Raw genomic sequence first — 271910 nt, 5'->3', positions numbered from 1 at the left:
TATGTTAAATCATAATTTTTCTTTAGATTGACTATAATTCACATGAAAATACTTTATAATTTGCATAAATAATGTTATACTAATATCTATGCAATTTTAATTAAATTAATTTACGCAATAGAAATTGTTTTGACAATATATTGTTTCAATCAACTCAATCAAAATTACCAGACATAAAAAAAATGAATAATTTTGAGGGTGTGTAATTTTTGGATTTACACCAAAACATAATGGGAATCACCAATTAATACACATATTTCACAAATAAAAACAAGGAAAACAAAAATAAAATGCAAAAGCCAAATTGCATTTAACGATACACAAGAAGGGTTTTCTTATGATAATATAATAAAATCAAAGATTATGTATCACTTGCATGTCATGTCATGGCATGGATTCATGATGTGCATAAGGAAACAAAACCAACAAGAAAACAAACACGTGAACAATAAACAAAAATGGATGACTATTATGAAGCGAGAAAAAAACTTTTTCAAGGAATCCAAACGTAAAACATGAAAGCGCATACGATGATTATTATATTGTAATCAAAAAGAAAAAAAAATTCCAAACTTACAATCATAATTATAATTGCAAAGATAAAATCCCAAAATAAAATTAGGATTCATGTAACAAAATAATACAAATATAACACAAGGCAAATAACTTTAATTCACAATAATTTAACAATAATGGTGGCTCTGATACCACTTGTTTGACATTTTAGGGATCTTAATAAAAAATCAATAATCAACTGAAACACATTAGGTTAGATTATCAAGAGGGGTTGTGAAAAATACCTGAATCTATAATAAGCAGCAGAATTGATAAGTTTGAGGAACTGTTAATTTTGTGTTCTTCCTCAACCAAATTACTATTTTTCTTTTGAGACCTTAGATTATATGATCTGATTTGGTGTATTGGGAATCATAACTTTGCTTTAGGTTTTAACCTATTAGATTTCATATTATTCTCTAATGGGTCAAATTGATTTTTGCTTATCAAGTCCATATTAATTTTTTATAATAGTCCAATAGACTTACCAAATTAGATCATTTTTATTGAACCCATAAATATAAATAATTAATATAAATGATAAATATAATAAGTAACTCACAGTAATTAATTAATTAAAAATTATAAAATTCTTAAAAGACATCTAACATTATGCATTATCCAATTTTGAGTCGTCATTTTATTTATTTGTATGATAAAAATAGACAATGTAAAGTAAAATGAATAAATTACGCAAGTAAAACAAGAAGCAAACAAACAAAAACAGGACAATGGTTTTGTGGCTTTGGGGGACAAGTATCACATCGTTATAATCATGCCTGTGCCAAACTCCTTCACGCAGAACCCGGGTCGGGTCTTCACACCATAATGGCCATGTAGCCTGAAATTAATAGAATGTGAGACCTGTTTACCATTATTTATGTGTATGTTTGTATTCATTTTGGAGCTTCCAGTGTTAAATGTTTGACCCGTTAAACAGAAACTGGAAAAAGAAAAAAGGCCCAAACAAACAAAAGGCAAAGGCAAAAAAGCGTTTTGGCATATTCCCCCATCGAATTTCGAAGCTGCATGCATCATGCCATCATCCCACTTTGCAAGACGCCTCAAATCAGTTTTTAGCCGAGCCGAGCTGAGCCGGTAAGTGGGTCCCACCCCCACTAATAATTAGGTGATCAGAAGGCAGTGCACATGTTATGCAAGGCCTCCAATCACGCCCGTTCATCCTTTAACGGTGCTGATCACGCATCACCCTCAGGAGATTGCGTGAGGGTTCGCGCACGCTATAATAACCCTCAAACTAGCTTGATCTGTTGTTAAACATAAACAGGAAGAGAAGACAAGGAGAAGAAAAAGAAAGAAGTAGAAGTAGGAGCAGCAGCACATTCCTCGTGACTCGTGAGGTTCGTTACTAGCGTGTGTGGATTTTAAATCAGGTGCGACGCGGTGTAGAGAGTGGCGGTGGTGTCGCCGTGGCGGAAGTGAGAATGACTTCGGACGGAGCAACGTCGGCGGCGACTAACCGGAGGAAGCCGTCTTGGAGGGAGAGGGAGAACAACCGGAGGAGAGAGAGAAGAAGGAGAGCCATTTCGGCGAAGATATACTCCGGTCTTAGGGCGCAAGGGAACTACAATTTGCCCAAACACTGCGACAACAACGAAGTCTTGAAGGCTCTCTGCGCTGAAGCTGGTTGGGCCGTCGAAGAAGACGGCACCACCTATCGCAAGGTACTCTTCTTCTTCCTTCGTCAATGCTCATGGAGATCTCGTTTTCCCGATTTGCATCTATTATCCACTGTTCGATTCAAATCTTGCTATAATTGCCTAATGCCTCATTAATTACTTCGTTTCTTATTTATTCGCCGTCTCGTGTCTGTGAAAGAGGGAGAAGAAGAACGTGTTGTTCTTTAGCCCAATTAGGTAACACCTGTGTGTGTTTGGATTCACACTTAAATTATTCAGGATCACGTTGATATATGAATTAACTTGATTTTAAGTTAATTTTTAGGTGTTCAGTGTTGTGTTTCACATACTGAAGAATTGATTCTGACTTCAAGCAATATTTGACAGTTGTTTTTCATTGCATAAAAAATTATATACCAAACTTTACTATTTTTAGAATAAAAAAGTCCAAACATAAAACTACATTAATCCAAAATCGATTATAACTAAAATTAATTTCATCCGTACTCAATTTTGCAAAACTTAGTGTAATTGAGCAAAATTGGCATGTCTAGACTCTAGAGTATGATATACTTTATGTATCTACTGATTTGGTTTTGTAACCAAGAAATGTGCTGATGATTTGGTTTGGGGTATGATGATTGTTTGTGGAATATATATATATATAGGGATGCAGGGCACCATATCCAGGTGATGGTGTAGGCACCTCCACCAGAAACACTCCTTTCTCATCACAAAATCCAAGTCCTCTTTCGTCGTCATTTCCGAGTCCAATTCCTTCATATCAAGTGAGCCCTTCCTCCTCCTCTTTCCCGAGCCCTTCTCGTTTGGATGCAAACAACCCTTCAAACCTGATTCCATATATTCGGCATGCGTTTCCTGCGTCTGTCCCTCCTTTAAGGATATCAAACAGCGCCCCTGTGACCCCACCCCTGTCCTCGCCAACTTCCAGAAACCCCAAACCAATTCCCACATGGGATTCCATTGCCAAAGCCTCCATGGCATCATCCTTCAACCACAGCCACCATCCTTTCTTTGCGGCTTCAGCACCGGCTAGCCCCACACACCGCCACCTTTATGCCCCACCCACTATTCCGGAGTGTGATGAGTCTGATACCTCCACTGTTGAGTCTGGTCAGTGGCTGAACTTCCAAGCATTTGCCCCTTCTGTTTCTCCTGTGCCTATCTCTCCCACCATGAATTTTATCAAACCTGTTGTGAGTCAGCAGCACAAGCACAACCTCAATCTCCCTGGTAATGGAATCCAAGAGATGAGAATTTCGGAGCCCGAATTTGCGATGCAGGTGAAGCCTTGGGTTGGGGAGAGGATTCATGAAGTGGGATTGGATGATTTGGAACTCACACTTGGAAGTGGGAAGACGCCTGCTTAGGCTTATGTCTGAGACCCCACAAAACACAATTGTTGACTCGATTTGGGATGTCGAAATTCAAGTAACTGTTATAGTAAATGGTCCAGCTCTCTTGCCGCAAGTAGCAGCTCGTATGTAACCACCTCAAACTTGTTATTGGAATCGGGAAGTATCAGATGTCATGGGCATTTTATGTTTACAGTTATGTCCAAAACCAAAACTCTTCTTTTATTCACTCTTTTTAACATATTATTTTAAAGGATTTTAAACATATAAACAAATAGAATAAGAATTGTTATTTTTTGTTTTTACTTCCTTTCATCAACTGTGTTTTTTTAGATAAATAATAACTCTGTTTTCTTCGATGTTTTTCTTCTCCCACTTTCCTTTCTATCCAAAAGCGGGGAAGAGAACCTGGTGTATATAAATGGCCAACAGAGATACAGTTACGCGTGTACCATTTCTTACTAGTTACTAGACCAATTAAATGTTCAGAAATCTATGTTTAGCAAAATAATGCAAACGGATCCTGTCTTGTTTGATGGATTGGATTCTAACATGATTTTAGTCTATCAGAAAGCCCATCTTCTAAATAAAATTTTAAATAGAACTGAGACAGGTAACCATTAACCACCTCCTGGATTTCGTACTTACTAGTATTTCGGAGATTAAAAAATTCTCAATTAAAAGTTTTTTGTGAATTTTTTTGAAAAAAAAGATATATTTTCTCAAAATAATTTATTTCCAATCATGATATCGGTCTGTGAAGTGAGTGCAGAGAAGCTAGAAAATTGCCGGAGGAAAGCCATGATGAGCAACGCAAGGACGGGGGCACCAATGCAAAAAGACCCCTTCAGGATGGTGCTTTTAACAAATAGATTATGAGCTTACGATAACAGTCTTCCAAAAATCTTGAAGAACATGATATACCGTGGGGCATAGAAGCAATGCATCATCAATTGTACAGGGTGGCAAGACTACGTTGGAAATTTATTACAGAACACCGAAACAGATTAGAACATGCAACTTATTAGCTAAGGGTATTAAAAGAAACATGCACCTTCACGTGGAAACACCAATAACAAGATGAAGCCTATCATTTTCCGGTTAGGTTAGGTGGCATACAAACAGATTAAGAAAGAATAAAATTATAGCATAACAATACAATAATAAGAAAAAGATGACAATCGACCCTGCGTCGTGGAACATCTTCAATTAAACGACCTTCGGTCATTGTTTATTGTCATCTCCGAAGTTTCATTGTTCTCCTTAACCTCAGTTTTAAATTCGTTTTTGGTTGTCACTTTGCATTTGTGGTGCTTGAAGCATGTTAATAGGTGGTCATTAACGAGGCCTGCTACTTGCATGAACGAATAAACTACTGTTGGTCCCACACATTGGAAACCTCTACGCATCATGTCCTTGCTAATCACTTCAGCTTTCGGAGTCTTCACGGGTACTTGACGTCCATATCTGAATTCATTTCTTATCGGTTTGTGGTTAACAAATCTCCAGCAGTAATTGCTGAATGAACTAAACTCCTGCTGAACCTGTAAAGGGATAAATATTTTAGGACGCAATACGAATTCTAATATATTTGGTTAAAAAGCAGCATTGATTTTGGAGTTACCTTAAGTAATTGTTTAGCATTTTCCACAATGGCACGGAGCTTTGGTTCTGATAACAATGAGTTGCCGTTTATTTTCAGTGTTAGCAATTTCTTCTCAGTAAACTGTGCAACTGATGATGGTTCAAAATTTTCAAAAAGCTTCCTGTGACAGATGCCAAATAAAAAGAGTCAGATAATACGTATTCACGTAAAGTCTCATGGTTTAAAAAATTGGTTTATTTAGAGATAGACATGCCTGAATATGTCTCTCTGGTTAAGGATTGCTGGCCAACGGTGTTCTGCCAATGCTTGTGAAAAGACTAGAAGCTCAAATAGCTTCCTATCATCATCAACTGGAACACCCCATTCTTCATCGTGGAAAGCAGTGTAAAGGGGGTCTGTAAGAATGAAATAACATTTCTTGATAAGGTAATCTTATCAGTGGGGTAGAGTAATAATATGCACACTCTAGTTAAATCTACAAGCTAAAGAAGCATCCTTTGCCAAAAATGAAGTTCCCAACCCCATATTAAGTTCCCAAAAGTAAAGTTCCCCATCCCCTACTACAACATTAGAACTTTAGAACTATCACAAATCACAAAAGTATAAAAACACTAAATCCAAAGCTTAAAGTGGACTTTTATATTAAAGAAGTAAAGAGGATAGCCCACTAGAAAGCAAAACCAAATTATATGCTGTCGGAGGTCTTTCTACGTAATTCCGTGGGCGGAATCTGACTTTGATTTTTTAGCTATTGAAGCACATGCATGGAGAGTTAGTGCAGCAAAAGAATGTGACCAATTTTCCACCGCCTTCATTAACTAGATTCATAAAGGTGTGGTAAGAGCTATAAAGCTGCAGACGACACTTTAAGAAACAACACCATAATGTAACTTAATGTCCATACTTAAACCGATAGTTGTCATAGCAGGCCTTGCTCTATTGATTATTATGGCTCAAGACATAATTTATGATGATGCTACGTGCAGACGATGAAGCACTATGATTATTATCGTTCATAATTTCAAATCTTGGCAATTAGTTTAATCCAGTTCATCACTGTCCAGGCACAGAAGAAGAAATAAAAGTTGTTTGAACTTTAAAATATTTTTTTGGCACATCGTAAATAAATGACCTATAATAACTACAAAACAAAACCCATTTTCGACCATAAATACCACGAGAAGCGAAGAAAACCGGTTTCTTCATGACTATGGCATCACTTGTCAAACATTTACAATCACAATAAATACATATAGAGATCCATTAAATATCGATAATAGATGGTAAATATTTGTTTTGTTTTAGAAATAATTGCCATATAAACTTTTGCATAAAAAATTAAGTTATTAGATAACTTTAATTTAAAAAATACAATACTTTTACTTTAAACTAAACTAAAGACAAATACAAAGTCAAAAAAGAAAAAGTAATATCTTTTTATTTTATGTAATAAATGTTTTTTTTTAATTTTAATTACTTATTAATTCTAAAGACCGATACTAACAAAAATATTTTATTTTTAAAATGACAAGTAGTAATTAAAACAATGTATCTTCTAAATTAATTATTAGAGTTAACCCTCAATTTCATCATCATTTTAGTCTTTAATAAATATCACTAAATTGATTCTTCGAAAATTCTTTTCTATTGTAATTTTAGTTATCAAAGGATTTTGGAACTAATTAAGTTCCTACAAAATTCAATCTATTACATAATAATTGACTTTGTCTCCAAAATGTTTCCAACAATTCCTTTAATCACCCCTCTAACTTTTCATAAGAAGGATATTTTAGAACATGGAAAGACAAATTTGACAATAAATTAACTACTTAAAATACTACGTTGTCGGCAAAGTTTTAGAAAACTTACATCATGGCAGATTAAATATTTCAGCAAAATCAGTGACGCAAACACTAATATATTCAACTCATTGTATTACAAAATCAAACAAAAAGAGTACGCTACTATAATTTAAAATCAGCTACGGATTGTTATTTATATATAAAAAAATTGTAGTTGGTTATAGTTAACACTTTACATACGAAAAAAAAAATGAAGGTTCTCTGAGTCTGAGGCACGCTTACCAGAATTTGGAGTGATCCATTCACATCTCTTAAGAGGCGGCAACACTGTTGCTACATCGACGGCGTCTGGCACAACCCTTACCGGCTTAAACCCGTTACGCTTCACGTTTCTCCTACTCGCCACAGTTGCGGTTGCGGGCTTCACCTTTTTGGTTGATGAATTGCTATCTGAGGAACACGTGCTGTCCAAAGACACGTTGCTTTGCACAACGGTGTTCAGAATTTGCGGGGGACGCTGTGGACTGGTCTTCACGCTGTTCTCCTTCTTCTTCTGTTTCGGCTCTTGGGAAACGGTTACTCTGTTTCCGGCAGGTTTCAAGATAGCTGGCGGTTCCGGAGCCGGTGGAAGCTTGGTGGCAAAGGGCATTGTTGGTATTTATTTGATTTGAAATTCTGAGTTTTGGAGAGATGAATAAATCCTGAAATAAGGGAAGAGAAGTTTAGTTTAGGCGAAGGGTCACACTCACTCTTGTTGGGTAACGTTGTGCGTTTGTTGTGGGAATTGGCCTTTGGCTGTGTTTGTTGTATGAATGCTTACCGTTAAGAAAAAGAATCCAAAGCCACTCTCACCAAAAGGCCACGTAATGGCGTTCGGTACTCTTTATCCAACGGTTATGTCACCACTCACCACCATTGACCTGCCCACATTTATCTAGAACTTCTCTTTGCATGGCCTGGGCTGGGCTGGCCCGCCATTTGAGGTCTAGAAGGGGTACTAGTATAATTTTACAAAGCAAAAATTACGTTTTAACCTCAAATATACTTTCAACTAAGTAAAAATGGTCATTTTGAAGTAATAATCATTTTTATTTTATTTTTGAACATGATTTTTTACTTTTTTTTTTTAACTTGAAACCTGAAAGTTATCTCATTAGATTCACGTACATGAAAATTATAAAATTTCACTAATGTTCAGATATTAAAATACTATCATAACCATGATTAAAAATCATGTGAAAAAAATTAATTGTAGAATTGAATTAGTAAAAAAAATCAAAATTTTGTCTCAAATTGAAATGAACATTATCTTGAAAGAATCATTTTAACTCACTTTAAAAATCACAAAAAGATTAAAAATATATTTCAGTTCTACTATGCCTACTCTCCATCACATTCACTTTTGTGTTAATACTATTTTCTCATGAAAAATGGACTTCACTTTCCTAGCATGCATCTTGTGTATTTTCTTAAGCTTTTAAATTTTATTACCAATTGAATGGTTTACCAATTTGTAATAGAATATGTAAATCAATTTTAAATAATATTTATCTTAAAAATTAAAATATACTCCTAACATGCATATGTTGTATTATCTTAAACTTTTAACACTAATTAACGGTTTAACTTAATTTTATTTATTTATTTCAATTTATCATTTTATCATTTTCAACATCTTTAGTTCTAACTTGCATTTGAATATTATTTTTAAAAATATTATCAATAAATAAAAAATATTTTTTTTTCTAAATGATTAAAAGTAACAATATATCACAACATAAATTATTTGTCATAAATTTGAACATATTTTATATGTTAATCTTTTTACTTAATATAAATTTTTATTAAAACATATTTTATATATTTAAAAATAATTATTTATTATAAATTATAAATTTTAATTGCATGAAAGAAATGTTTATTTTCTACAATAAGTTAAAATAGTAGTTTTACAATATCTACTTACATTTTATAATGTTGAAATAATTAATATATACATAATAGATTTTTCAACTGTCATTATACTAAAATTAAGGGTAAATATATGTTTAGTGTCCTATAAAATTTAAAAAGTATTAATTCAATTTTCATACAAAAATTGTATTAATTTGATGCCTGTAAAAATAAAATATATTTTGTATGATTCTCAATAATAATTTCGTTAAATGGTTTTTATGTAATTAAAATATTAAATTACTTTATTTTTCTACCTTTTCAAGCATATTCATAAGAGATCTTAACCTATTGTTGTTTCATATATTCCCTAATTTCATAAAAAAAATGCAAGAAAATTGCTCAAGAAATAACAAAAACTTTGGGGGATGGAGAGTTTAACCAAAAAAAAATGTTTAAACTCTTTTTAGTGTATTTTAATCATCATAAATTATTTAATTCATTCATAATCAAATTACAAAATTATCATTGAGAATCATAAATGTTTTATTTTATACCGAGACTAAATTAATGCAAAAAATTTTAAGGAGCAAATGAAAACTTTTAAAAATTTTATAAGGACTCCAAATATATTTTATCCTAATATAAATTATTGTAAATTTTAAACACTAACCATTTTATTGTTAAGTAAACGGACAGAAAAGATTATCTTGAATAACATTACAAACTTAAAGGGTGAAAACAAAGTTCCGAAAAAATAAAGTACGAATATAAGTTTTACTAAAAAAATGAAGAACGAAAATATAAATACGGATTTTAACTTTTATGATCTAATATTGCAATTAATTATTCATTTAATTACAGCACGTCGTTATGATATGTATGGCTTCTTGTAAGCTTACTTAGACACGTGTAAGGTAATTTTTTTGTTTGATTCATTGTGCGTATCCGACTGGGAGTCCACTTCAAATAAAATTTCCAAGCTATTTACAATAAATTCCCAATTTAACAACCCAACTTTCCACAACCAGTATTTTAAATAAAAAACATGTATATATATTCTTTTAAACCATAAAATCACGTCTGAAATTTTCTAAATAAAAAATGAAGCATATTATTTATTATAATTAAATTCATAATAAATAAATATAACCGAGTATATAATTTAAGTTTAAAATTTGTAATAAATAGTTTAATGGTTATTTTTAATGATTAATATTCTTTATAAAAATTATTTGAAATTCAATTTAGGAATAGAAATAGATCAAAAGATATAAGCAGTTAAGAATATTTTTTTAAAAAAAGAATATCAAGCATTTAAATAAAGAAAAACAATGATAATATGAACACAAATGTTATAAATTTTATAAATTAAATGCACACTTAACAAAAGAAAAGGAGACGATATTAAAAATACCGAAGTGAGAGAGTGGGATTTGAGAAGAACAATCTCTAAGTTGTATTCTAATCACTACTTAATAGATACTGTAAATAAATTAATTTTAATTTAAGTCCTTTTTTTAGGAGTTCTTAATTCAATTTTTTGAAAGTTGTAATTTGAGTCTTAGTTAAAGATATCTTTTAATCTTTTATTTATTTATTTTGTTGAAAAAAAGATTATAATAAATAAAAAATCCATCATACTATTTTGTCTGAAAAAAGAAAAAGCAGGCTCGTGCATTTCATGAAAAACAAAACAAAAAAAAGAAAGAACCTGACCCAGGATGAGGATCGCGTGAGCACTCCTCTTCAGATCCGCACAAGCATTGCATATCAAATCAAGCATCCTGTTCCTTATCTCTGTCTCTGCATTTCCCTTCCTTCTTCTTCTCTCTCTCTCTAAAACCCTAATTCTATACATGGAAGGGAAATCTCAAATCTAATGACTAATTAATTAATCCATCGATCAAGCATGGAGTCCGAACTCAAAGACCTCAATTCGAAGCCGCCGAACGGCAACGGCAACAGCGTTCGCGATGACCGTCCTCTGCTGAAGCCGGAGCCTCCGGTCTCCGCCGACAGCATCGCCGATATGGAGAAGAAGTTCGCCGCTTACGTCCGCCGCGACGTGTACGGCACCATGGGACGCGGCGAGTTGCCGACCAAGGAGAAGCTCTTGCTCGGTTTCGCGTTGGTCACTCTTCTCCCCATTCGAGTCGTTCTCGCCGTCACCATATTGCTCTTTTATTACTTAATTTGTAGGGTTTGCACTCTCTTCTCTGCGCCCACTGGCGAAGAGGAACAGGAAGATTACGCTCACATGAGTGGGTGGAGGAGAACCATTATTGTTTCGTGTGGACGCGCCCTCTCCAGACTCATGCTTTTCATTTTCGGCTTTTATTGGATCCCCGAATCGAACTCTGCCTCTCAGGTCTCACTTAAATTGCTTTGTCTTTTTCACTTTCTCACTTTCCTGTTATTCACTTTGTTTTGGGATTCAATGTGCATCCATAAACTGAAGTTTTGCTTACCATTATATCTATATGTGTCAACTAAAAAAAGTAAAAGTGAAGGTGTTATTTCTACTTTGATTGTTTCCGGAGAGATATTGCCTGATATTTTCTTCCTTTTTGTTTTTCGAACTAAAAGTTACTGCATGTCGTTCAGTTTAGGATAGCAGCTGTTGTAACTAGAATTTACTCATGAATTGTATTTCAAATTTCAGTTAAAAGTTATCTTAATTCTGTCCCATTGGAACTGAAAAAATGACTTTTTTTTCTTCCTTCATTCCTGTTTTTTAATGCTTTTTGTACATGGTTAGCTAGTATATTTATCATTTAGTGTGGAGCAGTGCCTCTCTTTTCCTTTTCATTTTTGAAAGTACCGTTGAGATGTATTTTGCAATAAAAATGTTATGTATTGGCATTTGATTTTAGTTCTTTCTCTTTTTATTTTGTCTACCTCAATTCGTGAAGGAAGACAAGAGTCGGCAGCCCGAAGAGTTGAGGAGACCTGGCGTAATAATTTCTAATCATGTGTCGTACTTGGATATTTTGTATCACATGTCTTCCTCATTCCCTAGTTTTGTTGCTAAGGTTTGTGACATGACAAAATTTTGCTTTATGACTATGAATGTATCTTGTACATATGTTTGTTACTGACATTTGTGTTTCAAATCTTGGATTTCATCGATGAAGAGATCAGTGGCTAAACTTCCGCTAGTCGGTCTCATCAGGTCTGTTGGCTTAAATTGGATCTTTATGGATTTTTGCAAACTTAGCTCTTGTTGCTTAATTTGAGCTCTTTAGATCACAAGATGTTATGCTCTTTATTCTTTTCTCAAATCTTCATTTAAAATTGATCTTGCATATATGATTAGTGATCAAAATATAGTTCAGAAAATGAGAATGCTACATTTCATACAATTCAATATGCCTTATCTTTTCAATATAAGGGATTATTCAGAATCAAGTGCTTATATATTTTTGTGTTTGTTGTGACAGCAAGTGCCTTGGTTGTGTCTATGTTCAGCGGGAATCAAGGTCATCAGACTTCAAGGGTGTTTCAGGTGCATATATATTGGTGTATGAGCACTTCAAAATAATTATGAAATGTTTGCAATTCAAATAAAGTAAAAGAATGTAGAATCCCTTGTTTCATTCCTCGTCCTGTGCGTTGCGTTTCTTCTCTTCATATTTTTAACACCATTGCATTAAGTCTTTTGCATCTTGAATTTTTAGATTTTCTATGCAATAGTTGTACCTCTTGCTCGTTTAGTTGTAAGGCATAAATTAGATGATCTGATCTAAAACCATTGTTGTCAAAAGGTGGCACCATGGTGGAATGGTGTGGCCAATTTTTTTGCCAACCGCCATTGGCAAATTTTGAAGGGAGTCCTCCTATGGCGGCGCCATAGGCTGCAATGACATGTTTGTATGGCAGAATTTTGGCCTTCCGCGATATTCCGCCATCTGCCATTGGTGATAACATTGTCTAAAACTCTATATACCATTTGTAAAAAGAGAGTGCCCAATCATTGTTGGTAGTTTAGGAAGTTGACTTACCATAGGAGTTTTTATACAGTCTTTTTGGTGGCATCACATGTTTGATTAACATTCCAAATTCTTTGCATTCACCATGAACCAACAGTAAGTAATCTTCATTTTTCTTAATCTGAGTTAATTTCATTCGTAGTGTTTGAATTTCCCTTTTGGCTTTTAAATATACTTGTGCTTCTTGTCATTTTGTATAGAGGTGCCCCAGCAGTCATCCGGTTATGCATATTTGTGCATATTAGTTAGTCAAACTAGGATTTTAATGCTCTGTTTAACATTAAATTATATTTTGAACTGGTGACTAGATTTAATCTTATCCAATCTTTTCTCTGGGACATAATCATTGATAAAATCTCTAGTGAAGCTGACATGTGAACTTTCTTCCCGCAGCTGTTGTCACTGACAGAATTCGAGAAGCTCATCAGAATGAGTCTGCTCCATTAATGATGTTATTTCCAGGTTATTATCCTCTCTCTCTCTCTCTCTCTCTCTCTCTCTCTCTTTTCCTTTAACAAAAATTGGGGTTGTGCTCTCTCAAATTGGATCTACAATAATATATATCATATATGCCTTAAGTAGGGTTTGGTATCCTGTAGTCTCTCCAATATATAACACCTTTAATTTAATCTTAATAAGATGAAATTATAGTTAGTTGGCAGTTTTTTGAATTTTCAAACAAAAATTACCTGTCCACACCTCTCTGTTCTCTATTATGTTAAGAGAAAGGTATTGATTTTTTATATACTAGCAGCATAGAAAATGACCGACGTAGAATTTTCTACTTTTATTTGCAACTGGTAAAATTAATTTGATGATTAAAGTTGCTGCATTTCTTTACATTTATCCTATTTTATTAAATGAATACTGCATCCATGTCCTCATCCACAGGCAGAAGTTTATGTTTTTGATTCACTTTCTTCTTTTTAAAATCCCTTTTCAACCTAAATATTCATTAGTTATGTTCATTCCTTAGTGGTCTCACCTCTCATATTTCTTTATCTTCAAATATGACTCATAGCTTTAAGTTCTTCATGTTTATTAATTTATTCTGCTGCTAGCATGTTAATTAATTGTTGCACATGGTGGCACTAACATTGGTCATATTATAGTCAATAAAGTTTCATGGTTTTCAGTTTTCTCTTATTGTATCTATCATTTAGTTATCACGTGATTTGGAGTATTCAAGTTGTTCATGCATATCAATGTTCTGATAATCACTCAATTTAATGATATTGGGTATTCTACAGAAGGTACAACCACAAATGGAGAGTTCCTCCTTCCATTCAAGACTGGTGGTTTTTTGGCAAAGGCACCGGTACTTCCTGTGATATTACAATATCATTACCAGAGATTTAGCCCTGCCTGGGATTCCATATCTGGAGTGAGTACTTTAATAGTGATGAAGTTTCATGTTTTTTGCTGAATTCTGATCATAAAAGTCAATCTTATACTCTATTCTGGTAACTGTTATATTTTGAGAGTTGTACCTTAGGTGTGAATAGTTACTAGTTTCTTAAATGTTGTTCTGAATTGAAATTTGGTGTCATGTCTGAAATTGTAAGCTAGTGGAACTCTTTGTACTCACTTGCTTCATACTTGTCAGTTGGTAGTGCAGTTTTTTTTAGGGGTGAGTAGCTCAAAAACATTTGCTTTCCACCTGTGTAAAGTGTAAAAAGTTGTAGTTCATTTTAGAATGAAGGCCATCTTTTGTGCTTCAAAGGATGCTGTGCAGACCATCAGGAGAAACAATTTGTTTCTGCTATTAATCAATTTTTTTTTTTTAATGTTATCTGCAAATTTTCAGTAATGAGCTAATAAAATTTATTTCCTTGAACTTTTTTGGTAATTTAAATTGTAGAAATTGTCATCTTTCTTAGCAACATTTGTTTTTATTCTTTATTTAAGTTTTCATTTATGTTGGCAGGTGCGCCATGTGATATTTCTCCTGTGTCAGTTTGTGAATTATATGGAGGTGATCCGATTACCTGTTTACCATCCTTCACAGCAGGAGATGGATGATCCCAAACTATACGCTAATAATGTTAGAAGGTTGATGGCTACTGAGGTATTTATATGGTTTACTCAGTGAGAAAAAAAATTCAATTTTCTCCACTGTAGGGCTAATCAAATAGTTAAGAAGGATATAGATGTTCACTTATTCTATAGCTGGAGTCAGTCTTTACTCACTCAATAACTCTTTAAAGAACTTGTTTTTTGTGGTAACCCCCATTTGTTGAAAATTTGTTGCTTCTTTTTGCATTCAAATTTTTTGAGAAAAAGATACTACACGATTTAATTGTTGGTATTTTCTTTTATTTGAAAAGTATATTGTAAATTAATTTTGTAATGTTTTATTGGAGTAAAAAAGTATATTGTATTAAATTTTTTTAGCATGATATAAAACGTGGTAAACTATCAATTCAACTATGGGTTTTAAATATTTTTTGGAGGAAATTTTAGAATATTAGGACTTGGTGTTTTAGGAGTCTTGTGATGTTAATTTAGTCGTGTTTTTAGTGGGCTTGTACTAAGTTGTCCCATACACTATTGCTTGGATTGGTAGTATAAATAAGGTGTTAGTGACACACTACACATTTTCTCTCAAACACTTTCTTTAACCGTAAAGTGATTCAGCAGAGTAGACACAAGTGTGAATCAAAACTGTCTTGCACCATTATTTCTGTAGGATGACTTTCTCACAAAGTCTATCATTAGATTGGAAGTTTATCATATTGATCGTTCTATAAAGTCTTGTATTTAGTTGAAACTGTTTTTTGGTGTGCCTTGGATGACTCTGAACTTCTACTTTTCAAATATAGAAAAATATTAACTTTTCTGTGTATGCGCTCATACACATACATGTGCTGCTGTTTTGCTCAACAAATTTATACAAATGATTAAATGCTAATTAAGTATAATTTTTATTTTTTTTCCCTTTAATTTTCATTTTCATCTAGCAAGGAAAAATGGGATACACTATTAAATCTTACACTCCTTTTCACTTTGAAGTGTGGTTTGGTGATTGTCATAAGCTTCACTTCCTAATTTGTATTCTTTATTTTGATTTCATACCTCTATAGCCTAAGGTATTTGCCTCCATGTTATACCATTTGTAGCAAAGGGCATTGACATTTATCTTATTGTGTAACTGCTGTTGATGCTGGCTTATTTTGTCTATTCTGTGTTCTGCTTGCAGGGTAATTTGATACTTTCTGATATTGGGCTAGCTGAAAAACGAATATATCACGCTGCTCTTAATGGTAATAATAGCCTGCCTAGTGTTTTGCATCAGAAAGACGAATGATAATTTCATGGCCCCCCGTCTCAAATGAAATGTAGTTCCCGTCGAGTTTTAGTTTCAAACTTAGTATCTGCTTATGAATGGACAGCTTGTGTGTGAGGGGTATTTATAGCTAAATAGTACACATTCACCTAAACATCTGAATGGTACTTGTGTAATTTTCTTGTAAATAATGTGACCAATAATGTTTTAATTGCTGGTGAACTCAATTGAGCCACACAATTCAAGATCTATAAGTTTTACTGTTCTTCGTTCTCGTTTTGATTGTGATAAATGACCCGACTCATTTGAGAGAGGCCATGTTACCTTAGATCTGAACCTTCTCTTTCGTTTTCCTGCAGGTTTGTTTTCCCAATGCTAATTCATCGGATTCGTGGTCTGTATATTCATTGTATGGTTCCATTATTTATCAGGAAAGAAAAAGTAAATTAATATAGAAAATTCTGTGCAGAACAAGTATTCATACTTGAAAATGTATTTATCTGATAATTGTCTCTAGAGCATTAACGGATTTCTGAGCAGGGTTCAATGTATCTATATTTTTGGTCATCTTGTAGGGTCAATAGGATCCACTTCAATATAGGGTGTTACAAAATATGATTTCCGATTCTTGTTATTATTCAATGTTTGTTGCATTGGGTAGAACCAGTCAGGCGGCATTTTGTTGTGGGTTCTGACTTCTGATGAGATGAGGAACAAAGCCACTAACGAACAGTAAGACTCCTTAAAAGGAGAATATCAACACCGACATCCAGAGTGCAATTTTGTAACAGCTATGAATTTAATCTGGACAAAGCTGCAATTTCGTACTAGAGCAATTTTAATGCAGTCAATGTTGATTCTTAAAAGTGAACTTGAAAATGTTATTGGAGCAAATAAAAATGGTATTTTGAAAATAAAGTGAATGGAAGACACAAGTAAGAAATTTCTTATTAATTGTTTTTATAATTATAAGATGATTGATAATAGAACTTTCATGAAATAAATATGTGAAATTGAATATATTGTTTATATCTGCAAATAAACACAATATGCATGTATCTTTAATTATTAACAAAGTTTCTCGCTCATGGAAAGGAGTATAAAACATTATGGTGAAGATAATATATCTCTTGAATAATTGGGGCAATCGCCAAGAAGACTATTGTAAATAAGACTATATCAAAGATCTATACGTTCAACAAAAGGTGCATTTAATGGAGGAAGGTAAATTGGGTTTGGATCGTTGTTGATTTGTTGCCTTTGGTGAGAGATGTTCAATTTGTATTGGAGTGTTGCTAGGTGCACCCAGTAAAGTTTATAAATGGCAAAAATGCCCCTAGCTTCTTTCTTCCTTAAAAATGATTTTTTCTTAGAAACGCAACAAACCTTCATTTTTGTTGGCTGTGCTTTTCTTGTTTTCTCTTTTTTGTGCGGCATTGCCTCTTGTTTGTGGGTTCGTTGGGAACGGTTAGGTGCGGTGAAAAAGAAGGTACCGGCATTGAGTGTTGCGGTGGTCGGCGGCGGCAAACGAGGTACGTAGATGGTGGTGTGACTGTCGCGGACGTACGGATCACTTCCGGATCAAGTTGATCCGTAAGTCTCTTACGGATCAACTTGATCTGGTATTTGCTGCTTTTTGTGGACGGTGACAAAGCTCCCTCGATGGTGGACGGCGGCGTTGCTCTTCGCAGAAGCCTCCAAAAATGCACCACAACACCTTCCTCCTAATCACGACAACAATGGCGGCAATCTCCTCAACCAAGAAAAAGAAGAAATCCTCTGAGGTTGACTTGGGCTTTTAACTGCTGCTGATTGAAGAAGAAGAAGAAGAAGAAGAAAAGAATGAAGAACAAGCAGAAAGGTCCGAGGAAGAAGACGTAGAATCGCGGGGCGGGAGAGAGAGAGGCGAGGGTTAAAAAATTACTGAGGGGCATTATGGTCTTTTCACTACAAGTGCTGGGTGCACCAGCAAAACTGGTGGGTGCACCTAGCAGCATTCTTTGTATTGTGTGTGAAGGTTTTGATACTTTTATTTTCTTGATTATTTATTTATTTGCTATTTTAGTTGTTTGGCTAACTAATCAACATGCTTTAAGCACTTGCTTTGTGCACCTGAGATTCCTTCATACTCCTATTTCAATCTTGATGCTAATTCCAAGTACATTTGACTTAGAGATGGCCAATGATCTAATTATAAATTGAGTAATATTCATAATTTTCATAAAATATAAAGAAATCTTGTAAATTCTCTAACAAAATGATTAACAAATGTGTTAAACATCATTAGGGAATGAGACTCAAGTCTATGTTTAATTGATCTGAATGATGAAAACTTGACTCAACTTGAGTAATATCAAGTCTTGAGTTCAATGACAAAACTTGAAAGAATATTATTAGAGTGAATGTAATTACTTAATAATAGATAAATTTCAGACGTTTAAAAGTAATTAGACCAAAAGTAAATAAAATGAGAAGATTGAAAATCTACTTTCAATTTTTAATGGACATTATCATATGTATGTGTTAAAGTGTTTATTACGGAAAAATTCTTATAAAGCCTACTTGTATAAGAGTAAAGTCTGACTACTACTTGTAGTTGAGGACTTGATTCTTAGAGCTCACGTGAAAAGATACTTGATACAAGATCTTATCAAATATATCACTATAGCAATTCGTTTAATGATACCAAAATTATATATGTAAATTAAGCACACATTTCTAATAATTATTTGTTTCAACATTTGTTTACCAAGATAGAAAAAGCCACGCCTAAGGCTCATCCTCATAAACAATATTTCTAATGCGCACAATCAAGGTTATTAAACTCGAGAATTTATGTAAGAGTTTACTTCATATAAAAATAATAACAAAATATCTATAATTAACATACTAATTAAACATTTTAACAATATAATAAAACAAAATAGTAAATCATAATGTTCAGAATATTTAAATAACTAAGTCTAGTAATAATGCGTCACTATTAGATAATAACTTATAGAGGTTATAGTAGTGGTAGATCATTCTCATCGAGAGTTTGATGTTAATAGAGAACAAGGGTTTGATATTATTAAAGATGAGAATTTTGTATTTGAGAATAATACGCTAAATGAAGGTACAATGAATGCTATAAAGACAAAAACCTAAAATAATGACTTATATTTTGGTCTAATTTTTTTAACTTGCCAACTCGTTGACTAGGTAGTAAACTCGAAGGTCTACCGAGTTTACTTAGAGTTTATACCAGAGTCTACTAAAAAAGAGTTTACTCAAGAGTGAACTCATAGAGAACAAGTAAACTTGTAGACTCATAAAAGTTAACGAATTAACTCGAGAATTTGATAATCATGCACACAATAAAGATTTATCTGAAATAATAAATCGCCTATTCCTATTGATTAAATAATGACATGTTTCATCGTCATAAACAATCCTTCTAACAAAATAATGCATATTCTTAACCATGGACTGAGGATACAACACAGGAAATGCCCATCACATAATAGACGTGTCCATTTAAGACTGGCTAAATTTGAAGAGAAGCCAAAAAGTATCAAAGCAGGCAGAAGCTACTTGCAGCAGAATTAGAGAAATTAATGTTTAATTTTTTTCTCTATGAAACATAAAAGTGAAATTTTTTATAAATGTTCTGTAGTTATAAACTTTCATAAGAGGGGACAGAGAAAGCTGATATACACACAGACGGTAGGCTGTATATATATATATATAAACAAAAGTAACACTTGCACAAAATACTGGTGTATACCAGACAAGAAAATTACATAGTTGCGGACCCAACCACTTATATTACATCACAATTACAATGAAATTAGCTACAACTATATGAAGTAACACTTGCACTTCTGATAAGAACAAGATCTATCCCCTTATTGAAAGTCTATGGAGGGCAGCTTCCCACAAGGTTTTTATGTTTTTAATTTTTTAATATCAGCCAGCTTCCAACAAGGAATCAATAGGAGCTTTTACTCAATAATGGTATTATTGGCAAAATTAGAGTGCACCGAGCATATTGAATTGAGTCCATGCCTCCTGCATTGTAAAACATGGACATAGTAATTCGATTTTTGTAAAACAAATGATGATAAGGCATGTTAATAATTTCCTATGTTTAAATAGCTTCCTAAGAATTGACTGCAGTGTGCATACGATCAGTTAAATAATCATTAGCATGAATAAGCCTTCCGCATAACCATCACTAATAATTCAGTATATTTTTGTGTTTTGTAAAAGTGTGCTTGCCTCTTGAATATGGTTAGTTAGTATTTGACGTTAGTGACTTGTTTCCACTAGTTTTGAGCACATATGAAGATATGAAATAAAATCATACTGGGTGAGGACAACATGAACATGATTAACTTTGGAGTTATGTGTATGTGTGCGTCTCATTTTGAGGACATAATACAATTTGATCGTTAGAAATGGAACAAAAAGCATCTTAGTAAGTAGCTGGGAAATTATCATGAGTTGCTTTTATCTCTGCACTGCAAAATAAGCTCATTAACTCGGGTTGCAGGCTAAGGAAGAAGAAGGCTGAAAATAGAACATAAATCTAGATTGTCAGTAGCTAAGCTGGTTTCTTCTGCTTGACTTTAGAAATGAATGCAATAGCGGCAATTTGGTACAAAATAACTTAGAATGATCCAAATCAATTGCATCCAAAATTTGTTAGAACAATTGGTGGGTTTGTTAGTTATAATCTTAGAGAGGAATAAGAGGATGGGAGGACAGGTGTTTAGCTTAAATAGGAGTAGATGGGAGTGGCTATGAGATTTGTTAGCATAGGGTAAAGCAATGGCTTAGTTATAAAATTCTCAGAAGCAATAAAATCAAAATTCAAATACAAAAGCATTGTTTATTGATTATTTTATGGCCTTTGTCAAGGATTTTAAAATCGGAGCAAAAACTAGTAAGAAAACTGGCTAAATCAGTAAAAAAACTGGTAAAATTGGTTCGACCAGTCACCAGTTAGAATGGCTTCACAAAATTCACCACAAATGTCATTGTTCCTGCTTCCAAAAATTCCAAAAACGTCTGCCTGTCTCAAGCTCAAAATTGAAGAACATGATGCAATGGAATGCGTGTGACCAATTTTATGGAATCTAGACATAGATCCTGGAAAGATAAAGAATGTTTGTAATGATAATCAATTACCACAAATATGTTACCTGTAAAATATCAAAAACTTTTTCTGCAATATATTTTTGGTCTGAAGAAGCACCCTTTTGTTGCAACTTGTCTGGATGCAGACAGAGTAAAGCTCTTTGATAAGATCTTTTAACTGCGTTCCCTTCAATTATATCAACAAGAGGCACAGGCTTCCATCCGCACTCCGGCCAAAGTACCTTTATGCATGATGAATGTCATTTTAGTAAGAGCTAGTCATTAGCATGGAACCATGGATGATCAAATACCAATTAAAATTGATGTTTAATATGATTAAACACAGTTTACGGAAACTACAGCAGGAATGTTATCCTAGAGTTGAGAAACTCTCAGAAAATGAACTTTGTCCAAACTGCCTAATGCACACATAATCCCTACTTCGATCATATACTATGAATACATAACTGCTACAGAACTATCCTGCATGTTTAGACTAATTAAGTGCTAAATAAGTAAATAACTATCCTACAAAATTAAATACATAACAATTACCTAACCATTCTTCACAATTAAATATATAGGCATCCTAAATAATTGTCACATGATCAGATTTTGACATCCTACGTCCCCTCTTAGAGTATACCATCCAAATAGGGGGATTATTAGACTTTCTAGTCCCATTAATGGACTTTAAAAGCACTAACCTCTAGTTATGATTTCAAGTCAAAATTAAATGCTTACTCTTATTTCACAAACAAGAAGAAATCAAATTTTCAATCATGTGGGATAAGAATAGCAAGGAGTAAAGGACAAATTTATTTTTTCTTACATATTGTAATGTCGATAGCAGGGAGCGTATGTTTCCTTCCTTCCCTTTAGACCATTGTTTTATCTTGTTGTCAATTGTCTACATTGTACACAGAGATATATACTCAATATCGTTGTTCTTCTATAACCTTGAAACAAACAAATCTAGGTAAGTAACAAATTACTTGGATTTCTTGATTTTTTTGGGTTTGTAAGACCTCACCCTCATCTTGGGCTAATACTTGTATCTGCAAAACCCAATATAGGAGCTTATCAACATAAGGCACAAAAAGGCAAAAAATTAATACTTACGAAAGGAACTTATTTAACTTAGTAATGGAATACCATGAAACTCCCAGGGAAGGACTCGTCTTTATCTCCAATAACGGTAAATGATATATCAGGAATTTCTGCCAACAAAATCAAGTAGTTCCATCACATAATTTAAACATCAATGTTCAGCCAAATCATATCTACAGAGTTTAAAAGTTGATTAAAGATTGGTAACTGTAAATTTTTTTAACGCTGTCAATAAATAAGCAAGTGCCACATTTGTATAATAACTAAGTTTTTTCACTTGCATCGAAAAGATTCTAATAGCTTTTTTAAATAATTGGTACCATAATTATTCATTGATTGTATAAATAGTTTCCCTTGCAGTGTATCCAAATGAAATCCATCCACATCTTGGATGTAGACCATACAGTAAAGAAAACTTTCTCGAGGACCGATTTAACAGATAATTAAGAGAAAAAGAATTAAGGAAATAATAAATGACCACATAAGAATTTTAAATAAAATCTGCTGCATACTGCTTGCCATGTAATTATATTTTCCTATTGTAAGATGTAGGCCACATACATAATCACGGTAAGTGTGCCATATTCTTGTCACCATGCTATGAATAAAGAATAGCATATTCATAATTCGACCACTTCCCTAGTCAATTCTCAACTGAAGGAATATTGGAATATGGATAACTAAGAGGTACCTGGTTCTGATATATCATCTTGATGAAACAAATTATTAGCAGAGATGTTGGTGGTCTCTGTGACGGAGTTATCCTTCTTGGGTTGTTCTGGACCAGCTTCCACCTAGGAGAATTGAAAGAAATCTTAAACACCTTACTGTTGTGAAACTACAATTGTACATGAGATTTATCACTAAAGCACATTCAAACTATGCATGTCCTTTTAACAAAGTGAATTTTCTCTTGTAGTCATCTTCTTAAGCTGTGACAATACTTACTTCATTCTTTGTCCTTAAAGCATCTCTCTTCTTGTATGTAGAACCCTGAGGTTGAGATTTGGAGTCAACTTTGGGTTTATTTACAGCTTCTTGGTTGAAAATTCGAGCAAATTCTTTGACCTTTCCTTTCACTAGGCCTTTCCCCAAATTTTCGCCTAAGCTTACCGAACCCTGGGAAGTGGCTTTGCTACGTCCTACATCTCTCAAGGGAACTGCCTTTTCTTCTTGTTTCATTGGATTCACGGTAACATCAAAAACAGCAGACGACTTTTTTGTGCTTTTCATCATCCTGTTTTCTTCTCTCTCCCTTGTAATCATCTCATCATTATCTGACATATGAAATGAAGGACAGTATCACAGGCTGGTAAGGTAGTAATGTGTGTGTAAACATACATATATATAATGTAGAGAGAGGGAAGGAGAGAGAATGAAATGCTAAAGAGTGAAGATGGCTTCACCTTGTTTCTTATCACTTTCTTTGAACAGAAACTGTAATGGTTTGGGCTCAAGCTTCTTATCACTTGTAGAACGAATACTTGATTCTACTTCTCTAGTGTCACGTGAGATAGAACTAGCAGGAACATCTTTACTAACAGTTTGAGGGCTGGTTGATGTATCTAATTGAGTTTTGGCAGAAACTATTTGTTCTACAATCTGATTGGAATCTTGTTTTCTATTGTATTCTATAGGATTCTGTGTGGTAATTTCACTGACTATCCATTCCTTAGCACCTGAGCATCTCTCAAGTTTAGCCTTATCTTTATTCCTTGAGTTTCTCTCTGTCCTAAGAGGCATCACCATTGGCACCCCTTTACTTGCCCATTTGTATATTGAGAAATGGAACTGGCCATTACTAGCACTAGGCAAAACTTCACTAATAGATATGTCTTGTTTCATAATGCTTCCTTTGTCTGTTTTATCAAATGTGCTCGAGTTTGAAAACTCCTGTGATAAAAGACTTTGTCGGTAAGGTTTTAATCCATTTGAAGCAACAATGCCATCGTTGATGTTGTTGAGGAGGTTCCTACTCCTAGTGGGGGAACCAAATGTTGGAAGGTCCGCTCCATTTGTCAATTTGGCAGGAAGGCTGGTCAGTTGAAAGTGGTAGGAGTAAGCATCAGCGGCAAATTGAAGATGAACAAGAACAAATCATTAATGAATTGCTTGGACATTCGGAGCAACTAAACCATGAATTTCCCACCTTAATATGTCATGTGTAACTAAAAAGTCAATCATAGAGTAAATAATTTAATGTTCCAATCATGTTTGGGTTTGAAATAATCCGATTAGTTCATCAAACAAGTAACATATCAACTTTACCATTGGTGTTAATGTTTATATTTAAACTTTTCAATTGTAATAATATGATTAGTTCATCACACAAGTAACATATTTATCAACTTTCTCATTGGTGTCAATGTTTGTATTTAAACTTTTAATTGTGAGCATTTTATTTCTGACGTGGGTTCTTACTTCCTATGATGTTTCTATCAGACCTAACTCGTGGATGTCCATATATAAATATAAATGCGTATATAAAGTGTCTAGATCAATCTTTATTGATATGATGTTATGTAACATAATATATCTACACACGTGTGTGAGTTAATTTATAGAAAGTTCGGTGGGGTGTAAATTTCTCGTGAAAAGCCTCTCTTACTCTCTTTTTTCCCAGAATGTCTCTTGCTCACTTCTTTCTCATTTCAATTTATAGTATTTTATCTAACTCAGTTTTTTAATTTTATTGATTCGAATAATTCTTTTGAATTTTAATTTTAAATCCCTTCACATTCCCATGAGACTATTGCTTACTTTTGATAAATTTCAATGCTTTTTGTTTTAGAGTTAATTTTCAATGCTAATCTGTTCATCTCTTCTATCATTAAAGAGACTTACGGGTAAACACAAATTTTGTGGGTTATAATAACTGAAATGCCCTGTTTTATTTTATTTTTGAAGCAGTTGAAATGTCCTATTATGCAGTATAGGCGTGAATCAGAACTTGTTATATCTAGATTGATGGAATGAAATGAGAGAAAATAAAATGAAATAGAATATTATGAAATAAAAATTTATTACATTATTTAAATTGTGAAATGTGAATGGCACTGTGGATATTATATTTTTAAAATTAATCAAGTAAAATTACTATAAAAAACTAATTTTGGCTACAAAAAAAATACGATTTTAAATATCACCAATAGTTAAATATGCAAAAGGATAAAAATATTTCTTAGATATTTAGATAAAGATAATTAATCTGATTTAAAATGTACTTTTTTTTTGTATTTGGTACATAACAACATTGAAGATGTACTCTTAAATGATTTTAATCACTAAAATAGTATCATTTTTTGAAAAATATATGAGATATTTTATTGTTCAGCAAAAAATTGGAGTTTCATTACCTTAATCTATATACTTGAAGTAAAGGATTGAAAAAAAGTATTTTGTTAATGTTTTTTATTCATGAGAGAAGTAAAATTTACTTAAATTTTATTTATTACAGAAGTTTAAAGATCATGTTAAAATATTTTATGCTAACGTATGATGTAAAATATGTATTTTAAAATAATCCATAATTATAAATATTTTATTAATTATGATATAATTATTAATACTCTTAAACTTTGCATTAGCATTTTACATCTATTTATAGATAAATTATTTTCTTATTATTATTATTATTATTATTATTATGTTTTTATCTTATATTTATTATATTTTTATAATAATATTTTGTTTATTAAATTTACAAAAAAATAAAAATAAAAATAGTTTTATTAATTTAATTTAATTTAACTTTACAATAATGCATAGACAATACAAACTAAGATTCTAACTTATTAATACAAATTCGGTTAACAAATTTTTATTAAAAAATAAATGATCATACAATACAAAAATAGTTATAACTTATAAATACATTTATGATATGAACAGACAATTCTAAAAAAGCTTTTCACACAATTGGCTCAATTTATTAATAAAAACTTATTTGATAGTATAATAATGAATTAGTCCATTTAATGTTTAAAAGTTAAATTTTTAATTAACAATCTCAAGAAAGTGATAAAGAGGAAGTATTTAATATTTTCAATAGAACAAAAACTTGATAGGTAAAACCAATATAACTTTTCTTCAGATCCATGATTGATTTAAAATCATGATAAAATATCAGTTAACTTAATTCTATATAAATATTTACATATTTAATTTTCTGTTGAGTATTTAATTTGATATTAAAACAACGTTAAATAGTTTTTACTTTTTAGATCAAATCAACTTATTAGTCTTATGGTATATTTAATATAGAAAATGAGAACGTCGTTGGTTGACAATGAAATATCGAATCAATTTACTAATCCATGCTTTCGTGAAAGTCTCACTTATCAAGAAAGTTTAACTAAGAAAGTTTATCCCTAAGGAAATCATTAGCATCTCAGTTTATTTTATTTAGTTCGTAAGAATCAAATATAAATATTAAAAGATTTATAATTAATTGAGTTAAACATCTTGCTCATCTAAGCTCAGTAAGCATAGAAATAAAGTCAGTTTAGCTCAATTGGCTTTCTTATAGCTATACTAGGAACCCAAGCCTACCTCTTTTGGTTGAAGTTCTTAGCAAAGATTATAAAAATAATATACTAAAGTTTATTATTAACTTTCTTTTAAAATAAAAGATGTAAGCATAAATCAAACCAATTTTATAAAATTAATTTTGTATGCACTCGATTAAACACACACGTGTATATATATATATATATATATATATATATATATATATATATATATATATATATATATATATATATATATATATATTTTTTTTTTTTTTTCTATTTTCTTTTGCTTTCTGTTTAAACACATATAGCATTACATACGTGTTCGGCTAAATACTAATTTTAGAAAATTAATAATAAGTTATAGAATTGGCGGAACAGATACTAATTTTGATAAAATAGTAAAAAGTATTTTGATATCTGAAAAAGTAGAGTAATTACTATTTAATATATTAAAAGTAAAAAATGAAAGGAGTTTCATGTTTTATTTTACGTTTGTTTTTAAAAATTGAAGCAAAGTGAACCTAATGCTAAGTAGTTAGGTGGGAAAGAAGAAAACCTGAAGGTTGCAGGGAGAGAGCCAAAAACGGGATCAGCCGCAGGAGGCAGAGGGCTGGATACTCGGGACAACGCGAAAGCGTCCCCAACGCGCTTCTTTGGCGTGGAACACACGCTCGCTGATTCCTCCCCTCCGAATATGTCATCGAAGAAGTCGCTGTGATTACGTCTCCGGTTTCCACTATCCTCCCCAAACACCGGTTTCTCACGCTCCGGCGGCCACCTACACCAACCTCTTTCCTCTTCACTAAACTCACCCACACTCTGCCGCACTTCATTCACCGACGACCGCCGCGGCGGCCCCCCAAACACGTCGGTGAAATCAACCTCCAAGTTCGACCCTTGAATTAGAGAATTATTATTGTCATTACTATACCCTAAAAGAATGCTCTCTCGTTGAGAAGAATAAAACCGCTCCATTGAAGAACGATTCACACTTGAAAGCTGGCGGGAAAGGCAACTAACTATATATTGAAGTGGAGTGCAGAGTTATGCGTTTGTGAGATGGAAGGGGAATTTTTTAGAGGAAGTTGGACTTGTAGGGTGGAGGAGGGAAATCTAATAGCAATTCTGAAGCCACAAATTATGAGTGAATGTGGATTGGCTGCGAGAATTTCAAACGAACAAATCAAAAGTGGTGATGGCGATAACCCACGCGCTCCACTCCATGTTTTGGATTGGCCATAATTTTATGTGGTACTAATTAAATACCATGTCTAAACTATGATGACATGTCCCAAGACATTTCTACTTTTGTCTTTTTCTTTGACATTTGCATTTATCAACCCAAACTAAAACATTACAACTAAAAAGTATTCATTCTGACCCCTTTTATTATAAGATTAAATTAGAAGCTTGATTTGATGTTTCTTTTATGAGAACCAATTTATAATATTTATAACAAAAACATTACAACTAAAAATTCTCATTAATTTAAGAATTACTTATGAAAATTAATCAACAATATAAAAATCTCTATGTGAAAATTAAACTCATACTGTGATATTACTTGCCAAATACTACAGGAAGATGCTGACACGTTGTAAATGGTCCACTGCACTGGTCCCCTTCGTATTTGGATAATTGTTCGGTTGCTTCTGGGTTCGTCGTTGAGCAGGAAAATGGGACAATAAGGCATAAGCAATCAAAAAAAGGAAATGGCATCACAATTAACGTTGCAGTTGCAGTTGCAGAGCAGAGGGTTGGTGCCTGATCTGGTACGATTTGGCGCTTTTCTAAAACATGTTTTCGCATTGCCTAGTCTCGCCTTTAAGAAACAAATTTCATGTATAAGAAAAAAGAAAAAAAGAAACAAATTTCAAAACACGGGAAATTTTAAGAATTCGGAACAGCTATCTGAAGTTCTGAACAGAAGGTAACTATTTTTTTTTTCTTTGTTAACAGTATCACATTTTTTTTATTCATAATCACCATACGCTGCAGGAGGACAAAAGGGTACATAGAGAGAGACACGGAAGACATGTTAGGCATCCTCAGACCTGGGTATCAAACTACAATCGAAGTATCATCAAGCTTGTCCCGCTTCATGAATCATGAGCAGCAGTGGAAAGGTGCTTGTTTGATGGTCTTTATGCGCCTAATTGCATGTTACGTCCGTTTAGTTTAGACAGTGTGTAAACACATTAGTGTGGCTATTGTTTGAGGTTGCTCTGGACCGGACCTGATTAAGCAAGCATGGGTTGAACCAAATCCGGAACATATCGTTATTATACAGGTTGTCAAACAATGCATCAATCCGTCCCAATTTTAACATTGGAAGGCAATTTGAACCCTGCACCTCCCCTTTTGAATCTTTCACCTCCTGATTTTTTAATATCCCCAAATTACACTTTTCATATTATACCTTTTCTGATTTTTGTGTTGACTCCCCCATTGATTTCTTTCAACTTCACAACTCCAGAGAGGTTGGCTCGACATGCAGGTGTGTTTTCTCTCATGTTTTTTTTTATTAAACTTTTGTTTCATGGACAATCCTTTCTGTAAGGGGAACAATGACAATCATATTCGAAACAGTTATTCTAAAAGCTTTTATTTTGATTATGGAATGATTGTTATGAAACACAATTTTCGGTTTGGAATAGGGGTGTTTCATAATAGTAAAACAAAGCTTCTGAAATACTTATTCTGAAAATATGTATATTTGTTTCGAAACATGCAATCTAGAATGTTGATAGCATTTTTTGGAACACTCATTTCAGAAACATATTTTATATTATTAGAAAGGCGAATCTGAAACTCAATCTGTTTTCTAAAATGTTCATTCCATAAGCTGGAATAGGAATAAGTGTTCCAAAAATCTATTGAATAGCTCTTCTAGGAAGTAAAAATTACCTTCTATAATGATCACTCCAGAATGAGAGTTCCTAGTAAGAAAACTATTTTTGTCCCCACAATAAAATAAGAAGTATATGATACAAGTTAAGAGGAGCAAGATTTAAATGCTGATAGCAAGATGGAGCAACCGGTGTTATAAAAAGTAAAAACCTGTCATGAACAAGGCAACCCATCTAAACATTTAGCAAAAAGCAAAGGACCACATGCATAGCCCAACCAAATACTCAACAAGTTATTTTCCAATCTTATTACCAAAAATAATTATTAATCTTTAAATGACCGATAACAACAGTCAATGTGTAATTCTCCAGGGAAATAAAACAAGATGCATATTAGGCAGAATGTAATAATAATCATCTAAATTTGGACATCTTAATTAAGGGTATTTTGGGTTCAATAACATTAAATATTGTTTAATTAGTTTAAATTTGATTATATTTTAGTTAATTAGGATGTTTTTTTTCCTTCTTTTTATATTTGAATCTAGAGGAGTATTTTAGATAAACATGTTTGAAAAACTAAAAATCATATTGAAAGTAATCTAAATGAAAATATATTGAAAGATAAAACCAAAGATTGAACAAAAGTTAATTAAAACACGATTAATTCAATCACATAATATACCATTTATTTATTTAAAATTAAAAGTAATATATGTTATTCAACAATATTTCTACAAAAAATCAAATGATTGGTGCTATCATCAATTTAAAAGAATATTAAGTATGATTAATTATGATAGTTGGATAAAGTAATCTTATATTTAAAAACTTCAAATAAAATTATAATAATTTTAATATTTTTATGAATTTAAAAGACTTTAAGTTACCCTCTAAATTTAGATAAACATTAGTTCTTGTCATTTTTTTGTGTACAATAATGGTACTAAAAGTTAAAATCTACTACCTCACTTGGATGCAGGGCGGTTTTGATGTACTGTTTGTGCAACATTTTGATATGCAATGCTTGATCATGTAGGTTTATGTATTAAATTTCAAATGCAAGTGGTCTCGTCCCATTTAGAGTTTTCTATAATTTCTCTAGGGTGTAGGAAAGTTTTGATACCACTAGATCGACCCTGGGTTATTAGTTTTTGTCCTTTGGTATTCAAGTTGAATTTTTTTCCTTTTAATTATTTTTTCTTATTTTTTTATGTTTATTGAATCTGAGAGTAATCATTTAAACAAGAATGATATGGTCGAAATATGATAGTTAACGTTATTAACTGATTAAACGGTTGGATTGTGTGAATTATATTAACGTCGTACACCAATATTAAGTTTATTTGGGTAAAGGTGAACTCTAATTTCTTGAATAAAATTTTGTGTTTGAACTTTGGATGAACAAAAACTTCTCAATACATATAATTCAGAAACAAACCCTCAAATTCTGAAAACATGTATGTTTAAGAAATTTAATTATCTATCCATTGTGTTAAATATTGTTGGTAATAGGTATGATTTATAGATGAATTTTAATTTTTTAGACATGATAATTCTTTTAAAAAAAACATGATAATAATATTTTTTCCTTTTTTATTATTTTAACAATAAACCCAATAATCCAACCTCAATTGATCTGGTTGTGTCAGGTAAAATTGATACCTAAAATTAGAATATCTCGAATGAGCCTAAAACCAATTTTTTATGGGCTTTGTTTCATAGTTTTTTCAAACCCGATCTGATATAATCCAATCCATGGTTTTTTAGTTTTTTGTTTTTCCCATGTTGGTCTAGTATCTTTTTATCTGTTTGGATATAAGCTTCTCTAGAAGCACTTCTAAAAGAAGAAAATAAAAAGAAAAAAATGAAATAAGATTCTCAATTAGTTAAAATGAGTTTTCCATTAATTAATTTGTAGATGTCATTTCATCTTTTAGAGAAGTTATATTGGTAAACTTCTAAAAATTAACTCATGAAGAGCTTATTTTTCTTATGAAAAAGTTCATCTCATTTTTTTTCTTTTTATTTTTTTCTTTTAGAAGTGTTTCTAAAGAAGCTTACCCAAACAGACCTCATATGCATTGCAGCTAGTTGCATATATTAGGATGCTGGAATCCTTGTTGGCTAGCTTTTAGTTCATATGATGTGTTTCGGGCATCATGTAATCCAACAGGGGATGTTTTGTAGGTGGGAAAGGTACTAAGATCTTGTATATGTTTTGCTGAGCACTTCTCGTGCTGTTAATAGTGATCTTTTCTTTGCCGATAAAAAAAAACCCTACTAAGTTAACTCATCTTGCTACCGACACAACATAATGTGGTTCATTTCATATATGACAGCCACAGGTTGATTTAATTGCTTTTGAAAACGGGTTGAAAAAAATTCAACTTATCATAAAATATCAGTACTCTAACAAGTTAACTAATCTTTGGTACCGACCCAGCATAATGTGGTTCATGACATGTTGATTGGATTTTGAAAATGGGTCGAAAAATTTAGCTCATCATATATTTATGACAAATTGGTAAACCAACTTTCTTAAACGATAAAATGAAGAGGAATTAGAAAATATAAAATATGTATTTTTTTTAAGTGAATAAAACGAAAGATGGGAGTATAAATGTGAGTAGAGATTAAAAAAAGGTTACAAATTAATTTTCATACTTAGAATTTTATAATATAAGAATTAGGGGTGGACCTTTAATCGATCAACATAGTGCATGTTTGATTTTATATCCATTATCTATGTTCTTATTTGATTTTCATTTATTTTTACGAAAAAGAATGGGTTACACACGTTATATATATATATATATATATATATATATATATATATATATATATATATATATATATATATATATATATATATATACACACGATTATTTATTTTACTAGAATTCTCCAATTAAGTGGGACAAGTGAGTTGACATATGCTGCTCAACTTGTTAAAAATTCAAATAAATTGACTTGGATAATTAAACTCATACACTTTTAAGAAAGAGATGAGCTAAACTTAACTTTGTTAGTGAGTAAATTTGATTTAAAACCTTTTACATTCATAAACAAAGGACCTCACTAACTATTTATAGTTTAATAGTCTTACATAATGAAGTTTTTTTGTGACTCTTATCAAAATAAGTGTCATAAAAAGTAAATAAAAAAATTAAGGTTATGTTTGTAAAAGTAGAAAAATTAACTGAAAGTAAAATATTTAACTGGTAGTTAAAAGTTGTTACTTGAAAATTGGAAATCATTGAACTATTTTATTGACTTATATATAAGAATTTGCTAAAATAAAATGATCTTACATTTGATGATAAATATATGAACATATTTATATAAATTTTAATTTATAGATGAAAATATATTTATTGGAAATTATAATATTAGTTCTTTTAATTACTTTTTAACTAATATTTTAATTTAAAGTTCAATTATAATTTTTAATTCGATTATTTTTTATTTTTGTGCATTATACTATTAAATTAACCTCATATTATATTAAAATATTCTCAACTAAGTTTAAAATGAAATAAAAATAATATTCACTCAAAACAATCACTAACAAGACCCTTAAAATAAAAAATTTGCATTGTTCATTCGTTTCGAACTTGTCTCATCTTCAAAATTGTCGGAGACAAGTTTGAAAGTTGCATTGCATTATTTAGGTTCGTACAAATGCAGAAGCCGGACCCGCTGCAGAATTGACTACCGCCACCGCCACCCTATCCATTTCCAAGCATTTAATGATGCCAACCATACAAATGCAAATTTGAAAAAGAAATTAAACCTAGCTATTATTCGGTTCAGACTTGTCTTCAAGGTTTTTTTTTCAATATTAATTAAAATATTATAATTTTATTTTTTTAAAACAAATTATTGTGAAATTATATTAAAAGCAACGATGAAGTGTGTTAATAACGATTTTTCATAAAAACGTTATTTTCAATATTTAACCAGTGTATTATTTCTATACTTTTCTTCTAAGCCATGTTTCGATTAAGTAAAAATTAAGCAAGGGAGAATGAAATAATTAATATAATTAGTTTATATTGTTTGAAATTAAAAATATAAAACGTAAATTTATTTATTATGGATTTAAATTCCCTTTATTCTTTTAATTTGTTATGTTGATCACACTTTCGATTATAATATATATAACTAAATATATTTATATTAAATTATTGTTCTTTGAAATGTTAAATTTTTATTATAATTTAATTTAATAATATTTAACATTAAAATACCATCCCATATTTTCTTTCACCAGTTATACACTATTTCATCTAAAGACAACCCAAACACGAACTCTGTCCCGACCCGTAATATTTTTACATTGTCTTTTGATAAAATTCAGGTAAGAACTTGAGCAACCGGGATGCAAAACAATATGTTATTCCTAGTTTGGTGAGCACCAACACTACAACATTTTTGCAGAACAATATGTTATTTTACAATGTCGTTTGAATTTATTTCAAAGGAAATGAGTGTAATTTTTTGTTGTTGTTTAATTTCAATTCATAATCTCTTGCAATTCCCTTTTTTGTTTATTTCATTTTATTTATCAATTGACTTGTTACCTTTTATTTGTGACTTTAGTTATATAAATATCAAAGACAGGTAATTTAGGTTAAGTATCATTCTTCAACTAAACTCGTTAGATTATCGATCACCACTCGATAGATGTTTGTGGGATGGAAATATTTTTGCTTAATAAGATCGATTATATAAATTTAATAAGATCGTTTATTTTGGATTTGTATCTAACTTTATAATTAGAGTAGAGTATTAACCTTTTTTAAATAATTAGAGCAGAGCAGAGTATTAATTACCTAGTTTGCGTAGATTCGATTTGCGTTGGTACTGTATAAGTTTTAGTTGGAATAAATTCATACTAAATAACAAAACACATGGACTCTTATTAAAACAGCAAAGCTTACCAAAATCATTTGAGCAAATTACATATGCATCTTATGAGATTAATGCTTATTATACTTAATTTTATGGATCATTTTTTTATCATATACAAGATTTTCTTGCATTTTTATCATCCATTACATTTTGATTCTCAAACCCATTAACACGATCAAAGATAGCAAGAAAAAAGAAAAAAAAGTGAGGATCTAGCGACATTACCATCACATCCTCAACCCCAATGAAGGTGTCATTGTCGTACTCGACGAAACAATTGTGATTTGTGAAGTTGCAACACGTCGTCGCAAGAGGTGAAGCAGAGGTTGTTGAGCTGGTGATCGCATGTGATACGCAATGAGAGCACTAGTCGTTGGCAAGGTCATCATGACACTAAAAGAGGCCGCAGACAACGTCGAAAGAGGCGGGGACGGTGAAGTTATTGTGATTGGTAAAGGTGACAGAGATGACGAGAGAGGTGAGGAGTGAGTTTACAATGATTTCATAGGGGAAATCATACGTGAAGTTGGGTTGGAAGTAGACTTGCATGAAAGTAATAGGAGTTCTTAGAATATTTCACAAAAAATTAACACAGTTAGTAATGATAATTGTTCAAGGGAAACAAAATAAAGATAATTTTAGAAACAGGATGTAAGTGTAATAAGTGTTAACATTAGAGAGTGCAAGTGTAATTTGCTCAAAACATTTAATTCTTGGTTCGAGGAATTGTTAATATTTTCTGAAAAAAAAAGTAATTATCAATATTTTATTGAGTTTTGTCAACGTGATTATTAACTATATATGTTAAGAAATTAAAAAAAAAGTTAATGTAATTATACATATATGTGATATTTAAAAATTAAAAAAATATTATTTAAATAATTAAAATAATAATATATGTTATTTCTACTTCTTAACATATGATTCAAAACATATTATAAAAATGTTTTTATTTGTTTATAAGAAAATGATAGTAAATAAGAATATTATAATAAATATTATGGATACCTTAAAAAAAATATTATGGATGAAACCGTGACACACACGAAGTGACATAAGCTTTTTGGTAATGTAATGGAACTATAAAATCCGAAAAATAATCTAATAAGTATTTAAATAAAAATATCTAAATATCTTTTTTTAAGTAAAAAAGAGATTAAATTATTTTAATATATTAGATTTTTATTTTTATTTTAAAAAATATTAATATAATAATATATTAGATCAGTTAAAGATAATTATAATTAAAGATAATAAAAATAGTAAATAAATAAAGTTTGATTAAATAAATTTCAAATTACATACAATTTTTATATAAGAGTAGACAATTATTTCTCTTAGAGTTATACACATAAACGGTCTCTCTTAGTATTAGTTGGTTGTTAAAAAACCGAGAAAAAATAAAGTTGAAAAATTCTTTTGACGCGATTAGTAGAAGAAAAGAAAAATAACGAAGAACATGAATTTTTTACTTAAAGAGGTGAAAAAAATACTCATCTTTTAAAACTTTGATGGTATGATTGTTAGAGAATGAATTTCGTATTCTGATATAAAATTCGAGATCAATAAAATTCTAGCTATTAGAGATTTCGAATATTTCCTATTACGACTAAGTTACCTTTTTAGCAGAGTTTGGTTATCATGATAATTATTGTTTGCTACTCTTTCTTGTACATGAATTGTTAGCAAAAGAATTATGAGTTTTTCTTGTTATAAATACAAAGATTTTGATGAAAGGGAAATGGTATTTGAGTGAATTATTATATCTATTCTTTTTTTATATCTTTATATAATCATAGATAGGTAGAATGCATTGTTCACACAATAAACTGCTTATGAGGATCCTGTACGATATTGATATATATGACAAGAATTCAATAACTTTGATACATGCAAAGTTTTTAAAAATTTATTTGATAATTATCTAGAATGATAGTTGATAGTTATACGTGCCTTAGACATTATTTTTTGGGAAGTGGTGACTATATATTATATTATAAGAATTGATCATGAGATACCTCTATATGGGATAAGGATGTGATTTGTTATAGATACCTCAATCTAAGATGAAAAAGAGATTTTGAATACCTCCATTTATGACAGGAAAGACAGTAAAATTTCATTGCATGAAATATAAGCTCATAGACCCTTAGAAAAATCTAAGATCTAGACTGATTCTAGGAAATAAAGAATTGAGTCTTGTGATTCTTGGAATCACTAAGTTTTGTCTATTATATTTATTTGAATGCATTGAGGTGTTGTTATTTATTTAAATATTTTATTTACTCAAAATTTCATGAATTTTGGTTGTTTTAATATGATTTTTATTGGTGTGTAAATATATACATATATGATCTTATTTTAAATTCATTACAGATAACATGATTGGTCTTTTGGATTAACGCGCCTCAGAATAATAATATTTACGAACTTCTATTAGTTGTTTTATTCGTTGGGACTATCATTTCATTATAAGTGTTGTTTGTAGAGCACATATATAAAGTTATCGAGTTTGAGGAGACTTCAAAACACAATTTTCTTAATTATATTTATTTTTGTTCGATTAATACTTCAGGATATGATGCCAGATATAACCACTTTTAGTATATTTTTTATATTCATTTAGTTTAGATATCCATACTTTAAGAATAATATTTTTACTTCTGTAAAAAAATTATTTATTTGACTTTACTTATTATACATGATATATTTTTAGATTATTATAATTTTGAGATTTTATTTTTTTTTCAGTGATGGTAAATGGTAAACAACCTTACACATACTAACAACCAATTAAATTAAGAAAGTGATATTGTTTGAATTTTGAAATTTGTTTGCTTCCACTAAACGAGTGAACTACAATTAAAATCCTCTCCAAGCATGATATGTAAAGATCTAAGGGTAGTTATACGCTGATTGTCAACCGTTGGAAATTTATATTTTCTAATTTAATGTGGGTTGATATTTTAATTACAATTATACTTGTTATCTACATTTAGTCGGTTACATTTTAAGTGAACTAGTTAGACTACAAAACATCAAACATGTGATATGAGAATGGTTGAGAAAAAATTATGAAATCATCGGCTCTCTCATTCGTGACCTTGGTTCAAGTTTTTCACACTAGTAAGGTGATCAATAGTTATGGATCTAATTATATGTTTTAATTCTTAATAATTTAACATGTAGTAGATGCTAATTAGAAAAATCCTGAATTGTTTTAAGATGTAAAAATATAAATTTCTGATTTCTGCATATAAAAAAAAGAATTACAAATAAAGATTAAAAAAATTCCAACAACCACAACAGTTATGCTGATCAGACATAGTTGAGAGGGGTGTGTTGCTAAAGTTTCAAGAGACACGATTCCATGGCACGTGTGGACTTTACAGATCGTGACTTTTAGCAATGATGAAATATGGGTTAGATATTTGTTTGAGCATGGAGGTTGATTTGAAAAACAAGAAGATCATCATGGTGGTTAATGGTTCAACAAATTCGTTATTATAAAATGTTTTATAAGATTATTGGAGTAAAAGCAAATGATCAAATTAATGATATTCGACCAAGAGAACGTTCAAATGAAAAATTCAACCAAAATAGAGAAAAAATAATGATGCACAAGGTTGTACAAAGATGCAACAAGAATAAAAAATAGTAAAGAAAATAAAAATAACTAATTAGAATAAGCTTTAAATTCAATAAACGTCATATAAAACACCTGGTAAGTTGAATGCAGAAGTGATAACGAAAATTCGGAGAAAAAACTTAGATTAACGTAAATAAAAATATATAAATTAAACTTAAGAGATGAAAACAGTCTTTTTTTTACGTTTTAATTAATTTTTGGCAAAAATACTTTTTATTTTTTTATTTTATTTTAAAAACAAACTAAATATAAAATAGGACAATACTTTATTTCCGATTCCAATTTTTTTTTATAAAGATTTCCGATTCCAATTTAATTAAACGCTCCCCAAATAAAAGATATGTTCTAGCTCTAGTCGCGGTAAAATTCAACATGGGATAATAAATAAAGTAAGATAAAAAATAAAAAACGGCAGTGGCCAACTGGCCATATCTACATTTTGATAACAGCATGAGCACACTTATTACAGAAAAAAGAAAAAGTAAAAAGACATTCTAATTTTATACATATAAATATTCAAAAGGTAGATTCTAACACATTATACATGTAACTTTATCCTATCATTTTCTGCATAGCGATAATTTTAGAGTTGGCTGATTTACCCGTCACAAAAATTCCGGGAGTGGCCAAAATTAAAGACTGAAACTGAACCGCTTTGTTGCGCAGATGCAACTAATTAAGGGCGCGTTTGTTTATCCGTTTGAGCAGAGCATTGGAAGCAACTGAAAAACAAACACACATTAAGCATTACCCAGTTTTCTACCGGTGAACTCCTCCTTCACCGGGTGAATCAAAGTTTCCTCCAAAAGAAGTGAGTAAAGCAGAGAGACCACCCCTGCTTCCTCCGCCACCGATGCTCAGACCAAGAAGATCACGGGTCATGGGCTGGCCCACAAATGGGGTAGAAGGGGCCATCATCACATCTGGCACACTTCCACTCCCACAGAGAAGCCCAAGCCCAAGGTTATCCACCACTGGATGATTCTCTTGCTTCACTTGTCCGTTCCATTGTAGTGTTGTGGTTGCATTAATGTTAAAACCCTCGTCTTTACCGAAGGATGATGATGATGATGTTGTTGTTGCTAAGCCTAGGCCACGAAGAAGGGATGCATTTGAAGCACCCATTTGCGCTGCCTTCTGGAGTAGTGCAGTGGCAGATAGTGCAGGTTGGGGTGATGCAGTGTAATGAAGAGGGTCATTGTTGGAGAGATAGAGTGGTGTGGAGAGGGAGAGGGACGTGGATTCTCTCATAATGGTATTGGGGTTCTGCGAGCGAGCCAAGTTTGAGATGAGGTTGGTGAAAGAGGAAGTTGAATTTGATGGTGATTGTGGAGTTGATGGTGTTGTTGGGGACGGTGCCAACACACTAGCAAAAACAGTGGTGCAAGTAGTCGAATTGGAAGGGGTGCTGCTGCTGCTTGTCACGAAACACGCTGTTGCGTTTGGAGACGTCGGTGACAGCTTCGTTGATGGGTTTTCCGGAATTTCTAGTGCCAATGTCGAAAAAGGTAAACAAAGGTGAAAAAAAAAAAGAAGAAAAAGTTCGAGAGCATAAAACAAGGAAAAAGACATTGTCAGACATATAATGCACCAATCAAAAACAGAGTTACAAAAAAAAAAAGTAGGAAGCTGTTCATATGATTATATAATACTAGTAATTAAATATAACCTGAAACAGAGTTAAAAAGCTTGAAATTTAATATGTATGGAGCAAAAAGGAATGCAATAATAGAGGTCTTTCTTGTTATTCGCATCTTCAACTTCAAAGCTAGTTTTCTCCGCCCTAACGAACAAAAAGCTATACCCCTTATACATATAAATATACACGAATAAATACAGCTTTAGTGCCTGGTTACTAAGAATTTGAACGTTGAACAGTGATTTAACCTTGGCATATTGTGTATCAACAACGTGAGTAGCATTAATTTTTGCAAATGAAATTAAAGTTAATAATATTAACTTTCAAAGAAATCATGTTTTAACGAACATATTTGTATTTTATTATACTACAAAAGTAATTTTCTTTTGTTGTCCAAATAAAATTCATTTTTGTAGAGAAAATTTCAGATATAATTAATGTTTAAATCTAATTTCTCTTAAAAAATTAATTATTAATCTCAGTAGATAGATCTCTTCCCTATCTCTTCTGAAGAGTGCAGGCCACAGCGAATCGACCCTTTAATGGTATTGGAACTACCAACTACGACTTGTCGAGTTTTCGGACAAGCAGAAGAAAACCAAAAAAACTAAGCTGCATCGGAACGAGACAAAAAACACATCCTCCAAATTCAAATCATGCCTACGTCATGAGTATAACTTATAACCTCCATTTTATTTATATAATTAAAAAGTTGACGAAAGTCGAAAACGTATCTGAGAAATTCACGCAGCTTGAACCTATGAAAAATACGAAACGAAATAATTAATAGTAATACCTGAGCTCTGAATGGACAAAGTTGGAGGCACCACAGACGCGGAGGGAGTAAGTGGAGGCGTAGGCGGCGAAGAAGCCTCAACCACTTTGCTATTGCTACCACCTTGGCCTTGGGCCTGGGCCTGGGCCCTCGCGCTCTCTTGCGCTAAGACATCGCAAAATGCTCTGTGCGTGATGAAACTATCCCTCCTTTAAGAAAGATACACGTATGTATTACTATTAGCTACATCACATTATACATTGAAGAGAAAATAAATAAAAGAGAAGCAATGAAGTATTTTCATTATTATTTTGATTTTGATTTCGATACCTAGAGAACAAGGTTCCGCAGTCGCATCGGTATTCTCTGCTGCCGCAAGTTTTCATATGAGCCTTCCAATCGGAGTGTACGGCGTATTTCTTAGAACAGCGTTCGCATTGCCACTTTTTCTCACCGTGTTTTCTGCAGAAGTGCTTCTTGATGCCGGTGAGGTCGCCGAGCGCCCTTGCGGGGTTGTGGTGGACGCAGGAAGGTTCGGGACACACGTAAGCTTTCTTCCGCGGCTCTGTGCTCCCTCGCTGCCGCAGCTTCCACGGCAAGTTGTGGCCACGCCGGTGAAGCTGTAGGTTCTGGTCGCGCTGGAAGCCTTTGTTGCAGATCTCGCACACGAAACGGTTCGTCGCCAACAGCGTCTTCGGTGACAAAGCAATCACTTCAGCATCTGGATCTGAAAAAAAACAAACGCAAAGTCCAAAATAATTAAGTACTAACATTCATTCAATAATAAAGAATATTCATAAAGTCACACAAACTTAAAAGAAACCGGGATATATTAATTATGGACAATAAATAAAATGGAAGTGTGTTTAAATGCAAAAAAAAATAAAATATACCTGGCATTCCAGGGAGGCTTCGTTTCCTTTTGGGAGGTAGCAGTGGTTGAGGTGTGATTTCTAACGCTGGAGAATGTGTCAATGGTGAAGGATTCTGAGGTTCCGTCATGGTTTATTCAATGAAACTTGCTATCGTGAACTGAACTCCTCTATGTGATTGTTTTTAATTATTTGCTCCCTTTAGTGGGAGTAGGGATTTGGATTTTGGGGAAAATGGATTGGTTTGTAGTTTGTAGAGTGAAAGATGAAAGATGCTCCTCTTTCCAATAAAACGGCGATTCAACGTTCTCGGCCGGTGTGTGTACGACGGTCCTATTAGGCGGCGCGGTGGAGCAAGTTAGAGTGCAGAGAGAGAGAAATTATTTCAAACGAGGATGATATATGTCATATGTAGTATTGGAAAATATACTAACCAGGCTAAAGCGGCACAAGCTAACCATGGTTAAGTTACGAAGGAGACAGAACTGCTCAGAAGGTTTATATATATAAACTTTAACCAATGTCCTTACTTCATTAGTTAAAGGAATTAATAATATTTTTATCATTAAAAATATATAAAAGAATTACGATTTAACGTATTAGTGATTTTTTTTAATAAAGATGTTTTACTGTTATTAATATTTATCTTAAAAAAATAGAGTGAGGATATAACGTAGGCGCCAAGTTTTCCGTTGCAAATAAATAATGCGAATCTCACCGTCCACGTGTTAGAAGAACCGGGTTCATGGCCTTTGTCGGGAGCAAAACCATCGGGCGGTGCTTGTCGTGTAGTCCAGTTAGTAACCTTATTTATTTATTTTATTTATTAGTATTTATTTTATTATCTCAAATTAAATACACGCACAGTTAGGAATAAAAATCAACATCATCGAATATTTGCCAATAAATTTTCTACAAATTGAATTTGGAGAACTCAAAAAATATTTGAAATTAAAGAAAAAATATTTTTTTTTCTCTATCTCCCTATTAATAATAATGCAGGAGCATGTAATAAGAGACTCGTGTTTATGTTTGAGTATCCACATTTTAAATTATTTAAATGCCTCAAATTATACGTAAAGTAATTTGTCATAAAAATATATGCCAATTTTTTTCTTTTTTTACTTTTTAAAAATATATTTTAATAAATATTTATAAATGTCACGAATATTAAAAAAATTTATAATACTCGTTTAATGAGCATTATGTCAATGTAAGATGAATTTTCATCCAACAGAACAGATGACGAAGGAACTATTTGTGTCTGACTCATGCCATTATCATTCCTATGCATAGTAATCAATTTAATATATCGAATCATTGGAGATAATTCAATTAAAAACTTTTTTAAAGTGCTGTTAATTTTAAGCTTTTAATTTACAAATAAAATTTATTTAAAATATATTATGTGAGCATTCAATATATTAATGTATGTTTGGATTGACGATAACAAAATTAATTTTAAATAAAATTGATTTTAATAGAGGTAGAAGTTACTTGTATTTGTTTCACCTCCATCATAATTTTTTTCATCATAATTAATTCTATCATAATTTTAAAAATAATTCAAAAACATCTAACATTTGATCAAAATCAAAGTTAATTTACTTTACCATAATCTATCATAATTTTAGAGACAGCACACTTATTGTAATAAGAAAATCGACTATGGCATCAGACTCTATGTAGTATTAAAATTCACCGAGTAAAGACGACAATGGTAGTCACGTGCAAAAATTCTTAAACAATTTATGGTACGTGGAGGAAAACATTTACAAAGAAAACTATATAAATTGTTGAGTGTTTACAGGTGTAAATAGAAGTGAGTTAGGTATAACTATTTTGAATAATTCACGCGTTTATCATAGGTAAAGTTTTATGTCACTCATTAGTGATAGGTAATTATTTTCATTCCGTGGGTAAGTGGTCAAAGAGCACAACTGATCGTATTAGTGTCAAAATCCGCTCAACTGTAATTGGTGCTTTTATAACGAAATAGACTTCAACCAAAATTAATGTGTCATGATCCATAATGTCAAGATAAAGCATTATGTTATATTGCATTTTTTTTAATCCAAAATGCCCGATAAATGAGGTGACATTGGGAGAGTTTCATGTTTCTCATGAGTGACTTTGTGAGGATTCCCATGTTTGGATAAGTGATCGTAGAGCACAAGTGATCGTGTTGGTATCAAAATTCACTCAAGTCGGATTAGCATTCTTGAAAGATAGTAGACTTTGACAAAATTAATGTCATGATAAATAATGCCAAGATAAAAGCATTACGTGAGATTGTGTTGTTTTTTTTATCCAAAGAGTGGTAGATAAGGTGACATTGGGATAGTTTCATGTTTCCCGTGAGGATTCTCGTGTCGTGGGAATGTTGGTGTCAAAATATGCTCGACTGTGATTAATGTTTTTGTAAGATAATAGACTTCTATAAAATTAATGTCATGATCCATAATGTCAAGATAAAGCATTTCGCAAGATTGAGCTCTTTTTTAAATCCAAAAAGGTGGTAGATTAGGTGACGCAGGGAGAGTTTCATCATGTTCCTCTTGAGTTCTGATCAATAATGTCAAGATAAAACATTACGCAAGATTGTGCTATTTTTTAAATCCAAAAAGGTGGTAGATAAGGTGACGTTGGGAGAGTTTCATGTTCCTCATGAGGATTCCCATGTTGTGGGTAAGTGGTCATAAAGCACAAGTGATTGTGTTGGTGTCAAAATTTGCTCAATTGTGATTAGCTTTCTCGTGAGATAGTAGACTTCAACAAAATTAATATGTCATGTTCAATAATACCAAGATAAAGCTCAAATGTGAGATTGCGTTATTTTTTTTTATCCAAAAAGGTGGTAGATAAGGTTACAATGGGGGAGTTTCATGTTTCTCGTTACTAATATGTGAGGATTCCCACATTGTGAATAAATGGTTATAAAACACAAGTAATTGTATTTGTGTTAAGATTCATTCAATTGTGATCAACGTTCTTGTAAGATGCCACAATAGAGCATTATGTTGGATTTTTTTTAATCCAAAAAAGTGATTAATCATGAGACATTGGAAAAGTTTAATGTCCCTTGTCAGTGATACACCAGGATTCTCATATATTGCAATTATATAGTCATAAAGTACAAGTGGTCATGTGGGTGTCAAGATTCACTCATTTGTTATTATTGTTTTTGTAAAAAGTAGACTTTAACAAAATTAATGTGTCATGATCAATACATGTCAAGATTGAGCATTATTTTGACTTGTATTTTTTATTGAAAAAAGTGATAGATGAAAAGATACTTCCAATATTATCATATAGGCATAAATAATATGTTGGGATGGTCAATATTAACTCATTAAAAAAATTATCATACAAATCTAAATCACAAGTAATTTTATCTAATTGTAACTACTAAACTAATTTTAGTAGATTTCTTTAAGGAGAATTGTCTACTAATTTTTTTTTCAATGGCTTTAAAAAATCAAATTCGCATCCATAAAAAAAAAGTAAACTTTGAATACTTGACTAATTGTATCAAGCCAAATTTACATCCAATTGTATATGCATTTATACCAAATTGTAATTGAGCCTCAACCAATAGGAGGATCATGTTAAGTTGGGAATAAATCCAAAGTCGATTCAGAACATTATAATGTTTTATCATGATTAAAATAAAAGGGAATTAAAATATATTATTGTCATGATAATAAGAATGATATGATAAAAAAAAATGAGTATAAATAAAATTATGGGATACGTAAAACGTAAATTGCCAAGGTGAAGGGCGTTTTGGTCTTCTTGCATGCATACGTACAATTAAGCTTCACTGGCCTGCACTGCACCACACTCCAGATTTCAGAGTTAAATATTGTCACTGGGACCCGCCAACTGGAAAGTCCAGCCTCAGACGTGGAATTAGGCATACAATTGCAAAGCATATCCAACACGCTTCAAATGGATTTCTAGCTCTACCGCGTCAGCATTTCAACATTATTTTATTTTTTAAAAATAATTACTTTTATTTTTAAATATGTAATTAATTGACAAATGTGAAAGATAAAAATACAAAATTTAATCCTTAAAAGTGTAAAAAATACGACAGATATATTTGACCGTTAACTTTCATCTATCACTATTAATAAAATAGTCTATGTAACATAAAAGGATAAATTTATAATTAAAATGATTGTTGATGTGATCATCTCTAATTGCTAGTATAAGAACATATTTATTATATAATATTTTTTTTATTTTTTGTCTTCTCGCTCCGCTGAAAAATATATCCTTAAAAGATAAAATGTAAAATTTATTTTTCAAAAGCGTAAAAAGAACAATAAATATATGATTGGATTTTTTTTTTGTTAGCCTTGTTGGATCATATGTATGGGAATTTTTTAGGTGGTTAATAGGCTTAGATTCCGTCTTGATTCTAGATAAATGGGACTAAAAACCAAGTCTAGTGCATTATAAGTTCATAACTTGAAGGCACGGTTATGCCAAAAAAAATCTAAATACATAAAAGCAATCCATTTAAATGGTTTGATTTTATATTTAAATTTAATTTTTTAGATTTTAAATTTGATCCAATTAATTGGATATTTGTTTAGATTTTAAAATTCAATCCAATTTTTTAGACTATGATAATTAGGATTTTTTGATCAACTTTGATAGGAGTTATTTTTTGTCATGTTGTCTGGAGTTTTTTTAGCCGACATCAACCGATGATGTTTTTAAGTCGTCATAGCTGATGTCAGTCAAAATATTTCTCAATTGACGTTGACTCAAAAAATCCTGATTGACAATAGCAAAAAAACTAGCTGACATTAAACAAAATAAATAGGCATGATCGATGTCTACCAACAAACTCTAGCCAACGTTAACAAAAATATTCTTAATTGACATCGATCAAAAAAACCTAGTCGATACTAACAAAAAAATAGTTTCAACCAGTATTTGTAAAAAAATCTTAACTGACGTTGACCAAAAAATAATCCTGACTAATGTTGGCCAAAAAAATCACCGACCAATGTCACAAAAAAAAATTTAGCCGATATCGATAAAAAAAACCCTAACCGACATTGACAAAAATAGTCATAGTCGACGTTGACTAAAAAACTCCTAATTGGTGTTGGCAAAAAAATATCACCAATTGGCATTGATAAAAAAAAATCCTAACCGACCTTGACAAAAAAAAATAATCCTACTTGAGATCGGCAAAAAATTTTTTGACTAATGTCGACCGAAAAATACATTAGCAAAAAAATATTCTTGGTTGTCATCGATCTAAAGATGATTGGGCCAATGCCAATTAAAAATTGACTCAATTGAGGTAGACCAAAAATACCTTAATCAAGATCCATAGAAAATAATTATGTTTAGATTGGTTGAAAATAGCTTTAATTGAAATCGATCAAAAACTACATTAATCAATATCAATCAAAAATTATCTCAATTAAGTTTGGACAAAAATAATTTTTTATTTGAAAAAGTGGATTTAAAATGTATCCAAAAATCCAAATTATTTTTTTCACAAAATATGGATCTCAATTTAAAATGCAATCCATTTAATCGAACCCGGATTGGATTTTCCATGTCCACCCCTACTTGAAGAGGTTGATTAAGTAGAGCAACTTAGCAAGACATACTATCATACGTGAAATAAGTTGTAGGTTTGAGTGTTGCAAATATAGCAATTAAGATTCATCTTTTAAGAGATTTGGCTTCAGTGAACGTAAGCATAAAAGAACAGATATTTTAAAATCCTGAACAAGTTCATAAAAAAAATCATAAATAACGAAAAAATAAACGATTAAAATTATGATTAAAAATGTTCATATAAAAAAATGTCTACAAAATTCAATATCCTGAAATGATCTTCAACTCCAAGCTTAGCCCCAAAGTCAGCACAGGAATTCCTTTGACAAAGGGTATGCTCATTGCTGACTTGAATGTTATGATTCATGAATATTCGTAAAGATGAAGTTCGTTCACAACAAAACAGTCTTCTTACAATCACATTAAATCCAAGCTCCCAAACAAAATTTATAACCGTAAATTAATTTTATTCATATGATAGATAACATCTTTAAATCAAACAATTAAATGTCGGGAAATCTTGATTAAAGATGGTTGGAGTATGTACTGTAATTGATATACATACTTAATGAACTATATTAGTTTATAAATCCAAAATCGTATCAGCTAAATTTAGTAGCCATCATGAGGAGAGTGGGCCTTGGCACTTGGCATTTGGCATCAATGAGAAAAGGGTTGAAGAGCATTACCAAAAAGATAATCAAAATTGAAATGATTTGTCACGGCCATTTTTTCTTTTTTCTTTTTGACATTATGCAATCTGCAAGCAAGCGTAGGGTCCCAAAAACCCACCACACCTTACAGCTGGTCTCATCGTCCCATCACCTCTCTCTCCCTCCCTCTCGATCTCTAAATATATATAGATGAAAAAAAATTAAATTATATAAATATGATTCATATTTATTATTATATTTTTTAATATTATTTTTTAATTTATTAGCAGATAATAAAAAAAAAATTATGCATAGAATTAAGCCATTCATCCACAACTATAAAAGAAAATAGCAATCATTTAAACAACCAAAATTTAAAAGATATCTACAAATTTAGTAAACTATTTATCATGTTGAATTTAGACGTAATGTAAATATGATTATTTTCTTATTGTATATTTATATATATTTAAATAGATTATTATTTTAAGTTTTTTTAAATGACTTAAAATTAATCTTTCAATTAATTATGATTTTGAATTATGTTAACTCAAGTTATTTAACAAATAGACAAAATGTTAAGTTAAACAGAACTAGATTCCGTTTGCTTAAGCAAGAAACACTTCTTGTTTAAGTCTCCTGGATGAAAAAGAAACATAAATAAGAGAAGAAAGATCACTACATATATTTAATTAAATTTTTTGATAAAAATTAATCATCAACAAAATTAATAAATATTTTAATGAATATCATGGTGATAAAAAAATGTAGTAAAGTCATACATGTTTTCATTTCTAATCATATATTAGAGATAAAGATAATGTTTGACTTTAGATTAATGCTAGAATTTAAGATGGCTATAAATGATTAAAAATTAAGATATTAAATTAAATATTTATTTTGTAATATTTTTACTTTTTATTTTGTAATATTTAAAAACTTCTTAAATAAAATTCATTTACAGAATTTTATAAATGTGGGCTAAATTTTGTTATGCTTCATGAATATGCATTTTTTATTTGTTTAATTTAAAAAAAATACAGTGTACACTATATAAGTATTCATGTCAAATTATTTTATTTATTTTTGTAAAAGAAAATGATTTTTTATTTATTATTGAATGACTTCAATAGTTAATGGGCTTATAATAATGGGTGGACTAATTTTTACAAAAATAAGTAAAAAATGAAATTTAAATTTTAAAAACTATAATAAATGCATATACGTAACACAAACGTTATCTGAACCGTAATGTTTTTCATATTATTGCCGTATTTATCTTTAATTTTAATTAATTGTACTTGACAGACAGTTGTAGCCTGTAGGTATGTAAGAAGCGAAAAAATAGCTTTCCAAGTGGAAAACAATTGGAGTTCTGAAATTATAGTATGGTATACTGTAGATGTCTTTCTTTGGACTTTTGGTTCCTCTGTTTCACACACCAAAAAATAATTCATAAATGCAAATAATAATTAACACGGTTAAAGTTTAAAACTGTAATAAATTTATTGAAAATTAGAAAATTTTGAGTAAATCTTATTAATTAAGGGTTAAACCCACATAATTTTATATATTTTTTTTACAAATTTTAATAAATAGGAAAATATGTTAAAAAGAATGTAGTAATGTTAGGTTTGCTAACATTTCTCTATCTTCGTATACAACCCCCACCCCCTCATATTCTTATCCATTTCATCACAAACAAAATCACATTCTTATCCATTCATAACATGTTACATGGCTCGATGTCATGTTCTCACCTTTACCGAGACAGGAGCAAGCGCAAAATTCCTTCAGTCTTGTTCTTCACCAATATTCTGATAAACCTTTGAAAGACCCGTTTAAAATTAATCCACAGGATTTCCTTACTCTAATCGCTGAAAAGACTTGTAATGTTTTCCATCAAAATTTTCAATAAAATGGTATGTGAAATTATTTTTTTGAAATTTTACGATAGATATTCAATCATTTATTATTAAAAGAAAATGCCTACTTACAATCATTTAAATAAAATGAAAACTGATAATAAGAATATAAAAATAAAAGAATCGATCTAATTTTATTCTAATCTTTAACCCAATTGTCACCCTCCATTAAATATCTAGCTCGAAGGCAATCAATTTATACCGTTCTTATTAAGGATAAGACTTTTAAGAACAACTTTGTTACATTTTTGCCATCAATTTTTTCAATAAAATGATGTATTTTTTTTAAAAAAATTTGCAATGCACATTTAATAAGTTATTTACTATTAAAAGAATTCCTACATATCATTTAATTAAAATGAAAATTTTAATAGTAAAAATATGAAACTTTTTATCCAAATTTATCCTAGTTTAACCTTATTAAGGCCCCTGCATAAAAGATCTAGCTCGAAGGCAATCAATTTATACCGTCTTCCGCCCCAAATTTAAAAGAAATCAACATCCGATGTACCAAGTATAGACGAACTATATCTAGGTAAAGATTGCTAACATGGTCTTCAACATTCTCTTCAATATTACTACTACTCTAGTTCAACTAGTTTACAGTATTACTCCTCTCGCGCATCAACCATGTTAAAGTAGTAAGTCTCCGAAATAAACGATCCTCACACTGCAACATTAACTCTAATTGATTATGATCCTATGTACGGTTGAAGGGCACATTTCAGCATGAACAACAGATTTCTCATCTAACTACGTTTCAGATACTATATATATATATATCACTGTCACATTCCATATCTACACAGTTCAAATTGTGCAGCATTTGGGTGATATTCCACGGATCTCACTCGATTACTGTCAATTGTCGCATCTTTGAAAGTTAGATGCTGAAGCCTGAATTTTTTAGCTGTCAACAAATGAACCACTCGACCAAAATGCACAGCATCTATAACATATCAATTCATGAACGGCAGGCATTAAATATTTGTCCTCTCATTGCATCAATTGGCATGTGCTCAAATGTGTAACGCTCAGGACCAAAGTACACTCCCATTCTTTCTAAAAGTGCAATACTCTCGTCCCTACCGTATCTTGAAGCATATAGTCTCAGGTACTCAGTGTCCTAAATAGAGGCACGGAAAACAGAATCTACGATCAGAATGCAAAGGAGAACCACTTGCAACTTATGCCAGCACATGACATGAATATAAATCTTCAGGAAAGAAACAGAGATGGGAAAACCATGTAAATAAGACTACTATTCTTCAAAATACAAATATGTTGAGAATAACTTGCAAAATTAAGAAGAAAAGATAAATGTTCTACCTGCAAGCCATTAAGTATGCGCTCTAGTCTAAGAGAAGCCACTGGCTGATGAGAAGTTGAGAACACCTCACCAGGATAGTATAGAACTCCATCTCCAGGGGGAAGACCATGCCTGAATTTTATCTGTGTCCACAAAATTATTTTGATTGTCAGAAAATAATCAAAATATCAATGCAGTATAACAAGTTCTACCAGCCCCATTCTTTTTAGAAGATAGCATAAACAAGCTATACAATCACCTCTGCACTGGCTACAGTTGCCTTCTCATAGCAGTTGGCTCCCCAGTACAAAAATCCTGTGCCACCCTCTTTCCACACACGCCACATGACGGCACGGTGTTGGGTACCTCGCATTCCAAGATGCCAATTTGGATGAGGATCTGATGGTCCCATACAGACATATGTCCACCACTCCTGTAAAAAATACCACCTGCCCCTAATGAGCAAATAAGAGTATATGCACCAGCACAACATTACTATGCATATTATAATGCATAGCTTGCTATTCTTCGGGTCTAGGATATTCCATTACACACACAAACATCAAACATTTCTTCTATTCAGCTCTCAGAATCTTTTTTAAAGAGAAATACTGAATAAATATTCGGTGTAACAGATTGACTATTTCAGCAATAAGTACACCCATTTATAATGATTTACAATTTTAATCCATTGCTGATGAATATCACCCTCTTTAGCAAAAAAATGTCTAAGAGGAAAAATGTTGAAATTGCATCAACGTAATCATATTGACTATTGAGAATCAAAGAAAATGGGAGCTCATGCTCAACTAAATAACTCAAATCCTCCAAGGCTTTGCTAGGCAGTGTGAATGCCTAATTTGTCTGAGCTACTTAGTAAATAAAAACACGTTCAAATATTTAATAAATCAATATTTATCTTAGAGTATTGTAGAAATTATCTCTTAGGATTATTTTTTATTTTTTTAGTTAATATTTCGTGATTTGTTTACTTTTTTACTTAGAATTATTTCTTAGTTTCCATGTTTTATAATGCCTTGTGATTTGTTTACTTGCTTGCTTAGGACATTTTTTTATAGCAAAAAGAGGATCAAGAGAGAAAGGAAGGGAACAATAGAAAAAACACAAATTGAAGTTGAATAAAAAGGAGATAGTTCAGAATAAGAAGATAGGAAGTTCAACAGTGATCAAGGATCAAGTCAGAAGAGGACAAAAAGAATTACCCAGAGCTCACAACAAATAAGACACGTTCATAACTTAACACAATCAAATAGAATATATTACATTGTCAAATTTTCTTCTTTTTTTTTACCTCATTTTTTCTTCTCCCGGTCAACTCTCCTCTCTGCCACATCATCACCTAGCCTGTTATTCTAATGCTTTCTTTCTCTATGTGATTAGATTTAAGTCCATGTTATTGGTTTATTTTAATCAATTGTTAAAATTAGCTCACTTTATTTGTTTCTAAATATGATTGAAGACACAAAAGACTAATTTAAAATTTATATAATTTTGAAACTAATTAAAATAAAATATTTTAAAATAGAAATAGAAAAAAAAGTCAAAATTAAGTATACCAAAATTCATTGATTCCATATACATAATAAATACAAAAACTAAATTGTTTTTAAATAAAAATGGATTATCAGGAGCAACTTTCAAAATTACAAATTAGGTTGTCAGATCTACTTTTAGTTTGATTATCATAAGCAACTTTTAAAGTTAAAAGTAGATTGTTAGAATGTTAGTAATATAACTGTTTTGGATCTATTAGTACTTTTTGTCTTTAGTTAATGCGAGTAACTTACAATTTTGGATCAGGTCAAGGTCATAATAATAAGTATAAGAATCTATCCAAAAACGTTGATGCCTAGTGCTGTTTCCAAAATCCAGAGCATGACAGACACAACAGGGAAAAACAACCATGAAAGAAACATAGAGCTGAGCCTCATGTAAACAGGTAGACTTAGGTCATTATTATGAAAGATCATATACCCAATAAAAATGCATACTTGTGTTTATGAGATTTGTTCAACCAACATTGATGAGGAACAATAAATATCAACAGCTTCAGCAGAAATTTAATGCACAAACCAAATAACAAATACAGAAAAACAATAAAATTATAATATTACCTCGCCATTCTCTGGTTGTAATTCAGCAATAATATCCTTAACCAGGTCCTCTTGATTGCCCAGAACCCACTCACTGCAAAGGCACATTCAATTTCTTAGCATGCTTAATGATAGAAGACTTCTGTTTTTCTTCCTTCCCTATTTTATTTTCACCATTGTAAAAATGATTTTTTCCAGGGCACATAAAATGAGACTTGAGAAATAAGCCCCATCAAGGTGTCCAAAAAATAACACACTAATTCGGTAACCTAACTGAAATTCAACTCACTTTTAAGTAATGCAAATGGATATGAAGGGATCCACATAACAAAAGCTTCAAAATACAAATGTGGTCAATGAAAATGGAGAAGGGTTGTCTCTGGTCCTCTAGAAGGCACAAAACCTCTCACCCAAACAACAAAACACAACCAATTTACACAACAAAGTCCTTCAACAAAAAATAGTAATCTGTTTTTAATGAAAGAACATCTTAGTGTCATTGACTATAAATAGAGATCCTGAAAATTGATTCACCAAGTAATCCCATAAATTGAGATTCCGAATATTGCTTCACCATAAATTGAGTAATCCCATGAGACCTCAAAATGACAGTCCTTATGTCCTAAAGTAGGTCAAAAACCAAATAATAAAATCGACACAGAAAATCCTAAAAAAATCATAATGAAACACGATAAAAATTATGGTCTTCTAAGTGATGACATGGTCATTAAAAATTTATGTCAATAACATGAAATAACTTGAAGAAATGGAAAGAAAAAAAGAAAACTTTCAGTATTTCTTTTTCCATACCCTTGGTCAAAAATAGGCAAAGCCAAGCAAAAAGTAAATCGCTCAAAGTTACATGATAAATAAAGTGTACTAAACTTAGGTATACAGTTAATGTAGAGAATAATACCTAGTACAATAAATTTGATTATGAGGACGCAGAAAACTTGGAACTTTTACAAAAGCGTCAAATGGAGTAGGTGCGAGAGGTGCATCATTTGGTCCTACATAAAACAAGAATCATACAATAAGATAATTACATTAGGACAAAAGAATAATCAACTACAGAAGTTAAACTGAATGGACTAGGTGGAGAAAGCTGAGTAGTTTGAATTAATGGAGTCATCAAATATTATATGAATTAATTGTGGAAGCATGTCCTACAAATACAATCATTGGAAACATACAGCAAAAGCAATAATGAACAAAGCAAATTTGTGATTGGTATCATATAAACAGAGTCACAGATATAGATTGAGTTATTTATTTTCCATGCTCACAGTCACACAACACTGGGTGTAATACTGGTAAGTTCAATCTGACTGATGTCAGAATTTGCCAACTGAGAAGATTTAGCGACAGCTAAAATACCCCAAGGCCGTGCCAGCAAAAAATTATACCATATTACCTAAAATCTTATTATAAGGTTAAATTTGCCAAAAGTGAGAAAATATGTTTTTTCATATAGTAAATTAGTAATATATAGGAACAAAGATGGGAAATGTTTAGCAAAAAGAAACCGAAGTCATGGCCCCGGCAAAACTATTCTTAGATCAAATAACTATAAAGAGCACCTGGATGAAACCAGTTCCAACTATCCAATTAACTAATTTAGGATATGATTACAGTCAGCAAATACAACCATGTGAAAAACTTGAAGTCATTCTGAACAGTGCATTTGCTAAATAAACCATAGCCATTGCCAAGATGAGAAACAACCAAAAGACATCATAAGGGAGAGATTATCATGTAGTCTACACAGAGATTAGGTTAGGGTAATTTAAGGTAGCTAACACATACCACAATAGTAAGTAGTTAAAATACGAGCATCTGGAGCATAAGCATGAATCTCACTGGCCATATTTCGAACAGAATCATATTGTTCCAAATTCAGTGGCTGGAAAAAATATGAAAGTAAATCAGCTTATCAGGGTCATAACAAACTGGATCTGGTTCATGGTTATACTAACCACACATGACAGTAAAATATAATGAAGCTATTAAAAAAATTATTTACCAGGAAAGCATGAAAACAATTAACCAATGACTACTGCAAGAGTCACTTGACTGATTTTTTTTTTTTTAAAGTAGCACTATCCAATCCAGAGATAGAATAAAGGTAGAACTAAACTAAGATGTCATCCTAGGGAAGAATTTTCATATTATTGCAAATGATAGCACACATGTTTATACCTCATCCCACAAGTAAAAGTAAGCTTTCCTCCAGTGATTCTTGGTCCTCAATATCTCAACTTGTTTCTGCAAGTAATCCTCCGCCGAATTGTTACTGTGGCACATCAACAGGTGGGTTGAATTTCATCAGTTTTCATCGCAAATATACCTGATAGAAGCGAACGGGGACAACTGACTGTATACCCGGAGACTACTTGTTTATATGGTACAGCATATGCTGCCAACCGTGGATCTGAAAAATATTCATCCGACTTTGGATGATCCGCTACAATGTCAAGAAGAGGAGAATTTTCAGCAATGCTATTAATTCTTCTTTTGGAGTTGATTTTGTCAAACTTATTGCCTCAAAAAAATACCTGGCCATGGAGATGTGTACGTCAAAACACGCATACCATCAGCCCATTTACAAAAATAAGGGCTGATTCTATACTGAAGAAGCCATTTGAAATGCTGATCCAATGCTTCATACCACTCAGCTGTCCCTTGTTGAACACCAAAGCGATCCTCAATTACAGTATCAGATATCTAGTGTATAGTAAAGGAAACAAAATAGTGTGCAACAAATAAACTTTCCTAATTTCACAAAGATATAGATCCAAAGTGCATCAGTGAATGGAAAATGTGAAATATGCAGAGCACTAATCGAACAAAAAGCAGCAATATCATGATTCAGTCAGAGTTTGTTTGAAGTAACTAAGTTGGCGCTTGGTTTAAGTGCTTATTTTCTGTTTTCATTTTCAAATTTTAAAGATTTAGAAAACATGTATAGAGAAAAAAGTACTCTAAGGTGTCACTGCGTTTTCACTTCTTCAAAAAAACTAAAAATGATGATTTGTTGTTTTCAGCTTTGGATCTGTTTTTGAAAATATTTTCAGAGAAAATGTTTTCTAAATTTAAAAAAAAAATGTATTTTCACTCTAATTTTCTATTTTCTTTGAAAATGAAAACAGAAAACACTCAAATCAACCGTCACCTAAGTAAGCCATAAATTATTTAGCATTTTAATGACCCAACTGAGACAATATAAATACCAGTTACATTTTCTACAACTACAAGCATTAAAAAAAAAATCAAATCAAATGGATTTACTTGTTTGACATTTAATGTATGGGAAGAGGATACACCAAATACAGCAGGGAGCGAAGGAGTTTCAGGAAGTACAAATTCCCAAACAGTCAGATTTAACTTCATCCGTAAAGAGAGACTTGAAATGGCATCCTCATCCATTACGTCTACTGGTCCATTATCTGAAAAGAATTCAGAAAATGATGGAGACAGAAGAATCCTTCTCAAAGATGTAGTTGTAGATTTCACCCTTTCAACCTAAAAAAGAGATGCTTAAATAAAAAAACCCATAATAATATCAAGGTCAGTGAGAGTATCAAAATGAGGAACACTGATTGAGAAAACAAAACCCACCACTTCATCTAATGGTTTTCCATCAATGGGCTCAACAATGTCAAGACATCCCTTTAGGTCCCTATACAGCTGATGTTTCTCAACCTTGCTTATACTTTGAACAGGAGATCTGTGCAGTGGTTAAAATTGACAAAGTCAATAAACAGAAGTTGTAAATTATGTCTTACACAAAATAGGAAATAACAGAATCATTAACAGAAAAAGGCTCACTCTGCATCTGATTTTATAGCAGTAATGACAATCTCTCCTTCATATTGTCCTGGAGGTTGAGAACTTGGAACGTCAATGGATATCCAAAGAGCGGTAGTCTCCCTGAAGAAGCAAATGAATGCCAAAAACAGAGTGAAAACTGAAAAGTAGTCAACCGTCCAGCAACATGCAGACACAGCACTAGAACTCAAGAAGAAAACATTAAGAAAGTTAATCAGACAAGTACCCAGGAAATAGGTTTATTTGACTGACTGGAAGATCAACGGGAACAAGAGCATCAGGTACACCTAAAATGGGCACCACCCGCCGCAACAGCAGTGATTGCCCAACAATCAGTCTGCCAAAATTGATGTCAGCATAAAATGGAAGTAAATCACGTATTTGTTCCATACAATATGACAAACTCCAACCTGTCTCCAGATGTGGAACATAGGTCACTACACTGAATCTGCACAGTCCCTGCAACACTAGAACCACCCCATGAAACCTTTGGTCGGATAGCTATTTGCACACTCTCCCTCTCATTTCTAGCAGCCAGCAGGTTTATCTACAAGATAAAGCAAAAACTTTAATGTCAGAAGCCAAATAGCAAATGTTTCAGGATTCATAATTTCTTCAGTCCAATATGATTCTACAACTTTTTTATACATAAACTCCACCCACAAATCTAAGATGGTTCCAAAAGTGAAAGTCGTAAGTGCATCAAACTCGTGAAATATTCCATCCATATCCCCAACTCATTAGAATTAAAAATTGGCATGCCAAACTCTTGCATCAATTAACCATATAATAGCAAACCATTTTGAGGCATGCATCAAGTGCGGTTAAGCATGTAATTGTGCAACTATGAAGGCAAAAGTCAATTTACAAGTAGATATCACACGTAACAAATTGTGAGATAAAAAAAATTTCAATTATTACTTGTGCAGTTACTATTCATAAACAACAAACACTAGCAAGGTCATGCTGACAGAAAACATGTAATTATGTACATTATAGCATGTTACAAATTATAGAAATAAAACACAATAAGATTACTAGAAGATGAATAGGAATATAGACCACCAAAATGAGATACGACAAAAATACTAACAGGCTCCAAATGTCTGGGCATATCTTGAGGTCCAACATTTGCTGTGTTTGGCATGCACCATACATGCACTAAATCCTTAGTTGGAATTTCTGTGGGGTCAATTGGTCCCTTGACATTCAAGCCATGTGTGCCACCATCATTCCACCCATAAGCCGTACCACCTCCTGCAACACCTTCAACAGGTGGCACAACCACATCTTGAGGATTTCCTGCCAATTGCATCGACCAGTTAAATTGTAACACCCCAGAAGTCATTTAAAGATCAATGTACACTCCACAATTTTTTGTTTAAAACAGAACAGCCCCTAAAAGTCCACTGGATCCATTCCTCAAACAGGTCAAAATAATACAATTTTTCAACTACCACTGAACCAGGTGAAAGACAGCAGCTAGCCAATTGACACAAGATACACTATGTGAAACTCATTAAATGCATGTTTGGAAAAACGTCCAAAGGGCATAGACATACGTCAATTGCAGCCTTTGATTCAAAAGCTAAAATGACTAGCATTAACAGGGACGCGCATTTAGGACATGGCGGTCGCAGTTCCAAACAGGATATAAGATTTGTACAGTTCTACTCACACGTGATCCATATCAAAATAAAAAGAAAAGTAATCGAAAGGGGCGGGGGAGCAAGGTTGCACATAAACAAAACTTTCAAGCCTCTCACAGAAGTCATACACACAACTCCTAACTCACATCACACAAATTCAGTTCAAGTTACTTTCAGAACAAAGCAATTTCTTCGCACAAATTGAAGCGTAGGGAACGAGAACTCACAACAGGCGAAACCAGCAAGGTTTTGTGGTTAGATTCGAGTTGTAAACATTAAAAGATTTGCGAAACGGAGTAACTGTGAATTGCGAGAGTGAAAGAGAAGAAAAGGAGTGTGAGGACAAACCGGAGTTGTCCATAACGGAGTCGGTGGAGTTTGTTCCACTGCTACGGCGGAGAAATGATCGCGTTTTGTTTTGTTTTGTTTGAGAGTAAGGAAGATTTTTCTTTGTTTTGTTGGCAATTCAGATATTAGAAGGAAGGAAGGCAGAGGAAGGGAAACAATGTTAATAGTGTGACTAGTAACTACTTCAGGTTAATGCTTTACGCACTCTTTCGCTTTTCTTACTTTAACATTTTATCAGTGAAATTCATTCGTCTTATTCTCACCTGATTGTCTTTCTATTTTTATTTTTTTATCTCTCTTCTTTTCACTCAATTCGTCCCAAAATAACTACGTACTCTTTATCAATACCACTACTACATTACGATATCACTTTGGTTAAGGTTTTTTTTGGACAAAATTTGCAATAAGTTAGTTATCTTTTAGTTGTTTTTCATTAATTGAAAATTTACTGTGTAATAAAAAACGATAATATCATTACTAAAATTCAGAAATTAATTATTATACCTTTTATTTTTTAAAAAAAGTGGAGCCAAGTATTAGTTAAATAATATTTAAGGAAAGTAATGGACAACGTTTGATTTTAATAATATTTATTGAAAGTAATTACTAATTAGTTCCTTAAATAAAGTCCGTACTTTAAAAAGTGATAATTTTTTTTGGAAAAAAAACAAATAAAAATTACTTAAATATTTTATCCACAATTAAAAAATATTGAAGTATATTCTTTCATGTTATTGACTTCTTTGATTGTAAAATTATAATTAATCCGCAACTGTGCACCTATATTCGCATAAGGCAGTTGCTGCAACTTTTTTTTACCTTCCGGATTAACCAATCCATTTACATTCTGGATTAGTGACTTCTATATAAATGGAAAATAAAATATTCTTTCAAGAGTAGACAAAAAAACAATGTTACTTGACTCTTCACATACACATACGCCACCAAAGATATATATTTTTTTCGATTATTTCAAGGATCGAAATAAATTAGATAATAATTGATGAAGGTTTAAGGTTTAACCATACAAATATGGCCAAAACTTATCAAACTCTTGCCTCCGCCTTGGTTGGCTTCTTCATTAACTTGAATGCATCAAATATTGATGTCTTTGGTTGAACGTTGGCATTCTGGAAACTGTGATCTGCATGATGTGAAGACTTCCTTAATATATCCAAAAGCGACACATTTGACTCCTTAGATGCAGAATTCATGGTGGTGTTTTTGTTCTGCGTATTTCTTTGAAACTTGGCAGAAGCCGCTTTTGGTGGTTGACTCTCCGTTTGAATCTGTTAAGTTCATCAGGAAAGGAACACATTACCCACATTGCCAAATTGACAAAGAAGCAAATACGGCAATGTCAAGTGTCAACCATCAAGCACATAATGTCTCTTCTAAATCAACGAAGTGAGGACGATTAAAACGTGCACGCTTATTATCATCACTATTATCAAGTCCACTCAACATTACTAATGTTCTGCTAATTGCTAAATATAGATGCAAAACAAAGGTATTGTAAAATATTCTTCTTTTCATATGATGAGTCATTGGTGGAATGTTGAGCCTCATAGTAAAAATATTTGGAAGAGTAGTTGATATGCATCATTGAAAAAAACCATCCTATAATCCAATCATGCATGGTTATATTATTAAAAAAAATAGCTTAAATATAATTATTATTATTATTACTATAGTCAAACTTTTAATTATATATGTCAAATGATTTTACACTCATTAGTTTCAAATCATCTCTCTGAAGTCCAAAATGGCAACGATTTTTCAAAGAGCACAAAAAGATTTATGGTGTACTGCGCTAGCTTTATGATTTCAGATAGTTGTTACCGTATCTAAAGAATCCTCTGAGATCAATATTGAACTCCTGCTGTTGCTGTCATCTCGCCCAAATATATATGATCGGACCTTGCATGATCCCTGCTTTTGAGAAGTAGGCATAAAACGATCTGAAGCCCTTCCAACAAAAGATGACTGCAACATTTACAATACAATAAAAGAACTAAGCAATGACACCTTATATATAGCTGAAGATATTGACGAAAACACATTCCTGCGATTCAAGTATATCGTTGAAAATGCTCAGATAAGTATCTAAACAGAGTATGACTCACAGCAAATGTTTTTTATAGTTTTGCTGGGTAAAGGGGTGTTTAATAAGTAAAATAGCTTTCTCTCCAAAAAAAAAAAAAGTAAAATAGCTTCATTTGTTCCACATCTAGCAGTTTAAGCTAACCAACCTTTGATGATATATTTATGTTCTGTCCAATGCTTGGCATAGCAAAGATGGCTGCAGCATAAATTAATGACAAACCGTTAGTATTCTCACAACCTAGAAGCATGATTAGCACAGATTTTGCTCACTGCAATGAGGTGTAAGTGAAATTAATAGATCTTACAAGTAGTTTTTCCTTTTCTCTTGGTATCAGGCACGTTTAATTTCTTTATGAGACTGAAAACTTCCCTGCTATTTTCGTCCTCAGCTGGTGAAAAGAATTTAGCTTTCTCTTCCTGTTGTACATTACAATATTTAGATCAGTTCCTATTTGATCACATGAGCATCTCAGTACACACAGATGGAAATGCAACGAACTTCAGTAAATAAGCAATAGTAAGCTTCAGCAGACATTTTATAGAAGAGATAATACACTTCAGTATACATTTATTAAGGTTGCTTAGAAGTGAGAACTCACAGTTTTATAATAGAGGGATTGTCTAGCTAGCTTGTCCTCAGTTTCTTCATCATCAGATGATACATATTTATCATCTTTATCTGAAAACATCTGTGGGATCATCTGCTTCACCTTTTTCAGAGTGGTCTTCAGACTTTCTGATGGTGCTGCGTATTCTTCAACTTCATCATCATTTTCAGTTTCTCTGCTTTCCTCATCTTCCTCTTCAGTTGATGGTGTTTCATTCAATTTTGAACCACCATAGAATTTCTGACGTAGATTATCCACTCCAGCTGCATCCCGTTGCTCATGCCACTGCTGGTGGAGTTGCTCACGCTTTTCTCTATCATCTGGCTTTTCTTCATATTGAGTTGCAATCATGTCATCTTCCTCAATATCATCATCATCTTCACCTTCATCATCTTGGAAACGCTGTAGGTCATTATCACTGTCATCTTCCTCTTCAGCTTCTTCATCAACAAAAGCCCTAACAGGGTCACCATCTGGTGATAAAGTCAAGTCAACTGATACATGTACGTGTGGCTCTATGTTCTCCTTGTCATTGTCCTCCTCCTCCTCATTGGAAGAGCTGGAAAAAAGCAGTTGTCATTTTATTTTGTTTTTTTATTTTTAGAACAAGGAGAAGCAGAAGTGACCACTAATCGGTCCTTTGCCATAACAAAATTAAAAAGTCATGATTTGTCGAAGAAAAGGATCCACAGGTCATCATTACATATCAATTAGAAGCTTTCACGTCTTAACAAGAGTTTGCAAACATAAGAACACCACATTGTTATTTGAATTATTCCTATGTACTTGTTTTGAACACAAAACAACTAGATAGTTAAGATAAGCTCAGCGTAGAATGCTAGTTTCATAGTAGTATTAGAAACACTCACAGGTGGTTATAATGCACAATTGAATATTGAAATTGAACACGATGAATTGTCAGCAGAAGCAAATATATAAAAAAAACAAAAAGAAAATATTAAACACTTACACGTCATCATCAGGAGGAGCAGAATCAAGTTTCAAGTTCATTGCAAGCATTGACGGGGCAAACACTTCTTCTGAAGGGTTGTTAGACTTGTCATTTACAGCCTCATCTTTAGTATCGCTTCTTTCAGAATCAGTGTAGAGTTCCTAGAAAGTACAGCCAGACAAGCAATAAATATAGAATATCTACGGTTAAGGCAAGCATCTTGGTAAATGGCTGGCGGAAAACCTGAGTATCACCAATAGGAGCTCGAAATGCATGCTCAGATTCTGAATCCTTGGCCTGAAAACTCAACAGATACAGTGAATTAGATGGCAATGGTATCTCAACATGAGGGAAACACATATAAGATAAACTAACTAAATATTAGAACAGTTTAGAATTTCAAATGTTCCAATTTACACAATTTTATTGAATTTATTTAATCAATGATAAAAAAAATAGTTACAGCAGATACAAATACCACCCTCAAAGCACATCACCAATACTTTTTTGGTGTACAATGGCAACAAAGTTTGAATCTACAACTTTGTGCAAACTAACCAAACCCCACTACTAGACTAATTCTAGTGGGTTACTAGACCAAAACTAATGCATTACATTTTCTGCTGTTTTTGAACTGAAGAAAATACCTAATGGCATTGTAAAATCAAAATGGAATATTACCTCCCAATAAAATACACAATTTGACTTACCATGGGAGAAGGAATGCTCTCAGAGTTAGAATTAGCTGCAGCATCATTAGATTCTTCACCAATATGTGACGTGCCCAAATTACATTTAGTGGCTGCATGGCAAGAAGCTGGTGTTTCTTCCGGTTCAGCCTTTTCTACATTATCAGCAGATCTGCAAACCAAGTACACATGAGTATGTTTTCTAAGGTTTTTTTTTTGAAAAAAAATAAAGCCTGCTAAGCAAAATCTTAACGCAAATCAACCCACTTCTTTAAAATCTCCAATTTCCGCTGCCGAATTTTCTCCAATATCGAAGAAATTGGCTTCTGAACCAGAGGAGCAGGTTTAAAAGCCGCATCTCTAGTTTCTATTCAAACCACGGTGAACTATTAGGGTTAGAAAAAACTCGAGAAAAAAAAAAAAAAACTAGATCGACCATCGAATAGAGCTTAAAAAAATATTCATACCTCGAAGAAGTCTCTGAGACTCCGCTTGAAGCTGTTTCAGAGTATCTCGTCGTTCCTGTTAGATCACAGAATCCACAAATTGGTAAATCCAAATCCAGATACATCAAAATTCAGAACAATTTAACAGAATGTACATATGCAGTTATGCACCTTCTCGGCCTTTCTCTTATTGGTGGCAGATACTTTAGGCTTCTTCTCGCTGCTGTCACCGTCGTCATTGATTCTCTTCTTCTTCTCGTTCTTCTCTGGCAAGTCATCTAAACCTCGTCGTTTCCTCTCTACTTCATCAGTATTCAAATCCCTGATTTCTTCGTAGGTCTTCAGATCTCTAACTTCTTCAGTCTCCTCTACAACCTTCCCTAGTTCCTCACCGAAGGAATCAAAATCCAGAACCCTCTTCGCGCCCAAACCATCGTCGTCGACGGTTACACCTTTCGGAGTGTCAGATTGAGGGTTCGGGTTCGGGCTCGGGCTCGGGCTTGGGCTTGGGCTTGGGGTCAAAGTTTCAAATTCGGGCCCAGATTCGCCGTTTGGCTCCGTCAAGTGTTCTTCGCCGTTTCCCGATACGGAAAAATTGGGAGGAGAGATAGGAGGGTGAGAAGGTTCGGGAACCCTAGCTGCTTTCTTCAAACGCTTGAGCTTTCGTTCTTGGACGGGAGAAGGAGGCAAAAGCTCGAAGTCGTCGTCGCTCTCCATGGCTGATTCTGAATTGAATTTGGGTTTGATTTTCGCTTTGGAAACCAACGCCGCTAGCCTCGGGCTATTAAGAACGGATCGTTACATCAGTGTAACCTAGAGAAATGGCGGCAAATGCTTTCGAAATTTTGGGGTAAACGCGCCAAGGGGCATCGCTTTTGTAACTCTTTTTTTTATTATTATTTAGTAGTTACTTAAATTAAATTATTAAGTACGGCCTGAACTATTTAGAAATATTTATGATGGAATGAAATTGTTAAAAAAACATATTGTGATTTTCAAAATTCTAAAGACTTTGTTAAAGAAAATTTACATGATCAATAATTCAATTACAAAAAAAATTAAAAATCTATTTGGAATTTCTTAAATAGTTTATGGACAAACTTAATAATTTACTTATTTTTCCTTTTCTTTTACTGAGTTTGATTTTCGATTTTCATGTGTTTACATTTTTGCCTCTAAAATTATTGAAATTTGACTCAACTTTACAATTTTTCTTAATAATTAGGATCCAATTATACAATTTTGAGAGAAAAAAAGAAAGCAGATAATCCAATTATTTTATATGTCTTGATTATGCTTAAATGTTTAAAATCTAGATAAATACTAATTTAGTCCTTTTATTTATTTATTTTATTCAATTTGGTCTCTCTTATAAAGATATAATTCAATTCCTTATTTTTCAAAATTTGGTCTCTCCTATAATAAATATATAATTCAATTCCTTATTTTTCAAAATGCTTCAATGTAATCTTTTTTTACTCATTTTAGTCTCATATTTTTAAAAATACTTCAATTTAGTTTCTTATATTTTAAAAAATACTTTAATGCATTGGTCTCAGTTGGAAAAAAAGTTATACGTTGAATTATTTTTTAAATACAGAAGGTACTAAATTAAAACTTTCATAAAAAGAGAAACCAAATTAGATAAATAAGTAAAGAGATTAAATTAATAATTTAACCTTAAAAATAATATTACCAAGTTTGAAAACACGCACAAAGAGCTAAGTAATCAAATCTAAAAATCAAATTCAACCATTACGGTTCATAATGAATGACTCTTGCAAAAATTTTACTTTCTAAGCTCCTAATTATTCGATATAGTCAACAAATTTTATTGTTACTTATTATTAATTAATTTTTTATTAAAATATTTTTATTTATTTTAATTTATAATTAAATATTACTTTAAATTATTACTTTCTTTTTCCTGTAAAGATCAGAGAAAATGAATAGACTTTCATTAATGTTAATAACAAATTTTAAAAAATATTACGATAAAGACAAATTTAATCCTAATACCTAAATTGATTAATTTTTCTAATAAACATAATTTAATCAGTTATATCTGAAATAGGAAGGAAGAAAGTATATCATATTATCCAATGACTTAGAAGAACATTGTTATTTAGACATCTCATAATTTTAAATATTTCATATATCATTCATTAACATTTCTATTTACATCATATCAACTATTATATTTATATTTTTCTATTTTTTCTCTCTTCTTCACGGGCTGTTGAATAACATTTCAAATGTTATTAATATGTATTTTTCCTTTTAAAGAATTAAAGAGAACGTCATCACTACTACATCATAATATTTTTTTTCCCAAGAAAAATCCAAATTATACATGATGCACTAACAAGCTCCCTTTGTCAGTTCTCACATAGGACAATACACATCAAAAGCAAAGAATAATTATGTATACATAATTATTTTCTCCAACAAATATGTTATTAACATTGATACTTTCTCACAATAATCTTTCTTTCTATCCTATCATATCATAATCTGAAATAAACTAGAGGTGTAACAAATAATTTTTTGAAATGAAATCAAAATTAAATGAAACCAAACTATCCCAAGATTCGCACATTCACATAAAAAGCACCCAAAAAAAAACACGATTTACTTTTCCAGATCTGTTTGGAGATTTTTCATTGACGTAGGGTTCCAAAAGAACATTTGTTGCCAAATCTCCATGAAAGCCCGCACAATAACTGCATGATGACTCCGAGAGTTCAAAGCCAAGAAACACTGCAAAAGCTGCTCCAAATCTTCGGCCTCAGACATCTCCATCTCCGTTATCATCTCCATCATCGATTTCTTGAAGTCTTCATAAGGATCCTTTGACTTCTTCACTACCGCAAAACTCTCCCTCACCTTCCCCTCCACACTTTTCCGTGTCACCGTCGTCTTCTTCACCTCCGCTCCTCTCCGTTTCTCCGAACTCTGAAACCTCACACTCCGAACCTTCTTTACGCTGCTCATCTTCCTTCTCTGGCTGCTACTACCAGTACTTAGCTCCTTCTCCTCGCCGAGACAAAACTCGTCGGAGAAACTTGTCATGCAAGAAATCAGAGTCTCGCTCTCCTCTTCCTCGATGTTGTCGATTCGAAAATCGCTTCGCCTCGACGGAACGCTGGACGTGCTTTTCCGGCCTCTGATGGATTTCAGTTTCTTCAAACTCTGCTTGTCATGGCACATTTTGCATCCCTGCGCGATGGACGTTATCTTTGACGGTGACGGAGAAGGAATGCTTGGATGTCTCGTGTGACGCGCGTTGTGGTTAACGGGAGAAAGACGGTATATGGCAGGAACGGGATTTCCAGGGAAAGAGGAAGGGTCTTTTGAGCGACACATTTGAAATGAAGGGATATTGAACTTCAATTTGAAGCGTTTGGCCATGATGTGGTAATTAAGCTAATTAAGAAGATGGCACAAATTAAACACTTTAGGGTCAAGAATATATTTATAGGGAGAAATAAAATACAAGAATGGCCGGCATGTATGGAGTATGATTAACTATTAATTAAAGTGGGACCCAAATTCTATTCGTGAGAATATGATGATGGTCTCTGACTGAATCCAAGTAATTAACCTAACCTTAGAATTCCATCGCAATGTGCTGTGAAGTAGGGGTCCAGTTACACAATGAAGACACACACATAATTGCCATAATATTACGTTCGCAGAAACAAAGGGATTAGCATCATTACTATATATTATACACTTATTGTCGACAATTGAAAACTTAGTATGCAAAATGTTATGCGAAAGGTGTTGGTACGTGGTGTAATCAACGCCGAATGAATTTAACATTTTTAAATGGATTAAGGTTTATAATCACTCCCTAGCTTTTGTTATATTCTAATGTCAAACTTCTTTGTAAATATTTATAGAAAAAAAAATATAAAATGAATTAATCTTTTTTATAATTAGATAAAATTAATTTATGTATGTTAGTTTCTTGGAAAAGTTAGGTGAAAATACATTTATAAAAGTTGAAGTACATCACTTAATTATAATTCATAGAAAAAAATATAAGAAAAATAATTATATCCTCACTGTGTAAAAAGTTTTACTTTTATTTATAAGTTTGTCGACTTCTAAAATTATTCAAATAATATTTTGTTATTGAATGACAATTTAAAATTATTTTACATTCTCAATATATAAAGGGATAAGTAATATTTTATTCTATTGAAAAAAATTATTTAATACTTTTATTGTTTTCTCTGGGATAAGTAATAAGATACGTAAGACTTTTGAGTTTAAATCATAAATTATTTTATGATTTTATTTTCACCAAAGTTGTAAATTTTTTTATAAATTTTTAATTTTTTTAAATACAACTTCAAAATCATATTTTTGATAGAATTTATGATTTAGAAGTTATATATATTTTTTATCTAAATTAATATTTTTATATATTTTTTATATTGTTTTATTTAAATCAAGCACTAATAAAATAAAACTAAGGCTGTTGTTATATATACGACTTTAAAGTTGAACTCGTGGGAATATATTATAATTAGGAAAAAATATAGAAAATTAATAAAATAATATAAAAAGCAAAAAAAAATATTAAATAAAAATAATATAAAAAATATTAAATAAAAATAAAACTGAAAAAAATGTAAAATGATTTAAAAAAATCATGAAATATTCCATTACTTATCACTTTTTAAATATTTATTTAAAATTTATCTCTATTAATAGTTTAAAAAAATTACTCCTCAACGATCATGTCACGTCACGTGATGTCTCCAATATTATATGAAAGGCTCAATCTTGATGGAAAGCAAAACAAGGCGGGTCCAGCAATACATTGACCAGTTCAACACAGCATATCCCCAACCGCAAAAGAATGAATCCATCCAATGTCCCCTTATCATCACTCTTCAACCTCTCTCTATATATTTTTATGAATAAAGCACTTACATTTCGACGTACTGGGATGGCATTATATTTTGGCACCATAGCTCCCACCAGGTGCACAATGGGACAAAAATTCGCAGACTTAGTAACCAAATGGGGTCCGACGTATCATACTTCATACCTGGACAAATGGACAAGGATTTCCAAACAACACTGAAATTTTATGCCTTGCCACACTCTTGGGGTAATTTTGTTGACTCAGTCCACACCTGTTTGCCTCATGGAAAGAAATTATATTATTTTAGAGATAATTAATTAAAACACGTCTTCAGTAGTGTGTATTTATATTAGTTTATTTTACATTTTCAGAAACATTTTGATAGAAATATCTAATAAATTATTCATTTACGTTAACCAATTTTTTAAACAATCATTTGAAAAAGAAAACACAATTATTTCTCATAATTTTTTCTCACATACAACTGCTACTCACTTCCAAACAAGTGAAAAATCCACCTGACTTAGGAAGCTTTCGGCCTTTGCACTGCATGCATGTGGTCTTATCCACATTCGGTATTTAAATATTTCTTATACTTTCTCTTTTATTATTTTATACAAATCAACAATATATGTTATACCTTTGGTACATTTATGTTAATTATTGAACGGATTTTTGAGGTGACGAACAATGGATCACTACGTGGAATTTTTTTATTTGTCAAAATCCAACTCATGCACGATTTTTAACCATTTGAGTCAAATCTTTGATAACTATGGATACTAATGAGAGTAATATTAGGAAAAAAAGTTACATATCTAATAATTTAGGTTCTATTTTTGGTGATTTTTACTTTTAAGATTTAAAATTTTAAAAGCCAAAACTTCAGTTTTTAATTTTTAGTTTCGAAGACTATAAGTATATCCAAATTTGCTAGGCAGAGATTAATTTTACTCACGGCGCATAACAATTGTTCATTCAATAAAATTTTGAACACAAAAAAAATCAAATACAAGTTCTCTTGCTAAATAAATTATTCTCTTATATGTAAATGTAATAGATCTTACATCATTGTATGATTGCATCAAAAGGAGTTTTTGATTTTCAATAGGGGTGACAAGTAGACAAATCTATCCTATCCTACCATTAACCCACTAGAAATAAGTTGGCCTACCCCGCCTCACATAAAGAAAAATGGGTTAAGAATTGAAGTTCACTCCATTTACACTTAGATTTGCGGATTAGCCCGTCAAAAACAAAAGAAAAAGAACAAATAAATAATAAATATATTTTAATTATTTTTATCTTTTATGAATATTAACAATAAATATTTACTAAAAATTAAATGTATTATCTTAAATTTTAAATAATAATAATAATTTATTTAGACAAAACATTAAATTAAATATATTTTTTAGGAAAAAAACAAGTTGATAATTCATCCCTTCCCACTTTTTCCTCAACCTCTTTTTTTAGGGTCAAAATGGAATGGTTTAAGTGGGTTGTAGCATGAAAACCTCAACCCAACTCGTTAGAAAAGCAATTCAAAAAAGGTTGATTTGACATGTCCAATCTATTTTGTCATTCCTAATTTTTTCCAATCTAATATATATAATAAAAATTATATTTAATTATTTTGCAGGTCCCATACTTTTACAAAAAATCCAATTAGGTCTTGAACTTTTTTCTTTTAATCGTGTTCTAGTACTTTTTTTTTAATTGAGTCCTCTATCTAATTGTCATTATGGAAAAATAATAACAAACACCTCATTAGAGGTGTAATTGATAGACCGGTGCTTTTAGAGTGTGTTATGATTATGGCTAAGTAAATGATGATAAATTTCTATCTCTGCATATCTATTCAACACAAATATTCCTTCACAAGTCCCTCATGCATTGTCACTTTCTCCATTTTAACCAACAATGTATACTTAGAATGAAAAACATGGAGAGTGATGTGTAGTTAAATTTGAAATGTAACCGTCATAAGAAACTTAAACTGAAGTTATAAAATTAAAAATTAATTATAACTTTAAAAAGTTACCAAAATATTCCCTTAAGCTTTGATATTACTCATTGAAGCATGATCATATTTTTCTCTTGAAATACATAAAGAATTGGGACACAATCTATATTATTTTTAAATATATAATCATGTAAATGGTGTAAAAGTAAAATTTCATTATATTCACACGTAAGGAAACAATTTATTTAAGATAAGAATTTATGTTTGATTTTCATCATAAATAAATTTATTTGGACCTACAATAATTATATATTATGAGTGAGATTAATCTTTGATACAGTGGATTGAAAGACATTCATAATTCTTCATCCAAAACTAAAAAATATATAATCAGGCATGTGCAAAAATAATTAAAAAATATATAAAGAAAGAAGACACTATCATCCTTTTTGTGCATGCTAAATTTACTTAGAAAAGAGAAAAGTAGAAAACTATATATATATATATATATATATATATGTTGCCAAAGGCACCTAGCACGTACCTAGGCCCCACGGGCAAGGAACGGCTAGGAAAGAAAACGCAAGACCTCGCTGTGTGTTTTGCTTCCCCTTTCGCTAGGAACACAATTCCATAGACACAAAATCATTTGGTCTTAGCAAATTAACCCTAAGCCTTTCCAGGCACAGGGGGTGCCCACTGCCCAGAAAGAGGAAGGGTTCCGTTTTTCTCAAAAGGATTCCTTTCCTTCTTTCTTCGTCATTTATTTATATATATTATTCATTTAACTGGGCCAAATTAATATTAGTATTCCTTCCAAATTAACCACGAGGAAGTTGTGTCCTAATTTTGACAAGGAAGATGGGTTGGATACGGTCCTTGAGGTGCCAATTCCTGAGGAAATGCTGATCAGCATGGGCACCAATGGGTTCAATAGTTGGCAGAACCTGCGAACTCTCATGAATGCTCAATTTGTTGATAAGTCTTCCGGTCTCTCAACACCATCAAACAATGAATTCATGGTGTTGCTTAAGCTTGTGGGTGCTCCCCTTATTCCTCTTCAGGTTCCATCAGACCATACTTTGACTCGCCCCCTCAAAGATTGTTCCATTGTAAGCCTTACCAATCATCTATATATTAATTTCTCTTTGAATTTAAGTTGAATAATTCTTCTTTGAATTAAACAAGAATATAAGAGGGGCGAGTCTCATAAAAAATTACAAAAATCCTCTTCTATATTATTTCCATCCTTCATAACAAACACAACCTTATAACATATAAATCTATAACGGTGATGAATAACTCATATAAACTACATCACGCAATTATAGTTTGTGTCTTGGTTAATTCTCTATACATATGAACCTTGAGTATGTAAGTATGTTTTTAATGTAAAAACATTTAGGTAATTTTTATAAGAGTGATGTTACATTGTGTTATGAGAAATGTATCACGAAGTTCTGTACCGAACATATTACTTTTTTTATTAGTTAAAAGTTAAATAAATAAATAAAATTAGAAAGAGAGTTTTTAACATAAATTATGGGTTACCGTTCATTTACCGTTTGATAAATTTCCTCAAGTGAAAACTAACAATATAGAGAGGGTGTTAGAATTGTGAATTACCTGCTTTGTTGTTGTTCTTTCCTGAATTAGTTAACAATAGTTTCATTAATTAAATAAAATGGGGAGGCATGCCGAGAGATTCTACTGCAAAGTACATAGTTCAGCAGTACGTGGCGGCGACGGGAGGAGTAGCTGCATTGAATTCACTGGAAAGCATGTATGCAATGGGATGAGAATATACTTCAAGGTGATGAATACGATGATAGCGTTCAATCAAGAGGCAAAACTGAAGTTGGAGGCTTTGTGTTATGGCAGAAGAACCCTGATCTATGGTGCTTGGAATTGGTTGTTTCCGGTTTCAAGGTCGGTGCTGGCATTAACGGTAAGCTAGCTTGGAACCACTCTTCTTCTCAACCTTTTCATGCTAACAAAGGCCCTTCTAGACCCCTTCGCCGCTTCTTTCAGGTAAATAATAATATGCATATATATACTTAAAATTTAATTCTTCCACTTTCATATAAGATATCTTCTTCTTACATGATATGTCCTGGTTCACTCATAACATAACTATTAAAATGAAATATTCACTTGATCAAAAAATTATAATTATTAACAAAATTAATCATGTGTGTGCCTTTTATTATGATCAGGGACTGGACTCAAGTTACAAACGTCTTCAAGCACAGAGCACGTCTAATACAGAAATTGTAATGCACACAATATTGGGCTACTTCGGCCAACGCACGGGCTACTAGTCAAATTTGAGGACACCAAGTTGGTGAAAATGAAGGCCTTTAAAGGAAAAGGGTCAGTGTTTTGGGAAACAAGCATCGAGTCCATGATTGATGATTATAGATACATAGACGGCATTAACATAGCGCACGGTGGGAGGACAATTGCCACGCTTTATAGGTACGGTGTGGCGCATAATCACAAACATATGATTGAGGAAACATGGACGATTGAAGAGGTTGATTTTAACATTGTTGGGTTATCTATGGATTGCTTTCTGCCTCCCTCCGGTGGAGAGCGAGAGCACGAAGGTGCAGAGCAAGCATGGGATAGGATTTTGCTTCGGTTTTCCTTGTTTTGCTCCCCTCAGCCATAGGAAGTGTGAATACAGCATAGACATGAATGGTTTAGCATCCGTGATGCGCAAACACTCCAATGCTTAAGTCAGTATGCAATATGCATAAGAGGAGAATGAACAAGAATGAGAGTAGAAAAATAGGATTCATACAGGAGGTGCCTATTTATATACTTGAGTTTGGGCGGAAAAATTAATTAGGCAACTAAGGTGACCCATGTCGCACATCATGTCAGTGCACCATAGTTTTCGATTTACCAGTCTAGCTGAAATAGATAATATGGGAGATCCCGTTCTAGATTTAACCAAGATACTATTCCAAAACAGGTTGATTCAAAATTTTTGTTTTGAAATAACTAAATAACCTGTCAATTGGAATTTAGAAATTGTAATTTGATTACTGAGTTGAGGATTTCAATTGAATCGAAGAACGAACGCGTAAAATTTATAAATACTAACTCTTTAAAAATATTAACTCAATTGCTCATCCTATGTTTCACTTATAAATGGGATTGGAGGTAGTATTTTTTATGTTAAGAAAATAATAAAAATAATAGCCTTGAATTCGTTAAATCAAATTTATAATAATAATGATGTGACACAACATATGCTTTTTCTTTGAAAGTGACACAACATAAGCTGTATGTGGTAACAAGCAGGAAAAACTAAAGCATAAAAAAATATCGAGCATTAAACTAGTGGTATGAAATCTCAAAAACTGTATATAATATGTGGAATACCAGCTTTGGAAATCAAGCTATATGTGGTGTTCTAAGTTTACCCCTCTCATCTTCATTCATCCATCTCATATTTACCATAGCCAGTTGCTGTATCGGACTCAAACAATTATGAAGAAATAAATCTAACTTCTAATTACAGTATTAAACGCAGCAAAAATCAACAAGAAAAATATAGCACCATGATTGAACTGAGTCCAAACCTGACACTTTCTCGATGCTGCCAAATGTTCAGGTTTTATAAGCAATGGAATTGTAAGGAAGCAGTGTATACAAAGTAAAAATCAAGCAACCAGATATTCACATATATTAAGAAGTCTAGAAAAAAGGGTTTCGTGCACTTTGACACTCATATACAGCTAGTCATTTCAAGTAACTCTATTATCACTTTGCCATCATTGATTTCTTGAGTAATCCCGCAAAATAACTTTAATAATTAATGACACCACACAATCCCACAAAAGAAGAACCTAGTGATCAAAGAAAGATCCATATTTATCTGTTTGATTCATAACGAGTTGTCCCACAAATTAAAAAATTATATATCAGAAAAAAGAAGAAGGAAAAAGCAACAAATTGTCGTGAAAAAGAGGCATAAGGTGCCACAAAGGAGTTGCCAAGTGAAAGTTGACTTACCAGATAACTTAATGGTAAATGTTTTGTTCTTAAAAGTAATTAAAGGGCTCAAGATAATGAATCTAAAAGCAGAATCTGCATATCGGTAATTGAATTCCAACAGCTTCTAGAGCCAAGTCTTATATATAAATATTTTCTTTTGCTATTTTGTTTCTATATTTTAACAAAAATTGTCCATGCATGGATGGCTGCAAAAACAGCCAAGTCTTAAAGTGTGAAGGCATTTAGACTTTCATATAGTAGTTACAATAACATGATATGTGAATAAGCTAGGTACAAAATTTATCTTCAATTTGACATCAAGACATAAAAGCCAAGATGTAATCCTCCTTCTCCTTCAATGGAAGAGCTTTTAGAATCACTAATTTATCGGGATTTTCTGTCAACCAATCAATTACTTTATATCGATTAGCACTATGAAGATTGAGTATATTCTTCAACTCATTCAGCACTTCATGTACAACTTCTTGAGCATCTTCTATCTCCATCTCCTCTTTAGTTACATGTAGTTATACTAATTTTTTCAATGACTCGGCCACTACTTTCATTAACAACAATACTAACAACAATAAATATTGTTTGCTCATCAAGTTCTTCCTCCTCTTCTTTTACCTCTTGTACGAATTCTTTCAATGACTTAGTCACTTCTTTCATTAAGAAAATTATCCTCTTTTTATCTCTATTCTTGCACCCAAAAGTCATTACACCAAAAAGTATATCAACAGCACAAGCAACAACGGATATTGCTTGCTCCTCTAGTTCTTCCATCTCTTCTTTGTTTCTTTTATGTTTTCTTGAAGTAATTAAAGCATTACTAGTGACCATTTCTTGACTATTCATAACATACAGCACAATATTAATAGCCATTAACAATTCATAGCATATTCAAAAGAATAGATAGACGAGACCACACTTGCAGTTGTTATTATAAATTGACACATAGCAACACACAAAAATTATCAATATAAAAGAGTCTCAATTGTTGCTGGCTGCTCACAATATATTTGTAAGAATACAATTCAACAATTATGGCTATTAAAGGAGGGAGTAGTTGTTTAAATTGAGACTTAACTCTTGGTTAGTGGAGTTATAATTTAATCGGAAAATTATGGTATGTAGTTTATGAGAAGAGAGATGGAAATGCGGCTAGGAGCAAAGAGGAAACAATGGTTAGGAAGTATAACAAAATGTACATGTGAAAGTGATAGTCAAGAATTAGAGAAGACATGTGCAATGATGGAAGAGTGATCAGGTCGCTTAAGCCTAGGCACAATGGCAAGTCAGGTGTTCAAATTAAACAATTTCCAATAAAATAATTTCAACTTTTCGTAAGACCTAAAAGAGTCACGGACTTTTATATTCTTGAAAGAAACTGGCATAGACACTCCCCACTGGGTACATTGACCGTGTCATTTTTTTCCTGCGCAAATCTTACAATAATGCTCTCACAATCACAATGTGAAGAGGGGATAGTTGCAGATACAGTTCTTCAAATTCATTTCCAGTTCCTCTTATGTTACTAGAACATATACATGTTAGAGGTATTTTGATGAGAATCCCAAAGCTGTCCAAATACAGGAACCTAAAACAGTCAGAAAATACCTTCCAATAAATGATATCAGTCATATTTGACAAGACTCAAGTGAAGATGAATGAAAGCCTACAATTACTCCTAAGAATCTTGATTGTTGAAGACCCAACTTAATTTGAAGGTTCATGTCAAATATTTTTCTATTTTTTTGTCATTTTAATTAAATAAAATTGATGTTTTTTCAGCTGCACCTCAACTACACTATATGTATTCAACTCATTTTCAAGAAAAGAGACTTTTGACATTTTTGAGAAAATACGTGTGTATTTTACTTTGTGAGATTTTTTTTTTTTTGGATTTCTTGTTGAACCAATATCAGATTTATCAAAGTTAGAATTCTTGTGGTTCCATATGAAGTTGCATCATTTGATTCCTTGACTTGTACCAAACGACGATCTCCTTCTAATAAGAATCACATCATATTTGAAAGTGGAAAAAGAATTTATCAAATGTGCGAGTCCAAAGATAAAAATATAAATATGATGGCAAAAAGGATGAGAAAAATATATGATAAGTACTTGGAAAATCTCAGTGGTCTAAACATGTTATTGTTAATTGCTGTTGTGTTTGATCCACGATACAAAATGGAATATGCAAATTGGTCGATCAATCAGAGTTTTTAACCTGACAAGGCAACTAATTTGAAAGAGAAGCTTGGATCTTGTTTGAAGTCACTTTTTGAAGAATATAATGGTCCAAATGGAGGGTCTCCGAGTGGTTCACAAAAAACATAATTTAATGAAGAAGGCAATGATGATCCATATAATTGGAATAAATTTTTACAATCAACTGGGTGCAAATCAAATGCCAAATCTGAGCTAGATAAGTATTTGGAGAAATCCATAGAGACCTCTTCAGATTTGGATGTCTTAAATTGGTGGAAGTTCAATTCAAACCGATTTCCGATCCTTGCAAACATTGCTAGAGAGGTGTTGGCCATACTAGTCTCCGCAGTAGCCACAGAACATGTAATTAATATCGGACGAAGGGTGCTTCATTCTTATCATAGTTCCTTGACACCTAAAATGTTGGAAGCACATGTCTGCTTACAAAATTGGCTAAAAGGAGCACCTTCCTCATTATTTTCAAATGAAGATTTTGAGGTTTTAAAAATTGAGCAAGGTAAGATAACATGATGTTTATTTTTGGATGTTATCACTTTTAATCTTATGATTTGATGGGAAATCAGATGTTCTTCTTTTTTGTAGACATGGTTTCCCAACAAGATGTTGCTGGTTCAGCCTCTTAGTCTTGATGATTGATTGAAGGGGAACTTGTTAAGTGGTTTTAGGATCGCCTTGTTTTGGCTATGCAAGGCTCATTGCTTTTCTAGTTATAAATTTCATAGATTGATGTCAATTTGCTAACTTTGTAACTGTTATACTGGGAAGCACGCTTTGTCTTTTCATGACTCAAGCTGTGATAAGTTTTAATCTAACCCCAAATTCTTTGTTCAAGACTATGATAAAAGTGACAAGAGATGGCAAATGATGTTAAAAACTTAAATTTTTTAATCCTTACGCTGAGTTCTGTGAAGACTAAAAACTTCACTTATTGTCTGATGCCTTCCCTGCCAACTGTATCAATTTTCAAATTTAGCATAACAATTGTGTTGATTGTCTGCAAGTATCTATTTGTGAGATGCAACAATAGAGTATAAGGCTTTCTTTTTGATGGGGGTGGGTGGGGCCGTGGGGGAATGTGTGATGTCTTACACTTTGTCTATGTATGCCTTTGAGTTTTACCTGATAGTTATGATTGTGGTTCTGCCTTCTCGTATACGAAACTACAGTGCCCTTTAAACTCCAATTCATAATTATAACCAGTTAATTCTTATGAATTTATTTACTTCTATTAGTTAATTTGTAAGTAAATTCTTTTTTTATACTGACTTTATAAAATTTAAGTAAACTCGTTAGATTATCGAATTTATCACCGAATTAGCAAATTAAAAAAAAATAGACAAAAATATAAATAATGTTGGGTTATTTATTATCTGGTTAGTATTCAGCATACTTCAGTGTATTATTTTCAAATAAATTTTTTTTATCTTTAATAATATCAAATCTTTTTTCTCTAATAACATTAAGTTCTCGGTTATAAAGATTTATTATTATTATAAAATCCGTAAATTATTATCAATTGACTTATTTATTTAAATATTATGAAATTTATAATTTATTGTTTTATTTTATTATATTATTAAAATATTTAATTAATATGTTATTTATAAATAATTTATTATTATTTTTATATGAATTAGACTCTTACTCTATGAGTCTGAGTTCACAAGTCGGAGTCCACCATCCTTCACTAACACCATCGTCAGTGCAATCCAGCGTTCTTGCAGGCAGATCATAACTCAGCGTCCTAGTTGCAGTCTCGGAGACCTCGCACCAAACCACGCCGTCGCAACTCGCACATACGCACCAGGTTTTTTTTTTCTTTTTCCTTTTGTTTCTATGTGCGTTGGGTTCGAAGTTCGAACCCCTGTTTCCATGTGCGTTGGGTAGTGGGGGGTAACTTAGGTTTGTTACCCTAAATGAATATGATAATTTTTCTTTATAGTATAGTCAGTTTTCAATTGATTATTTTCTTAGCATATTATTCAATCTCTATTAATTAATTAAGAAGTGTGATTGGATGATTATGTGTGGTGGTTATTGCAAAAATTTCTTTCGTGTAGGGCTCTAGCCTTTGTTATCCATATCAAAGGTAACAAGTTACAAAATAATGTAGCACTTGATATTTAATTGTTTATCAAGTTTTTGAGGTCGTTTCTCTATTAATGTGCAAGATTCTTAGTGCATGTTGAGGATTCATTGTTTATCTCTAATGGTTTTTTTTTTTGTTGAGGTTTTGTTTGTTTTTCTATTTTTTCTAATGCACCACCAGTCTACCATTTTCTGGAACCAAACCTTGGTGCAGAAAATCTGGCAAATAGGACAATTAAAAAGTATGCACTTCCTCGCTCGTTTTGTTATATTAGGCAACTTTGCTTTATTTAATCACACGAATCTTGTCTTTATGTTACTCCAAAAATGTATTAGCCCAATTTATCAGTTTGTCCCCCCTTAATAGTTAATTGTCAACTTCTACAAGGTGTTTGATTTCAACTGCTCACAAAATCGTTGACATTTGACATATGACGAGTACAACTGCAGGTCTACATTATACTGCAATGTTTATGGTTTAATTTATATTTCCAGGGAAGAGCATGTCTGTTCTTATTCTGCTTGTTCTATTGCTACTTCCTGTCAATGGAATGGCTTTGCAGTGATTTTGAATGTTGAGGGGAAAATATACATGAGATGCTAAGGTTTTCATGTTTGTTTAGATGAAGTGGAGCGCAATCCTGAGGAATGATATCTGCATTGTAATTTCGAGGTACGGATTGCAATGTGCTGATTTAATGGAAGTCATAGGGGAGGGATCTAGAGTGAGTTTTGTATACATATTTAAATCTTTTTATGTAAAATATGAAACTTGCAAGTTGCAAGTTGCAAATTCAATTTATGATTATCTTAATGATTCCAATTGTACGTTAACATATATTGGATAAATTCAATTTAACATAAAATATATTTTTTAAAAATATTAAGTATATTTTGTTATAAATATCTGATTTATCTAAAATTTAGTATCTAAAATGACTGAGTTAATATCAAAATATGCAGCAGTTGGATTAAATCATGCTTAGTTCTTAAAAAAAAAATTCCTCTAATGTGTAGCATTTTTTAAGGTTATATTATATGTTCGTATATTTTAATTTTACAACTGGAATGTCAAATCTGAATAATAAAGTAAATAATCAATGACACGGTGGTTGGCGAGTGTGAACATAACGAGTTATTCCTTGAATTTGGGTTTCGTTTTCCAGCGTGGGTCGTCAAATGGAGAAGAGCAGATGAAAAATATCCATGTCTGACTTGCGACTTTTCATCAGATTATTCCAAGTGCCAAACCCACTAACCTCTTCCCACTACGACTTTGCTACTAAAACATGTTGCAATTATTATTAGAAGAAAAATGCTAACCACTGCTCTAGCCCTAATTCTAAGTGCATTAGTTAAAGAAATTAAAATAAAATATTTTTATTCAGAGAAAAAATTGTCAAGAATTTTTTTTATGCTCCTATAATTTACTCATTAAATATTTTTTAATTCCTTAATTAATGTTTTAAGGATATTGATTATTAAAACTATTATTATTATTATTATTATTATTATTATTACTTCACCACCGTCCTGCCTATAATCCACACCTTAGTTACCAACCAATACCCACTTTGTTTTCGTGGCTTCGTTCTATACCAAAACCACTTTCCAAAGAAATATAAAACAAAGTAGAAGTAGTAGTAGTAAGTACTATCCATCACACCTCAGGTTTAACCAAAAGCATGAGAAAGAGAGGGAGCCATGAATATGATGGTGATTCTGGAAACACCAACAGCAAGAGGCACTTGTTGTTATGGATCTTAGCTGCGGTTATCCTCATTGCTCTTTGGTCCATGTTTGCTGGCTCCGTCACCCTCAAATGGTCCTTGAGCAACAACGATGACTTGGATTCTACCATTCTTGAAGACCTCGATGTGCTGGTACGTATGAATATTACAATCAAGAGATGTAATAAATGATATTGTATGAATGAATAACACACACACACATATATATATGTTGGAAAATAGGAAGTGGAAGAGAGAGAGAAGGTGGTGAGGCACATGTGGGATTTGTACAGTCACACGAACACGAAGTCCGTTGGATTACCCAAGTTTTGGTGGGAAGCTTTTGAAGCTGCTTACCAGCAATTGGTGAGTGATGTCCCTGCCGTCCGAGACGCCGCCGTTTCAGAAATTGCCAAGATGTCTCTGCGATCTCTTCCTATTCAAATTCAATCACACTCGGTATAACCAATATACTCCTTTACTATGTATAATAATATCTATGCCTCTCACTTAAATCAGGTTTTCTCTTTTCATGATGAGCATGTGCAGAGCATCACGGCTTCAAGAAAAATAAAGCAAGCAAAGAGTAGGACAGGACAGTGACCAATAACTAGAATCTTTCGTTTTGCTTGTATACTGTTGGGCTAGCTGCTTTCACAGTGAAGCAAGCATTCCAAATAGTAATTGCCTTATAATCTTACCTCCCAAATGAATAATAAATATCTTCATAGGTTTCAGGATTGAAAGCAAAGTACTTGCGTAATTCTTTACCAGTGCTTTAAGGGGCAGCTATTGATCATATTTTTGTGTATATCGCATTAGTGTTGTCATGCATTTACCAAACATCTAAAATTTCTTATGCTTAATCGTCACAAGCGAACATTCTATATCCATCTCTCAAACCCGAGAGGAGAAGCATATGAGAAAAATTCTGCATTAAGAATAATGGGAAAATGACCTGAAGATACTGTTTGAAAAATATTCATTTTCTAGTTTTTATTATTTTCAATCATACAAGAAAAAAAAATTTCATTTTAATAAGAAAATAACAAATGAACATGCTATAAAGTTGCCCATTCTAATATCAACTATCAAGTACTTAATGGACGAGAAAAGGGATTCTCACGACATTAATCAGTTTACATGCTGATCTGTTTACATGAATTAAGATAAATTATACTGATCTGTTTACATGCTTCCACAAATTTCATCAGCCTGCCTATCTGTCATTTTAGGGTGTAACCAAGAAAACACCCGAAGACCAATTTAGCAATCACAAATAAAACATCTCAATGAAACATTTTCTATACGTGCTATTAGAGATTAAACTTTGTCGATATCAACTATGTTTTGCATTTTTGCAAGCAATTGTAACTCCAACCATTACTACAAAAATATTATAAAAAAAAGTTAATATAAAAATAGAAACATAACAGTTTTCCAGTAAGGCCTTTACATGCAACAGACTCTGCCTACGAATCAATTAGCTTGCTTACAAAAGATAAACAGCAAATTAATTGAATCAAGTTAAGGCTGACAGAAGATTATGTTTGTCAGCGTCATCAAACGTCAAAATTTTCAACATTTAAGACAACAAAACTGATTGAGCAGATACAACTGATGCTGCTACTGTTAGTGTTAAAAAGTTAAATAAATAAATAACAGAAAATACATTTACAAAATACAAAGTATGGCCAAAAAATATTTACACATTCGGCAATAAACTGTGTTAATATTAGTCTTCTACCGTCTGGATCTCACCCATCATGATCCTGTTACTCACGACATTGAATCCCAAAACTGAAGAGCTGACCTTTTTTCCTTTCTTGCCGCCTTTCTTCTTTCCAACTTTTGAGAAGGATCCATCAGTGTAACCTAGCTCCTGTACATCCGTATTTGCAGATATCATGCCTCCAGCAGCTTTCTGATCATTCCCAGTTTGAAAAGCTATTTCCAAAACATCTGATGGTAGCAAGTCCATGTAATTGAGGAATTTATCAATGAATTCACGATCAGGGTCATATGATCCCAGGTTTTCTGTGAGAAACATCTCTGCTTCAGATCTTGTCTGCTTCAAGCAAAACTCAAGGAAACTTGTATCTGCCACCCCAAAAATAGTCAAAATGACATTAAATACAAAGTTCAAGATAATGTGACCAGTAAATTCAGACGAGTATTGAATTGTTCTTTAGGGGACAATAACATTGGTGAAATATAGCATGAATAGCAAATCTGAAATCATAAATACCTTTTGTCCCAACAAGCCTCACACATTCATTCTCACACCAGACTCTGAAGTCCATGGCTTCTGAAATTTATAGAAGGAAGAAAGTCACTATTTAAACTATCATCAATGACCCAATCAAAAGGATGAGCAAAATATCTTTACCAGAATTCTTGGTCATGGCATTTTTTTTCAGTTTTAGCAGCTTTTGAGAAGAGGCAGGTGATGATGATAGAGATTGCTCAGTTGGTTTGCCACTCCCAGATTTTTGTTGACTCAATGATCCAGGTGAATTACCATTCATGGGAACACTTTTAGAACCCCAGCTCCCCAGGCTAGCAAGCTGAGGGAAACCTGACCTGCTTACAAAGAACATAATAAAACATCGAATCAACTTTATCATCAAAACAGGATTATTAAGGAAACAATAAGTCAGCCACCTACTGTTTCGTAGTTACTTTTAAATGCTACAACTGCTCTAATATAGGACTATCAAGTATTCCAAGTTGGTTGTCCCAGATCTTAAAAGAATCAATCAACACTTAGTTTTTCAGAACTTTTTGTGATGTCCTAGTACTATTTAATGCTCTGAGGCCACTATACAAGGAATGGTGTTAATTTGATGTTATAAAGACTGAAATTTTGTTGTCCAGTCACAAAAGCATGTCCTTTCTTACATCCATTGTTATGAACTTGGCCAGATAGTTGCAATGTAGAACAAAGTCTGGTAGCTTACACACAAAACATGTAAAATTAACAGATGCCAAAACTAACAATTTCAGTTTAGGAAGTAAGATAAGTCGAGCCAATATATAAAGCAGAATCATAGGCACAATGAAGAGACAGAATTCATACTGCTTATTTTCTTGCTTAGATTGCTCGACTGGACCCCAAAACAAATCATCATCCCCTCTGTATTTTGACAGAGAAGCTTGGGAGTTTATCTGGCTAGAAGGTGCAGTTTTTGATGGAGATGAAGCTGAAATTGGGCGTGAAGAACCACTATTCCGTGCAGCTTGGGCAGGCTGTGATTTTTGAGGGGTAGGCAGTTGGTTTGGTAGTACTGCATAGGACTTCTTCTCCTGCTCCTTTAAAATGTCCCTTAATGATGTTGGTTTAGGAATCCTAGCAGAATCGGTAGTCCATGCTGGAGGAGGAGATGGGCTTGTTGTCTCTCCTTTCCAAAGAACAAAATCTCCCAAAGAGGGTCCTGAAGGAACGGAAGGCAGTAGTTCTTTCTCCTGCTGAACAGAACGGGAGCTTTTTACCTTTTCAATGTGGCTTGAACTTATGGGCACTTCATTAGAAGCAACTGGCATTGAAACCTTAGCTCCCGAACTCTTCAACTTCGCAGATTTTTTCCGGCTTCTTTTAGTGTCTTTAGCTTCAATAAAGTCTCCATCATCTACTGGTTCTGAGTGAACAGCTATATTTTGTGGGGGGAGCATACTGTCTGGAACCTTGTCATCTCTTTCACTAGATTTGGGTACAAGATCTTCTGCCAATAGATCATGTAATGGGCTTTTCTTGCTTTTACTATTTTGAGATTTTTCAGCTTTAGCCAGATATTCAGTATTTTCTGCTTCTCTGTTACTATCACTAGACACCTTCATAGAGTCTGGATTGGCCACAACTCCAACCCAGGGAGTTGAGCTCATGGAATTGACAGGAGTAGCAACCTCAGATACAAGCTTTTCTGTCTGTACCTTTTTTTGTTCTTCCAATTGAATTTCTAAGAGAGATTTTGCCTTGAAACCAGGAGCAGGTTTCCAAGCTCTCACTGAAGGTAATTCAGTATTCTGTGTGGCAACAGAACTGACTGCCTTCAACTCATTCTCAATAACTGTTTCAGTGTTGCTTCCTTGAATGTTAGTAGGGAGACCACTACCTTCTTGATGATCATCTGTTTCTGCAGTAGCAGTTGCAGATTGTTTACCCTTATCCATTGTTTGTTGCAGACATGTTTCATGAGCTGGTTCACCCTTGTTGGCTTCACTATAATTTGACTCCCAAGATTCTGACTTCTTTGACTGCTGCAAAATCACATTTTTTAGCAATCCCTTAACCTTATCAGAAGACTGAGATTTAGAAGATTTTTGCTTCTTAGATTTCTTCTCAGTAGTCTTTTTGGGTTCATGTACTTCAACACTTCTTACATCCACCACAGAGGGCCTTCCACCCTGCTGCTCTTCAAGACTATCTGAGTTAATCTCTAAATCTTCACTCAGTTGACTAACTAGTGGTAACTCGGTACCACAAGATCCAGCTGAAGACATAGCAACAACAGGTGCAACACACTGTATCGGCTGAGAATTCTCACCAGACTCAGAAGTTGCACTTACAAGAGTATCATCATCCCTACAAGTATTGTCTGGCATCTGCTCCAAGGTTTTGGCAGTATAGTTAGAAAAAGGAAGAAGTTTCTGGGCAATGGCAGGTTCCTCTTTAGCTCTGTTCTGCTCAAGCAATAGTGAGCCTTCAACAGAAGCTGATACAGGCAATGCTTCCTTCTGGTAATTGTCATTAATTTGCTCAGGAAGTGTAGCACTCCAGCTTTTCTGATGACTAATATTCTCAAATAATTGGTCAGACATCTGGGCAGAAGATTCACTGCTTATATTATAGCTAGTGTCCTGGCTTACTTGCAGAGGCAAATCCAAAGAATTAGTAGTAAGCTCACCCTGAACAGTGGGAATTGGTGTCTGAGAGCTCATGGGAAAAATCTCTTTCGGTTGTTGAATTTGAGAAAGATTCACATGCAAATTCCCAAGGGGTATTCCACCTCCCTGCAGCTGTTGATGAGATAAATTGCCAAAGCGCTGGTGAGACTGATGCTCCTGAAGCACTTGAGAAAGCAGCTGCTGTTGTTGGCGCAATAACAGCTGTTGCTCCTCCTGCTGTTGTTGTTGGCGTAATAACAGCTGTTGCTCCTCCTGCTGCTGTTGCTGCTTCAGCAATAGAAGTTTATCTATCAAAGGCATTGGTTGTGAAGGAGCCGCTGCTGCCTGAGAATGCAACTGCAGCAAGTGTTGCTGCTGCAACATATTCAACATTTGGGGATCTTGGGATAATCCAGAAGAAAGCAACTTCTCTGCAGTCAAAATACTAGACGGAATATCTGAAGTTTGAGCAATTAAGTTATTTAAGGGCAATTGGTTCGGTGTTTGGAATCTTTGTTGTTGAATTCCAAATGGCATTTGAACATAATTTTGATCATGATGCAAGTCAGTCTTATTCTGAAGGGGATCCAATCCACCTTGCAAAGGAAAATTTAGCCATCCAGCAATGCCACTATTTAAGCCTGTGGACGACCTATCAGATAATCCTTGGATTATTGACATCAATTCGGAATTTTGGGACTGAAGCTGACGAGAATTGTCACTCAAAGAAGACAAGATATTTGAATGTGGTGATGCATCTGGAAAAATATCTGATTTTGGTGGAAGGGATCCTGCATCCCTTCCTGGCCAGTATGGATAAGCATTGGGCAAGGATCTTTGACGTTCAAGTGCCATTCTCTTGGCCAGCAAGTGAAGGTTGTTTCCGCTATCTACTCCTGATGGGCCCAAATTACCATAATTATTACCAAGAAACCCTTGTAAACCTAAAAATACATATCATGGATAGAGTAAAATCAGACCATCTCAAAACATAATCTACACCGTATATATAAAAGATATCATGAAGAGGAATGATAATGCATGGCAGTACATTTATGTTTATAAAATAGAAAACAAAAAAATAACATCATTAACCTTCTGATAATGTGAGACTATCAAGTGGGGAACTGCTCTTGGTACCAGACATGAGTGACTCCAAAAACCTATTTTCAGCTTCTGTACTAGAACTCCTATGCATAGAATCATTTCTCATCATCTCAATCTCACTTAAACCAGAATGCATATTCCCAAAGGTACTGGAATATTGCCGACCAGGTGTCTCTGTAGAGTCAAGTTTTGCTGCAGAAAATCCAGGTGGTGGTCGAGCCTTAGCTCGTAAATGGGGCATGGCATCACCAAGTTGTAACCATGGTGAGTCAAATGCTGCATTTTCCAGACGAACAGGTAAATCTATACCAAAGTATCCAGCCTCAAACCAACTAATAATATCAATTCCTTTAAATGGGCCCTGAATGCGACCCTGAGGATCTTTATAGAGGAGCGATAACTCCTCTGGACAAATCTGTTGAACTTTCCTAGATTCAAATTCACTGTCCAAAGTGCCAGATAGCTGCCTCTTAATGGGATCTCCACCATCGTGCCACTTAGCCACATCTCTGGTTTCAGATAAATAATCCAAATTACGCTCCCACTGAGCATGAGTATCTTTTGGCTGGTGTGACCAGCTCATATCAGAGTTTCTTGATTTGATATCACTGGACACATCTCTGCTATCATGCATGAGTGTGCCCGCATGTTCACCCAGTGGCGTGCCAAGCCATGTAGCACCATGATGAACAGAATGACTTTCTTCAAAGGTTGATTCCCTATTACTAGGCACCTCATCAGCCATTCTGTAAGAATCATTATCTTCAACTCTATCTGAAAAGATACAGTATTAGAAAAACTCCTAGAGACAGAAAAATTAATCTTCCTAGCTGTTAAATGTAGCAAAGTATAGTGCATTTAGGTACCGAGAAAATTAGTCTGGTTACACATGAAAATTGAAACAAAATAAGGGATGTAGACAATGTGTAAAATTTGGAGAGGGGGCAAGCAAGAACCACTAATAAAGATATAGTACAACCATGCAAATAATTATACTCATTACTTAATATTGATATTAAAAACAAAACATTCTAGGCTCCAAACAATTTACACTACAACTAAAAAGCAATATAAAAGATCACCTACAAAATCCAGATGGAAACAAAACTTACATCATGGTCGTGTAAGTTGGTAATAAAAATACGAAATTCTGAAGGTTTCATTCATTTAGTTTTCCATTAGCAACATGTTCATTTCTCAACCACTTAGAGGATGTCTTAGGATCCTTATTGTTTTCAATTTTTTAGATAGCTAAAAATGTGTTATTGCTTTTAATTAGAAAAGCCTTTTGAGAAATTCATGAGACCACTTTCAAATGATCAGAAACTCCCTGCCAAAGCAATCAGATTATAAAAGAAACTAATGCACTACCACACTATCTGTAAACTTCTATTCTTAATGTACCTTGGAAAGATGCTTTTACAAGCTTCATTTGTCTTGAATGCGTAAATTCTGTCGAGTTCAGTCCATCTTTTGGCACCTGAGGTGCACTGCTACTAATTATTTCCCCTTTGTCAATATCCTTTAATACAGACTGTTCAAACGGAAAAACAATGTAATAAACCACTAGAGATGACAGTGGCATCTAGAACAAAATATACAGTAACATCAATTACCAGTTCCTCCGAATTTGGTGCGCCAAGAGCTAGAGGCTCCAATGGTTCATCCTGAGTAACAGAAGGTACCTGCACAAATTCCACTAGTTTTCTACTTGTATGCATATCAGCAACTCTGTACACATCAAGCAAATTTGCCCTACTATATCTAAAGGGATGAGCTTCTCCCTGTTCACTTTCAACTTTATCCAATAAAGTTCCAGGGTATTGAGAATGCATATATGTGCTATTAATGGAGCTACCACCAGAGCTAAGCCGAGCACGCCCGAAAGCAATGCCTGGAGTTGTATCTTCCCCACGGCCCCGCCGATATGACAATGCAGACACTTGTTTGTTTGGCATCACATTCTGGTGGTGGGTAGGCTCTACCCTTCCACGGCTTTGTGAGGAGTTGGGCCTCCATGGCCGATAATGATCCCCTTCCTTTTCATCCTTAACAAGATTGGAAATGTTAGACAAACCTTTGTCTACATGCAGATCACTATCTTTACCAGGGTCGTTCCATTTTTCACAAAGACCTTCTGGCGCCTTATCATCAGGACCCCAGCGTGTGTTCCACTTACTCTCACGCCGCTGTTCAAAGTTTGTATCTCTATTGCTTGAACCATTCCATCTATCAGATGTGGCACGACGTGCTTCTCCAAAGTGCCTCATGGATACATTTTCAGTCCACCGATCCATTCTCTGAGTGTCACTTAGGTTTTTATCTCCATTCCTCCAACGATCCTTGTGTATGGAAGACTTAGTATCTCTCTCTTCATCGCGCCAACGATCACGGCGTCCACTTTCGGAGTCAAGCATGGATGGCCGAAAGACATCCTTTCGCTTATGGCCATCATTCGCATCCTCTCCATCTCCAGATGTCTTAACAGTCTCTGAGCGATTGCCATTTGGTGGAGTTGAGATTACATGGTTTTCCTGAGTAATGAGAAATAGAGAAAAGAAGTGGGTTTTGAAACAATTATAAATTATTTATAGATTGATAGGTGCCAAAAATCTGATTACAACATATACATTTTACAGGAGTGCAAACAGACAAAAATAAAAAACCAGTAGTAAGTAATCATTACACACCACAGTTCCTATTGCAGGTTTACTCTCCCCTGGCTTTGGCAGAAGCCACTGTGGTGAGAGTGGAATTGGATTGTCAGGGCCATGAAAATCTGCAAAAAAATGAGGATATGCTTACTAAAAAAGAATTGAAAAATGTTAACCAATCTCAAAATTTTCCCAAAGCAGAACCTAGGAACAGTGAATTATTGATGTAAGTTTAACAACAGACATGAAGAGCACATAAGATAGAAGCAAAACTTAATATGCTTTTGACCAGTTAAAAAATAGAACACTATTTGTAAAACTCCTTTGTTCTAAAAAGTAAAAAAAAATCAGCAATTGGCATAAGCAATTAAATATTTTTTTTATCATCCGCTGTTCTTTGAAGTTGAACATTTAGTAGATAGAAAGCACACGCAGACCAAGAAAAGTAAAGATGCGCAGACCATCATTATGTATGTATGTTTGTATGTATTGATGGTCTCTCACAATAAGAAGCTACAATAAATGTTATATTAAAAAATGAATACATGAAAAGAAATCAACCCTTTCTAAGAGTTTTTTGTGTGCACTTCTAACTGAAAGGACAAATCCATCACACGTCTGATTATGTTGACTGCATTAAGAGTTATTGCTAGTAGAAAATGCCAGTGTAAAAAATACAAGGGGCAGCAGAGATAAAGATACACAAATTTGCAAATAAGCAACCAGACGAATCTAAAATCAGTGTCAGAAATTATGCATATCTAGTCTGTAACCTCAAAGTTGGAGAGAAAGCTAACACATGTGCAAATGTCTGACGACCTCTAATTCATATTGTATTGTGATATTATACAAGTGTAGACAGAATTTCAATTAGTTAAAAAGCCAGTACTCCATCATCACCTCCCGTGGAGTGGGGCAGCTCTATACCTCAGTATATCAAACCAAATCTGACAAAATCCAAAGGCAACACCATAATATGCATCAGGGAAGACTTGATCCACATTCAAGAAGAAGCTACAAATAGTGGCTTCTGTGATTTTCTTCACGATTGACGCAAAAATATGGGGAGACTTGCATTTCCAATGTATCACCAAACACACATAATAGTGTTGCCTATTTAGGTAAAAATTACTTAACAGTTACAGTAAACGAAGATCTAACACTTTCAAATTTCAAACATCATGAAACCAAAGTTTCCCAGGATAAAAGACACATTTTTATTTCAAAAGGCAATAACGTTTAGTGCAGTACGAAGATCTAAACTTCTATTTCTCAAGTTCACAAAGAAATCCAAACAACTGAACAATAAAAACCACTAGCACAGACAAATAATTAAGCCTTGTCTGTTCACTGTTTTCAAACTTCAAAGAGCAAGAAATAAGCGGAATGCAGAGCAATTCATCAATGCCACCTCCGAACTCAAAATCGAGACCTAAAATTAATCAAACGGACTTCGAAATGAGTTAACCACTCGGAGACGAAGCAAAACCTTAAGCTCAAACAGAGAAATGAAGTGGCTGGCGTAACCTAATAAGAATAGCGAAAGTGGCGGAACGACGCTAGGGTTTAGGAGAATCGAAAAATAGAGGCAAGAGAAGGGACCTTTGGAGATCGGAAAGGGAGGTGCGGCGGAGATGTGGAGGCGAGTGGTGGCGGAGGCACGGTCAGCCATGGTTGATCGGCGAGTCTCTCTGATGATTGCGATTGAACCAACAACGGTGTGAGGTGAGTGAGGGGAACCGAAACGAGGGGCGAGAGGGGTGAATATAGGTTAAGCCTCAAATGGAAGATAAATGTTGGGTGCACGTTAGCATGCTGCGACCCACAGGCTCACGTTAGCGGGCGAACCCCCTTGTGGGGTTTAGTTCCCTCACTTGTGATGCTGGGAAATAAATATTTACGCGCTGTTAGCGGTGCGTGCATGCCACGCTGATGATCCTTGCTGGAGGTGTTGTTCACGCTGACTGATGAGCCCGAAGGATTTTGTGCTTACCTCGTAGTATCTTTTTTCGTTTACGTGTCGCGTCATGACCGAAACGTCCCTCGCTGAAGTCGTTTCGTTGATATGTTAAAAGTTGGCCTAAAATACAACTTTGATGTTTTTTCTTTTTTCTTTTTTGGAATCCTGTTAAGAAGTTCTTTTCGTCCAAATCAATAATAATTTTTTGTTAAAGACTGGAAATGCATATAACATGAGTATTTTTTTCTTCCAACACTATTTGTTACACATATAAGGGTCAGTCTAGTATTTGAGCTCTTCTCAGAGGGACAAAAATCGTGCCAAAAGTTATTGGTTCTACTATCATATTTTTATAATTTAATTTTATCTTATCCGCAAATTTGATCATCTCATTTTAAAATAAATATATTTAATCTTTTAATTTTCAAAAATATGTAATTTTGATTTCATTTTTAATTTTCCTTATACTTTATAAAATTGATTTGTGTAATTGTGTGTGTTAATATGACACACTTGTTCTTTTTTTTTTTTATAGTGCATAAATAGAATTAATATTGATTACAATAATCAATCAATTACTGATTTATAGAAAATAAAATATATGACTATTGTCTAATAATAAATATAAGATAATAATATATCTCACATTTTCCAAACTTGTTATAAATATGGTCTACACAACAAGCTTTGAGGGGTTTAATGAACATGTCTACAAATTGGTCTTTAAAATTGACAAAATCAGTAGTAATTTTTCCTAGCAGTATCTTCTCTCTCACAAAGTGACAATCGATCTCTGTATATTTGGTTTGCTCATAGAAAATTGGATTTAATGCTATGAAGAGAGTAGTGGCTTGAGTGTCTCCAAATTTGAGTTGTTGGAGAAGTTGTTTAAGTCATGTGATCTCGCAATAGGCCACAACCATCGCACAGTGTTCAACTTCAACACTAGATTTGGTAACTGTGTTTTACTTCTCCATGAGATCATATTCCCTCTAATAAGAACACAATAACTAGTAATGGATCTTTTATCTAATAGTGACCCTGCCCAATCAACGTTAGAATAGGAAATGATCTTGATATTGCCTTTGTTTTCATACAACATTCAATGACCAGGTGCATTCTTGATGTATCGGAAGATCCTTGTGACAACATTCCAATAGCTATCACAGGAAGCATTCAAGAATTGTGTGTAAATCAAGACAGAGAAAGTAATCACTCTGTATTTTTTTCATATACTTTAATTAATTAAAGTATTTTTTTAATGGTTCTTTAAATAAATATGTTAGAACTAGGTTCAATTACATCAAAATTAAAAACAAAGCACATGCAAAATTGAATATTTGATCAAAATTACTATTTTCTTTATTCTTATTTGTAAGATTTAGTTACCTTTTAGGATTAAGAAAAATGATTAATTTAATTGATAATAATAAATTTATCTTAAAATTATATCTTTTTCCAAAACTACACATGTGGTTAATACTTTTCTTTCTTTTTTTATGAACTTTTCTCACTCTTTTAATTAATTGTTTCCAGTACAATTAATTTAAAATATTTTAATTCAAAAATAATTAATTCAAGAAATTATATGAATTGTATTTTATGAAAGGAAACAAGTAACATTTTTAATTGGGATCTTACAGATAGAAACAAAGGAAGTAATTTTTAATAATTTGGAGACTAAAATTAATTGCAGATTAGACAAAATTGGGGTCCAAAGTTATATTTTAATGTTTTAAGTACATACGAAAAATACAAATGAATCTAATTGCACATTTTTACCAAAGTTACATTTTAATGTTTTAAGTACATACGAAAGAATCTTACATAGTGAAAAGTAAATGAAGACTTTCAATTTAAAAAATAGACATGAAAATAAACAACATAATTTTTCATAGGTGGTAAGAATATTTTGACTATTTTTAAATTAAGGATTGAATATTAGATGTACTATTCACTCCATGTATTCATCCTCAAGGATTGATTTTTTTTTTCTATTAATCGTTATGGAAAAACTTATCCAAATACATCAGAAAGAATGAACACAATGCCCAGGTTTTAGAATTCTAGCATTTTAGAAGTTAAAAGGGTTAAAAAAAAAAAATCAAAATGTAGGCCTAACAGCATAATGTTAAGACACCCCCTTGTGCTTATAGTATTAGAATGATATTAAAAACATGTTCATCTTGAGCTCAAAATGACTGAATATCTACCAAACCAAGATGTGTCTACAAGTCAACAGCACAGTACATAAGCTCCACACACACACACACACACAAAAAAAAACTAGATTCCAAAACGTTTTTTACTTTCCAGCAGGACAACACAACGCCGATAGAAAAGGATGATCAAGACATCAAGTATCCTGCTAAACCAGTTTTTTTTAAAAAAACAATGAGGATATCGAAACATGTCAGAGGACAAGCTCCAAACAAAATTTAGAATCCAAAATGCTTTCCACTTTTCAGCAGAACATAACTCAACGGCAAGAGAAAAGGATAACCAAGTATCGTGCTAAACCAGTTAATAAACATGTCCGTGGTCATGCTATACAAGACCAGATTATTTTCTTCTTAATCATCAAAATAACAATCTGCAAAAAGGTGCTTAGATCTTCGGTAAAACAGTTGGCAGATCCGCTGGGACATCTGAACTTGCCTGCCACGAGAATAAAAAGTTTTGCCATTAATTATACTGGCAATCTATATAGATTAGATCAGTAACAAGTGAATTCAGTAATCTACTACCATTAAGCATAAAGATGGTGATACCATTCTCTATCGGTTTGTATTATTTACCAGCCAAAAAATTCCATATAACAGACACTTTAAATGTAGTGGCAGTGGGTTTAGTTTGTCAGTCAGTAATAAGACTAAGATACCAAGTAGATAGCATTAACCTTTTTCAGGAATAATATTTTTAATATGGGTTTTCTACTGCATGCCTTATGTGTTTTCAGCACATGACAAGAAAACATTAAATACATTCTATTAAATTATTTTAAGTATATATTAAATGACCTTATGTATTTTCAATAATACTTTATTTTCCAAAAGAAAGAACTTTCTTTGTGACTTCTTATCCAGATGTGGCTAGATAAGAAATCAAATAACAAGGCTTTTATTCAGGCCATAAAATAGAACTCCAAGCCTGGCCCTAACCTATTTTATATTTAAATAAGCCAGACTAGCCTGAACAAAGAGAAGCCCAGATGGGTTGGACAAAAATAGTTGGAATTAATTCAGGCCTATAATTAGAGCCCAAACCCAATGTTTTAGCAAGCCTAATTGGGCCAGCTCATTTTACCACCTCTTATCATGTGTTCATAAGCACACAATAGAAAAACAATTAAAATATTTCATTACAAAAAATATAAAGTTCTCTTTTTCCTTCCTTTTTAAGCAGGATACCTGAAGATATCTTGTCAACATTGTTGTAGTACTGAAATTAAAGCCCTGAACTGGTTCTCCTTTAGTACGAGATGCATTAAGTTGCTTTCTGACTTGAGTAGCCAGTGACTGCAATATCATTAAATATGATGAGAATGAACCAAGAAAAAGAAGAAAAAAGAAAACTAAGACTGAAATTGCACACATATTTCTCAGACAAGAGTTGGAAGTCTGTTAGAAATTTCTTAGATAGCAACAAAATAACACCACTTCTCTAAAACATACCTTCCCCAGCTCTACTCCCCACTGATCAAAAGAATTGATTCCCCAAATGAAACCCTCTACAGCAATTCTGTGTTCATAGATTGCCAACAACTGAAGAACATAGAGCAACAAGAAATTAGGACGAGTAAAGTAATTTTCATAGACCCTCATGCAAGAAAGCATACACCAACTTTGACGAGTGATCAGATCATGAAAAACAAAAACTGACAAATCAGTCTTCATCATGAGAAAGGTAAGTGACTTGTGTAGAATATACAACTTGATCATGGAAGACCCACATATGGAACCTTTATATTCTATCAATAACTGCATACAAAAACTGAAGCAATGGAGAAAGCAATAGGAACACAAGGAAAAGTTAATGAAGACTATTTGCCAGACAGATATATTTTGCTGCAGTTATTCTGATACTGGGCTAAACTGTCAAAATATTATGAACAATGAAGGAATAATAGACAATAAAGAACAAAACTAAAACACTCCCTACAATCTTTCCAAAGTAAATGCTTCTTTCTCATATTAAATCTCCAGTGTGAATATGACAAATAGTTTTTCAAGAGAGCAAAAATAAACTAAATGCCCAAGAGGAAAATATTATTGGCCACTGAACTCAAGGTTACAGTTTGGTATTTATAGACTAGACTGTTAGTTATGACAGCTGTCAACAACTGTCATTAACTAACACACTAGTATTAACTAGAGTAAGCTACCCGAGAGTGCAGTTGAATAACTGCTACTCTCTTACAATACTCTAATACCCATCCATATTTCAACAATTTGAATATAAAATATATTATTGTGCATAACTCTCATATGCCATAACTCATAACTACCTAATTTTCCAGCCAAACATGCTGAAGAAAACAAGTAACTGACACAATTAAAACTTCCGCAAACAGGAATTAACCATTTCCCTCTAATTACTAATTACAACCTTGTGAACTTCATACCTGCCCAATATTATAAGCATTCAATGATGGAAGCAGTAGGCTGAGAGAAGGTCGATTGCCGCTGAATGTCTGTAGATTTTGTTATAAAAAAATAAAAATTGAGCTAAGGACTAAGGATTCAACTATTAAATCTGTAAGTTGCAGGGAAGAAGAATGAATATCACCTTGTGAGGAATAAGGTGTGGGGAAACATTCTCCTTTTGTAGCTGCTCAGCTGTCTACAAGATTTTGATAGATGGTCATATTCCTTATGATAAATCAAGAGAAGACTACCATAAAATCTAGTTTACAAGATGAGAAAAATAGCTTTTTCTATAAGTTTGGTGCTGTCCTAACCTGCATCTCAGTTACCGCAAGTCGGTAACATTGACAGATTTTATTACTGAGTTATAGTCTTAATTCACTTTTATCTGAAATATAATTTAGAAGAATAGTGCAAAGACAAATGTACCTTCCCATATGCAAGGGCATCAGACTGTGCAAAATAGTTGGACATTAGCTCATCATGGTTACTCACCACTTCACCTGGTTATAAATTGTATTGCTCAAATATTATCAGAGAACTGACTTCAAACAAGAAAACTACCATGATGAAACTTGATATTGTTAATTTGTACTCCTTACCTTTTAGAAAGACAGGTTGCTGACTTTTCACAACTCCAATAAAATCACAAGGAATTACACGCCCCTAAAAGTAAGAAGATACAAATTTCTCAACAAAAGCATAGTTCGTAAATATTTATATTTTTCATACCTTCAAAATATTAAATCAAAGAAAGCAAAGCTAGCTACTTAAAATTCCAATAGAGGCAGCAAGAAGAAAATCAGATTTTAAACTGCTAAAATCTAAATACCTACTGTTGGTCGTACTATGTTAATTAATAGGCCAATAACACAGCAGAAAATTCAGGTCATCAGCTATGAAAAAAATTGATCTAGAAGAAATGTGCTCTTGGACTTTAAATATCCTAGAGAAAAACTCTAATTAGAGATAACCATAAACCATTATATCATAGCATAGTTGTGCTGATATTGATTTGAAGGACAAAGGAAGGGTAAAATTACACATGCAGTTTCTTCCAAATTTATGCTGATATCAAACTCTCTAATTTATCTCAAGGATTAGAATCCAAAACCAGTAAAAATTGGGATTGAAATATCAACCACAACATGCAATTGTAGACATTATTTCATTAAAATGATTTTTAAAACCAAAAACTTTCAGTACAGTAGTAGCGTAGGATTTTGACATTATCAATTTTAACATTGTAAACCCTTTAGACAAGTAGCATTTTCAAGTAAATTTTTTCACAAAAGTTCATTAAATATTCTAAAAGTTCAAACACCCTATTATAGTCCAAGTACATCACCTGATGTATGAGCTGATAAAAGCTATGCTGCCCATTAGTTCCAGGTTCACCAAAATCAATTTCACCAGCCTCAAATGGTAGAGGGACGCCATCAATCGAGACACCCTTTCCATTACTCTCCATGCTAACCTAATGCAAAAAATTTTAAAAAAATATATATTATAAGAACAAAAAGAAAATAATATTCAAGCACAATGCTGCAACAAGCTTGCCTGTTGAATGTGTGGGGCAAACTTCTCCAGAGCTTGACTATAAGGTAAGATGGCCTGTAAGAGTGTACCAAACATTTCATTTTTTGAACAAGGCCAGTTTAGATCAAAGAAACCTATTAAATATTTCTGAAGAGAACAGGCCAAATAAGTACTCACTCTGGCAGGATATCCAAGAAATGTAACATTCCATATGCTCAACAAACCCAGAAGCACCTGGAGTACTCATAAAATGTAATTGAGAATCTCATCATGTATTTGACAAAAGTACAAAACATCTTAAATACAAGAGAACCTAAGGTCCCTGAACCAAGGGGTCTGAAAAATTGCAACGAACCAAATTCCTACCCATCCCCACAATTTCATCTATTTTTTCCAAAAAAAAGGAATATATTAAGGAATATATTAAGAGAGAAAAGGTCCAGAGCTAGGGAATTGGTAATGCTCCAAAGAGTGAAAGAAACAAGGGAGGAAAAGAGAGGAAATAACAGCTAGAAGGAGCTTCCCATTTCCTCATTAAATCTGTCAGAAATCAACATTTCTTTTGATTTAAAATCTGCCAAATTCCTATACATACTCAGATACTTTTTTTCCATTCCTAAAAAGGAATATGTTGAGAGAAGAATAGTCCAAAGGTAAGGGATCGGTTGTTCTCCTAACAGCAAAAGAACCATGGGGGAAAAAACAGAATAAAGCTGAAAGAAGCTCCCATATCCTATTTATAACTGTAAAAAATTAATATTAGTTTTGATTAATAATTGAAGACATATCAATAAAAAAATATTTGAAGCATTTAATTTACAAAAATAATAGATCCATATGAAACTTTCAAACTCAAAATTAATACTGTTATAGAATATAAAACTATCTGTTCTGAGATTCCTTCACAATATTGGAAGGATAACCAGTATGCAGTATGACAAACTAAAAAAAATGCTTCAACATGAAGAGATCCGCATGTACAATCATACTCAAAAGCATATAAGGTTAGCAAAGGGCACTTACAGGTATATTGCTTTCAAATGGCTGCGAATAGAAATGTTGATCAATGCTTGAAGCCCCCCTTAAGAACCTTTGAGGAAAAAGACACCATAAAAAAGAAAACATAGAAGTATGTGTCTCAATTTGTTACCTAAGGGATATTTAAAACTAAGTTGTATTTTATAACCAGTGTCAATATTATGCAGAAAATATCTCATTCAGGAAAGGTCACGAAATAGCATATATATCAAAAGAATTCTTATCTACATCCTTCATGTAATCTATGAAGTTAATTATTTCCTTAAAGGAAGAAGGTGAAGCATAATAAAGCCAGTCCAACCTATTCTAGGGTGCAATAGACAAGAAGCACCTAAAGTTGAGTCAAACCACAACAAATTAAACTATTTCTAGGAACATTCTCCTCTAGAAGAGGTGCCTAAAGATTAGAATTATACTAATAATAAAGGACTTACTTCTCTATCACAGAGAAACCGTATTGTAGAGATAATGGCAAAATTCCAACAGCACTGCAAACTGCAAGCCGCATTTCAAGTCATCATAATCAAATCTGTTGAAAACTTCAAATGTTCTTTAACAGTAGCAAGAGGGGGAAATAGAAGAAACATTACTCACCACTATACCGACCACCGACCCAATCCCAAAATGCAAAAGCATTTTTAGGATCAATACCAAACTTTTCCACAAGCTGCATCATGAATGAAAGAAAAAAGAAAAAACGTTAGAGATACAGCCATATTTATAAAAAGAAAATGCATGTTTTAAGATTTTTTTTTTCTTATTAAAGAAAAAACAAAAATGTAAAAATAATACCAAAGAAATTTGAACTTAAAGAACTTCACCATTCTGTAATCTGTCCTTGTTACAGTTATATTATTCAATTATTATCTGTTATTGCGCAACTCTTTGGTAGAGATAAATCCACCAATCATACACAATTGAGCAAAACGTTTTAATAGCACAAGTGATGGCAAACAATGCAGAGTTAAGGATTTAACAAAGCAAGTTAGCTACATGTATCAGGACAAACAGTTGTGATCAATCATAAACCGTCATGATTCATTAATGAACAAAGAGTTAGACATTGAAGAAAGCTCAATCAAATGATGCCAGAAAAAGGAAAATATGGTATACCGTGAGATTTGTGCTAACAGCCACCATATGCTTTGCAACTGCAGAGGGCCTGTAAGTAATGATATCATGAGACAGTCTTCAATTCATCATCAAAGTCCATTTTGAATATTGTCCATTCTCTATCCTTTGAAAAATCGCCGAATATATTTAGAAGGTGGGGGCCAGGGGTTGGGGAGTATATTACAACAATTCAGGAAGTATAAGTTTCAAATCCAGTTCTTCAAGTTTCCACATAAAAAGAAAGAAAACTACAGAACCCCCAACCAATGCCTACACTACTATCCTTGAAGAACTACTCTTAATATTGTACTTACCCAAGTGCTGATGAAATCCATTCTCTAAGAGTTCGAGCATTCAGCATAGTCTCAGCAGTTGTAAAAGTCTTTGAAACAACCACAACTGCAATTATTACAAACAACAATTAGACATACAAGATAAGCCTCCACATCTATATATTCATCTGTTATATATGATGATTTACCAAGTGTTGTTTCAGGATTTAATCCTGTGATATTTCTAGCCACGTCAATAGGATCAACATTTGCAAGACTGCAGATAGAATCAAATACAAGATGAGATTGATTTTATGGAAATGGTACAGCCAGCTTCTAGACATGTAGCTATAGTAAGCTAGATTCAGAAAAACAAATATCATACAGTTGCTGTCAACTAATCCTTACAATCACATTTGCAGACTTCACTAACATTAGATACTTACAAGCGCAGCTGACGACCCCTTGCAGATTCAACAGCTTCGGGGTCTGCAAGATGATTATATAAATATATATTCAGCAATTTTACTCGCTGTCAACTAAGGACAGTGGTTCTGCAAATTACTACGTGTGTGTGCACACACATGTATTATGTATCGACACAAATAAAAGGCCAATTCTGGTGGAATTGCTACTAAAGAGACTAGCAATAATCATCCAACCTGTTTGAAGTGCAGTGTGTACAAACAGTGGACCTAAGAAGCTTCCCCCAATACCAATTGCAACAACGTCCTTCAAAGCCTTTCCTGTAGCACCAACCTTTTAAAAAAAGGCTTAGTAATTAATAACCTCTAGTTCAAATGGTCAAAAAAATCCACACAGAATATTGGAGTAGCACATTACCCAAGAACCATTGCGAATCTGCTCAGAGAACTCCTGGATCTTGTCAAGAACTTTCCAAACTTCAGGGACAACATTCTGCCCATCACTCTGTATGACAGCATCCCTTGAAGCTCGAAGAGCGACATGAAGCACTGATCTATTTTCTGTGCTATTTATCTGATAGTGAATCCAACATTACCCAAAGATGATAAACATCAACATCATAAAAAAAATTGCAGTAAATATTGTATGCATTGACAAAGTAAAGAGTTTGGGGAGTGCTAGCAACACATTCTATTATTAGTTAAAGTTTATTAAAAATTACAAAAAACAGGAGGCAGAATCATTAATTAAGACATGGGACCCACAAAAAATTGTAATTGCCAATAAATTTCGGTCAACAATTGAGGGTGTGTGTTCAAAATAGTGTGTTGCTAGCATTTCTCAAAGAGTTTTTGTATTGTCATCTAATCACAAACTGTCAGGTAAGATGAGTACTAAGTTGGTTGACTTTTACAATAACCATACATTAATAATCATGTCAACTATGATTTCTGATTGGATGACTTGAGAGTGTAAAACACTGACATGCATAAAAATTAAACTCAAAAAATTAACACAAGGTAATAATGGCATCGGGAGTGTGTTCATGTGAGTGCAGTAATGAACTGTTAGTTTGTAAACAATGGCTTACATGTTCCCCACTGTACATGCGGATAATCTTTTCTTTGAGCGATGCAGCCTACAAAACATTAACACCAGAAACAATAATCGGAATTATAAAAGTCCTTTTCGTGTTTTACCGATTGATAAAAAAAAAAGGGAAAAAATCAGGCACGAATGAGAAACTAGCAACCTCCGCTAATTCAAATAGCTTCTGGATAGTTTCAGGAGTGGCTTGTTGCCTTGAATAGTCCAACAGAATGTCATCGAATTCACTAAATAGCATACAAAATCATAAACTTCAATTTCCATCGCATTGCAAATAAGAATTGAAATTTAGGAATCGAGCATGAATAATATAATGATAATATTGCTTACACGAGCATGGACTGGCACCGCTTATCATCGCTCAATAGATCGCGAAGATGTGTTTTATTGATGTCCTCCACATGTGCCTGCTCAAAGTCGAAACGCGTCGCGTTTAATAGAAAATTCGGATTCACGGTAAGAAATACTAACAATAACGTGGATCCGATTCCGTTGCGTTACCTTGAGGTCCTTCCATTGCTGGGTGTCGGAGATGAGAGCGGAGGATGCCATGAGTGAGTGACTCGCTTTGTGCGTTGGATGTAAGTCGGAGCCCAGTGGCAAAGGTTACAACTTACACCTTGACGGAATAAAAGTACAAAATATTTGTTAAAAATATAAAAATTATTTCACATTTATTTTTAAAATATTCTAGTACTTTTTTCAAAACAAAAAGAAGGGAAACACTGGGATAAGCGGGAGAGAACATCCTAAATAGGTTGTGAAACCCTCACTCCCAACAAACCAAACAGCACCCCCTAAAATATTCTAGTACTTGTTGTAAGCAACTGTGGGGAAAGAAAAACACTTGTCTAGTTGTCTACATTTTTTATTTATTTTTTAGAATTAGACTTTAAATGCAGTTAGTTTGTTTTTTTTTTTTTTTTGTATACACTTATGCATGACAACGAGTCTCGCACAGGTGACACATGTCTAAATCTATCTTGATTTTGACTGAAAAAAATTGAGATGTTTGGGTTCAGGTATCCCGTTTGAATTATTCCTAAATATACTTCTTCTTTATATTTTAAGAAATCAATAAATTTTAACTTTCACGTAATGTGACTTTAAAGGGAGACGTGCATAGACGCGCCCCTAACAAATGCTAAGAAACAACTCAATCTTTGAAAGTATGTGATAAGTTCCTGGTTACATATTAAACAAGGATAAATGAATTTTAAGTGGGTGAGAAAAAGCACAATGCTCCTTTCTAAATAACTGTTTATACATGAGTCTGTTATTCTTTTCTTTCTAAGGCAAATAGCTAAATTTATTTTTGGAAGGATGAGATAATAATAAATTATTTAATGAAAAATTTAAATTTAGTTATAAAAAATGTAAAAATTATAACAAATTAATTTTTGAGGCAATTTAATGTTAAATTCATCCTAAAAAATATAACTTATTGTCAAATTGATCTTTAAACATTACAATAAAAATGATCTCACAAATTTAACGACAATATTAATTTGTCATTTTTATAGAGATTTAATTTGTATTTCTCATCTCATAAACTAAATTTATTATCATTTTACACTATTGGAGATAAAATTTAACTACTTATCGTTTTTTTTATTGAAGATGCTCTTTTGCATTTAATAAAGACAAACAGGAAGACGTTTTAGTCTCAACAAAAATATTTTCTCCTCAGCTATATATTTTTTTATTGAAGATCAAAGAACTGAGTAAAAGATGCATATGAATTGCATTCTTTCGTGAACTATTGGACAATACTGAATTGTAATTTTAACTTTCATATTTCTTGTATTTGAAGTTTTGAAATTTTGTGCTAAAGTTTTATACTCTTATGAATTGAATTCTTTTTGTAGAAATGTGTTTGTTTTTTGCGGAAGTTCGATGGGACTTAATAACAAAAAATATGTGTGTTTTTAACCTTGTGTGAAGACTATGTTGGTGTAAGCATAGAGAGACACTTCAGAATACTTGTTGAGGTATTAGTGGAAATCCTTCGGGTAAAAAGGGAAACTCTTAGTATCCGTGAGCTAGGAAGCTAAGATGGATACTTATTCAGTTCAGATGATTACCAACTGATAGTTAGGTTCCAACATGAAAATCATGAAGTCATTAGGATTTTATTGTGTTCAATGATTAAGAAGGAACTTGGAGTCTTTTCAAGGTACTTATAGAGTATTAGCAAGAGGATGTATTATGTAATGAGTGTGAACATCTAAAAAATTTGTGAAAGAATTGTATCACAATTAATACTTTGTAGGATAAATTATGTTTTTCAATTTATGATTTTTAGGTAATACTTAATTTTTACGAATTAATTTTGATCAATTTAATTCTTAAATCTTATAAAAGTGATAATTTTTGTCTCTCTTCATAATGAAAGCATTGTCTACAATGAGAAACAAAAATCATTATTTTTATAAAATTCAGAGACTAAATTTATCAAAATTACTAATACTAATATTCAGGAAAAATCACATATTTTTGTTCTTGTGAACCCATCCCGAAATAGATACATAACTTAATTAAAATAAAAGTGACTTTCACATGATATCCCCATGCTTTGGTAAATAAAAGAGATTCAGAATTGTAAACTTGTAATTAAGTTACGAGTATGCTTACACATGATATCCACAGGCGTCGCTAAGTACAACCTTTAATTTCAAGTACATTTTTATGTAAATAATTGCCATGAACCGATTTGGTAGCTGGAACCATTTTTTTTTTCCTTTTTCTCTCCCTTCCCTATTCAAAGAGTAATTGTTTTGTGTGACGTGTTTTTTGTTCAATCGCTTATAATTATGTTGCTTCTCTCTTCAGTCTTCGTAGTTTGATGGCTTCCACACACAAACACACTATTGGATGAGACCCCTATCCTGTTTCTGCGTTTCAACTTCTTCCTTTGCAGGTTAATTTACGTTCAATTTCCAATGTCGTTTGTTTTTCCCTGATCTTTGATAATGCGAAATTGATATTTTTTGTTCCCTTTTCTTCACCTCTTATGAGAATCTGTTGTAACTTGTAACGCAGAGAAAATGTTCCTACTCCTTAATTATTATCTCCGTGTCTCTGTATTTGTTTATTTTTTTATGTCACTTTCAGAATCGGTTGTGTCAAATCATTAAGCGTTTCCGAGTAGCGGGAATTTTCGGTCGCAATGTTTCAGCGCAGGAGCAATTCGCAGCCTGGACAGGGAAGAGAGGAGCATTATAACGAATCGAAGGTAACGATTTTTTTTTTTTTTTGCTAAGCATTTTGTTTGGTTTAATAGGGTGGTTGAGTTGTTGTATATATTCTGAATATTATTATTGGCAGATTAAAGAGGTGAAGGATGCAACTGGGCCCTCAGCTGGACGAAGCTAGAAGTACTGAAGTGATAATTGTTTGAGGAGATATCTGGAAGCTCGTAATTGGAATGCGGACAAGTCGAAGAAGATGTTGGAGGACACACTCAAGTGGAGATCAACGTATAAGCCTGAGGATATTCGCTGGGTAAGTTTTGCTTTGTTATCATTTGGTGTGAGATGCTGTGATTATTAAGGTAATGAAAGAAAAAGTTTCAGGATGAGATTGTGGTGGAAGGGGAGACAGGGAAGTTGTACAGAGCTAGTGTTCATGACCGTGAAGGAAGGATAGTCCTTGTATTGAGGCCTGGAATGCAGGTACCATGGGTTGGTTTGGACGTTTTATGTTTAACTTTATTTCGTGAAAAATATTTACTGTGGACTAAGGTGTAAGTGCTTTTTGCTTTCCAAATCAATCAAATCATTGGGGAAATTCTTATATTTTACTAGGAGTAAGAGATTTTTCTTACTCCTTACCGCTAGATATGTGCTTACATGCCCACATCTGCGATATTGATGGCTCACATGGCTAGGATGTAAATGGTTTTGGTATACTTAAATTCAACAAAATAAAAAACAGTAAAATAAGGGAAATTAGTACAATAAAATATCTTCCAAATATATTTTTCTGCCTTTTTAAACTTTTCTAATTGAACTTTTTAAACTTTTAGTGTCCGCGTGATTGTTTTCCTGTAGAGTGAAATTGAATGAAAGTTTTTAAAATTGTGTCTCATATTTTCATACACTACTTTAATATAGATATTTTTTTCTTAATTCCATTCTCTTTCACTCAATCTATCCACCTTTAGTATCATCTAAAACTATAGTTTAAAAATTGAGTAAATAGTGTATAGGTTAGAGTTTTTATATGTATATTCAATGGTATATATAACAATGTTAATTTTTACAATAAGTATTTTAAATTATACTAATAATAATTTTTATTTGTTGACCGTGTAAACTTTTTTTTATCTAAACTCTTTAAAAGTTCACACAAAATTGTTTTCATTTCATTTTGTTTTCAAAGTCAATATTAAGAGTTCAAAAATAGTTGTTGTTGTTGAGAGTAAAGAAAGAAAATTATACGCAAAATTCATTTATATTAAAATGGATTAAAATATAGTCCATGTTAAGGACTAAAGTATTTTTTAGAAATAGAAGAAATGGCTAGGTTACTTTTTGTTTTTTCTTGGGTATTGAAATTGAAAACTAATGTGTTAGTGGTTGTTGCTGAACACATCTTCAAAAGAGAATCAGATGCGACATCTGGTGTATATGCTGGAAAATGCTATGCTTAACCTTCCACATGGTCAAGAACAAATGTCATGGTTGATAGACTTCACTGAGTGGTCGTTTAGAAATAGTGTGCCCATTAAATCAGCCAAAGAGACCATTAACACCTACAGAATCACTACCCTGAGAGACTTGCCATAGCTTTTCTTTACAACCCCCCTCGGGTTTTTGAAGCATTTTGGAAGGTTTGCTTTCTTTGTGCTAGCATTTCAAAAACCATTCTTGTCTCATGGGCCACGAAAATCAACATCATGAATAAATTACAAGCATAATTTGAAAAAATAAAGAGGCATGTCTTGTACACCACTATACTAATCCCATTTAAGTACTATGATGTTACCTGTTTTATTATTATTATTATGCAGATAGTCTCAAGTTCATGTTGGATAAGAAGACAATTCAGAAGGTGAAGTTCGTCTACCCCAACAACAAAGATAGCGTGGAGCTGATGAAATGTTATTAAGATGAGGAAAATCTTCCCATAAAATTTGGAGGAAAAGGGATACTGAACTATAACCATGAGGAGTTCTCCATATTAATGGCTCAAGCTACGTTGGTAAGGGTCTTTCTGGAGCAGAGTTAGCCCCAGAGTCAGCTTCCTTTGAACCTGGGGAGATATGATTGTAATTGTATGAGCTATGAACATCAACAATAGTCAAATTTGTTAACTTTGATTCTCTGTAAGGATTTACTTCGTTCCTTATATTGAGAGAGTAAACTTGTTCCTGAGCTATGCTGATTTTTTTAAAACATGGCAATGTAGTGGTAGAGTAGTAGTTCATTACAATAATACTTACTGAGGTATGAAACAAACCATTTCGTCATTTTCCAAATACTTGTCTTTGCTTCACAGAAAAGCATTCATCTACATGAAAATACATGTCTTACAAATGTGTTCTGTGCAATCCACAGAATCATACGATTACATCAATGTCGTTCTATCCTATTGGCAAAAACAAAACATCTATGACGGCAAAAACAGATAAAGGGGAGAGAAGTTAGGGCGTTTTAGAGTTAGCAAAAGCCGGTAGCTGAACAAAGATAACTACCAAGGTACAACAAACAGTTGTTTTCCAAATATAGGGGTAGAGATTCCAAAGGGAATTATAATTTTTAGGATTATTTTTAGTCCTCGTCCGTTCGATAAAAATTAATAAATAATAGGTTTCGTTCTCTATTATAGGCAATTTTAACATTGAGGAGGGTCAATGTCACTGCTTTTTATTTTTAAAATTTAGAGACCTTTGATAATTAATTAAAGTTGAAATTTGATAATTACAACCAAATTTTACCAAAAGTTAAAAAATATCTTACTCTAATTTTTATGAGCTATTGTTTGGCATGAGTGTAATAACAAACACAATCAAGTCAACTCCTATACTTAGGCTAGTCATGACATCTTAGGGACTCAGGGTAGAATACTAATTAGGGACCTTATATATAAATATTAAAAAATATAAGTATATATTGCATAAAAATAAATACACAATTTCATTAAAACAATGTGTTTTCTTACATTAAATAAATAATAATTTTAATAAATCTAAAGGAAAATATCATATTTTTATTTAATTTACTTACATTACATCTTATCATCTATCAATCATTTAGCTTATATCTTTAAAATAAGTATTCATACACAAATATTTATCATTTAGTTTTTATCTCTAAAATAATTATTCATACACAAATATTTATATATAAGTGTAACTCTATAAAAAAATATACAATATTATATATATTTTGAATAATTTTTCTATAATAATTTTATACAGCTAATAAGTTGGTTCAAGTGATATTAAATTCGATCTTCTTAAGTAAGGTTTAAAATTTGAGTATTTGTGAATGAAAAAAAAATTAATTAAAAAAAATAATTTCATTAAAAATGATGAGTCAAATTTTTCAATAAATGTTAATCATCGATAAAATCAATGGATAATTTATATATAACATGATTAAAAAAATAATAAGTTTATACAATTATTCATTTTAAATGTTTAAATGGTTAAAAAAATTAGTCATTAAATAGGACGGGGTCAGGAATGTTGACCCTGTACTTGTACTGTAGCTGGCTTTTACCCGAGGCAACAAGTCCATAACTCCATATTCAGTGTAACAGTGTTACCAAGAGCTTAAACTTACACAGACACAAATTGATCAACGGTAACTGATTGATGCTTTGCTTAGGATGTAACGAAGGGTAAAAAATGATAATGGAAAAACAGAAGAAACAGCAACAAGTAAAAAAGCCCGATGAGTGAGGACGCGAAACCCGGGAAGCGACACAAGTGGTCAGACTGCACTGCAACACTCGGTCTGAGACTAACCAACCCTTACCCCACTCCCACTTTGCTTTGGTCCACGCCCCCAACTAACCATGGTTAGTTTATCCAGTCAGTCAGTCAAACTCAAACACCCAACACCTCCCTTTTTAAACCCTCCTCTTGCACCACATCCCATTCTTTATTATTACAGAACACAGAAGAATTTTAGTTCGAGTGAGTGATGATACGTTAATATCTATATTTTTTTGAATATTTAACAAATACCTGTTTTTTCTTTTTATCTCTCTTTATATCATGTTTATAATACTTGTATTTTTTTTTTAATCTTATTTGTGTTTTTTTCATCAAGTGTCCATTCACATATTGAGTGTTGATGTATAATTTTTCTACTAGTATATTTATCTATATGTATGTGTGTACATGGGAACGGCAAAGATTGGACTGAATGAACAAACAGAGAGGGAGAAGATCATAGATTATTTAAACGGCTCTTGAGTTTTTCTGAATTGTTTATTCCATTGAATGAAGGACCCTAGTTATTAATTTTATATTCCACTATATAGTTCAGAAGAGAAGGGTGCTTGTTTATTTTCATAATAATAATGTTTCCAGAATCTGGATTCTGGTCAAAGATATATCACAGACCACTACTTGCTCTTCACATATTCAGATAGAGAGAGAGAGAGAGAGAGAGGAAGGTTTTGCTTCTTAGTACTAGTACTTTTTAGTATTTTTTATGTTGTCTTCCCCTAGGTTTAATGATGTATGAAAATTTGATGATTTAGAGATATTATCGGTGACAGAGTGGTTGGAAGTGGTTGCTATTATTATTGTTTGATAGAGAAGTATTTATGGGGAAAAAGAAGCGCCAAAAAACGAAGGAACTTTCGGTAGCGATAGCTGAGGCTTCATCCAAAGGAGGTGACACCCAACAACAACAACAACAGCAACCACAACCTCAGCCTCCTCGAAAAAGAGGAAGACCTCGTAAGGTTGTTGTTGTAGAAACGGAAAGCGAACTGAAAAAAGTGGAACCAAAAGAGGAACCAGAAGCTTTTACTTGTTCAGCAACGAAGAAAGAACAACAACATGGGAAGCAACAAGAGGAGTTAACATCAGAATCGGTGGCATGCAAAAGAATCACAAAGGAAGAGATTCAAATCCCAAAAGGGGAACCGTCGAGAAGCAGGGCGAGGAGGAAAAGCAAACCCAGAAAAAGCACTTAAGAATCATTGATTGCTTTTTTTAATCTTCCTTTTTTTTTATCTTTTTATGATTAATTCCTTTCCCTTTCCAGAACAAAGTAATAGAAAGAAACCATTGGGCAATCAGAATGAATATTCTTGGGTTAGGTTCTTCGGCTTGTCATCTTTTATAAGGATTGATGACATCGAAAACGCAAGCATCCAAAGAACTTTTTCTTCAGGTTCTCTCAGCTTGTCTACTCCCTGTTTTAATAGGGTTATATATATATGGTCCACGAGAGAACTTGAATACATCAATGTTTCATTCACATGCAGGAAAAAAAAAAAGTTTGGGTAAAGCTTAATTAATTAATTATAAAGCTAAGGCTTTGCTGTATGTATTGCTTTAACTATATGTGTGTTGTGATTTTGTGAATTAATATGATAATGATTACTATTATTGGGTGTTTTTCTTGATCTCCCAGTGCTCGCCTTTTACCCTCTCTTGATCTTTAATCGCTGTACTATTAGTCTATTACAATATAATTCTTGGATGTACTTTGATTGTTACTAAATATCGTTGTCTCTTAATAGTGAAAATATTGCTTCATTGTTTCTTTTTCCCTTTCTCTCAATTCTTAGCTGTAGCTAGCTTGTTTTCTCATAGGTTTCGATACACATAACGTTTCTTGCTTATTTTATGCGGGGATCATTCGTTTCAAACAACGAGATAGAGAAATATAAAAAATTAGTAATATTAATCATCATTATTATACACTACTTTCTTTTTTCTTCATCTCACTTTTTATTATGTATTTTGTTGTACATATATGGAAAACATATCGTGAATCCATGATCATGAAGCTAAAGAGTGTGTACTGTGAATGATGCGGGGGAAAGGAAGATACAGCGACAAGCAGGAAAATTGGGGGCAAACGGGGATGATACTTGATTAGGGAACAGGGAAATGCAGATTCTCCTATTGAGAAAATTATATATATATATATATATATATATATATATATATATATATATATATATATATATATATATGTATATGTGTGTGTGTGTGTGTGTGTGTGTGTGTGAAGGAATTAAACTAAATAAGTTACACCTTTAAAGTTATTTTTTATTATCGTTATTTATTTCTTTAAAATCTAATATGAATAATTAATCTTAATTATTATATTTTAAGAAAACAAATATTGAGTTTCTCTTTAAAAAAATTAAATATCAAATTATAGAAAGTTTGTTTCTTTAGTTAATTTCAGGGTCCAACAGTCACTAACTCAGGGTCTAAATATTTTTTAGTTATATATTTTATTATTTAATGTGTATAATTATTTTTAGGGTTAAGATTTTATATCACTTGTAAAGAATCTATATGCAGAAGGGTAATGCTACATGAAGAAGTTCACTGTCTATTCTACTCAAGATTAAGATAAAATAAACGACTAAGAAAAATACTAACAAAACACTCAAATATACTTTTTTTAATACTACATACAGAAGGGTAATGCACATTTATCTGTCATAGTTGCTTTGTAGTATTTTGAGAAAGTTGTCCCATCTTGTAGTTGCAGGGGTCATTGAGAAGATGCAAGTCATTATAGAGTTGTGTATTAAAATAACTGTAATTAAGCTATTCTTTACATAAGATGTAGATAGATGTATTCAAGCCTGAGCAAGGTGATTAAAAGGAATGCAAGAAATTTCTTAAGGATGGCAAGAGCACATTTGACAGCATGTCAAATATGATCCTTCTGCAGTGTATGCTAGCTATTACTTGGTATCTGTATAATGAATAGCTTTAGATAATGAGTGATCTTTTGAGATGAAATTCAACCTTCCCAAGCTTGCACATTTATCTTGACGGTATAGTACATTCTCAATATATAATTTGGATGCTGGGAATAAAAAAATATTTTAAAGTATTCTTCTATTAATTAATATTTTCTTTTAAAAGGAAATGGTGGAGGGAAAGGCAAAGCAGAGCAATTATATACCAAAATTTCACTAGCTGTTTATAGCTGTATCCAATCTTCACATTGTGTGCCTCATACAGAGCAACCTACACATTTAATTTGCTATGCTAAGAATTTGCCATCCTTTTTACTGATAATTTCTAATCTTTTTAGCAAATTCTGTTGTACATTGAACCTTCTGCTGCTAATGCATTCCACATTTCCACTTACCTATAAAGAGGGCGAGTGTTGATTCTCTGTTGGCACATGTACTTCGGTATAATTAGGGATATAGATGACAATGTATGACTTTTGTTTTTTGGAATATATTTTGGTTGAATAAACTACCTAATTGCATCCCACAAGCCAGCACCATTGATATCAAGTAACTGAGTACATTTGCTTATTTTGACATGCTTTGATATCTGCCACCAAGTTAGGATACATTTTTATTATAGAAAATGTTGGATATTTTCTGCTTTCAATAATGATTTTGCATGCTTCTAAATGTATCCTAACTTACCCCATTTGTGCAATTCATATGCATATTCAAGTCCCAGGCTGCTTAAAATAATCAGCAAAATGCCAAAATGGATTTCAAATATTGTAATTACAATGAGATTGTTTCATCAAATGTCATCTATTACTTATTTCTACTTATACTGTTATAAAGCAATCTTATAATGCAGCAGAAGAATTTTAAGCCACATGATTCAACTCTAGGAATACTTTCAATCACTTGCAACAAATCTTAATTTTCCATTTTCCTTTTGATTTCCTAATCTTTCTAATTTTGTTAGGCACGGTTCTATGCATTTAATGTTGTTTGCTAACACAATATTTATATATTTGGCAGGTGAACTATGATTACCATTATAAGGAAAGCACATGTTGCTATTTCCTTCATAGACTCAACTACTGTGTAAATTTGTTCTATTGTTCTCAATCTCTACTAAGCAATAATAAACTTTTTAACATGAAAACATCCTATTTAATGAAAAGAGCGTATTGATGTTACATGTTGGATCCTCCTCACCTAATAAGGTGTTTCAGGATGGTTGGAGCTGGAGAGGATTAACAAATGAAGGATATACTGTGTGTAATACATATGCACTTCTGCATAATAATCTCTTATCACTGAATTCTGATTTGCTGAAAATTTTGTGGAGTGTAGAGGCTCCGTCTAAGGTGTGCTCTTTTGGATGGAGGGTTGTTTTGGATAAGATTTAGACACAAGATGGGTTGTTAAAGAGGAATGTTATACATGGAGCAGATGCTTCAATCTGCTGCTTCTATCATCAGCATCTTGAGACATTTGTGCTCCTTTTTTTGGGTGTAGTTTCTCATACAATGTATGGCAACTGTGTTATGAATGGATTGACACACAACAACCTTTGCATATGGACTGTAAGTAACATTATATATATATTGCAAAGTAGCATTGGACATTTGCTTAGGCAACACTACAATTCATCTTATAACACAAGTGCCAATATTATGTTTAATCCACGCCAACTTATTGCATTATGAAATAGGTATACACTTTAAAATAATTATAATTCAATATTGTCAATTCTTAATATATTCTAAATTCATATTTATAGTATTTTAATATTTTAATTTCTATTTTATCATTGACTAAATGTACTCCTATCAATTAGGGGGACAAGTTTGATATGTTCCACAAAATCAAACTGAATCTTCATTATATGCTATTAATTATCTTCTATTTAGGATTTTTAAATAATAGTTTGTAATATAGTAAATTTGAATTCCATTTATGACTAATGTGCTTTCGTATGATATCCTGTTTTCTAATGCTAAAATTTGTATCATATTTACTCATTCAAAACTTATTTGTTTACTGCTATACTCTCAATTTACAAAACGTTTTTTCAATCAAATCTTATACTATTTACACATTAACAAATGCGTGCAACCAGTCAAGTGATCCGTGCGAAGGCATAAGTATTGTACTGCTATACTCTCAATTTACAAAACATTTTTTAATCAAATCTTATACCATTTACACATTAACAAATGCGCGCAACCAGTTAAGTTAAGTGACTCATGCGAAGGCATAGGTATTGTACTAGTTTTTTTAAAAAAAGAAAAAAGAAAAGAAAAGAAGTGGATGTGATATTAAAAAGTGAAAAATTTTGATTACACTTTCATTAAAAGTGAAACCAAAATGAATCATTCTGTTTTGTCTGGCAAGCCACACGCTACCGCAGTGTTCCTCTATATTAATTTATTAACATAATATCATACAGGGAATTTTTTACAAGAAGCTATATACTGCTCTGCCTTTTCAACAGAAACACAAACCTATGTCTTTCTCTTATTCCTTATGAATTATCGATTCCTTAGTGACTCACTTTCTGAGATTAGATCAATTGTGGTAGGTGAGCCCGTTGCAGAAGTAGCTGTAGAAATTGAATTAGTTGGTGTGTGTCCTTGAACTGCTTGTGAAGGCAGCAACATATTTGCATCAGGAGCCTTCTCCTTAGAAGCATTCATGTTAACTTTTATCCTGCATTTGCAATAACTCAATTTAGCATTATTCTTCATACAATAAGCAAACAATGTTCTATTGCTGTGCACTAAACCAAATACCAAGGAGACATTTAGTCAGCTTGCAACAAAATGATCTAACAAAACTGTTGGGCTTCAGATGGCAATTAAGAGGAAACAGTTGAAAACTTACTTGTTATGGATATTGACATATTCATCAGTTTCATCTAGTATCTCCTCCTGAAATACACAGATTTAATGAAGATAGATCAACATATGCAACTAAATTAAAAGGCAATAGAAGCATAAGTGCAACCTGTAGTTGCATTCATAACAATAATAATATATGAAGCTAAAAGCCCTAGCAACAAAACAACCAATTCTAGCAATTTGAAACATCTACACGTAACAGAGAAGTACTTCTGCAGAAGTCAAATCAAGCACTTCTTTCTTCAACGACTATAACTATAAAAATAACACTTAATCATCCATACTGAGTGCAAATATGGAAGAAACATTGGATGGGGAATTATGCAATGGGCAAAAATTAACATATGGAAAATATAGAATGAATAAGCGAAAGACGGAGTTCATCGTGTCAGAGACAGCTAGAGTTGCACCATCAGTACTAAGAAGAAGAGTATCAAAACAAACATACAGGACTAAATAATTTGAGCCCATACTACTAATTCTAAGTATAATGCATTAAATCTTCTAACCTGAAGAAGCTCTTCAATGACATCCTCCATTGTAATAACACCAACAACCACTTCATTGGGAGGAAACACTGGCAGGGGAGAATTATCAAGGTCCAGGATGCAATATGAACAACCTCTATGTCGCTTTTTAAAAGCAGGAGTTGCTGGTGGACTTTTCTTTGCTTGCTGAGCACCATCTGTAGTCAAAGAATAATGCGACTCCAATTTCTCACCTATATATGTGGCAACAGTGAGCATATGTCTAAATATACAGATAGAAAACCACAAACGTGTGAAGTAAAGCCACATGGTGCTGAAAATGACCTTCACAAAAGGAAACACAAATGACAATTGCTGGGTACCAAAGCTTCATAAAATAATCAGTAAGGTCAGCAAACAGGAGGAATGATGACACTTTCAAGGGAACTAAAGAACAATTTAGCATATACTGCTTTATGAGTTTGATAAATTGCTAACCATACATAATACTTCGATAGCATGCACTCTACAAAATGAAACTTATTCTAGTTTTATTTAAATAAATCACTACCTTTATCCAAGGATGTCTTCTCTCCTTTATTCTTACGCTTGTCCTTAAGATCAAGTAGTTCCCCATCTTTAACTTTTTTTGGGGCTTCATTTTTATCATTTAGGTCCCTATACACAACTGCAATATGACTGTGACCCTTCTGAAATTCGTTCAGTATATCGTACAGAGGCATGTTCTCTGAAACACTGCAGATGAAGAGGAAAAAGCGATTACCTTGTAATACCAGCATATCAACAACATACAAACAGAAAAAAAAATGTTGATACATATACGATCAAGTTCACAGGTAAGGATAATGTATCTCAACTCATGTATGAAAAAGAATTACCGAGGAATTTTTCTGATGAGCATTTTTCTTAGGGGAACTGCAGCCTTTGAATCAACCATAAAGAGATTTTTAACCTGCACATATAAGTGAACAAAACATTAACTAACAATGAATGAGTGACATAAAAGTGGATACCTGGTGGGATAAGGCTATTGTTTGTTATAATTGAGTGACATAATAGCGGATAGAAAGTGATGGAGTTCCTTTTTTTACTATTTATCATGCAACAAATCTATTTTATTTCAAAGTGACTTGAAAGTAACCCTCTGCTACAGTTCGGGTATACCCTTCTCACAATATCAGATCCACAATCTATTACTTGGTATATCATAAACAATAACCTTAATCAGGATATGATAGAAGGTTTCAAGCTTGACATCAATCTTTGTAAACTTTTTCCTTCAGGATCAAATTTATATTTTTTTTTATGCATTTCATTCAAACAATTTTAAATTTATAACAGTGGGCAGAAAAAAAATCAATCCATAGCATTATTAATCCCCACAAACATTATTCATTACATATTATAGCAACATACAAACAATTCAAAGTATTAGTCTTTAGAGTAAATTGATGTTGAGAATAAATGAGATATTCTCCAACTTAAAAAAGAAGATAAATAACTATGATAATAGACATTATCATTGAGATAAGAATTCTACAATCCTGTGTATCTATTTACAAAATCTGAAACGGAAGAAAAATTACCAGAACAAGTCCAATAATATTGGTTTTTTCTCCTGCATAAACTGGAACTCTACTATGACCAATTGTCATTATTGAATTCAGTGTCTCCCTTCAGCGCAGACACAGAGGGCAGGGTTAGTACAAAAGAAGCGATAAGATTAGTGGAGAGAACAATAAAGAATTCACAAACCCACAAATTTAGAGTTGCATCCAGATCAAGGGAAAATGCCTTTGATATGGGAGTCATGGCATCTTTTGCAGTCTTTTCTGTCAAGTCAAGTGCACCAGTTATGATGGTTGTCTCGTCATGAGTTAAATCTCCTCCTTTACCAGCCTAGAAAAGAAAACAACCGTATAGCCATGTTACATCAAAGCACAAACCAGAGCCATATTGAAAGAACTGAAACACAAGTACTAGAAGCACATCTTAAAGCATTCAAATGAATATAAAGAAAATAGTTTTCTTAATCCTCAAAAACATGTGTATATATATATATATATATATATATATATATATATATATATATATATATATATATATATATATATATATATATATATCTACCACAATACCTCATTTCCATGAAAATTCACAAAAGTCTTGAGCTCTGCCCTCTTTAAAAGGGCAGCATGTCCTTTACCCAACATCCAATCAAGAACCTGAAAATATTACAATCTCCATCAGTTTTTTTACATTTACTAATCTTACTTTTTTTTTTGTTTGTTCCCACAGGTATTCTTTTTTGGAGACAATCTTGTCTGAGACACTACTGTCAAACACTAAATATGAACACCTCTCCGACAATTATTCAAACCTTGATTTGTTACGTTTAGGAAGACTAATAACCACTCTCACTAAACTTACCCTGTGTTGATAGTAATCATACATATATATTGACATTATAAGCATACCTTGCTGATAGGATAAGAAAGCGGGAAGAAAACTATAAGAAGAACCCGAACAAGTGGAGCCAGCGTGGCTCCAACCGTCAATCCATATCTTGTACAAATTGCTTGGGGCAATATCTGCACCAACCATGGAACGAAGAACCTCATAAAACATTATTATTCATGTTGTTTCGCTGATAACACGAAAATCAATAAATAAATTACCTCTCCAAACATGAGGATGAGCGTGACCGAAATCAAGATTGCCGCAGCGGGATGCACCAGTGAATCAAGAAAAATGGGAAGAGCCTAAAACAGAAACATGCCAAAACAAAATAAAATAAAATGATTAATTAATTAAACCAAGAAGGGTTGAGAAAATAACAAGACCTCCATGGCTAAGGAGTTTCCAATTAAAAGCGTGCAAAGCAGAAGATGCTGGTTCTTAACAACCGGATAAATTTTCGCTGCAAAAAGAAAAGAAAAGAAAAGAAAAGAAAAACAAAGAGTAAGAAGCAGAGAATTTAAATAATTGGAAGGAAAAAAAAGGGGGATGATACTATGATAGTATTACTAACAAGCGTGGATGCGATCCTGAGGACGACCAGATTTGATGAGAACTTCGAGGTCGACGAGTCCCAAAGACATGAGTCCGAGAGTGAGACCAGCCATTAGTCCCGCGAAGCAGACCAAACCTATGATCACCAAAACGTACAGTGAAAACTTTGTTCCACAGCACGGTATCTCCGCCGCCATCTCTCTCTTTCTTAAGACACAACAACTTCTTCGTTGTTCTCTTTCTCTTATTTTAAGGTCCGATGTTAGGTGATTCTCATGCGATCACGCTTTTGGATTCCTTCCGCTTCTTAATTCTTATTCTTATTCTTACTACTACGATATTAAAATTTATATAAATAATAAATAGTAATAATGATGAAAATACCTAATTCTCTCTCTCTCTCTCTCTATAATTGTGGGGCTCACTCCTGTCACTTTTCTCCTGCTTTTACCTCCTCTTCTGCCGCCAAGCTTCTGTCATAATTTTAAATAAATAAAAGTTTAGGGACTGTTGAGTCTCAAAAATTCATCAGCTTCACGATAAACCTCATGTTCCATGAATGCTTATAAACATGCTTACTAATTACCTATTAATAGGATGCTTACATTTTATAATGAGACTTAAACTCACGTTGACATATTTATAAAATATAAGTCCGTTTCTTATTAATTGGATTAATGTTATTTGACAAATTTTATTCTTAATTCGAGTGTTGTAATATAAGATAATATGTTGAGAATCTGTCATTCCCACTAAAAATTAATTTCATAACTAATTTAATTTCTAAAATATATATTGGGTGTCATTAGAGAGTGTAAAATTCTGACTACGCTGATATATAGAAACAGAGAAGATAAATATGTGAAAAAAACTGTTCAATCCCTATAATTAAGTTAATTACTACAAATATTCCAAAATATAAGTTAATGAGTTTATATGCTTTTTTTTAACATAATGAGTTTATACGTGGTAAGTTTGCATTAAGAAAGGAAAGAAATCTCAACATTATTGTTGCGCGCTTGTCAGAGTTGTAAGCATCAATTATCTCATTACTAATTAATGGCTAATGCTCTTCCAACGCATAAAGCACTTGACTAATCTGCTTTTTTTTTTTTTTAATGAAACCAGTAAGAATATTAAATTCATATTTTATAATTTATTAAAATATTTTTTTATATTGTTTAAATTTTTAATATATTATTAATTATTTAGTTTAAATTTTAATAAATGAAAATTAGTATATATGTCAATAAATAATTTATATCGTTCTTAAGTATTATAATTAATTTAATTCATTTAAGATTCTATTTGAAATAAATAAATAAATATAAATTTTGTATTAATTGAATTGTATAAAATTTATATTAATTAAATTATTTGAAAAGAATGAAAATGAAGATGTCCCTTCACATCATCTCATAAAATAAAATTTTCTTATATATGCATATAAGAGTAGGTAGATAGTAAAATATAGAAGATTAAACTATTTATTTTACAAAAATGTTATTTGGTGCGAACCTTGTTTTTCAGTTAAAATGTATTTTATGTTTTTTCTTAATGTTTTTAATTGTATTTATTTTTAAAAAATTATATTAAAGCACAATAAGTCAATAATCGTTCGTGCGCTTTCGTGTTTACGCTTTACGCTGTTCGTACTGAATAACGGTGCTCTTTATTTTATGTTTAAAATTTTACTTTAAGTTTTAGTTCACATATATAAAAAATGAGAAAAAAAATATTATGTATTGAGATTTTAAAACAATTTTATATTATTATTTAACCATGATATACTATATAATGTAAATATGTTAATTTTTATAATTATAATCAAATGATAATATAAAATTATTTTATATATATATCATTAAACTCTAAAAATTGTAAGCTTTATCTTCTATACTTTAATACTTGTATAAAAGTTAAATTTTGATAATGTTTTTTGGTAGTATAAATTTTGATGCTTAGCATTTTTTTTCCTGAATTGCTTAGCATTAACATCAGAGAAGAATGTTTAACATTGTAAGATTACTGTAAATTTTCTTACGGGATTAATCATTATAAGAAAGTGAGATTAAGACTTACAATTTTTTTATTACAAGACTAAAATTTTAAATAAAAACTAAGTAAATAGTTTGACTTTTATGAATTAACTCGTAGATATGTAATTAAGTGAGGAAGAAAATTACAAAAGAATAAAATAGAAAGAACATGATCAAATTATATTATTTTATAAATGCAATTTTTATCGATTTAATCAATCAAGATCATTTCTATCAATTTTTATTAAAATTGAACAACAACAATAAAATAATTAAATAATTTATATTTTAATATATTTAAAATATTTATATTATGTTGATTTTAATTTATATAAATAAGATAATAAATGTAATATGAAATTTTGTATATATAATTTATGTAAAATAAAATTTTAACACAACAGTAAATTTTAAAAAACATTATTTAATTAAAAATAATAAAATAATATGATAATTATTAAAATTATATCAATATATTTTATTCTCCTTATATATTAATATTATAATTTTTTTAATCCATAAAAATCAAAGAAAATTATCAAAATATTTATAACACTTACTCATCATTTTTAATCAATCAAATTATATCATTTGATATTAATATAAATATTATACTGAGTAAAGTTACATTTTAGAGGTATAGTTAATTTTTTTATACTAACCTTGGGATAATATTTCTGCAAAGTGGATCCGGTGGATAAGTATTTCTTGGCTTCTGCGTCATCTTTTCTTTTTTTTACATTAAATATTTGGATGAGATGGAAGGACGGTTTTGCGTATCTGTTTGTCCATTTGTCTTTCTTTAACGAAATTAAAATTCCCCGCTGGTTGGTTTTGGTATAGATGGATCGTGGAATGGAATCCAATTGATTTGTGCGTCATGATTCACCAAAAAAGTTATGTGTATATAATTAGTTACTAGCACTACATTCGTGCATTATACAGCATATCAATTAATGTTTTTATATATTATTTATTAAATTGCATTATCAATCAATTTAAAACACTTATATAAAATGGTATAACTCACATATAACTAATAACCTTATCTATTAAATAATATATAATTAAAGAGTTTGATCTTCAAGGCCATATATAAGAAAAAACTTTTATTATAAGAGATTAATCTTTTAAATAAATAACAATGGATTTGTTTAAACTCATTTGTTAAAAAAATTATTTAATAAAATAAGTAATTTTTTAAATTTTTTATGTGTTTATTTAAATTAATTTTTTATTATAATTAAATCATATTTATTTCTTAAAAAATTACTTTTCAAAATTATTTTTTAGAAACATTTTTTTTAAACAAATTAACCCAATATCTTTATATATTATATATTAGTCCTTGACTTCCAATTTGAGATACCATATGTAAACAAATTATTAGAAATTAATTTAAATATAACTTTAAAATATTTATCAATAAGAGTCAACTATCTTAACACACTTGTTAACATATTGGACGATAGTTTAAAAAACATTATATTGTAAATGCATTCTAACTAAATTTTACTAATCATATAAAGAAAATTAGAAAAAATGAAAAAATATTATTAAGACTATAAAAAAATTAGTGTCTTCAATGAGATTGAAAAAAATAAAATTCCTACCAAATGTTGGGCTTGATGAAAAGCAGTATCTATAACGTTAATAATCTATAATCTATAACTATTAATAATGATAATTACACATATTTTTTAGACAATTTTATCCTCTATCAATTTTTTTAACAACTGCCCCACTACTTTTTAGTTAATTAGTTTCTTTTCTTACTTTTTTTAAACTTCTAAACCTTTCTTTATTTTATTTTTATTTAAAATATATAGAGAGGCAGTCTTCCTCTAGAATAAAATAAAATGAATATTGGTTATTGTTGTTTGAAATGTTTAAAATAACAAAATAAAAATATATTTTATTCTTTTTCATTTAATACTTTTTTTACTCAATTTGAGACAATAGTTTAGAAATAAAAATGTCATTTTTTTTATCACAAAATGTCTTTTTTTGATGTATTTATCATAAAAATATCTAAATAATGGCAAAAAAAATATTTCATAATACAATTTATAATGTTTTGTTAGTTAGTTTGGTTTATGAAGGAAAGGTAAAAGAAAAAAAAAAGAAAAAAAAGAAAATAGGAAGTGAGATGATTTTTTAAGTTGTTTGGTTATTATATAAAAATTACACAAATATTGTAACTAAAAGCTAAGATGTATAATAAATAAGAATATTTATGTCTTTAGATACATTCAAGTTTTGTCTTGTTATCTTTCCCTCCAAATTGGGAGAAAGAAATATTTGATTGGATTGTATGAATTCTTTTCTCTTTCTCTCTTATTTTTTTTATACCAAATAAGGGAAAATTTCTTGATAAATATATATTTTTTTCCTTCCCTAATTTCATACATAGGCTTAGTCATCACTTGATTGGCATGTTGAAGATTCGTTTTAATTCCGGTGAGTCGACACCAGTGGATACAAAACAACTTGCCTACACTCACAGTGAGTGAATATATTCTATAGCTTACGGGTATTTATCAAAGTGAATAGACGCAACAATGTAAGTGACACTTAACAGTTAACAAGCAACTGTCAAGAACTTGACGGTGATCGATTAGAAATTTTGAAAGAGCTTCACGGAGGACACCATCATTCCCTCTTTAAGGAAGCTCTGCATGCATAACATTACGCATTTAACTTACCAAACACTTTCATAACCCGGTACAAAGAAATCGGTAATTACATTTTTTCGACGTCTTAGGATTGCATGATGTAGTAGTAAATACTTTAAATTGGTTCTTAAAAGAACACGTGGGTCAGTTTGATACTTCAAAAAATAGTTTTTAGTATGTTGAAATTATAATATGAAATGTTTTAATCTTATCATTTAATATTTTACATTATTTTCTAATTATAAATTATCATTACTATGAATTTTAAAATAATTTAATAATTTTTAATTGAATAAAAATATAAAACTAATCTCACAGGCAAGCGAGATAAGGGTAAATGCCGTGCCGACTACCGCCCTACAACGCATGAAGACGTGGCCTCCTCCTAGTTCAACAAATAGTACTTGTAACTTGCAAGTTCCATGGTCCCACGTAGTAGGTATTTTAGGAACGAAAAAGAAGAAAAAAAATGGTGCCACAATTACTACATATAGTACATCGACAATTAATGTGCAGGATTTTGTAATTAATATATACAGTGTAAACATAATAATACAAATAACTCTAAGAAAATACCTTTAAACATATATCAATTATTGTTTTTTTTATTAATTTATGGTTTTTATTTTTAAAAAATAACGAAAAATCAAACCGGTGATAAATAAATCATTAATCAATAAGTTCGAACAAGCAAATTGATGTTTCAATTGGATTGATAATAATAATAATTCACAGTTTAATAGTTTATCTTTGGTTACAAAGCAAAGCCAAGGAGCTGCATGGTATTTTATAATTATGTACTGAAGAACTCAGTCCATTGTTGTTGTTGTTATCCAAGTTGAGGCAGCCACATCTACAGCATTAGTAATTTTTTAGTGGGAACCACGGAATGTGACTTTTGTACTTGAAAAATGACAGGGAAATTAAGAAAGGGTCGGGTGGGTTATGTAATTGTGGTAGTCGTGGACTGCATTGTTGCCTTGCCTTTCATTAACGCTAGAAGCTAGGCGTGTGGTTCTCTTTTCCTTATCCCTACCCGAAACCTCTCTATATATAAAACAACAATGTATTATCCTCTTCACAAACTCTTATTAATCCCTTAATTTTGTGTAACACACAATCATGTCAGATAAAGAAGTAGTAGTAAATGGGTTATCTGAGGACCAAGCATGGCAAGAGCTCAAGTTTCCAGAGTTGTTGAACAGTGATGCTGTTAGAGAAATCCATGCAACTATTGAAAAAGAATGGGATTTTCTTCAAAGGTCAGCTTGCCAAACCGCTGCGGGAAGGGCTCTGTGGAAGCATGCCATCCATGATCCACTGGCTGACGTGCTGGCAGGAGAGACTTACTTGAGAAACCTCCATGAAAAGATCAAGAAAGACATTCTCAACAATGCTCGCGAAACTTCCGGAGTCATTCTCGCGGTTCGAACCCTTTGGTTTGATTCTAGACTAGAAGATGCCCTTAATTCCATTGATGGCAGACAAGCACAGGTTGTTCTCCTTGGTGCAGGTTTGTCAACAACACTCGGCTACACATTGATTTAATTTAATTTTTCCTAAACAACTTTCATCTTTTTATTTTTTTTCTTTTTTCTTTCATTGAGATGTGAATCTGCTAAGTTACTCAGAATAAGTGATTCTGTTGCCTAAGACAATAACAGCATTGTGCTGCCTAAAAAATTAGGACGTTTGAGTGAATTACGCCTTCAGGATCACGTTACAAGATATTTAAATGCCAACTTCTTGATTTTGACGAACTATATTTCTTATATCATCACTAGCCATTTTTGGACCACTATCTATCTATCTATCTAACCAGTAGCTAAACATAATCAATGACATGACAACATAGTGCATCTGCCCATATTTTTATTCTTTGTTAACACGCCTTTTCCCAGATAATTACTTCGCAATGCAAATTCCTAAGGACCCATATAAAGAGAAAAGGAAGGAGGGGCGGGAGAGCCGAAAGAGGGTAAAAAATGAACTATCCATGCCAAAAAGAATTATATTGAGTCGAGTTAATTCTATATATTCGTAATTTTCTCGCACAAAAATTATATATTGACAGGCTTGCAACTTCTAATGTAGGAATGGACACGAGAGCATATCGTTTGAGTTGCTTGAAGGACAGCGATGTCTTTGAGGTTGACTTTCCACAAGTATTGGATGTAAAAACCACTATTTTACAAGCGGCTAAGGACTCCTCAAACGACTGCCAGCATATAATGTCCAAAGCCAAATCCTTAACCAGAGTAGCAGCTGACATAAGAGAAAGTGACTGGTTGGAAAAGCTTGAGATTGCAGGGTACTTGCCTCAGAAGAACACTGTTTGGATTCTAGAAGGCATCCTTTATTACCTCACCCAATCCCACGCCATGCAAGTGCTGAGGATTTTGGCTAACAAATGCGCCCTAACCCACACAGTCCTCTTAGCAGACTTCATGAATAAGCCATCTACCACTCTATCCAATTCAGCTTTCCAATTTTATAGCGATTGGCCAGACCAACTCTTGCCATCCATTGGCTTCAATCATGTAAAACTTTCGCAAATTGGAGACCCAGATGCTCATTTTGGCCTCTTGAATGATCCCTTAAATCTCTTCAACAAGCTCCGCAGCTTGCCAAGATCGTTACAAACCAATCCAGACGATGGAACGCCATGCTGTCGATTGTACTTGGTGGAAGCTTCTGGTTCACCTGACCAAAATGCTTCAAATAATGGACCAATCACTCAGACCTGATTCGTATAATCTGGTCTCCAATTCACGTCTACTCATAGTCTTGTCTAGATGCGTCCACATTAATTGTATTGTACAATAGCACATGGAAAGTAGGTATCTAATTTTAATTTGCAAATTCGTCCAACAATTGTTGGCCCATATGATGTCGCTCGTATAATTTCTACAAAGTCAGCAAAGTGCAAATAGCTATAAATAACCTCAAGACCAAAAGTAATTATTTCAGCCTTTTTCTCTTTCCAGTTCTTGATGGAAGAATTCTACTTAATGATGAAAATAATGCAGGTAAATATATAATGCATTTATTAATATCCTTAATTTAGTGTTACTATTTAACCCGTAAACCTTGGGCCAACCATTACTCCAGCCCCGAACTCTTCAAACTTCCGTTTTTTTTGTTGTTTTTTTGTACAAAGGAATTAAAGACAAATACTAAAAGATTTACAATAAATCTTAGCTTAACTAACAGTTGGATTCCCTCACTTCTTAAACCTTCCCGTTTGACAAAGCCCATTTTGGTTTCTTCCAAAGATTAAATCAAAATCCGTTTAAACAACAAAACCCCATAAACCAGACTAATGTCCAATTTAAAAGAAAAAACAAATAAAATAATGTTCAGAGCATTTTTTAAAAGAAAAAACTGCAAAATCATTTAAATTTTAAGATTCAATTGTTATATTATATTTCCAGTTTCAACTCATTTCTAAGTGTGGTTTTTATAAACTTAGAATTTAATGCCTACTATCAAACTTAATGTGTTGTGGTATTACTTGATCAGAAATGTGTTGTGTGTGTGAGGTTTGGGAAGTAGATGTGGTGTGGGTGGCATTTAAAAAAAAGCATTTATTACTTCTCTCCCATTCACAGTCTGAAAGTACAAGAAGATCTTAAGCAACCAAAACCTCCTCCCTCATTGAAAGAGAAGTCTCTTTCAACAATGCAGACACATATTTTGAGACTTGCAGGAGGAGTATCTATAATCTAAAGATAAGAAAAACATCAAAAGAAAAAGAAATAACTTAACAGGGTGAAGATAGCATCAACAAAAATGTACCATCTAAATTATGTACAAATACAAAATATAGCATCAATCAACAAATATTATTTCCGCTTAAAATCACAACATACCATAAAAAAAGTGACAAATTCAGAATCCAAATTAGAACAGTAATAATCGTATAGTATGCATTTGTTTGATCCCTTTTGTTGACAACAGGAAATTCCTCATACATTTCCAAACAAATAGGGAAACAGTCATAATTTAAGGAGAATGTAAAAATACATATATTTTTTGGCTGATTTTAAGAAATCATTCCAGAACATCCTAGCATTTACCTTTGTTTAAGAAATTACCAAAGTTTATTAGTTATTACATATTCAGTATGTGCAAATTATGAACACACCCTGTAATATCAAAAGGATACAGCTATCAAGAGCCTGTTCAATTCCTCTGTGAAATGATTCAGAGGATTGAATGCATTGAAAAAGAATATCAGATACATATTGACAGAGTACTTACAGATTTTAGATTGAGATAACTAATAAGAAGTAATTTAAGTAAGGCAAAAGCATAGTTTGATATTCCCGGCAGACAGCACACTGGTGATAACAGAAAATTTGTGATTACACCAATAGATTCCCTGAGAAACATGTGAAAGTATTAGCAAAGGAATAACACCCAAAACCTGATTCAGACAGTAAGTAAGGAAGCCAACAGTTTAAAGTCAAAACTGGATTCAGGTCTATTAGTTAGTGAAATTAAACACTAAAATTGTTAGATTTTAGAAAGTGCGATCTGTTATTGAAGTTTAATTCTATAGACACTGTCAACCTTTCACGTTATGGTAATGTTGACAGTAACTAAAAGTTTAAAAAATCAAAGGAAAGTAGGCAATAGGCAGGCAAAATGGAATGCTCAAAGGATATAGACAGGAGCACATACTTGCATGATTTTTAATGATCAACTTTCCACATCAAAAAGTAAGCTAGGTTATCCTTTACAGTTAGGTTTCAAGGCAATCCCTGATTCCCAGCTCAAATTTGTCAAGATCAGATATGGTATCTGATACAGCATCAGCTATCTTTTTCCTGGGGAAAAAGAATGATTTTAGCGGCAAGCCATTGATATGATAATTTAGGTAACAAACACCAGAATAATAAATATGAGCATCACAAATTAAAGCAAGCAACAATAACTTACAAAGCTAAAACTTGAGTCGTTATTACTTTAAAAAGTAGAAACAAAATCGAAACCAAGACAGGCAACTAAATCAAGAGGAAAAACACATATATAAATCCATGTGTCAGGACATAAAAGTGTTCTCTATAATTAAAGGGTAGCGAAACGACACTTTTATAATTGAATCCATATCATCGAAACCAAGACAGGCAACTAAATCAAGAGGAAAAACACATATATAAATCCATGTGCCAGGACATAAAAGTGTTCTCTATAATTAAAGGGTAGCGAAAGGACACTTTTATAATTGAATCCATATCAAGCCACTAAAAAGAATTATAAGTTCACTACACGTCACAGAACTTCAGGTACCTCTCATTCATAGAGAAATTGATCTTTAGTTAGGCATAACATGAAATATAATTGTAACAAAGCAATATGAAGATTGTCCATTGGTAGTCAACACTACTATTTTGGGGGTGGGGGTGCAATGAACTAGGTTCAATTCTTTCACAAATAATACCATAAAGAATTTTCTTCAAAAGATGTCTTCCTAGATATTCCTGTAAGCAACTACCTATCTGATGCAAGTTGAATGTTGGTTTTACTTGCCATCCCACTGACAGAGGTGAAAGATCTGCATGATAAGAAGCAATGTAGTAAACAATCATTCACCATTAGATGTAATCAAATTAGGTAAACTGCATGGATTTTGATTTCAAAGGAGTATTAAAAGGGAGGAAAAAAGGAGCGTGGATAACGATGCTTTAGGTGAAAGACAGAATGGAAACTTTGGAATTTACTATCAAGTATCAACTGTCAAGGACTAGCTCTCCTGAAAACTCATGAATAATTTCATTACATTTTTATCATACCCCATCACAGAATACTCACTTTGGCTCCAAGCGCAGATGCAAATGTAAAGGCCCGCACTTTTACCAAGTGGTACATTTCAACTGTATTAAAATGAATGGTAGAGGCAAGAATCAAACTATTGAACACTTGGTCTTAAATGCTCTGATATCATATCATATGAAAGACTAATTCTCCTAAAAGCTTGAGCTAATAGGCGAAGGCTCGTGAATGTCTTTATTAAATTTCTCAGTTATCAAGACACAAGAAAACCCCTTGGATAATATTCAAAACTGAAAATAGGAATCTCATTTCTATTTACACACAGCAGGCCCTTTTATAGGCATGATAAAACTAGATTGACCAGAAAATAATCCCTAGAAATTTTGTACCAAATAATATCCTTATAGGAACATAATAGTACCAGAATTGCAGTAAAATTATCGAAAATAACTAAATAGATGTTCTGAAACTAATTACTGCCAAAACTTCAACACAATAGTCAAATCCAAAAATATAATTATACTGGACATGCCTTTGTCCTGCATCATATTTGGTAAAAAAAAGAAAAAAGGTCAAAAGAATAAGTAGTCATTAACAATTTCTGACATGATACAAAATCTAAAATGTTGGGTATAAGATTCGTTCACATAAAGAATTAGATGCTGGAAACAAAATCTTCTAGATAATCGTGCATGGGAAAGAAATCATTTTGCCACTACATTGCACTTCAAAGTTCAAACTGCTCACTTCATTACAAACTATGAAGTGATATAATTAGAGCAGTCTGGACACCTAGACTTAACAAGAAATACAAAAATAATATTGTAAAATGGAACCCAAAATAATTCTGTTTGGGATCAGCCAGTTTCTTTAAAATTAAATAGAAAATTAAACTATTCATGTTCAAATACACCTTGTATATGTGCAGTAGGCATACATTATTCTCAAGTATAGAGGAGGCTTCCTACAATTTTTTGCCACTTGGAACCAATAGGACTCAACAAAATTAAATAATAATGATTAATGAATATAAAGAGAGAATTTGAGAGTCACAAGTTGGTGCAGTAGGATACAGCACAGTGTGCACACCAATGCTGGAAATTGGATACCTTATAAGATTATCTAGCAAAGCTTCAGCTTTCAACTTTACAGGATCCTTATTTCCAAGCAACGAAGCTGCATTCTTCACAATCAACCGAAACGTGCACACCTGTGCATAAAAAAGACAGTGGAGGTGAATTATGTCTCTATCAGAATGATTCTTGCACTTGAGCTAGCATGCTTTTTTGGGGGAAGGGACATGAAAAAGAAGAAAGCATCCGCCCATTTAACAGCCTATACAATATGCTAAAAGAAATGTCCCGTGTTGCACACGGAATCTATTATCACTAATCATTTGGTTTTGACAATATAAAGATATTTACAAGGTCAATCAATAAACACTGATAGAGAAAATAATATATGAACTAACAGTGTAAAAGTTTTTTATACTACCATGGTGATTTGTGGTTGAATGACTAAAACTGATTTATACTGTCAGGTTTGAACCTAAGATTATATAAAATATATTATTTATTTTTAAGAAAAGTGAGTCATCGATAGTATTTTGAACTTGTAAAAATGTGACAATTGACGCTCAATAACCGTCGTCGTTTTCCATTTTCCTATCCAAACCCTAATCAATGAAACAAGCGAGACATTCAAATTATGTAGGGCATTAGAGGGCGAACACAAACCTCTACTCCGGTGTTGGCTTGGAAAGTGACGAATGAGTTCCGGTCCTGTGGGACGCAATCCCTGGCAGCAGATATAAAGAGCTGCTGAATCTTCTCCAAATCCTCATCCGTATAAGCAGCGTCAGTTTCCGCTGCAAATGAAACCTAATTAAGATAAGAATCCATGAGCGCGAGAACTAGCGAGAAAAAAGAGAAAAAGACGTACTGAGCGTGAGATAGGCAGAGCGAAGGATTTGACGGGAGGCATCGATAGGGGCCAATAGGTACTTGGAGGCCTTCTTTTTTTGGTCTTTAAGCCAATTCTTCGGTCCTGCTGCGCAACAATATAAGGAATTAGGGTTTTCGCAAATACAGCAATGATAACACAGAGAATAATGTAAGAGTAGCGCGTACACATGCCAATTTCAATGGCGGAGGCTGGTGCTGAGAGGGAGAGGGAGAGGAAGGAAAGCAGAGCGATGCCTCTGCGAGAGAGAGTGGAAAATGGGGAAGGGGAGACGTTGCGTTTTGGAGGGAGTGAAGAGCGCGCGATAACTGTGGATAGGAAGGTGGCTGAGGAAGAACAAAAGGGGGAAACGACCGTTGACAATGGCATTGTTACTGCTTGCTTTTGCTCAGCTACGTTCGTTACCTTGCGCGGTTCGTTCGGGTGTTGCTTTGTTTCCTCTTCCGTTCTCTCTTACAATTTTCACACCGGAGAAATTAAGTCTAAATATTCATTTTATCCTTCAAGGTGTCTTGGAAAGATAAATTTGTCTTTTTCTTATAGATTATAAATTTAAATTTAGTCCCGGTCGTGTATAAAAATGCAAATGGATTCATTTTCTTATTAAATTTATGAAATTATTTTTTCGTCAAATTTAATATTTAATAAATAAATTGATAATAAATTATATTAAATTATAAAATTTATAGACTAATTTATTATTAAATTATTCACAATTCTAATTTGTAACACTTTTACATAATTAGTAATTAAATTTAAATTTTTATTTTTCAAGAATCAACTTATCCGCTTATCATTTTTACACTTTCTTTTTGGTATTCAAATAAATATTTACTAGGAAATTAATATTTTTTTTTCAGAGAGAGAAATAACATAAGTACTGTATTACTATAGGAGATGTAATTTTCTAACCCGTATTTTAAAGAAATGGGTTTTTATTACAAGAAGAAAGTTGATTTAAGTACACTAAATATTGTTATCTAATTGTAAAATATTGTGTATTCTTATTTAAGGCAGTTGATTTAAGTTACTTTAAAATGAATTAAGTCGGTTGACAATATACGATAGTTTGTCAAAAATAATTTTTTTAATATATTTTCTTATTATTTGTTAAAAAATATACAAAATTATAAACTATAAATAAAATATTTTTAAATAAAGAAAAATATTTTTACAATTTTATGATGTATAATAATTTTTTTAAAAAATATATCTTGATGCCTTACATTTCTTATTTGATAACTAACATATTCTTACATGCCTTATGCAATAAAATTAAAGTTGAAAAATGTATATTATGTAAAAAAAAAAAATGTATCGCCTCTGATCTTTCCTAAGGAGACCTTTGGTAATAAATAAGTTTTTTCATGCCGAAAATCATATTTTCTGAAAATGAATAAAAAAAATTTGGTTTATCATTAAAAAATTTTAAATAAATTTCTTAAGAATCAAAGAGTTACATATTTTTTAATGATTATTTTAATTATTTATCATATTATAAATTTAATCAAAAATAATATAACTTTTTACTATAATAAAAGAAAAATTAAACTATAAAAAAAAATTCACCTCATGAAAAAGTTTTCGTGGAAAACTAATTAAAAAATATTATTAGGAAAATCCTTTCAAAGGAATGTTATTTTTTTAAAGACATACCAAACACGAGAAATCAAGTTTTCTAGCTTATGATTCCCGGAAAATAAAAAATTTCTCTCCCACTAAACACCCCTAAGTGTATGATTTTGTGAGAAATTCACTTGACCAATCAAATAAGTCACCCTCCCTTGCCAATTTGATTGCCCATATCAACATTATATATGCTCAATCAAATTACCTCCAATGTTTATGAAACAATCATGACACAAATCTCACATCACATATCACACTCATAATCTTGCTATGAAATAAATGTTACGAAATAAGATTTCAACAAATAAATTGTGTAATGATTATCATATTGATCATTTTCAACGATTCATCAACTTCAATTTTTAAATTTTGAATTAAAGCGTGAAGTTAAATTTACTTATATGATTTATTTATGATCATTTTGGATTTTTCTAGTGTTTATCTCAATGCATTTTTTTAAGGGTTTGTAAGAACAACTAGCATCAATTGTGGGGACATAGGGCACCACATCCTTCGTCACTCACCCACACTCCATGGTGCAACCCCACAATGGTAGAGGTAGCAGGGATCTAAAGAAAATTCGACCTTTCTATTCACACACACCACCAGAAGTCAACTGCATATTATTAACCGTATTGTGCGTGGATAACAATACCCTTGCCGCATTAATTAGCAACCGTCCCTTATATTACAATCAGCAAGAGTAAAAGGAAAAAGAAAAGGAAAAGAAAAATTTACAGAACTAACTACGTGGAATTTCATCCTATTCTGACTAAAGAAACGTCAATATTTTGTATAAAATTTCATGCTTCTTTTGCGTTGAACATGATTGGCTAGCAAGATTGGTATTTACAGTATATGCATACGAAAATAATTTATAAAAGGAATCTATATACGTGATATTTCTTAGGAGTTTTAAGCAAAAAAATTTAATTACAATTTTTTTAAAAAAATATCAGAATTTATAATATACACATACAAAAATAATTTATAAAAGGAATCTATGCCCGTGATATCTTAAATAGTAGTTAGGTAAAAAGTTGTTGAACTATTAAGATATGATGAAACTATTTGTTTATTTACATCAAAATCCGATAATCTTGTATGGTTAGCTATTGGTGAGTTTGTTTAAATTTTAAAAAAATCAAATTTAAAATAAGCATTTTTAAAAAAAAATAAATATGATTTACTTCTTAAAATAAATAAAAATATTTTTTTAGGAAAAACAATTTACACAAACTCACTTAAAAAAATTATTTATTTTAATAAAATAATCACTTATTTCAACAAATAAATTTAAATAAACTTACCTATCGTCTAAAGTGACCTGCCATTGTGAATTTGCAGATTCAAATGTACTCCGAATTAAGTGGTCGTATTTTCACTTTTCTGGATCGTGACTAGGCAAATAAGACACCTAAGGCTGTTGCGAATTTTCAAATTCATTTTCCTACAATGTACTCTAAAAGTATCTAATTCCGTTGAATTTATTTTATAATTCTCTTTAAGCCTGAACGACAGATGTTGATCCTCTAAGGTTATGAGGAGAACTGTAAAAATCCCATCCATTGAATTTATTTTATAACATAATACGTTATTTTTAAAAATTAACTTTAACGGTCGGATTGATAACTGCACCCTGCAGTTTTTTTTTATTTTTAAATGTAAACTGTAGATTTATACGAATATTTGGACAACAATATTTCTTTATAAATTTATGCATGTGACGTATAGGATAGAAAATTGATGTTAAATATTTATTTTGATTAAACAAAAATGAAATTGATAGATTCCGTCACATTCACGTGGATAAAGCTAGTGGTGGTAATGAAAGGAAGAGGGAAATGAAAGAAAAGAAAGGTTGAGAAAATAAAGGATGGCATCATCTAATGATTCCGATCCTGTTCTGAGTATTGACAGAAACATCAAAAAGTGAGTTTTTTTTTTGTCTTTCAAATTTATCAGATAAGATTAAAATTTAAATTAATATCATAAAAAAGAGTAAGAAGTAGGATAATACATAACTTCTGAACGAACAAGTAGTAAATTGTTTTATGATTTGTTTTTTTTTCTTGGTTGAAATCATAAATTTTCTATTTTTTATTTTTTTAATACGACTTTAAAGTTATAAGATTTTTTTAAATTTTTTTTTACATGACTTTAATGTTATAACCGTTTTTTTATTGAAGTCCTAAATTATTTTAGTACTTTAATATTTTTTTTCATATTTTTTAAATCATAAATATTATAAGTTAATATCAACTAAAAAAATTAATATTATTTGATAAATTATAAGTTAATAATATTTATTAATATTGACAACAAAATATTTTAATATTTTTGTTAAATATGTAATATATTTTAATTTTTTTATTTGATTTTAAGTCTTTTGTATTATTTTTTAATTTATAAAACAAATAATAATATTTAACATTAATAAAAATATAAAAACATTAAATATGGAGAATATTAAATAAAACAATATAAAAAAATGTAAAAGTATTAAATAAAACAAAAAAGAAAACATACATTAATTCATTAAATAATTAAAATAAAAAATATTTATGATTTTTTAAAAAAAATTGAAGTTATAAAAAAAACCATTATTACTTTAAGTTGTGTGAAAAAATACTTTTAAGTCATATAAGAAAAACTCTTACAACTTTAAAATTATATTAAAAAATAAGAATTTTTTTACAACAATTTATGAATTTTAAATAAAAAGTGATAGATTACTTACGACTGGCCTTTTTCGAATATTAATTTGAATTTTACCCGATTTGGTAAATTTATTTTTTGAAAAAAAGACCCCTTTTTGGTTTGCTGGAGTATTGACTAACTATGGGAAATTGGGAACCAACCCAGAAAATTGTGGCCGGGCACTACTTATCCACGCCAGAAGCAGAAATGAGCAGAAGAGAATAATGCATAAACAAGCCTTGATACGTTCCCTCCATCATCTCAATTCTCAATTCACGAACCCTCGCATTTCTGGTGTTGCTATTATCGTGAAAAGAAAAAGGAACGGTAGGTGGCATTAGTAGCACTATGCTATTGAAATTTGAAAGGGGAACTAATTCCTTCCCCAATACGAATTGATCTAATCCAAATTCCGGGATAGGAATAATCCGTTTCCGAGAAATGCTAATTTGGCAAAGCTGCATTTTCGTTTGCGCCTCTGCAATTCCCGCAGCATCTGATTCCCTCACAATGTCCACCACGCCTATTTAATCGGCTCACGATGCGATTTCCCAAGAGGCACTTCTCCTTTTCTCTCTCCAACTTCTCTCCTCCTCTCCCACCTCTTTTCTCTCCTCGCCTTCTTTTTGTCTCTGGAATCGGCGCCAAACCTCCTCGCTCACTCGCCAACGCCACGTCACCAGGTTCGTTCCTTTTTCTTTCTCTCCCCAATCCGATTTCTTGTGCCCTAAGCCTTTCTCATTTCTCCTTTGTTTAGCCATTCGTTTTGCCAAGGTAGATGTAGCGAAAGCACGAGATACGGAGGGAAATAGAATATCATTAGATACTACTAGGAACTTAGAGGATTACTCTTCTTGATTCCGAAGTTAAATTTATAGGTGTTTCTTCAAGCCTAGAGTCGGAACATAGCCTCGTGCATTGCATGCTATATTTCTTTCACAAGGTAAGATGTCATAATTATTTTTCAGGGAAGGGCTTTTAGTTCTTTTGCATGTTTGTTTCAAATACTTGTGTTTAGAAAGTTATGGAACTCATTCAGTCAATCTATTTTTTTCCCCTGAAGATAGGTAACGTAATAGTTTCATTATTACTAAATTGCATTTGGATTAAATCTATCAGGAGTTAATCCGTTGTTGCATGCTCAATATTCAATGGATGGGAACCATGAAATTGATGTACATGATTCAAGATTGAGGGATTTGCCTGGCCGTGATGGCAGCAAACAGCCACGTGTATGGTCATCTCCTGAAAATGGAGTTAAAACTGAAATAGGCAAGCAGATATTTTGTAACCGGTCACTGAATATGAAGAACATTATTGCTGTGGGATTTGACATGGATTATACTCTGGCACAGTACAAGCCTGAAACCTTCGAATCTCTTGCTTATCAAGGCACAATCAAAAAGCTGGTTTATGATTTGGGATACCCTCGCGAGGTTTGTCCAATCAGTCTTATAGGATCTTCTACCATGTTTGGTTATTTTGTCTTCTTTTTAATGCATTAATAATAATGTAAGTGCTGGTGTAATAGGTGTGTTTGTGTAGATTTACTAACTTCCTCCTGGTTCATTTTGTTAAAGGATTTTGTTTGTTTGCATATTCTTTTCAGGTATAATTCTGTTGTATTTGGCTAAAACCTTTTTTCTATTCTGCAGTTACTAAATTGGTCTTTTAACTGGAAGTACATGGTCAGGGGCTTGGTTCTTGACAAAAAAAGAGGCAACATATTGAAGGTGTAGACTACATAAATGTTTTCTCGTCACCATTTTAACCATTGAAATAATCCATCAGCAGGTTGCATGTATTTTTTTTTCTTTTCATTTTCTCTGTTTGATTGTTGGCTGAATATATTTAGATGGATCGCCACAAGTATGTGAAAGTAGCCTATCATGGATTTAGAGAGTTATCAAAAGAAGATAAAGTTGGGACCTATGGAAATACTTTAGTACGTGATTCTTTTGATGAGCCAGACTATGCTCTAATTGATACACTCTTTTCACTTGCGGAAGCCTACTTGTTTGCTCAACTGGTTGATTTTAAGGATTGCAATCCTGACAAGATTCAGGAGGGTGTTGAGTGAGTCTTAATCTGGATTGCATAATTTTTCCTTTTGATAATTTTAAATGCCTTTTATTTTTATAACAATTAAATACTAGGACAAAGCAATTTTTGTTCATTCAAACACAAGGCAATCTTCGATAGTTTTTTGAAAGAATCTTTGTATGTTATCATTTTACCTCCCGGACAGATTTGGCCTCTTTATGTGTATGAACATACTTACCTACATGTGAGCTGTTTAGAAACCATCCAGCAGCCAGTAAAATGGCTAAAGCCTACATGTGAGCACACCATGATACATATATGATATATCCTTTAAATATTGTCCTTCCAGTTATGCTCGCATGTACAAAGATGTTCGAGCTGCAGTTGACTTGTGCCACCGTGATGGAACATTGAAGCAAATGGTTGCTATAGAACCAAAGCGGTATGGATATAAAATCACTAGCCTATCAAAGTTAGAAATGGACAAACACTTATTATGTTTGCAATGAGATATTAGACTTTTGATGTGCTAACTGTTTCTTTTAGAAGTTGCACTCTTAAATTCATATGTTGTCTATGAATTGTTAATGAACTTTCTCTGATTGTCATTTTTTCATTGAATTTTATCTCAGGTATATTAATGAAGACTCCTCAATAGTGCCCATGCTTGAAATGCTCAGAGACTCTGGACAAGCAACGTTTTTAGTGACAAATAGGTAGTTATGATTTTACCTAAACAGAGGGAAAACAGTTATGAGTAAATAATCAAACTATCCTGTGCTTTTTAATGATTGATGGAACAATCACTGTATGTTTGAAATACATTTTAGCACCTTTTTTTTAAACTAACATATAGTGCCAAGTGGGAAAGGCATGTTCTAAGATATCAAATGTACAAGAAAAGTAAAATAACGTGAGTTGAAAGATTATTAGATAAGGATTGAAAAATATTTTAAAAATTATAGTGAATTGATTTGACAGAAAATGTTGAAAAATGTTTTCTCATAGAATGCTAGTTGGTTTCATTCTCTATGGACATTTTAACTTGGATTTTTCACACTTTCGCATGTGATTTGCAGTTTATGGGACTATACAAACATTGTCATGAATTTCCTCTGTGGATCCAGTATGGCAGATGTCAGTAACAATTTCGGCTGGCTTCAATACTTTGATGTTGTTATCACTGGCAGGTCATGTTCTTCTTTTAGCATGTGTACCTAGTTATATATATTTGGCTTTATTGTTCTGCCTTGTAGTGAATTTTCCTCATACTATAATTCTTGGATTTGCATACTGCAAATCTTTCACAATAATGTTACATGCTGATTTACTTCGGTCCTTGTGCTGTGCATTGAATAGCATTTGCAATTTGTTTTTACCAGACTATAATACATGCCTTCCTCCCTTTTGTAGACACATCATGTATCACTCAGTATATGAACTCAACAATTTATTAGAAACATCCAACTTTAAACATATTTGTGATTCACTCTTGCAGTGTGTTTTCAATAGGAAAAGTTAGCTTTTGAGTTTCTTACAGCATTCAATTATATTGAAATTTATAGATTGCCATGCTAACCTGTTCAAGTCCACTATCCTACAGTGCAAAGCCAGGATTTTTTCATGAGGAAAATCGTGCCACCCTATTTGAGGTTGTGCCTGAGACTGGAATGCTACTCAATACAGATAATGGCTCTCCTATACCCCAGGTTAGCGCAATTGCACATCATTTTATTCATTTGTTTATATCTTGTATAAACATTTTATTTTTATTGTAAGGTGGGTAATACCTCAGCAAGGCTATTCACAGAAGCAAAGAATCATGCTTGTCCAGTTTTCCAGGTATAATCATTTTCAAAAATAAAATAAAAATAATTTTCTTTAGTTTTATTCAAAACAAGTTTAAGTGAATGTTTTGACAATCATCATTTTTTGTTGTAGGGAGGCAATGTTTCTCATCTGCATAAACTGCTTTCCATTGAATCAAGTTCACAGGTAATATTGTTTTTTGTTATGACTACACATATTTGTAACATGAACAAATGGTGGTTAGTCGTGTCATGGGGTTTCTATTTTAAATGGCTGATTATGTTTAAGTAGTTGTTGATTTAGGATTCAAGTACACTTGAGGATTGTCACTAAATTGAAGATTCATGTAAAAAATTGAATGATTTATATGCAGGTTCTCTATGTTGGGGATCACATTTATGGAGATATACTACGCAGCAAAAAGGTTCTTGGTATATCATTAATCCTTTTGACTATTCTGATAAATGGATTTTGCATTTGTATTGAATCTACCTGTAAATTTTGGTGATAAATGTGGTTATGATTGTAGGAGGGAAATAATAACTGGAAATGTAACTGAGAAAATAGACATTGATGGAATCTTTAATGAGTTGATAGAATAATTGTGTATGTGTAGAAACCAATCATGAACTACTCCTTTTGAAATTCATTTGTATGTCTGGATCTTGCTTTAAGAAACTTTAATTTGATTTTGATACGATGTGCTCAATGTGCAGGATGGAGAACAATGCTTGTAATCCCAGAGCTGGAGAAGGAGGTTAAACTACTCTGGGAATCTAGGGATTCCCGCAAGGTGCTTATTATTATTATTCATTAAAAATAAAAATTGAGAAAATTACTGGTTTAAGTCTCGTATCAAAGATTTTTCTGTGGACTTCTGGCATTTTAAATGAGATTGCTTCTGTGTACTTCTGACATTATAATTTGCATCTAGGGAGATTTTTACATGAATAGTCTTGTGCAGGAACTTCAATTCTTGAGGAGTGAGCGTGACTGCATTGAGGATGAAATACATCATTTGAAATGGTCTCTCAAGTTAGTATAACTCTAGACCTCCCTTACTAGTCCTGCTTTTTTGTCGGTTTAATTTCTTATAGACTAGTGCACTTTTTTTCAGATTCAAGAATCCAGATGCTGATTCCAAGCAGAAGTTATCTTCTGAACTTGATAAATTAAAGGTTTGACCCTAACGACTATTCTCATTCCATGAATGGAAGTCCAATTTTTTAGATATTTGATAACCGGCTTTTTGTGGCAGCTTGAAAGAGAGAGAGTGCGATTAAGTCATCAAGAAGCTCAGAAAAAATTACATCAAAGGGTAGAAAGTTCACCTGTAGATTATCTCCAGTTTCCTTTCTTCCTATTAGCACGGTACAATTACAATATATCTAATTTATGCTGTATACACAATGTTGATGTTTGCCATAAATCATTGTAGTTTCACGAGCCATGGGGACAGCTTATGAAAACTGGTTATCAGAATTCTCGCTTTGCTCATCAGGTAAAATGTGACTTTAATTATTTAGGTTCATGCCCCACTACCAGGCAAACGACCAAAAGGGTTTTTTTTTTTTTTCTTTTTCTTTCTCAATCTATTAAATGAGGATAAAATTTAAATTAATACCGGGAAAGTAGTAAGTAGTAAGGTAACCAATCTCTCTTGAATTTAAAGTCGTAAACTGTTTTATGATTTTTTTTTTCTTCCATTGAAATTGTAAAAAATTTTATGACTATAATTCTCAAGAGTTCTTTTTTCTTTTTGTATTTTTTTCATACGACTTTAAAGTTGTAATGGTTTTTTTTTATTTTACTGAAGTAGTAAATTATTTGAAGACTTCATTTTTTTTTTGCATATATTTTTTTTTTAAATCGTAAATAGTTTTTTATTTTAGTTATTTAATGAATTAAGGTATGCTTTTTTGTTTTATTTAATATTTTTTGTATATTATTTTATTTAATATATTTTATATATTTAATATTTTTTATTAATGTTAAAAATTATTATTTATTTTGTAAATTAAAAAATAATACAAAATACTTAAATTTAAGTAAAAATATTAAAATGTACTACATATTTGTTTATCAAATAATATTATTTTTTAATTTTTTTTTCTATTATTAAGTAAATTAGTAATTTTGTACACGAATATTAATTAATATTATTTGATAAATTATAAGTTAATATTATTTGTTAATATTGGTAATAAAACATTTTAATATTTTTGTTAAATAAATATGTAGTACAATTTAATATTTTTATTTAAATTTAAGTCTTTTTTCATTATTTTTTAATACACAAAACAAATAATAATCCTTGTGGTAAAAAAATATAGAAAATATTAAATAAAGTGCATATGTTTTTTCTTCTGATATCAAAATGATATTCTTCTGATGAGCTTGCGTTATATACATGATGCAGGTTGAGAGATTTGCTTGCCTTTATACTAGTCAAGTATCTAACCTGGGCTTATACTCTCCAGACAAGTATTACAGACCTAGTGAAGATTTCATGCAACATGAATTTGGCATTATGGCTTGTGAGACGCCAGACATTTAAGTTGAGGAATTTGGGGTAGTTTGGATTTGGAAACCGAATTGCCGAATTCTGCTCTGCCCAGTGTTCCTGGTTCTCATCTCCCTTCTCTGTTTTGTTGGCTTTGGACAGAGCTCCGTTTAGTAATTGATCTCTCCCCCTCCCCCCCAAAGAAAAGAAAAAGAAAAAATTGCTATATAGTATTATTTTTAACGTTTGCTACAGTGGGTAAAAAATACTAGATTTTAGCGTTGTATAGTTTCGTCGGGCACTTAACAAAAGTAATTCGTGCCACTAAGCAGCAGGAATTACACTAATTGAGTTTCATCCTTTAATGTTCGATTAGTATTCGGTTGCGCTTAATTCACTAATATTTTGACATTTTTAATTTATTTTCCCATAATTCTTTCAGGAATTAAAATCATATTAGATTGAAATATTAACATTAGTACGCCTTTTAAAAAAAACAAACATTACATTCGTACAAATGGAATTGGTTTAGAATTTTTCAAACAAGATCTTGATCGTAGATCTTTTGAATAATAAAAAATGGTTGAGAAAGAATATTTCTCTGAAGGTGATTTTCAATAGAGATTAGTTATTGATAAGTTGATAAGTAATATGGTGATAAAAAAAAGTGACAGTGAATAATGAGCTTTAATATAAAATTTTGTGAACACTAGATTTTTAATGTCATTGAAACAATGATTCGTGTAAAAAAATTTATGTGATCAACATCCTCCTTTTTGTGCGTGTTTTTTTTTTTTTTCCTTTCCATCATTTGATAGTTGCTTGAACTCCATTACATTACCACTAGCAACTTTTCCAATTCCTTTTGAAACAGATATCCCTTCGAGAAATATTTGTATCTGTCCCCTGATTTAGTTCATAATTTTAATTAATGCTATATAATATTTTCTTCAACGATGCATGCTTATTTAATCTTTAGCCTTAACATCAATTTTCATCATTAGAATTTGATTAAAAAAATTACTGTAGCACAAGGCTGAGAATCTTCTCTAGTTCCAACAAGTTCAGGACGTGTATAGAATTTTATAGGCCTTAGGCAAATTTTGTATTTGAAAAATTGTTAATTAAAATTTAATAATTAAACAATTTAGACATCTCATTCAATAAGAATTCATTTAACCAATATTTTTGTAATATAATTTATCTCAAGTTAATTTAAAAAAAAAATATTTTCTTTTGAAAATGAAAACAATTACTATTATAATTACTAATATTATTAACAATATTATGTAAACATTGCATGCATGTAAAATGAATTAATCTTTTAAAATATAATTTAATATTTCTAATAAAACATTAATTTTTTTTTGTTAGTACTTTTTTTATTATATTTGTTTCACGAAACAATTTAAGACCACTAATATCATTAATGTTTACAAAAACTTTCAAGATTGATATAATATTTCTTTTAATTCATTTTCTTTTAAAATGCTCAATCAATTATTATAAACTAACAGTTTGGAGGAGGCCTAAGACAATGAATGGCCTTTGTTGGCCCTGCCATAGCCATGACCCTGAACAAGATCATACTTGAATCTAAAACCAAAATTATGGTTTTGTATTGATATCAAACACAACAAAATTATCATTATGAATATTCAATACACAAATAGCATTACACTAATGTTAGTATTTAGTCAATCCCAATTCACCTAGACATAACAAAACTTATACTGTAAGATACTTAAAAGTTCCAATATAGTCCTAATATTTTAGCCCTTCTTGGAATATACCTCAAGTAAAGTGAATACAAATAATGGTAGTACCTTGAATTTTATACGGAAGAAATGATATTAAGGAGTAACATCGGTTATTAACCTCCTTGTTTCTCTATTGTTAGGCATTTGGAAAAAGGCTTAGCAAAACAGTGAGATTGGAAGAGACAGAAAATAAAGTTGAAAGATAAAGAGAACTACATATAGACCTTTAACAGTCCTACATCGGAAAAGAATAAAGCTTTCACTTAAACAAAGTTTGAATCAGTTGGAAGATTAAACCATATTGAAGTCCTGGGAGATAAGAGAACAAGACAGAAATCGCAAGAGATAAAATAAAGAATGAAAGGGGAAATCATTAATGAGAACCAACCCAGAAGTTCTGGCTAAACACGCCTCAGTACCCCCAAAATGACGCTCGTTCTTGCTTAATTTTTCTGCCTTAGTGAACTCTCCCACTCACTCATAAGTTTAAGCTAATCAACTCTAGTTTACTAGAGCTTGCCAAGAAACAATTCTGCTAACATGTTAAATGATCAGTGGCTGCACATTCATAAACTTGTTCAATTCTATGAGTAAACTCATATGTTGCTTCAAAATCCTTGTTCAATTTGCATCTTATGACATAACTTATGATCTTATGTAGTTTCTGATATGGCTACCATTTGATCATGTTCTACTCAGGTTCCATCTTCTGATTATGTTTCTGATCTTATTACACTTTGATCAGTTGAATATGCTTCTGGTAATTTGTCCTTCTGATAATGTTACTTCTGATGTGCAAACTTTGTCATTTTTAAGCTTTTAAATAGTTGCATACTCTAAAATAGTGATTCTCAAGATTGGTTCATGTTCTTTATAATGTGTTCCATTGTATGATTGCAAGCTCTGTACTTTTAGTTACATGGACAAAGGTAGAAAAAAGGTACTAGACATATATATATAAGCTAGCATTGTAGAGTCAAAGAAAATAAGGCAAGCAAGAGAGAGGTAGAAATGTGGAATTACAGTAATGAAAAAAAATGGCTCTGAAGCCTTTCAATTCACCAATTTCAAAAACTTGACCTTGGGGCATGACATGAAATGGCTCTGAAGCCTCACCTCAAGGCAAGCCTCTAATTTGTGGTACAATTGTTCTGGTAAGGTCTACCCCAAGGAAAGGAAATCAAACCACCATAAAACTACATGAAGCCTATTCAATGAAGAACCCATTAGTTCTCAGGGAATCTAACTCATATCTATCAGCATAAGGCCATGTAAGCCCTAATGACTAAAGCATACCCTACACCCGCAACAAACAATAACAAATGCCTAAAAATATGCAATCAACAATGGGAATTGTAGGATCAAAATGATCAAGTATCAATTTGTTATCACAAATATATCACCTCCATGTAGGAATGAAACGCATTACCTATACATAAACTTCACTTTAACTTTTTCTAACATCTAACAGTTAGATCGATCATTCAACTTTTCAATAATTGTCAGATTTAATTGAATTTAATGTTTCTAATTGTATTTAATGAAGAATTAAGTTATTATATAATTTTGATAATTAAATATTAATTTTATTTATGATATAACTTTATTTTAAATTAATAATTAAGAATAAAATTAAACAATAAGTTATTATGTAAATATATATATATATATATATATATATATATATATATATTAGTATTCTTAATTTTTTAATTTAATTATATTCAAATTATTGTTATAGATTTTATAATATTAATTATTATTATTATTTTCAAAATGATTAAAAATATGATTTAAAAATAAAATTTTATCTTTTGCATTAAAAATAGTTAAAAATTATTAATTATAAACACAAAAAATGAAAGTACATATAAACATAGTATTCATAATAACAGAGATGAGTGCTTACATTTAAATAGTGATAAATTTAGATTTATTAATTTTTTTAATTTATACATTATTACATCACTATTATTAATTAGAAAAAGAAAAAAATAAAAATGAATTTTATTAGACTTAATTTTTAAGACAATAATTCCTCAATAAAAAATATAATTAAATATATTTCTCAATTTTAATATAATTATATTTAATATGCTACTAAATATTTAAATTTTTTTTATTAATGTATAGATATAGTTTTTATATAAATATTAAATAAAAATATATAATTTAAGATACACGGATCTAAAATCTAGTATAACAGAAAAATATGCACGAAAAAGGTATAGACTTTTCTCTAATTTTTGTCATCTTAAAACTCTTAACCGACTTTTAATTTCATTAACTCTAGTGTCAAAGTTCTTGCAGGTGATCCACCACCAATCACCATCATTATTTGTCTGTGATAAAAAGAATTAATTCATAACTCTGTAAACATGCCACATGTCAAAGTATCATTATTTTAGAATATTTTAAAAAAATGATGTGAACCTTCTTATCGGTCTCATTTCCTTAATTATTGGGCAAATTCATACACACTAGCTAGTCACATATTACAACACAAGTTAATAAATAATATGTTTCTGGGGTTGTTTATACGGTTTAAATTGTACATATACCTGATTCCCCCTTGGGGTTGGATTGGATAATCAGATGAAAAGAAAACAAAGTATTAATTGCCTTCATGTCATTTGACGGGAATATATAACAAAAAGGGACATCCAATAAAATAGAATTTAACTCATCTCATATAACTGAATCTTTTATCGGGAAATCTCTGATGTCAAACTGACCAGATAGAAAACAACAGCCATATGTTATGTGATTTTCAAGTTATAATACCCGAATGAAGGAAAAAACTGACTAATGAAATTTACTAAGTTGATCAATAGCCCCATGGCATATTCTATTATCGCAATTACTCAATAACATCCCCACTACCATGACATTTATCTCAAAGGAACATTTATACGCTTTTCTGCTTATTTTCTTTTTGTCGGAGATTATTAAATTTGGTTCCTGACGTTTTCACTTTTCTTCTGGAATTAAATGATTTGATTTATAAACAAATTATTTTATGCAACAAAATTATAAAATTGGAATTTATTTTATTTAATCGTGTATAATTTGTTTAGGTTTTAATAATTTTTTATTTAATTTACGTACGTTTCAAAAGTTCAAATTTTCTCATTGTTATCTTTATTATTTAGTCATTTAAATTATTCTAGTAGCAATATATAATAATTATTTATTTATATAAAATAAATTCAATTATATAATCTTCAATGTATTCCATGAGTAAAATTTGATTTGTAATTCAACTTAAATATATTGTTTAAAGAACTTGTTAAAGCAATGCTATAAGAACATGTTCGACAACGCTTCGAAAAAAAAGAGAACATGTTTAACAAACATTAAGTACGTTTTATTAAACAGTTTTAATTATTGCTAAACGTAAATGTTAAATAATTATTATACTTGTAATATATAAACATTTTTTTTACTTTTATTTCTTTAATTTGCCTATGGTTGATATTTGTCTTTTATATCAAGGTTATGTATGACAAAATAACCAAAAAGTTAATTAAAAGCTGAGAAAATAATTGACAACTGAAAGTTGGTGGCTAATATAGTTAAAAATTGTGAAGTTAACTTATTAAATTATAATTATTTAATAAAATTATTTGTTAAAGTAATTAATAAATATAAAATGAGTGAAAAAGAAATGCTTATATAGTATTTTTATTTTATTGATAAAAGCATATTTTGGGTGTTTATGATTTTAGTTTTCAAATTCTTGTAATTTTTTGTTTGTAGATCAATTATGTTATTTTCTTTTCTTTTTACTTTCAAATAATACATTTTAAAGTATTTCTAATCAAATTTAATGGTATATATAATGGTATAATGTTAAATTATCTTGAAGTATAATGTTAAAAATAATAGAAATAGAGGAATGGTTAAAATAAACAATGTATAAATATCTTGAAGTTTAATGCCTGAATAATAAAATAAATATTATAAATAATATAATAATTAAAATAAATAGTGTAATATAAAAATATTCAAATAATAATAGAAAATAAAATAAATTATTATCTATCATTATCAACATTTTATATAATAAAAGGGTAGCATCTTATGTAAAATAGTAAAAATAATAAAACCCTACTTATGACTTATTATGAGTGAAAGAAGAGAACAAAAAATATAATAAAATTTAACCTATAAAATCCAGCGTTACATAAAAAGAAATAAAAGAGAATCTTATAAATATTTTAAGGACAATTTTTTTTTAAAAAAAATCAATAGCTAATTAAAAATTAGCATTTTTAAAAAATGTTACATAACTATTAAAAAAACTTGTTTTTGCCAAATATTACTAAAAATAATTTTTAATTAAGTTAGTAAAAAAATTTAGAAGTGACTGGAAAGATGTGCCAAACACGGCCTAAATTTTTAAATAGTATATTCTTACTGATCCAAGCTCATTGGTATAAAATCTTATCCATTATCTTAGTTCTTAATTCTGTAAATATAAACATAAGGTTTTACGACAGGTATATATACTTATTTTTGTACTCTTAGTTGTATTTTCCTTTTCGCTCCAAGAGTCGAAGACACTATATATCACTCTCACTTTGTATCAAGTCATTTTTATAACAGGATATATACTTATTTACGTACACTAAGTCATATACTTATTTACGTACACTAAGTCATATACTTATTTACGTACACTAGCTGACTTAGTGAAGTTCCAAACATAAAAAATGATATTTGCATAATATATAATGTGAAGTTAAATCATATCAAATTAAATCCAGCTTGGTGCTAACGTTAACGTTATATATGTCAAACACAGCATCAGAGAGTTAATGGGTCAGTATGGAATTTTTCTTTAGAGTTTTTCACTTTATGGCTTCTCTTTGTCGATCAATAATATTCCTCCAATTCTAAATACTTTGTGACTGCGCAAAGACTTGATTGAAACTTGTTTGGAGTAGCAATACGGGCGTAACATCTATAATAAGATCAAGGGTATATATCCTTCAACTTGTGAAGAAGGGACCTCACGAAGAAAATAGAGCACTACTAGTTGTAAAGAAAGAACAATTGTTCATGCCCTGGTGATTGGTTTATAGTGGAAAATAAACATGGATGATAAGGATTCCAAGTTTATTCAACTGATGATAGATATCTCTTAGGATATATCCTCCTCCTCATCCTCTTCTTCCTATATGTCCAAGTTGAACAGCCTGTTTCAACAAATTATCGGTGCTGCAAAAGGCATATTGAAATGTGAAGTATGAATTCAAGATAGCAGACAACAATCTCTTCCATGCATGGTTACATTATTATTTTCTCAATAACCCTCTGTATCCAATCGCCATACCCCCGTATCACTATAATTGTATAAACATTTCATAAGTGCTCCTAGGAGCAGAGAATAAGATTGTAAAATAAATTGAATTTCTCACACAAGTTAAAATCAATTTGTGTATTTAACTTTTATAATTCTGTTATTTAACTTTTCCAAAAGTTATAAGTTGATTTTAAGTTATTAGAAAAATTATATTCATTCTACCTTCTTATTTATTTATTTTTTCTTTCTTTCTCTCGATTCTATTAGAGTTATTATGAGTGATAAATTTCTCTCATCAATCATTTAATACGGTTCGGAATACCTCTAGTTTAGTATTTTCCTTTTCTTTAAATATTTAAGGAGAAATTTATATAAACAGGAAATAATGTAAACAGTGATTATGGTCTCTTCTTGTCTCTGCTTACATGAGTTGAAATCTCACTATATTCTTAGTTGTCATGGATTCATGGCGAAGATGGGATAATGCACTGTGTTTTAGCATAAATGATAGGAGGTTTGCACTGGAAACTTTTAGTTTCTAGTTAATTATTTTCTTGGTGCAAATTATGTCTTCGTAGCATACTAGCATCAGATAATATATAGGTGAAAGGAATGTAATTAAATTAGTCTAGTCTGACTAAACATATTTTTTGTTTTTTGCTGTCTCCGAATTAGATCCATTGGCTATTATGCGGTACTATGCTAGCTGAGCAAATTTAGACGGTGAGTCCCTTTGACTACAGCTTTCAAAGCATCTAGGTTTTGGAATCTAAGCATGGATACTAACCCATGGTTGGTTAGAAATCAATGCAGTGGCCCCCAATGCCAACTTGAATCGGTAGTGGAGTTCTCATAAAGCTTCTGAAACAGAAAGGGAAGCTCAATTCAGAGATAAATTCTGCTAAGGGATATGCGTGGATGATAAGGATTCTGATTGTATCAGCATCACCTCACCTCCTGCTACGGATCAAATAAAGTAGAAATGTTTCTTGGTGGAGCTCTTTTCTGTTTTGTTATTTTGAACAAGGTCAATCATCATATAATATACCATATACCCATTACAATAAATTACTAATACTAGTCATCTTTAAATTAATCTTCAATGAACATTGTTGGTGGCAGCTCCAAGGATGAAATTCAGCCACCAATTTAAGTTATATGTGTGGTTCTGTATTTTGTTCGAGCATGCATATCCATCCTTGTGAAGAGAAGTGAGAAAGTAGATACAAAAATTCTATTCCGGGCCACATAATTTTTCCCTTTTTTTTGTTCTGTCGCTTTCATTCAATGTAAAATAAACCATTTATTACGGAAGCACTTTCGGTTGCTCATCTTGTAAGATACTAGATTTGAGATTACATTATATATGTTAATGTAAAACAGATGGAAAGTGTCCTATGTCGTCTAATCTCTGAGGTTCACTTTCCTAGCCTTCTAAGTTCTAACCTTTATTTAATTATTTTCTCCGGCCGGGACAAGATTAACTTTAAGATAACGCTAACATACAGCTAGCTTTTTTTTTTTTTTTTTCTTTGCTTCATTTGATAAACCAAAATATAGCCACGCTGCATACATGTCTCTCCCATTGTGGCTCCGCAATATTTCTCTAGGTGCACTATATATGCTTAATATAGTTGGAATCGTATATATGTACATAAACCATAATGCAATAAATATATGTAGTGTGACATTATGAATTTGTCATAATAGATTAAAGTTTGATAGGGATTTCAACGAGTGTTAATTAGGAGGGAGTAAGAAGTAAGAAGTGGCAAAGTAATTAAGTTAGGCACTTTGGGTGCTTTGAACACTAGCTAGGAAGAGTAGGAGCGTTTTATAGAAGCTGAAGTCTCTAGCAACGCGACTTCACTGTTAAGTTTGTTTTATGTTGCTATCGTTAGCTCGACTCACTTGAAACAAAATTGAGTGATGTATAAGATGAAAATGTGGTACTGTTTTGCAAAGGACAGAAATTACAGAGAGGAAACAGCTGAAAAGATAAAAAGCACTTTTGTTGGTTTTGTGTCTGATGATCCATACACAGCTATAGTCCAAGGTGGTACTCTTGGCGTGAAATTTTCTACATAGACGCAAGGCACCTACCTACGCCCGTGAACCCTGCTGCTGGTTATGGACTAAGCTGCTGGACCCACCTGTCCTCTCTACCGTGCAAGTTAAGATCTTCACAGCCCTACGTGTCACCACAAATCAAAATGCAAGCTCGCACGATTTTCATTTGCTTCAATATCTAAACCTTTTTCAAAGTTATCAATACCCAACATCACTGCACATGATACACGAGACATAGAAGTATGTGGGTGTAATATTAAAATATAGAAGCAGCCCCTTTATGAATTAAACAATGCAAATTGTCCTTTTTAATTTGAATGATCAAATGAGTTGATGCTATTTTATTTGTTGACAATAATTCATTTAAAATGAAAATGATTTATAATTTTTATTTTGTTTATAATAATTTTCTAAAAAAAATGTTCTAAATTGAATTTGCAGAATTACAATTATGCATTTTGTATATGATGCACGTATCATATCCACGCAAACATAAACATAAAAATTGGATGTCCTAGAGCCTTGATAAAATTCAACTTTGAATGCCAATAACTCTAGTCAAGTAGGTGCTAATTAATATGCTGCCTAGCTAAGTTTACTACTTAGCGTTCAAATTTGGAAATTTGAGTAATATATTTATCAATTACAAAAATATATTCCTTTAAATACTTTTGGTATTGATCTTTGATTAAAATCACTTGGATAATTCACGTTTTGAAAATTTCCATTGAATATCAGCATGAGTTACTTAACTGATTAAAGCTCGTTCTAATTAGAGAAATAGTTCACGAAGAACTGCATCTAGCTAACTTGTATCCAAACGGCAGGATCGAGTAAAGACTGTAAATTCCCAGGTTTTTCGGTTGAAGAAACTGTTTAATCATATACAGACATTTCTTTGGTGGAGCGAGAAGCTCACACCTTCTAAAACCAACAAATGATGTCCCTAATGTGAGAAAAGAAAAACGTTAAAAGTAAGAAATAGTAACGTTTATTTAGATGTGAAAAATCGTGTCTCTAGCTGGTCCGTTTCGGAACATACTAGAGATCATTTTCTTTTGCATATATAGTTAGTTTAGATCCGTAGTTTAAGGGCATATATATCCATGCCAGGACAGGGAACTGACAGCATGAACATGAAATTCCATGAGGATCAAAATCAAATCTTGCCTTGGACAGAAATTAAAACGGTGTCTTAATTATGTTAAATTCTGTACGGAAGGCATGCATGTGATGTGACAAGGAATTCACAAGAATGAATGAGTGAAATTCACAGGAGGCAACACACCTTTCTCGATTAAGGCAATTTTTGGTTACATTTCTTAGAGGTTAATTAAGCCTTAAGGTAATTATATTAAAAAAAAAACATGCAATTAAAATTAGGAGAAAGTTAAAGAAAACCACGTCGGTATCTAGGAATTTCAGAATCTGTCCCGCAGTTTTGTTCGGAAAGCAACGGCTAGCATGAGCATCAAGTACACAACACAACCTCCAACTCAAACACTTTATACCCCAACTACTATATAAAGGGTACCAATGTTAGTCCCCTCAAAATCACAGCTCTTTAATTTGTAACACTTAATTTTCATTGATTGAGTGTGTGTTGCTACAACAATGGCCTCAAGCCAGGGTTGGACTCCGAAGCAGAACAAGAGATTTGAGAATGCCCTTGCCATCTTCGACAAGGACACCCCAGATAGGTGGCACACGGTGGCCAGGGCCGTCGGAGGAAAAACGGTGGAGGAAGTGAAAAGGCATTATGAGAAGCTCGTGGAAGATGTGAAGAAGATAGAGGAAGGTCACGTGCCCCTCCCCAATTACCGAAGTGCTGCAAGAGGCTACGGTTACATGGATGAAGAAACCAGGTAATTTAAACAACCATTGTTTACTTTATATTTAATCATTACCATAATATTTGCCCAATGCAGTATTGTGTCAAAGCTAGTTTATTGTTATGAAGATTATTGTCATATTTGATTGTTGTTATTGTTGTTTCTTGCTTGAGTCTGATTGTATTTTTATCATAATGCAGGATGAAGGCTCTGAGTCTGCAGTGAAGTGTGATTTACCAATAAATAATATATGTTGGATGCTTGGCTTCGTACCATAAGATATTTTATTCACTTTTTTGTTTTTTCTTTCCATATAATATATAGGCAAAGCATCGTTGCCTTGTGTTTCTGTTTCTATAAATGTAAAGATGAAATTGTCCCAAAGACGGGCCCACTAGTTAATAGTAAAAACAGCCATTGAATATCATATTTTCTCAAGTTATTCATTTTTTATCTCTCTCAATCGGAAAGATATAAATTTGTTGAAGATTAGATAAAAAGATAAAAGAAGAATAGATATATTTTCGAACGATACATAGTTGTTATTCATTTACTCTTTAAATAGAGATAAAATTAAATATACAAAATAGAAAATCTTTTATTTTTAGACATGAATAAAACAGTTTTTAATATGATAAAAATAGAATCATAACTCCTAAAATATATCCTAAGTAATAAACAATTTTGAAATTTAAAAAATTAGTTAAAACATTCACGTATGTAACTATTGTAGACACAGTTTCAACAAATCTCATTCTTACCTCAATGGTTGCATACATCTAGTTTATTTCTTAAAACTTCAAATCTAGCCTTTGGAAGAGCTTTTGTTAAGATATTTGCACTTTGATCTTCAGTTCTGCAGTAAATTAGTTTGACTTCACCTTCTCTCTATGCTTCCCTTAAAAAAAACAACTTGATCTTGAAATGCTTGGTCCGGCCATGAAAAATAGGATTATTTGAAATGGAAATAGCTGCTTGATTATCAACAAGAATCTGTGTAGGTTACTTTTGTTCCATATGTAAATAAGCAAGTATACCCCTTAGCCAAATAGCTTGATTCATAGCTACAATGGCTGCCACATATTCTGCCTCAACTGTGCTTTGAGCCAATATGTATTGCTTTTTTGAACTCTAAGAAAACATACTCGAACCAAAGCTGAAACAATAACCTGTTGTACTTTTCATATCATCAATTGAACCACCAAAATCACTGTCAGAATAACCATGAAACTGAAAATTCTGAGAGTGAGTGTACTTGACACCATATTCCACAGTCCCTTTGACATATCTTACAATCCGTTTGATAGCTTGAAGGTGCACTTCACTAGCACAATGCATAAATCTTGAGAGCATACTTACTGCAAATATGATGTCGAGTCTGGTTGTAGTAAGATACATTAAACAACAAAAAAATTTCAGATTCTGCAAATCTAGTTTGTAACCAAACCAGCCTTCAAATGGGGTTTTTTTATTCAGCATTCTGGATGGTAACCTATTAAGCAAAAATACCGCAATACTTGTAGCCTCTGCCCACAGCTTCTTTAGCAACTCCTTTTCATACAACATACACCTTGTCATCTTCGTGATACTTCTATTTTTTCTCTCACTTACACCATTCTGTTGTGGGGTGTACAGTACAATGAGTTGGTGCTCTATGCCAGCTTCTTCACAAAATTTGTGAAAGGTGTCATTTGCATATTCCTTTCCATTATCTGATCTTATTGTGCATAACCTGCAACCACTTTGATTCTCCATCAATGCTTTATATTTTCAGAATATGTTAGCTACCTCAGTCTTGGATTTAAAGAAATAAATCTATCTGGAATAATAATCAATAAATGTAATATAATATCTGCTACCATTTAAAAATGTTGTTCTCTGAGGTCCTCCGACATATGTATGTACTAACTGCAATTTTTGTGTTGCTCTCCACGTTGTTTGGGAAAATGGTAATCTAATTTGCTTGCCATATTGACAAGCTACACAATCAGACAGTTTGTCTTCAAGCAATGACGCATCTTTCACCAAGGCATGTTTCTGCATGTATGGAAGTCCTGCAAGGTGGAAATATTCGAGCCTTTTGTGCTATAATTCAATGTTGTTGCTGGTGCTTGAAAAAGTTATTTGCTCCTCCTCCATTATATTTAGAGCATAGCTTTTGGCCCTCATTTTCACCTTAAACACATTTCTGCCTTCTACATCCTTAATCAAGCACCATTTGCCTTCAAATATAACTTTGAAGCCCTTTTCAACTAGTCACGCCACACTAAGCAAATTCTAGTCAATGTCAGGCACATATAAGACATCAGAGATATGTTTCAAACCTGTTAAACTTTCTATAGTAACAGTTTCTTTTCCTTTGACTGAGATGGAATCACCATTTCCAATTTTTACTTTGGAAACAATAGTTTTGTCAAGCTCTTTAAAAAGCGTTTGGTCGTTCGTCATATGATTTGTACAGCTGCTGTCTATTAACCATGAATCATTGGAACTATTGCTTGTAGCAAAACATGTTGCAACAAAGAGTTGCTCTTCTTCTTGTTGCTCCATGGACACCCTTGCCTCCTCCAGTGACTTGCAAATCTGCTTTACATGCCCCAGCTTACCACATTTTCTGCACTTGATGTAAGGCCTCCACCAACATTTTTTTTTATAGTGGTTTGTTTTTTTGCAGTGTGGACAAGGAAGAAAAGTATCATTTTGTTGCTTGTTGGAGCTTTCAGCTGGTTTCTTGTTATTCCATTTGTTGTTCTTCTTATCTTTGTCTCCTCTTGAGTTTTGTGCTTTTATATGAAAAGCACCTTGTACTGCCTCCTCATGTCTCATCATTCTCCTCTGTTCCTGTGCCTGTAAAGCATTTACTAATTGTCCAAGGGTGATATTTGACAAGTCTTTTGACTCCTTTAATGCTAATATTTTAGATTCATATTTTTCAGGTACGGTAACAAGTATTTTTTGCACTGTCCTTTCGTTAGGAAAATCCTTACCGAGGAGACGTACCTTGTTTGCAATGCTCAACAGTTTGTCAACATAACTTTTGATAGTTTTTGTCTCTTTCATGCTCTGCATCTCAAATTCTCAAGCCAAGTTAAGTGCCTTCATACCTTTGGTTTGCTCACTACCCTGATACTCTAATTTGAGGTAGTCCCAAATGTCCTTCGCAGAATTCAAATTCATTATTCTCGTAAATATGATTTTTGAAACTAAAGAGAAAAGACAAACTTTGGCCTTGACCATTCTTATCTTCCTCTCTTTGTGATTCTTCAGCTGAGCCACTATAGGATTTTGAGGCAGTGGCCAAACTGTATAATCTTCTTCTATCGGTTCCCAAAGATCTAGTGCTTCAAGATGAGTAATCATCCTTGCAATCCATAGGTCGTACTCGTCACCATCAAAAACTGGTGGTGGTATTATGTGTGTTGTGTTTGCTTTCATTATTGTTTCTCTCAACTCATAGATCCCTCCCTCAAGATAATGACTCTTGATATCAATCTGTTGAAGATTAGATAAAAAGATAGAGAAGAGCATATATATTTTCGAAGGATACATAATTGTTATTCATTTTTTCTTTAAATAGAGATAGTCAAATATATAAAATAAAAAATCTTTTATTTATAAACATGACTAAAACAGTTTTTAATATGATAAAAACATATGAATATATCCTAAACAACAAATTATTTTAAAATTTAAAAAATTAGCTAAAACATTCACGCAACTAGTAGACACAATTTCAACAAAATTAAATGATGAGTTTGGTGTCTCAAAAGAGATGGTGGGAAAACTGGCTAACAAAATTAAAGTGATGATTGACGGAAAAATAAAAATGAAAGAATCAATTTAAACATAAAAGCGAGAAGTGAGAACGCTATTTTACACAAAATTGGAACTCCATGTTCGAAAATCGAAACCAGCAGATTCTTATAAAAGGCTAACGAAATCAACCAGACCACTTTTGGAATGCTGAAGCTTCGAATGGAGTGGTGATACACCTATCTTTATTTCATAAACTCTTTCATTTTTTTAAGGTGTAAATATAATTTTGGTTCCTGAAAAATTATTATTATTTTTAAATTTTTTTATCAAAACTGTATCTCTTTTTAATCTATATACTACAAAAGTATATATTTTTTAAGTCGCTGTATAAAGGGGGCTTTTGAGGGATTGTAATCACATTTTTTTTAACATTTAAGAACTGGAAATGAATAAAATGTTGATAAAGACTAAAATCAAGAATGATGATATTTGTGGGGGCCTAAAAATAAGTTTAATTTTTTTAATTATAAATGGATTTGTTAAAATATTAAGAGTTTAATTTTTGTTCATCTCCACTGCTATAGGATGCTTTATAAGTTAAATCCATAAACCTAGTCATGATGAGGTTGTCACTAGCGTTGGGGTGTGTACCTGCATAGATTTTGACATTCAAGTTAATATTCAGTAGAAGTGAAGTGAACAGAACATACTCAGTGTAACTAGTACAAAATGATTTTTTGTAAGAGAGAATAAGTGGCATGATTGGCGGTTTAACATCCTTGTATCATTGTGTTTAGTCATGAGATTAGTTGAAATGATATATTTTTTTAAAGAATATATATCTAACCGATCAAGTACGATTTTACAACAACTCACGTTATGCTTAACACACATGCATATAAATGTGTCGGTGACAATTGCATTAATTCAAGAATCAATGTTAGGATATAATTATCTAATTGGTGTTTAATTGGTAGAAACTTATGATATATTATTAAAAAAATTAATGTTATCTTAAAATTTGAAAATAATAGATAAGTAGAAATAATTTTTTTCAAAGAATCGTCACTTAAGAAAATGGAGGAAGGGTTGTGTAGTATTTAGTGCGTAATATATTATATAAAATATTTAGTGTGTTTATAATACGATTTCATATTTAGAGATATACTGTAAAAAATAAAAAATATTACCTCTATTTTTTAATATCATTTAGTTTAAAAATTAAAATTTAAAAGAGCACGGACTTCAGTTTTTCGATTCGTTGTTAAAATTCATGAGTTGAATTATCATTGCCCAAGGTTGATGGCTCAACCGAAAAAAAAATCTCAACTCCAAAAATATCCCCTAAAAGCAGCAAAACAGTATATATACCTTTAAAAGGGGACATGTTTTTCATGTATTCCTTTACAGAAAATGACTTGGCTAATGGCAATACAACTACTTGTTTCATTTCCAGGGAGCTGTTATTTTGATGCTTGAAATCGCTTTCATAACATGGTCATGCCTTGCTTGTGTTTGCTACTAGCTAGCAGTGTTTCGTCATTAACAAAAGGGGTACAATTAACAAGCGGCATATATATATATATAATGTGCAGTGCATTCCTTTCAAATGCTTGGAATAGAACTACCTAGGAAAGCTTTGGGCTTGTTGGAATTCATTGGGTTTTATCATCATTTGAAGCCGGGAATTGTTATTCTTAATTCTCTTTTGTTATTAAGTTATCCCCTAATCTTTATATATATATATATATATATATATATATATATATATATATATATATATTTGTAATGAAATTACTCTTAAGTCAAACATATTTTCATTGTATAAAGGGTGTGAATTCACCATAAACAACAAAAACAGGTGTCCATTTCCATCGTGTGTTGTAAAATTATTTACAACAAAAAATTGTTTTCGTCGTAGTGTTATATTTTTGTGAAAAAATAACATAATATAGAAACATATAAGAGTTGGGTTGTATTTACTCAGCAACTCATGCATATGTCTATGATTTAGCTTATTAGCAAAGCCCTTGGCATATAAGATAATTAAAAGAAAAATATTTGAAAACTATGTTATTGAAGTGTCTGTTGGAAATTTTATAATTTTTAATTAATTAATTAATGTGAGTTACATATTATATTATAACATTTATATTAGTTATTTATATTTTTTTATGCACTTAATATAAGTGATCTAATTTGGTAAGTTTATTAGACTATCATTGAAAAATTAATATTACTTAATAAGCGAAAATCAATCTTATCCGTTAAGAAATAATGAGAACTCGAATATGTTAACAATTTAAAACATGGATGTGATCCCCTCCAATACACCAAATCATAAATCGTATTTTATTTTTTGCATTTGACGAGAAAATAAAAGTTTTAACAAAGAAAAATGATAATTTGATTGAGAAAGATCATCAAATCAATTATTTGTTATAGTTGTTAATTTTGCTGTTGGCTATTATGAATTTAGGTATGTTTATAATTTCTCTCGATGATTTAGTATGATATATTTTTAATAATTATTAGTATTTTATAAGAATTTATTAGAGTAGTGTCCATAATCATCTTATCTTCAGTTGTCCACATCATTAGATTCGCATTTTGCGCGACTGTACCATCTACCCTTACTAAATCAGGAGGAGGTTCGGGATCACCAAGAAGTAATAGTCTATTTGGGGCCATGACCTGTACATTGAATTGCCATTTGAATGCCAATAGGGTGCGTAATGCTTAAAATATTAATTGGTTTCGGGAGTTCAAAGACAACTATTTTTTCTTTACCCTTACTCCTTCCATCCTTACGAGAATCACCAATGGGGCCTATCGAAGATTGTGCAATCAAACTAAGAGTTTAATTAGGATTAGAATGATGTTCCCAGTTCTTTCCTATTTTTGGATCATTTCTTGTTTTTATCCTATTAGCAACCTTTCCGTTATTGGTGGAGTCCACAACCTTAACCTTTACTGCATGTTAGTAGTGTCTACAAGGCCATAATTAATTCCTTCCATCATTATCATTTAAGGTATTAAATATTTTAACTCCTTTATCAATCTTCCTTAATTGTTACTTCATTACATATTTACCCTTAATTATTTCCTTTATTATCTTTTTAACCCGTGACTTAGATTATTTTTTTTCTTTCCTGCGCATCACAATTAACAACCCTCATTTGTTTTGAACTAGGGTTTCATGTTGGTACTTCACGTGCAATTTTCCAATCCCATCTACTCCATGAGTGATCGCTTCTATCATCTACCCTTACTAAATCAAGAGGTTACCAAGAAGTAATAGTCTATTTGGGGTCAAGACTTGTACATATATAACCATTTGAATGCCAGTAGGATGCATAATAATGCTTTTCGTGTTATTTGGTTTCGGGAGTTCAGAGGCAACTATTTTTTCTTCGTCTTTACTCCCTCCATCCGTATGAGAATCATCGGTGGGGTCTATTGAAGATAATGCAATTAAAATAAGAGTTGAATTAGGCACCAAATTATTTCCTATTTTTGTTTAATTTTATCATTTCTTGAACTTTTTGTTTCCCTATTTGCAGCCTTCTCATTATCATTTTATCACATGTTAGAAGTGTTTGCTTCGTTAGAATTAATGTCCTACATCATTATCATTTTATTACATGTTAGAAGTGTTTGCTTCGTTAGAATTAATGTCCTACATCATTATCATTTAAGGGATTAGATATATTAATTCCCTTGTTTACCTTCCTTGATTGTTGCTTCGTTACATTTTTACCTTTGTTTCATCTATTATCTTTTTGACACGACTTGGATTGTTTTTCCCGCACATCACAACTAACAAGTCACCTTTGTTTTGGAATAGGGTTTCTTGTTGATAATGCACGTGCATTTTTCCAAGCCCATCTACTATATGTGTGATCACTTCTATTGTCAGTGTTGTGTTACAACTTTTGGTAATGTGACCACAAAACCTATTTTCTTATAAAAGAGATGTAAACCTTCATATTCTACATAAAATCAATGATTTTTGAATCATATATATTTTTCTAATATAACCTCAATCAAGATTAATCTCATCATATACTCTAACAAATTTTCCTTTTGATGCATTTGCAATTCTAACATTCACTCTAACTGGGCGTCTCATCATCGGCGGCTAAAATCAAGAAAATACTTTCATCATAATATTGTTGTTGTTGAAATTGAAAATCATGAATGCGATTAAACTTTCTGAGACCTGACAATTATGACCTAAAAGGTTTTCATGATGTTCCACGCAAACATCCTAGGATACAACAAAAATGTCTTAACAGAGCTAACAGAATTCACAACGAAAAAAATATTTGATGCAGGAGTAAAAAGGGAGAAGGCTTAATAGAAGCAAAGAGAAAACAAAGAAGTCAATTACCTCATTTCCTTTTAAAATCATTTTTCAAAAAAAATAAAATAAAATTCAGCCCACTTTTTTTTTTCTTTTATCATCAATAATAAGCCTACAATTGTCATTGTCCTCCTCTTAATTTCCACTTTTATTGCATTAATAAAAAATTTGAATTTAAATGTCATAACTTATCCATTTAATTAAATATTTTTTAAGAAAAATCTTTTGAAATAATTATTAAAATTACAACAAATACTTCATAGAAAGACTTAGAAAATGAATCCAAATCAATGTTCTACCTATCTTAACACAAGAAGAAGTAAAATCCATCACCATGGTCTAACTATTAGATAATGATAAAAGATCATCCATGGACTCGCATGAAAACCTTTTTTTTATATATATTTTGATGATTCAAACTTTACCCAAAAAAAAAATTACCCACGCTCACAGCATCAATACCTCAAACAATTCATTAGATAATCTTTGGTTAGTCTCACATAATCAGGCATCCAATCAGTTTCTTAAGAAGCTTCACGCTAACAACATCTTTCCAAGGAAGCCATAACTCTTGCAAAATATATATTCTCATCGATATAGCAACACGGCTTTCTCCTATCTCCATCTTCAAATTAAATTTTGAAAAGATTGTTCTTAAGATCAATGCGATCTCTCCGTGGCAAAGGCTGTTGCGAAGCTATTAACTTATCACGAAATGATACTTTTGTAAGATTAAATCCTTCTTATCCATCATCTAGTAGTTTTGTTGGCGGAGTATGTTGCAAGGTTGCACCATTCTCTCCCTTACAGCATAATATTCGCTTCGAAAAACCTTTTTTTAAATAAAAGAGATTAAAAAATGTGCTGTTAGTACTCCTCAGACATTATATACCATTTAATATTCAATATTTCTCAAGAGAGTCTAACTTGATTGAGTTAGTGAGTTGTATACCTTCCCTTACACTGTTATAAATTCAAATGGATAAAAAAAAATATTTGATATTAGTTTTCTTTGAAGGATCGGGCTAGTCTGAAATAAGCATGCAGAGGCCTTGTACAGAAAATTCACAAAAAAACGAACCCAACTAGCGCGGACGCATTTCATAACATTGGGCTTCTCAATGCCGGATGCGGATTAGTTTGGGCCAACAGGAATGTAGAAGTTTACGTGCAGCACGCATTGCGAGGTGGCGTGTGACAAAGAAAAGAGAAAAAACCACACCAAGGCAAGATCGAACGACGAAGACCAAGACGAAGAAGAAGAAACAAGAGCAGCGAGAAACTGAGTGAGGAAAGGATGAAGAAAGCAGAGTGAGTCCCGTTCCATTCCGTATCGTTCATCACATTATATTGATTCCTCTCCAAAAAACCCTCTCAATTGCACGTTCCTCAATCTCACTTATGGGCGAACAGACGCTAGGTCAAGCACAATCCCTAATCGAACCTCAACCTCTCCCCGCCCCCTCCTCAACTGCCGTCCCCGACGGTGCCACGGTGGACTCCGAACTAAACAATGTCCCTCGGCCGACAACATCCCCAGCCACGAAAATCCCCCTCCGTCCCCGCAAGATCCGGAAGGTCTCTCCGGACCCCTCCACCTCCGAATCCCAAACCGAAACCCCCAAACCCGCCAAAACCGGGGGCCGCAACACCACCAAGGCTGCTCCGCCGCGAGCCCTTACGGTGGTCCCTCGTATAGTGGCGCGCTCACTCTCCTGCGACGGTGAAGTCGAGATCGCGCTCCGGTACCTCCGCAACGCGGACCCAGTCCTCTCCCCTCTCATCGACATTCACCAACCCCCAACCTTCGACAATTTCCACACTCCCTTCCTCGCCCTAACCCGCAGCATCTTGTACCAGCAACTCGCGTACAAAGCCGGCACCTCCATCTACACGCGCTTCATCGCGCTCTGCGGGGGCGAAAACGGTGTCGTTCCCGAAACCGTTCTCGCCCTAACACCCCAACAGCTTCGCCAGATTGGGGTTTCTGGGCGGAAGGCGAGTTACCTTCATGATTTGGCGAGGAAGTATCAGAACGGGATACTCTCCGATTCCGCCATTGTGAACATGGATGATAAGTCGCTCTTTACCATGCTCACCATGGTCAATGGCATTGGCTCTTGGTCTGTTCACATGTTCATGATTTTCTCACTCCACAGACCCGATGTTCTCCCCATCAATGACCTTGGCGTCAGGAAAGGAGTTCAGCTTCTCTACAACCTCGAGGACTTACCCCGGCCCTCGCAGATGGACCAGTTGTGTGACAAGTGGAGGCCTTACCGGTCCGTTGCTTCGTGGTACATGTGGAGATTTGTTGAAGCCAAGGGAACTCCTTCGAGTGCGGTGGCGGTAGCGACCGGTGCTGGCTTGCAGCAGCAGCAGCACCACCAGCACCATCACCAGCACCAACAACAGGAACAACAACAGCAGCAGCAGCAGCAACAGCAGCATCCTCCACAGCCACAGCTTCTGGATCCCATCAATAGCATGTTTAATCTCGGGTAACGCATTACTGGTTTCTCTACAGTTCATATATGCTTGATTTTAGGGTTTATGAATTGATTTGATGCCCTGGTAGATATCTGTGCTTAGAATTTAGATTAAATGCAAGTGTTCATATAACATTTAACTTGTGGTTCTTTAATTCCTTCTTTACTTTGATTCATAATGAAGTGAATTGTTTATGAAAGTTATCATAAGCTGATTTCCTAAGGGGTAGTGGCTATCTGATATCAAATGTTTCACAATTGCATGAGAGTTGTCAGGTGTTTGTATTCTGTTTAGAAAATGGGAACATGACTTGATAAAATGACCTGTTCCTGGAACTAGCTATTTTTCTCTATACGTGTTTCTTTGAAAATATTCAGGAATTCACTTTATTAATTTTCTCTGGATGTGTTTCTTTGAATTTATTGGGGCGGGTGTCCTTTGTGTTATCTTAATTACACTTGTTGAGTAGTTACTCTCGTAAAGATAGATATTCATTTTCATCCTGTGAAAGCATGCTGTATTATTTTTTTTCTTAAATTAGGTAAGGTCTTCACTCTTCATAACTCATGGTTACATATCACGATTTCTGTGTTTTTTCTTTGTTCAATACTTCAATTTCTGTTGAGTTGACAGGTTGCTAAACAGTATAACCCCTTGAGGCATTTTTTGGTGCTCCTTTTCTCTTTCTCCAAGTGAATTGGAAAACAAAAATAGCTTAAGCTTTTCCATCTGTCATTTGGCAAAAACAACCGTGATAGCCTATAACTGGCTCTTAAGGGATGATTACTTTTTATGCTCTGTTTGGTATGATAAAATGGTAGGGAAATAAGGAAGAGGGAGAAGAAATAGGCCAGAAATAGAAAAGGAGGTGTGTTTGTAGAGGGGAGTTGGTGGGGGAACCCACTTATCTCTGACAATAATTGATTATGTTGTGGCAGTTTTTACGTGTTTTCTGGTGATTTTAAACCTCTGAAAACACATAATTGATTATCAAAACATTATAATCGGTTATCATAAAACAAAAATTGATTTTGATCGTGTGTTATCAAACTTTGATAATTGATTCATTTTGAAAATTGATTAAATAATTATTTTTATTCTTTTTTTTATTTCTCTCTTTCCTATTCTCTTAAATCAAATATCCCTATTTCCAGTCTATTTTTCTCACCTATTTCCATTTATTTTATTTCTCTCTTCTTGATTTCCATCCACCGATTTTCTCACCTATTTTTTCCCTTCCTACCAAGCACACCGTTTATGAATGAGTTCCTTTGGCTGATGACACTTTAAAGGAAAAGTGACGTGGAATACATGATAGCAGATATCTCATATGTATGAATAATGGCACATAGCTATCTCTGTCTAATAAGGAACAAAATTGTTCCTTTGATGCCTTGGTGATGTACGATAACAAGATACATTACATGTGATTAATATGCATCCACTTTGTTGCTTCTCATGTTAGCTAGTTTTGTATGCATAGTTTTATATATCTTTTAATGTGATGATTAAATAACAATGACGGAGTTAGAATAGTTTTTCATGCCTTTTGAATTGAGGGAAGAAATCTTGGACATATCTCACAAACTGTATAGAGTGACTGTATTATATGAGGAAGGAAACACTTGCTGACACTCTCTTGCATTATCATATATGGATTTAAGAAGTGATGAAAACAAGAATCTTATAGAAAAGCATGCTATAACATTTAAGACAGGGAAGGAGGAAGCAAAATCATAAAGAAAGGCATACTGTAACATTTAAAAATAGAACTAGTACCACCATGACTTTAGGTGGTGATAGAAACTACAAGTGAGATTTGATTATGTAAATATGGAATAGTCATTATATGACTTTATTGATTTATGGTTTTGGGATTGAAAGAAGTGCTGTGGGAATCAGGCTATCTTCCCATGGAAGAAAATTAATTAAGAGTAGTTCATTGTTGCTGTGTTCTTCTTGAAGGGGATGAGTCAACACTCTCCATTACACACAATAGAAGATGGCATCTTGATTTATCAATGAACTTGAATTTAAGGCAATACTGATTCCTATGTGTGTGTAAATCATTTTATTTTTAATAGATAAGGCAGTGAAAATAATGTGATTGCAACTTGAAAGGAATTGGTGCATAATAGATGCCTGAGCCCTCTTGTTCAATTGTTTTTCCGTTGCAAGTGTAGTGGTTTCAATTGGAAACTATTGTTAATTTATCCAAATTATAATGTAGAATACTATAATGTTTTTTTTTTTTCTCAAGACACCTTGGCTGATTAGTAAGCGTCAAGAGGAACTCTGCTTTGTTAGGTCGGTGTGCTCTTTTTGGTGGTTGTTGCAATGTGTGGGCCACTATTTTCATTTATTAATCTGATGTGATCATTGGACCTTTATGGTGGGTATATTTTTGGACTTTTCATCGGTTCTTCTCACCATATTTTGGAAATTTTCTTTTTTGCCTTTAGTATTTAGTTTGGTAGTATTGGATCACTCTTGTATCTGTTTAGTAGCTAGAAACGTTACCTCAAACCTATACTAGATTATTTTGTTTGTAAAAGTTGACTTTTGGAATCCTTGCCATAATAACATTATGAAGACAAAAAAAATGACATGAAGTTATTTCTTCCATTGGTTGTTTGATATATCTCCTACGTTGGCGTGTATTTTTTTAAAAATAATTTTTGGATTAAACTTATCCATACTATGTTTTGTCCGTTTGTTTAGGATTATGTTTTATGGTTATGGTGTGATCGTTTTGTACTTGGTTGTGCTTCATTGGTGCCAACTGTCAAATATTTCCTTAAATTTTATTGATGTTAACTATATGCAAAATTCAGTTACTGTGAAGAAGAGGTATGTAAATTTCCAAGGTATAATACGTGTTTCACTTAGCTTTCTTGTTTCTGTCATACTCTATAGGGCCGCCTGTGCTTGGGGACAATGATCGCTGTCAAAATTTGTATCAGACTTGGTTAGCGGTCGCTCACGCGTGAAGCTGCAAAACCACGCTGTGAAGTGTAATGATAGATCGTAGTACTGAAACTTGGACATTGGGGAGTTGAGGAACTAGTGTATTATGACTGCCTTGTGTTCAATAAAACCAGTGCAAGATTAATAAAGGCCACTCCTTAATTTTGTTTTATTTATCAGTTATTGTAGCTGTTGGAGGCCTATTATGTCAAGTTGTCAAGTCGTCATTTAGTAGGACAAGACTTATTATAGGAGGGCAGTGTCACTGCCTTTGCTGCATCATAATGGTTTGGACTTTTGGACAATGTAATTAATGTATGGAGTCCTTGTCTTGCGTCCTGCTAGTGGACTGGCCTTTGAGTTAAGATTCGTCTAGTGTAAAAACGTAAAAGATGTGTAATTCCTATCCGTAATAGAATTGTCGTCTACTATATTTGAGCAATGCAATGCAGTTTGCATCCTATGTTTTTCTTACTATATGGTAATTAGAAACACATTAAAAAAAAGGAAAAAAATGTGTTTTATGTGCCTAAACTTTTGGTTAAACTTGATTTTGATCCTTATATATTTTTAAATTGGATGAATTTAGCCTTTTAGCTTTTGAAAGTATGTGAACTTAGTTTTTTCTCACGATTAAACTTAACATTTAGTAAAGTTTTTTTAACTAAATATAAGCCTTTTACTAAATTTGATTGTCAAAAGGTTGAAAGATGGACTAAATTACGTATTTTTAAAAGTTTGTGGATTAAAAATCAAGTTTGGTCTGAAGAGTTCAAAGATTAAAACACAGTTTTCCCTTAAAAGTAATATTAAGCATTATGTTTTCATCATCTCATAATTTTTTTTTATAATAACTAACTAATATTATTATTAATAGTGATCTTGATTTGAAATATATTGATATATTAGTAGAAGGTAAATTCCAGTATACTGAACCTTTGTAACCCAGAAGTGGAGGAAGTTCTCGTGGTAAGACGACTAATAATTGAGTTATATTGATACATAAAACTTTTTTTGTAATTAATTTTCATTTCTTATTACATAATTTGTTATATTGATCAGCTTCGCTTCCTTCTTTTATTTATTCATACATTTCAAAAAAGCAGTCCACGTTTTGTTAATAATTTATCAAGAAAGCAGTCTGGACACGTAGGCAACAAGGAGCCGAATAGGGAGACAATCCACCTAAAATATAGAAACATTCTTGAGGGGACGGCTATGTAATCCGCAAGTGCATAGCGACGATGTATGTTATAAATGGTGAGGGACACACTGGGATATTCTGTTCGGATATCCCTTTATTCCTTCTTCTAGTTTTCGTAATCATCACATCAGGAAACGGACCACTGCTGGATCATGAAGTTGAAGAAGTTGCACGCTCAATCTACAATCTAGTACTAGTATTATAAATATGCAAGTGATCATTTTACTAGTTTTTGGCAAGCAACACAAGAAACAAACTAAAAATGGCATACAAGTACGAGAATTATGACCCCTCCTTCCCCGACCAACCCGTGGTTGACTTATACCTCCCAGTTTGGGCCAGGTTAGCAGCCTTGAAGTCCAAGCCAGCCTTCATTTGGGCTCAAGACTTGTCCACCTCCACTCTTCTCACCTACCAACAACTTAATTCCACCGTTGATGTCATCTCCTCTCGGCTACTCTCTCCTCCATTACAAAAAAGAGGTGACACTGTCCTTCTTCTCTGCTCTCCAGGACTTGACCTAGTTGAGCTCATCTTCGCGTGCCAAAGAGCTGGTCTTTTGAGCGTCCCCATCATCCCTCCTCACCCTGCCTTCGCTAAAGAAAACTATCACCATCTCATACGAGCCATTTCACAGACCAAGCCCAAAGCCGCCATCGCTCACCCTCACTACATATCAAGCATTCGACACTACGTGTCTTCTCCACATAACAACAACAAACTTACTCACATGTTGCAAAGCATCCACTGGATCTCCATTGACGAACTCAAACATGGACGTCAAGGTAATAATAACATGGTTACTTTAAATAATCTTGATTACCGTGGTTGCAAAGCAGATGAGGTTTACTTGGTTCAGTACACGTCTGGTGCCACTGGGGTTCCAAAACCCGTGCTTGTCACAGCGGGTTCAGCCGCTCACAACGTTAGAACAGCGAGAAGAGCTTACGATCTTCATCCCAACAGCACAATCGTTTCGTGGCTTCCACAGTACCATGACTGTGGTCTCATGTTTCTGTTGCTCACCGTTGTATCTGGCGCTACTTGTGTTCTCACTTCCCCAACCGCGTTCATCAAGCGCCCCAGACTCTGGCTTGAACTCTTGTCGGAATTCAAGGCCACGTGCACTCCCGTTCCCTCCTTCACATTGCCGCTCGTCATCAAGCGTGGAGGAGTTCACCAGGGAGCTTCACCCCTCAACCTTTCAACTCTGAAAAACCTCATAATCATCAACGAACCCATCTATAGAGACTCAGTGGAAGAATTTTTTCACACTTTTTCTCCATTTGGGTTAAGCCCTTCTTCTATTTCTCCTTCCTATGGGTTAGCAGAGAATTGCACCTTTGTGTCCACTGCGTGGAGGAGCGTTAATAGTGACAACGATGGTGTCGGTGCTGGTGCCAATTCTTCAAGCTTCCCAGATTTTCCAGCTCACAACAAACTCTTACCGGTTGCAAGGCTCGGAAACGTGGAAGAGGAAGACGTGGAAATCATGGTTGTTAAGGAAGAAACGTTGGAGCCAGCTGAAGATGGTGTTGAAGGAGAAATTTGGGTTGCTTCCCCAAGCAACGCTTCTGGGTACCTTGGCCACCCTTGTTTTACAAGAGAAGTGTTTCATGGAAGACTAAGAAACGTGGTTAGTAAGTGCTTTCTTCGAACTGGGGACAGAGGCATAGTGAAAGGAGAAAAAAGATATCTTTTTGTCACTGGTCGCTGTCAAGACGTTATGGAACTCCGAAACGGTCAAAAGGTTCATCCACATTACATAGAGACTGCGGCTTATAATAGTTGCACGAAGTTACTCAGAGGTGGTTGCCTTGCTGCGTTTAAAGTTTCATCAATGGTGGCGGTTGTGGCAGAGATGCAGAGGATCAAAAAGGGTATTGAAAAGGGTGTGTTGAAGAGAATTTGTGAGGGAATTAAGGAAGCTGTTTGGGAGAATGAGAAGGTGGAGGTTGGATGGGTGGTTTTGGTTGAGAGTGAGAGTGTTCCGAAAACCACTTCTGGGAAATTGCAAAGAGGGAAGGCTAAGGAGAAGCTTCTTGCAGGGGGAATGAAGATTCTGATGGAGATGCAGTTTGGAAAAGATGTTTCTGTTTCTAAGATAGCACAGACGAAGGTAAGACAAGTGGCTTGGGAAGAAAACGTAACTGGTTCACTTTTATGTGTAGAAGCTCATAGCACATTAATGTCACTTCTATGAGACAGGGGTGTAACACTTGAAAAGTGTTGATTCTATGTATCAGCATATTTTCACTTTTGTAAATATAAGAATAAAGATTCTTGGAAAGGTATACGGATGGAGAGAAAAAAAATATAAACATGTGATATAATATGATAATGTGAATAAATAAGAAGAGTAGATAATGTGTTTAAAGTGATGAAATATTCACGTATTATATAAACCTACACGTTTTTTCTTTCATTTCTTTTTTACCTTATATTTTTCTTATATATTTCTCTTTGTTCTTTTGATCTAAATTATCACGTGCATTTCCAACAAGATCCTCTCTAGTAAAATCTCATTGTTTAATAATATTTTTTTTTCCCGTGTTTTTAATTGCTGTTGCATTAACTAATCAACAAGGAGAACCAAGTTGAATTCTTTCTAGCAAAGTATAAATGAAACACTCGTGCCCTGTTTAATTTGATACCCGAAAAGAAAAGTGACGATAAAAAAGAAAAATATAAATATGATAAGAGATATAATGTAATAGAATAAAGAGTTAAAAGAAATTAATGTTATTGATAGAAAATATAGATCTGGGAGACAATTCTAATTGTCAATAAAAATAAATTTTAATGCTATTTTTTTATTTAGTTTTTCCTTAGCCAAATATATTATTACTTTTTGTTTTTAATCATATCACGTATAACCGATATCATTTTCTTTTAAGTAAATTATATTAACTTTTCTTGAGGTTTCTTTGAAATTGCACATCACTCTTTTTTTTTTTAATGTTTACAGAAACCTTCTTATAAGATATTTTTACAAACAATTGAGAGTTTATATAATCTATAGGAAGCGTCAATATAATATTTTTTAAACAATGAAAAAGGTTACGTGTGAAGGCAAGACTGTAATAGTGACATCGGACGGAATTTAATGAAACTTAAAGAATTTAGTGTAATTTACTCTTTTCTTTTAAAATTTTAATGACTTTCTTCCTTCCTGGTATTTATCAATATAAGTTATATACATATGTAGTGAAGAAAACTAATTACAGTGACTCTGCTTATATACTAGATTGAATCATAGTTCAATATTTGGTCCAATGAAAAATGTAGGATAATGCATGCACGTACCCTACAGTTGTGTTATAGTTTTCATCAACGTTATAAACGATACAAATCACAACACGATACTCCTACAACTTCGACACGGACAAACAGCTAAGAGACTCCTCAAAGGAAATTAAATGAATATGAAAGGATATATATGAATAGTTTCATGTTCGATAATGTTGTCTTTGTTATCTTAGCCAATATTATCATATTCGGATTGATTATCGACTTTAGCACGATCTTCAGTCATTAGGTAACATGTTAAACTAATATATATTAAAAAATTTCAAAAAAATCTTCATATGTGAATTTATAATTTTTGAAAATTTTTAAAATTTTTATAAATTATACATTAAAAAATCCTATAAAAATTATTGCTTTATCCTTTTTATATAATATAATTAAAAATAAACTATCTATTATGTCCTTTAATTTATATATATATATATATATATATATATATATATTATTTAAATTTAAAATATTTTTTTATCCTCTTGGTCTATATAATTGCAATAATTTTTTCTTTTAATCCCAATAGTTTAAAACATCACATTTTCATCCTTCATTAGTTAGCAATTTTTTTCTATTTTTTTTTGGTCTCGCCATTAAGTTTTGAGTAATTAATACTGTTTGAAGAAACATGAACGTAATTAACAAAAATGGGAATAAAAAAAGTTATTACAAGAGACCAAAAGGATGATTAAAGCTTTAAAGTATTTGTTATTAGGTTTTAATTTTAGGATGTTTTATAAATAGATATTTTATATATTTATTGTTAGTTTGAAATAATAATTGAGATTCGATATGGAGTATTAAGATTTAAAATTTAAATTTAATTCAAATTTAAAGGGGAGATAAATAAATTTAAATAATAGTATTTGAGATAAATAAAATATTAAAAAATAAAAATAATAGAGTGCTAACTAAATAACTAGTGTTCAGAAGAGACTAATTAAGGAATAAAGGTGATAGTTAATTTTCTATGGAAAAGTGTTACCAATACCTTTTAAAATCTTATTAATAAAAGTAATTCTTAAAAATATTCTCAGTTAAAATTTAATAATTAATGTATGATATAAACTTTGATTATATTAAATTCCTTTGTTTAATTTGAAAACTTTGATTCACTTCACAACGACACCAGTTCTTTTAAAAGCAGCTATTGCATTTGCTCAAAGGGTCAATTTCTTTCCACCCTACTCTTTCATTAATCAAATAACAAACATGCTCATGACAAATAATAATAATAATAATAATAATAATAATAATAAAACTTGATACAAGAAAGTATCATTTATTTCAAGTAGGCACAATAAGGTGATAGAAATTACACATATTTGTTAAACAACAAAAGTCTTATCCCGATAAAATAAAATAGGCTCATTTTTTAGCACATCTGTTAAAGGGTAACAAAATAATGATGGGTGTTGCATTATAAGTCTCAAAGTAGATATCATCACCCTCCAAATTAGTTTTCAGTGTCAACGAAATATATAAAAATGTCTGTCAATAAAAATCAATTAGTGTGACATTATTATCTTATGAATCGTCATCATTATCGTAATTTGTGAGTGCTGATGGAGAATCATCAAACTCGTCTTCATCATCTGGTTCCCCAGTAGGTGCATTTGTTGGTGCCAATTCGTCTTCGTCAGCCTCTTCAACTGTAGGTGATTGCATAGGTGCATTTGTTGTTGGTGCCAATTCAGGTGTTTTTGCTGGTGCATTTGTGGATGTTGATTCAGGTGCTTCTGTTGGTGCATCTGTAGGTGTCAATTCAGGTGCATCTGTAGGTGCCAATTCAGGTGCTTCTGTTGGTGTTTCTGTAGGTGCTAACTCAGGTGCTTCTGTTGGTGTTTCTGTAGGTGCTAACTCAGGTGCTTCTGTTGGTGTTTCTGTAGGTGCTAATTCAGGTGCTTCTAATGATGCTCCCATTGGTGCATTGCTTGGTGCTTGATTAGGTGCCTCATTGGGCCAATTTAGTGGTGCCCCTGCAGGTGAGAAAGAATCATCGGATTCATCAACGTCGTCTACAGGTGAATCTTCTGGTGCTTCTACTGTTGTTGACCCTGTGGGTGAAGCTCCTTTGTCGTTACTTGTACTACTAATTGTCACAACAATAATTAACCACCCACAGTTAGTATAAAATTAAGTCAAGTCACACACAATTTAAGACAATGTCTTTTCATTTCATAAAAAAAGTAATAAATACTATTTTTTTTACCTTTTAGAAGGGAGGACATTCAAACACTACATATCTTGGAATTACAAGTTATACTACACATTTTGGGGGGAAATATTACAAGTTGTCAAATTATTATTGCTTTGCCCAATTTTTACCAGACATGTAATCAAGTTTTAATAGTTTCTCTTATGGACTCAAAAGCTTTCATTTATTTATTTTTATGGTTACATTTATCCTCCTTTAGAAGTAATTTTATTTAAAACATTGTTAGAAATTAAATGTAAGTACGTCTTCCAATGGGATTTGAACCTTAATTTGTCATGCATGTTGTAAGAGATCAACCCATTAGGCTAAATTCATTCCCAATTGATAATTCTCCTTTATGTATTAAATGAAAATTAATGGAAAGTATACTCATGTAGTGTGATACATGATTATCTAATAATTTCTCTCATTTTAGGAATGATCAAAGATAAGTAAGGCAAAAAAAAAAAAAAGCCAAATTGTTTTACCTTTCTATTTTAATATTAAAAATTTGAAAACAAAGAGAGAGAATGGTTTTGATCTTACTTGTCGGCGTCTAAAAAGTCAGCCAAGGATGATTGTTCTCCATGCGCGGCTTCCGGAGGAGAGTCGTCAAGTCCAAAATAATCATTGACAGCTGCTTGGGCAGAAGCAGCACCTAAAGCTGCCTGGGCCTTGTTCAAAGCATCTTGAGAGAATCCTCCTTGGCCCAGAAGATCCTCCCAATCTTCTTGGCCCAAAACTAAACATAATGGCAGAGCCAACAGCATAAAAACAAATGATATCTTCGCCATTTTCCTTATTCCCTTTCCCCGGAATCAAGGATTTTGCACAAAAAGAAACACCTTGACAATTTTGTGAACCAAGGGTGGCAACAAAATGCAACTTTGTTTTATTGGAATCCGGTATTTTATATATGCAACAACCTGTTTTGGTTGCAGATAATGGGGGGTTCGTACAGGTGTTAAATACCCGACTCCCTTGCCTACTGTTTTGTTATCTTTGGAAATAAAGTTTTCCGTTTTCTTTTCTAAGGGTAGGATTTTAGTTTGTCAACAAATCAGCGCTTACGCTGCTATTGCATACCCTTCTTTTGCGGCTTAACTAGTTGTATTTAGCCATCAGTTGGTGTTGGTTACTGTTGCCTCGCCCTCAATATTATTTTTAGTAGTGCAGAGTTTAACTAAGCTACATGTGACATTAAAGTTAAATAAGAACGGTTAGTTAGTGTTTTAAGGGAAAAAAATGCTAGATTATACTTTTTTTAAAAATTATTCAAAAATATTTATGTCAAATTTTCACTAGAAGCATTGCATTTGAAAAAACAGTTATATAATCAGATAGGAGGAGATGGGTATTTATATAAATGAGGAATTGAAAATAATAATAATATAACAAAGTTAAGTGTTATGTTTACAGCTAGAAAACTTTACTTACTATAAACTCTATATTTGAAATTTGGATGAGTTCTCACATCTATAAATCTTTGTGTGTGTTTCTTTTGAAATGAATATATATATATATATATATATATATATATATATTTATATGCCAGTAGGTTTTGGTGGATCAAATCATCAATAATTTGCGAGCAGAACCAAGACACATGCATGATAGATGAACTTTACTAATAGGCAAGAAATTCATTTTTTCTCACTGGATACATATTGTAATGGAGGTGTGTTCAGTAAGTACTTTGTTTAAACTTGAGTCTTTAACTTGCAGCTAAAAACGTAAAATAAAACGACGAACAAGTGTTTAATAATTAAAATCATTAAATAAAACTTTGAGAAGTTGCATTACATTGATAATTGTCTAGGATGGTGCCAGCACAGTACTACACGCAAATTATTTTTTTTGACAAAGTTACATTACATGATATTTCTTGCAAATTACAATTGTGAATATAACAGGAAAAGAGATACACAGGGCAGCGAGCACACTAACATAATTAATTTCACATGGCTTCGTTGAAACTAGCAACTCCACAGTTCGAATAGTCTTTGCCTCACCGGAGACTTAGATTCCTCATTCGCCTGCTTAAGAAAATAGGCTTATTCAGAAATAAGAATGGGACAAATTCAGCCTTTTAACATGTGTACATATGAGAAAATTACAAGTACATACCTTTTTCCTAGATTTAAAAGAATTACAGTGTTTTTTTTTCTTTTTTGAAAAATATATATATCTCTCTCTTAAAGTTTAAGAAAATTATAAGAAGATTTTTTTTTTATTTTTAAAACTTACATAAACTTTTTAAATATTGTTTAAGCATTGTCTTGACAGTAATAAGTGTGTGTTGATAATTTTGATTAAAAAAACTAAAAAAAATTATATAAAAAATTTAAAAATCTAACATTTTTTAGAACAACATACATGTAGGTATCCTAACTTTGGACAAAAAATAACATTTAAATTTTAGAAATATAAAAAATAGATGAATTTTTTTTAGTGATGAATTTTAAACCTTTATATATTTATGATGATGAAAAATATATAGTTTTTTAATCAAGATTGTCAACCCACATAATTTATTATTGTTAAATATTTAAAAAACATTTATAGAGTTTGTATGGGTTTTAAAAATAGAAAAAAGAAACACATTTAAATTTTATAAAAGAAGAAAAAATACGTGAATGTGCCAGAAAACTACATCCAATGATTACAGGTGATTTATCCCCGAGGGAAAAAGATAATAAATTGTCGATGCATGAACCAATGATTTTATTACCAATAGCATATTGACAGGTTGATAATTGTTAATAATATAAGCACCAGGATGGACATTATCCAAACTAATAGATCTCAGGTGCATGCGATTTGAAACTTGATGGACTAAATTTCACGTGGACTCTGTTTGTAATAATAATAATAATAATGGTTTGTTGCATTGTGTTGCTATGACAATTTCTTGAACTGTTAATTACTCTGTAAGCTAACCAGAAATAGCATGTATATCCGAGGACATGACGTTGTGATCATCGTGAAAGCTATAAAACTGGAAAAGTGAGAATTATTTTAAAACGGGATGACTAATGAAATTGGCAATGCAGATGCAAAGGGTTCTCCCAAATTTAGAAGGTATATCTCTTTCAAAACACCTTTTAATGCAATAAACGTGATTTTACTGATTTCCTCCTCTAATACATGTGGGAAACAATAGAAGACAACACAAAAATCGTTGAAACTTGGAAGTATACACACATAACTTCCATGTCATATAACCGGTATATAACATAACTCACATTCTATTAAGTTGCTAGCTGGTACTTGTTTTGCTCCACTAAAACCTTGTACATGACAAGTAATGCATGTTTATATTTACAAATTAAGTTTTATGATTGTTGTCCTAGATCACAGTGGCATATATAGAAAGCATTTACCTTTGCTCATTGTCAATATTCTGTCTTGCGTTGATGTTGATAGCAGCACCTCTGTAGCTGGGAAGTGGGATTTGATCACGCTCTATTCGAATGACATCTTCCTGGAGGATCTCATAGTGCATTTTCACCTCTTGTACGGATTTTCCACCCACGGCGTTGGCTACATGTTGCCACCGATTAGGGTCATTAGGCCCATGAACCGCAAGAGCATCCTCAAAACGTCTATTCTCTTCCCGTGTCCAACCCATGCTATATAATTAGTGAACACACAAGCAAGCAAGTATCACAAGAATAGAAGAAAAAGAACCAAGATTGTGAGAGTGGTGACTTGAGCTTAAGGGCAAAGATAGTTGCTCTAGCTCCTTAAATAAGGGTCAGTAAAGTGGGGGGTTGTGCAAGTTGGCGAATACTTTTTTACGGATTCAACAAGATATGATATGATTCCCTTCCCTCACAAAACACAAAATGATTCCCAATCTCGGGGGGTTCATGTATATATGTACCCTTTCCCTAGTCCTTTCATTCGGATTTGATCCCCTCCCACTCACCTTTATAAACCTATATATGAGTCTATGCATATATGACCTTAATTTAAGTTTGATCCATTTCAATTTTATGTTGTACGTATTGTATTATCAACATTAGTAGTAGAATTTCTTCTGAATTTTTACTGCCTGATCTGGTCTGGTGGTGGCGGTGGGGATTAGATACCAATTCTCACTGCTATAGAGATATATATTCCCTAACAATATATACGGAAGATTAAAGCAAGGCTAAGATATTCTGCTTCTTTCTTTCTAGTAAGATAGATATAGAAATAATAATCGATTCTGTCACTTATTTTGCAACTTGTAACAACAAGTAATATATACTTTCTCCATCACCATTAATTAATATACTATTTTACATATGAAATCGAGAATAATGTCCAGTGCGCGTTCTGCTCGATCATGTATGAATTGCATTGCTTCATAGTGTCATAAAAGAAGTTGCAATAACTTGTATTACGAATTAACTAGTAACAGTATTTGTAGTTAAAAAAATAGTAGTACAAGAAAATAAAATAACTGGATCAGGATATACTATCAATGAAAAAACAATTTCTATATATTTTTTAACTTTACTTACTTATTTTACACTCACATATTCCTTCTTCGATTAGAATTGAAAGACATTGCGTGCCTAATAAGTGAAGCCTACTCTGGTTGAACAGAAGAGGTTTGCACTTGGCCCTGCGAACGCCATAACTCAGATTTATATACATTGTTGTTTACCAGTTACAGAGCACATGGTCCTTTCTGACAGTTAATTTCTTGCTATAGCGTTTCACCAAGGAATATGGACCCCTGCAACTTCATAATATTTGAACACCCCACATTTTTATACTCTTTTTAATATTGATATTTATATATATAAAAAAAAACTCTTCATTAACACCGGTTATTTCTTTCTTACCATCATTTTCTTATTTTCTTTTATCTCATGTATCACCTAACATTTCTATTTTTATTTCTTCTCCCTCTCTTTTTTTCATTGGTGCCAAATAGGTGTTATGCATGTCCAAAAATCATTTTTGTTGGAAGAATAGTGCCTAAGTTTCATCTTTCACCGTGTATTTTCTTATTATATTACTGGGCTTGTCTTTCTATATATACCTTTTAGAAAATAAAAACATAATAAAATAAAAAAAGAAAAGTAGATGTTAAATAGAAAATGAGATGAAATATAAAAAAGAGTCGGTAATTTTAGTAGGTGTGTTTTCTAGAATAATTGAAAGATAAAATAGTCTTGACAAAATGTGAAAACTAAATAAAGGTATTCCTTTTATTTATTGTTAAATTGTTATGGATTTTATTAATACTTTGTTAAAAAAAGCATGAATCAGTGGCTAAGATGCACGCAGTCCAAATAGGAATTGCGGGAGATCTTGGTCATTCACTTTTTATTTGAAGAAAAAAAATGATAGTAGTATACAGTAGGAGATAAAATTAAGTATAATACCGAAACTCTTATAAATAACTCTTATAGATACTCGTAAAAAAGCTCATAAAAAACATTCTAAAATTAAATTTTAAAAACACTTTCTCGTTATAAAAAAATTAAACATGAAATCATTTACAAATTCAAACTTCTTGATTACAAATGTGCTAGTATTTAATGCATTATTAATAGAAAAATGTTTCTTCATCAACCTTGAGTTGTGTACAACTTAAAAGACAAAGGATGAAATGTGAAATAAGTAATTGATTTGGCTTGATATATAGTATAATAGGAAGAGAAAGATAAAATAAAAATAAAACGGTTAATTGGATGTTTAAAATTTTAGGTTGTGAAAATAGAATCTTATTAATATGAGTCGTAACGCATAGAATCTGTTCGATGCCCATTGTCGAATGTCTCCGTGTTGGAGGTGATGAGATAGAAAAAACAACTAAACAAGCCACAGCCACTACACTATATGTATATATATATATATATATACTCCTGCAGTTTGGGGATATTGCCCCATGCTGAAAGGGATTGCTTTCTGTCACTAATGAAGCCGATGATGACATGTATTTATGCCAAAAATGTGCTTGACTTCACGGCATCACGAATCTAGATCTTTAATCTTTTAGACAATTCTAGTTAAAGAATCTTTATCGTTCAATTTCTGAAAACAGAATAGGCGAAGGAGCTTCTCCATGGAACAAGGTTCAAACATATTCGGGCAGGAGGGTGAAAGTATGTTTTGAGAATTTACATTATTTCATGGTTGTTACTTCTAATGTATGAAATAGGTAAGTTATAAAGATAAAGATTGTCAATTTTGAATTATTTAAAATATAATCAAATTGGAATAATTTTTTAATATATAAATAATAGATTTTATATATTTATTGCTATCTTTTTATTATTTTAATATATAAACAATAGATTTTCTATATTTATTGTTATCCTTTTTTCAATTTAAACCAATTCGATTACTCAATCAATCAACTATTTCTTAAACATTTTAGACTCTTGAACTTTTTTCCCTTCTACTATTATCTTTTACTTCTTTTTCATTTGTTTTGATTTTCTTATGATTTTATTTAATGTTACCTAGTAGTTTAATTTGATCATATTTGTTATGTAATTTTTATTAATGTCTCTTGGCCCTATTATAAGATCCAATTAAGTAATTCATCAAAATTAACTTAGAGCATTAAATTTATCTTAAATTATTATTTTTAAAATTAGTTCTATGAACAACTAATTAATATTAATAATTTATGTTTCTCCCACCATCACATCATTTTATAACTTACTTTAGTTAAGGATATTTTTGTAAAAAATGATTAATGCAATAAAACTTTTAGATTGATCCTATTAAGGAGAATGAAAGCACACTTTAATTTTTTTATTTTTTATTTTTTTGCTTTAGAAGGAAAGTAAAACACACTTTTAATTTTTATCATTAACATATTTTTAATTTGAATCTTATGGCAAGGACCACAAGAAATATTATATTTTGGATAAATAAATTAATGGTATATGCTGCGTGATAATTATTAAAAATTAATTAGATAGATTTGATTCATATTGGCTAAAAATATTTTAAAACCTAAATGAAATAAACCTAATTAACAATAATCAGTTAAGATTTGATTTTACCTTAAATCCGAAATCTGAAGTATTTCAACCGATGAATACCCATACGTTTTGCATGTGGGGAAAATGTTTGTGTGTGTGTTTTAATGAGAAATCCCAATGTTAATGTGGCGTGATGTTTAACAGATTCGTACTAAGGCTTGGGAGGGTGAGGGACTGAGGGAAAAGGGGAATGAGAATATTGAATATGATTTTTCTAATGAATTAGGCTCACAACTCGAATATATATGTTTTGGTGTGAATGGAGATTATCAAATTTATTATTTATTTTTTTGGAAAAAAAATTTAATAAAAAAAGATCAAGAAAACTTATTCACCAGATACTTATTAGAAAGTAGAAAGTTATAAAATAGAATCAAATTAAATTTACTATCAAATATAAAGGTGCATTCTGTTTAGGTACATGAATTTCGTGTCATCAAATCCGTATCCATGCTTGAATTCTTTAGCTAATAGTATTCTCCTCTGACGTAGTCATTGAGTCGCTTCAGTTCTCCACTCTGCTGCTCCATCACTGCTCGCACCACATCTACAATGGAAATCATGCCAACTATTTTTCCATCTATAACAGGAACATGCCGGATATGATTCTCTGCAAGAAAAGGTTGACATTTGACCCTTAAGCTTTGTGTCAAAAGATTAAAAGAAGGAAGAAGACTTGTGCCAATAGGAGAATTATCCTTACCTGTCATAATTTTCATTGCTTGAAGAATGTTGGTGTTGGAGGTCACCGTTATCAGGTTATTCTGTTCACAAGTAACCTCATTATTCTTATTGAAAACACAAGATTAGGTTGTTAAATATAATTGAAAAGAGAGAGCATAAAATAACCTCATCAGTCATTATTTGACCAACATGTGTGTGCAAGGGAGATCTTCCTTGTGCAACTATTTTTTTCAAGCAGTCTGTTGGTTCATGCATGCATCCAACAAAGTGGTTCAGTTTAGCTCAACGAGTCAAATACTGTTAAATTTTGGTTTGCAAATTGCATTGGTAATGAGTTTTCTATCTTAACTAAAGGGAATTAATTGGAAGGAACCACATCTACCTCTTTCTGTGATAATGCCTGCTATATGCTGCCCCTCTGGCTTTAGTACCACCAATGATCCAATGTTATTATCAGCCATCTGAAAATCTTATACCATGTTGATGTTAGTCAAGAAATCTTAAGAAAGTTAATTACGGTGAACTATTTTGAACAAATTGAACTATCTTACGTTCTTCATTGCGTTGATAACAGCATCATCAACTCGGCACCAGAGCCAGGAACCAACATTTGCTTCCCCTTTTGTCATTAGTACCTCTGACACTGTGACATTCTCCAATCCTTTCTGCTGCATGCGTGGAGAGGACGTGGCACATCCAAATTTTGAATATATTTTGTTTAGGTTAAGGATTCCCTTCCCTTGGAATTGTTGAAATATTGCGCCCCTTTGAGGGTTTTGGCGAAGTCGCAGTATTCTGTAGACTCCTAGCATTTGTTATTCTAGTTCTGTTCTATCGAAGTAAATATCAGTGCTTGCTAATGTATAACAACAAAGTATCATTATTCAACAACAAAAAATACAAAGTACCGTTGTTCTACTTATAGAGAACTATTGGGAGGAGTAGGACTAATGATTTAATTTTAATCTATATAAGACCTAACTCAACAGTATAACAGTATTTTCATTTCGTAAAAATGTTAGATGTTCTTCATTACTGACAAATTTAATAACAAAAATTAAGGGTTTCGTGTTTTTTCCCCTCAAGTGTAGGATTCTACGTACCCTGATGTTGCTGCTAGGAATACTTGGAATTGATTGGTAGTTGCTTCTGCTTTAGCAGCGGCCAAGGAATATGGAATTATCCCCATCTTTGGTATTTCATATAACCACAAAAGTAGCTGGGTGCCATCCTTTACTTTATGACTGCATCTTGTATTTGAATTCTTTTCTTAAAGGAGAATATGAAGAAAGGAACTTTCTAGTTGTTTAGACATGGAATTGCCGACTCATTGGATCATATGTTCTGGCATTCATTTGCCCAACATTATGGACTTACGGTTACGGATGATTATTTTAAGTTTATTGCTATATATTCCATATCAAATTCAATGAAATCAATTTAATAACACGGGGATGAATGACCAAAACCATTAGCTCAGTAAGCTTCAAAGAGGCCAAGAATATGCTGGGAATTTCTTTCGTGAGAAGTGAAAGAAATCACTTTCGTACACCACAAGATAAGAATGGTTTGCGAACGTTTGTTTGATGACAACATAAATCTCTAAGTCTAAGCAAAGCACAAATAAAGAAGTTTCCAAGGAAATCAGTGTGAAAAGCTTGGGAATAAAAACTGGTTAGTCAAACAAAATTCTAACGAAAGTACTCCAATGCATCCAAGGTATAAACTCCTAGTTCTGTATATATAGACAACCAGTGCAATCTGCGGTTTTTAAGTTCAACTAAAATAGAAAACCTTATATATCCGGTGAAAAAAAAAACTCATTCTGTAGTGATACCAGATATTAATCATATCTATTCTATCCATCATACATGCCACGGAAAAAGCAGCAATGTGGTTTTAGGATCCCTTGGATCTCAGGTCCTTCCACTGAATCTCATTCTCCTCCTCCAAAACAAAAATCAAAATCTGTTTCCACTCATCATCGACCACCATTTCGTCCTCCTGGAATAGCCTCTACCCCTCCACAACCTCCTCCGAATGGAACCCCAAAATCTAAACCTCAACAAGTGTCAAATTTTCTTCCATCACACTCACCAGCACCTTCAGTGATCATTAATTCCCCAGTGTCTTTTCAGCCAGAATCCCTTTCTACACCTTCAGAGCCAAATGTGGAGGAATTGGAGTTGGATAGTACTCCTACTCAGAATTCCAATTCCAATGCCCCTTTGGAAACACAAAGCAAACCCCACCAATCTAAATCAAATGGCAACACCATAGAGAGAAAGATGATGGTTGCCACGTCCACTCCTAGCGGGAAAGACATCCAAGTGGTGCCACCAGCTTCAACATCAGCGACCATACCATTATCCCACGAGGAAAACCCCACTATCCAAAAAGATATTAATGATATTTCAGCTCTGAATCCAACATTGAACGTGGATGACAAAACAATTAGTGTGGTAACTCTGGCTGGTGACAACAGAGGAGTGACAATGCACGTGGCGGGTTCTCACTCAACTAGGCCCAAACCTGAAGGTAAGAAGAGCGCGTCCACGGAGAAAGATGAAGCGGGGAAGACATACGTAAACAGCAACATTCAGAGCATCAACAATTCGATCATGTCGAACGGTTCCATCAATGGAAGAGACCCTGGTGTTCGTGTTATTCTCCCCCAACAGCCTCAGCCTGATGTGAAACAACCGTGTTTGGAAAAACCTAAGGCTGAAGTTAGCATTAACCGTGTGGAGAGGGTGCCTTACCGGCCCGTTGTTCGAAGACGATGCCTCAGGGGACTTTTCCATGAACCCAGTGACTCTGAACCTCATAACCCTGACAAGCCTCGTCGTCATGGTTGCAAGTTTAGATGCGGAGACATTGATATAAAGGATAAGGATGCTGCAACAAAATAATGAACAACGTGGTCTTATTTACTTGAGACATGACAGAATACCATACCAGGGCCTTTGTTTTGATGTTTCGTGTCAGTAACATCCATCGTTTGTGCTGTTCTTTTTTAATGTCAAGTTTGTTTATTGGGGAAACTTGCAACTGTCTCTAGTTTACAAGAACAATTACTGAGTGTGATGAGTGATGACCATTCAGCTTTCTTTCAGAAGCTGCTTTTTGTTAATTAATAGTCAAAGCAGTGATTCAGAGAGGGGATAAAAAAAAATTCACTAGTGAATTGAAGTGCTTTTCAATAAGAAAACACAAGGAATGTCATTATCGTTTGACTGAAAAATCTTTCAAACAAATTGCCAATAATTTATCCTGCTAAAACGCGGAAAAAGTACTACTTGATCACCAGAAATTAAAAAGGCATGACCGAAGAAATTGATAAGCAGGAAATCATACCCAAAAAACACAAGATCCTCAAAGATGGTTTTCGAACAATCAAATGGTATTTTTTTTATATAATAAGTGGTCTTTTTTAACATGAACGCTTTACATTTCATAAGAATACAAATACAATTGGTTTAAACATGCAGCGAATCTTTGATTATAAAATTTAGTTAGTTTTTTATTTAATTTCCTAACCAGTCTTTTTTTTTATGAAATTCTTAATCAGTCTTAACTCTCGTTTTTTATAATTGTGGATTGCACTCGTTAAATTAAGATTCTGAGGTTGGGATATTTTAAAGTTTAATTATGTTAAAATTTAAAAAGAAAATCTTTACAACTTATATATTGATCCTATCGATTAATCAGAAAAAAAAATTCATCTCTAGTCAATAAGAGATCCATTGAAAGAAAGATAAAGAGATGCATGTGTTTATCTCTCTCCTAATGGACCTCTCCATTAATGGAAGAGGAGTTGAACCCTTAATCAGGTTTCTAACATGATGTACATGATATTTAAATATGATAGTCTTAGGGAGAGAGGAAAAAGAATACTTTTTCATGAGAGTTACTTTTACTAAATTTAGTATGGGTTTGAATAACCTCTTAATTTTGATGAAATTTTACATATTTAAATTGTTTTTAAAATTATGATAAAATTAATTATAATACATAAAAATCATGACAGAATTAAAATAAATAGGAATAACTTTTATTTTTATCAAAATCAATTCTATAATAATCAAAATCAATTTTATTCAAGATTAATTTCAGCACCTCTAACCCAAACATACACTTACTTGTTCAACGGATAGAGGGAAAATATTGGTACATTTGAAACTAATTGCTAAAGTTCTTAAAATAAAAACTGTGGTGATGTCGCCGCCTTGTTTTCTAAAGTCTGTGTGCTGCCTGTGACTAAAGCCTTAAAATATTCAATTTTCTATTTATTTTTGCCCAAACTACAAGGGAATCTTTGCCGTTACAGTAGGATCATTATCATCATCATTATCCCTTAACATCCAAAACCTATGGATGTGACACTTTTGTTCACTCATCACAATCTAAAATCCTTGCCAAGAGATAAGAACAAAATAGAGAAACAATCCGGAGCTTCGTCACTACACTGACCAGCACTATATATATATATATCAAGAAATAGGTCATCGATTTAGAAAGGCATTGGAGGAGCTAGTGTGGCTTAGTCGCTAAATTTGTTACGATAAAGAAATTAATTCAGCAACAAATATAATGGGTTCTCTTATGGCAGGATGGGACTCTCTGATCTTGGATCCTGAATCAGGTACAGATAATTAATTAATTATTTAGTACTAGTGTTGTTTCTTTCTCGTATTATGTTATGCACTTATATATGCTTCACCTCTTGGTCGAGTCTAGATCATAAATCACTTGTGATTTCTGACGGAGGAAAAATTTGTTATTTTTGCAGCTACAATAGAGAGGAATCGATCACTCACCAAAGAAGAAATTAATGCTTACTGGAGAGTAAAGAAGGAGACAGAGTTAGAACACCTCAGAGCTATGTCCAAACTATCTGAGACTATTCAGGTTTTTTGACTTTGAAGTTAACTACATCTCTACATTTTTTCCCCTTCTATGTGTCAGAAATTCACACACACACACATATATATAAAAGCTAGTAATATATTTTGATGTTTATGATGGATACTGGACAGGCCCGAAAATTTGAGGATTCAGAGAATTCTCATAAGTCAAGTACCGTGACCTTGGCCAGCATAAAGGAGTCCTTAGGCATGGACGTTGACCAGAAAAGTTTAGAGCAACTTATCAAGAAAAATGGCTGGTAAATTAAATCACAGATAGTAATTGCACAATTTGGTGTATTATTATGAATCCCTTTAAATGATTAATATTTTAGAAAATGATTGGGGTTAATGCAGGTGGACCAAAAGCAGCTGGGCATTTCTGAATGAACCGCCAGTGATAGAAGCGGCTTCCAATAAGTATGCATCACAGTTTCACGTGGCCAACTTGGGGTCTACGAAACTTAACCCCGGAGATGGAATTAATGCTTGATATGAGTTTTTTTCACGTTATATATCATATCCACGACTATAGTTTCGTATCTATATGTGTAATGGCTTCTATTTTGTCACTTACAATTCTGCATAAGAACTCTGTATTTCTGGTTTGTTTGAAAAGGGATGCAAAAATCCCAACAGATTTTAAAGAGAGAATATTGAACTGATTTGACTTTGTGGTTAAGGAAAGCGTGCAGTACCTTTTATTTGTCAGCCTTCTAATCCTAATCAAATGGCTATTATTTAATTTGCTACGTAGCGTTGATTAACTCCTACTATTCCTGTAGATTATTTTAATACGTGAATTTTTTATTTTTTTTTTTCAAAATCGGTTAAGGGATCATAGGTAGTATAGTTGGTTAATTACATACATCATTGAAAAATAGTAAAAAAAAAAATGAATTCACCGGAAGAACACCGAGAAGAGAAATGAGAGAGGGTGCGGTGAAATTACAAGTGGGAGAGCACCATAAAACCTGAAAGGAAGGTGCGGTCAAACAGGAGGGAGGAGGAATAATGCTTGAAAAAGAGAAGAAAAAAAAACATTTAAATAGCAAAATTACACTAACATTTTTTGAGTTTTTCTCAAATTATATTCAATCTTTTTTCTTTTATTATTCCTACGCTGGCTCATCTTAATATTTGAAAATATGCACTGTGACTTTCTTATATATTACATTCACCGGCGGATTTACATGGTATTTAATAATCCCCCTCCCCCATAAAGTAAATTTTTTTTACTTAAATATATTGAATAAATATTTTTTAGCCCTATAAAAGAATAGATCTTGTCTCCATAAGATAATTTTTTTAATAAGATAAATGTAGACAGTTATAAAAGAATAATTTTACTCACTTTATCTTTTTAAATTTTTTATTATCATTTTTAATAAAAATTATATAATTTTTGTTTGAAAAAATATTATACTATTTTTTGCCGGATCCGTCACTGATTACATTAATCTTTCTTAATATTTAAAAATATTACATTAATATCACGTTATACATTACATTAACATCTTTATGAGGAAGTTGTTACCAACATTAAAAAAAGAATATTGTGTATAATTTGAGAAAATTTGAGAAGGTGTTAATGTAAATTGCTTTTATTTTAATAATTTTATATAAAAAAATTTAACTAAATCATTTGCTAGTTTGCCACTCATAATTGAGTGAAACTTCCTACACCTTCAAATTCTACTTGAAGCGCCCATTACATTACAAAATGCTCATTTCATAATGGAAAATTACATTATAGATTGAACATTTTGTAATGTAATGCAAATGGTGATAGAGAGGTGCAGAAGCAATGCTCCCCATGATTTAGCTTTGAATACTTAGCCCAAAAATAATACTAGCTTCTAAAATGGTCTTCCTTTCTATACCCCGGCCATATAACGTAATCTACACCCTTTTAAAGTTTAAGATTAAATTAATTTTGTATCCTCTAAAATGGTCTTTCTTTCTATACCCCGGACATTGAAGGTCTGTATAAATAATTAAATATCCTTAGTCTCAGTAAATGTAAATTACACTAAAGTCAGGTAGTGCACTATTTAATAATTTCTTCTGAGATTGGTCCAAACCATAATACAATTACAATACAAGGCTGAATGTCTGATATTCTCTTTTCTTGCAGAGGCAACTCTTACAATCAAAGAGGGATTAGCTATCAGCCATTCGGTGTTCGTGAAGGGTGACCACACTAACTTTGAGATTGATCCTTCTTTTGGGGTTGAGGCTTCCCAGTTGTACCCTTATGTCAACTACACCGCTGTGGAAGAATACCTTGACACGTTCGTTTGAGAATTTAAAAAGCAAGGATGCACGTCTGTGCTCTTGTTTGCTATGTAAACTAGTTAATGTTTTACCTGACTAGTTGAAAATTGAAAATGCTATGTAAACTTGTTTCTGTTATGCTTTTTCCTTCCTATGTTTTAGCTGCTTCACAACAATACCTACTAGATTGGAAGCTGAGTGAAGGAACAGTATAGGACAAGAATGAAATGAGCTTTTTCATAAACTAAAATTAACACATACATTTATTTTTTTATAAAAAAATCTTACATTTAAATTCTCTACAAGCTAAGGTGCATAATTTATGCGCATGATGTAAGAAGTTAAATTGAGTACATGAATTTACTCGGTTGTCATTTAAGGACTAGACAGGTTTTGTTCTACACCTTTTAAGGCAAACGCATGTTATGATGACTGTTGTGTTAACATGACTAACATTTGTCTCTTTCAAATTATCAAGAATCATAACATGAATGCTTAATCGGAAAGTGAAAGTGTCATCGATAGTCACACAAGCTTAAGCATGACGCTGCAATTTATCAAACTTTACTAGTTGAAAACCGTCTAATTCTTTTTTTGGCTGGGGAAGGAAGAGTCAATTCTGCAAGCAAACCGTGTCATGGTGTGCTCAATTGTGATCAAGTACAAAACATTTGAGTTAGAAGCTGGATAATCAATTTTTGTTAATGAACACACAGCATTAATCCGGGCAAGAACAAAAGTTACAGAATTTGTTAATGAGTTTCTCTGAGTCTTTGTTTTTATAAAGGAAAACAAAGACCATATGATCATCGGGACATAATACTGCTCATGATGAGAGAAACTGCATCTCGTTTCATAACTACATACAAAAAATTTCCATAACACCTATAAATTTGCAACGGGATTTGGGCTTGGGACTTGGGACCATCATTTCTCTTTTTATTAGACCTCAACAATAGAAGAAATATATTTGCTAAACAACAAACCCCAACCAATTTATATCAATTCAGAATCATGGTATATACCTATGTAGATATTTACAAAGTAATGAATTAATTCTGTTTATCACCAACTTACATTGTTCTTCCACAAAGACTACTGAGGACATATAACAGTCTGAGATCCAAATACTGTAATCATGTCTGTCACGAAGTACTTGTTTATCTGATATATGCTTGTTTGACTTGGACGTGTATCTTGGTGGGAGAGAAGAGTGTAAGCCCATCATCAGTTCTATTGCCTATAAGAGTGTGGTTATGATGTGACATTGACCCAGTTGGAGTAACTCTAGTAGTATTAGTTCCAGATGATGGGGTTGGTAATGTTTCTGGGGCTGGTGCCAAGGCCAGTTCCTCTTCAGACTTGGCTAGTGGTGATGCTGTTCTTATGCTATATTTCTGTGTGTACCCGATCATTATTCCAAGCTTCATTCCCTCAGTTATATTTCCTGTAAATTTGGATATAAACATTGAAGAGAATGAGAACAAAAAATTACAAGTGCTAAAAATAATAACTAACAAGCCGGCAAAGAAGCAAACCCAATTTACAAGCAAATGAAAATACTTAATAATTTATACTATTAGTTTTTAGGAATGAGGAGAAGTAGCAGTTACTTAAATATTGGTCTTTACCATTTGAATCGAGGTCTGCCTTTGAATTCTCTGACAAGAGAATGAGTGTAGGGGTGATTATTGTAAGGAAAGCCCAGAAGACGAATATTGGAACCAGAGTTCTTTCACTCATTTGTTTGGAAAACTAGAGCAATTTCATGCACTTCTAAGTGAGGTATACTCCACCACAGGACTTTTTTGTGTACCGAGAGAAAGAGGATAGGCGTGGTATACGATGGTTCTAGGCTTCTAGCTTCTAGCTTCATGAAATTAGCTGGCCATGTTTAAACACATTAATTGGGATCAAAATAATAATAATAGAAACTGCTACTCCATGTGATAGGAATTTTATTATTATATAAACTAGAGTCAAGTTTTAACAACTAAACTTGTGATTTGGTTTCACGGTTCTTAGGTGGTTGTTATTATTACAACCATTGGTCTGTCTGTCTCTATAATAAGTCAGAATCTGACGTGGCTTGGTACAATTGGCACTCTGATTTTAGTAATTTACATAACAAAACTTTAATCCCCCACTCCTCGTTGATGATCACTTTCCAAGTTCTAAATTATGATGCAATATTTTTATAGAAGTTATTAAGGCATACAATAAATTTTAAGAATGTTTTTATAATATATTAACTTTTCTTTTTACCTTTATTCATTACATAACTACCTTGTCTTAGACTTAACATTTTTCCTATTCTCCAAATTTTTAAATCAAATTAGATTAAAAAAAAATATAAAACAATTTCTCTCCTCTTCTCTCACTTCCTTCCAAACCAATCACATTATCACAAAACAAAACATAAAACTTAAGATATGATTAATCTTAACAGCCTCACCAGCAGCCGGAGATGTATTATATTACACCGCAAGGGTAGTGCGAGGGAAGGAATATTTTCCTTTTTTTCTACATTTTCGTTTTACTTTGTTCTCCACTTGAAAACGTATAAATGTAATCCAAAACACTTGAACTACTGAGATTTACATTGATCTGAATTTTAGAATCTTGAACGTTGGAAACCGTTAGAAGGCTCCTAGCTATTAAGTCTTTAACAAAGCAAGAAGAGACAAGGTCAACAAGGGCTAAAATTTTAAATTAATTGTTAGAATTACAAAGTCAAGAATAAATTTTCTAGAGACACACGAGCTATACTTCTATTTCTTCGTCCAAACCTGAGCGAAAAGTCACTCTACTTTCCTGTCTACTTCTATATAGTATATATCAATAAATTTTCTAGCACAAGATGAAGAATAAATAATTCCTAAAAAGAAAGTGATGAACAAATTTTAATCAAATAAATCATGGGCAAAGCTGGCGTTGGCAAGGAACTTCCAAAATCCAAATTGCATAAAGAAACACTACTTGCTGGGTAATAAATTGTCCCCGCCACCTTCCTCAATATAAATTTTGGCAGCTTTTAACACTATTCTTTATTTGAACTATTATTATGGGTGGCAAATGTGGCTTCTCTGTCCAAGAATTATTGATTCTTGTTTGCAATCATATCTAAATTGTTTTAACACTATTCTTTATTTGAACTAAATTGTTTATACGGAACAAATTACCAAAATTTTCAAACCCCACAAGCTGGTAACAGATCGGCCCAGATAATCTTGGGCCAGGCCCATTTTTGTTTTGAGCGATGGAAACCCCAAATTGCCCTCTCCACGAAACAGGGATATTCTACTCTAGCATAGTAGCATTCTGGTTGAGACTCGAAGTGTGAAGCACTGAGCAGTTGAGGAAATGGGAACCCTTGGGAGAGCGATCTACAGCGTTGGTAACTGGATTCGAGAAACTGGACAGGCCATTGATCGTCTCGGTTCCCGTCTTCAGGGCGGTTACTACTTCCAAGAGCAGCGTTTGTCTCTTTCCCCTTTCCCATTTTTTTCATTTCCATGCCCTAATTTCATGATCAATGTTTATGATCGGAGACTTATATAATGCTATGCAATATATCTAGTAATCGTCTTCCTTGTTGTGTTTAGTCTCTAGGCATCGAACTCTGATGAACATATTTGATAAGGCTCCTGTTGTTGATAAGGATGTATTTGTTGCGCCAAGCGCCTCCGTCATTGGAGACGTTCAACTTGGAAGAGGATCATCCATTTGGTATGGAGTTGTCTTGAGAGGTAACCTATCTCGCTCCTTCAATTAGGTCTCACAGATAATATTTCAATCATTCTATGCTTCTTCTGTTAATGAGATGTTTTGTGGAATAATTTGTAATGCTTTATTTCTAAACAGATTTCACGCGAACTTGCATTTCTCTTATCTTTTAATGTAGATTGAATTTCTGTGTTGTTCATTAAGATATATGTGGTGATCATGTTTGAAATTCACTTTATGAATAGGTGATGTTAACAGCATCAGAGTTGGAAATGGAACTAACATTCAGGACAACTCTCTGGTGCATGTTGCAAAGTCAAATTTAAGTGGGAAGGTGTTGCCTACAATTATTGGGGATAATGTTACTGTCGGTGAGTAACCTTTTTGTCATGATTAAGAATCGTGCTGTGTTCTACTCTTAATGGGAAATTTTGTTAAATTTTTTTTACTGAGCAGGCCACAGTGCTGTTATCCATGGTTGTACTGTTGAGGACGAGGCTTTTGTTGGTATGGGTGCAATACTACTTGACGGTGTAGTAGTTGAGAAAAATGCCATGGTTGCTGCTGGTGCCCTTGTGAGACAGAATACAAGAATTCCTTCTGGCGAGGTATGTCTGTGGGTGTTTGGCTGTTTGGCTGTTTGGCTATTCCTATTAAGTTACTGAGGATTAGGATCATGTTCGTGGTAGTGTAAACTGTTTTTGGGAATTATTCCATTTTTTAGTTAACATACTATACTGCCAATCTCTGACAGGTTGTTCAATTATTTGTTTTTTATATAATTTTTATGGAATATAGGGGGTGAGGTTAATTTCTATGCACTGTTAGTATAAAAAGATTTACATTATCAACCAATCATAAATCATAGTTGGTATGACTTTTAAAGTGATTATTCTAAGAGTAAAAAAACATATCATACATGGTTTTTACATTGTTAGTGTATACACTATTTACTCTTAAAGAAATTTTTTGGTTAGTTTTTTATTTTGCTTTTTAATTTTATTCAACAGCCTTATGATATTTAAGTATCTAAAACGTGTTTGAAACATAAAGCCCTTATTCTTTAGTTGAAGACTAGATTTTGGTAAAATGCTCGAGTGAAAAACACTCAACAACACCTATATTTAGATACATCTGCAATTCCCTAAGAGCAATGATGAGCGAAGTCTCTGTCTATTCATCTACTTTAGACATTAATTTCTAAAATAGAAACTGTTTCAAGCACTCTGCGTCAAGCTGAAGCAAACAGATTTGATGCACCAAGCATGGAACAATTTTATTGGATTTGTGATCCTCTTAGAATTTTGTCGAGATGTCTGCAAGTTGGTCATTTTAGCTGACTAACTCAGTTAAAACTTCCTTGGATAGAACCTTCTCTTGTACAAAGTGAGAGTCAATTTCTATATGTTTGGCCATCTCATGAAACATCGGTTTAGAGTCAACATGAATAGTTGCTTGATTATCACAAATTAACTTCATTTGTTGAATATCACAAAACTTCAACTCCTTAAATAGTTGTTTAATCCATACAAGTTCTCTAGTAGTTATCGCCACCGCCTTATATTTGGATTTTGCACTAGACCTAACAGCAAATCTTGCTTCTTACTTTTCCATAAGCCAATACTTGCACCAGTAGATTCATAGTACCCCATGGTAGAATGTCTATCCATTAGAGACCCTACCCCATCTCTGTAACAATGCCTAATAACTTGGGTACTCCCTTTATCTTCATATAACCATCCGTGTTCCAAAGCCTAGAATATATATAAAAAAAAAACAACAACACCACATTTGATGGCTCGGGCAGAGAGCTTATCAAATCCTGGAGAGACATTATGAACAAAATAAGTACAACCAAGTGCATTGAGAAAATTCATCAATAACAGTGACAGCATTTGAACCCTTAAAAAAAGACTTGACCTGGACCCCATATATCTGAATGAACAATAAAAATTAAAAAACATAGAATTACACATCTTTTTTCAATTTGTTTTGGAAAAGAGGAGCAAACATGTTTACCTAAATTGAAATGATTCACAATTAACTCTAGTACTTTTTCAAGACCTGGAACCATTTCCTTTAATTTTGACTAATTTGGATGACCCATGCATTTATGAAAAAGCTTTGCAGATGTAACTCTAGCAACACAAGACACAAAAGGAATTGGCTCTAGATAGTAGAGACCTCGAGATTGATCTATTATGCCAATTATTCTACTTGTACCACATTCTTGTATGACAAAAGAATTAGAATCAAATGTCACAAGACAATTTAGAGAACAAGTTGATTAACTAAGATTAAATTAAACGGACAATTAGGGATTAAAAAAAGGACATATTTCTTGTTTAATGAAGGAGAGAGGGAAACTTGATCAATTCCATTAGAAGTAACCTTAGATCCAATTGCTAAGGTAATAAATGAGGAATTTCAGGAGACATGGAGGGGATGGAAAGCACTCCTTAATTTTTATCAGTTTTTGCCTGGCCTAGATATTTTAACTTCCAATGTTGGTTAGGCTGTTTATTTCTTCAATGCATGCTATATGTGTCATTCATGATCTGTAAGCACAAACTTGCATATTTTGCAGGTATGGGCAGGCAATCCTGCAAAGTTCCTGAGAAAGCTCACTGACGAAGAGATAGCTTTCATCTCCCAGTCAGCTACCAATTATACTAACCTTGCACAGGTCCATGCGGCCGAAAATTCAAAGTCCTTTGATGAAATTGAGTTTGAGAAGGTGCTACGAAAGAAGTTTGCACGCAAAGATGAGGAGTATGACTCTATGCTGGGTGTTGTGCGTGAGATCCCACCAGAGCTTATTCTTCCTGATAATGTCTTACCTGATAAAGCAGAAAAAGCTCTTAAAAAATCTGGTATTTAAAAGCAGTGTTTTTCTATTCCAATCTTGAAATGACATCATGGGACTCTATTGTTTTTTGCAAATTCATGGAAGAGGGATTCTTTTCATTCCCAATAATACCTGACATTTTCTGCGATAGAATTGTGGCGCCTTACGGTCCAGGAAGCAATTGTTCCATAAATTCCGAACTCTGTTGTCTAATTTGGGAAAGGCAAGTGCCATGTAGGATATCGTATGCTGATCTTTAGTGTTTGATGTATCCAATGCAAGTGATTTCACATTCCCCCCCCTTACTTTTTTTATGTTCAAGTTGTTGTTCGTCAACTTGGTGCATAAGTTCTCGTTGACATCTTTATTAATGAGGACACTGACGCCTGGGTTTTTGTTTTCAGTGTGGATACATGCATCTTCCTTTTTGCATATTTTCTAGCCAATTGAAAAATTACGATTGGGATAATGATTATTTCATGGAGGGTGAAAGGCTTCAATTGTGTAGTTCACAGAAAGAATAGAAGTGGGCTATCTAAAAAGTAGTAAAAACGAACTTATGGGTCCTTTTCCATCTAGAGTTCATCTTGAAAGTACATATTGTTACTTTCTATGTAATAAAAAGGTTTTATAAAACCAATTTTCCACCATAAAAGTATGTCTTTAAAAGTTCTTGTGTCTGGTGGATTAGTGGTAGACTAACTCTCCCTATATTTCACAGCCGGTCCCAAGCTGTGTTAGATACTCGGCAACTGACGTACCACCTTTATATTAAACATGTTGTACAGTGGCGGGTTACGTTTGTAGCAATGTGGGTAAATGTACCATCCCAATTTACGAGAGAATTACAAGTAGGTATGATAAAATGTTATATTTTGCCCCCCTATTTATGATTTTGAACCCATTAAAGCTAAACTCGTCTATCTTTAAACCCACTCATGCTAGGCCATTATTTTAATAATTTCGTATCCACTAAAATTAATTTGAGGGTTAAATACATTTTAGGTAATGATTGATTTTTTATTTAGATTTCCAATAAAAAAAAAGTTGTTGCATTAAATTTCTCATATATTAAAACTTTTGTAGAGTTTCTATGTCGGTCACTTATAAACAAAAGAGACCATTACAACACCTTTTTTTTAGGGGGTGTTTGGTTTAGTTGTTTTCTGTTTTCATTTTCACTGAAAACAGAACGGTGATGAAAATATGTTTGGTTGGATTTCTGAAAACATTTTCAGTGAAAATGAAAACAGGAAACAATCAGAAAATGAAAATAATAAATTTTCGTTTTCAGTGTTTTCAGTTAATAACAGAAACCTCATTTCGGATAAAATGAAATTGTGGTGACAATGAATGTAATTTTTAGCAAATATAAAAATACAAAAAGACAAGAAGTCAATATATCAAAAATTTTCAGTATTTTTATTTCATGAAAACAAAAAACAAGAAGTCAAACCAAACATATTTTCAGAATTTTAATCTTTTGAAAATGAAAACAATTTTCAGAAAATGAAAACAGAAAATGAAAATGCAAACCAAACACACCCTTAATTTTTCATTTACTTCTCCACTTTATCCTAAGAATAAAGTACTCGTAAAAAAAAAAGAGACAACAAGAGAGACTTGTTCGAAAGAGGTTAGTGAGAAGTCGATTAGACTTCTTTTATTATTTTGTAGTTATTTTTGACAAGTTGATTAAGTTTAGAGTGAGACTTACATAGAAACTAGTTGGGTGAAGCATGTATGGTCAAGTTGGATTGGATTAATACCTTTTTTCAATTTTTTAGGGGGAGGGGGGGTAAGCATTATATCATAATAAATCAACAACACAAAAAAAGGAACTGGTCTAAAAGACATCAACCTATATTGGATGTCCTGTTTTGTCTTGTTCAAAAACGGATTGATAGCGAGGCAGGCTCGCCAGGCTTTTATAATTTTTAGTTATTGATTTATATGTTTATATAAACATTAATAAATATGACTTATTTTACAACTTAAAATCTATATAGATAAAATTTTATTTTAAATTTTGTTTGGCATATATGTAACTAAGGTAACATTTAAATGTGTATTTTATTCAAACACAAACTAATACATTCAAATATATATTAATATGAATCAATTAAGATTGTGAAAAAAATATATTACAAACTATTTTGTAAAATCTACTTGTAACCTGTTATAAAGTGAGAAACTATTTTTCATGTTATATTTTTTAATACATTATATTATTTGTAATTTCTAATATATTAGAAGAAGCATGTATGATGTATTTATTCTCTTGAGCAGGCTAGTTTGTAGGGCGGGGACCCAATTTGTTTGTGCTGGATCCAAGAAACGGAGATAACTCTACCTTGAAGTGTAAGCAAGTGAGGAAATGGGAAGCCTTGGGAGTTGGGAGAGCCATTTACAGCGTTGGTTTCTGATGTGCTATACTTTGTTCACTCTTTTGCCATTATGCTATGAAATATGTCAAGTAATCGTCTTCCTTGTTGTTTTTAGTTTCTAGGCATCTAACTTTGATGAACATATTTGATAAGGCTCCTGTCGTTGATAAGGATGCATTTGTTGCACCAAGTGCCTCCGTCGTTTGGTATGGGTGTGTCTTGAGAGGTAACCTATCTCGCTGGACCAATTAGATCTCACAGACAACAACATTTCAACCATTTTATGCTTCTGCTGCTAATGAGTTGTATTTGCTGAATAATTTGCAATGCTTTCTTTCTCAAACAGATTTCTCTGATCTTTTAATGTAAATTGAATGTGCAATGTTTGATCTATCTGTGTTGTTCGTGAAGATACATGCGGTGATCATGTCTAAACTTCACTTTATGAATAGGTGATGTTAGTAGCATCAGAATTGGAAGTGGAACTAACATACAGGACAACTCCCTGGTGCATGTTGCAAAGTCAAATTTAAGTGGGAAGGTGTTGCCTACAATGATTGGGGATATAATGTTACTGTCGGTGAGTAACATTTTTGTCATGATTAAGAATAGTGCTGTGTTCTACTTTTAATGGGAAATTTATGTTATAGTTTTCACTGAGCAGGTCATAGTGCTGTTTTACATGGTTGTACCGTTGAGGACGAGGCTTTTGTTGGTATGGGTGCAATACTACTACTTGATGGTGTAATTGTTGAGAAAAATGCCATGGTTGCTGTTGGAGCCCTTGTGAGACAGAATACAAGAATTCCTTCTGGTGAGGTATGTCTGGATGTTTGCTGTTTGGCTACACCCATTAAATTTATGAGGATTAGAATCATGTTCATGTTAGTCTTAACTGATTTTGGGAATGATTCCACTATTGACTTAACATACTGTACTGCCAGTCTAGGACAAAGAGGGTCAATTATTATTATGTGTTCATTTTATTTATCTTTATGTTAGTTTTTAATGGAAATTTTAGGGATTTTGTGTTTTTAGATAATTTTAACCTGATAATTATTGTGACCTTAAAGTTGTTTAATATTAGATTAGATGCATTAGGAATATTCTTAAAAGACTTCTTGGGATAATTTTTCATTTTGTCTTTTTAATTTTATTTAACAGCCCTTAAGATATTTACTCATTTAGGTATCTAAAAGGTTTTTGAAACATAAAGCCCTTATTTTTTTTTTTCTTCTAACTTATGATCTCACCTATTCTTCCTCAAAGCCCATGGCCACAACATAAGCCTAAATTCTTTCATGGGTTATAATTTTGGTTCTAAACTATCCCTTCTCGAGTAGACCCTAATCCAGAAGAATCCTAGATCATTTGTCTTAATTGTTACTTATTACTAATGTCATGGTTATTATTTTGCTTCTTGAACTGCATGAGCTTATATATACCCACTTCCGAGTTTTATCAAAAGGTTCAAACTATTTATATTTTTCCTTTTTGGGAGAAAAAGCAATATATAATTCTAATTTAACATCCTATAAGGTTCAAGTTTATAACTTGCACCTAAAAATTACCGTGTTATAAAGTCTTTGAATGCCCTCAGGTGTGGAATTTTGGACCGGTTGACCCAATTGCAAGACTGAAGCTATCTTAGATGGTCCTCGGCTCTTTTTTTTATTATTAATTCTTATCATGGGGATGGAAAGCACTCCTTAACTTTGATCAGTTTTTGGCTGCTCTAGATATTTTAAGTTCTAAGGTCTGTTTGGCTGCTTTTTCTTGAATGCATGCTATATGTGTCATTCGTGATCTGTAAGCACAAACTGGCAAATTTTGCAGGTATGGGCAGGCAATCCCGCAAAGTTCCTAAGAAAGCTCACTGATGAAGAGATAGCTTTCATCTCCCAGTCAGCCGCCAATTATACTAACCTTGCACAGGTCCATGCAGCCGAAAATTCAAAGTCCTTTGATGAAATTGAGTTTGAGAAGGTGCTGCTGCGAAAGAAGTTTGCACGTAAAGATGAGGAGTACGACTCTATGCTGGATGTTGTTCCTGATAATGTCTTACCTGATAAAGCAGAAAAAGCTCTTAAAAAATGAGGTATTTAAAAAAGCAATGTCTTCTATTCCAATCTTGAAATGATATCATGGGATATCCTTGTTTTTTGCATATTCATGGAAGAGGGATTCTTTTCATTCCCAATAACACCAGACAATTTCTGCGTAGAGTTGTTGTGGTCTGTGGCTCCTTACGATCCCAGGAAGCAATTGTTCCATAATATTTCGAACTCTGTTCTCTAGTTAGGGAAAGGCAAGTGTATGCCGATCTTTAGTGTTTGATGTATTTCACATTTTTTTTCCCATGATCTTTATGTTCTCTAGTTAAGTTCTCATTGACATCTTTATTAATGAGGACACCGACGCCATTGTTTTGTCATCACTGTGGATACATGCATCTTCCTTTTTAAAACCAGGATTTTTGTTCGTTTTTTACAACTTTACAATTGAAAATTGACGAGTGTGAGAATGATTTCATGGAGGGTGTAAGGTTTCAATAAAATGCAGTTCACTGAAAGAATAGAAGTGAGGCATATGAAAAGAATCTTGTTGATCCTTTTCCGTCTAGAGTTCATCTTAAAAGTACAAATTGTAACTAGATAATCCGCCGTAAGAACTAATAATCCTCCGTAAAAACATACACTTCAAGATAATTAGGTATAAAACGCATTGAGTATAACTTTGAGGATAATTATTGTTAAAGATAGTAAATTTATGTTATGTAATTCAATGATAATATAAAATCTCTTTAATATGCATTAAGTAAATTTAAATTTAATTCAAAAGCTAAATTGAAAAAACATTTAGTAATTTCAAAAAATTAAAATATCATCTTTACAGGTATTTTAGTCCGTCCAAGGTATAAAATAAATGTTTATTTTATAACACTAAAGCTAGTAATAAATAAATATTTTAAACAAATTTATATTGCCATATAAGGTATATTCAACTACTTGAAAAAATTCGGAAATTAAATTTAGAAATAAAGGTAAAAGAGTAAATTAAAAAAGAAAAAGAAATGCTTCTAAAAATAATTTTGTCAAAGAAAGTTTTCAAAGATAGTCTTTTTTTTTATTGAAAAGAAAAAAGAGAATTTATTTAATTAGACAGAAGATAGATGATTTAAAAAAGTAAGTAATATAGTTTTGACAGAGTGAAAGACTCTGGTTGGAATTGTATGGAATGGAGGGTTAGCTAAGAAGAAAATAGGAGAGGGTTAGTTTTTAGGGGCTGCGGAAAAAAGATAGTGAGTGGTGGCCAATGGGAGCGGAGAGGTTTTCCCACGACCATGCTCCCTTGATTCTGGGTCTCCAGCCATCCGCCCTGGTCGACAACGTTGCCACCGTCGATTGGTCCTTGCTCCATCGCATTCCCGGCGAGCGCGGTGGCTCCATCCCTGTCTGTTCTTTTTATAACTAACTATGTTTTTCAAACTTATTCTCTCTTCCTTCCGTTAATAACTTTGTTTATCCTACAGGTCCAAATTGAAGAACTGGAATCCATACTGAGAGAGGTTAAATCCAAATCCCACGATGACATCAAAACTCTCGCTGGTGGCAGCGTTGCCAACACAATTCGCGGTCTCAGTCGCGGTTTTGGAATTTCCACCGGAATTATTGGAGCTTATGGAGATGACCACCAAGGCCAGCTTTTTCTCACCAACATGACCTTCAACTCTGTCGACCTCTCAAGACTCCGTCAAAAGAAAGGACACACTGCACAGGTACCAGCACACAATGTATGTAATTCATTCTATCATATTATAGTATGACATAACAAGTTAATGGATTTGCTCTGTGTACTAGTGTGTTTGCTTGGTAGATGACATGGGTAACCGTACAATGCGGCCCTGTCTCTCAAATGCTGTCAAAGTTCAGGTACTTCTAATTCATATACACCCTTTCTTCATTTTTTGAGGCTAGGTTAGGAATTACGATGTCTGAATTGAAGTCATGTTTGTGCCTGATATTATGTATTCTCTCTCTTTTTTTCTTTTTTGGCAGGCACAAGAATTGGTGAAAGAGGATTTCAAGGGCTCCAAGGTTGATTGATTTCTTTCGACATTTATCATGTTCTATGTATCGTTATGCTTTTATATCCTACTAGGTCTATCACTACTAGTAATATATCACTCTGTGAACTTAGTTGCTGATATATTTACGTTTCAGTGGTTGGTATTGAGATATGCGGTACTCAACTTGGAGGTTATTCAAGCAGCAATTCATTTAGCCAAACAGGAAGGCCTTCTTGTTTCCTTGGATTTGGCCAGTTTTGAGGTATTTTAATTTATGTCGCTTCTCACAATCCCCCCTCCCCCAAAGTTCTTCATACATGCAGACAAAGGATTGTTTTGGTAAAACTGAATTCTGACGAAGGGCTGTTAATTCAATATAAAATCATTAGTCGATTAGTCCACAGTATAATTTCTGAATATGTTTAATTTCTTCTTGTCATTTGCTACATTTAAGAGATCATATTTTTTTTCTACATAATTTCAATAATGACTGTATGAAAGTGCTTAAGATGCCTACCAATATATTATATAGGATTATGGAAGTTTTATTTTTAAGAAGTCACTTGTGTAATTTATTTAGTTATTCTATTTGTATTTCTCACTCATGATCTCTTCATTTTGGCAAGATGGTGAGGAACTTTAAACTACCGCTTCTCAAGCTACTGGAATCTGGGAACATAGACCTCTGCTTTGCCAATGAGGATGAAGCAGCTGAACTTTTAAGGTGACTGTCATTTGGATCAGACCCAGCTTTATATCAAGATGCATTTGTTGAAAATACAATTTTATCTTCAGTTTCCTAGTTATTGACTATCTTATTTTCATTTAATATGTATTTTGTCTTGTAAATAAGTGATATCAATTTACTTTTCCGTGGATTTTAGGGATGAACAGAAAGATGATCCTATAGCTGCTGTAGAATTTCTTTCCAAATACTGCCAATGGGCTGTTGTAACATTGGGTGCTAATGGGTGCATTGCCAAACATGGAAAGGAGGTGTGTTAATTTATCTTTTTTCCCTGAAATTCTGTGTGATATGTTCTGCCAGGCTCCTTCCTCAATTCCCTTTGTTTTTATTTTTTTTCCTTTTTTGGGGACCTGTATAGTTGGCTCTGTTGTGAACCTTTTGTAATTGACCGCAAGACACCATAATTAGCTAGACAATGCCTAGTTATTTGACCTTGTAAGAATTTGTTGTGAAGCAGTTGCCTCCCTATACAAAAAACAACCTTTGCTGTTGGTCTTATTGTCTTGAATGGTTTTTGCCCATATTTGGTATAATGAGCTCAAAATTTGCCTTCTTCTCATCCAACCAACATGAATATATTGAACTTTTTATAAAGAAAGAGGGTAAGAACTCAGTATGCATCATCCCTATCAACAAATGTTCACAAACAGTAGGAGCATGGAACTAGATTTCTGCAGGAACTGTATGTTGTTGACATGATGAATGCTGTTTAAGCACATTGTGGTCCACAATCATTAGGGAAAAGTTGATTAGTTTTTACTTTCTTGTCGTTCGGCCCTTGTGTCAGGTAGTGTTGTAGCATAGGTGCTGAAAAATTAATTAGTTACAAATAACTACTTAAAGTAAGCTTTTTTTGCATACCAGATGATACAAGTCCCGGCCATTGGGGAAACAAAGGCAACCGATGCTACAGGAGCAGGGGACCTTTTTGCAAGTGGATTTTTGTATGGAGTGGTCAAGGGTTTGTCACTAGAAGAATGCTGCAAAGTAGGCACATGCAGTGGTGGATCTGTTATCCGGTCTCTTGGTGGTGAGGTAACGTTGGAGAATTGGCAATGGATGTACAAGCAGATGCAGATAAACGGTCTGCCCACGCCTTCCGGTTTATGCAAATGAATAGTAGCAACCGTTGCCCCCTTAATTTGTGCTGTCTTATATTTTACTGATTTTTAATGTTGTTTTTCTTATTCTATTGACTTCTATTATTCATTTCACACAATAGTATGGAAGCTAGATATTTTTCAGGGAAATTCAAGCGGGTTTGAGTCTTTAATGTACTTGTGCTTGGGATAAGTATGAACTGTCTCCTAATTTAATGTTAACACCTAAGTCATGGTTACTTAACTTTCTGAGTTCTGTATACATGTTTCACCTGTCGATTGAGCTGGTGTCCTGCGCCTTAAGTATCATAGGTGAGGTTTACATTGTGGTTTTTGTGCAAGACAAGAGCGAACTACCCTTGATGACTAGCAAAATATGTATCCAGTGCGATTTTATCTGTCTGCAATGAGGTTTAGAAGAGTTTGTGGTTTACATTGTGGCTTTTCTGCAATAACGTTTAGAAGAGTTTATCTTCTCCAGTCTCCACGACTATCATTGTCTCTCCCCGCCAATAGCTGTGCTCGGTGGTCATGGAAGTGTTGACACTTGACATGAGTTTTTCTCTGTTGGATTTAAAATTGATAGGTTATTTATTTAATTGAAACTTTATAACATATGAACTAAAATTGGTTCAATTTGATTTATTATATATTAAAGAAATATAAATTAATTGTAAGATTTTGCAATGTACATTTCAAATACAAAGATTTAATTTATAATTAAGGCTAATTATGTCTCAAATCAAATTTTGATTTAAGTATTCTAAAGTAAAAATACATACACACACATATATATATATATACATATATACATTAAATGATAAAATGAATTATGGCCGGTTAAAAAATTGTCTAAATTTTACTTTATTACAACAGTACATATTTTATTATAATTATAATTTTAACAATTATTGTACAAGTATTGTTTTTTCTAAATTTAAATTCTTAATAAATAAATAGCTTTGAATATATAAATCATATTTTAAATTTATAATAAACAATTTAAATTATGATGTATTTTTTTAATTATTGACAATCTTTCTAAAAAATTTATTAAAATTCACTTTAATGAAATAATGAGAGTAAGCAATAAAAGAGTCAAGTATACAATAGAAAAGAAAAATAATTTGAAATGATTGGAGAATTTTTTTGTGAAAATTGTGTATAAAAGGCTGGGTATAAGAATGAGAGTCTGACTCTAAATGGGTAAATTTATGATATAAGAATAAATTTTCAATGTTAACTTTTTAATCAATAATTTAATATTTCCTTTATCCTAGACCTACCTCACTTTTTACTTTAAAGGAATTAAATCTCAAATAAAAAATGAGATGTTGTAGTGAAAAAGAAAACCCAATACTAGCATCTTTATACGATTTACCTGTTTTTCAATTGCTAGTAATAATACCGAAGCAACTCAAAAATCCAACTTACTAGACCGAACATACATACAGCTGAATGCCAAAAACTAACTGTTGCAAAGTGTATTCACTAGCTGAAGGCCTAAAACCAACTATTGCGAGTGCACGCTAATATTGCTCAAAAACCTCAGATGATCATTCATTCAGCTATCTACTTGGCAAGTACATGAAGCATTACGGCATTCTGTGCATGCATTCGGTTCTCAGCTTGCGGGAAGACTATTGAATTTGGAGCTTCAATAACTTCGTCAGTCACCTCCACCCCTCTTTCCGCCGGTAAGCAATGCATGAAAAATGCCTTTGAACCAGCCAAATCCATAAGATTTTGGTTCACCTGCAAAGGGCAATTGCGATCTCACGTAAAGAAACAATTCAAGCATGTGCCAGAGCATTCACAAACCAATATATACCAAGGGTTTTTTTAAGACTGAACCAGTCATTAAATTGGGGAGGTAGTGATTCAAGATTCAATGTTTTATCTAATGATTGAACTAACAATAAATAATACTATTTCAATTTTTAATTTGATATATCAAACAACAACAACAACAACGCCTTATCCCACTAGGTGGGGTCGGCTACATGGATCAACTTCTGCCATAATGTTCTATCAAGTACCATACTTCTATCCAAATCATTAAGTGCGAGATCCTTTTTGATAACCTCTCTTATAGTCTTTTTGGGTCTTCCTCTGCCTCGAATTGTTTGTCTTCTCTCCATCTGGTCTACTCTCCTCACTACAGAGTCTACCGGTCTTCTCTCTACATGCCCAAACCACCTAAGTCTATTTTCCACCATCTTCTCTACAATAGGCGCTACTCCAACCCTCTCTCTAATAGCTTCGTTTCTAATTTTATCCTGTCGAGTCTTACCACACATCCACCGCAACATCCTCATCTCCGCTACACCTACTTTATTCTCATGTTGGCTCTTGACCGCCCAACATTCTGTTCCGTACAAAATCGCCGGTCTTACCGCAGTCCGATAAAACTTTCCCTTTAGCTTGATCGGTACCTTTGCATCACATAACACCCCCGATGCTTTTCTCCATTTCATCCATCCTGCTTGAATGCGATGATTCACATCCCCTTCAATTTCCCCATCATCCTGTATTACAGACCCAAGATATTTAAACCGTGTGACTTGAGGGATAATATGATCTCCTATTTTCACCTCTGAGTTAGAAACCCTCCTTCTTTTGTTGAACTTACATTCCATATACTCCGATTTGCTTCTGCTTAGGCGAAAGCCATGTGTTTCTAGAGCTCGTCTCCAAGTTTCCAACCTCTCATTCAACTCCTCCCTCGACTCTCCAAGGAGGACTATGTCATCTGCAAAAAGCATGCATCTCGGCGCTATCTCTTGGATTTGTTCCGTGAGAACATACAGAATTAAGGTAAAAAGGTAGGGGCTAAGGGTTGACCCTTGATGCAAACCAATTGTGATGGAAAAATCGTCTGACTCTCCACCCTGTGTCCTAACACTAGTCGATACCCTATCATACATATCTTGGATAGCTCGAATATATGCAACCCTAACCCCTTTCTTCTCTAGAGCTTTCCACAAAATCTCTCTAGGCACTCTATCATACGCTTTCTCCAAGTTAATAAAAATCAAGTGCAAGTCTTGTTGGGCCATGCGATATTGCTCTATCACCCGCCGTAATAAATAAATCGCTTCCATGGTCGACCTTCCCGGCATGAAACCAAATTGATTCTCAGTAACTTGAGTCTCCTTTCTTAATCTTCGTTCGATCACTCTTTCCCATAATTTTATGATATGACTCATGAGCTTGATTCCCCTATAATTTGCACAATTTTGTATATCCCCCTTGTTCTTATAGATTGGCACTAACGTGCTTCTCCTCCATTCCTCCGGCATGCGTTTTGACCTCATAATTTCGTTAAAGAATTCGGTGAGCCACTCAAGACCTCTATCTCCAAGAGTTTTCCACACTTCAATAGGTATGTTGTCTGGCCCCACCGCCTTACCGTTACTCATTCTTTTCAACGCTTCCTTTACTTCCTGTTTCTGAATCCGACGATAGTACTTATAGTTCCGGTCCTCTTCTCTTGTGTCTAGATTGCTAGAGTCATATCCATATCCATCATTAAATAAGTTGTGGAAATACGCCTTCCACCTTTCCTTGATATCTTTTTCATGCACTAAGACTTTGCCTTCTTCATCCTTAACACACTTTACTTGATCCAAATCTCTAGTCTTCCTCTCTCTACCCTTAGCAAGCCTATATATAGATCTTTCTCCGTCCCTAGTTCCTAGAGCTTGGTATAGTCCGTCAAAAGCTTGGGCTCTTGCCTCACTCACCGCCTTTTTGGTTTCATTTCTAGCTATCTTATACTTACCCCAAGTTTCAGAATTTCTACACCTAGATCACTCCTTGAAACACTCCTTTTTTACTCTAACTTTGCTCTGAACATTTTCATTCCACCACCACGATTCTTTACCCCTAGGTCCAAAACCTCTAGATTCACCCAACGTCTCTTTAGCCACTTTAATAATCTCTTGGGACATCTTGTTCCACATATCATTTGCACTTCCTTGTGATTGTCCACACCATCCCTCCCATATCTTTTGTTGGAAGATTCCTTGTTTCTCACCCTTCAAGTGCCACCATTTGATCCTTGGTGCTACCATAGGACTTCTTCTCTTTGCCCTATCTCTAATTCTTACATCCATAACCAAAACTCTATGTTGGGTAGTCAAGCTCTCTCCCGGGATAACTTTACAGTTCAAGCAATACTTCCTATCGGACTTCCTGATAAGGAAGAAATCTATCTGAGAACATGTCCCTCCACTTTTGTAAGTGATAAGATATTCCTCTCTTTTCTTAAACCATGTATTGGCTATAGAAAGATCCAAAGCCTCCGAAAACTCCAAGATGGATTTACCCTCCCCATTCATCTCCCCTAGGCCAAAACCCCCATGCACCCCCTCAAAACCTCTAGCCACGCTACCTACATGTCCATTGAGATCCCCTCCTAGGAAAACTTTCTCTCCTTGGGGTATATCCTGAAGTACCCCTTCTAGATCCTCCCAAAATTTTACCTTAAAGTGTTCTGCTAACCCAACCTGAGGTGCGTACCCACTAATAACATTAAAGGTGTCCTGTCCCACTACCAATTTTAAGGCTATGATACGATCTCCTACTCTTCTTACATCCACGACATCCTTCTTCCACTCCTTGTCCACAATAATCCCTACCCCATTTCTTGATCTGATTTTTCCCGTATACCACAGCTTAAATCCCGAGTTGTCTAATTCTTTCGCTTTTTCACCTGTCCACTTAGTTTCTTGTAGGCACATAAAATTGATCTTCCACCTCACCATAACATCCACTATTTTCATAGATTTTCCAGTAAGTGTGCCTATATTCCATGTACCAAAGCGAATCCTCCTGTCATGAACTAGTTTCTTTACCCACACCCGTTCACGAAAATGTGGGAACCCTTGCTTACTTTTCACTACATCCGGGCGACGATGCAGCGGCCCTTGCTCTTTTGACACTGTACTCGAGCCATACAGCGCGTTGCTTCCGGGCAACGACCTAGCATTCACATTATTACGTAATTGATCCATGTCATAGAGATTCGACAAAGTTTAACGTTGGCTGTCGAAAGCCTAACACAACCCTCTCCTTTTATCCGGGCTTGGGACCGGCTAAGAATAGCAACCCTCTCCTTTTACGTAATTGATATATCAAACAATATTCAAAAAATAAAAATATTTATAACCTTATAATATTAAAAATGAAGCTTCACTTCTTATAACTCATAATATATAATATTCAAAATTAAATATGAAATCAAATCAAATATGTCATAACATTAATGTTCAACATACAATAATATCTATCAGCAACCAAAAATAGAAACTATGTAACTGTAATTAATATAACTATCAACCATCATAATGGGCTGCATTTATATCAATCATCATGATATTAAATTTTTTATTTTAACAAATAAAAGTTTTTTTTCCAACAAACCAATTTGAAACTTATGCCCGGTTTTACCAATCATCATGATATCAACCATCGTGAACTGGTTCAACCAGTTTTACACCAGTTCTTTACAAGACCAGTTTTCAAGGCTAAAATGAACAAGTTTGGCGTCTAGTTCCCAGTTTGACCAGCTGGTCTAGTTCAATTCTGACAACATAGTTATATACTGAGTCTATCCCCATATAGTCTCCGAACTGCTGATTTAATATTTTAATTACTACTATATAATCATTATCTTGTTATTCAGCATTCAACAATTTGCAAAAAACCACCAAGTCTTTATGACTTCAGCCGGTGCCAATTGAGCTACAAGCATATTCTGCTAAGCAAGTGCATACAAAAGTCAAATCATTTCAACCACCATTCCAACATAACATAATCACTGTATCAAATAACGCAATCTTTTTTTTCGTTAAACTCAACACATGATTTCTGCACTAACCACCCCATGTGTACCATTTGATTAGGTGGCTGTAAGAAAATAATGTCAGAAATATTATGTAAAGTACCTGAAATCCTTTAAAAGCTTGGCGCCGGTATTCAGCTTCTTCCTTTTGGCCCATGCTGGCCCAGACATCTGAATACACAACATCAGCTCCTTTAACAGCCTCTTTGGGATCATTAGTTATCTCAATCTTGCTGATTCCAGCTTTCCTTGCCTTCTCAACTGTTTTTGCATCAGGTTCAAATCCTTTAGGACACGCACAGACAAAGTGAAACGGAATTACAGATGCCATCAACAACCATGAGTGAACAATATTATTTCCATCTCCAACATAGACAACCTGACATGTGTAATGCAGAATACAGTAAGACAACTATTCCCTTGAAAATGCCACCAAGAATTAGGAAGAAGCAAACTTTTCAAGACAAGCAACATAACCTGACCTTTGTACCTTCAAACCGACCAATGTGCTCAACCATGGTAAGGGCATCAGCCATTATCTGGCAGGGATGGTTGTAGTCTGTCAACCCATTGATGACTGGCACAGTTGCATATTTTGCAAGATCAAGTATGTCCTACAATTTTTTCAACACAAAAAAAAAGGTAAGCAAAAAGTGCTCATTTTTCTTTCATAATGATTGATCACATCTCTGGAGCAGATAAAAATTCCTCCCAACCCAATGAGATGACAAAGCCCACAATTGCAAAGCAGTTTCTGTCATTGTGATACTAAGCTCATTAAAATCTTAATAGATATGAAAATTAGTTCACGGCTGTGGAATGTTAATAATAAAAAATACTCCTGTTGAATACTGTTAATTCATCTCAAGGTCTCATGTTAGCATTACATGTAATCCAACATTATACATTACCAGTGGCACGTGTCACAAATATTAGATGCAGATATAATTCTTCACTGACCACAAACATGAGTAACTGCGGTACAATGGCCAAATGAAATACAAGTAACTCACATTCACTGGTCACCAGCATACCTTATGAGCAAAAACACGAGCCATAATGATGTCATTATAGCGAGACAAAACACGAGCAATGTCACGAGTCTCCTCTCGCTTGCCCATTTGGATATCATCAGGTCCTAAATAAATAGCATGGCCACCTAACAATGTAAAGCCAGTCTCGAACGAAACACGCGTTCTCATGGACGGCTTTGTAAATATCATTGCCATTGTCTTCCCCTCAAAAGGTCGAAACGACCTGTCCCCTGACTTCAGCAAGGCCTTGACCTCAAGTGCCCGGTCCAGCATCTTCAGAATAGTGTCCTTATCAAAATCATCTAAGTGAAGAAAATCTTTCAGCCCAACTTTGTCTGCAGAACAAAAGAATCGAAGTCAGAAGCCAATAACCTGTTAGTCACTTCTTCAAACCCCAACACAGTGGTTGAAAACAAATATAAATATGCATCTAGAAATTAGATCAATAATGCTTCTCAACTAGTGCATTAGTCAAATACACTCAGAGCTTAACAGAATATAAAAATCAATCATCTCACAAAAAGCACATTACATTTCTTAAACCCTAATCCGATGCAATTTACATATGAGATAAGAATTAGAAGACGTGGAAGTTGAAGTTGAAAATTGTAAAGAGAGTGAGAATGTGAAAGTGTTAAGAATCGGAAATGGAAAAGGAAGAGTAGAGTAGGCTTACGAGCGATGGCAGAAGAGGCGACGCATGATATTCGGCGTCGAAATGAAACAGAGACGGCGGGGAAAGGAGCGCGACGGCGGAGACTCTGACCGGAGAGGTAGGGTTTGTCTGATCCGACGGTACGGTAACAGTGACACGGGATCACAGCCATTTCCTGCTACTTTCTACACCCACCAATAACACCCTGCTAATTCTCTTTACTTTTCACCGTACATCCATTTCCTCGTTTATATACGGCTGACAATAAATATTTTTTCTTTTTTTTTCATTCAATTATCACATCACATATATTTGAGTTCCTCTCTCTCTCTCTCTCATTTTATCTATCTTTCTTACGTATATTAAGTTAGCCCCAATCATTGTATTATAGAAGTAAAAAGTATTACCAACACACTATTTTTAATATACTATTTTATTATGATTATGATTGGTGAGTGTTTTTAAAATATAGGTTAAAATAAAAAAAAATATTTATTATGAAAATAATAGAAGAATGTTAAAAAAAATAATTTTATACATTTTTAGTTTTTTAATCAATACTATAAGGGTGTTGTTCAACATTTTTCTTTTATTAGCCCAACTTTATTGAAAAAACAATTCAATAAATTTTACTTATAATTTATTTATTTTTTAATCAAGCACTTATGTGGGAGAGTACATTTAACATTTTCATATGTATGTATGTATGTATACAAAGGATATATCAGGTAAGAATCATTCTCACTTTGAGGATTTGATAATTTAAAATCTTGGTCATTGTTGGGACTCATTTGTGCTATAAAATATTTAATTAACATTATAACTCAGTAAGTGTGCTGATCATAAAGTAACAAATCTGACAAGTAAGACATCGTTGTTCCTAAGAATTAGTGTAAATGGCTTAAGTTCACCAGATTTGATACGAAGATAACACAAATATGATGTCATTGTCATATATGGTGAAGAAAATAAAAAAATTGCAACAAAACAAATTAGTTTATAAATTTTAAAGAGTTTTTAATTGATTGTAAAAGTAGTTAAGAATTAGAATTCCACTATGTTCGTCCTCTGCATGTCGTCGGGGTTCAACATATTTCAAACAGGTACTGGCAATTCATATTTCAATATAATAGACTCCACCCAATTCCTTAGCATATATTAAATCCCTTTAATAATATCTTCATGTGCATACTTTCCTAGTTACATAAAATTCCATCAAGCAAAAAGATTGAAATCTACGGGAACACGTGTATTTTTATCTCTCACCATGCCTTTTTATATATTACTTATGGTATCTTAAAAAGTTTCTAAAAAGCGAACAAAATTTTAAGAATACTTATGCTTAAAAAAAACTTTATTTACATCATCAAGTATATCATCAAAAGATGAAGTACATTCTTAACTAAATAGATTTACAAAAAATTGTTAAAAACACAATTCAATCATCTTTATTGTGCTTTCTCTTCTCTTATAATGATCAATTCAAGTATAAATCGAATAAAACTCATTTTTATAAATAAAGAAAAAGATTTTATCAAAATTTACTCTTTGTTTTGTTATGTAATTTTGATAATTATTATATTATTTTATAATTTTTAATTAGATAATATTTTCTTTAAACTTATCATTAGATTGAAAATTTATTTCACATGTGTAAAATTTTATATTAATCTAAAATCATTTGTTACCTTGTTTATATAAATTAAAATGAATATAATAAAAATATTTCAAAATATACTAAAAATATAGATCATTTAATTACTTTTTTGTTGTTCAATTTTAACAAAATTTGATACAAACAATTTTAATAATATGTAAATATAATTCAATGGTTAGATCAATAAAAAATATATTTTTTTATCAAATTATTAAAATAATATAATAATTTTTAAAGTTACAAAGAATATAATTTGATCCTTCCTACTTCAAAACTTGGCATTGTATTTCTTAAGCTCCAAAACTAGTTTGTTCTTTAAGTATCCTTGGCATTGTATTTCGTTAGTATCATTTTTCTGCAAAGAAAATATTTTTCCTAAATCTCTTTCCTTTCACTGTTTCCATCAGTTGGACTTTATTTATTTTTGTACGAGTTCGAACTTCGTCAAAACTTTCTTTTCCTTTCTCATTAGTAACGAGGATGTACTCCAAACCAGGGTAATTGTTAGATGGGCGATGCTTTCCTTTTAATACAGTGAACTAAGATGTAAGCTCTTCCTACTCAACACCATCTCATCAACGTTTTTTATTATTGGCTTGTCATTAATCTTAAGTTATTCATTAAGCTCTCCCTTTTTTGCAGTATTTTTTTTTTCTTTCTAGAATGAGTGATTGGTGTAAGATCAATCTTACCAATTGGTCCAATAGTTTCTAGTATAGCAGAGTTTGACATGATTTACAGCTTATGTAACACTATGCCTGTACGTTTGAGATTTCTTCTCTTTTTTGGATCCCATAACCTATAGCCAAATTTTCTCGTTTTTGTATGTATTACAGAAAATGTAGCATAGATTACCCAATTTATAATATATTGTATTAATACGGTTTTAGTAATTCGTAATGTATACAAATATAGTATGGAGCGAGTAATTCATACTATAATACATATAAATGTATTATAGATTGAGTATTCATAGTATAAGTATATTATTGATTTCTCAATCCAAAATTGTTAAATCATGACTTTGAATTCTAGATCAAAAGGTTGAGAAGGTTGTGTCAGCCATGGAGAGGTGTGAGGGGAAGGGATTAGTGAGATCGGCGAGCAATGGTTAACCCGTGACTTTTTCTTAGTGAAAACAAGAAATATCTTATAATATTTTTATACTTCAAAAATATTCTCTGATATTTTTATCGTCAATATTATAAAAAAATAAATTAGTATTAACATATTCTATTTTTTATTTCTTAATTTTTTTTACATTCATTCTAAAAAAAATTAATGTTATGAGAGAGACAATACCTATTTGTTATGACAATAATTTTTTTTATTACACTTATACAAATAAAGAAAATATTGTGGGAGCAATTGCCGCAACATCCTATAAGATGATCCGCCAGTGGCGGCAGTCAGGCGCGATATGGTCAAGAGGAAGTGGAGAGAAGAGAGGTGAGTGAGGGGAGAAGCATAAGATGGGGTTATATTAAATTTTGGGGTTGCATAAAGCAATTACCGAAATAATACTGAGAGACTGGTTGATTTTTGTTTTTGAAAGATTAATTGGGCTGTAGCTGTAGTCCCTGGACTAGTTAACCCTATTTAATCTCATAAGTTTTGAGACCCATATTAAGTCCATGCATTTGATGTGGGGAACTATGAATATTCTTGTAATCCATCATGAACCTCCTTAATAGTATTAGTCGGTGTCCCTGTTGTGGGACAGTAGATCTGTTTCTTGTTCCCTTTTGCGTATGGTTTGCTAGAGAAAATACATCTTTCCTGGTGTAAGGCACCAAATCAATAATAGTTATGATTTAATAATTTTCTGACATCTCAAATGTTAACCTATCTCTCTTTTATTAACATAAAAGAGTTTTTCATTGAACTATTTTTTTTTTCGGGGTGCTTAAATATAACCTAGCTTACTGAGTAATATTTTTCCACTGTAATTTTAAAGAGAAAATTCACAATAAAAGGGGACAGTACGCGTTTTCCGCCGAAAGCATGCCCACTTAACTGGAGACACGAGATCGAAGAAAACCTCTGTGGGGTTTTGTCCTATGTATAATCTATTTATTTATTCGTCTTATTTTTTTCTAAAACCACAATATACCATTCATTTTGTGTACACAGAAATAAAAATATAAAATATTCATTTACGATTAACAACATAAATACATCCTCGTGCTTTTAGAATTGTAGTTACAAGAAATGTGATCACATAATAGTGTAAAAAGCTTTTAAATTATTTTTTTTACAACAGCTTTTAAAATTATTATTATTTGTTTAATTAAATTCATAATATTTACTTTAATTAGTTATCAAATATTAGTAAAAATAAAATTTTCTATCTTAACCATATCTTAATTTTTATATAAATATTTAATAATTGAAAATTAAAAGGCGATATATCTATAATCATCTATAAAAAATAAAAACAAAAAACCCTAAAATGGCTTTTTTCTAAACCCTTTGACCATTGTGGAAACAAGTCCTCACTCCTCACGTCTCCAATCTCCAGTGCGCGTCGGTGCCTTGTTTTTGTTTTAAAAAACGAAATACGAACAAAGAAAGCTTCTCGACTCGATCGTCTAACGGGCCCCCCAAACGGAAACATGCCACGAGAGAGTGCATACCAGTACCAGATTCGTGGAATCAATATTTATAGCTTAGAGGAGTGTATGCAAATATATATAATTTAAAATTTAAGAATATTTTTATAATTGCAACACAATCTCTTATAATGGCACATGTCATTTTTCACAATTTTTCTAAGTTAACCATACATTTTTTTTTTAAAGGCAAACAATATATTAAATGGTACCACCAGTACCCGAGAAAATCAAGTACAAGGAAAAAACATTGGTTTTGCAATATTTTACCAACAGGCTGGCAAAATATCGAATACCCAACGTTGGTCACCTGCCATATTGCTTTCGGTGGGTGAAACTGCAACCTAGTGAGCTATGGTGGCAAGGTTTTCCGGTAGCATAGCAAGAGGTCATCGGCAATTACTTGTGAGAACTTTTACGCTCAAGTTAGTAGAAGTGAGTGAAGTGAAAAAAAGGATGGGATATCATATCTAGTTGTTGAATTTGACTTTATAAAGTGGATACTTAATGGAAAAAGCCATTAGGTGGATAGAGTTTAATTAGGCTATCTTTGGTTTGTGGGAGATTTTCAAACTCAATTTGGAGAAGAAAATAAATTTGACATTATGTTTGATTTTTTCTCATAATTAAATATGTTTGAAGTTAAAATTTATTTTGAAAACTCAATTTGAAAGAAACAATTATTGAGATATTTTTACAAACCGCATTTTAAACATGCACTTACACATTCTTGACGTGTTAAACCATTAGATTTATGTAAAATATGTGTCATGTAAATCGGGAATCAACATATGTTGGAATATATGCATGTTGATGTATTTGCTAATGTTGGGATGATACTATCTTGTAAACTAACCGCGTGTTTGATTTTATCATTTTATGTTTGTGTCATCCACGTCGCATCCAATCTAAAGCCATAAAGCATAGCTTCTATGTTTTTGACGTAAAAATTTGAGTAAACATGTGTAAAATACGCACAAGCAAAACACTATTAAGTCAGCGGAATTGTTATAAGAATTGACGTAAATACGTCGAAGGGACCAAATGCAGATTTGGCCCAAAATACATTTTTTGCAATATCAAATTTGTTCTTTTAAAATATATTTTGCAATATAGATGATTGATTATGTTTTTTTTTCTATAATTTTAACTTTTTTGTTAAGTATATTTAATTGGTATGTGATAGTTCTATTTTAATCACTAGTTTCATATTTGAATTCCAATAAAAGATACTTGCAATCTATATAAAAAATACTAATTGTTTTATAATCAACTTTAAACTTAAAATAAAAACTTCATATATAAAGGAAATTTTTTTGAGGTGCAAAAAAAAAAAGGTAAATGTGCTAATGGAACAATTTTTTTCTTGAGTCTACCACTTTATTCCTTTTTCTTTCGGTGGTATTGTGGCATTTTCATGAATTCATTTTGTATTAACTACCTATGAAATTAATCCTGTCGCCATAAGGATTTTGGGATCTCCCCACTATAATCGCTTTATTAGATACTTAGTTCCTTGCGTGTGACTTGGTCTTATTACACTGCACCTTGGAAACTTCTCTTTGTTTGCATTCCGGGTCAAATGGAGAATTAGTTTCACTGAGGAAGATATGGCCTGATATTTCGCCATTAATACTTTTGTAAGGGAACGGATATATCCTAATCAATGACTTATGAAAGCAAAGTAAGTAGATACTGAACCTTGTTTTCTTTTGTTTTTTTTTTTTTAAGATCACAACCTTGTTCTGATAATATCATAAATATTGTTTTTCAATTCCCCTTCTTTTCGGTGAGAAAATTAGTGAATCAAACCTAAAAAAATAATTGAAATCCCCTTAAATAAAACAATCTTAAGAATAAAAAATAAAAAAAATGCATATTTTTAGTGGTTTGATCTTACTATAAAAAATCCAACAAATCACATATTATATTATATTAATTTTTATTATCATAACTAATAATAAATATTAAATATCTTATTATTTTTTCTTTAATTTATAATTAAGATGTATATTTTATTTTCATATGTTAAAAAATATGTACTAATATTATTGTAAAATAGTGTTAAATATCAAGTGATATATAAATTATTATTATATTACAAAGATAGTTGATAATATCATTTTATATCAATATTAAATAAAAGTGAAAATAATAATTTTAACTAAATATGTTAAAAGCAAAATTCAATAAAAAAAATATTTTAAAAATAATATAACATAATAATAATGTAAGTTTATTTGATAGGTTTTAAATTATGATAATAAATTAAAAAATAAAAATACTTAACCAAACCGAGTGAAATTATAAAAAATTAGTTTGATTTATTTCAAATTTATTATTATATTTAAATCAAATATAATTGAACCACATTTATATTTATATTTGATTAAAATGATTTTTTATTCAAAAATTGAATTAAATCACACCACTAACACCAGCAAAAACGAAAGCAATACAAAGACTGGCACATACTAATGCCGTCCTGGTCAAAAATTAGAAAAAAAGCAACAAACTCAAATTTTCGCCGCAACTTACGCCTTTCAATTCCTCAAACGCTACTTTCTTTTCTATTTTTTTTCTTGGAAAGCCGATATCGTGAAAACTACTAATATAAATTGATTTTATAAACTTTATTGTGATTAAAAAAAATTTTGAATAAATTAATTTATGTTTGAAGATTTTTATTGTTAAAGTAAAAGTTTGATGTAAATTTCTTAACCTAATACAAAAGTTACTTTTTTTCTCACCGTAAACTCAAGCACACATTATACAGTCGAGTAAAGGTACGGTTGTTTTAGTTAGGCAATTTTAAACGAATTGATGGTAAATAAATAAATTTTGAAAGTCCTTTAAAAATAATTTTGAAAGAAATAATGGTATATATTTAAAGTATGTTTTTGAAAGTAAATTAAAAGAGATTAATTTTATTTAAATGATTAAAATTACTTTTGAAACACACGTGGATACTCTCTCTTTGTACCTCTGTGTATGTGTGTGATTTTATATTCAAAATTAATTTTTATTTATGGAAAGCAAAAAATTTACTTCTCATAAAGTTGTTGAATGTCAATGCTGTAGTCTATTTTTTTAATACATAATACATATATATTTGGGAAAACTAGCTTATAAATTAATTAAAAACTTATAAGTCATAAGTTAGCTTCTAAAAAAAGCAGGATTATGTTTGACAAATCATTTCAACTCATTTCTAGCTAAAAAGTTTGTTTGATGGTTCCGCAAATAAAATTTTTTTAAGTTATTTCTAACTTTCATTTAATAGCTTTTAGTATTTTTTGAAATATTTGTTAAAGTAATATTTTTTAAACCATTAACTTATGACTTTTATATTTTATTCCTTTTTTACTCTTATAATATTTATTCAATTTTCTTATTTCCCTTTTTAAATATGTTATTTTATATTTTTAGTTATTTCAACAACTAGTTTTAACAAACACTTATGATCTAATAAAATAGCTCAAAAGCTTTCAACCAGTAGTTTTAAGCTACCAATTAGTTTTTTCACTTAGTTTTGTCAAACATACTCATAGACTAGTTAATTTCATTGAAAGTATTTTGTAAAATAAATTAATGAGTTAACTGATAAATATTAAATAACATAAAAAAAACATATTTAATTTTGCATAAGGTTTAGTTAATAAAAAAGAAAAATTTCTACATTTACAAAATGAATTGATACAATATAAATCATGCAATGATATGAATTTGGTCATATAATTTTAGAAAAAATATGGAATAATTCAGAAAAATAATGTACATTTGATGTGATTCAAAGAACTTTTTAACATTAAAGATTAATGTAATAATGATAATTGAGAAGTTAATTGTAGAAACAGATCAAGGGGAAAAGCAAGAAGTCTTGCACAACCCTTAAGACCCATTGTCCATTGTGTAAATATGAGAAAAGAAAAGAAAAAGACAATTTTAAAAATATTAATAAAAGAGAATATATTAGAAAAATAGATCTTTAGTTGATATTTTGCTTAAATTTTTTCAGTAGTTCATATTTCTATTTTTCTCATAAAATTAATAATAAATATTTTTTAAAACTTATTATTTATTAGAAATAAAATATTTAAATAATCATGTTAAAAAAATCGACCCATCTTTAATATATTTCTAGATCCATCCAAAAAGATAAGGGAATTTTTAAATGAACAAAATGGTAAAATAGAATTTAGGATAAAATAGGGAAGAAGAAAAGTTAACAACTTATCAACTAGCTTGTTTTCCATGAATTATGAAAAAAATTAATAACTTATAAGCTAGCTTATCAAAGTAAATTGTGAAAAATAAATTACTAAAATAAGTCATATACCAAATAAGCTTATTCAAAAGAACTTGTATAACAAAAACATGTTTTTTTTATGTGAAATATATACAAGCTCTACAACTATTTAAGAAGACAAATTTTCCTTAATAGTAATTTTCTTAGGGTTAAGAATGTTTATAGTATAGTACAACAAAGTTAATTCCCTAAATTTCTATATATATATATATATATATATATATATATATATATATATAATTTAAACAAATCTTCCATTAATCAAATTTTAAAGTTTATTTAAGAGAACTGAATTTCATTCCATTTAAACCAATTATTAAGAATTTGGTTTAATACATCAATTGGTTCCAATTAAGAAATTTTTTATTTAGGTACTTATAATTGAATAATTGATCTTTTGCAATATTTATAATTAGGTATCCGGAATTAGTGAAGTTCTCACAAATTATTATTTTTCTGGTAGCTTTGAGCTTCCTTAAACTAAATAATTTACAAAAATTATTTTATTGAAAAATTCCAAAAAATTGAGGAACTTATTGATGTATTAAACCTAAAATTTTCACATTCTTTATAAGCATAAAATTAGGGTTTTGTTTCTTCACTACGTATTAGTATGGTAAAAAAAATAAAAATTTATCATATAACAACATTTTGGTCTGAGTAGAATAGATGAAAGAGAAGAAAAAAAAAAAAACCTTTTCACACGACACAGGGCAAATAATTTTCAACCACACTTTCCTTTTGTCCTTTTCAACGGTTCTGTTTATAGTTGGTCTGACCTCAATAAATTAAAGAGGCACACAAATTATGCCCCGCATGTACGTACCCCTATTGACAGTGACTCGTGAGGTCGTGGTGGTTCTATCAGACCCACACCCTCTTCAACCACCTCCTTACCACGCTCCATGTGTGCTTTTCTGGTATTTCAATCCCCCATGGAGTGGTGGAGAGTTATTATATTATATAGTTATAGTAACTGTTTATTTATTTTTTAAAGGAAAATGTTTTCTTAAACATCAAATTTGCTATTAAATACCTAAAGAAAAAAAATATACATATACATATGATAAGATTTGTATTGTGATGAGAAAAATAAAAAATATGAATGAATTGTTTAAAATGAATAGTAATCCGTGTATCATTAGTTTTTTTTTAAAATAACTTAATTTCCTACCTTACCCTACAATCAAGGACAGAATCTACGCAATTAAAAGGCAACACGTTGAGAAGGCAACAAGGCAAGGGAAAAGCGAAGTGTGAAGACAGACACAGTGAGAATGATGAAGCGTCGGTTCCTTTTGGTTCTCTTGGTTCTCTATGTCACAGTGGAGTTCTACGTAGAAGCAGATGGTAGTGGTGGGTTTGTGAGAACAAGAGGAGTGCAGCTTATGCTGAATGGGAGCCCCTACTATGCTAATGGCTTTAATGCCTATTGGCTAATGTATCTTGCCTCTGATCCTTCTCAGAGAAACAAAGTCTCATCAGTGTTTCAACAGGCTTCAAATCATGGCCTCAACATTGCCAGAACTTGGGCTTTCAGTGATGGTGGATATCAACCACTACAATACTCTCCTGGATCTTACAATTACCAAATGTTTCAGGTTACTCTCTCCCTCTTTTCAGTTTCATGTCAATAGATTAATGATCCAATTTAGTGACGTAAAATTACTTTTTTTTTCCTAGCTAATTTTGGTGTCATTTTATTTAGTGATGATTTTTTTTAAAAAATAAATAAATTGTTCCGCCAATAATTTTAATTTTTTTTTCTTATAGTTTATAGAACAAAACTTCATTTCCCATTTGTTAACTATATGTTGTTTTCTTGGATTGAAAAATAAAAGGGATTGGATTTTGCAATAGCCGAAGCAAGAAAATATGGGATCAAGATGGTGTTGAGTTTGGTGAATAACTATGAGAACATGGGTGGGAAGAAGCAATATGTGGAATGGGCAAAGAGTCAGGGGCAGTCCATAAATTCTGAGGATGACTTTTTCACAAATCCTGTTGTGAAGGGATACTACAAAAACCACATCAAGGTAAACAATCTCTTTATTTTATCTTCCCTATTTTCATTAATGTTATCCTTTTTTGAGGGAACAACCTTCAACAAGATAGGATGGGTGTTGTGTGGATCTAGATAGAAAGTTATAAATTTTGATAATAATTTGTCATCTATTGAAAAATTAAAAAGAATATTATGTTACCTTGAAAGTGTTATTAATCATGCAGAAGAGGGAATAAATCAATCAGCAAAAGAGGAAGAATAATTAGTGGACATATTCTTCTCGTTAAACGACATATTGTTGTCCCAAAGATTCTCCTTCTAATTAATCTCGCCCGCAGATTCCTGTGGTTAAACGACAATTTCAAGTTGATTGGTGGAGATGAAATACAGAATTACTCATCCAAAAAGGATTATCATACACCCATACAGTACAAAAGTAATTAGGATTAGAAAATAAAGTAAGTATCACATGTAACGTGTGACGTAACAAGAAAGGAAGAAATTTTTATAAAAAAAAATTAGGGTTGTTATTTATTTATTTTCACCCCAAAACTTGTTTTTCAGCAAATAAATAAGGAGTTCCATCTTTAATAGCAATGTATCTATCTTGTTCCGGACCTACATGTACACGGCTTTATTTATTTTTCGTTTCTTCTTTTGGTTGTACGGGTTTATTTCTTTGATGTATTAGTTAATACCTATTAAATTATTAAAAAATAAAAATTGCAAAAAACATAATTAGTCAAAAGTTAGATGGGTTAAATTTTCATTTAAACGGTTAAGAGGAGTGTTTAAGTTATTTTACATATTAGATACTCATGACTCATGAGTACAAGTATTACATATTAGACACATCTTTCTAAAAAATCTTACAAATTAAATATTTTTAAGAACAATTTCAGAAAATGACAATCGTTTTTTAATATTAATTAATTATTCCTAAACTTGCACAATGAATGAATAGTATAGAAATCGTACTGGCCAAAGAAAAAAGTATAGAGAGATTTAACATTAAGAGTTTTTTATGTGCGTTATTATAGGCTGTACTTACAAGACGTAATAGCATCACTGGAGTTGCTTACAAAGACGACCCAACTATAATGGCTTGGGAACTTATGAATGAGATTAGGTGCCCTTCTGATCAATCAGGAAGGACAGTTCAGGTAAATAATTCTTCGGCTCTTCAATTCTGTTTCTTTGCATGCAGTTTAAAGCACCATTCCGTTACATCTTAATTCTTAATCTTCAGATCGTTTTGTCTGCTGCATTTATGCTTGCTCAAGTAAAAAAAAAAAAAAAAAAAGTACTAGTATGTTTTAGGTAAAAGGATTAGAAAATAAAAAAATTTAAATGTGTCCTTTTTTTTCACTTTTGAAACATGTAAGTTCTAAGGTTTTTTTTACCAATATACACACTCTCTCCTAAATATTCCCACAATAAACCTATTCAATTTTTTTTCCCCGATCTACATTATTTTTGTCGGGCTTGATCACTCAAACTTTCTTGCTTAAATTTTTTTTTAAAATTAAATTATATTTTTTAATAATTTAAATTAAAAAAAAAAAGAAAACAAACCTCTAACTACGAAAGTTGGGGTGACCAAACCCAACAGGTAGTCAAAAGTAGTGTAAATTGAAATTTTTTTTTGAATAGGTATATTGTAAGAATATTTAGGAGAGAGTGTGATGTTGGTAAAAAAACCTACCTTCTACTGTATATAAGTTTTTCTTTTTTTCCAATTTACCCTACTTGTAATCTTGTCTGAGTTACAACTGGAAACAGATAAAATTTCTTGATTTTATCTGCATCTGCTTCATTTCAATAAACTGTTTGGGTCCAAATTTAAATATCCTTTTGTAAGTTAGGTCTACAGTTGATATATGAAATAACGGAGTAAAGAAAGCATAAATTCATAATTCCGTGTTACAGCTCCTTTAAAATGCACAATTCCGTTTGGTGCAGTTTCTGCACATTAATTGCATATAAACAGAATTAATTATAATTTTACTTTCTATTTTTCCGAGTTTGAGACTGAATCCTTTACAAATGCCCTTCTGCAACTAAAGATAACCTGTGTTTCTTACAAGCTAAATTTGAACATTTAAAGAAACATATAGTTATTTTCACTTTATACATGTGTAGTTAAAGCTAATAGGCACTAATAGCTTCCAAATTATAATTTTAAAAATTTCTTTGAAAATTCACACTCTGAGTTTTGAAGTTTGAATAACTGAATCCAACTTTGTCACTTTGTTTTGTTGAGTTTTGAAGACAGACTGGATTTTGATTATCAACAGCTCATAATTTAATTTTAAACATTGGAATAGATAAATTCAAGTTATTTTTTCCCCTGTTGACAGGCTTGGATCACTGAGATGGCATCTTACCTGAAATCCATAGATGGAAACCACTTGCTGGAAGCTGGTCTGGAGGGTTTCTACGGCCAGTCAAAGCCTCAGTCTAACCCAAACTTCAATGTAGGAACCGATTTCATTGCCAACAACCAAATCCCAGGCATTGATTTCGCAACAGTGCACTCCTACCCGGACCAATGGTTAGCTTCTTATTTCAACAACTCATTCTTCACACAATCAGGATGATGGGATTGATATTAATCTAAATGTGTGGATTTTATTTAAAAAGTAAAATATACTCCAATCAGAAATTAGACTAGTAATAACTTTTGAGGAAGATATTATAAAAGTAAAATATACAAAATTACTGAGCATGATAATTTCTGATCGATTCACCTGCTGTAAGAACCCTTCACATTGTTTAGTGTGTATTATTATTTGTGAATTGTGAGTACAAAGTTTCATTTTTATGATAAAGCTGAATTTGTTGTGTTTGCTTTGTACGAGCAGGCTATCAAGTTCTAGTTATGAGGACCAAATCTCATTTTTAGGCCGTTGGCTGGATGAGCACATCCAAGATGCACAGAACACCCTTCACAAGCCACTTCTATTTGCGGAGTTTGGTATTTCCACAAAGAGTTATGGTGGCAACTCAACACCAAGGGATCGGTTATTCAACACAGTATATTCTGCAATATACTCATCAGCAAGCAGTGGCGGGGCTGCTGTTGGTGGCTTGTTTTGGCAACTTATGGTTCAAGGAATGGATTCTTATCGAGACGGTTACGAAGTTGTCTTAGATGAGAGCCCTTCAACGGCTAATTTGATCGCTCAAGAGTCTCAAAAACTAAACCGAATTCGCAAGATGTACGCCAGACTTAGAAACATTGAGAAGTGGAATGAAGCTAAGCAAATTAGAGGTGGAAACTGAATATGATACGTCTTAACTACCATGATATATATATATAGAGAGAGAGAGAGAGAGTGAAGGGAGTTAGAAACTTTAATTGATAACTTATTTGCGTGTGGATTAATCTTCAGAATGAAGTGTCCCAATAATCTTAGTGGCAAGAATTGCCTGTTATTTTCGTCAAAGTATTCCAAGTGAAGTGTTCTACAAATGCGATAGACATAACTATTTATTATTGAGATATTTCGAGAGAAACTTTGTAATGCACGAACTAGCATTTCATCTACACTATTATGTCGGCAAGTGAATGTACTTTGTCTAAACTGTTTATAAAATGGACTGCTGACGATAATTTGAAGTGCTTCATATAACTGTTCCATCTTTAATTGTTGCATTTTTTAATGTAATTGTGATGCCCGATCTAATGTAGAATCCTTCCTTTGCCCTGTCAGCTTCTTGAACACCCTGAGAAATCAATATCTTTACATCAGTGGAGAACTCTAGATAATAAATGCTTCAGCCTTGTGCATAAGTTTCTTAACAGAATACTTTGAGACAACACTTACATCGATGTTTTCTATGACCACATTTCTTCCTATCTTGGCATTCTTGTCGATTATGCAATTCCTTCAAAAGATTTGTAGGACAAAATTAGAAGAAATCAGAAATGCAAGGTGCTATTGAATTTTGATATTATGACAACTAAATTATTAAAACATGGTTTAGATTTCTAGGATCCATATACAAGGGAATTCTTTATGAATCAAGAAAAGTTGTTTGAGACAATTAATCGCACCTAATTTTAGTATTTTCCCCAACACCAATTGGAACCTTCCCTTCTGCCAGCAGAGATGCAATTTCATACTCAGTTTGATAGTAGTCGGCACCCATCATCATCGTATCCTGGATAGCAAAGTCCATAAAGGCACAAAACATTAAAACATAAGGTGTCAACTCAAGGAAGTGAAATTATGTCAGGGAGGCAATATAGATGTAATCTTCATACAAGATGTTTCTTGAGTTAAACAAACACCCTTTCTCTTCTTTCCTCCAACGTGTTCTATTATCTTGTGAGAAGCTAAAAAATTAATTCCTACAAATTGGCAAAAGAAATAGGAAGACTGATAATAATAATAGCTGAGGTGATACGTTGATGTTCTCAACTCCTGAAAAAAAAAGAATAATTTCTCAAGTCATGGCAAAATGTGAGCAAATGCAGTTTCCCCCTTCTCTACCAATTTTGGTTGGTGGTACAATTTACTGCAGTCATGTAGAACACAAACTTTTCATGGGACATCATGCAATACCCCTCAGAAAAAAAAAACCAAAAAATGATCTCTAGAGAAAATCACAAAATGTTTTACCTGAAGCTCTACACCAGACTCCAAACGTGAGCGTACTCCTACAATGGAATGTTGAATGCTACACTCCCTCAAGAAGCAACCATGAGATATAATTGCATCCACAATCTATCAAACCAACCCATCGTGCATACAGTAATATCAACAACATAAACAAATCAACACTCATGTTCAACACAAATTCCAATTCCATAAAGCAACTTTCTAGATGCTGGCTGTCATAATGTACGCACCTTGCATTTTTCTACTTTGGTAGGTGGTAGGAATCTTGGGGAAGTGAAGAAAGGAGTCTTTGGATCATAGAATTCAAATTTAGGAGGCTGCAAGCAATACCGTATAAGATTATTGGATTACTATATTTTCCCTTATGAATGACCACTTATTCCATAGTAAAATTATTTTTTTCTCAATACTATTATCAAGTACGATGTTATCATCAACAAAAACTCTAAAGAATGAACAATTAAGGCTTCTAAGTTGTGAAAGATTCCCAAATTCTGCAGCAATATGTGAAACATTTTTTTATCAGTAAATATTTTGTTTTAAAATTAAAATGAGTACTTTCATTTCCGGAGTTTCTAATTTCTACCCACTTGCTCGCAGTGGAACTTACCATGTACATGCAAAACTATCTAAATTAAGCGAATACAAAATTAGTTACCCAGACTAACAGTTAAAAATATGACGATAGGGACTTGGGTATTATGGAGTGCCCAAGTCCCACATGAAGTAGAATGGGAGGATGCTAGGGTGAAGTACTTAAGTGACTTTGTTCTCCCCCTTAATTGCCAGTTTTTTAGAGAGGGTGGTTTTGCTAGTACTTTGATGCTCATCATATGAACCCAAATAAATTAATAAAAATTATAGGATAGTTAAACAAACTTGTTCTGTTAGGGCAAGATTTGCATCAAAGAAGGACTTTATAGTTCCAATATCTTCCCAGTAGTCATTGAATAAATATGCCTGAGAATGCAAATAAGAGGAGAAACACGGGTTAGTCACTGTTAAACAAAAACAGAGTTATTTTTATTAGCATTCAAAGATTTTAAAATAAGAACAGCAAAAAGAATATTCCCTCACACCTGGACATTGTGCTCATTCACAGCAGATGGGATAATTTCAGATCCAAAGTCATTGCATGAAGAACCATTCCATCTTAATAGTTGCAGCAGGGTTTCAGTTCTAAACACATAGACACCCATGGATGCAATATAAGGATATTTTTCTGCTTCTTGTGGCGATAACCCTAGAAGAGTGGTGTCAACACGCTGCAATGATTGACAATGCATTAGCTAGACAACAACATGATTAAACAGCCAATTATTCAGGAAAAAGAGTTGTAATTCAGACTTCAAATACAATCAATATACCATTGCCTTTAGATCTGATCCCTTAGGTTTTTCTGCAAACTGTATAATCCGTCCTGTTTTGTCAATTTTCATCAGTCCATAGTCTGATGCCCGACTACAAGACAATTGACACCGATCAACTCCAAATACAATTCAGGATAAAAAAAAAAAAAGATATCATTGTTAATGAAAGTTTTAACTCTTACAAAAGAGGTGGAGTGCTTTTATTATACAGAATCAATGAAACCAAATCATGCATATTTTTCATGTAAACATACCTGTCATCCATGGGTACACATGAAACTGTGATATCAGCATTTGTGTCAACATGTCTCTGCAATAATAGACTCCATCAAAATAAAAATTAGTTTTAGAAAACTAAAAACGTTACTAGTAGTAATGTAATGTAAAGTGAAATCATATGTACCTGTACAAAGTTCATGTAGTCCATTCGGTAAAGATGATCACCAGAAAGTATCAATATATGCTCAACATTCTTGTTCTTGGCATCCTGGAAGATGATACATGCCCACGTTCACTACTCCGTGTATCAAACTAGTATTTTCAGCAAAATACACAACATCATAAGTTTTTACCTCAAAAACCCATATAAATTGTCTTACAGCATCGGCGGTCCCTTGGAACCACTTCTTCCCGGCCTCTCCAGGTGTTTGAGTAGCTGCCAAGACCTATTCAAATATAAATTAGAATTCAATTCTTGATAAAAACTTGTTAGCATAAAACACTTTCCAAGAATATAATAATAGTATGTTTGATTCCCTTCTCACTTTTAACTTTTTGGTTTTAAAAACTGTTTTCCAACACAATTCCAAACTACTCAGCAGTCAATTTTTCATCAAAATCTACTCAGTTTCGAAAATTATTTCCAAAACAAGTACGTGTTTTAAAAACTAGAAAATAGAAACAAGTGGGGGATGTTTCCCATTTTCTTCTTGTTTAACTTTTCTCCCCCAATTTCACACTCCACTTTTTGTCTTGTACCATCCTTCACCAGCTGTTTGAACAACCATGTTTAGTTGCATTTAGAAAAATAAAAGAGTTTTTGGAAATAGAAATGATGATGCACACCCTAAATCTCTCTTCCTTTAAAACATTATAGTAACTCACCTCCACAAACCCATCTCCAAAAGTAATTCCATTTCCGAAGCTGTATGCACGGGACAGGTGGCGGTTGAGAGAGAAAGAATTGAACTGCGTCAAAATGAATATTTTTCTGATGCCACTATTGATGCAATTGCTCATGGGGATATCTATGAGTCTATAACACCCGCCAATTGGAACCTGAGAATTTCATTCAAACACAAAAAAGTTTGCATGAAGGTTTTGCAATTATAATAACCATAATCAAGAAACATTCAAACTCAAAATCACATATACCGCAGGCTTGGCTCTTCTGCCAGTAAGAGGAAAGAGTCGAGTTCCTGCACCTCCACCCAATATGATGGAAGCCACACTTTTTGGGTCCACTTCGGGTTTTTCAAAAGTGGGTACCCCTTGAAATGCCTAAAAGGAAAGCACTGCGGTTAAGCATTGAAACTGAATGCTTAAAATAATCAGACACACCAAGGCGAATTAAAATTTTCTTTCAACTTATGATGTGTTTGCATTTGGTGATTTACCATCGAATCTTCGTTAATGTCTGATGTGAGAACAGCGTGTGCAATTCCACTTCCAGGCTTGGAGTTTCTAAGATTCCTACTGGTACGTGAAGTCTTCCATGATTGAACACTCAAAAACCTTGTGTTCACACTTCGCCTCGTACTCTCACCCCAGAAGCCACTTCTTCTGTTTCTTCCAATTCCCTCACAAACTTTAGCTAGATTGCGGCCACTCAGGATTGCACAAGTTGAATCCATTGGTGAATCAACAACGGAATCAGAAACCTTTTTGGATTTGATACCTTTCTGCTCAATGGAATTGGGACTAGTGAGTATTTTGTATGCGTGAAGAAAGGAGCTAAATCACTTTCATAAAGTACCAAACTTTTCAGACAATTTGCACCATAAGTTGAGGAATCATAACTGGGGAGATTCAAGTGAAAAGGGCCCCAAAAAGACGAGATTTTTCAGAGAACCCACTTTTCAAATTGGAGAATTGGTAGAAGAAAAACGAAGGTGGGGCCTGGAAGGTAGAAACTACGTACAGAGAAATGTGGGTAATGGAGAGGGTAGAATGCGTTTAACTTGAGTGGCAAATAGCAAGGGACAAACTCTAACGTTAACAACTCACGAGAAACCTGCGAAGTCTTTCGAACTGTCACTGAGTCAGCAGTGGCTACAAGTTTCTATGACTTACTCGCTAACATTGACACTTCCTAGTTCCTAATCCTACCAATGTTATGTTTTATCTTGCTTCAAATGGAAAAAGTAAGCCTATGTTAGATTGATTTCCAATTAACTATTAAATTATTGATGTTTTTTTATAAGATGTTTTGATTCACGTATCCTTGAATTAATTAATTTTGATTCACAGATAATTGTTTGTTGATATTGAAAAAAAGGTTTAATTTGTTTCATTAATTGACAAGTCGTTGAAATATTTTATTATTATTTAAATATTAAAAAATGATAATTATACATAATATTACATATGATTATTATTGTTTTAATGTAATGTAAAACTATTTTTATTTTTAAATTTTTTGGTATGACAATATTGTATTTCCAGAATATATTTAAAATTGAAAAAAATAGTAACATTGTATTTCATGAAATATTTTTCTTATGATAAGATTGCGTTAGATTATTCCGATCATCTTATTGAAGTAAAAACAGTCTTATTTTCTTCTTCTAAAACTTATTGTTACATGCTTACTTATTGAATTTAACTTTTATATCTTCCATACTAAACTTATTTTTATTTATTTGATCGTATATATTATTGGAGAAAAAGAAATGCATAATGTGTGGCAGGAACAACGTAGGAGGCTTATTTCGTTTTTGTTGAAGCTGTAGTGTCACGTTCCGTGAGACCGTGGGATATCTTTAAGGAGGTGATGACCATATAATAAAACGAAACACTTTGTGTTCCGATTTTGATTGCGATAATGACGCACCGAGAGTATTCACTATTCAGAGAGTCTCGGGGAATAATAATAATAATAATAATAATAATAATAATAATAATAATAATAATAATAATAATAATAATAATAATATATAAATAAATAAAGTCTAATTTTTATACAATTTAATAAAATTTACATTATCAACCAAAAAAATTGACAATTTATGATTTACAATTAAATATCAGTTTAAAATCTATTTACAATCCCTATATATATACTATTTACTCAATAATAATAATGGAATAATTGCTACTTTTTAAAGGTCAAACAAAGAAATGATGTGTGCAGCTTGGGAGTCCCTGTTGCGGTTATCACAATCAGTGGTACTATCAAATGCAAATGTCTCAACTGCAAGCTAAGTTGAGTTGAGCATATCACATTTCTTCTGCATAATGTTTCCCCACTTTGGTTTTGTTTGTCTCATATTTTCATTCCTTTTCCCTTTTGTTAACGCTTTTTTTTTTTTTTTGGTGTAAACCCCTCTTTTTAAAGCGCACCATGGTTTGTGTGAAATTTAATGTCGTTCACACATACCATTCAACATTTGTCTTAAAAAAAAAAAGTTTTCTTTAATTAACTTGTACAGCGATTATTTTCAACTATCACATGTGGTTTAAATCTTAAATAGAAAAATATAATTTTACAAAAAAATTATATAGTAAAAATTACCACTTTAAAATTATATAGTAATAATCATATAATTTTTTTTAATTACAATTAAATTAATTTGTTTTTGCGTCTGGCTTCATAGCACACGAATTCGCTATAAGCCTGCAAGGTTTTTTGGAGGAATGATTTACAAAGCTTTTTTTACCTTTTTTTTTTTGGAGAGGATCCATATAGTTTAACTAGTGGACAATCTGTAAATGGACTGAATTTCTAAGCCAGGGAAACGAAGGGGACTTGAATCCTGTACCTTCCTTTTCCTTTGTGTACCTTGCACATCCCATTTACAATAATACCCCTGATGAAATTTTCGTAAGCAAAACATGCTTTCATAATGACCTTTTCATAAGCAAAAACTGTTCTTAGAATGGTCTTTTCGTAAGCAAAAATGTTTCCAAAATGACCTTTTCATAAGTAAAAGATGTTCCTGGAATGATATTTCCATAAGGAAAAAATAAGCTTAAGGAAAAGGTGTTCTAGAATAGGCTTTTTCTGGAACATTCATTTTGGAAGCAAAATGTTAGGTATGATATTTCTGGAAGGAGTGTTTCCGAAATTTTTATTGGGCTTACGAAAAGCCAACTCTAGAGAAGCACCTGCACCTGGAACAAGCTTTCCAAAACGAATTTTTGACTTCCAGAAAGGTGTTCTAGAAAGGCCTATTCGAAAGAAAAAATATTCTAGAACAGACTTTTCAAAAAGGAATTACTTCTAGAATAGGTTTTCCAGAAAACCTTTTCCAGAATAATCATTCCAAAAACAAAAAAAAAAAGGGAGGACGGGTACTAGATTTTTTTGCTAAAATGTACCTAGCATGGAGAGTTGGAGGAGGAAAAGGCCGAAACATCTAGCATAGATAGAAGAAGACTTTAGTTGGAACCTCTTGCGTTGGAAAGTCAGTGTGTTGTGGAAAGAAGAGAATAAGGAATGGAAGGGTCTAAGAGGGAAGAAGAGAAAGAAAAAGAAGAAGATAGAAGGTGTAGGGGTAGGTTGGGGTTTTTAAAAAATGGGAGATATAGGATAAGATTAAGGAGGTGTAAAATATAATTGCTGAAACAAAATGATGGTTGGCTTGAACAACTAATTCTTACATCATTTAGTAACTTTTAGCTCAATAATTTTATTTCAACACTCATCATTATATTAATGAATCCTATCTTATAGACTATACTAGTTTATTAAATTTATATTTTATAATTTATAGTAATAAATTTTTATATTATTTTGAATTTTTAATATATTATTATTATTATTTAGTTTAAATTTTAATAAATATTTAAATATATTTTTATATACACACATGCTTAAAAAATATTATTATTAAAAACATTGTCTTAGTTAGGATATTTTTTTACTTTGGTGATGTCTTGTATGTTTTTTTTTTTTGTCTTTCTTTTAATAAAAGTATATATATATTTTTTATGATTTGCACACTTGTTTTTTATATATTATCTATGTGAAACCTTAATCTGGGATAACAAAAATTGAATGAAAATTTTTAATTACAATAGAATTTCTTTTTTATTTAATTTACTTTTAAGCTTTAAACATCATATAAAAATATTTAAACCATAAAAGTTATGATTAGAAAATGTCATCTAATTTTGGTTGGGATTGATGGGAAAAATTATATTAATGTTAATTATTTGGATTGATAGTGGATAACTTGATTAATTTCATACTAAATTATTTTTAAAATTTAATTTCAAATATATTTGCATTATGATATATATCTTTCCTTTTAACTTGAATGATTTTAAATATATATATATATATATATATATATATATATATAAAGTCATTTACCTACATAAATTTAGTTTTTATTTTTGTATGGTTGATTTTATTTTAAATTTAATTAATTTAAAAAATAACTTGTTCATTAAATATTTTTGTGAATAAATGTCATAAGAAATGAAAATTTATTAAAATATAAATAAATATTTTTTGTGATTAGATTTCAATCAAATATCAATAGAGTGATATATTTCCATTAATGATAAAGTTTTGCATAATTTTTATTTTCAAGATGTAAAATTTAGTAATGTAAAAAATGTTATTAAATAATTTTTTATAATTATTTTATTATAATTCATTAAATATTTTTCATGAATAAATGTGATAAAGAAATGAAACTTTGTTAAAATAGATAAATAAATGTTTTCTATTATTAAATTTCAATCAAATATTCACAGAGGAATATATTTTTTATCAATGATAAAATCTTCTAGGAGTTTTATATGCAAGGCCTAAATTTTAATAAAGGAAAAAAAATTATTAAATGTTTTGGTATAATTATTTCATAATAATCATTATAAAGAATACAATAATGTCATATTATTGTCGAACTAAAATATGAACCAAATAAAACTTATCTAATAAAATAAAATAAAAATTAAATTCATAATTAATGTAAAAATTTATATAGAATCAATAAATATGTTGAGAATGAAAAGAAAAAGAATTGTCGGTGACAAATAATAAAATCTCCTAGCTGTTCTTGAATACTTCTTTTGTGGCAGTAATAAACAGTCCTGCTGCTTCTCTACAAATAAAAGATAAAAAACAGTCCTACTTTGTGACTCCTTTTATACCATGAGCACGCGAGAAATGAGCAAATTACCCAACTATAAATCAAGGTCTTGACAAGATAAAAACCTACCCAAAAAAGTTCTGTATGCCGCCTTTTTTTTTTTGTGAATCTGATATGTCACTTGTTTACATATAATTAGTATATGGTAGCGAGTGGTGTGTGGGAAAGTGATGCTTTTATGGTCTTGAATTAATATGATGAGTCAATTGTTCATAGGTTTCATGTAAAAATGCTTCTCCTCATTCCGTGACTGGTTAGTTATGGATTGTGAGGAACATCTGTTTGGGAAGTAAGAAGTTTTCTTGACATCTCTTCATTTGTAAAGAATTGTTGATATGAAAATACAAAGATAAAAGGTTGATCTTTGAATAGGAAATAAAGTAGATCCGTAGGATCTCAAATGAATTCACTTATTCGAAAAAAATCAATATTCTTTGAAAGATCTATCTTGTGTGTGGCTTCTGTTTTTCTTCTTTCCGACTTTTCCCTTCAGCTTCTTTCGGGAAATTCATGCAAACCCAGCACTTCAAATAGGATAATTTTACATTATATTCCTCTTACTTTTAGCCTTTTGGGTTCTCCTTTTCATGACTTCAATAATTAACTACTCTCTTACTATATATATATATATATGGTTTGAATTGGATTTGGTTGCGAGTTTCTTCCTTCTCAGTTTTTTTTTTTTTTATTTCTTGATCACTTTAATAGATGTAAATGCATTTGCTTAGCACACAAGGCAGAGGAGGGACAAATCACACTAAAGAAACATGGATAATCACGATGTAAATACATTTGCTTAGTATTGATAGCGTAAGCATTTCCCTTTTCTGTTTATTAGGTCTAAATATTCTTAGTGCATGTCTAAATTAATAAAGTTTGTAAATATAAGTTTCAATTAAAAGTATGTTGTAAATTTTAAGTTTGATAAAAATATGTTTATTATAACATGATTTATGTTTGAAAATTTTTGTTTAATCTTGTGAGTAAATACTCTATTTTATTTAGTATACTTTTAGAAAATAATTTGTAGAACTTTTTTCTTAAGATTTATTGTTCATGTAGATACCATTTATTTTTCCTCACAAGATTAACTTTTTTCTTAAAATTTATTGTTAATATAGACACCGTTTATTTTTACTCAGAAGATTAACTTTTTTCTTAAAATTTATTGTTAATGTAGACACCATATTTACTCCCAGGATGAACAATGAATTTCTCATACAAAAACTGCATACGAGCTCCTAAACCAGAAAGCTGATCAGCTACACCATTGGCACTGCGGTGAATATGATGAAATGGGATTTTCCAAATTTAAGACTTAAGACCAACTCATTCATCTAATAGACCTAACGTTTAAAAAGGCTTATCTTGAACTTCAATTTTTTTTCTATAATGATAATTCAAGCCTATAACTTCATATATGATAAAAATTAATTCACCAGAGACAAAATTAAAGATAACGAGGCTTAAATGATAACACTATAATAATAATATTATTATTTTAAAATAAGTAGGGCTTGTAACCCCATATTGCTAGAGGTATGTATTTTCTTTCCAATAATCTTGTCATTAAATAGGTAAATAGATTTAAATATTGTTATATAAACTAAAAAGTTTAAGATTTTTTAAAAATTAACAATTATGATAATATAATATCGTTAAAATAACTTATTATTATTATTGTTAAACATAAAAAAATACCCATTTTAAATAATCTAAAGTCTAACCTTTTCGATTGTTTTTTTTAACTTATTAGTAAATAGAGTTCATTTAACTTAAACCTTATATGGGTTAAGTGTGTGTTTAGAAATCTATTTGGACTATGTTAAACTGAAGTTTTTCAAATTTCAATGTTAAAGTGTGTGTTTGAAATTCCGTTTAGACTATATTAAATTGAAGTTTTTTGAATTTCAATGCACAAACATGGAAGAAATTTCAAGGATGGATTGGGTTCAGTTGAACAAAATTGGCTTTCAAACACAGTTCAAGTCATAGGCATTTGACTAAACTTGTGTATTTTTATCCTTATCTAAAATAATTTTCATGTTAAGTGTTCTTATTTTGTGTATAAGTTTCTTCAATAATTACTAATTATAATGAGATTCTTAATAAAATATTATTCAATTTAAAAATTTCTAATTAAAACTTTTAGAATACTTTATATTTTATGTTTTATTTATTTTTATAAATATTAATACGTGGTCTGAATTTCATTTTTTATACTATGTACGTTGACTTTGTTATTTTAAGACATTTTTTGCAACTTTTAATTACGGGAAAATAAAGGTGAAAAGAGTGTATTCTTGAATACGTTATTATTATTGTATCATAAAAAAAATTATGCAATAAAATAATACATAAGTGGCATTACAATATATGAAAAAAAATTAACATAAATCTTGAATATTAAAAAGTTTTCTCTATATTTTTAAAGTTTAATTAATCTTTTAGTCTCTGTATTTGCGTCAAGCTTTTGCTTTATTTCATATATCTAAAAATTGTATGATAATTCTTTTTTGGTACATTATGATAACTGCTTGTTTAGAAACTACAACCTAAAATTTTCAGATACAAAGACTAAAGCCAAAAGTTGGAGCAAGTATAAGAATCAAAAGATTAATTAAATCTTTTTTAATACTTGTATATATATAAAAACGAAAATCTGAGAAAAGATAAGTTATATACGATGTTGCATGTAATCTCAATTATTTTAAATTTAAATAATTGAATCCCAATATTTGTGTGAGAATACATCGTCGTCTTTTATTTGCTAGCATAATGTTTATGAAAATTTTCATTTTACGTTTGGTAAAATTATTAATAGGAACTGAATAAGAAAAAGAGAGAATTAAGAAGAAAAAAAAGAGATAAAAACGGAAAATATTATTAGTGATGTGAAAAAAAAAGTAAAAAGGTAAAATGAAATGTAAAGAAAATATAAAAATAGACATGAAAATGAAAATGACAATATAAAGTTCAACTCGACTATTTAATAACCATGATTTGAATAGATTTCATATGTATTTAAAATATAAATATATATAGTCAAGTGGAATTAAAAAAAAAGGTATTGCATCGGACAATTAGGTACTATCCCTTGCCCTAAACTTTTATCGACCAAAGTATATAGTATTAACCTTTTAAGTATAAAAAAAATGAGAAAATATATTATGCAATGATAGTGATTTTTTTTTATTATATTTTATTATAAATTATTATTTATGATAAATTTATTGACTTTTATTATAATTATTATCTTAAAAGCTATGTCACTTCTAATTTGTTTACTAGTCTATAGTGTAAAACTGTTTTAAGAGTGTGTGACCATTAAATGAAAAACAAAATTATTCAAAAGATTAAAACTTAAAATCTTGTTTAAAGAAAATTAGACAAGTATTATTTAGAGTGATTGGCGGTTGGTTTTATCTTTATATTTTGATTACACTAATAAGTATGTTGTACATTAATACATGATTACTTTTAAGTGCATGCTAAATATGAAATATATACGGATAAAAAGTTGAAATATTTTAATTTAAAAATATTTAGTAAAAATTTGTTATAGTATTAATAAGAAACATGAATTACAATAAAATATAGGCATTTAATTTTTTTGAATATCATAAATTGTTTTAATTCATTAAATACTTTTTATTGATAATAATGAATAAATATTTTATTATATTTTATGTGAATTAAAAATATGCATTAATTAGAAAAATTAATTAAATTCAAAATTTTATTGAATAATCAACTAAAGAGAAAAATATTAATTTAATATTCTTTTGTTACCATGATACATGTGCTAAAATATTTATTAGTTTTGTTGATAATTAATTTGGATAAGTTAAAAACAACATTAGTTCAATATAATATAATATGTTTTTGTTATAAAAAATTCAAATTCAAATGTATCATATTATAAAAATAAAGATACTCATGTTCTAAAGTGGATAACTCAGTTTAATTTAGATAATATAAGTAACATATGTCATTTAAGGATTTTTTTAACTATTTGATACTATTTTTTTAACTATGATAATTGGAATTTTTTATTTGTCGATGGGATTATGATTCATTGGTTCAGTCGAGATTAATCACATAATCCATTAGTATTATATGAGAATCAAACATATTTTTTTCCTCACAAATCCAATGTGTATTACTAATTAAGCTACATTAGTTGATATTATGTATTTTGTTATGAATGGTTGAAATTACTTATTTTATCTATATTCTTTGAAATTCGAAATGTAATTATAACAAGAAGTTAAGTAAGAAAATACTTCTCTAAAATGTCCAAAAAAGTAAAAGGACTATAGTTAGAAGGAAAAAAAACTGAGAAGTCCATTAATTCTAGATCTGTTTTCTATTTTTACATAAAGTTTCTTTCTTCTCTCTATTTCGTTTCCATTTTAGTGAGGGCATGTTCCTAATTTTTAGTTAGGAAACAAAGTAACAATCATATAGGGTGTTTGTTAGGGAAGTAGTTTTTTCATTATAAAAAAATATGATTCTTAAAAATATACTTGATTAGTTTTATTATATTTCTTAAAAATTAAAATTTATGTAAAATATGTAAGTAAAATTGTGGAAAATGATTTTTATATTAATTACATACCAGCACGAGAGTTACAAATTTTCACCTTAGGATTCATGAATTTCCTAACATTATTATATGAGCAACACCACCCTATGGCATTGTGCCTAGCTATATAAACGAGTTAGAGATGCAACCTAGAATTGCTTCAGATCCCCCTTTGAATATGGCTTTCTGGCAACTTGAAAACGACAAAGCCAATGCCATGAGAAGGTTCCAAAGAAAACGAACTCTGGAAACCATCTTCCACTTGTTCAAACTCTGTGCCGCAATCTTGCTCTTCTCCCACTGCTCCTCTTTCTTCCCCAATATCACCCTCCAAACATTCCCTTATCTCTACCATTTTTTACTACCACTTTTCCGCAACTCTTTTTACGCATTTCTTCTCCTAAACGCCATCATCCTCTTACTATTCACACTCTCCAACAACGTTGGTGCCTCCAAAGACGCCCTCAACCAGTCTCGCCTCATCGTAACCGCACCGCAGGAACAACCTCGGACCGTTGATTCTTCCCACAAAAAAATCACCACCACTATTTGTGGTTCATCGTCTCCGGTTTTCGAGGAAACTGTCAGGGCGGTTACTGAGACCACCACTACCACGACGTGTTGTTGCACGACTGTGACGACGACGGAGGGAGAGACGGTTTCGGTGTCGGAGAAGAAGTGTTACCGGAGAGTTCAGTCGGAGAGTTATGAGCGGCGGATGGCGGTGGCTCCGCCATCGTTGCAGAGGCAATTGCGGTGCGTGGAACAGTTGAGTGAAGACGAGTTCAACCGCGCGGTTGAGGAATTCATCGCTATGAATAAGAGAATGCAGAAAGAAGAGCACATAAGATCACAGAAAACTGGGTATTGGGCGTCAAATTAAAATAAAAGCAAAAAGCATAATAGAAATTATTAGGAGGATATTATTTTTCATTTTTTCCTCGACTATTGTATAGTAATTCATCCCATTTCTGAGGGATTTAATAAGTTCCCTGTTTTGAATACTACATCTTATTCGATCACTGTACTGTTCTTTTTAATTACCATGGGATTGGCGCCAAATTAAAGGAATATAATTGCTATATCATTCCCCAATCCTCACTTTCCTTATGATATATACAGAAAAATGACAAGTTATCACCACTGATTCGTAAATGAATTCATACATAGTTATTCTTAATTTAATCGGCGGTATATAGTATTGTTGCTCATAATATTCAAACAGAGAGCGAGTGACGTGTTTTGTAATTCAAAATAGTTACAGTTATATATATTCACTCGATTCAAACATGGTTATTTGTTGTAAAAAATTTATGTAATCTCAGCTAGGAAAAAAACATATAACTATAGTCCCAATAAAAAATATTCTATTTTGATACGTCCCAAAAAAAATTATTTGCTGTAACGTATGATATTAAAACTTTAATGTTCAAATATCAATAAATGCTTAATTTTTTTTTGTCACTAGAAACAAAAATGTCATGATTATGGATATCTGTGAGTAATATTTATTTTGAAATTTCCAATGATAGAAAAATGTGTTCATCTGGCGTCAAAACTAACTTCATTTTCAAGAAGATCCTTAGCCGAAATAAGGGAGATTTTTACTGATCATGTGTAACTTGATGAACAAAGTTTTTGCTGATTGGTGTGCAAGATTAATGGAATGAAACTATTTGATTTCAGACACCATCAATGAGCATGGATTATACCTTACCAACGTTTTCTTAATACAGTTTTAAAAACGTGTAGCGGTTGACATCCTAAAAAAATTCAATTCCTATAAATTTGGAAATATATTTTGTAGCGAATGACATCCGTGGAAACAAAGAAAGGTCACTGGTTTCTGTTATTGAACAATGAATTAATGTTGCTTTTTTTAAAAGGGAAGGTGGATTATTCTTCTCATCCTTCTATGATATTTACTAATTTTAATTTTATTTGATTGATGCAATTCACATTTCCTCAACGTCCGTTTCGAAATTATATTAATTTCCTACGGGGGTAATCTTCTGATTGAAAGAGTGAAAGTTTATGTTTTGCAAATATCCTTTGCTAGTCTTCGGCTTAAACATATTTTTTTAACCAATATATTTACAAGCTTCTTATTTAACACTCAATTAATTATCTTTCAACAGATTGATCTATTTTGAGATAAAATAATACCTTTAATTATAATTTCATGTTCAAACCGAGGGATTTCTAAGTATTGAATCACTTGTGTAACAAATTCTGGTTCCCTCTTTATTTATTTTCCTTTCAGCTATATATCTTACTTCTCCTTCCTTTTTTGGATAGATTCCTCCCTCTTTATTTATTTTCCTTTCAGCTATTCGGCGATCAGATAAGTGTGTTGTGCAGCTTTTGTTGGTTTACCCACAATAAATAAATTTTCTGGGTTCTTTACTTCTGTTTTATCCACTTAATTAATATAATCAGTGTTTAATAGAGAAGCAACATTTATTTAAAAGTATGCTATATAATCCACTTGATTAAATTTTAAAATTGTTTCTTCCGGTAGTTTCCAATTATTTAGATAGTTTCCTTCTACCGTTGATTTTTGGGCAGTGCTTCAAAGTTCAAGGGACCCATTTAAAGAGAAAAGAAAATGAACACGAACGCGGATTGAATATATTAAGAGATGTTTATGCGATAGTGGTTGGAGTTGGAACAACAAAATAATGCAGCGTAAGCTAATAACGAAGTAGCTCGCTATTATCCTAAAGAAGTGAAATAAAAATATATGGTCTTGTTTATTACCACGCAACATATTTCTTTGAGTTACACCCGTACCCGTACTTTCTGTGTTGTTGTTGTTTTTTTATAATTGTATCCGACCTTCTTCCTTATTTATCTCCTATATAAAATATTTTAATTATTTAATTTACATTACATTCAAATCCCCTTCTTCCTATTAATAATTTAATATAAAATAGACACATGATGTCACATAATTTTTAATGAAAAATTATGTTTAAAATACCCCCATCTTCTTACTCACATTCATATCCCTATATTTTTTTTTCAAATTATATCGGACATTCTTCATTTTTTATACTTTACAAAAAATTTCTTAATTTTTTAGTTCACATTACATTCACACTCTCTCTTCTACTAAACACCATTTAATAAGATCTGAACTCAACTTTTTCTTAAACGTGAACATGATATACAAATGTTAATACCTTTCTTTCTTTCTTCTTCTTTTTCTTTTTTTAGTTCAATTTTTTGTGTGCGTGTTGGATGATTTGGTTATTTCATTTTTATTGGATGTGTTCCCAGCAATGCCTATTGAATGAATATGATTATTTGCTTCAAATTTTTGTGTTTTGTTCCTGTATTTGTATTTTTAACTTCTTTCTTTCTAATATTTATTTTTGATGACTAGGTTTTTTATATAATATTTCAATCAAGAGTTACATCTTCTTCAAATGTTAACAACAATGAAATAAGACTCAAATATTAAAGAAAAAATTGTGATTGTTTTAAGAAATATTAATTCACAGAGTCAATTGTTAATTTGTTATTGAGTATTTAACAAAGATGTTAAAACAATTTCATCTGCTCACATATTTCAATTGATGTTAGTTAACGACGTTAATAGAAAGGGGTAGAAGTAATGTAAAAACGAAGGAATATCAAATGCAATTTGAAAAAAAATATAGAAATACAAGTGTAACAAAGATGTTAGAACAATTTCGTCTGTCCATATATTTTAATTGATTTTAGTTATCAATGTTAAAAAAAATGTAAAAATAATATATAAAAAATGGATGAGTATGGGATACAATTTGAGAAAAACAGATGATCTAAGAATATAATTTCCTCTATTTTCTTTTGTGTTGTCTGTCCGCAGGGAACAAACCTTTTATGCTTCTAAAATTGTACCATTGTGACACTCAATAGCACATAAAATAAACATTCTTTAGATCAATTACTTTGATTGGTGAGTCCCTCCGACCGTACCATACGATACTCCAATAATTGGCCACAGTCACATACACCGAAAATCAAACTCCATACATATATTAACCCTGTCTCAAACCATTAATGAGTTAATTCATTTTTCTATTTTTGATTCTCCTTTCCTAAAAAAATAAATGAGTATGATGCTGCTATGTAAAATCTGTACTGTCTTTTTTATGAATGAAAAGAAGCATAAATTTCAGCTATTTCGACCTAAATTGTCTTTTTACAAAACCAACTTTACCATCTACAGCTTTTCTAATATTCCCCGAATGAACTTGCTTAAAAGACTAGTAAACATTTAATATAATGGAATAACAGTCACGACTGAGCCTTTTGTTTTCAAAAAAGGGAGTTTCTTCACACACTACAGCTGATGCGCTTTGTTCAATTTCAAGTTCTGTTTATGATATTTTTTTCACCCAAAGTTCAGATAAAGCAATACCTTGTCACCTGACTCATCCCAATTGCTTCTTCTTATTAATCACAATTTTATATAGAAAAAAAGCAAGTTGATGAATTTTCAATTTTATACATTATGTGGGGAGGGGAAAAGTGAAATTAAACTAATGCAAGAAGGATATAAATCTAAAAGCATTTATTTTCCTTTTTTATTTATTTATAGTTACAAATCACATATATGTTATATATTCTTCTTGTCTCTGTGCTCTAGTGATAAATCATTACCCCAGTCCATTGGTTTTGTCTTGTTGTCTCCCTCTACTGCTGACTAGTTGTCATATACTCATATATCCAACTTGGGATTCATTTTCTGGCTTTGTTTTTTTTTCCAGGTGGGTCCGCAGCCCAATTTTTAGTTGGTACAAACACCATTTGAACTTTGAAGGCTTTTCTGTACCAAACCATGGCAATTGGCAACTGCTCCATCAAATTTAAGAGGGTGGTCCTGCTTCATATATACAAGGATTCTTCTACACCAACCTGCCATAATTTTCACTTTCTTATATTCTTTCTTTTCCCGCAACACATCCAACGCCATAACAAGGAATTGATTTATATTCTACGGATGTAAGAGATCTATATATATGGTCAATATCCTAACCTTTAGAATGACTACTTGAAAGAAATATATAATATCTAAATCTAAAGGCAAATTGGATAAGAATTAAAGTTTTTTCATTAAAATTTGTTATTATGTATTCTACCATAATTTTTCATTTTGCAGAGATTACAAATATTCTAGAAGCAATTCTACTTGAGTATTTGATACAATTACGCACTCATGACTTAATTTAAAATTATTAATTAAATTAAAATAATTTTATGTCAATTGAATCATATACTTGATATTATTTTACCATAAATTTTAATGCATCATTAATGTAATTTTTACTGTAACTTTTTATTATTGACTCCTTAACTAGTACTGTCTTCTGTAAAATAAAAAAAGAAACAGTAGTAGTACCTAAGATATTCAGTAGCAAAACCTATATTTAAATTGCAGGAAATTGCTCACTAAATAGACAAGATTTGTCCCCACATAATTTATTTTCCTAAAGTATAAATGACTGCCGCCTCTTGATGATTTATGTTTTTCAAGTATCCATTTGCTCATATGATTTATGTTGTCTGCTTGTAACATTGTTTTGGAATATACGTTATCTTTAGGTTTGTTTGAGAAAAAAAAATCCAGAGTCCCAACTGTTCATGACACTTAAAAAGACATTAGCACGGTGCTAGAAGTGAGTTGATCGATGGTAAATACATTGACGAGTTTCCTTGTATATCTAATGTGGTCCACGAAAGCTGTTGCTCGCTACCAAATAGTCATATATAGCACGAAACAATTCTATTTTTCTATTAGCATGGTTGTTATTTGTTAATCATTTCTGTCGTCTATTTTGGACAATCAATTATTTGTGTAGTCTTTATACCAAAGAAGCACTCAATAGTCAAATGTTTGAATTCAAGTTTGGAAAGCCTTAATAACCAATTAAATTTCTCTAAAAAAACCAATTAAATTCCTTTTATCCTTATATCGGCTGTTTAATTGGTAAGTCCTACATCAATTTTTTTGAATGAAATCACAAAGTAATATGAAGGTGAAAAAGGTAAACTACAAACCTTTCTCTTGTTGTATTTTTTTATTATATCAACTATTTAAATTTCTCTGTCATCTTTTTCTCTTCCCTTTTTCCTTCACTTTTTCCTAAGTGTTAATCTTGTATCTCCAACTATTGAAGAAAGCTCTAACTACAATATAGATAAAATGGGAACTTGGAAACTTGAGGGAAACAAGTATATATATAACAGACTACAACATTCACTTCTGATTTCCGAATAACTTAAATTCAACCATTTAAAGCATTAGGTTTTCCACTTCATGTACCTCTTCTGATTTATAATTGAAACTTTGCTTAACCTAGTTCTAATTCAAAAATTGATGGTATGAATTATGAAGTCCTCAACGCTAATATTCAATTTTTATCCGCATTAATCTCATTTTAATCATTTAGATATATATGATATTGAAATATTTGACTTGCTTCTTTTTATTTATAAAAGTTTAAAAGAAAAATCCATATCTGTTTATCTATCAATTTTAAAGTTGAAGACGAAATTAATTATTATTTAAATTATTTATTTTTTACCTAAAATTTGAATATTTAAAAAAAATCATCATGAATGGGTTAAAAATAAACCAGATTTATGTTAAAAAGTTAATTAATATAAACAAATATATTAATTATATTTCCTAACTTGTGTGCTAGCTATCTCAATTTTTGGAAGATTGGAAACAGGTTCGGAATGTTTCAAACATGGTCACCATTTCACATTGTTGCCACTTGCCATCGTGGGAAAAAGCTTCATCCGGGAAAATCAAATGCAATATTCAGTCAAGAGCACTGCTTTGGGACTGGTATTTGTCTGCGTGATGAACATAGGCGAATTAGAGCAAAAAACATCTTGGGAATTTGGCAGCCCAGATCTCTACGTGCATAAGCTTGACTGCAAAAACATGTTACTGGTAAGCCGGTCTATCTGAGTTTCATGTATTGTCAACCGTAGACAACTTTTAAATTTTAGGTTTTTTAGTTCTTGCATCAGTATTTTATTACTTTTAATTCTTACAATTTTTTTATTTTTAGTCCCGATAAATTATGTTTATTTTATTTTTAATTTTTAAAACACTTTAAGTAACATTTTGAATAGAGAAACCTTTTTATTATTTAAAGCATTATAAAAATAAAAAATAAAAAATATTATTTACAAGAACTAAAAGTAAAAAAAAATTAATTTTCGCAAGGACTAAAAATAAAAAACGTTAAATTATAAATTTAAGCATAAATTTTAACAACTCAAAAGTGAATTTTGTAAAAAAAAAAAACAAATCATATCGGTCATTTGTTATCAAGAGCGTCACGATTACATGAATATCTGCTTATATTTATTATCTTGTTATAAATAAAATGATATAAATCCTTTTCTGTAAAACAAAAAGAAACTTGTGTGTTATCTCTTGAAATAGACACCAGTATAAAAAAGAAACACATGAAATATAGAATGAAAAAGGTCCAATTGTACACAAGCAAAAGATTTCTCAAGCAAATAATACGTCTAACATCATCTGTTCCTAAATTATTGCTAAGCTCGTGGTGTTTATCTAAACGATTTTTTCACACTGTTCTAGAGGATTAGTTACAAGTCTTAATTCTTTTAACAAAAGGATATAATTTAGTTAATGGAACAATGTGTGTATTGTTGTAATTTTTTTTTTTTACCAGAATTTGACTTCTTTACTTAAATTTTCATATATGAGTTTTACACAAGTTCATTTAATTAACTTGAATATAATGTTGTTTTTTTATTTGTAAGAATTTAATATAAGTATTAAAGTATTTACAACAAATGATGTATTATGTTCAAATAATTGAACTAGAATCGGTAGATCTTTTAATATAATGTCATGCAATGTCTTTATTTTTGATAAAATAGTGAAATTTGAATGTTATTACAACTCTAACACCAACGATAAAAAGGAAAATAAATAAGAACAATGATTTAAAGTGTATTATATAATTTAATTAAAATTATTTAAAATAATTCAATTTCTAATTATAAATTAATTAAAAATTATTGGAAAATATTTCATATTTTAATTATAAAATATATAATAAACATACAAAAATTTGTAGAGATATATAATTACTTATATTTAATCTTAAACTTATTTAATTGAAAAAATTTCATCTATTGTGAATAATTTATACATATGCCGATTAAATTTGATTATGTCCTTAGTTAGGAAGGCATTGCCTACAATATTTGAAAAGGGAGAAAAAAAATAGGGGCACCATTTTATTATAAGTAAATTAAATAATTAACAACTAAAAATAGGGACAAGTTTTGCATGAGCATGATAACTATAGGCATCATATGCCTATAATAAAATAACCATTTGGCACCATATTCGTAATAGAATAGCTTTTGTTTTAATGACTACTCACATTTTATATTTGACCAAGGGAAATTGATCGAAATAGGCATCATTGTCGTTTGCTCAGTGATCATAAGTGCAGCGTCCGTCTATAAATGGTTCTACTCCTTTGGATTGCTCTGGCAACTGGCTGTCAAATTGAGGGAGACACCTTGTTTAATTTTTCCTCAGCACCTCAACTTGAAGGGAAAAGTAATAAAGAAAGGAAAATGGCCAAAACAGAAGAAGAAGAAAAAAAGTAGTCTTCAAAGCTTCGATTTTTCAACCATATTATATATTACTAAAGAGGGATTGTAATTTTTAATTTTTTAATTCAACTACACTACTTTAGGATTAGAAGAAGAAATTTAGACCCGAATCACCACTAATACCTTAACTTTTCCACTTAACGTCTTTACAATGACAGGGTAAAAATATTAATACATGCGAAATATGCTTATAATAGATAACTAGTAATTGCAATATCTTAGGACATGTGAGTTAAATACTTGCCACTCAAAACAAAAACAAAAAATAGCCAACCCTGAATCTACGGGTAAAACCTTCAAGCCCTCATTCCAATTGCTGGGAAATGTAAATCTTTATCTTGTCACATGGTTTTGTTTTTGGCATCCTTCTTAGATATCAAACGTACAGGATAACCACTCTTAAGTTTTGTAAAAAGCGCTCGTTTCTGAATACTTGAGTCAGAATCAATCACCTTCCACCTGAATATAAGCACTACAACTATTTAATTACTTTAGTTGTATGCTACAACCATACGCTTAAAATCAGCATTTTACCAAAATAAAATTAATTAATGAGTCTGATCAATGATAGAAAATAAAGTACTCACTTGTAATTGGTGATGAAGCGGTGGAGAAACACCAACATCATGGCTTTAGCCATGTTCTTCCCTAGGCACGTCCTTCCTCCCATCCCAAAAGCTAAGAAGCTGTATGGTTTTGACTCTGCCTGTAATTTTTCCAACATTTTTATCTTGTAATTTGTGAATGTTAAAGTCCCATTATAATGTTGCAAGATGTATCATTTGGGGTTAAAAGAAAGGGAAGGAAAATGAAAAAAGAGTAATTAAAGGGTCCTAAGGGTAGGCTTACTGGAAATCTTGAAGGATTGAACACATCCGGATCCTTGTGCACAGTTGGATCATGGTGTATCGATCTAGCATCGATGTTAATGTTCCACCCTTTCTTGATTTTAAATCCTATATCAGTATTATATTACGAATTATTTTTCCTTTCAATTTATACAAAGTACATAGGCATGCATAGGAAATTTATGTATATAGGAACCTTCAATCACACAGTCCTCGAGTGCTACTCTGGGCAACCACTGTACCACAGATGCCTTCCTCAACGCTTCTTTTACAACCTGTTTGTAAGTGTGAAGACCCAATTTTATTCAGACAAATAAATATAAAAGTATAAAAAACATTAAGAATTAAAAGGGAAAGAAAAGAATTTGTCATGAGCAATTAATTAATCATCAGAAACCACAATTAATTTAAGAGAAGCAACTCATGCAATGCACAATTTCATCACTAGTAAATTTAATGAAGCAGCCAACAGCACATTGCTTGAACTAATAGTGTAAAAGTGTACAACTAATAACACACACCTTAGAAGCATATGGCATCTCATTAAGGGCCTCTAGTGTAAGATACGAATTTCTTGAGCCATTCTTCTCAATCTTAAGTTGCTCCTTCTGTTTAGTTAACGAATTACAACATTTTATTAACTACCAAGGAAGAAAGTGTTGAAAGAATAATATATAATTTAAAGACAAAACCGAATTGAAAGGATTCACTGACCATAAGAGTATTAAAAACTTGTCGATTCTCATCCACAAATTTGATCATCCATGTCATTGCATTTGCAATCGTGTCCTGTCCTGCAATTTCGAACTTTATATAGCAAAATCCGGTGCACATAATATATTAGGGGGGGGGGGGGGGTGTTCAATAGTTCTAATATAAACGTTACCTGCAATTATCATAGTTAAGATATTATCTTTGATCTCTCTGTCTGTTAGGCCTGGGACTCCATCCTCGTTTAATTTATTATCTAAAAGTTGTTGAAGAAAATCTACATGGTGAGTTGCAATTCCACTTCTTCTTTCACTTATATTCTTCTCCAATATGTTCATTATTCTTTTTCGAGCCTGCATTTTTCACTTGAAAGCTTAAACTAACATTTCAAAGTTTGTTTCAGCTAACACTGAAATGATTTGTATATAATAATTACCTGAAGGCCTTTGTAGAATCTGGTCCAGGGTAACCTCACGGGTAATGCTAGCATTGCTTCACACAAACGAGCAACCTCATTATGCATCGTCACTAATTCTTGGCCACTCTCGATGCTTATTAGCATCTTGCACATCGCCTTACAGGCCAGCTGCATTACCAAAGTTATCCGTGTGTGTTAATTTGAATTAAGTTAATAGTGATTTGTTTAAAAAATTAATCAGAACTAATTATATTAGAAAACTTTTTTACCCTTGTAAAAAAATATTTTTATTCAACTAACTAGATTATAATCCTTAACTTTTTATGTAAAGATATCATTCTATCTCGTCTTTAAATATTTTTTCGTGAAAGTAGAAAATCAATTCAAAAGTTTTTCCCCATAATGGGATCACTAATACATAGGACGTCACTAATGCATAGATAGGGCATGACTCTTCTAAGGTAAATAATTCATTTAGAGAATAAGTAAGAAAGCTTAAAAAAAATTATGCATGGTTAATAATATGTGCATATACATGTATATGATAAATCATGAATATATTAAATATTAATTTTATAATAAAAAATTGAAATGCTTCATTTCTCTTCTATATAACTCTTAATATACTTAATTCATACTCAATTTTTAAGAAAAACGTATGGATCTTTTAGTTTAACCAAATGTTTTTATTTGAATCTTGAACATAACAGTTGCTTAAAATATTTAAAAATAAGTTTTGTTGTTGATAATGATGTTATCCGGGTGAAAGATACTTGTGTTTTTGAAGATAATTTTATTTTATTTTAATTAATTCATATATGTATACCTTGAGTGTTTCATCTTGTATGACGACAACAGATCCACAGGTCCAGGTACGTGTAGCTTGAAGAACGAGTGAATCAAAGAGTTGAACGAAGGAAGACAAAGAATCTGTTGAGAACAAACTGAAGAGACGGGCGCGTATGAGTTTGTGATGCTGTTGTGCTGCACAGAGCAAGCTGTCGCGCCCAAGCAGCTCTGCGATTGATTTTATGTAGCTCTTTGAGAATTTCCCTCCCTCGTTCTCCTTGTTTACAATCACTTTTGCTGACTCCCTGCTCGATATAAAAACGTGCGTCTCCCCAAACAACTTCGCCTTGAAGCATTTTCCATACCTGCGTATTGTATTAGCAACTAAATTACTGATCCATGTTAATTATTTAAACAAGACTTTAATTTTAATTAATTAGAAATTATTTTATACAATTTTTAAAATAATTATTATAAAACTAATAACATTATGATGCATATATGAGAATCTAGATAATTAATTCCTGTTAAAAATATTAGTAGATAATTGCGTAAAATTGTTTTTATTGTCAATATATTTTAATTAAACTAAATAAAAATAAATAGACAAAGAGTACATTAAAATCTTTAGAAAGCAATACATATAAAGAAAAAGTGCATGGCTGCGTGCATGATATATATATATATAGATCATCATCTAGCTAGCTAGTTCAGTAAACGGACATATTCCTTCTTCTCCACTTAATTTGAATATCAATTTTTTTTTCTTTCACTTTCAACATTACTGCAGGCCTAAGGGCACATTATGATAATCAGATTATCATTTCTAGAGTATAATACGGATGTACTCACAAATCATATGATATTATCTAGCTATATATATAACTTGTAAGTAAACTCTAGCTGGTTACAACTTCATAAAGCATAAGTGCATGCAGTAGTATAACTTTGTTTACTTTATTATGTACAATAGGCATTAGGTGCAGCCACATATGAAGGACAAAACCAAGAAGAGATCAGTGAGACAAAAAGAGAAGAGGTTTCAATATGTTTAATTAGAATATTGGGATTCATTTGTTACCGGAGGCGGCGAGCATGGACAAACTCATAGACTCCTTTGCTGCTGTTGATGGCAGCCATGAACTGAAGTGTCTCTCCTACGAAGGGCAATCCTCGATTTCCCGGAGGAATGCCGATAGAGGACTTGTTTTTGCACCAAAGTGCCCAACATACTAATAAGAACAACAACAAGAGACCAACATAGCAACAAATTATGTAATAAGGATGCTCCTTTACCAAGTGGGAAAGCATTTTGCTCTCCTTCTATATCTTGCTGAATAAATTAACAATACTGCTAGTGCTAAGATATATTGGTAATAACCTCAATAGTCACGTGTACGTACGGTTAAGAAAGTCATGATATGGCCGACATGTACTAGAGTATATTTTGAAACGTTGAGGCTTCTTCCACTTTGAAACTGAAGTGGGACAATGCGTAAGCCATTCTTCTTCTTCTTAAGATTACCGAGGATATTTCTTAACTTGTCTAATCATGCTACATTATCATATATTCCGCCGCCAATCACTAGTGCTCATATATAATGTTAACGATATACTATCAAATTAACTTGTGCTCATTAGTGATGCCATTGTTGATGGGCTTGCTAGCAACTAGTCTAGAATCATCACCAACTTTATTTTTATTCTTGGCAGACACCATCACCTTGGTCTTCTTTATAAAATTATATTTAAGTTAACGGCCGGTGTTGTTCATGCTTTTGCCAATTGCCACGATCTTTGTCCTCTGTTCTAATCAGGGCCGTGCCTATATATTAATTTTTTGGCCTTAGACATATTTTGTAGGTAAGTTTTGTCTATTTTCATTTTATTCTTTCACTTTTTTTGAAAAAATTGTTAATTAAAATTTAATATTGAAGAAATATTTTTACTAGTAATTTATTCTACTATATCTTACAATATAAATGATCTCAAATTGAATCTAGAAAAAAAATTTGATTTTGAATATTTTTTTATAATGACATCAAATTGTAATTGTAAGTACTATTACTTATATTTTATAAAAATTATATGCATATAAAAATGATTAACTTTTTAATATACTTCAATATTTTTAATAAGATATTAATTTTTATGTTAATATTTCTATTAATATCTTTAATTTAGGAAAAAAAGTTAAGACCAATAATATCAAATTAATATTCACTAAAACTTAAATTTAGTTCAAGATAAATATAATATTTTTTTCAATTCACTTTCTTTTACCATTTTCAATTATTATGACTCAAATAAAAGGTACAAAGCAATTTTATATTTTACAAGTGTAATCTCGCCACTCTCATTTTCATCAAAATATACATAATTTTTTTTATAAAATTTAATCACTATATTCATTTTAATATGATTATTTTTAATTTAAAGTAAATGGAAACTAATTTTTCTATAATTTTCAAATGAATTATAAACTTCTCAAATGATTTATAATATATCTATGTGTATACATATAATAAAATTTTATAACTTTACTAAGAAAATAATAATAAATAATAAAATAAAATATATTACCTAATAATTTAAATTTAAATTAATATTTATAAAATTAAGAGTTTGCTGGGAGGCCTAAGGCAATGACCTAATTGACCTTACGGCACTGGTTCTAATGGAAGTACTCATGGCTTTAGTTGAGATGTTGCCCCACGGTTCATTTTGGTTGTTGGTGGGCGCCATGGGAAAAACAAAAATTCAATCAACAACACTAACGAGCGACGTCCAAAGTAAATTAATTAAGAGCAAACAGAAAGCTAAGGCAGCAGGAACAATGGTGTTCTTCCGTTTCTTCACATAACAATCCTTGAATCAAACCTTAGTAGCTAGGAATTAAGATGGTGTAAGAATACTTTTGTACTGCACAAATGAGTTTCCACTTTTTAGGATAGAGTCAAGTAGTCAACCACAATCCAATGTGTTCTGAAAGTCCACTACCATAAGCTTCTTGATCATCCACCATGAATGAGCCTTCTTTTTTCCTTTCCACCTCAAATTTCAATTCCTTTTTAAACTGAGCATAGTATAGGGCGCGTGTCTAAACAGTCCAGTCCACCTTTAAGCTTTCATCAAGAATATTACTTGAGTGAATTCAAACAAATTATTAGTCATGTGCACTTCTTTAGAGACAATTATTGTTGGAGATCAACGTTGGACACTAGTTATATAACTAAAATTGTGTATAAGTAGAGACAATTCAGTGAACTAGTCTTTAAGGTTAAATTAAGCTAAAATCCAAATCTTAAGCATATCTTAGTATCTGTTCTTGAACTTAGGTCATCTATTAATTGGAGCACTTACAGATTTTTAATCGTGCAAATTTCGTTCCAGATGTCCAATCTTTGACATAAGAGGAGTGTAGAAGTTGTGTCCACTGCAAAACAAAAGTAAGCAATTGTTGGCAATTCTCGCGTCCAAAAGATAACATAACCGCGAAATAAAGAAGTGATGACCATATATAAATAAAATTATCTATATACTTAATTTTTCTAAATTAGAATAAAGATGAATGTTAAGCCAACGAGTGTGGTTCAAAATTTAACTATTTAAACAACATAAAATGATAAGCAAATGTTGCCTTTTTTTTTATTATCAAAATTAATGATTTTTATCACATAAGAATATAGGAGTTGTCACCCTGATTGACACCTTTGATTTTTTATTTATCCTATAACAGGAGACGTCACTCTAGTATGTTTCATTTTGTTAAGTATTTAGTGTCATCAAGCCAACACTAAATGTATGTTTAATGACTAGATTTTATATCACATTTTTATTCAATTTAGTATCGGTTAAACCGATACAAAATACCTATTTAATTGACTATGCTCCTCCTACAATATTTTCTTAAAAAATCTCTTGTTATTTTATAAAGAAAATACTAAATGAAAAAAATATTAATATCTTAAATATATAAAAAAATATTTTGATTAAAAGACAAAAAGATATCCTCAATGCTTTTTTTAGTGAGTAAAAAAGTTTTATAAAAATTCACAGGAGGATTTATAATTATAAAAAAAATCTTACTAATTAAGTAGTATCTCACTTACATTGGACACTAACCATCTTTATTATTCAAGAAACACATTACAATGTGTGTCTTTGTAAGAAAGTATAGGAAAGATATCATATAAATTTCATAGAAATCATAGGGTTGCCAATGTAATTGCTCAGTATTATTCTATTTTTATCTCTAAAACTTAAGGAAAGTTTCAAAACCAAAAATGTGACATAAGATTTAGCCATTAAACAAGTATTATGCTAAATTGAGTGAAAATATAACATAAAATTTAGTCATAAATAGTTATTTAGCATCGACTTGATCAACATTAGATACATAATCTCCTGTTACATGACAAATAAGAAACACAAGGTGTCACTTTAGTGACGCTTCCAATATTCTCACGTGACAAAAATGACTCTTATAATAACTCATCATCTTATTTTACCATTTCCTCATAAATTATATAGATTGTTGTTTCTTTTAATTTTGCAATTGATAAAGAATATAGAAATTTTTAGTTCAAATAATTTCAATAAATTGAAAATCCCTTAAGAAAAGAGTGTTAAAAATATACATTTCTAAAAGTTAGAGATCTGTTGCAATGCGACAAGGCCCAACATCCACCAAAAAAATACAACAAGGTCCAACAAACCCAAGCAAGCATAGAAAAAAAAATTATTAAATGAATACTAATCCTAAAAAATTTAAGCAAAACAAAAAATTTGAGTTTGAGATTCACGTCACAGCACAACAGATGAAGGATCTGAGCCACAATTACTGGAACTGAACAGAGTAGTATTTTTTCAGTGCATTCTAGTTGTTAGGTATTTGAATTTTTTCTATGATTGATTGGAGTGTCTTGTTAATGTTCGATGAAATGCTTCACCGATCACCATTTGTTTTTTCAGGCAAAAAGTTGTTGAATGGAGGTAATTTTAAGGGAGAAGGACGCAGGTGAGTGGGTTTACCGAGGCGAAGGAGCTGCCAATCTTGTTCTCGCATACACCGGATCATCTCCTACGTTTGTACGTTCCTCAATTTTATTTTACTTTTTATTTTAATTGAATTGGATTACAATAAAAGCTTGATGAATGGTAATGGTGTTGGTGTTGGTGTTGGTGTTGGTGCAGATTGGGAAAGTGATGCGCATTCGTAAGTGTCCAAGGAATGGCGCAGAGGGTATGTGTATGAGGAGCCCCTCTGCTTTGACTGCGCACGAGCGCCTCCTCTGGAAAGACGTTGATGAACTCATTTCATCTTTGGACAATGAAATTGCATGCCAACTATTTTCCCACCACGTTATGAAGCCATTGCTTGGTCCCAAATATATTGATGCTGGGGTATGTCTTGTGTTGCCCCAACTCCGTAATGGCTATCGTTAATGTCTCTATTTTAACTGATATCAATCATCATTGTTTATGTCTCTATGTTAACTGATTCTGTTATTTATAAATGTGTACCTAGTGTTTTTTATAGTTCGTGAATTAATCAATCGCCCATGCACTAACCTTTGCTTAGGATGTTATGTGAGATTGATGATTAGTGATCATGACTTGACTCTCATTTATCCTTTGATACTTTGTTTAGATGCTTGTTGGGGTGTCAAGGGAATTTCTCGAATTGGTTGAAAAGAATGTAATTCGTCAACGTCCTGCTTGGAGAGTTGATAATGCTCAGGTCGACATGCATCGTGATTCTGTGCTTCTCATGTCTGATCACTCACTCTTCACTCATGGTATTGAGATGCCTTTGAGGGCTTGCTTCTACTGATTACCCCCCTGTTTTTAGTGTTTCACATCTAAATCTAGTATCTAAGTATTAGCATTGCTGGAGCAATTGAACCCTTTTATTCCTCAGTTCAAATAATAATTGTTCTTTTACCTCTTGTGCATGTAAAGTTGTGGAATATGCGATTGCTACGGACCTTATGTTTCTTTCAGTTGACATTTTATATTACCATGCTGAGAAATCATCTATCTGTAGAAGTGGGTACAGTGGATGATTGGATTATTTTACCTCTGTTGGGTAAGAATCCAAAGACGCACCATAAGTAGTAGCAATGCAAAGTAGGAGAGAAGGTAGGGAGGCAATATTACTTTAGGGTGGGACAGGAACCTGACATGCTACTAATAATATGTTAACAGTTTGGCAAGTGCACCAAATGTCCAAGTAGTAAAACTCAGAAGTCCGAGTATCGAATTCCACAAGGATTTTGTGTTGCACTTATATTGAATACTTTTCAATTTATAAGAGAAGAAATAATTAACGAGAGGGGTAGGAGAAAGAATAAGGAACAGGAAATTATAAATAATAGAAAGCAAAGGAATTAAAAGCAAAAGAATTAAATAAGGAATTCAATGAAATGCGAATGTTAGGATCTAGCATGTCTTGTTTGCCGAGGATGTATGATTTTAGGATTTTTCTTTACCAATTCAAGTGAATTTATCCTATTCACATCTATTCATTTACTTGTCCCTGATGCCTCACGATGACAAACCTATTTTATTTATCTATCCCCCAAATACCTTTGAAAAGATTCAAAAAATAAAATGCATGAAGTTTGAATTCTAGATGTGTGCTTAAATGCATGGGTATAAAGTTATCATCCTATGTCTAGCAATGATTTCCTTATGATATCTTTTCGTTTTGTTCCATTAGCAGTTACCCTCTATCGAGCGTTTAACCCCTAAAACTAATGCATGCATACCTTCCTTATATCTTTATTAGGAGTTACCCTCTGTCGAACACCTAACCCCTAAAAGAATATAAAGATGAATAATGCATGGGAGATAAATAGAAAAGACAATAAGATAGAAAACACATGTTGCATTGATAAATAGTGAGGAGTACATCATACATCGCTTGACTTTTTAGGCCTGCCAGACCCTAACTGGGGGTTTAGCCTCTCATGGCCATTGAGGGCCTTACACTAGAATGGGGGTATAAGAACTGATGGAAGGAAAGGAATGAAAGCAAGAAAGGGGAAAAATGGTGAAAGAGAGAAGAGAATTCCCTAAGGAAGAGTTTTCAGGCTTTGGGTAGTAATGAGAATGCTCTGAGACTCGGTGTGTTGTTTCCCTTGGCCTGACTCTCTATTTATAGCTGCTGAAGTGGACTTGAACCTTCGTAAGCTCGCTTAGCGCGCGTTCCTCTCGCTTAGCGCAGGTGCTAAATCTCGCGCTTAGCGCCTGTTTCTCGCTAAGCGTGTGTGCTCTAATCTCGCACTTAGCGCGTTGTTGGGCTGGGCCTGGGTGTTGTAATCTTCATTTTTTTCGTAATTTGCTGTACTTTTTGCTCTTAGTCCCTTCAATTGTTATATCTGCAGCCAATATTTAGAAAAAATATCAATTCTTAACAATTTAGACCAAATAACTGCTAAATAATTATTTTTAAACACAATTTTACTTTATTTTTCTATTATCAACAGTACAATTATTTAGAAGTTATCATAATATTACTTACATCCAACAAGGAAACTTATTTTCTTCCCATGCTTAGTAAACACACGTTTTAAGTTTTCTAACTTCATAACACATCTGCAAAACATTTCAAAGTTCTGTTTCAAGCTCCCCTGTTTCATTTCAGGTAATCTAGTATCTATCCCCTGCATATCTGTTGAGATAAAGGTATGCTCTCCATAATGTCATACATTATTATTCTTTGGTACATGTCCTGCCCCCCTACCATTAGACAACAACTTAGTTTAAACTTTAAAATTTTAAATTAATTATCAAACTTGCTCTCCTTTACTCTCTCTTTTTCCTGTTGTTAACATTTAAAGTGTTGTTCTGAACAACTAGCCCAAATGTGGATTTATTCCTCTTTCAAGATTCATATCTGAAGGAACTGCTATCAAAAGGAGGATAACTCGCTTTCAAATGCACCAAGCTCTGAAATTGCATCAAGGAGAGGTACCCCATACACAATTTTGCCTTTAACAGTGGTTCAGCTGCTGCGTAGTGCATACATCTTCCTGTGGTCATATCATGTAGTCTCAAAGTCATAATTTAATCTGTTGTTCTGTTGATGGATGTTAATATAATATCACTTAAATATACACTATCTTTTTTAACCTTTAAATTTGAGACAGATTTATCCAACATATCTGCAGATATCACTGCTAAGTGAATACAATCCTCTTGATCTGTTCTCTGGATCAAAGGAAAGAATTTATAAAGCTATCAAGGATCTCTTCACTACACCTCAAAACAATTTTCGTGTATTTATGAATGGCTCTCTCATATTTGGTGGTCTGGGAGGTGGTGCAGAAGATACAAACTTTGGTATTGCTAAAGCATTTGAAGATGCACTTAAGTCTGTCATTCAAGCTGATAATGGTCTGTGTACAGAGAACTTGCTTACTATTGTTGCTGAGGCTGTGCAAAAATCGGGAGTCCTTGATCGACTCCTGGATGTTCAGAAGCTTGATAATGTTGACATAGAAGGAGCCATCCATGCTTATTATGACATTACTCATCAACAGTGCATGATATGTAGAGAATTGAGTGAAGAGCAACTGAAAAGATATACCTCTTTGCATTCTGCTACATTGGATGAAAGCTTGAGAATTGTAAAGGACTACTTAATAGCAGCAACTGCAAAAGACTGCAGTTTTATGATATGTTTTAGACCAAGGAAAGCGGGGGATTCTGGATCTGGATCTATATACAGTAACATATATCTTGAGTCAACTAAGCAAACCTTTGACTTCAAGGTAGGCAGCCGTTCACTTTTTTTATTTTTCTTTCTTCATTTATTTTGATAAGGTTGACTGTGCATTGCATGATTCATTTGGTTCAGCTTGTCGGTTCAGGACCTCACTTGAGAATGGTTGATTTTCAAAAGCTTCTATCCTGTAGGTGCTGTTAAAAAGCTACTGCAAAAGGTCATTCAGGAATGTTAGATAAAAGTAATATAAAATCTAAAATGAATTTCACTTCAATAAAAACAGAAGAGTTTTTTGTGCCTAAGAGAAGAAAGAATTTAAATACAGTGGAATGTTGACTTATTCTAGAATGGATCAATGGTGAATAACAAAGTGGCACACCATTAAATAAAGAAACAATACTTTAGGGACTAAACAATAACTATACTAATTTTAAAAAAATAAAAAACTAAAAAAAAGTCTGAATTTTGGGTTTCTCTCTTTTCTTACTTGGGCCTCTCACCCTTATGCCTCCCTCCTCATATTCTACCAAAGAAAGGATGCCATTGAAAGAAAAGCAACAAATTGAAAGATTTTATTTTCAATTGTTGCCAAGAGTTACTCAGTCATTATAGTGAGAAATCAAACAAAAAGAAGTAACTTGGCCTCCCTTTCCATTTTTAATGATTCTATTCTCTATCTTTATAAAACAGAATAACTATAATGCTTGTTACACTTATATCTTATTTTAACTGTAGTTTTATCTATATTAGGTGTATTTCATTGACTTGGATTTGAAGCGAATGAGTAAAATGGAAGAATATTATGAATTAGATAAGAAGATAGTGAGCTGCTACAAAGAAATGATCAAAATGGACCAGGGAAGAAACCCACAAACTTGCAATCCTCTTAAACTGCATACTGAGATTTAGCAGGCTCTTACAGATGACACTTGAGGAAGATTGCATTGGTAAGTATGAGCAATTTGATCAATATTTTTCTATCCTTCAGAAGGTTTTCTGTATGCAAATCTTAAGTTGGAAACTTATATTAATTGTGCTTCATATAACCTATTCAATGTGGTTATACTTTCATTTTCTTTATTAGTTTTTCTATGTTATTACATATGATAAACCCTCACTCCTTTATTTTCTAAAATGTCTATATGTGTGTGGCCTACTGCACACACAACACACAGGTACCAGATAATACTATTGAATTTATTAATGCATTTGGTCAATTTGGTTCATGACTGTTTTGATCTGTACGTAACAATAGGAAACATAAGGAACCCCCCACCCCCACCCCCATCCCCCCAAAAAAAAGCTATTGGTGAAAGTGATATATCAGTTGCTATAATGCTGCCCACCCCAAGCACACATTGCACATGTACTGATATAACTGAAATTTGATTTGTCTTCGCTGTTTAAATATGAGTGCACCACTAATGCCGGAATGAAACATTTGTTAGTTGTAACTGAACATGTGCTTGATTTCCACCTTCACTTGAAAGATATAGGGCTCACCAAGCTGGCCTCTGTGTTGTTAAATTTAATTGGTAAATGATTTAACCTGCTAATTATTTAAAGTAAATTATCTTACAGTAACACTCAGAATATCTGTTCTAGCTTTGCAAACTTAATGGTCATAATTATCTGCTACTTTGCAGTGTAATGCTGTAAACAGTACTCGGAATTTGGCAAAACAAAGCCTATTTAGAGACCGTGACTTCAGCTCAGATCTGGTTTTTCCTTTGGTCAGCCTAGTTTTGCCGTGGCTTGACTGATGATCTGTGTACCATACATTGAGCTCATGAGATATTTCAAGGTTTTTCCCCTCTCTCTGTCTCCAAGGCTCACACTATTTATTTGTTTATTGTCTCAAGTTCGAGTAGTAGTACAAAGGGACATGTGAAGGTTGGATTCACAGAAGTGGTCATGCTTTCACCAGTATGCTGACACATTCCAATCAAAGCTAATCTGATGATCTGACAATTTCATACCCAATTTGAACCAGGATAATTTTTTTTTTTCAAGACTTAATTTTCTTTACAAAATACAACTTTCTGGAGCACTCCTTATGAAATATTGACATAAACTATGGTTAGAACCAGTTGTTTCTTGATATTGGAAATTGATTAAGGAAAATGCTAGAGCTCATAAATAGATTTATCATACTTGCTTCCAGACTGAGCTGGCTTGCCAGCTTGCTATTGAGCACCTCACAACCTCACCCCCTCCTATAAATGTTTGCATTTTGTTTTGGGCCGAGTAAATGGTATATGTTTTGGTAAACCTTTTGTTGAATAGCATTGGGTGTATTTAGCATGGGTCTGATTATCATATGTACAGGTTGAGATTTCTTCTCTCCATTTTGTCATGTGTGAACTATTGAGAATTTGTTTACTGAACCCAAGAATCTGGGTTTAACTAAATAATTGTGTAATATTAGCCGGAGGTTGTTTTTGTGAATATTTAGTTTCTGCATTTTGTTTGCTTGGGAGGGCATGGGTGCGGACATTATCTGATTTGCATCTATTACTGGTTGTCTAGTTCCCTACTAGCATTAACAATTTAGCACTGCCACTCCATTTAGTTTTCAGCCAAATATCTACAGTGGAACATGGTGAACAAGATACCTAAACACGGATGGGGAATAGATGAGATCTTAGACAATAATTTATCGTAGCAAATGATGTCTAATGTTCTTATTATAGATATTGTAACCTACTTTCATATTATAGCACTCTTGCTATGTGATATGCTTCAGTACTATTTACGGTTTGTTCATTTTAGTTTATACTTTTTCTGCTTTTGGATGGACAGTACTAACATATCTGATGGGCATATGTATTGCAGAAGACTAGCGTCAGTAAAACTGTTCCGTTCAAGGTGCACGCAAAAGCAACTTGTAAAGGCATTAATTCCATTGTCCTCAAACGGGTTCAAGATCATGGTAACAGTGACTGGCGAAGCCAATGCAGTGAGGATCATCAAGGAAAAAGAATCAGCAGAAATTGAGTAGAGGCGCTGCCAGGGAAAAGATGATGGATGAGAGAAAAGGTGCTTTCATGTCAGAGATGTGATGTATGGTATATATGATTGCTGAAGATGGTTACAGTTACTGTTCTATTATGTAATTAACTCACTCTAATCGGCGTGCTTGTTGTACCATTATCAATCATTTTGCCAAGCAAAATAATGTCTATATTAACTGGTAGCATTTTTTTTATACTAACGTGATTTCATAAATAATTTAATTAGAATACACTAACAGTATACTGGCTTTTTCTGTTGTCTTCTAATTATAGATTGTAAAATAATTGAAAGTTATTCACTTAAGTAATGCCTTTAGAAGTTATATGTGGAGTAGTTTTTAATTTGTTGATAGTGTAATGAAAATGTATCAAAATTAAACTTTCATGAATTCATTATCGTCAATACTGTTGAGTTTTTTTAAAAGAAAATTACATTTGCTAAATAAGAGGATCTGGACAGTTGCGTGTCTAGTGATCTTTCTGATTTCTCTGTTTCATCTACTACACGAAGAGGCTCTAGTGCTGGTCGGCAGGAATTTAGAATCTAAATGTTATTATTTGGTCTAGTTAAAGAACAAGCTTAAGTAATAATTATTTATGAGAAGATCTAGATATTTTTAGCAAATAAGTTATTTATGTCTTTGCATTTCATTGAATTTAAATAGTTTATAGTTAGTTTCATTGTATTTCTTTAAGAAAAAAATGGCAATAAGGAGGTTATTCGAAATGCAAAATGTAAATGTGAAACGTCAAAGTAGAATTAATTGTAATTAGATAATGAAAATTACTAGTATATAAATATGAAATAATTTATAAGTGTTTGGGTGTAACATTATTCATTTCGAATACCCAAACAGAATAAAAACAGCGTTCAAATGAAGAAGCCCCTAGTTCACTTCTCAAGTATGTTATTGATATCACCGTGATTTTATACATTATTACACGTCAATTGGTTCTCCTCATTTTTGTATACATGTTGAAAGTGAGAGAAGTATGATACCACCGAACAAACTCGACCATGTACAGTATTCTCTTCACCAGCAACCCTTTCTCTGCTTTACAAAAACAGATTGAACAAACTCTTAAGAATTCCCATGCACCATGCACGACATTAAGGTAACTAGAACTTGACCTTTTCTTTCTCTCTTTCACATTCTGTATGTATGTGTGTGTTGGTGTGCGACGTAAACAAGATGCAAATATCATTGACTTGCCTTGAATTTGTCTCTTTCCTGACTGTCTATGTATGCCATAAGTTCTTCTTGTCTTATCAAAGATTCGTATAAAGCCTGTTAATGATGTTGAACAAACTAGTTTATAATTACACACCAAAAATTATTGAGCAATCTACCACTCACATACCTTCTTTGTAGCTATCAACTCTGCTTCCAATGCATCCACACGATAAACAGCAGCATCGAGCAGCTCCTCTTTCTCATGTGGCATCACACTAGGCTTTGATTGCAGCATGTCAACTTTCTCTTCAAGCTCACCAATGCGTTTTAAGGTAGACGAGGGAATGTTTGTCTTTGTGAATCTGCCGGGAGCACATGAATCAGGACGAGATTCCTCCATGGATATTGAATCAACAGTCATGTTAAGTATATTTCTGGCAGAATCAGAATCTGAGTACCGTATTCCCTTAGTGACACGAAATGCTATTGATCGAGCAAAAGTATAAAGGGCCAAAATGAAACCCGCTGTAACAGTCAGATTTTTCACATTTTCAGTACTCAATAGAAAAAAATTTCAGAAATCAATTCTAAGTAGCATTAATTATCTTAGTTCAATGTATACATTTATTTATCTTTGTATCATAAAGAGAATTTTATTTCACATGCAAGTGCTCAAGTAGTTTGATGTATTTTTTGGGGGGGATGGATAAGTAGTTAAGTACCGATTCAATGAACTCAAAGCCGTGAATAAAAAAAATATTAAGCACAAGGGGTAACGATTGAATTGAAATTGTAAGTTTTTCATTCCGTTAAATTTTTTTGTTATGTTAACGTAGAAATTAATTATGACAGATTTTGATAATGTCATCGTTGGTTAAGTTCACCATGTTCGAAAAAACAAAAGTGTTTATATCCACCCCTGCAGGCTTATATACAACAACAATATCTATTCTTAGCTCTAATAATTATAGCATGTCAAAACCAATAATTGTGCCCGTGCATAACCTGTTGAACAAAATAACATTCGAGGTGTTGCTTGTTTTTCCTTTGGTCCAACATCAATGGCTTTGTCAACCGTGGGAACATGCTCAACTAAATTGCCAGCATGACTAGTCTTACCAACCATTCTTGCCTGGATAAACATAAAGGCAATTACATTAAATTCATTGCAACATTTTTTCTTGCAACCTTAATATAAATATCATGGTCACTCACTTCTTCAAGGACAGGAGTTAACATAGGGCTTATACAATTCCCACATGCTTTGGGAGAAGCTATATCTTCAACTTCAGATCCTGATTCTCCTGTAGATGTATCGCTACCTCTAATCTGTTTTCTCAGAAACCCAAAATCCAAAGGAAGATAAGAATATTGTTATCATAATATCTGAAACCGAAAGTTCTCAACTTAACATTTTGCAGGGTTCAAGATGGTAATGGAAACTGTACCATTGGAAAAGATATCTTGTCACATTCAATCACCCTCCCCTCGTCGTTAGAAACTGTTACTATTTGTTTAGAACATCCCACTTCACCACTAAGAACCATCTGCATGCCCAAAATTGTTCTAGTTGAGTCACAGACACAGTAAGATGCAAAGTAGAACTGAAGACCTGAGAGAACTAATCAAAATTTACAGAATAACAGTCTGTATATAAATTACATGATAATTAGCAAACCTTTAAAATGTTTGGGTCTTGCCATGGCCCTTTATCAGACCTCATACAACCACCTTGATCTACACAAGTGCAACTGCCACCAAGAAATTCTGGCAGCTCACTGAGAACTTACAGTTAGTCAGAATTTTCAAATAACTAAACTAGTTGATTGAGAGAAAACTCCATTAACAGAATTGAATGTAGAGTTACCTCTCATCTATAATCTCAAGCAGTTTACTCTGGAACTTGTTTCCAAGAACCTAATGAAACAACATTCAAGTATCAATTAATCCTATACCTATAAATTATCTCCGAGCCAAAACTATAGAAGGTAATTACTTCAATGGAATCCTATAAAACTATAAACAATAACTCAAAAAAATTAACACATACATGAATCTTTGAAGTAGTTTTGGGATCAAGAAATGTTTTCACCGTGTTCCAGAGTATCTTAAAACCAGGACCAGCATTAATGATAAACATTTGGCAGAGTGTCTGCACGGTATCATTTAGAGATTAGAATCAAGAAGCACTACATGAACAATAAGAACATTCTGAAGTCAGAAAAAAAGTGATGATTAAAACTACATACTTGTCAAGAAATAAGTTTTTTATGAAATTAATCATCAGAACTTTATTATATTTGATTAGGCTTTGAAGGATTGGATGAAAGGAGGGAGAGGAAATTTTGAGGATAATTTAGAGGACGATAGGTGGACAAGAATTTTGGCAGTTTGAAAAAGAAAGCACTAAATGCGTCAAGCAAATTCAGACATTCTTTCAAGAACAAAATAAGCCGAAAGGGTGCTAGCCAGAGCAATTCCCTCTGCATTGAGGATGTTCGAGATTTTTTAATACCAGGAGGACCAGCATTAATGATTAACATTTTGGCAAGAGTGTCTGCACAGTATCATTTAGAGATTAGAACTTGGAAGCACTACATGAACGATAAGAAAATTCTGAAGTCATAAATAAAGTGAAGATTAAAGCTACATACTTCAGGGTAGTAATCACCATCAATCTTCTGCAGCCGGGTGATGAGTTCCCGTGCAGACTTTGTTAGGTTTTTGAAGCCCTAGAAAGCAAAAGCAGCATAGTAATATAAACTCCAGTCTTAACTTTTGATTAACTTCAAGTTAAAATGGTTTCTGGAAAACATTCATTGGCCATTTAGACATACAATACAACTTACCACACCTTGAACATCCAAAATGGTTGTACTTGAATCTATGTGTCTCTTCGCAGCTATAGAGCAAGCCGGAAACTTAACAGCAAATGTTTTCTCAAAACCCTGCACATGGTATCTCAAATACCTTTCCAAGGTAGTTACTTGCATAAGCTTGTTGGGATCAACTTTCCCTAGCCTCTCAATATAAACAGGCCTTCCTTCCCTATCTACACCATGATTACCATGCGGGTAGTACTTTAGGACTTCATTCAACTCCTTGAATTCAAAATCCTATAGAGTAGAAACCAGAGAGTAGTATACATGAAACCCAAATTCGAAAAAAATAAAATAAATCAATGTTCAGGTTATCAAATTAAATTGTATTAGATGGATCACCTCCATAATTGTATCTGTACCATATTCTTTCCTCCATTGGATCATATTGGCCCAGATGTGCTTTGCTTTCTCAATATCAAACTTCCTTGCTTTCAAGAATCTGCATGAAATATGTTGAATTCAGTTTTAAACTATACATACAATAAGGTAAATAAACCATATCCATATGTGAATGTAACTACTAATAAATAGTAAGGAGGGTTTGTAACCTCAATAGCATATGATAGTCATCATGTATTGGAGTAAGCAAGTTATCTAACACAAGTGCCTGTCGAAATGCATCCACTGCTTGAATGTCTTTAACATCCCGAACATCCTCAATGGAGAGGGAATTGCTCCTGCTATCAATTTTTCTGCTTCTTTTCTTCTTGAAAGAGTGTCTAAATTTGGCGGACGCGTATAATGCTTTCTTTTTCAGACTACCAATTTTTGCCCATCTATCATCCTCGGAATTATTCTCAAAACTCAATTTCCTCTCTCGCCTGTCATCCATTCCTTCAAAGCCTAATCAATAGTAACATAAGTTCTGAGGATTAATTTCATGAAGAACCAATTTGTTGTCAAGTATCTAAGCCATTGAAATATTGATTAATTACATTCAATCACACGATGCTCAGCTAAATTAAACCTTAATATAAAAGAAATGGAATCTGGGTGCAAAAAAGGAAGGTTACTCACAGAGATTGGTTGACATGTCAACGAAGATGGAAGTGGTAGTGAAACATAAATAAATGGCAGAGATAAATTTGAATATTTATAACGTTTTGTTTTGGGGTGAATGACACGTAGTTGGAGGGTCAGGGTCTTGGTTAATATAGCAGACACACGGAGTGGCGGGGGGAGAAAAAATTCATAATGCATTATTATTAAATTCCCAAAGACAGGAAATTTAATGAATAATAGATGCACGAATCTATATTAGATTTTTACTGGATAAGGAATAAAATCTGTTGTATTGAACAGGAAAACTATTAGATTGATTAAAATATGTTATAAATCATTAATTTTAGTAGGGTTTTTTTTCTAAGTTAATATAAATCAGAGAAAATCATTAAATAAGAATTAAAATTTATCAAAAAATAATAATTTACAATAAATTATAACCAAACTTACTTAATCATTTTTTTCATACACTCGAATTCTAAATCTTATTTAAGAAGAGTGAAGCGTATACTACCTAAATCAAACACTAATTAGTGTTAACTGTATTTTTTATGAACAAATACATTAATTCCAAAAATAATAATATTTATTTTAAAAATTATCAATCTCTTATATCTCACCCAAAAGACATCAATGTTATCATGAAAGTCTCTTTGCATAAATTATCGTAAATTTTTAATATTATTTTTTATTCTGATGCATAAAAAAAGGAGATAAGTATCGCATAATTTTATGAAGAGTAGATTTGTAGTACAAAACTTTGAAATAATTATATTGGTCATTTTTGAGGTTGTGACCGACTGCACATTTTTCATTATTATTGAAAATTTCATATATTTTTTTGGTAAATAGAGATAATGATAACCAAAAATAAAAAGGAAAACTAAACCCTAAAAAATTGCACACCCAGGGCATCAGCCAAGAGGTGTTGCTAGAGGAATCCAACTCAAGGTACGCCCACCTCCAATTCGGACCGGACACACATTGTCATATATCTATTCTCTTGTTTTATTTTTAAAATGCAACTTATTCGATCTATACATAATAGAGAATATGCACTTTTTTTTATAAAAAAAATAATGCATGTCAACATATAAAAAAATATAAAGTAAATAAACTGTAATTTTTAACAAAAAAAATTATAAATATAATTAACACTAACTTCAAAGAAAATCACAAACATGATTGCATGCTATTTAGATCATCTAGAGCCGACCCAAAAAAAAGTAAATTACGCTAATATTTCTCTTACTTTGCACTACTTACACAAAATGAAATATATTTCTTAAAACTACACAAAACCTTTCTTATTTTATGAATATGCTATATTAACCAACCCAAAACATTTTTTTTTGTGAATAACCCAAAATATTTTTTTTGCGTGAAATTGAATAAAAACACCTTTATTATATTTTTTTCATCACACATAATCATTTTATTTCTGAAACATTAGAAAAACATCCTTTTATTTAATAAATATATTCTACATAAATATTGCTACAATAATAAAAATGTCAAATTATGAAATATTATGCAAATTTATAGTTAATTTGATTATTATCCTCTTGAGTTACTGTCAATATATTTTAAGTTTTTTATCTTTTAAATATTTAAAATAGAAAATAATTTGTGGTGAAAAGGAAAAATAGAAAAAAAGGCAAGTCATGTTGTTCTAAGTTTTATGATTCACAATACAAATGAAAACATTTAATCGTTAATGGTTTGGATTACATAATTAATTAGAAATATTACTTAATCTTTTAAAAATCGCATGTGACTTTTATTTAAAAAAACGTAAAATTTATAATTAAATACACAATCAGAACCGTTAATTTTAATCTATTAATTATGACTAAATCCTCGCATTTTTATAATAATAAAGATTTTTCGCATTACATGCTTTTAAATTGGGAAGAATAAAAATTTCAAAGCTTTCCGTTAAAACTATGGAAGAATTGATTCCAAAATTTAAATACTCGGTTAAGGCTAATATTTTATTATAAAATAATAAAGCAATAAAATATTGGCCTAGACAAGTATTTTAATTTAATATGCCCCCATATGGTTTTTATTTCTACCAAAAATAAATGTTCTTTTTCTTCTATCCACTTCTTCTCAGGCCCATTAAGGAATCTCCACAAGACCTCCCCCCCCCCACTAAAAGATTCCTTCGCTAGGCCCGCTGATGCTTTAAAATTTTTGTAATATTTATACTGAATATGCTATAGTCTATGGTCAATGCTATTGTCACTCTCCTGTTTGATCTTTGTATCACTCACTTTTTTTAATTTTTTATAAAAATATTCCCAACAAAAAATCGTTTTTATTATATATGATTATGATTCTACATTGAAAACTAATTTTCGTTGTATATATGGATTAAATATATAACGGAAATTTGTTTCCTTGTGTATTGTAAGTTGACATCTCATGTGTCAATTAACAATATAACAGAAACTAGTCTGTTGTACATTTCGACATAAATTTATGCTAAACTTAATAACAATATAAATATCACTCTTTATTTAAGTCTTATTTATTTCTTTTTATTTTAACATTTTATTTAACCATCCCAAACGTGTTGTGTCACAACTCAATATAAATATTTTTTCCTAACCCTGAAACATAACCATCAGCAACGTGTTGTGTCCAATGGATGAACAATAATACATGTTAACAGCTCATGAGTGATGAGAACTTACACAAATACTGGGAAAACATAATGTATTTCTAATGAGGTATTCGTATTTTTACTAACCAGCGGGAACACTATCATGTCTGCGCGTTTACATTTCTGTTACACTATCATGTTTTATAGTACTAAAATTTATATATTAAAATAATATTTCTTATTATATATAAATTGATGTGGATATTAATTTTAGTTTAATCTATTTTGTAATATATATATATATATAATTTTACTTATGTCTATTGATTTGTTATGATATTAATATATTATGTTTGTAAATATATGTTTATCTATACAAATTGATTAAATTATTTGTGGTACACATATGAATATTATTCTATTTAATAAATGTATTTATAAAATATTAAAATGGTAACATTATTACGTCACTTTTGAATTTTTTTTTTATTTTGATTTTTAATTATTTTTGCTCTTAGGGTATATATACTTCAATTTTAAGAATTTTTTTTACATATTTTAAAGTATGATATGTGGTGGAAAAGAAAAATAAGAGAAATAGATAAATATATAAATTAAATATAAAAAAACATGTATGTAAAGTAAAGATTATCCGAACATTTTTTGTAATTGCAATTGCAAAACAAAAAATATCATTCAAGTCATGTTCTCTTAATAATGTTTTTGAGTTTGTTATATTTTTTAGACATTTATATCCAAAATTAACAAATTTTAAAAATATATAATGGTGTTTGTTTTTTTCTAGCATTTGATAAATAAGAAATTTATAGGATAATGAAAATTATTTATTTATTTATTTACCTTTTTAGAAGAAGAAAAAAATTAAAAATAATATTAGATAAAAATTACTATAGAAACACGTTAGCTTAAATATATTAAAATTTATGTTTTTTTTTAAGAAACATTAATTCATGTTTTAATAACTTACATAAATTTATTTTACAAACTCCCCTTAAAAAAAAGTCATCTTATAAAAATTTAATAAAATTATTTTTTAACATTCAATCAAATACCTAAATAAATAATATCTCAATATAAAAATTTAAGTGAGTAGCACGTGTATGTAATTGGTAAATGGTGGTCGTTTTGGAAGTTCAACACGCCTGTGGTACTTGATTAAGATATCAAGTATATGGACTTCAATAGTCTAGAATTTTTTATTTTTACTTTTGCAAAAAGAATTCTCGAGACGGCACCTTAAACATTTAAAATCATGGCATGAAATTAACACGGATGGGTATTTATGAACTTTTCTTTCTTACTAGAAAGGTCAAAGAGAGAGCAATAACTCAATTTCAATGTAAATAATAATAATAAAATTGATAGTGGAAAAAAATAAAATGAGAACAACACTTGTGTATATCTGGACAGATTTAATACTAACAATAACATTTGATATAGATAAGGTAAATTGTATTTTTTTAGTAGCTGATATTCTCTAATTATTCTTTTTTCACCGTAAGAGATCGAGATCAAATGTATAAGTGTGCACTGAGCTGAATTTAGTGGATAATTTCTCGAAACTTACAAAACTCAAAATGCCTATTATTAAATCACATGTAGATTCGGTTAAAATTAGGTCGCCCAGCCGCAAAACTAAAACATGTCACATTTTGGACAACTTGATTACTTTCTTACAGACCCTGTTATTGGTCACATATCATGATGCATCACAATTTGGGGACGGGGTAATTATTGAATAACAAGCTCTACAAAGATTAACAGTTTTTAAATTTTGTAACATACTAATCTGTTAATTTTATTATACTTTACTAAATTTCATTAATTAATGAAAATCTAATGTAAAAGATTTTAAGATCTATTTTTTTATGTTTAAAATGTTTTCTTTACAATTTTTACAAGTGAAAAACAAGCAATATTTTCATAATTTTCAAAAAGTAAATAGTTTCTCAAACTAAATATACTATTAATATTTAAAAAAAAAAACATTTCCTAATTCCTACCCTAATTGGACGGTAAATATATAAACGTATGTAATATAATTCAATATGTTACGGCTTGGTTGTTCTATTAAGGAAGTCAAATTGAGATGTAACGCACTCGTTAATGCCTTCATATATATATATATATATATATATATATATATATATATATATATATATATATATAAGTGAAAAGACAGATAATAAGATGTTTGTATGGGATCTAGTTTAATTAGTTGAACTGAGTGCGTGTGTAAATTCTTTAAAAATTATTATACTAAAAAGTTTTAACTCAATTGATTAAACAATAAATTATATTAATTACTCTTTTATCAATTATATCATTATGTTTCTCTTAATCTTTAATTAACTCACACGTATATTTATTGTGAAGTTGAAAGGAATAGAGACAATATAAAAAATCCTACAACTAGTTTATTTGAATCAAGAATCTTAATAAATTTCTTGATTTTTACATAATAACTTTAAAAGACAATAAAAAAAACTGAAGGTGGTACGTAATCTTGTAGGACCATTTGAATTGTTTTTTTATGCTCATCTTTTATTTTTATAGATAAAAAAACTAAAAAAGTCTAACACATTTTAAATCTTAATCATTTTTTTATATAATTTATATAATATAATATATTCCAATATTACTTTAAATAAACTTTATATGATAAAACTCCACCCAAAATTCATGTATATCTTAATTTATAATCAAAGTTATCAAGCCATCTTATGTTAAAGAAATTCCTAAACTATTGCATAAAAAACTATGTATTACATTTTAAAAAAAATCAGCAGTTCTGTGGCATATATGAAAAGTGCACCAAGACTAAGAACTTCTGGAAACATATCAATCACAAGATGCACCTACCCTCCCCACAGACAACAGTACCATTTCATAGTGGTCCAGAATGAATTGTTCTCACTTGCTTTATTATAGTTCCAGAGGATGCTTTTATATTCTCAGAGCAATGAATATAATCCAGATCACAGTAAGAGAGAGAAGAGAGAGGTGCATTTAGCAAATGTACTTAGGTATGGATCAGAAGTTTTCCCTCTATATAAGACTACAATAGTCTATATATCTTGTTGAGAAAATCTCATTTAAAACATAAAAACTATAATGGATAACTTCTAAAAATCACATCTGAAATACGGAACCAAACACCTATATAATCCTTTTAGTTTACGTTAAATATGATATGGTAAAAAAAATAGTGAAATTTTGTGTGGTAATGGAAACATGAGGCAGCGAGATTCTTAATGGACCTGAAGGAGAAACGCCACGCTCTGTTCTGACTTTTTTGTTTGGTAGTTTGGCCAGTGGGGACCACCAACAACTGTAGTGTCGCCGCAGTGCCATATTTTCTTTTACTCCTCGACTACGTAAGAAAAAATTTCTACAACATTTATATTAGAGCCCTTTTTGGCATCCATTCTTATTTCTTCCCTAGCTATTATTAGAAACTAGAAAGATAATATAACCCTTTGTTATTCATGTAGCGTCTATTAAGTTTGTTAGTTAACCTTTCTTTCGTCATATAAGAGGAAATGTGAGGAAGTAAAAAGAATATGGTAATATCCAATCCAAATTCAATATATAACAACAACCATTACTATTTTCTTCCCGCAAAAATAATATTATTTTTCTAGTGCAAAAAGGATTATAAATAAAAAGGATTTTGTTGACAGATTTAGTTTGGCATGAGAATCACATTCAGACCTAGGATTTCTCTTCATTTAAACTCATATCTATCATAAACCGACCAACCATCGGATGGACTAATTAATCTGAATATCATATCATATATCGTGCATCAATATGGAACATCACCTTGAAATTTTTAGTATCGATTATTAATTTCACCTGTTTGCCACGATTAGATGCGATTCTTTCTATATATTAATCCAAACAAATAGGCACGTACTATATTAACAAGATGTCCACGCGAGACATTATTGGCGACATAACAACATGGAACACCGTAGGATTCCACAATAAAACTTTCACACCTTATTTTACCTAACTTTGACGAATTAAGTTTTCAAGAACGAGATTACGACTTTGGAAGGTGCAAAATATAAAACTTGTGTATGATACACA

The 271910-nt window shown here is 32.0% G+C and overlaps 36 protein-coding genes, 2 long non-coding RNA genes, 1 other non-coding gene and 1 pseudogene across 61 annotated transcripts; 21 read left to right on the top strand and 19 right to left on the bottom strand.

Moving 5' to 3' along the window:
- Window positions 1-1835: 1835 nt before the first annotated feature.
- Window positions 1836-3876, top strand: BES1-4 (protein BRASSINAZOLE-RESISTANT 1-like). Its single transcript, NM_001317490.2, has 2 exons — window positions 1836-2240; window positions 2864-3876. The coding sequence occupies exons 1-2, from the start codon at window positions 2001-2003 to the stop codon at window positions 3584-3586; spliced, it is 963 nt and encodes a 320-aa protein (NP_001304419.2). The 5' UTR covers window positions 1836-2000; the 3' UTR covers window positions 3587-3876.
- An 821-nt stretch (window positions 3877-4697) lies between these two features.
- On the bottom strand, window positions 4698-8053 carry LOC100801163 (DNA-3-methyladenine glycosylase 1). Its single transcript, XM_003523534.5, has 4 exons — window positions 7262-8053; window positions 5431-5572; window positions 5196-5337; window positions 4698-5115 (listed from the first exon to the last, which is right to left on the bottom strand). Exons 1-4 carry the CDS (start codon window positions 7626-7628, stop codon window positions 4777-4779), a joined length of 990 nt encoding a protein of 329 aa, XP_003523582.1. The 5' UTR covers window positions 7629-8053; the 3' UTR covers window positions 4698-4776.
- A 2446-nt stretch (window positions 8054-10499) lies between these two features.
- On the top strand, window positions 10500-16717 carry LOC100820536 (lysophospholipid acyltransferase LPEAT1). 2 transcript variants are annotated; one of them, XM_003523800.4, is made up of 9 exons: window positions 10528-11243; window positions 11788-11907; window positions 12010-12047; window positions 12316-12380; window positions 13258-13326; window positions 14115-14248; window positions 14792-14932; window positions 16064-16127; window positions 16510-16717. In XM_003523800.4, exons 1-9 carry the CDS (start codon window positions 10785-10787, stop codon window positions 16527-16529), a joined length of 1110 nt encoding a protein of 369 aa, XP_003523848.1. In that variant the 5' UTR covers window positions 10528-10784; the 3' UTR covers window positions 16530-16717. The 2 variants fall into 2 exon arrangements, with proteins under 2 accessions (XP_006578001.1, XP_003523848.1); XM_006577938.4 differs by having other exon boundaries at window positions 10500-11243; window positions 16064-16717.
- Window positions 16718-19843: 3126 nt separating this feature from the next.
- LOC100820002 (J domain-containing protein required for chloroplast accumulation response 1) lies at window positions 19844-28124 on the bottom strand. The gene is made up of 9 exons (XM_003523799.4): window positions 27452-28124; window positions 23788-24416; window positions 23330-23658; window positions 23073-23175; window positions 22427-22491; window positions 22267-22329; window positions 22104-22181; window positions 21337-21513; window positions 19844-20200 (listed from the first exon to the last, which is right to left on the bottom strand). Exons 1-9 carry the CDS (start codon window positions 27868-27870, stop codon window positions 20162-20164), a joined length of 1902 nt encoding a protein of 633 aa, XP_003523847.2. The 5' UTR covers window positions 27871-28124; the 3' UTR covers window positions 19844-20161.
- Window positions 28125-38712: 10588 nt separating this feature from the next.
- On the bottom strand, window positions 38713-42034 carry LOC100800089 (zinc finger protein GAI-ASSOCIATED FACTOR 1). Its single transcript, XM_003523532.5, has 4 exons — window positions 41618-42034; window positions 41055-41451; window positions 40746-40933; window positions 38713-39797 (listed from the first exon to the last, which is right to left on the bottom strand). Exons 1-4 carry the CDS (start codon window positions 41724-41726, stop codon window positions 39070-39072), a joined length of 1422 nt encoding a protein of 473 aa, XP_003523580.1. The 5' UTR covers window positions 41727-42034; the 3' UTR covers window positions 38713-39069.
- An 8473-nt stretch (window positions 42035-50507) lies between these two features.
- On the bottom strand, window positions 50508-59239 carry LOC100799554 (uncharacterized). Of its 3 annotated transcripts, none has more exons than XM_014774445.3 (16): window positions 59015-59239; window positions 58111-58319; window positions 57428-57564; window positions 57244-57354; window positions 57018-57119; window positions 56808-56916; window positions 56511-56711; window positions 55745-55913; window positions 55572-55653; window positions 55389-55482; window positions 54996-55092; window positions 54106-54199; window positions 53211-53283; window positions 51335-51508; window positions 51096-51218; window positions 50508-50982 (listed from the first exon to the last, which is right to left on the bottom strand). In XM_014774445.3, the coding sequence occupies exons 1-16, from the start codon at window positions 59025-59027 to the stop codon at window positions 50893-50895; spliced, it is 1878 nt and encodes a 625-aa protein (XP_014629931.1). In that variant the 5' UTR covers window positions 59028-59239; the 3' UTR covers window positions 50508-50892. The 3 variants fall into 3 exon arrangements, with proteins under 3 accessions (XP_014629931.1, XP_006577999.1, XP_006578000.1); XM_006577936.4 differs by having other exon boundaries at window positions 50508-50892; window positions 59015-59229; XM_006577937.3 differs by having other exon boundaries at window positions 50508-50892; window positions 58894-59228.
- A 712-nt stretch (window positions 59240-59951) lies between these two features.
- Window positions 59952-64680, bottom strand: LOC100799039 (glutamic acid-rich protein). Its single transcript, XM_003523530.5, has 11 exons — window positions 63987-64680; window positions 63837-63891; window positions 63637-63736; window positions 63391-63541; window positions 62924-62977; window positions 62699-62841; window positions 61720-62287; window positions 61426-61537; window positions 61267-61316; window positions 60857-61000; window positions 59952-60303 (listed from the first exon to the last, which is right to left on the bottom strand). The coding sequence occupies exons 1-11, from the start codon at window positions 64530-64532 to the stop codon at window positions 60061-60063; spliced, it is 2166 nt and encodes a 721-aa protein (XP_003523578.2). The 5' UTR covers window positions 64533-64680; the 3' UTR covers window positions 59952-60060.
- A 1766-nt stretch (window positions 64681-66446) lies between these two features.
- Window positions 66447-67226, bottom strand: LOC102662518 (transcription repressor OFP7). Its single transcript, XM_006578972.1, has one exon. The coding sequence runs from the start codon at window positions 67224-67226 to the stop codon at window positions 66447-66449; it is 780 nt and encodes a 259-aa protein (XP_006579035.1).
- A 4051-nt stretch (window positions 67227-71277) lies between these two features.
- LOC100797985 (uncharacterized) lies at window positions 71278-73715 on the top strand. The gene is made up of 2 exons (XM_026128160.2): window positions 71278-72694; window positions 72880-73715. The coding sequence occupies exons 1-2, from the start codon at window positions 72449-72451 to the stop codon at window positions 72982-72984; spliced, it is 351 nt and encodes a 116-aa protein (XP_025983945.1). The 5' UTR covers window positions 71278-72448; the 3' UTR covers window positions 72985-73715.
- A 4044-nt stretch (window positions 73716-77759) lies between these two features.
- LOC113001549 (small nucleolar RNA R16) lies at window positions 77760-77849 on the top strand. The gene has a single exon (XR_003266943.1). It is a non-coding gene; the product is annotated as a small nucleolar RNA R16 (small nucleolar RNA).
- Window positions 77850-80649: 2800 nt separating this feature from the next.
- Window positions 80650-81462, top strand: LOC100500653 (uncharacterized). Its single transcript, NM_001250484.2, is given in 3 exon segments — window positions 80650-80877; window positions 80968-81183; window positions 81274-81462. Coding segments are annotated over 3 exon segments (468 nt in total). The 5' UTR covers window positions 80650-80679; the 3' UTR covers window positions 81328-81462.
- Window positions 81463-82356: 894 nt separating this feature from the next.
- LOC100797445 (protein ESSENTIAL FOR POTEXVIRUS ACCUMULATION 1) lies at window positions 82357-91182 on the bottom strand. 2 transcript variants are annotated; one of them, XM_006577932.4, is made up of 9 exons: window positions 90972-91182; window positions 89406-89494; window positions 88332-89249; window positions 88120-88249; window positions 86704-87489; window positions 83804-86552; window positions 83114-83307; window positions 82973-83032; window positions 82357-82824 (listed from the first exon to the last, which is right to left on the bottom strand). In XM_006577932.4, exons 1-9 carry the CDS (start codon window positions 91039-91041, stop codon window positions 82460-82462), a joined length of 5361 nt encoding a protein of 1786 aa, XP_006577995.1. In that variant the 5' UTR covers window positions 91042-91182; the 3' UTR covers window positions 82357-82459. The 2 variants fall into 2 exon arrangements, with proteins under 2 accessions (XP_006577995.1, XP_006577996.1); XM_006577933.4 differs by having other exon boundaries at window positions 83804-86504.
- A 2325-nt stretch (window positions 91183-93507) lies between these two features.
- On the bottom strand, window positions 93508-102085 carry LOC100807719 (glucose-6-phosphate isomerase, cytosolic-like). Its single transcript, NM_001255099.3, has 23 exons — window positions 101972-102085; window positions 101801-101877; window positions 101616-101697; window positions 101454-101501; window positions 100781-100936; window positions 100600-100696; window positions 100384-100426; window positions 100147-100214; window positions 99980-100064; window positions 99666-99714; window positions 99147-99219; window positions 98987-99047; window positions 98538-98604; window positions 97692-97748; window positions 97536-97589; window positions 97324-97452; window positions 96578-96641; window positions 96405-96478; window positions 96118-96171; window positions 95954-96022; window positions 95004-95093; window positions 94740-94847; window positions 93508-93987 (listed from the first exon to the last, which is right to left on the bottom strand). The coding sequence occupies exons 1-23, from the start codon at window positions 102020-102022 to the stop codon at window positions 93937-93939; spliced, it is 1707 nt and encodes a 568-aa protein (NP_001242028.2). The 5' UTR covers window positions 102023-102085; the 3' UTR covers window positions 93508-93936.
- A 2058-nt stretch (window positions 102086-104143) lies between these two features.
- LOC100796911 (phosphatidylinositol transfer protein 3-like) lies at window positions 104144-107042 on the top strand. Its single transcript, XM_041014776.1, is given in 6 exon segments — window positions 104144-104390; window positions 104585-104705; window positions 104798-104974; window positions 105046-105144; window positions 106048-106304; window positions 106485-107042. Coding segments are annotated over 4 exon segments (555 nt in total). The 5' UTR covers window positions 104144-104390; window positions 104585-104639; the 3' UTR covers window positions 106261-106304; window positions 106485-107042.
- Window positions 107043-108210: 1168 nt separating this feature from the next.
- Window positions 108211-113013, top strand: LOC106798366 (uncharacterized). The gene is made up of 2 exons (XR_001387773.3): window positions 108211-108617; window positions 112409-113013. It is a non-coding gene; the product is annotated as an uncharacterized lncRNA (long non-coding RNA).
- Window positions 108616-110048, top strand: LOC100805062 (uncharacterized). Its single transcript, XM_006577931.4, has one exon. It carries the CDS (start codon window positions 109256-109258, stop codon window positions 109628-109630), a length of 375 nt encoding a protein of 124 aa, XP_006577994.1. The 5' UTR covers window positions 108616-109255; the 3' UTR covers window positions 109631-110048.
- A 743-nt stretch (window positions 113014-113756) lies between the features above and the next one.
- LOC100527789 (DUF21 domain-containing protein At1g47330) lies at window positions 113757-118112 on the bottom strand. Of its 2 annotated transcripts, XM_003523786.4 has the most exons (12): window positions 117796-118104; window positions 117608-117684; window positions 117443-117526; window positions 117242-117355; window positions 116903-116989; window positions 116524-116663; window positions 116351-116438; window positions 115643-115716; window positions 115315-115499; window positions 114786-114997; window positions 114260-114306; window positions 113757-114085 (listed from the first exon to the last, which is right to left on the bottom strand). In XM_003523786.4, exons 1-12 carry the CDS (start codon window positions 117971-117973, stop codon window positions 113908-113910), a joined length of 1464 nt encoding a protein of 487 aa, XP_003523834.1. In that variant the 5' UTR covers window positions 117974-118104; the 3' UTR covers window positions 113757-113907. The 2 variants fall into 2 exon arrangements, with proteins under 2 accessions (XP_003523834.1, XP_025983943.1); XM_026128158.2 differs by lacking the exons at window positions 113757-114085; window positions 114260-114306 and adding an exon at window positions 115089-115131 and having other exon boundaries at window positions 114855-114997; window positions 117796-118112.
- A 5341-nt stretch (window positions 118113-123453) lies between these two features.
- Window positions 123454-125459, top strand: LOC100801340 (putative S-adenosyl-L-methionine-dependent methyltransferase BCG_1768c). Its single transcript, XM_003523785.2, has 2 exons — window positions 123454-124003; window positions 124585-125459. The coding sequence occupies exons 1-2, from the start codon at window positions 123613-123615 to the stop codon at window positions 125235-125237; spliced, it is 1044 nt and encodes a 347-aa protein (XP_003523833.1). The 5' UTR covers window positions 123454-123612; the 3' UTR covers window positions 125238-125459.
- A 603-nt stretch (window positions 125460-126062) lies between these two features.
- Window positions 126063-130717, bottom strand: LOC100499839 (uncharacterized). 5 transcript variants are annotated; one of them, XM_006577710.4, is made up of 7 exons: window positions 130398-130717; window positions 130210-130317; window positions 130005-130135; window positions 129378-129478; window positions 127991-128050; window positions 127177-127322; window positions 126063-126874 (listed from the first exon to the last, which is right to left on the bottom strand). In XM_006577710.4, exons 1-6 carry the CDS (start codon window positions 130597-130599, stop codon window positions 127238-127240), a joined length of 687 nt encoding a protein of 228 aa, XP_006577773.1. In that variant the 5' UTR covers window positions 130600-130717; the 3' UTR covers window positions 126063-126874; window positions 127177-127237. The 5 variants fall into 5 exon arrangements, with proteins under 5 accessions (XP_006577773.1, XP_006577774.1, XP_006577775.1 ...); XM_006577711.4 differs by having other exon boundaries at window positions 130404-130710; XM_006577712.4 differs by having other exon boundaries at window positions 130210-130314; window positions 130404-130710.
- A 3946-nt stretch (window positions 130718-134663) lies between these two features.
- Window positions 134664-141284, top strand: LOC100796383 (5'-nucleotidase domain-containing protein 4). 4 transcript variants are annotated; one of them, XM_014774442.2, is made up of 18 exons: window positions 135101-135242; window positions 135438-135502; window positions 135679-135995; window positions 136215-136292; window positions 136415-136635; window positions 136952-137044; window positions 137235-137318; window positions 137682-137792; window positions 138206-138311; window positions 138382-138444; window positions 138544-138597; window positions 138785-138842; window positions 139128-139204; window positions 139376-139446; window positions 139529-139589; window positions 139670-139729; window positions 139850-139912; window positions 140831-141284. In XM_014774442.2, exons 3-18 carry the CDS (start codon window positions 135711-135713, stop codon window positions 140966-140968), a joined length of 1623 nt encoding a protein of 540 aa, XP_014629928.1. In that variant the 5' UTR covers window positions 135101-135242; window positions 135438-135502; window positions 135679-135710; the 3' UTR covers window positions 140969-141284. The 4 variants fall into 4 exon arrangements, with proteins under 4 accessions (XP_003523574.1, XP_040870709.1, XP_014629928.1 ...); XM_003523526.4 differs by lacking the exon at window positions 135438-135502 and having other exon boundaries at window positions 134664-135242; XM_041014775.1 differs by lacking the exon at window positions 135438-135502 and having other exon boundaries at window positions 134664-135242; window positions 139670-139782; window positions 140831-140908.
- A 10220-nt stretch (window positions 141285-151504) lies between these two features.
- LOC100794970 (protein RADIALIS-like 3) lies at window positions 151505-152342 on the top strand. Its single transcript, XM_003523781.5, has 2 exons — window positions 151505-151917; window positions 152085-152342. Exons 1-2 carry the CDS (start codon window positions 151667-151669, stop codon window positions 152107-152109), a joined length of 276 nt encoding a protein of 91 aa, XP_003523829.1. The 5' UTR covers window positions 151505-151666; the 3' UTR covers window positions 152110-152342.
- Window positions 152343-154161: 1819 nt separating this feature from the next.
- LOC113001470 (uncharacterized) lies at window positions 154162-161333 on the bottom strand. Its single transcript, XM_026128326.1, has 3 exons — window positions 161229-161333; window positions 155107-155376; window positions 154162-154947 (listed from the first exon to the last, which is right to left on the bottom strand). Exons 1-3 carry the CDS (start codon window positions 161331-161333, stop codon window positions 154162-154164), a joined length of 1161 nt encoding a protein of 386 aa, XP_025984111.1.
- LOC100790760 (probable DNA-3-methyladenine glycosylase 2) lies at window positions 161079-165910 on the top strand. The gene is made up of 2 exons (XM_003523779.5): window positions 161079-162507; window positions 165413-165910. Exons 1-2 carry the CDS (start codon window positions 161408-161410, stop codon window positions 165435-165437), a joined length of 1125 nt encoding a protein of 374 aa, XP_003523827.1. The 5' UTR covers window positions 161079-161407; the 3' UTR covers window positions 165438-165910.
- A 1019-nt stretch (window positions 165911-166929) lies between these two features.
- On the top strand, window positions 166930-168870 carry LOC102662250 (long-chain-fatty-acid--AMP ligase FadD26). Its single transcript, XM_014775224.2, has one exon. It carries the CDS (start codon window positions 166930-166932, stop codon window positions 168868-168870), a length of 1941 nt encoding a protein of 646 aa, XP_014630710.1.
- Window positions 168871-171267: 2397 nt separating this feature from the next.
- Window positions 171268-173135, bottom strand: LOC102662129 (putative uncharacterized protein DDB_G0290521). Its single transcript, XM_014775223.3, has 2 exons — window positions 172711-173135; window positions 171268-172059 (listed from the first exon to the last, which is right to left on the bottom strand). The coding sequence occupies exons 1-2, from the start codon at window positions 172956-172958 to the stop codon at window positions 171495-171497; spliced, it is 813 nt and encodes a 270-aa protein (XP_014630709.1). The 5' UTR covers window positions 172959-173135; the 3' UTR covers window positions 171268-171494.
- A 786-nt stretch (window positions 173136-173921) lies between these two features.
- On the bottom strand, window positions 173922-175889 carry LOC100789698 (protein RADIALIS-like 6). The gene is made up of 2 exons (XM_003523777.5): window positions 175548-175889; window positions 173922-174200 (listed from the first exon to the last, which is right to left on the bottom strand). The coding sequence occupies exons 1-2, from the start codon at window positions 175793-175795 to the stop codon at window positions 174173-174175; spliced, it is 276 nt and encodes a 91-aa protein (XP_003523825.1). The 5' UTR covers window positions 175796-175889; the 3' UTR covers window positions 173922-174172.
- Window positions 175890-179481: 3592 nt separating this feature from the next.
- Window positions 179482-181223, bottom strand: LOC100795329 (CBS domain-containing protein CBSX3, mitochondrial). Of its 3 annotated transcripts, none has more exons than XM_003523525.4 (6): window positions 180950-181223; window positions 180398-180672; window positions 180229-180307; window positions 180012-180085; window positions 179866-179926; window positions 179482-179772 (listed from the first exon to the last, which is right to left on the bottom strand). In XM_003523525.4, the coding sequence occupies exons 2-6, from the start codon at window positions 180656-180658 to the stop codon at window positions 179630-179632; spliced, it is 618 nt and encodes a 205-aa protein (XP_003523573.1). In that variant the 5' UTR covers window positions 180659-180672; window positions 180950-181223; the 3' UTR covers window positions 179482-179629. The 3 variants fall into 3 exon arrangements, with proteins under 3 accessions (XP_003523573.1, XP_014629926.1, XP_040870708.1); XM_014774440.2 differs by having other exon boundaries at window positions 180398-180677; window positions 180950-181007; XM_041014774.1 differs by lacking the exon at window positions 180950-181223 and adding an exon at window positions 180755-180908.
- Window positions 181224-181633: 410 nt separating this feature from the next.
- LOC100785981 (uncharacterized protein) lies at window positions 181634-183010 on the top strand. The gene has a single exon (NM_001317484.2). It carries the CDS (start codon window positions 181718-181720, stop codon window positions 182756-182758), a length of 1041 nt encoding a protein of 346 aa, NP_001304413.2. The 5' UTR covers window positions 181634-181717; the 3' UTR covers window positions 182759-183010.
- A 1346-nt stretch (window positions 183011-184356) lies between these two features.
- On the top strand, window positions 184357-185431 carry LOC100527086 (uncharacterized). Its single transcript, NM_001251553.2, is given in 4 exon segments — window positions 184357-184491; window positions 184639-184757; window positions 184886-185013; window positions 185111-185431. Coding segments are annotated over 4 exon segments (435 nt in total). The 5' UTR covers window positions 184357-184439; the 3' UTR covers window positions 185247-185431.
- Window positions 185432-187971: 2540 nt separating this feature from the next.
- Window positions 187972-188778, bottom strand: LOC100527453 (uncharacterized). The gene is given in 2 exon segments (NM_001249357.2): window positions 187972-188477; window positions 188662-188778. Coding segments are annotated over 2 exon segments (399 nt in total). The 5' UTR covers window positions 188774-188778; the 3' UTR covers window positions 187972-188190.
- Window positions 188779-190322: 1544 nt separating this feature from the next.
- Window positions 190323-194007, top strand: LOC100777972 (gamma carbonic anhydrase 1, mitochondrial). Its single transcript, XM_003523762.4, has 5 exons — window positions 190323-190508; window positions 190636-190779; window positions 191002-191127; window positions 191213-191364; window positions 193344-194007. The coding sequence occupies exons 1-5, from the start codon at window positions 190394-190396 to the stop codon at window positions 193635-193637; spliced, it is 831 nt and encodes a 276-aa protein (XP_003523810.1). The 5' UTR covers window positions 190323-190393; the 3' UTR covers window positions 193638-194007.
- Window positions 194008-195820: 1813 nt separating this feature from the next.
- On the top strand, window positions 195821-198428 carry LOC100794279 (gamma carbonic anhydrase 1, mitochondrial-like; annotated as a pseudogene).
- A 773-nt stretch (window positions 198429-199201) lies between these two features.
- On the top strand, window positions 199202-202152 carry LOC100816993 (uncharacterized). The gene is made up of 8 exons (NM_001253229.2): window positions 199202-199444; window positions 199524-199769; window positions 199852-199923; window positions 200050-200088; window positions 200215-200322; window positions 200687-200784; window positions 200945-201056; window positions 201673-202152. The coding sequence occupies exons 1-8, from the start codon at window positions 199307-199309 to the stop codon at window positions 201922-201924; spliced, it is 1065 nt and encodes a 354-aa protein (NP_001240158.1). The 5' UTR covers window positions 199202-199306; the 3' UTR covers window positions 201925-202152.
- A 1096-nt stretch (window positions 202153-203248) lies between these two features.
- On the bottom strand, window positions 203249-209802 carry LOC100775828 (ornithine carbamoyltransferase, chloroplastic). Its single transcript, XM_003523760.4, has 5 exons — window positions 209467-209802; window positions 208791-209125; window positions 208239-208370; window positions 207860-208135; window positions 203249-203663 (listed from the first exon to the last, which is right to left on the bottom strand). The coding sequence occupies exons 1-5, from the start codon at window positions 209615-209617 to the stop codon at window positions 203481-203483; spliced, it is 1077 nt and encodes a 358-aa protein (XP_003523808.1). The 5' UTR covers window positions 209618-209802; the 3' UTR covers window positions 203249-203480.
- A 9457-nt stretch (window positions 209803-219259) lies between these two features.
- On the top strand, window positions 219260-223640 carry LOC100814337 (mannan endo-1,4-beta-mannosidase 7-like). The gene is made up of 5 exons (NM_001254964.2): window positions 219260-219624; window positions 219865-220059; window positions 221069-221191; window positions 222389-222582; window positions 222893-223640. The coding sequence occupies exons 1-5, from the start codon at window positions 219301-219303 to the stop codon at window positions 223311-223313; spliced, it is 1257 nt and encodes a 418-aa protein (NP_001241893.2). The 5' UTR covers window positions 219260-219300; the 3' UTR covers window positions 223314-223640.
- Window positions 223444-228356, bottom strand: LOC100793757 (glucose-1-phosphate adenylyltransferase large subunit 1). 3 transcript variants are annotated; one of them, XM_003523522.5, is made up of 14 exons: window positions 227643-228356; window positions 227401-227526; window positions 227131-227304; window positions 226599-226691; window positions 226430-226513; window positions 226281-226336; window positions 226024-226117; window positions 225736-225921; window positions 225536-225616; window positions 224887-224973; window positions 224657-224761; window positions 224089-224195; window positions 223859-223919; window positions 223444-223757 (listed from the first exon to the last, which is right to left on the bottom strand). In XM_003523522.5, exons 1-14 carry the CDS (start codon window positions 227877-227879, stop codon window positions 223656-223658), a joined length of 1593 nt encoding a protein of 530 aa, XP_003523570.1. In that variant the 5' UTR covers window positions 227880-228356; the 3' UTR covers window positions 223444-223655. The 3 variants fall into 3 exon arrangements, 1 of the variants encoding a protein (XP_003523570.1); XR_005891077.1 differs by lacking the exon at window positions 223444-223757 and adding an exon at window positions 224299-224458 and having other exon boundaries at window positions 223885-223919; window positions 227643-228334; XR_001387772.3 differs by lacking the exons at window positions 223444-223757; window positions 223859-223919 and adding an exon at window positions 224299-224385 and having other exon boundaries at window positions 227643-228334.
- An 8723-nt stretch (window positions 228357-237079) lies between these two features.
- Window positions 237080-237820, top strand: LOC102661892 (uncharacterized). The gene has a single exon (XM_006578968.1). The coding sequence runs from the start codon at window positions 237080-237082 to the stop codon at window positions 237818-237820; it is 741 nt and encodes a 246-aa protein (XP_006579031.1).
- A 7888-nt stretch (window positions 237821-245708) lies between these two features.
- LOC100793218 (abscisic acid 8'-hydroxylase 1-like) lies at window positions 245709-249727 on the bottom strand. 3 transcript variants are annotated; one of them, XR_005891076.1, is made up of 10 exons: window positions 249458-249727; window positions 248414-248741; window positions 247606-247755; window positions 247345-247522; window positions 247173-247252; window positions 246980-247066; window positions 246655-246733; window positions 246460-246566; window positions 246198-246316; window positions 245709-246112 (listed from the first exon to the last, which is right to left on the bottom strand). It is a non-coding gene; the product is annotated as an abscisic acid 8'-hydroxylase 1-like (long non-coding RNA). The 3 variants fall into 3 exon arrangements; XR_005891075.1 differs by having other exon boundaries at window positions 245709-246082; XR_005891074.1 differs by having other exon boundaries at window positions 245709-246069; window positions 249458-249726.
- Window positions 249728-253043: 3316 nt separating this feature from the next.
- LOC100807360 (inositol-pentakisphosphate 2-kinase) lies at window positions 253044-260447 on the top strand. 2 transcript variants are annotated; one of them, XM_026128157.2, is made up of 10 exons: window positions 253044-253234; window positions 253351-253467; window positions 253573-253782; window positions 254030-254177; window positions 256028-256068; window positions 256243-256353; window positions 256554-257156; window positions 257861-258057; window positions 258757-258914; window positions 259946-260447. In XM_026128157.2, exons 2-8 carry the CDS (start codon window positions 253366-253368, stop codon window positions 258017-258019), a joined length of 1374 nt encoding a protein of 457 aa, XP_025983942.1. In that variant the 5' UTR covers window positions 253044-253234; window positions 253351-253365; the 3' UTR covers window positions 258020-258057; window positions 258757-258914; window positions 259946-260447. The 2 variants fall into 2 exon arrangements, with proteins under 2 accessions (XP_025983942.1, XP_003523790.1); XM_003523742.5 differs by having other exon boundaries at window positions 253046-253266.
- Window positions 260448-261015: 568 nt separating this feature from the next.
- Window positions 261016-265321, bottom strand: LOC100792695 (phosphatidylinositol/phosphatidylcholine transfer protein SFH6). 4 transcript variants are annotated; one of them, XM_006577927.3, is made up of 15 exons: window positions 265199-265321; window positions 264730-265024; window positions 264521-264620; window positions 264149-264415; window positions 263954-264031; window positions 263350-263451; window positions 263167-263216; window positions 262978-263077; window positions 262748-262846; window positions 262515-262628; window positions 262305-262431; window positions 261758-261824; window positions 261487-261661; window positions 261339-261413; window positions 261016-261176 (listed from the first exon to the last, which is right to left on the bottom strand). In XM_006577927.3, exons 1-15 carry the CDS (start codon window positions 265212-265214, stop codon window positions 261159-261161), a joined length of 1683 nt encoding a protein of 560 aa, XP_006577990.1. In that variant the 5' UTR covers window positions 265215-265321; the 3' UTR covers window positions 261016-261158. The 4 variants fall into 4 exon arrangements, with proteins under 4 accessions (XP_006577990.1, XP_006577991.1, XP_003523568.2 ...); XM_006577928.3 differs by having other exon boundaries at window positions 261487-261824; window positions 264154-264171; window positions 264287-264415; XM_003523520.4 differs by having other exon boundaries at window positions 261487-261824.
- Window positions 265322-271910: the final 6589 nt, after the last annotated feature.

This window comes from Glycine max, chromosome 4, assembly GCF_000004515.6.
Source record: "Glycine max cultivar Williams 82 chromosome 4, Glycine_max_v4.0, whole genome shotgun sequence".
In the NCBI taxonomy this organism is placed as follows: Eukaryota; Viridiplantae; Streptophyta; class Magnoliopsida; order Fabales; family Fabaceae; genus Glycine; species Glycine max.
Note: the sequence above shows the minus strand (reverse complement) of the source record. Positions and strands in the feature narration are given on the sequence as shown.

Excerpts from the sequence above, each read along its gene's own strand:
- BES1-4 (NM_001317490.2), top strand. The coding sequence starts at position 2,001 with ATGACTTCGGACGGAGCAACGTCGGCGGCGACTAACCGGAGGAAGCCG. Across the intron at positions 2,241-2,863 it reads ACGGCACCACCTATCGCAAG|GGATGCAGGGCACCATATCC; the intron begins GTACTCTTCTTC and ends ATATATATATAG.
- LOC100801163 (XM_003523534.5), bottom strand. The coding sequence starts at position 7,628 with ATGCCCTTTGCCACCAAGCTTCCACCGGCTCCGGAACCGCCAGCTATC. Across the intron at positions 5,573-7,261 it reads ATGGATCACTCCAAATTCTG|ACCCCCTTTACACTGCTTTC; the intron begins GTAAGCGTGCCT and ends TCATTCTTACAG. Across the intron at positions 5,116-5,195 it reads ATGCTAAACAATTACTTAAG|GTTCAGCAGGAGTTTAGTTC; the intron begins GTAACTCCAAAA and ends ATCCCTTTACAG.
- LOC100820536 (XM_006577938.4), top strand. The coding sequence starts at position 10,785 with ATGGAGTCCGAACTCAAAGACCTCAATTCGAAGCCGCCGAACGGCAAC. Across the intron at positions 12,048-12,315 it reads CCGCTAGTCGGTCTCATCAG|CAAGTGCCTTGGTTGTGTCT; the intron begins GTCTGTTGGCTT and ends TTGTTGTGACAG. Across the intron at positions 13,327-14,114 it reads ATTAATGATGTTATTTCCAG|AAGGTACAACCACAAATGGA; the intron begins GTTATTATCCTC and ends GGTATTCTACAG.
- LOC100820002 (XM_003523799.4), bottom strand. The coding sequence starts at position 27,870 with ATGGAGCGGTTTTATTCTTCTCAACGAGAGAGCATTCTTTTAGGGTAT. Across the intron at positions 22,492-23,072 it reads AGATGATATATCAGAACCAG|AAATTCCTGATATATCATTT; the intron begins GTACCTCTTAGT and ends TTTTGTTGGCAG. Across the intron at positions 20,201-21,336 it reads AAGTTTTTGATATTTTACAG|GAGGCATGGACTCAATTCAA; the intron begins GTAACATATTTG and ends TTTACAATGCAG.
- LOC100800089 (XM_003523532.5), bottom strand. The coding sequence starts at position 41,726 with ATGACGGAACCTCAGAATCCTTCACCATTGACACATTCTCCAGCGTTA. Across the intron at positions 41,452-41,617 it reads AAGCCTCCCTGGAATGCCAG|ATCCAGATGCTGAAGTGATT; the intron begins GTATATTTTATT and ends GTTTTTTTTCAG. Across the intron at positions 40,934-41,054 it reads TGCGGAACCTTGTTCTCTAG|GAGGGATAGTTTCATCACGC; the intron begins GTATCGAAATCA and ends TCTTTCTTAAAG.
- LOC100799554 (XM_006577936.4), bottom strand. Across the intron at positions 56,917-57,017 it reads GCTATAAAATCAGATGCAGA|ATCTCCTGTTCAAAGTATAA; the intron begins GTGAGCCTTTTT and ends ACCACTGCACAG. Across the intron at positions 50,893-51,095 it reads GCATACTTAATGGCTTGCAG|GACACTGAGTACCTGAGACT; the intron begins GTAGAACATTTA and ends GCCTCTATTTAG.
- LOC100799039 (XM_003523530.5), bottom strand. The coding sequence starts at position 64,532 with ATGGAGAGCGACGACGACTTCGAGCTTTTGCCTCCTTCTCCCGTCCAA. Across the intron at positions 63,892-63,986 it reads ATAAGAGAAAGGCCGAGAAG|GAACGACGAGATACTCTGAA; the intron begins GTGCATAACTGC and ends GTGATCTAACAG. Across the intron at positions 62,288-62,698 it reads GCTCCTCCTGATGATGACGT|CTCTTCCAATGAGGAGGAGG; the intron begins GTAAGTGTTTAA and ends GCTTTTTTCCAG.
- LOC102662518 (XM_006578972.1), bottom strand. The coding sequence starts at position 67,226 with ATGGCCAAACGCTTCAAATTGAAGTTCAATATCCCTTCATTTCAAATG.
- LOC100797985 (XM_026128160.2), top strand. The coding sequence starts at position 72,449 with ATGCAATGGGATGAGAATATACTTCAAGGTGATGAATACGATGATAGC. Across the intron at positions 72,695-72,879 it reads CCCTTCGCCGCTTCTTTCAG|GGACTGGACTCAAGTTACAA; the intron begins GTAAATAATAAT and ends TATTATGATCAG.
- LOC100797445 (XM_006577932.4), bottom strand. The coding sequence starts at position 91,041 with ATGGCTGACCGTGCCTCCGCCACCACTCGCCTCCACATCTCCGCCGCA. Across the intron at positions 86,553-86,703 it reads TAGTCTCACATTATCAGAAG|GTTTACAAGGGTTTCTTGGT; the intron begins GTTAATGATGTT and ends ATGTATTTTTAG. Across the intron at positions 83,033-83,113 it reads TGCCATGACCAAGAATTCTG|AAGCCATGGACTTCAGAGTC; the intron begins GTAAAGATATTT and ends TATAAATTTCAG.
- LOC100807719 (NM_001255099.3), bottom strand. The coding sequence starts at position 102,022 with ATGGCATCCTCCGCTCTCATCTCCGACACCCAGCAATGGAAGGACCTC. Across the intron at positions 101,878-101,971 it reads AGCAATGGAAGGACCTCAAG|GCACATGTGGAGGACATCAA; the intron begins GTAACGCAACGG and ends GACTTTGAGCAG. Across the intron at positions 99,220-99,665 it reads CTGTTAGCACAAATCTCACG|CTTGTGGAAAAGTTTGGTAT; the intron begins GTATACCATATT and ends TTCATGATGCAG.
- LOC100805062 (XM_006577931.4), top strand. The coding sequence starts at position 109,256 with ATGGGGAAAAAGAAGCGCCAAAAAACGAAGGAACTTTCGGTAGCGATA.
- LOC100527789 (XM_003523786.4), bottom strand. The coding sequence starts at position 117,973 with ATGGCGGCGGAGATACCGTGCTGTGGAACAAAGTTTTCACTGTACGTT. Across the intron at positions 116,439-116,523 it reads CTGGATGCAACTCTAAATTT|GGAGACACTGAATTCAATAA; the intron begins GTGGGTTTGTGA and ends TCTGCGCTGAAG. Across the intron at positions 114,307-114,785 it reads TCATTGAAGAGCTTCTTCAG|GAGGAGATACTAGATGAAAC; the intron begins GTTAGAAGATTT and ends TGTGTATTTCAG.
- LOC100801340 (XM_003523785.2), top strand. The coding sequence starts at position 123,613 with ATGTCAGATAAAGAAGTAGTAGTAAATGGGTTATCTGAGGACCAAGCA. Across the intron at positions 124,004-124,584 it reads GGTTGTTCTCCTTGGTGCAG|GAATGGACACGAGAGCATAT; the intron begins GTTTGTCAACAA and ends CTTCTAATGTAG.
- LOC100499839 (XM_006577710.4), bottom strand. The coding sequence starts at position 130,599 with ATGCCATTGTCAACGGTCGTTTCCCCCTTTTGTTCTTCCTCAGCCACC. Across the intron at positions 128,051-129,377 it reads TTGCTAGATAATCTTATAAG|ATCTTTCACCTCTGTCAGTG; the intron begins GTATCCAATTTC and ends CTTATCATGCAG. Across the intron at positions 127,323-127,990 it reads ATTCAACTTGCATCAGATAG|GAAAAAGATAGCTGATGCTG; the intron begins GTAGTTGCTTAC and ends CTTTTTCCCCAG.
- LOC100796383 (XM_003523526.4), top strand. The coding sequence starts at position 135,101 with ATGCGATTTCCCAAGAGGCACTTCTCCTTTTCTCTCTCCAACTTCTCT. Across the intron at positions 135,243-135,678 it reads CGCCAACGCCACGTCACCAG|GAGTTAATCCGTTGTTGCAT; the intron begins GTTCGTTCCTTT and ends TAAATCTATCAG. Across the intron at positions 138,312-138,381 it reads ATGGCTCTCCTATACCCCAG|GTGGGTAATACCTCAGCAAG; the intron begins GTTAGCGCAATT and ends TTTTATTGTAAG.
- LOC100794970 (XM_003523781.5), top strand. The coding sequence starts at position 151,667 with ATGGCCTCAAGCCAGGGTTGGACTCCGAAGCAGAACAAGAGATTTGAG. Across the intron at positions 151,918-152,084 it reads TACATGGATGAAGAAACCAG|GATGAAGGCTCTGAGTCTGC; the intron begins GTAATTTAAACA and ends ATCATAATGCAG.
- LOC113001470 (XM_026128326.1), bottom strand. The coding sequence starts at position 161,333 with ATGGAACGGGACTCACTCTGCTTTCTTCATCCTTTCCTCACTCAGTTT. Across the intron at positions 155,377-161,228 it reads CGTCGTTCGATCTTGCCTTG|ATTGATATCAAGAGTCATTA; the intron begins GTGTGGTTTTTT and ends AATCTTCAACAG. Across the intron at positions 154,948-155,106 it reads TAAGAATGGTCAAGGCCAAA|AGCATGAAAGAGACAAAAAC; the intron begins GTTTGTCTTTTC and ends TTTGAGATGCAG.
- LOC100790760 (XM_003523779.5), top strand. The coding sequence starts at position 161,408 with ATGGGCGAACAGACGCTAGGTCAAGCACAATCCCTAATCGAACCTCAA. Across the intron at positions 162,508-165,412 it reads AATAGCATGTTTAATCTCGG|GGCCGCCTGTGCTTGGGGAC; the intron begins GTAACGCATTAC and ends CATACTCTATAG.
- LOC102662250 (XM_014775224.2), top strand. The coding sequence starts at position 166,930 with ATGGCATACAAGTACGAGAATTATGACCCCTCCTTCCCCGACCAACCC.
- LOC102662129 (XM_014775223.3), bottom strand. The coding sequence starts at position 172,958 with ATGGCGAAGATATCATTTGTTTTTATGCTGTTGGCTCTGCCATTATGT. Across the intron at positions 172,060-172,710 it reads GACTTTTTAGACGCCGACAA|TAGTACAAGTAACGACAAAG; the intron begins GTAAGATCAAAA and ends TGTGACAATTAG.
- LOC100789698 (XM_003523777.5), bottom strand. The coding sequence starts at position 175,795 with ATGGGTTGGACACGGGAAGAGAATAGACGTTTTGAGGATGCTCTTGCG. Across the intron at positions 174,201-175,547 it reads AATATTGACAATGAGCAAAG|GCGAATGAGGAATCTAAGTC; the intron begins GTAAATGCTTTC and ends TTTCTTAAGCAG.
- LOC100795329 (XM_003523525.4), bottom strand. The coding sequence starts at position 180,658 with ATGCTAGGAGTCTACAGAATACTGCGACTTCGCCAAAACCCTCAAAGG. Across the intron at positions 180,086-180,228 it reads AGGCATTATCACAGAAAGAG|ACTGCTTGAAAAAAATAGTT; the intron begins GTAGATGTGGTT and ends ATGAACCAACAG. Across the intron at positions 179,927-180,011 it reads GTCAAATAATGACTGATGAG|AATAACCTGATAACGGTGAC; the intron begins GTTATTTTATGC and ends ACTTGTGAACAG.
- LOC100785981 (NM_001317484.2), top strand. The coding sequence starts at position 181,718 with ATGCCACGGAAAAAGCAGCAATGTGGTTTTAGGATCCCTTGGATCTCA.
- LOC100777972 (XM_003523762.4), top strand. The coding sequence starts at position 190,394 with ATGGGAACCCTTGGGAGAGCGATCTACAGCGTTGGTAACTGGATTCGA. Across the intron at positions 190,780-191,001 it reads GTATGGAGTTGTCTTGAGAG|GTGATGTTAACAGCATCAGA; the intron begins GTAACCTATCTC and ends CTTTATGAATAG. Across the intron at positions 191,128-191,212 it reads TGGGGATAATGTTACTGTCG|GCCACAGTGCTGTTATCCAT; the intron begins GTGAGTAACCTT and ends TTTACTGAGCAG.
- LOC100816993 (NM_001253229.2), top strand. The coding sequence starts at position 199,307 with ATGGGAGCGGAGAGGTTTTCCCACGACCATGCTCCCTTGATTCTGGGT. Across the intron at positions 200,089-200,214 it reads AGGATTTCAAGGGCTCCAAG|TGGTTGGTATTGAGATATGC; the intron begins GTTGATTGATTT and ends TTTACGTTTCAG. Across the intron at positions 200,785-200,944 it reads GAAGCAGCTGAACTTTTAAG|GGATGAACAGAAAGATGATC; the intron begins GTGACTGTCATT and ends CGTGGATTTTAG.
- LOC100775828 (XM_003523760.4), bottom strand. The coding sequence starts at position 209,617 with ATGGCTGTGATCCCGTGTCACTGTTACCGTACCGTCGGATCAGACAAA. Across the intron at positions 208,371-208,790 it reads CTCGTGTTTTTGCTCATAAG|GACATACTTGATCTTGCAAA; the intron begins GTATGCTGGTGA and ends AAAAAATTGTAG. Across the intron at positions 203,664-207,859 it reads AAGCTTTTAAAGGATTTCAG|GTGAACCAAAATCTTATGGA; the intron begins GTACTTTACATA and ends TGCCCTTTGCAG.
- LOC100814337 (NM_001254964.2), top strand. The coding sequence starts at position 219,301 with ATGATGAAGCGTCGGTTCCTTTTGGTTCTCTTGGTTCTCTATGTCACA. Across the intron at positions 219,625-219,864 it reads ACAATTACCAAATGTTTCAG|GGATTGGATTTTGCAATAGC; the intron begins GTTACTCTCTCC and ends GAAAAATAAAAG. Across the intron at positions 221,192-222,388 it reads AATCAGGAAGGACAGTTCAG|GCTTGGATCACTGAGATGGC; the intron begins GTAAATAATTCT and ends CCCTGTTGACAG.
- LOC100793757 (XM_003523522.5), bottom strand. The coding sequence starts at position 227,879 with ATGGATTCAACTTGTGCAATCCTGAGTGGCCGCAATCTAGCTAAAGTT. Across the intron at positions 227,527-227,642 it reads ACATTAACGAAGATTCGATG|GCATTTCAAGGGGTACCCAC; the intron begins GTAAATCACCAA and ends CTTTCCTTTTAG. Across the intron at positions 226,514-226,598 it reads AATTTATATGGGTTTTTGAG|GATGCCAAGAACAAGAATGT; the intron begins GTAAAAACTTAT and ends ATCATCTTCCAG.
- LOC102661892 (XM_006578968.1), top strand. The coding sequence starts at position 237,080 with ATGCAACCTAGAATTGCTTCAGATCCCCCTTTGAATATGGCTTTCTGG.
- LOC100807360 (XM_026128157.2), top strand. The coding sequence starts at position 253,366 with ATGGAGGTAATTTTAAGGGAGAAGGACGCAGGTGAGTGGGTTTACCGA. Across the intron at positions 254,178-256,027 it reads TCACTCACTCTTCACTCATG|GTAATCTAGTATCTATCCCC; the intron begins GTATTGAGATGC and ends GTTTCATTTCAG. Across the intron at positions 256,069-256,242 it reads GCATATCTGTTGAGATAAAG|CCCAAATGTGGATTTATTCC; the intron begins GTATGCTCTCCA and ends CTGAACAACTAG.
- LOC100792695 (XM_003523520.4), bottom strand. Across the intron at positions 264,416-264,520 it reads GTACAGATACAATTATGGAG|GATTTTGAATTCAAGGAGTT; the intron begins GTGATCCATCTA and ends TCTACTCTATAG. Across the intron at positions 261,414-261,486 it reads AGTTGATAGCTACAAAGAAG|GCTTTATACGAATCTTTGAT; the intron begins GTATGTGAGTGG and ends CATCATTAACAG.